At 38.5% G+C, this 224,837-nt stretch overlaps 9 protein-coding genes and 1 non-coding gene across 16 annotated transcripts; 7 read left to right on the top strand and 3 right to left on the bottom strand.

The window, feature by feature from the left end:
- Positions 1–2,875: 2,875 nt before the first annotated feature.
- parapinopsina (parapinopsin a) lies at positions 2,876–6,290 on the top strand. The gene is made up of 4 exons (XM_088916320.1): positions 2,876–3,155; positions 3,719–4,047; positions 4,923–5,165; positions 5,789–6,290. Exons 1-4 carry the CDS (start codon positions 2,888–2,890, stop codon positions 5,915–5,917), a joined length of 969 nt encoding a protein of 322 aa, XP_088772446.1. The 5' UTR covers positions 2,876–2,887; the 3' UTR covers positions 5,918–6,290.
- A 2,471-nt stretch (positions 6,291–8,761) lies between these two features.
- On the top strand, positions 8,762–11,869 carry selenok (selenoprotein K). 2 transcript variants are annotated; one of them, XM_088917469.1, is made up of 5 exons: positions 8,762–8,957; positions 9,848–9,938; positions 10,199–10,282; positions 10,706–10,804; positions 11,448–11,869. In XM_088917469.1, the coding sequence occupies exons 1-5, from the start codon at positions 8,939–8,941 to the stop codon at positions 11,449–11,451; spliced, it is 297 nt and encodes a 98-aa protein (XP_088773595.1). In that variant the 5' UTR covers positions 8,762–8,938; the 3' UTR covers positions 11,452–11,869. The 2 variants fall into 2 exon arrangements, with proteins under 2 accessions (XP_088773595.1, XP_088773596.1); XM_088917470.1 differs by lacking the exon at positions 11,448–11,869 and having other exon boundaries at positions 8,799–8,957; positions 10,706–10,808.
- Positions 11,870–13,977: 2,108 nt separating this feature from the next.
- actr8 (actin related protein 8) lies at positions 13,978–22,774 on the top strand. Its single transcript, XM_088916493.1, has 13 exons — positions 13,978–14,197; positions 14,629–14,799; positions 15,107–15,217; positions 15,339–15,443; positions 15,825–15,998; positions 16,755–16,848; positions 17,293–17,425; positions 18,411–18,564; positions 18,736–18,831; positions 19,333–19,473; positions 19,870–20,134; positions 20,768–20,931; positions 21,326–22,774. Exons 1-13 carry the CDS (start codon positions 14,072–14,074, stop codon positions 21,467–21,469), a joined length of 1,878 nt encoding a protein of 625 aa, XP_088772619.1. The 5' UTR covers positions 13,978–14,071; the 3' UTR covers positions 21,470–22,774.
- A 1,835-nt stretch (positions 22,775–24,609) lies between these two features.
- il17rb (interleukin 17 receptor B) lies at positions 24,610–34,227 on the bottom strand. 2 transcript variants are annotated; one of them, XM_088916491.1, is made up of 12 exons: positions 34,045–34,227; positions 33,836–33,860; positions 31,769–31,915; positions 30,712–30,812; positions 30,071–30,197; positions 29,102–29,149; positions 28,683–28,855; positions 28,245–28,310; positions 27,666–27,738; positions 27,409–27,447; positions 26,679–26,753; positions 24,610–26,429 (listed from the first exon to the last, which is right to left on the bottom strand). In XM_088916491.1, the coding sequence occupies exons 1-12, from the start codon at positions 34,186–34,188 to the stop codon at positions 25,756–25,758; spliced, it is 1,692 nt and encodes a 563-aa protein (XP_088772617.1). In that variant the 5' UTR covers positions 34,189–34,227; the 3' UTR covers positions 24,610–25,755. The 2 variants fall into 2 exon arrangements, with proteins under 2 accessions (XP_088772617.1, XP_088772618.1); XM_088916492.1 differs by having other exon boundaries at positions 27,409–27,444.
- Positions 34,228–35,039: 812 nt separating this feature from the next.
- chdh (choline dehydrogenase) lies at positions 35,040–46,833 on the top strand. Of its 2 annotated transcripts, XM_088916467.1 has the most exons (9): positions 35,040–35,141; positions 35,814–36,651; positions 36,863–37,014; positions 38,547–38,676; positions 38,920–39,054; positions 39,450–39,592; positions 41,625–41,727; positions 42,113–42,527; positions 44,269–46,833. In XM_088916467.1, the coding sequence occupies exons 2-9, from the start codon at positions 35,934–35,936 to the stop codon at positions 44,276–44,278; spliced, it is 1,806 nt and encodes a 601-aa protein (XP_088772593.1). In that variant the 5' UTR covers positions 35,040–35,141; positions 35,814–35,933; the 3' UTR covers positions 44,279–46,833. The 2 variants fall into 2 exon arrangements, with proteins under 2 accessions (XP_088772593.1, XP_088772594.1); XM_088916468.1 differs by having other exon boundaries at positions 42,113–46,833.
- On the bottom strand, positions 43,559–159,455 carry LOC148835448 (voltage-dependent L-type calcium channel subunit alpha-1D-like). The gene is made up of 46 exons (XM_088915807.1): positions 159,428–159,455; positions 155,307–155,625; positions 107,776–107,921; positions 105,966–106,118; positions 103,908–104,104; positions 102,689–102,792; positions 100,047–100,216; positions 94,593–94,667; positions 92,752–92,839; positions 91,667–91,827; positions 91,267–91,492; positions 90,701–90,908; positions 90,057–90,179; positions 89,839–89,951; positions 89,403–89,463; positions 88,316–88,376; positions 87,372–87,504; positions 86,142–86,271; positions 84,887–84,946; positions 83,417–83,523; positions 82,853–82,940; positions 82,143–82,250; positions 82,000–82,052; positions 81,485–81,631; positions 80,994–81,195; positions 78,670–78,828; positions 78,008–78,118; positions 76,760–76,789; positions 75,600–75,716; positions 69,253–69,381; positions 68,477–68,542; positions 68,256–68,347; positions 67,613–67,772; positions 67,082–67,209; positions 66,394–66,490; positions 65,309–65,411; positions 63,066–63,167; positions 59,909–60,039; positions 52,900–53,016; positions 51,564–51,934; positions 50,006–50,032; positions 49,328–49,471; positions 48,848–49,014; positions 47,736–47,857; positions 47,218–47,538; positions 43,559–47,043 (listed from the first exon to the last, which is right to left on the bottom strand). The coding sequence occupies exons 1-46, from the start codon at positions 159,453–159,455 to the stop codon at positions 46,753–46,755; spliced, it is 6,246 nt and encodes a 2,081-aa protein (XP_088771933.1). The 3' UTR covers positions 43,559–46,752.
- On the top strand, positions 124,658–124,773 carry LOC148835449 (U6atac minor spliceosomal RNA). The gene has a single exon (XR_016091162.1). It is a non-coding gene; the product is annotated as a U6atac minor spliceosomal RNA (small nuclear RNA).
- Positions 159,456–164,027: 4,572 nt separating the features above from the next.
- dcp1a (decapping mRNA 1A) lies at positions 164,028–188,099 on the top strand. Of its 2 annotated transcripts, none has more exons than XM_088915351.1 (10): positions 164,028–164,180; positions 164,540–164,580; positions 165,631–165,758; positions 176,025–176,091; positions 180,112–180,250; positions 183,103–183,219; positions 184,074–184,796; positions 185,421–185,486; positions 185,682–185,888; positions 186,657–188,099. In XM_088915351.1, the coding sequence occupies exons 1-10, from the start codon at positions 164,046–164,048 to the stop codon at positions 186,735–186,737; spliced, it is 1,704 nt and encodes a 567-aa protein (XP_088771477.1). In that variant the 5' UTR covers positions 164,028–164,045; the 3' UTR covers positions 186,738–188,099. The 2 variants fall into 2 exon arrangements, with proteins under 2 accessions (XP_088771477.1, XP_088771476.1); XM_088915350.1 differs by having other exon boundaries at positions 185,667–185,888.
- Positions 188,100–192,373: 4,274 nt separating this feature from the next.
- Positions 192,374–210,821, top strand: tkta (transketolase a). The gene is made up of 15 exons (XM_088915349.1): positions 192,374–192,420; positions 192,543–192,685; positions 196,018–196,135; positions 197,592–197,705; positions 198,276–198,373; positions 201,744–201,935; positions 202,690–202,808; positions 203,729–203,925; positions 204,424–204,588; positions 205,895–206,051; positions 206,892–207,022; positions 207,434–207,517; positions 207,773–207,866; positions 209,299–209,421; positions 210,525–210,821. Exons 2-15 carry the CDS (start codon positions 192,579–192,581, stop codon positions 210,710–210,712), a joined length of 1,887 nt encoding a protein of 628 aa, XP_088771475.1. The 5' UTR covers positions 192,374–192,420; positions 192,543–192,578; the 3' UTR covers positions 210,713–210,821.
- Positions 210,822–212,208: 1,387 nt separating this feature from the next.
- Positions 212,209–215,763, bottom strand: LOC148835445 (uncharacterized). Of its 3 annotated transcripts, XM_088915347.1 has the most exons (9): positions 215,107–215,763; positions 214,581–214,620; positions 214,266–214,337; positions 213,984–214,052; positions 213,369–213,419; positions 213,211–213,273; positions 212,675–212,750; positions 212,561–212,597; positions 212,209–212,318 (listed from the first exon to the last, which is right to left on the bottom strand). In XM_088915347.1, the coding sequence occupies exons 1-8, from the start codon at positions 215,113–215,115 to the stop codon at positions 212,564–212,566; spliced, it is 414 nt and encodes a 137-aa protein (XP_088771473.1). In that variant the 5' UTR covers positions 215,116–215,763; the 3' UTR covers positions 212,209–212,318; positions 212,561–212,563. The 3 variants fall into 3 exon arrangements, 2 of the variants coding, with proteins under 2 accessions (XP_088771473.1, XP_088771474.1); XR_016091039.1 differs by having other exon boundaries at positions 212,561–212,750; positions 215,107–215,161; XM_088915348.1 differs by lacking the exon at positions 212,675–212,750 and having other exon boundaries at positions 215,107–215,161.
- Between the last annotated feature and the right edge of the window lie 9,074 nt (positions 215,764–224,837).

Raw genomic sequence — 224,837 nt, 5'->3', positions numbered from 1 at the left:
GAGTGTATGTTATTTTGGGGGACCAACAGGAGACCAGAATCAGACGAACGAAGGTTAGTAGGTGGAGAGTTAGAAGATATTATTGTTGATATTATGTTGGGTAGGTACTGAGGTGCCAAGCTTTTCGAGCTTTATAGGTCTGCATTAGGATTTTGAAGTGGACATGAAACCTGATATGAAGCAAGTGCAGGAACCCTAGTACAGTAGCGATCACTTGCATGTGACCTCATCAGGATCCTGGGTGCAGAATTCCAGACATACTAAAGTTTGTTTAATATGGATTTACCCCCACACTACACGATACTCCAGCAAGTTGGGTGTTGCAATAATCTATTCTAGCTTTTCTGCTACAGTCAGAGACAACATTGGACATAGTCTGGTAATATTTTGCAGATGAAAGAATGTTGTTTTTACAGTATTTTGCACATGTGAATCAAACATCAAATCGGGCTAAAATATCACCCTGAAATGCTTCAATTTAGATTGAAATCAAAGTACTGATAGGGTTACAGCATTGGCTTTAGATGGTTGATGGCAAGTGCTGAGAAGTCTGACTTCAGTCTTGTCTCGGTTTAAATGAAGAATATTTTGAGTCATCCAGGATTTTATGTCAGAGATGTAATTAGAGAGTGCAGAAACTGTTACTTCAGTGTCAGGTGTTTTTATGGATGTAGGTTTGAGTTTCATCAGCATAGAAATGATCATTCAGACCATGTGATTTTATTAACTGAACACAATTAATGCTGAATACTAGAGATCCCGGTATCGAGCACTGAGAAACACCAGACCTAAAGACACTAACTTCAGAACTGAAACCCCCAAGAGAGACAAAACGTCAGCAATCAATAAAATAAGAGCTGAACCATTTAAGAGCAATGTCAGAAACTCCAACACGTCTCAAGTCTCAAGGTGACTTAATGAACATATTAATCCAGTTAATATTCAATTAAAATAATTGATTGTAGTGAAATTTTATTAAGTGGATTGGAAGAACCGCTGGGCTGTACAGTATATTCATTTCCTGCAAAGACCATCAGCAACACAATTTCAGCATTCAAAACTTTCCCTTACATGAAGATTAAAATAGACACGTGCACTTCCTAATGGAAAACAGTTGTCTGGCTTTTATACATCTAGTCTCTAAACACACCACACATACAGCAGCACTAGTTCACTCGTGCACGCACATTCAGTACATACGGTCCGAAAATTGTGTCCTAAAGAGATACATGAGGTCTTTTGAGGAGCACTGGCTGGGGCATTTGTAATAAATCCTGTGATTATGGCTTTAATCTCAGTTACGAGAATGGTCTATATGTAACAACGCATGCAAAGATGTTACGTTAACACTTACAGCAACTTCGTTCATCTGGCCTGACTCTGCTAATCCAAACCAAAACAACAGATGTCCACATGGAATTCTATCTTGGCTTCACAGACCAAGTTTTTGTCCTTTTGTATTTTAAAATCGAAGAGCACTCACAATGTAAATGCATTTTGTTAGAGCTGGAAAATGGGGCCAAACAACATTGCATACAAAACACGTTTAAAGTTTAACTTTACTTATAAAATATAACTTTCATAATATACATAAATATAAGCTTATAGTTTTCTACTCGTTGCCTTTATATCAGTTATACATTTCATAGAAAAGTGACATTCATATAACGTCCATTAAGTTTGTTTATTAAATCATATACCGTATATTTATTAAATTATTTCGAAAGCCATTACCATTTTCTAAATCAGTCACGGCTACAGAGTCACAGCTGTGACTCCAAAGGTCTTCATGATCTGACTGCAATACATTGACAGCATCAGCTTTTCTGTGTAAAACTCTCCTTTAGCTAAATGATCTATCTTTAGGACTTCGGAACATGCATTACTGTTCTCATATTGCAGTTACCAGCTATTATGTAAAATGGAAGATGTGACTAGAGGGAATAAAATAAGTCTTGTTATTTTACAAAATAACTGGGACTGAAATTCAGCCATGAAATAGACCCATACCTCTCTTCCATTTCACTCCTGAGGCAAGGTGACCACAGAGTCAGGCATTTTTTTTTGCTTATGCAACATCCATTATGTATAAATATCCAGGTATTTTAAAAGAGCTTAGGCTTCCATGTTCCTGACCTTGAAAACATCTGAATATGTTATATAAGTAACATTATTCAACCTTAGGCGACTTCACACTTTTTCCACAAATACCAAGGATAGCCTTTCATCTAATTGTTCAGAAATCACCCTGATGAGTGCACTGTCACTGCAGAGAGGTCGGTCATACAGAGAAAAGATACACTCTTATTTCCACAAACAGAATTCCTACGTTTTAAAGTTCTTCCAGCATTTGCTGCATCTCTGAAAACAATTTTAAAAAATGACTTGAATTCATATATATTTAAATTTATTGCATTTGCTTCACAGGAAACACTTGAACGGGGGTATTTTAAATTAAAATATATAAAACCTTGACGAAGAAACCTTTCTTCAATGTGAAATCAAACATTGGGAGCACATCACACAATTATTTCAGTTGATTTTGTCAGCTGCAGACCATAATCAAGAAATGCAGAATCAGAGATCAATTAGAAAATTAGCTGGATGCATTACATTAACTGAAATCCGGATTGTAGGATTTACTCTAAGACCCTAAGGTGTGTCATATAATCTCCAGCATGTCACTTACATTGCTCCTGGAATTCATAAAAGGAAGTGCCAGAAGCGTTTTTGCTCCCAAGACAAGTTGTAGTGAACCTACATTTTTATTTTGCTTACATCCAGAATTTTTTTGCGATTCCTATCTCACATCATGGATGGTGCAACATTTTCTGCTGCTGCTCGAGTGAATTCAACTTCCCAGGATTCAGGCAAAGAAGAAATCCTGATGCCTAGAATTGGCTACACAATGTTAGCTATTATCATGGCAGTATTCTGCACTGCAGCTATCATCCTCAATGCTACCGTTATTCTGGTGACAATTCGTCACAGGCAGCTAAGACAGCCAATAAACTATTCTTTGGTGAATTTAGCAGTCGCTGACCTGGGTGTTACTGTGACTGGGGGGTCACTGACCGTGCTGACAAATGCAATGGGCTACTTCAGCCTAGGCAGAATAGGATGTGTAATTGAAGGATTTTCTGTGGCTTTTTTTGGTAAGTTGAATTTCATGAATTCACACAGCAGATGCAATAGTAATGAATGCAGCTTACATAGAGAACATCAGTTGATTAAGGCATGCCACATTAATTAATAGGCTGATTCATTATAAAAATACATAACAACTGCATTTATAGATCTGGTAGAGAAAGAATGACTAAGAAAGGAAATTTGCATAGTTATTTTCTTTATAAAATAATATAGTTCTTTAATTTTCTGATATGCCTTATTTAAAAAGAGGAGGTTTAAGAAAATGTACAATTATACACAGTACTGTATATATTTTTAAATGTGTGTGTGTTGTGTTATTAGATGTCCACCAAACATTCTACTTTTGGGTATTATTTAATATTATGCCAAATATGGCTGTTAAGAAGTTATGTTCATTAAAGTCACAAACCCATTGCACTATACAGACTTGATCTAACCTTTAAAATGTGTCTTTGCCCGGTACAAGCTACAGCAACATGTGTAGCTTTTGCTCTAATAAAAAGTATTTTCATTCTGCAGTTTGCACTTACTGTCTAACTAATTCTGATTGCGTGTAATCTGCTTGCAGGCATTGCGGGACTGTGCACTGTTGCAGTGATTGCAGTGGATCGCTTCATGGTGGTGTGCAAGCCCCTGGGAACAGTCATCTTTCGCACAAGACACGCTACGGTGGGGGTGGTGTTTTCCTGGGTATGGTCCTTCATTTGGAACACGCCCCCTCTGTTTGGCTGGGGCAGCTACCAGCTGGAGGGCGTGAAGACCTCCTGTGCCCCAGACTGGTACAGCAGAAACCCTGCCAACGTCTCCTTCATTATTTCTTACTTCACTTTGTGTTTCGCTGTGCCATTCACCATCATTGTGTTCTCATATTCACGTCTCCTGTGGACATTAAAAAAGGTAATTTTCTTTATCATTTATAGCTCATGCAGCAAGCTCACAATGACTTTCTTCCCCTTTAGCTGTATTTTGAAGTAAAGATAAGTATGGTATGAAGGCTTGCTGAGTAAATCAGAACGTTTTTATCTGCGTGTGGCTCTCCCTGTTTTTAAAGGGGTTTGCTTAGAAAGAGGAAAAAGATTATTTCAGACCATAATAAACTGCACTGAACACTGTATATAAAAGGCTTGGGGAAAAGCTGTCTCAGGATGCCCTGGCTGTTAGGAAAAAAATGAAAGATTAAAGCTTTAATATCTGGAGTATTGAAATCATTACCAATCTCTTACAAGTTTCTTTGAATAAAACAGGTATTTTTTCCAAGAATTGCTTAGATATGTTTTGTTTTGGCACAAACATAGGTTATAAGTAAATAGTTATTCAATTCAACGTTATTTGGCATTATACTTACACAGGTGCATAGTATAATGAAAAGTGTTTCTCATTAGTCTCTCAGACGCAGTACAGTATATACAGAACAGCAGACAAGACAATAGACAGTAAATACAATAACAATAACAATGTAAACAACGAGTATGGTACCAGTATGACAGGACCCATATCAGTTAAAAACTGTGCAAAAGTACACAAACAGAGCAAACAGTGCAAAATAATTAGGAAATGTGGCAAACAGCTGACTTTTCCAAGAGCACTATATGATTTGACATTTGGGAATACACAATACGAATGTATTTGTAAGTGCATCTGTTTGGTATACTGTCCATAATGATGTGCTGACTTTAATCAGGGTTAAATCTTCTCAAAGCCACAACCAAAGGCCAAACATACCCTGTCATTTTTAGGTTGTGTACCTAATTCTGAGCTTATTTCTGTCCCAGGTTTCCAGGCTTGGAGTAGCCAAAGGGGGCACCACTGCCAAGGCTGAGGTTCAGGTGACACGCATGGTTATTATAATGGTGCTGGCTTTCCTCATCTGCTGGCTCCCTTATGCAGCTTTCGCTATGACGGTGATTTTCAATCCGCAGATCGAGATAAACCCAATCATTGCCACTGTTCCGATGTACCTTGCTAAGAGCAGCACTGTCTACAACCCTCTCATCTACATTTTCATGAACAGACAGGTTAGTGCCTTACAGTACATCGCTCCAATGAGCAGTGGAGCTGAAGCCACGAACGCCTCTCTTCTTTTTTGGCAGCCTTTCACAATTAGAAGAGTCGCGAGCATTAAAACATTAAAGTCTCTAAACCCATTATTGCCCATTCATTTCACTTGGAAAAAGATAGAAAATGAAAGTGTGCCTCAAAAAGCTGAGAAAGGCTCAAAACTCAAACATCATGTCTCACACACCCGACAAAGGCTCAAAACTCAAACATCATGTCTCACACACCCGACAAAGGCTCCACAGCTCAAACATCATGTTTCATGCACCCAACAAAGGCTCCACAGCTCAAACATCATGTCTCACGCACCCAACAAAGGCTCCACAGCTCAAACATCATGTCTCATGCACCCAACAAAGGCTCCACAGCTCAAACATCATGTGTCACGCACCCAACAAAGGCTCCACAGCTCAAACATTGTGCCTCACACACCTGGAAAAGGCTCCACAGCTCAAACACTGTGCCTCACACACTTGAGAAAGGCACCACAGCTCAAGCACTGTGCCTTACATGCTGACCTATGCGAAATGTACATGACCTATATCACCTAAGGAGTATGTGATTCCTGTCTTTGATGCTGCAGTTTCGGGACTGTGCAGTGCCATTTTTGCTGTGTGGAAGAAATCCATGGGCCGAAGAACGTGAGGAACCAGAAGGAGACACCACCCTCTCCACTGTCAGCAAAAGTAATAATAAAGTTGCACCCACATAAAAAAAAACTATTTGAATTTAATTACTTTACTTTAGTGATATCCTACCACTCATTCTTCTAAATCTGTTCTTCAGCATATGATTTATCTAAAATTAATGAGAAGCAATTTTTAATTATGAGATTAATGCATTTTATAATGGAATTTAAATTCTGCACATTATAACAGCTAATGGATGCTATATTGTGGTTGTGAATGGGGTGGGTAACTTAGATTCCTTAAAAACCATTTGTTTAATCTAGCTTCTTAAATGAGACTGGATCTAAATCTTAAAACTATATGATGTGATTATATTTGTGTAATGATTATTTGTGTTTGTATTATTTACTGGTTGCATGCTTGACGTTCAGCATTAATAAAAGTTCTCTGTTTCTGATACATACCTTATTTTTGGCCTTTATGACCTCAATTATCTAAGTTTACCTTTGAAAAAGAGGGAATTATATCATAACTGCCAGTGACTAAATTGCGGTGTGGTCACAGAAGTCACAGACAATCACACGGGAAATCAAAATGAAGTGCAAAACAACTGTAAAATTACTAAAGTGCTCCAATGAACAAAAATGTTTCCAAAAGGAAGAGAAAACAGACAACAACAGAAAGTAGTCAAAACTGTAATTTTGCAGGGAGCTCACCAACAACAACTGTTTCCAACTGGGGCTTTTAAGAAAAACTATGCTGCTTTGGCACAGAACACAGACAAGTCTAGGTTACATTTACTACCAGATCTAAACAAAGAATACTCCACCAAGGGTATCAGATCAAAAACCCATATATCATAACTTTTTTAGCTCTACTGTATACAATTTCTTGCATTAGGAATTTGTCTTTTTGCATACCCCAGCTTGCTCTCCATGAGACACAGACAGGGAGAGAGAAGCTTGGGGTCAGAGCACAGGGTCAGCCATTGTACAGCACCCCTGGAGCAGTTGGGGTTGGGCTCAGGGGCCCAACAGAATAGGATTCCACTGCCGGCTGCAGGATTTGAACCGGCAACCTTCCAGCCACAGGCGCAGATCCTGAGCCACAGAGCCACCTCTCTAGGCTCTATCCTTAGCACACCTGATAGACAGGTAAGAATCCATTTGAACCAGTGGTGAGATATAGTCCAGATTACATCTGTGATCTTGAGACAAAACAGACAAACAGGAAACAACAAACACAGCACTTCAGATCATTGTGGACCTACTGTAAAACAACAGGTAACGCATAAGAAATCATGAAGACAAAAGTAAACACAATACACCAAGAAGAATAACAATAAAATAATATCAGCAACAGAGACGAGTCCACTTCTTTATATGCATTCTTAGCTGAAGATAACGAACATGGTTGTTGACAATGTGGAACAGTAGAACATTTAAAATGTGGAAGACCTCAAAGGAGGTCATATAATGAAGGCGTGAACCAGACCTTAGTCATACTGGTGCATTTTAATTTCATAATTAAAGTTTAATCGTACTTAATTTGATATTTTAAATGAAAAAAACTTTCACTCTTCCACCCACAATGATTTTAATCTTGGATCTTAAATTTGGATATTAAATAATTACCTAAACACACTACTCTTTAGGACATGCCTAGAAAGGAGTGTTCACTTCAGATCAGACAGTATGTTTTGGACAATGCAATCTAAACGTTATTCTGCCTCTTTCAAAAGACAGGGAAGTTCTTTAAGTCTGGTCACCAAGAAGCCTCTTTTTCCTACAGAGAAAGAATACTGAACTATTACCTACCACTTTCAGAAGGCATTCATTGTTAAGAGGCTTAATTCACAAACAGTTAGGCCCATCCAGATTCAAAGTCATATGAATGAAATGCAAAGTAGAAGTGACCGTGTGAATGTGATATGAGAGTCCCTGTTTGTGCCCTTGAATTGAATTTTATAATCACAAAGGTTTTACTTTATTTCCAAGAGTGCTTCAGAGAGTCAAAGAAGTTCTGCACTCCGATTTAATTATCTCACAGCTTAGAAAACACGATTTTCAAAGTCATTTCCTAATTGCTACTTTCTTATACATACTGTACAGTACATACAGTATCGTACTAAAAAAGATATACTTCTGTTAGGTAAATTGTGAATGTCTGACAATATCTTGTTATATAATATCTGTTATGAGTACTTGTATAAGCAGTATAGGAATGCATTTCCAATCTCAGCAGTATATTTTAATGCATATTGTGCGATGTTAGTTTTTTTATATGCCATATACATCCGTGGTGAGATGAGGAAGAACTGCAAGAACATCCACTTGATTAATCATTTTCCAGGCAGGGAATAACAGCGGGTATTGGGTATAAATTTATGTCAAGGGTATTTTAAAGTGCATTGCTGTCACTAATACAGCTGTTAATTCTACTCGGGGCATTATCTGAAATACGGAAGATTGTCCGGAGGTGCAACAACTAATGTACTGGTAACTTGTGCTTTTGGATTTGTTTGAAATGAATCTAAATGGAATTGTTTCTAGCTGACAAGTCATTAAGGACTTCCTGGTGAAATTCGCCATGCTGAAATGAGTAAAAAGGGCACATTTCCAGACAGCAGGACTGATGCCAAAAAAAAAAGGAAACGTTGAAGCCAGTTTAGACTTCGGGGTGTTTAGATCATAAAATCTAAATGACCAACGGCAATGAAAACCAAACATTTTGTAAACTCCTGCTGTGGCGTCACCGCAGATATTTTCGGTACTTGTATGATTTCCTGCATGTCAGACTCATTAACGCCACTGGGTTTCGTCTGCAGTATAAATTTACAGACAATACTCAAGTTTCTGATGATAACCCCCCCCCATTTCCAAAGCGTCTCCTCTGTTTCGCAACATTGTAACGATGACTCGACAGATACTTCTCCTCTGCCTCACTCTGAGGAAGACTCCGAAACATTGTCGCCACACGCCGTGACGTAGCGACGCACGACGCCTGTTCGGCCTGCGGAGCGAACCGGATCAGGAAGAAAAAGGCTTTCATGCAAACAAACACAAAACTACTACAACAACACTACACTAGGAGGGAGGTTAGAGATGGTGTACGTGTCTAATGGTAAGTAGATACGCTCATTTTAAGCGCATCTCAATAATAGAGGCTTAACCGAGCCTTAAAGAAAAATACACAACTTGAATATATCCCTAGACAGTGCAATATGTCAAGGCATCCGACTTTGCCAAACACAAATATAAACGCAGTTTAAAAGGGCTCCGGCGTGAATCCCTATGACGATCAGAGCAGTTGTGCTGACAGTGTTTTGTGTTACTGTTCGTAGGCGTATCTGCCTACATAAACGTAGCATAACAGTAGCTGTAGGCTTCCGTTAACGATTTGCAGATTGGGCTGCTGTGGAGCCCCGGGAACAGAATATGTTTGCTTTTTCCTACCCGAAAGCTTCCAAAAAGAAAATGTTTTAAACGGCTTTAACTCTTTAAACTCGTTTTTACAGAGCCTCATGTTAAAATAATTAGGATTAAAGTTACGGATTTTAAAATCCTCTTGCTTCTCCGATGTGAACTACTGTAGCAGTCCCCTTTTTTTTTTGCGATAAGGTGTTTGCTTCGCGCAATGTTGCTGTAAGTGTATTTCTTCACGACAATGAAATAATAACGGAATAGAGGTACAGTATTACTGTAAACCTGTACCAAGTGCAGACCGTGTAGTGTTGCTTTCAAAATGCGTTACTATATAAAGTGAACCATATCCAAAGTAAACCCCGATTACCCGAAAATCAGTAAGGAAAATTACTTGAATTTCTATGTATAACGTTTTTTTTTATGAGGAGGATATTTCGGATCAACCGCCACTGTTCCCATCACATCCTACTGTATATAGAGCTTTTTCACTTGTCTGTGACTCTACACCTGTTTCTGCTGTCCACTGAGGTATTTGCGGAAAAGCGCTATATAAGTGTAAGTTATTATTATTATTTCTCCTAATTGCAGGTCAGGTGTTGGACAGCAGGAGTCAGTCTCCATGGAGGTTGTCTTTCATAAGTGACCTCTTCTGGGGTGCCGTGGAATTCATTGGATTATTGTAAGATCTGTAATAGTTCATTCTTTTGAAGTGGCTGTATTATTTTGTGTACTCTGGCCTGAGTGTTTTAATTTTGAAGTGTCTTGAGGTGATGTATCAAAAATCATGCTATGTAAAAAAACAACGACAAATATCTTGTTGGATTTTTAACTTTTTGTTTTTTAATCTTACCTGTCTGACATTGGATTATATGATATTATTAAACTCCCCCTCCCCAATCAGACATGAAGGTATTAATCTGGGTTTTACCCTTTTGACAGCTTTCAAACGCTATTCCAGCCAGATTTATCCAAGAAAGGCAACTCTGGGTCGTCCTCTTACTCGAGATTTGATGATGGCAGGGGGTACGTATACATATTTTCTCAGTATAAATATCCATTCTGAATATTTAAACTGCCTAATGGAGCGGCATGTATGGGCTCTCCCTTGACTACATTGTTAACATGAAACCTCTAGTCAGCTTTGCTACTTACCAGAATCGGATGCACCCGAATGTTGATTTCCGTGACACTGTTGCAAGTTTTCTGCATCGAGACATGCAAGTGTTTCAACAATCTCGTTTTCAGCCCCAAAATAAAATAAGTGGATGCCACCTTTTAGTGTGAGAAAGCAGTTGTCGTTCTTGCGCCACATTTATGTTCATGTCCGTTTCTGTTTCATAGAAGGGGTGTGATTTGAGTAAGATTTAACCGTGCGGCCGGCTGTATTGTAATATGACTGCGTGTAGTGCTGTGTCTGCGAATGGTTCCTGTTCATGCTTTCTACAGTCCGCCTGGATTCCCTGGAGGACGGCGGCGAATGGGCAGAGTAAATCACATGGGCGGAGGTCCTAGCGCCCCCCCAATGGGGGGAGGAGGATGAGGAAGGTGAGAGCTTCTTCTTGTGCCCACTGGAACTCTTGTTAAAAACACTATCTGCTCATCCTGTGGTGTGGTATAGGAGAGTATGCGGGGACTGATGCTTCAACAGAGGAAGGATGGGTACTGATGTTCAGAGGGCAACCTGCAGTCTATACTGTAGGCTGGATGCTGTTTTCGTGCACTCAGAAGTAGATAAATCTGTTGTAAAGTACAGCAGAAACAAATCTGTTGTCTAAGATGCATAGTAAACAAATGTTTTATCTTTTTGTAAGATGATAAAATGAATATTTTAGCCTAACTTGTATCTAGTTTCCATGACAATAACATCACTGTGTCAGATCATCTGAATGTGAGTAGAAAATGCACAGAGTAGCTGAACCCCATGAATAAAAAAAAAAAAATCAGTCCCCTAGAATTGCAAATTCCTCCCACCCAAATGAAACCAAGCTGACAAATATCAAGCTGTGTATAGAGACAGATTTACACATTGTAACCCATTTCTGCGGGAAATGAACCAGCTTTTGTTGCACAAGGAAAAACGCACAACCTTCCTAGCCCCCCTCGGAAGCCCCTCACACTCACTCTAATTATGGCACAAGGATTGAGAAGGAAAAGCAAAGGGTTGATGTTAGTTCTTTTGCCCTTCCAGGTAAACGCCTGCATAAGCATATGCAGGCGGAGGACGCACGTGTCTCGCGCAGCTGAGCCAAAGGTTTCCGCGTAGGGGAGAACGTCGAGCCACCGCTGGGGCAGACACGTGTGACCTGCTTATCCAGCTGCCTCTGCCGCCCGGCAGATTCTTGAGGTTGCACTGGGAATTCCTGAGCAAAGGGGCCAGTGCATCTGATGAGCAGCTTCTGATTCTGTTGTACAATTCTTTCCTTGTTTTGTCATCGGACCTCTCTGTAAGCCCGCCTTTTTATATACAGCTGCGGGAAGACCGTCTTCCAGACGTATAAAGCATTTGATTTTTAACAACCTGACATCTTTATAATAGTTAAGGCCTTCAACATAACAGTTACATTTGCTGAATTGTAAACTAAATTTAATAAAAGTATACAGGATATAAAATCACCTTGTTGCATTTCTTTTGAATACTCAGTGTGGGGAAGTGATTTTGAGGAGATACTGGCTCTAGTTCAGCTGTCTTCTCGGCCGAGTGTTGCTTGACTGAAATCAAATGATTTTAAAAATTGTTTTATTTTAATTCTAATTACAATCAAATCGTAATATAAGTTTTAACACAAACATTTAATACTCTTTAAGAACTAAATCTTTTGCTGTCTGTGAATATAGATACATTGGATTTAATGCTTTGAAAAGAAGGAAGCCATCTACTATCCAAACAGTAGCAAAGCAAACCTTTCTCAGACGTGGTGTTCGAAGTTGATGGAGAAATCACTTGTATGTTGTGTTTAAATAGAACTCATCAGTCCTCTGGAGTACAATCCAATTGCAGGGGCAACACTTGTGTCTGACCTGACAGAGTCTGTGATATTCAGTTGTTTAAGGAATTATGTTGTAAACGATGCCTTGAACCAACACAACCCAAGACATTTATCGGAGTAACTCGATACATTAAAACAATTAGTTCTATTGTGCCTTTCACTTTATTGGGTTATTGTTGTTATGATGATGTCTAACAATTCTTGTACTTGTATAAAAATAAGAAACTTTAACTGCATGTAATTTATTTTTGATAAAAGTATTGTACTAAATTCAGCACTAATTCTCCAGTTTGTTTTGTGATGTAAAAAAATACAAGAAAATTATGATTTAATCCAGTACACTAGACTTTGTTTGGCTGCTGTGATCTGACAGCAAGAGGCAAAGATGTGGTCAGATTTTAATCTTTAAAGAAAAACATTTTTTGTCGTTTTCGACAGAGTTTTTACACTGTATATGCTAACTTTTCAAATAATTTTCATTTTGCTGCCCCACTTCACGGAACAATTTCGTGTTTCTGCAGCAAAGTTTCAATTATTTATATACATATCCAGCTGTGGAAAACTAAATTTGCATAAAAACGTCCGTTGTTTTAAAATTAACAAGTGAAAATAATTTCAGTGTGTTGTGCGGTTACTACTATAGCTCTAAAGCAGCTGTCCAGGGTTTTACATGCTGAACTGTAAACATAATCTACAGCTACCTTCGTTTTTACAAGCCACAGTTTGCGATTAAACCTCAGTGCTTTATTCTTCAATCCAGACATAAAACGGGTGAATGCAATTTACACACACACACAAAAAAAAACAATTTAAAAATGTCTCGGTATCGAGGGCGCGTTTTAATACATTTATATTTAACATGCTTAACAGACACCATTTCAGAAATATCGAACGACCGTTATTGACTTTGAAAACGGTTCGTCTCATTTCAACGAATATGTGAATTTATATTTATGCTACGAAGGACTAGCATCCCGTCTGGGGGTTTATTGCCCGCTGCTGAGTTACGCTCCGGCGGCTCACCGCGATCTTCCGGTGATCAACCGAAGTCGTGGGTAGGTTGGGCTTTTTCGTTTCCGCAATGCAGCGGAACTCCGAGAAAGCACTTCGCTTGGCCAGTAATTTGAAGCGACCAAAATAAAACCCCGTGTAACTCTTAAAGTAGGCCCAGGAGTTTCCGGTGAAAGAGGGGGCGGAGTGCAGTCTTGGTTAATGTAACACAACCGCATTAGAAATGCGAGCTGTCTTGCAGAAGATAATTGCGTTTTTACTCCGATTTCGAATTCCTTTCGCTTTTGCTATGATAGCGATGACTTTACCAAATACATTTGCAATTTATATCTATTTATAAATATATTATATAGTATATGTGGTGTACTGTTTAAAATTGTGTACACCTGTCTCTTTTAATTGCTTTACCGTACGGTGCCTTAAAATACACCATGAAAAGTGCTGTATAAGAATAAAGGTTTTCGTTTTTGTTATCTGTTCGGTTGGGAACACAGTGTACCTGTTTATTTATCCATTTATTTTTGTATCGCATACTGTTGTGACTTGTGCGTTTTGTACTTCTGTGGGAGAAGCCAAAGACAAATTTCCAGAGCAGCAGACAGTAAAGTGTCTATCTATATGGGTTGGAGATGCGTGAAACCGAAATATTCCGGACATTGCCGAATTCAGGAGGGGAGGGGCGTGTTAATGTGTGTGTGTCGCATAAACCAAGCCGGCGGCATGCTCCTTTCAGTCTTTCGGAGGAAGCCGGCCTTGCAGCTCGGTCTGGTGTCATTTCACAGCTTCAGCGACGGAGACCTGGGGTTCGGGCAGAATGACACAGGCCGAGAAAGAGCAAGAGAACGGAAAGGAGAAAGAGAAAGATCGCGAAAAGGAGAAGGAGCAGCGCGGTGTCAAGAGGCCGATTGCTCCACCCGTCATCCCGGAGCCCCTGCAGGAGGTAAACACATCTACATCAGACCGCACTCCAGAGCAAGTTACCCGATCTGAGCAAAAACAAAAACCCAAGAACAACAAACCGTACAGGAACGCTCCATCTCTGATTAGCCCCCTCTAGGATGTTTAAAATTGCGTGCCTACGGCTGTTTAATTTAGGAAAACATTTGCGAACCACATTGTCTGTGTAAATCAAATGAATTGACCTGAAATCTCACAGCGAGCAACACCTTCCCTGCTTGAGTTCCTGGTTGCACTGCACCGTCTATACGCGTTTAATGGGATTTTTGAGGTCCGACGATACAGCACGCACAGGCGGGGCAGGGAAGTTTGTGCCTTTTACGGAAAGGAATCAGACTTTTAATGAACTGTGACAAAAACAACAACAACAACAACAGCAACACCGTATGAATGACAGTTATCATCTTTCCCAAGCAAATCCAGAGCAACTTCATTGTGGTGATAAACCCAGGATCGAAAACCCTGAGGATCGGCCGAGCTACAGACACCCTACCCGTGAGCATTCCCCATGTTATCGCCCGAAGGCACAAGCACGCAGGTCAGCCCCGCCATGAGGATCCTTGGCTCCTGAGAGAGGGCCTGTCTGTGAGTACTGTACCGCCAGTAACCTATTCACACCAGCAAAGGGCGCCGTTTCTCCCTTTTTAAATGGAAGCAGATGCCTTCTATCCACAAGCGAACCTACAACATCGGTTTTAAACCCCGTGAAGGTGCACCTATTTCCACACAGTAAATATCAGTGCTGCTCTTTACATAGTTGCATTAAAACACATCTTGTCACTATGCGGTATTTAGGTTACATTCACCTTACAGGTAGGCATGAGGGTGATTGTAAAAGGCCACTGTTGTCTAATCACAGAGTGAATCTGTTTGTTATTTGTACCGCTTTCAGAGACCAGAAAGCAACGAACAAAGGCAGAATGGTCTTAAGATGGTTGATCAAGCTATATGGTCCAAGAAGATGTCAAACGGGGCGAGGAGAATCCCAGTTTCGGCTGATCAAGTGAGTTGAAATTTTTGTGTGCGTGTCTGTCCGGGAGGCCGTGCTCGTGGGCTGAAAAAAGCGAACTTTCAATTGCAGCTCGTACAACACGTTTGGGAGAATAATGTTGTTCTTTCCACAGGCGAGGGCTTTCAATAAACAGATGAGGCCAGCTGTGCTGGATCCAAACTCCAGAGTGAAGTGGACAAATACATCCCATCACCCCGAGTTTCTTGTGGGAGATGAGGTGAGAGATTATTAATAATTTGTCCCAAGCAACGTACAGAGGTTACAATTACAATTCAGGTGATTTTTCTATAGCACCTTTCACGTGAAATGGTCACTTAGCTCTTTCACAATCTTTAACACAGTCTATACAAACACGGTTGTATAATACAGTGAATCAAGAGGATACTTGTTTAATGTTGAAGAAGAAAGGTACCTTTAGAAACGTACATTGTACATGTTCTTTCTTGTATGTTTTCAAGACTTTGCAGCCTCAGAAGTGTGTGACGACATGAGAAGAAACTGTGTAAAGCTACGTCTGTCAGAGGAGCAAAGTTAACTTTCCAATAAGTTGCCATTTCATTTCCTAAACACATTTCCTTTTTTTTTCCCCTTTTGACAGGCTCTGTACGTAAACCCCACGGACTGTTATAACATCCACTGGCCAGTCTGCAGAGGGCAGCTGAACGTTCATAGCGGGCCCAGTGGATCACTCACCGCCGTTTTAGCAGACCTGGAGACCATCTGGTCTCATGCCATCCAGAAGTTTCTGGAAATTCCACTCAAAGACCTGAAGGTACCTCAGAGGACGACGGCTCTAGTGTTTGGCGTACCCACAAGGCTCTGCCTCACTCCCGTGTTGGGGTGTGGGCTGTATTTTGGATATAGAAATCCTGTCCAGCCCACACTCTAAATGGAAAAACCTCACTTCGGAAAGTTTTTTTTGACGGCTTTCTGCTACATAATACTAGCTGAGTCACTTTTTCGCACCAGAGTGGAACACACTCTGACATCTGAGACGTACATAAGGAGTGTAAAGGAAACGGCAGTGTCACACAGGAAGTCTTTCCCCCTAGTCTGTGGTCTGCATATGAAGTTTCAGTTCTTGTGGGTGTTGGTTGGGTCTGGGTTAAACCACTGACATTGACTCCTGGTCCTGGTGGGTCACTGTGTTTCCTGGTTTTCATTCCACCCTGGCCCCGAATGACTTTTTTAATCATTTTAATCCTCAATTGTTCACTTCATTGGCCTATAATACCAGTATTGGTCTTTAGTCATTGAGGGTTTTAGGTTACTTGTAATTTCAGGTGGATTTTGGCCGTCTAGGATCAGGATGTCACTGGGCTACGTGGTGTTTATTTAAAATTCAAGGCCATGTTCTTATGTTTTATTTCTTATTGAATATACTTGTTGACGTTATTTTGTTGATAATATTTAGAACATAGCAAAAATGACAGAAAGTGCTACTGTGCTAAAATGAAGAGAGTGTGTCTGTTTGTTCTTTGTGAATACTGACTGTCCCTCTCACGGACCAGTGTTTGTTGACTTTCAGTATTACAGGTGCATCTTGTTAATTCCAGACATCTACAATCGACAGCACGTGAAGGAGCTGGTTAACATGCTTCTCATGAAAATGGGCTTCTCAGGTAAAATGAGATAAACCTGAGGTTTATTGCTACTTAAATATTAGCAGAAATCACGTGAAAATTGAATTTTGTATCACGCACAAATCCTTCGCAGGGAGGCAGTGCTTAATCTGGGCAATCCGAAATATGACCATCAGGTTGCACAGTAAATGGCAGTGGGGCAAGAGGCTCAACTTTGCTTGTGGATTTTTGTGCAGATGATAAAATTAAACACACTACAAATGTGTAGGCGTGCAGCTAATGAATTATTGGTAGTGCAGTTTAATCATGCATCTTTGCGCTTTACTGAAGGGTTTAATAACAGAAACTTGTCGTGAAAGATTTAGGTTGTAAAAAATGATTTAATGAAGATGCTCTCCTGCCTCATGCCAGTTAAAGCAGACATGTTGCAGGAGATGGAGACGAATCGCAGGTGTATGTTCCCTTTTGTTTTTTAACACGCAGCTACTGTGGTCCATCAAGAGTCTGTGTGCGCCACCTTCGGCAGTGGCTTGAGCAGTGCCTGTGTGGTGGATGTGGGAGACCAGAAGACCAGCGTGTGCTGTGTGGAAGATGGCATTTCCCATCGCAGTTCCAGGTATGTTGGAGAGTGGTAGACATCCATCAGTCCCATAGTAAGACCCATGGGCAAGTCAAGAGTTAAGAATCCAGTCACCTTTGTCATGGACAAAAGTCTAATGTCCCTACAGCAGTGTGCGTCCTTAACAGCTAACTGTGCAATGCCTTAGATGTCAATGATCCTTTGCTCTGTTTGTCTGTTGTCTGTACATACTGTCACTATTATGTACTGTTTTGTAATGGACTGTCTACATTGTGTGGCTTTATCTGTTGGACTGTGTTTTCTGCTGTGCTGTGCACATCCTGACAGAACGGCGCGGATAAGAATCTCATTGTATGTGTACTCATGGCACAGAAATTCCTCTCTCTGTCTCTGTCTAAATGTGGGTTAGGACACCAGAGCACCGGGGGAGAGCCTCATAAGCTCTGCGCCGGCCGCAGATCCAAAGGCGAACCCATGCTTTGTGGGTGTGCTCACCACCCACTGCCCGAGCTGCTCTTCCAGCACTGGGGGTGGGGGAACACAAAGATTGATTATAGCTTCATCTTCTGGAAAACCCTAGACTGAAGTGTTCTGCTCTGGCAGTTCTTCTTGGGGTGTAGAACACGGAGCAGACACTGACTGTTACTGATTGCTGCTGTTTTTGCTGGATAGTAAGATTACAGTGATAACAAAGGTCACATTCCGTGCTTGCACTCTGTCCCATGTAACAGTAAAAAAACAAAACAAATGCCTTGCCGTGTGCATGTGGTTTTTATTTAGTGAGTATTGTTCAGAGGTCACATTTAATCTTTTTTTATTCAGCCTTTCAGAATAATAGACCTATTCTTGGCTTGTATAGAGGCAAAAAAGTCTTTGAAGATTATCTGTGGTAATAGTATAACTTCAGGTAGAAGTTTGGTTAAATATTTTTTGAAGATGATGGAGCCGCAGCTATGTGTTGCAAAACATCCTTTAACCCCTGTTAAAGTTAAGTAATAAATATATATGGTCTGCATTGTAGATTGTGCTTGGCATATGGAGGCTCCGATGTGACAAGATGCTTTTTCTGGCTGCTGCAGAGGGCTGGTTTTCCCTACAGAGAGTGCCAGCTGTCCAATAGGCTGGACTGCCTCCTCCTTCAGCAACTGAAAGAGACCTTCTGTCATCTTGACCAGGTACAGAGCGAACCAGGTGCATTCTGGGATTTCCAGGAGCATAAAACTGCATAGTGCCTTTCTGTTCTACTTTTGTCAGAAACTCAAGGCAAATGCTGGTGGACTTTGTGTATGTTTTTCAAATGCGCCCACAGACCAGATGAGCTCTAAAGAAAATTTATTTTGCATCAGGATATTTCGGGACTTCAGGACCACGAGTTTCGCATCAGAAACCCTGATTCTCCTGCTCTGCTTTACCAGTTCCGTTTAGGAGATGAGAAGCTGCAGGTACAAACCTCCCTATTCAGTAGCCCCCTTTCTCCTGATTCTTTGCAAAGCTTGAGACTTGAGAGTTAGTGTAGGTTGTACTGTTTGTTTTAGGCTTTCATGTGGCTGAATGTCTAAATCTTCCATTTGCAGCAACAGTAATAATGATCCCTTAGGGTGGAACCTGAATACAAGACAGATGATGAGAAAAAAAGCTCAGTCCTTGCTAATTTTACCTGCATGGTTCGTTATCTGTAGTTTGCTGTTGTAGTCTCTTCTGTTCTTGAATAAGCCTTGTTCAGATAAGAAAATGTCTGTTTCTTATCTGAGATGCCATTTGCAGTCTGTTGGAAACTTCTGTCTTTAATTGTACATTCAAATAAGGAGAGCTCAGAGTTTAGTTTTACCTTTTTGGGAGTGAGGGGGATTCTCAGTTGTGGAACACGAAAGCCTGTACTTGCAGAAGACTGACATATTTCTTGCCTTTACCAATCTCTGTTCTGATCTGAATTTGGAGTTCAGGCTCCGATGGCAATTTTCTATCCAGCTACGTTTGGAATCGTGGGGCAGAAGATGACGTCTCTCCAGCAGCGCTCGCAGGGGAACCCAGAGGACCCCTATGATGAGCACTACCTGCTGGGAACGCAGAGCAAGCAGGACCAGGTGCGCTCATGGGGTTGAGCCGTCATCACCGCATGTGCCCTGCCTGTTCCCTTGTCCCTCCTTGACAGGGGTGGCATCTGCACAGTACTGGCAATCTTGAACTAATTTTAATCTCAGAATCCGTTTTACAGTTCCAGGTTGTGGTGTCTCAAGACTGCAAGCAGATATTAAGACTGCACAAATAAACCCACTTATAATGTAATAATATGCTATAGCTGCTTGCATTTGTCATTCTTCCTTGCTGTTTGTTGGGTTTATGAGACACAGGGGTTTAAGATGTGACCTATAGGCAGAATATGGTATGAGTACATCCTCTAAGAAAGACATTTCATTAACATCCTTCAGGTACATGGATAATCACCTCTATGTGCCTTTTTTCTGTGTTCGTGCAAGCAGTCTGCAAAAGCTACAGCAGAGAGGAAGGCCCCCCCTAAGCCCTCTGGTTTCGATGGTGAACCATGCAGCCAGAACCCTGAGGCGGCGGACCGGAGCCACCCTCAGGACATAGACCTGGGCCACTCCCAGAGCGACTGCCTGATGACGGGCGCAGACATGGACGAGCCGCCCACAGCTCTCATGTCCAGGAAGACTGCCATAAGCCAGTTCGAAGGGAAAGCGCTGGGCCTAGACAAAGCCATTCTGCACAGCATCGACTGCTGCGGTAAGTACATTTTTAATACTGTTAGCAGCGGTAGAAGGCGGATGAAGAATATAGGAAAAGTCTCAAATAGGAGAAGGCCGTTCAGCCCGCCTGGCCGCGTGGTAGTTAGTAGATAATTGACCTGAAAAATCTCATCCAGCCATTTCATGAAAGAAGCCTGGGTATTGGCTTCAGCAACATGGTTGGGCAGCTTGTTCCACTGTCCTACAACACACTGTCTCCCATTCCTGGTTTTAAACGCACTATCATCTAGCTTCCATTTGTGCTGTCTAGTTCTGGGTTCTTAAAGGTCCTTCCTGCAAGATAGCTATATTTTGCATGAGGCTGCTGTCAAATGACAGTGCTTTAAATTGATCCCTGCTGGGGTTTTCAACCAGAATTCCAGTTTGCTGAAGGGAAGCATCTGGCATGCTTGCCTTAACTGAGTATGGAAACGGTGTGGAATGTAAGAACATAAGAAACAATCGTTATGAACTAGAGTAAATCACTCTGTCCATCCAGCCTCTTTTGTGGTTGGTAGGTAACTGATTTGAGCACGGCTACTGTCCATTTCCTTTTGCAATTGTCCAGCTGTTTTGCACAACTCTGTGGCAGTGCGGTCTTTAACATCCTCACGCTTTGACCCATTTGAAGCTTCGGACGAGACGAAGAAAAAAATGTACAGCTCCATCCTCGTAGTTGGGGGGGGGCTGATGTTCCACAGGGCCCAGGAGTTTCTTCAGCACCGCATTCTGAACAAGATGCCGCCATCCTTCCGGAGGGTCGTGGAAAACGTCGAGGTCATCACGAGGCCTAAGGTAAGGCAGCTCCGCGCGTGGCGCTGGAGAGAGTGGCGGCTTGCGGCCGAGGAAATGTGTTCCGAGGAAACGTGACTTTTGCTGTCGCATTCGTAGGGTTTATTTTGAAGGGCGTTTAAAATGTCATGGATTGGTAAAGACGGTCTGTTCGGTACATTGTAAAATTAGTTAAGCCAGTGTAAGTTCCAGTGCTTTCACTTTGGGGGGGGGGGAAACCTAGTTTACATGACTAATGAATAACATAACGTGTTGGTTCATTAATCTGACTACAGCGGAGGGGGGAAACAGGTACCATATATTAGAAAATTCCTGCAGCCATGGGACTTTCCCATTTGCATCTTGCAAAGAGGGTTGACAGACATTTAGGTTGTAATTGTCCTGGCTTTGTCTCAAGGACATGGATCCCCGGTTGATCGCCTGGAAAGGCGGTGCAGTTCTGGCGTGCCTGGACACCACTCAGGAGCTGTGGGTCTACCAGCAGGAGTGGCAGCGTTTTGGCATGAGGATCCTGAGAGAGAGAGCGGCGTTTGTCTGGTGAGCGCACTGCCTTAAGAACGCTTGGCGGACTTCGCACCGACGAAACGGGAAAACTTTTTCTTCGGAGGTGGGACCTATGGGAATCGTTTCAGTTATCTGCCGCCTGTGAGCCGAATTTACACTGTGTGTTTGGCCAACGTGTTAAGTGAACCAACTGGAAACTGCGAAGGACTCTCTGTTCTGGATTTTCTGTTCTTTCTTCCACAAAAAATTGTGTATAATAATATCAGACTGTTTTTCCCCCGCATTTGGCTTTTCCTAGCTTATAATGTACACATTATGGCTGACCCGACAGAAAGTGAACTTCTTGTTTGTCCACTGCTTTTAAAAAACAAAACGTGGGAGAAAGGGGAAGTGTAGGCAGACCTCTCTAACCCGGCCGCCTTTGAGCCACTCGTCTTTTAACGTGTCCCAGACAGCTCGGCTCTGTACTGGAGGGTGAGCGCTGATCAGAGGACGGGCATGTAGACAACACCGTGAGTCTGGAGGAGCCTGGGGGGGCCACGGGGGCCGCCGACAGTCTTGGTCAACTAATTCTACACCACTCTCGATGGCGCTCAGCCAATAGTGCGCCACTACTGGGCTTGCATCCCAGTCACAGTGGGCTAGTGACATACAGCACACAGGTGTGCGCCTTGAACGGTTATGCCATTCAGGCCCCATATATTCACAATATTTGCAATATCTTTATCTTTATCTTTATTTCTGTCAAAGATGGAAGCCAAGTGTGACATGTGGGACTCAAAATCTCCTCCTTGTGTCTGTTGGAGCATGTTGTAAATGCAGTGCCAATGAGTATAGAAGTCATATATTATATTCGTATATTAATTCATATGCGATTAAACCATTGTCTTGACACAAGCAAGCTCTCTCATGGTTAAATTCTAGCTTCCCTTTTACGTAGTGGAAAAAGACAGTTCACTTGAATTGAGTGAACGGTTAAAAGTAGTTTCTCTACCTGTGTCTTACTTGACCTCACAGGATTCAGTACTACTGATTTGTCTGATCAGATGAAGTAGTTTTCAGTCATTATTTTTTCCAGATTGTAAGGATGTGGTATATCGATGTACAGAAAAGATTTAAACGCAAGATCAGAAATATAGGTCATGTCTAATTAGAGACAGGAAAGATGATTACAATCTGTTTTGACATTTTGGCCTAACAAGAAGGACCTCTTGTCATAATTGAGCTGTCATAATTCACCAATAACAGTTTTTTTTTTCCCTATGATGGTTGCTATGCGAGAGATTTTATAATTGGCAGAATGTAATTAGTAATACATTAAAAACAAATTGTGGCTAATGAACACACCGTTATGCAGCTGTTTCATTTTAAAATAAAAGCAAAACCTGAAGAAAATTATTTCTCTAAAATTGAGCACATAAAGGCTTTATGAGTAAAGTTTATGAGTTTATGAGTGATCTAGTGGTTAGAATATAAATGATCAAATAGTCAAAATAAGTCCTTTTACGTTAGGGGTAGGTCTTATCTGTGATAAAGAAATGAATATGGAAAACACATTTTCTCTTGCGTTCCTTTGATATGAAATAATGAATAGGACTTTTTAAAGCATGGAAAACATGTCAGCCATCGTCCTCTGTGGGTCCGAAAGGATATGTGGAGAACTGCCACAATCACAGTACAATAAATGAAGATGTGCCTTTATGTGCCAGTTTTCAAATCTTTCCAAGGAGCAGCATTACTTCAGTTCTAATCTGAAATGAAAATCCGCAAAAGTGTGTGTAAACAATAAGCTATAAAAAACAGTTATACAATTTAGTTTTTCCAAAAGACACCCGTGTTGGCCTAGAGACTCAAGTTCACGTCTGTACGTGCACATAAATGTTGAAAAATCTAATTAAAAGTGATTTTACTTGAACTCTTGTCGGGCAAGACCCACTTGCGGGCCTATAAATCTAGTCTATTGAAGAATTCTGGCACAAAAAGTTCCTTAACTGATTGGTGATTTGTAAGCTCGGTACAACAGATTTGGCACTTGATGTATCAAACCTAGAGTATCCCTGTTTCTGCTGGGCTGTTAATAAATCCAACTGAACTACTGTTCTCTGCTCTTGCAAAATCACAAGTAATCAAAATTGCCACTAGCCCTGTACCAGTTTTTCACGTTAGTAGCTTTCAGTGTTATACCAGCTGTATCTGGGCAGCATTCCATTGAGCTGTTCACCTTTTGACACTGCAAGCGGAGCACTGTCGAGCAGGAGAGCTGGTGGAAACTGAATGACTGGCACATCCTTCCTCAACAAGGAAGCTTAAATTCTGCTTTACTCATCAGTTTCTCACCTCTTGATACTATTTAATTTGATGAGTAAAATGGGTGATTTTTTTTTTTTAGTAGTTCAGTGATCGTTTGAAATGAGAATACCAACACCCTGTAGCTCTCAAGCTCTCAGTGTTCTCAAGGAACACTGTTGTGTTCAAAATCTTTGTAAATTGCTATTAATAATATGAATTCCTTACACTTCTATAACACTTTTCTGGACACTCTACTCAAACTGCTTTACAGGTAATAGGAACTCCCCTCCACCACCACCACCAGTGTGCAGCCATGGTGCATAGACAGTACTCTCACCACACACCAGCTCTCAGTGGGGAGGAGAACAGTGATGAAGCCAGTTCAGAGAGGGGGACTATTAGGAGGCCATGACTGGTAAAGGCCAGCGGGGAAATTTGGCTAGGATGCAGGGGTAACGCCCCTACTCTTTTTGAGAAAACACCCTGGGAATTTTAATGACCATCCGAAGGACGGCGCCTTTTTACAGTATAGTGTCCCCTTCACTATACTGGGGCATACGAACTCACACAGACCGCAGGGTGAGCGCCCCCTGCTGGCCCCACTAATACCTCTTCCTGCAGCAGCCTTGTTTTTTTCCCCACCCAGGAGGTTTCCCATCCAGGTACTGACCAGGCTCACACCTGCTGAGCTTGAGTGGGCTGCCAGCTGTGCGTTACAGGGTGATATGGCTGCTGGCCGTTTGAAGCAATTAAAAGGCCTGCTGATTTGTGGTTGACCAAAGATGGACATTGCTTTCTTGCACTGAAGTGGGTTACAAAAGGGGCAAATAGTTATGTTTACCAGCAGCCACAGTTGCCAACACACACAGTGATAAATGATTTTCTACATTTTTAGGAATATTTGTAAACATTTATTTAAAAAAAATATAAACATTTTGTAATCTTTTTTTACATATTAAAAAAACACAGACATAAAATCAGTATATAATAATCTTCTTAATGCATTGCTTGAATGAATGAGCCAGTTATACAGTACCTTTAACTTTTAAGTTGCAAGGAATCATCTTCACAAATCATTGAAATTCCTCATTGCTGCACATAATTTGATTAACAAAATATATCAATGAACCAATGTTAAGAAAATCCAGAAAAAAGTTTGTAGATGGTAAACTATAAAACTCTTAAACTAGTTTTTGCAAAGAACAAATTTATGTCAGCCTGCAACCTCAAGATCACATCTGTAGATGCACATAAGGTGGCTGTTTAAATACTTTAAATCATGCACACAGTAAATCCTGTCTGTGCACAGTGCTATAGTGTACGTATAATAATGCTGATGGAGCTGTTGGCTGTAAAAGGGATTGTAAAAGAAATTTAATTCACTACTATTAGTTTAATGACTAATAACCTTAAACTCTGAAACAGCGGCAGTTCATAGATGTATATTGCAAATCAGATCTTTTGAAACTCATCAATCTAAATATTTGAGAGCAAGCAAGCAATCTCCTTTCAGTTCCTTCAGGTCTCAATGCCAATGGATTCTGTTGTTGAACATAATGATCCTAAACACATACATACTGTATCATGAACTTTGTATCGAGCATTATTGCACAATGACAATTTATTCTGGGGTTATAAACTGAAAATCATCAAGGCACATCACCATCTGTTAAAGTTGCCAGATATTTCCAGGTTTCATAAGGTACATTTATTGATCACATTTTTGATTTGTCTTGCACATTTTTTATGTATTTAATACCACCTAAAGGTATTTTACAAAACATAAGAGATATAAGCCAAATTAAAAGCAATTAAAGTACACTTTTTTAAATTGAACAGCTAGTTACCAAGTTAGCTTGGAAATATTCATTGATGTAGAGAAAATGTCTTTTAAAGTCTTCATAATACGTAGAAAGAGCACCACCCTAACTGAAAGTACACGAGTGTTTTCCAATTCTGTCATTATAATAGTCAGATATTTCTGAGTCTTTGCTGCTTTTTGTGGACAGGCTTAACAGATTTGTTGCATTTATTTCAAAAGTCAGTTGTAATTTTAATCAACGGGGTTCTTTGAGATTTAGAATTAATTTGAGAAGCCTCCCATTTTTTAAACTCGTATATTGCGTCTTTCAATTTAGTGGTCATTTCTTTGGTGTAAGGAGATCCTCCAGGGCCCATCTGACAGCAGGTTCTTTTTGGAGATGTACCATGAAGGTTTGCACAAAAAGATTCTAAGTCTTTCATGAGACAATACAATTGGCAGGGTTTTAAAACAGCAGGAAGGTGCTTCTTGCTGAAATCGTTATCAAAAGATACAACCAAGTACTTTCTGAGGTCTGTGTGCTTCATCCCACTGATCAGCATATTGAGAGTGAGGGTGAAAAGGTCATCTACAGAAGCCGGAACAGCATGGTTACTCGGATCTGGTTTCGAGCTGGGCCAGTGGCTGCCCACTGTGTTTGTACATATGACTACGACCCTGTCAGCACTCTCCTTTTGCTTTGCCAGCCAAGGCACCAGACCCAGTTCAGCAATCCTCTGCCCCTGCCAGGTGTCTATGCTGACCCTGCATTTGCAATGCAATTGGAGGAATTCGGCAAAACTCACTACAGCTTTCTGAAAAACGTTGTTCTCTGGAGGATACACAATAAGTACTGTAACTGGTGCAGTGCTCGAGTCAAAACTTCTACCGGATCTGCTGTGCCTATCTAAAGAAAAAAAATGAAAAGGCATGTCAACATTAGACGAAGTGTGGATTAGCAATACCTACAGTGTTCCCTTGAACTTTTTCCTTTTTCAGTTCAAATTATTAAAATACTGAAGTGCATCCACATATGATGCAAGCATTTAACAGGATGTAATTAAAATCGTATAAGGCATTATGATTATAGACCTTTCTCTTGATCTACTACTAAAATGCATATGCTTTTCATGTTATACAGTCATTAATAACTTACACCATATGTAAATCCCACAGACTGGAACTGCAAAAAGTCCAATACTGATGATAATGACGGTGATATATACATTTCCTGACAGAAAAAAAACAGTTACATTAATAGCACATAAACTCAGTATTTACAATAGGTTAACATTCTATTTTTGTCCTTCCTCCAGTAGACTTAATTCCAAGTCTTAACTGTGCAGTTTTTGTTCAGCAGATACAATCCAAAAGAAAGCAGATTCCTTCACAAAGATTTAATTCACACTGAACATCAAGATTCCAGCATAACTGGAATGAAAACTGAAAGAATATGTCCTTAAAAAAAGAAATGAAAAAATCTGTAATAGGAGATTATATTCTGAAAAGATAGTTTTTTTTAGTCCGACAAACAGAAAACATAAACTTGTGTCTGAAATGTAATATTTTTCTTCTTTGTTTGGTACCTGTTTTTCTGGCTTACAAAATGAAAGTCTAACAATAAATATTGTGTGAAAACCAACTTTTGATTTGTCTTGGATTGTGTCCCTGTCTCTCTTTGTGATTTAAAATGTTTCTTGGAGAGATGTAGTTCTATCATTCTTTGGAACATGTTATGGAGGATGACAAGTTTGTCTCAAGTACTTACTAATTTGCTTAAATAGTTACTGTAAATGCATTACTATCAATAAATTAGATAATCTCTTACCAACTAAAAATGGCACTGCCCACACCCAACACTGAACTAATGAATATTGTCGCCTTACCAATATCAGATATCTTTTCAGGCATAGGAGTGGTTTCTTCTTAAAAATAAGAGAATAAAATACATAAATATAGTTACTTTTTTGTAAATTTTGAATTATTTAAATAATTTAAAATTATTGGTTAACTCAGTCATTTTAAAAATAACAACTTCAAAAGGTCAAAGGTTTTAAATGAGATATGAGAACAACTTCTTTTCAACAAAGATATTACTATACTGTAGTTAAACATTCTCATAAGAGAATCAATGAAGAGATACCTATTTGGCTGCAGTTCACCTTTTCATACAGTCTTCTACAATCACTTTTACATCCATCAAAATATGGAATTATCTGAAAAACAAAGCAGAGCATATTATTATTTAAAATGTACTGAACAGGGACTAGTGAGCAGGAAGGGCAAGTTCTCGCAAACTCTCACTAGTCGTGAGACCAGCGGTTTGCAGCAACATGGCGACCATATAGTACTGTCACAAAGTTCACATTTTGTGCTTCATTCAAAACTTCGTCAAATTTTTCAATACTGTTAATCATTTATTTTGCTACTGAGATTTAATAACTGGTCTGAGAAATTGAGACTGAGGTCCTGGCTACCTGATCATGAAAAGTCCTATGGCACAGCTTGCAAGAGTAGGAGTGGATAAATGACAATCCTCCCTTAATTCAGTTGGTTAGGTAATTTCTAATTTCTCCACCTCACTGTGTAGAGGGGCTTCTGGCAGTCTTTGCCCACGTGGGTCCCCTTCTGTACAGAATGTGAAGCACTTTGGGAGAGGTATAGGATTATTGTCATAGACCAGCCAAAATTCAGTATTTTCCTCAAAGCTTTTTTTTTTTACCTCAATGAGCATGGATTTACAATCTTCACTTGCTTTAATTCTTGTAGATATTCTGGAATCATTCTCCTGCATGAGTGATATACACATCATTAGAACATGAAACAATACTAACCACAATGTAGTTGTGCAGAACAAGGGTGTATTTGCACAAGACAATTTAACTATAAGCATTATAAATTATAAGCTGCCGGAAGAAGGCTCCACAGCTGATACGTTGTGTTTCTTTTCTTCTCTGTTCAGCATGGAATAAACCTTTACTTGTTCCTTTGCAGCCTACGCAGTTACATACTTGAACTAAATTGTAAGCATTTACCCAGTATGTATTTGCAGTAATATCAAAAACACATTATTTGTTATTAAATTTGCACAGTATTTAGTATATTTAGCTTTGTAAAATTAGATATGGGTTGCTTTATTTAAAAAAATATAATTACTTACCACAGAAATATCATATTCATCAATAAGTAAACAGCAATATGGGACAGCTTCCAAACACTCTTCGCAGTTAAGTGAAGCAATGGAGTATGTTTTGGAAAGTCTACTGGGTATAAAGGACATCTCAATTTGACCATATCTTATGATGGCATGAATAGCTGGTTCCCACGTGGATCCTATAAGCACAAACCCAATTACAATGCTATATATAGTGCTGATAATTATACTTTTAAATGACCTATACTCATAACATGATTTGTTCATATACCTAATATTAATCTTGTATGCTTTACAGAACAAGCTACCAAACTTTAACAGTAGCGTATAACAGAGGTACATTCCCAATATGATCTACAATAAAATTGTATTTGATCAGCAATTACAATGTAGTGAAATAAAAAGATTCAATAACAAAACCTTACCTCTCTCAACACAATATCTGTAGTGTTTCATTCTTTCATCATTGCAGCCTGAGAGGTACAAGATAGGCAGCAGTGAAAACCTTTAATGGAAAACTGCATGGATTTCTACCTTATACTTTACACTTTGGAATGTCTAAGGAAATATACAGTATGTGTGCCTTATTTCTGGCCAATTGCTACATATTATGTAACAAACAAAAGACTTTGAAAACGGTGTGCAGAGACGCTGCAATATTTTTCACCCTTCTTCAGTTCCAAATGTACATCCCTGAACCTTTTTTTAAAAATGGTGATTTCTCTGAAAGTTTTTTTTTCTTATTGTTGTGATATTTTAGAATACCTAAACAGTGACAGGGGACAAAATTGATGGCTCTTCACTCTGATCCCTGGATCACTAATATGCACCCCTGAACAGTGAGTCACCACCTGTTCAGAAATGTTGTCTCTAAAATGTGATAGCAGCCAAAGTTATCTTCCTCATGCAGAAGGAAAACCGTACAGCTAGGGAGGGAATTGCATATTGCCTGCTAAATCATGCATATAATACTGTATATACAGTAGTTGAACTATAGCTTAAATTGTGGAAAAGACTAAACTTCATATACATTACAATAATTGGATATCCAGATAACACATTTACTTTTTATATAGGCAACACACACTCCAGTTTAACTTCTTAAAAAGTGAACACACAAGCCTGCCATCTCCCTTAGACTTCAATGTCAGTAGTACATTACAAAAGAGGGAGTCATCTGGAAAAGGACAGAGAGACATCGGTGCATCCCTAAGGATTACAGCAAAGAACAAACTATTTTCTTTCCCTGCCAACGTCTTGCCTGTACCGCAGTGTTTCCAAAATGATTTTGTATCAACTCTTCCTAGATAGTTCAAGACATTTTTTGCACTACAGTCTGCATAAGTAAGTCTGCATAGCTGTACATAGTTCATCAATAATAAAACCAAACCTACTTGGTGTTTTAATTGTTCTGTGTTTTTTAGGTTCTTCTCCTTTAATGTTTGGTGGAGGAATGTTAAGAGCAGTTACCAAATACTCGCTTTCAGGCTTGGCAATGTAATCAGTGAAGTGGAACCACCACTGTAAAGAGAGAAAAACGTCATTTTGTCTTTGAATATATTCCCCTTTGATTCTATTGATACATATTCTACAAAGGCCAGGCATGTCTCTTTTCTCTTCATTTCTCTTTTTTCATTCCAAAAGTACAAATACAAAGCCTCATCCTTTGCAGTTTCCAGAGTGGAACCTCTAAGATAAATACTGCAATATATAGTATATTTCTAAAAGTATGGGGGTTTTCTGCAATCTAAACATCTTATTTTAAACACAGTTCTCAATTCAGGAAGGAGTATATGAATCTAAACATTTTAACTTTATTAGATTGAATAAACCAGATCCTGCCAGCTGTCAGGAATAACTAAAGGATACTTCATGCTTACTACACCCAGTAGGATAGGGCTTGGCTGACCAGTCTCTACACTATATCTGCTCAGAGGGGCTTGCTATGTCAATACTCTGTTCTGAAGTATAAAAGAAACCCTGATGCCTACTTCAGAACTGCATATAAAAGCATTTAAAAATAGTTGGTCAATACCTGATCTTGAGAGGAACTTTTATTAAAAGGATGTAAATAATTACATCTAAATTGTTTCCCATTTATATTGATGATAGTAGCTTTAAGAAACTGAAGGCTTCCTGAAAAATAAAAATACACATATACAGTCTTTTGTTTAGTTATTGCTGTTGTATTGTTACAACTTTGGCATTTTCCTCTCTGATTGAAACATCCCTTATACAGAAACATAAGAAATTAAAACAGATGAAGCATCATGGTGCTTGATTACAAACTGTATGTGATGTTAATGACTCCTAATGAGCTAATACACACTGTCCCAAAAGAATAAATGATAACACATCACCCCAATAATTCTTGTGTTTCACATATTGCATGTACTGTACAGCAACCAATCATCTTTTGCAGTAAAATGTGTTTGAGCACAATGTGCCACAACTTCCCTGAATTTCTACAGTATGTGCAAAGTGTAAACTCAAGGTATTAAGTGGAACATGTGCAGAACCTTTGCAGCACAAAGGGAACAACAGTGAGCCAAGCAACAAAGCCTTTGTCCTGAACACAGGATACCACAATTGTCCCATATTGACAGCCAAACAAACTGTTGTAACATACGTTAAATGTCCCAGAAACCTCATTAACACACTTCTTTGATGTTCAGTGACAATCGTCACATCAATGATAACATACGGGTAGGACATCCACAATTCCTAATGACACCAGCGCAGGACAAATGGATTAGAGTCTGGCACATCTGATTGAAACTTAGTAACCAGAATGCTGCCTAACAACCAAAGAACTAGCCCACCAACAGTCAAAGCATTACATGGACACTGTGACTGACTGACTTTGTGTATCCTTCTATACCCCTTTGTGGCTTTATCTGATAGGGGTGTAGACGCAGTTTAACTTGATTTATTTGATGCTGATATCTCATTACTGTTATTGAACACCCACTTAGACTTGCTGCTGTTCATCATGGGTTGCAAAGCACCACTTTTCTGTATTCAGTTATGGCACAAAGACCACTTCAATCAAACAGCAAAATCACTAAGACATAAGCATGAGAGTGGCATACCATCTGTACTCACGGACCAGCTGATGTTCAAAGATGGCCCTGTGGATTTGGGTAAATGCTCATTCTGAAACACTGTGACAGTTAGGTCCCGGAGATCAGAGGGGGTGAAGTCATGTTCCTTTAACCATTCTGCAGGTGGAGTGCCAGCTTTAATGAATTAAAATTCTAATTAAAATTGCAGACGGAGCAGAGAAATGTATTGTTTTGTTGAGTACACATTATGTTCTGTGCATAACACCAGTCATTGCTGCAAACCTCCTGATATAATTGAATCTCATTGAAAATTCTAGTCATTTCTCAGTTCTCATAGTCTGGTATTAGCAGTGCAGTCTTGATGTGATAGTACATTCATCAATGTCTATGGAAGAGAGTCCAGCAAACTCGTTAGCTTGGTTAGGCTGGGGTGTGCTCACCTACCATGGTTGAGGGGATAATAATAATTAATAATTCCTCACACTTATACAGCACTTTTCTGGACACTCCACTCAAAGCGCTTTACAGGTAATGGGGATCCCCTCCACCACCACCAGTGTGCAGCCCCACCTGGATGATGTGACGGCAGCCAGAGTGCACCAGTCTGCTCACCACCCACCAGCTCTCAGTGGGGAGGAGAGCAGAGTGATGAAGTTAGTTCATATATGGGCATTATTAGGAGGCCATGACTGGTAAAGGCTGGGGGAAAATTTGGCCAGGACGCCAAGGTGACACCCTACTCTTTTCAAGAAACATCCTGGGATTTTTAATGACCACACAGAGTCAAGGCCTCAGTTTTACGTCTCAGGGGCAGCACCTTTTTAAAGTATAATGTCCACACCACTATACTGGGGGATTAGGACCCAGTATAGTGTGAGCACCCCCTACTGGCCCCACTAACACCTCTTCCAGCAGCAAACTGAGTTTTTCCCAGGACTCTCCCATCCAGGTACTGACCAGGCTCACACCTGCTGAGCTCCAGTCGGCTGCCAGTTGTGCGTTGCAGGGTGAGAGGGCATGCTGTTTGCTCTTGACAAACGAACAACCAGCCCTCCTCTATTAACTGGATGTACCCAAGGGGCTTTGAATAGCAGATAGGGAGCAATTTCAATAAAAAAAAACCAAAGAGTTTGGAATTGGGGTTGTGAAGGAACCGCAAGAAATGTGCTCGGGAGAAGAAAGATTGCATTACACATTAAATTCCTATTTTTGGTGAACCAAGGTCAATCCGTTATTTAAGCTCTGAAAGTGACTAGAGCTGTTGGGGGGAAAGACTGAACTTTTCTTAGCTGAAGGAATACTCGAAGCTCAGTCCATCAGTTTTGAACCCGTTTTTTTTGGGTGCAACTTCGTTAAGGATTAAGGGTCGTGTTTTGAATACCACTCGTGAGAGTTAGATGTCTTGTGGAAGAGTTCAGCTTTTATAAGGGCAATCTTAACATCCCCATTTTTTCCCAATTCAGAACCTTAAAGTTATCCACTCAAACTGAGAATCGTTTTGATTCAGCGGTGTTTGCACGCTGAACGATCTAATACAGTATAGTGTAAAAAACAGTGTGGTATATGTGTAGGTCTTGTATTTCGTAAACAATTTGTGTTATTGTAAATAATTATGAATTTGAATCTGTATCACGTTTATTACGCTGTTATTGAATTATGAAGGAAATCAATAAATCACATGGCTATAATCATTCCTCATTATAGAGGACGTTTTATGTTGTATTTAAATTTATTGTCACAGTTATGACCTTTTAACGTTTATAAAACACACCCTAATTTGTTACAATAGTATCGTATTGATCATTGAGACTGTCTTTAGTATTTCCTGCTGATCAGAATCTGTATAGTTAACATTATATTTTCAAGTTTTTTTTTACAATTAACGTTTAAGAAAGCCAAAAGCATACTGTATGTATGTCATTGGGTACAGAGACGGAATGTCATACAAATGAAACAAAAAGGTTATAAATGTCAACTTCATGTGCAGAATGAAGTTTAGTCAATTTTAAATTAATTTTAAAGCAGACCTGACAGGACCGTAGAGAGGATATGTCTTAATAAAAGTAAATCAGTTGATCGGTGTACAGTACTTACGGTTTTGTTCTACACATTTCACGCCCTGTAACAGATTCAGAAAAATAATTGAAACGTTAGTCCAACTGTTTTTATAAGTCCGCTAACATATATAGTACCTGATCAGAATAATAAAACACACAAAAAAAAACCAACATAAAAACGGCAAATGATTCAATAACCAAAAAAAAAGCCAAAGTAAACTAATAACATTGATCAAAACTGCTTACCTGTTGGGGAAGCCTGGTCACTTCTGCTGCTAGCAATTGAAGTAATGAATAAATTGTTAAATGCTTCAGTGTCCCTGTCATCTTCTTACTCAGCTCTAACCTGCTATGAAAAATGCGCTCCGGGAGCGCAGGGTATATTTTCATGTGCGGCCGGAAACAGTGACTCAGATAGTCTGCTTTTGTGGGGTTATATTATTTGTAGTTTAAAAATCTGATAGCAAGACGCGCGTGTTCTCACACGTTTTTTCTCTACCCCCAAGCCACAAAATATAAAAAGGTTTTCACAAACTGTTTGGCAAAGTTCAGAGCATGTATTTTTTTTTGTATGAAGTTGTGAACCGACAACTAACGTCTACTACTGTACCAATTTAAGGGTTGGAAATGTAAAATATTGCATTAATAACAGCCGCCTTAATAAACTACTCCGGGAAGCCTTGATAAAAAAAAAACACTTTAGTAATGTGTACTTCAGGTTAAACATGGGAAATATAAAGTATAAAATACGCTGTGGAAAACGATGTAAAAATCTGCATTAAACAAGAATAAGGCGACAACTTGGAAGACATGTGGCATACTTTCTTAGAACAAACCCCTTTGTGTACAAGCGTGTAATTGGAGCAGAAAACCTGTTCTGTTCCCAGCTATAGCACCTTCCACTGATTTTAGAACCACTTCAAAGCATGACTATGAAGAAATATCACCGATATTAAACGTGGTCTAGACATACACGGTCACGAAATAAAATTTCTGTGTCGCACGTATTCTTTTACTTCATATTTCTGTCTGACAATTCAAGGTCAGACAGAAAATGGGAAAAGGGGGGATGTTTTACACAAAACAAAAAATAAGGAATATGCGCCACGACAGGCAGAATGGTTTTAAAACTTCAGCACGTCCGACGTGATTAGACATTCCCTGCACCCACTTGGTCTACCCACCACTTCTAGAGCACAGTGGATCTATTAATACTCTCCTTTCTATCATTGGAAAGTTGTAACAAACTCCGCCCTGCGGTGCCAGCTTCCCTTTGGCGATCCCCGAGGCAACCTGAATTTTACTTGGGCATTATTCAGTCCAGATCTTGTTTATTCTGCCGGGTAAGTTGTATGGGCAGGTATAACAGTTTCGAAATAAACAAAATTATATTTAATCACTAGCAGGACCCAGTTTTGTTGAGCTTAACCACACGTCCGTCCGTGGGAAAACAGGCCTTACATTGTATTTACGAGTTCAGTGTGGGCTAGAGTCCACTGGAAATCACGCCTTTAGACGCCTTTACTGGGGAGTACGGGTGGGTAAAAGAGGGTCATGGTTTAGAAACCGTCTCGAACTGTGACTATTTCAAAGGAAAACGTCCTTTACATTTTGTGCATTACTGATTAACACACCTGTAACCGGTTTTCATTGATTACCGCGCTATATAAGACAAGATTTGTCAAACCCGTTGAACATGCGACCCGTATTAATGAGCTCGCTTCTATCCAAATGTACTGTACAGGCTGAATATTTCTCTCAAATACTGTAAATTGCCCTGATGTGCCGGTGCATTTTAGAAGACAATGCCCGCTTTTCCAAACTGTAAATCCAGTTAACCCAAATCAAATAGCGTGAATTTGTGGGGTGGATAGGATTGTAGTGCTAACTGTTGGAATTTTACACTTTGAACTCTTCGTGTGTGGAAATTTCCCACCGGTGGGTCTGTATTATATAAAATATCTTTCCATAGTGTGACTGTTTCCATTCTGTATTTTTTGTTTTTGCCCCCCCAGCCTGCGTGGAGAAACATTATTACCTGTATTGGGACAAAGTGATTCTGGTATATGGTGCATATCGGATCTAATGTACTGTAGCTCACAGAAGAGTAAAGTCTGACGGATTACTGCAGAGCAATGCATTCTGCTGTCATTTCAAGGAGTGCCGTGGCGATGAACAGAACCAGAGTGTGGCAAGGGGTGCTTTCAACACTGCAGCAGCAGGAATACCCCAACTACAGCACCTCAGCAGTGGGGAGGAAGAGCCAGGCTTTCAGCTATGTGGTGGTGGGAGCCGGCTCGGCGGGGTGTGTGCTGGCGAACAGGCTCTCTGAAAGCCAGGCCGATTCGGTGCTCCTTTTGGAAGCCGGCCCAAGTGATTTGTTCCTGAATAGCACGCGCTTGTCCTGGAAGATCCACATGCCCGCGGCTCTGACGTATAACCTCTGTGACGATCAGTATAACTGGTTCTATCACACCGCGCCCCAGACGCACATGAACAACCGGGTGATGTACTGGCCGAGGGGCCGAGTCTGGGGGGGCTCCTCGTCTCTGAACGCCATGGTGTACATCCGGGGCCATGCAGAGGATTACAATCACTGGCACCGGGAGGGGGCCACGGGCTGGGACTACAAGCACTGCCTTCCTTATTTCAAGAAGGCCCAGGCCCATGAGCTTGGGGGCAACCAGTACAGAGGAGCTCATGGACCACTGCACGTCTCTCGGGGCAAAACAAACCACCCACTGCACCACGCTTTCATAGAGGCAGGCCTGCAGGCCGGCTACCCCTTCACAGATGACATGAATGGCTATCAACAAGAGGGATTTGGCTGGATGGACATGACGATCCACAGAGGTATTTTTTTTTGGGTTATGGGGTCAGGGAGATTTCTGTGGACATGTGATCAGGTGCCTAATCATCTAACCTCTGCGTGCCTCTGTTCAAAGCCAAAAGGCAGTCCCGTTGTACATGAAAAGTAAACAAGCATGCTGTTTTTGTTTGGAATTATTCGGAGCGGTTCTCAACTGAGTAACAAGTGCACTTACTAAGACAATTCCACACCCAGGTCAAAGATGGAGCACCGCTAGTGCCTACTTGCGCCCAGCCTTGGCACGACCGAACCTAAAGGCTGAGGTCAGGTGCCTGACCACCCAGGTGCTGTTCGAGGGGACAAAGGCTGTAGGAGTGGAATATATACAGAGGGGAGAGAAGAAGAGGGTAAGACCATTTTCTGTACACTTTTTGCAGCGTCCATGTGGTCAACAAACGATGTAATGAGCCATTTGCCTCATTGTGTTTGTGAAATGCATTCCTCACAGCTGCTGTCTTGCCACTGATCACACCCATTAAGGATTCTGTTTCATTCCTTTAGAAGCAATTACAGTTGCAGTTCCTGCACATTTACCGACAGATATCTGCTGTGGATGCCAAACACTGACTGCCAAACTATTTTATCTTGTAAAACGATATCACTTGTATGAAGTGTACCTTTGGTTTAAGATAATATAGTGGCCAGATAAAGGGGGTTGTTTGCAAAATTCAGTTGCTGAATTTAGAGACTGCGGCTGGATTTTTAAATCACAATGCCAGTGGTCATCTTGAAAGCTGTGGCATCTCTAAGCAACTGCGTTAAATGAGGATTGTGTCCTGATTCATCTCCCTTCTTCAGAATGTAATCTAATCTATTTAATCTAAATATAGTACAGTGTCATAATTTATCACCTCTGTTAGCACAACATAGAACACTTTAAGACATAATCTACTCTAAATCTTGTAATAAATTCTTATACAGTATATTCACGTTGGTGACTAATTTTTAGTTGTCAAGATGACCACATTTCAATCAATGTTAGACTAATGTTAGTTTGTCTTACATTACATATTTCCATGTACAGATTTAACAAGCTTTGTGAATACATTTGCAGAAGTGCATTCAGAAATACTGTGTAGTACGACATACAGTATGGCATATTTTAAAAACATTCATATCAGAATATTATTCATCCTTTTCAAGATGCTGCAGGAGTACATAAAGAGAAAAACGTTCTAGGTTAAGGTCTGTGATACAGGTGTCCACTAACTGGATTCTTAACTTACATTCAAAACATGTATGGTCACTTGCTTTATTAAGCGCCTTGGGGCAACCTTGTTGTTAAAGGCGCTATATAAAAATAAACTGAATTGAATGAATTAACTGACTGTGAGCTAGGTTCCTCAGGAGAACAAATCTGGTGGGTTTCACATAAAAATGTTACTAGACTAGATAAAAAAATATGATTCAGAAACAAAAAATAAAATAATTTCACTACAGCATTGTACTAATACAGTGATTTATCCAGTTGCCTCTGAATATGTGTGTATATCTATATAAAAATGCAAAAGAAAATCTTACATTTCTAGTTTTCTGAACTCAAATTTAGCCTTTTCACTTGGGGAATATGATCGTACTCCATTGGGAATATCTGCCTATGCTCTCTGACATTTTTTTGCAATAAGCAATAAGCCATGATGTTAGTGTAGGATACCACAATGTTGATGCAGCATTTAACTTTGTTAATATTCTTTCATTAATTCTTTAGTGCTGTGCGCCAGTCTCTCTCCATTGTTGGCACAGGCCATTATTTGAGCAAGCGGTGATTGCCAAACTGCATAAAAGTGTTTGATCTTTTTCCTGTATGTACAGTACATGCGTATTTGGCGGTAGACCAAGACAGACTTTGGCAGTCTTTATGCTTTGTCTTCTGGTTCAGGTCTATGCAGACAAGGAAGTTATTCTGTGCGGAGGGGCTATCAATTCCCCTCAGCTGCTCATGCTCTCCGGAATTGGAAATGCAGATGACCTAAAAAAACTGGGCATTCCTGTGGTGGTCCATCTTCCAGGTTACAGTTCTTCTTGTCCTCCTACTTCTCCTTCTCCCCTTCCAGGGGTTTTTAAGTTTGACAGTTGATTCATTTTCTCCTGGCAGCAGTTGTCTCATTGTCCTAACCGCATGGTGTTACTGCTGGAGCCTTGGCTTCAGTCAGCAAGAGTGTTTGTGATCTGTGTGGGAAGCCTGGACATCTTTTCTGTATTTCAAAATACACAGTTTTTGTTAAAAGAATTGTATCAACATTTTCCCTTAGGGGTTGGAAATAATCTTCAAGATCACATTGAACTTTACGTGCAGCAGGAGTGCACTCAACCCATAACTCTCTATAAGGCACAGAAGCCAGTCCACATGGTGAAGATCGGTTTGGAATGGCTGTTGAAATTCACAGGTACTATTGTTGGCCAGCTTAACTGAAATTATGTCGGACATCCAAATACATTTTTGATTTTTCTTTTCCTTGACAGTGTTTTCCCCTGTCCTGTGGTCGTTAAAATCAAAAGTATCAAAATTCTTAACCATGATATGCATGATAGACAGCTTGATGTTCTCTAACAGCCTATGTAGTTTCATAAATATAACATTCATGGGATATTTTCTTTGTTTTGAGGGGGAGGGTTGAAGCTACAGTGGTATGTATTTCCATCTCATATGATAATTCTAATAATTCTTAACGTAAGCATTACAGATGAGTATCTGGTGCTTCAATGGAATATTTATTTTCTGCTGAATCCATTCTGCCTCTTTCCTAGCTGCTGAGAAAACCTGTTAATTGCATCTCCCTAGGGTACGGTGCTACTGCCCACTTAGAGAGTGGGGGCTTCATCAGAAGTCGTCCGGGTGTGACCCACCCAGACATTCAGTTTCACTTCCTGCCATCACAAGTCATAGATCATGGAAGGATAAGCTCCAAAACTGAAGCCTATCAAGTGAGTATACTTACAGAGGTCTGCATCTGAGAGTGGAGAGAAAGGGTCATTTTCACAGTGCTGCCGCTGTGCATTACAAGAAAGCCACTGACAACATGCAAGTGTTGTTTTAACATTCGGTAGAGAATGAGTAAAGAAAAGAAGCAACATCTCGTCTAGATCCTACAAGTGTGCGGAACTCTACTGACAGCATGCAAAACCATGCCGCCTTGGAGAAATGAGAAAAAAATGATTATTTTTTATTTTTTAATAATTTTACCTCACTGAAAGGCTAGATTTCTTTCATATTTTCAGTGTAAGATCAAGCTGATAAACAACAAAGACATTTTTTCATAGCCTTTTTTTGTTCATCTTTACCAAAGGTGCCAATAACTCTGGAGGGCACTGTATTCTTTCACTGGGGTCATCTCTTTCACAAATACTGCACAAATACTTTTCACTGTGGTACTGTCAATATTCCAAATTCACACATCAGCTCCTCATTTTACTAAAGGGATGTGTTCCTCAGTACTAACAATCCAGTACAGATCCAGTTTGTTAAGTGAATAATTAAATGAATTAACTTTAAATAAAGGCAATGGTAAGAGATTTGATTTGATCTGACACACAGTTAAAAAGGTGGATGTATAGGGTTTGATAATTGCAGTTTTATGCTGACATTTAACTTCTTTTTACCATAAAAATGTTTAGTATAATCACAGACTAACCTTTTACGTCTTGATTAATTTCAGTTTAAAAAATGTGAATATATCATTTACAATTCATCACTGGAAAGAGGTGTATACTTTTGAAAGGCAGTGTATGTAAAAAAATATTGCATTCCTTTCTTTCACATTGAAAGTATAACAGTTCCTTAACCTACCATGTGAACTTGTAGTGATAAGTTGTCTTGCGACAACACGAGGTGTTCTTTCGAAATATAAATACAAAATAAACCCATTCAAATATTTCTATGTAAATATTTCTAAACCAGGAAACACCTCTTGATTTCATAATAGGCTTCTGCTGAACTTAGACTTCCAATTAATCTTGAAAATAATTTAGCTGGAAAATATTTTAGCAGAACAATACAGTGAATTCATTTTTCCATGAACTACATTTGGTAAGGAAAATCAGTTATCCTCCTGAGTATAAATTACAATGAAGTTTATATTTATCTTGCCCCACCTCTGAAAGCTCATACCAGATGTGCATAAGAGATTAGTCACCTGTGAAACTAAATGCCAAATGAGGTTTATCTTTTATAGGGGCCCTGCAGTCCCAATTTCTCAGACCAGTTATTAAATCTCGATAACAAATTAAATGTACAAATTTGGAATTAAGCACAAAATCATGAACTTTGCGAATGTACTGTATGGTTGCCATTTTGCTGCAAATCCCTCGTCTGGCCACGGTCGAGACCCAGAGTTCGCACAAATTGTGGTTTAAAATCGTCCTTTCCTGCTCACTAGTCACTGTGATGACTAATGCAATGTATGAGTGATTAAGTACGAGATGTACTTTAGTAGACATTTCATCGCAGAAAATGCTCCAACGCGATCTGCAGGCCAAGTTAATAAGCAAGTTGTGTGTTGGCAAAAGCGTCTTGAAGCCGAGAGTGAAATTTCTATTAAAAGAGCTGTACTCACAAGCCTACTTGTTCACAGTGTAGCTCAGTTCACCTCACCAGAAGTTTGCTTACCTCATTCTGAATCATAGGCACCGATGACACTATGGCACTGTGCATACCTGGAAATTTTATCTATTTTGTCGAGGTTTTACTTTTTTAATGTACATTTTACTTTCATTGCGGTTCAAAATGCACTTATTAACCCCAATTCTTTCTAACCCTAAAATATGAAAATGGCCTTGCAGTTCCGCTATAGCTTTGAAGTGTGTCAAATAAACCTTATTTTTTGCCCATACCAGGGTATTATTGTATAATTTGGAACTTTAAACAGTTTGTTCATGTTCATTGGTAAGATCTGTGAATTCAAGCACACGGTTTCTGTCGAAGTCTTTCTGCAGGATAACGGTATCACTATAACTGCAGGTTCACGTTGGACCAATGAGAAGCACCAGCAGAGGCTGGATAAAACTCAAGAGTGCCAATCCCCAGGATCACCCTATTATTGAGCCAAACTACTTGTCCACAGGTATATTATTATGATGATGATGATGATGATGATTATTATTCTCTTTTCTGGACGCTCGACCCCATGACTGGTAAAGGCCATGGGGAAATTTGGCCAGGACACTGAGATAACACTACTAGTCTTTTCAAGAAACACACTGGAATTTTTAACGTGTGTGTGTGCACTATCATTATTTTTCAACTGAACGATGGCACAACAAATGCAGTTTACAATTCTTATTTGAAATAAAGTATATAACCATCCGATAAAAGCATATAAGACTACAAGAACAGAAATACTTAAACAAGTGTGTGGAATTTTCAGTGCTATCTTGTAAACCCATTATAGTTCACGGGTGTGGAGCTGGGAACGGTTTTGATTTGGGCGCATTCATTTCCTTGCACAGATGTTGACGTGTTGGAGCTCAGGCAATGCGTTAAGCTCTCCAGGGAGCTTTTCGCCCAGAAGGCCTTCGACGAGTTCCGCGGCCGCGAGGTGCAGCCGGGGAGCCACGTCCAGTCGGACAAAGAGATCGACGCCTTCGTGAGGGAGAAGGCCGACAGCGCCTACCACCCCTCCTGCACCTGCAGGATGGGGCAGCCCTCGGACCCGATGGCCGTGGTGGACCCCGAGGCCCGGGTGATAGGAGTGGAGAAGCTCCGGGTGGTGGACGCCTCCATCATGCCGAGCATGGTCAGCGGGAACCTCAACGCTCCCACCATCATGATCGCCGAAAAAGCAGCCGACGGCATCATGGGGCGTCCCCCTCTCCGGGAGGAAGATGTTCCGGTATACAAACCCCCCACTCTCGAATCTCAGAGGTAAACACGCCTCTGCAAAAGAGTAAACAAACCATCAGACCTACCGATTTTTTTATGATCACTTTATGAGCCCCCTGCCTTGTGCCCATTGCTCGTCTTCCAACTCCCATGTGACACTGTATGGATAATAATTAATAATAATAATAGCTTACACTTAAATAGCGCTTTTCTGGACACTCCACTCAAAGCGCTTTACAGGTAATGGGAACTCCCCTCAACCACCACCAATGTGCAGCCCCACCTGGATGATGCGACGGCAGCCATAGTGCGCCAGAACGCTCCCCACACACCAGCTGTCAGTGGGGAGGAGAGCAGAGTGATGAAGCCAATTCATAGACGATAAAGCGGTTAGAAAACTGATGGATGGATTTTATCAACCACATTTGCCATTTGGTTCCTCAGAAGGTATTGGCTCAGAACACAAAAAATTGATATTAGATCACGCACTGTGTATTATAGTTAAATTCTATAGATCACCTAACCTAAGCAACTGGAGGTCCAGTGATAGCTTTAATGAATTGATTACTAGCACTAAACTGGAAAGCATTTGTTTAAAGATTCAGACGTACTGTTAACTGTAATAATTTTATGGATTTGATATCGGTCTTAAGGTTAGAAATGAATAAAGACTAACTGCAGAATTATAATTCTTTAAATGAACGATTGCACAACCAAGAGTTTACAATTCTTACCTAGATTTAAACTAACCATTATCTTAAAAGTATATAACAACAAGAACACAGATTCTTTAACAAACGTGTGTTGAACTTCCAACATGATCTTGTAAACCAATTTTTAAAATATGTTTATATTTGTCTGTGCTACTAGTTGTTAGAAACTTTTTATTCTACATAAAAATTACCTCACTTAAGCCAGTTTTTACTTGCCTTTGTCCTTAGCTTTAATGTTTGCCCTGTCCTTGAAAACTTTTCTCTTAACATTTGTACTAATACATATTATTCTGCCTTGATCTGTACTTGTATCAATACATGATGCAATCTGATGTACTGTAAGTATTCACCATGTTGAACTTTGATTGTTCATAGTAGTTTATTCAGTAGTCATTAGAAAATAAAATTATTTCAGTGTTGATTCGTAAGCTTGATCCAGGACATAAGTAAAAGAAAAAAAAATACAAAAAAATGATTCTGATTGATACAAAACCTAGATACAGAAGGTAACTATGTAAGCTGCTACTGTGAGAAATGTTTACTGAATAAAACCTTTAAAGAGATTGTATCAGGAATTTTTCATGTAGAATACATTACCACATATCTTTTAAGTTTGCCTTACATTTCTGTACATAATTTACATTTGTTTCCATATATTTAAATACATCATTAATAAAAAAAACAACTGTGATCAAAAATGAATAAATTGTTTGTAAACTGTTATACATTACTTTTCAAGATTTTTGTTGTTTTATTTTTAAACCGCAAACTGGTTTTATTACAGAAGTAAAGACCAGTGCACCTTGGATTTATTTCTTACTCCCAGCATCAAAAGGTGACATGTAAATTACAAATATAGATCTCACTATACTGAACATACAGTCACAGGAAAATACAAATTAGCTCACCTTGTTACACAAAAGTTTGAAAGTCATATAAAAGAATGAATGAGAAACAAGTGTACTACACATTTACTTGTGCAAAGACAGACAGTTATGTGCTAATATTTAAATACCATTGGTATAGATTAAAACCAATTCATTTTTTCTTGTTTTCATTTTTTTTTTCAGGAATCCCTGAGGTTAAAGTAACTTGGATTAGTCTTTAGTTAATTTACAGAAGTGTTTAAAAATAATGCATATTATATCAGAAACTGCTACGTACAATGTGCCTGGGTTTGAAAAGGTCCTTCCAAGATAAAAAGTGCAGCCTCAGAGATTTTCAGAAAAAAAAGACCAGAACACATTTTTTGAAGAACAATTCAAAGAGCCCTTTCTGTATGCACATCCATTTATGACTCTACATTTTTAACACTACAATGTTTGGTTAACTGAAAGCACAGTATACTCTAATGTACAAGAAATCAAATCTTCTTTTCTTTTAATATGTGGAAACATCTCTTTCAAAATAGGATGTGTCATTTTAAAATGACAATGAAAGGTATTGATTTTTTTTTGTGTGTTTTTGATTTCAAATTACACTGGGATGCACAGTAGGAAAACCATAGTTAAAATACCTTACGAGTGAGAAATGCCACATTTAAAAATAACCTATTAAAACACTGATATGTTTCCCCCCACCTCTTGTAGAGGTATATTAGAACATTGTAACATGGAAAGAGTGTGGGTAATATTGCTTTACAGCTCTTCACTTCATCTTACAGGGTTTGAAAGATCTGATGTGAAAAACACCAATCTAGTATAGAAAGCGTCTCTTTGTGTGCTGTCTCTTGCAAATCGTCACAATATTAAATCTTGGATAAAGTACATCTCTAATAACTTGTACAATAAAGTTATTGGAGGTTTGTGTATAATAGGGAACTGTAAAGAGCACATTGTTTCCAGGAAAAAAGGAACAAATTAAAAGTATGCAGCATTCAGCCAAATTCAGAATTTTTACTTTGTGACCTTTGGAAAAAAAAAAGGAAGTGTTCCCTTCAAGATCTTTTTAGAAAAAAAAGATTAAAATTAACAAAAATAAAACTCACTTTTGGTTGCTATTAACAATTTATACAAAAGGTTGACTTGCAAGATGTTACACTGAATTGCATTTAAATGAGTATATACAGATATCTATAAGTGAACCTTAACTGTACATTTTAAAGATTAAATCTGTCTTTGAAAAATCAACTTTTTCAAGGTATTTCAATCAAACATTTCAAACCCTATAAATTGTGTTACACTTTAATCAAGCAGCATTATTAATGCACAAAGCATTTTAAGAGTTAAACCAACCAAGATATGCAAAAAGAGCATATACTTTATTTTCAACAAACCTGTACTGTGAATACAAAGTAGCCAAAGTAAAAGAGACATAACCCCATAACCACCTCTCACCTTTTGTTTGATTTTTACCAGTGAGCACTGCACACGTTTGAGGTGAGACTGCTCAAGAATATTATTTTAGCATTTTTATGAAGCAACTGTGCTTCTACCAGTCAACACTGTGGCTTCTGCATACCTTGTGCAAATTTCAATATTCACATTGACTTCAAACTTATTCTTAAAACTTCTGTTTTTGCAAATAAGTTAAGAGGATACATCTGATCAAAAAAGGCAAATATACTATATATATTTATATATTACTCTATGTTCCTAATAAAATAACATCAATCTATTTTATAAGAACAAGAATTAGGAACCATATTGCTGCTTTGTTTGTCAAATACGGTACATAATTACAAAATATAGAACATCTCTTTACAAAGTATTTTTTATATTACAATTCATGTACAGTATTATCTACTATGAAATATTAAAGAAGCTATTCTAAGATTCAAAGTTAACCTGGCTGCAGTGCATTGTCTTGAATGCCTTAACTGTCTTCAGTGTACAGTATGTTGCCTTATAGTGACAGCCATGTAAAACAGACTATCTCTAGTTTGATAATACAATAAGTAAAAGTGATATTTACGTGTCAACTGGTGCTATTTAGAGGTGGAAAACTAATGTCAGTGTTTCGAAAGAAGAAACTGAGAACTAGATTCAAGATTGAGTTAAAATTCACCTTACACTCCTCCGGAGGATATGTTTGTTTTGCAGTGGAAACTTATTTGCTTGATATGCTGATGCAGTATAAAGTAACTGAGGTAATGACACTATCTGGTATCTGATTGTCATCACCGGTTATACCCTATCCTGCTGGGAGTGCACGTACTTTAACTGTTACCAATGCAATTGCATTGCTCCAGTAGGAAAGCTGTTCCCTAGGTTGTTGTGCCCAGGCTTGACTTAAAGGGTATGGACAAGGTTGCATTGATCCTTAGGGAGGAAACAGGTTCCTGCTTGGCAAAACAGAGTTTGCTTCTTGGTGCAGGTCTTAGCCTTTTGGTGTTTTTTTTACGATGTCTGTTCTTCCCACTCTCAGGCTGACCACCTGTGTGCAAAGCTCTCTCTGGCTTCAAACAGTTGTCACATTCCCTGCTCTCAGACCTGTCACTGCCCTTTGATCCAGCTAGTGCCTTAAATATTCCGTTTCACGAAAAAAGGCACTTCTTTTGTTAACAACCCAATAAATGCATTTTTGTTGCCGTTGCTGTTTTCTTTTAGCCAATGCTATAAAGTCGTAATGCATATCATTTCATCTGCTAAATCCTCCTCGTATTTCCCAGAGTCTGGTTCTTCGTCACTGTAGCCAGTGGCAAAGTCTTGGAGCTCGTAATCTCTTCTGCTTAAAATGGGGAACATCTCTCCATTGGCTCCATTCACACTGCCATTGAGAAGATTGCTAGCAGCGCTTTCCATTTCATCTATAGTCATGTCACAAGCGTCTGCAATCTCGTGCTTTGTTGCAGAGACAAACTTTGGGTCTTTTGCATACCTTCCCAGTCCTTCCGATATTAATACCTGAAAGAGGGAGTTGTGGTTTACTCTCAAGCTCTTTTTTTCACAATTAATAATGCATAATGTTTCCATCAGTTCCGCAATATTTAAACAAGGCGGACAGATTTACATTTCGATTGTTTTATTATATGAATCGTTTGGAATTTTCCATGCAAAAGTTGGCTTTATTTCACTTACCGCCTCAACCAAGCTGGTCGCACTCCCTCTCTTTTCATGATACTTGTGTCTGAACTCAGCAGGGACTTTTAAGTTTGCTGGTGTGTATATCCTGTGTGAGTAATCGGGGTCATCGGTGTACCAGGAGCTCCTGTGCACTGATGAATGACTGCTGCTGATATTGTCTCTAGCATTGGGCCTGTCCACACGGATCAGGGGCGTGTAATAGGGGGAGCGGTCCTTGCTGGTGGGCGTGGCGGGGGGCGTGGCCCAGGAGCGCGTGGAACGTGTTGGGGAGAGCCTCTGAGCCCTGTTGGAGTCCAGACCTGCCACAGCCATCACCTATGTACCAGTGAAGATATAACACAAAACATGACGCTTCAAGGCATTTTGAGACCCATACAGTGACTCCTATTCCAAAACTTTATGATGCACTACATTAAGAATGCACCACCTCTCTTTCATTTTGCTTTAAGCCAGCTCTGATGAAGAGCCACAGGAGAACAGGTTTGCCTTCTAACACACAGAAACATGTGTACCTGGTGCTGCATCAGATGGAGTGGGAGTGCTGTGCGCTGGTGGAACGCAGGAGACAGTGGGATATCATCCTGACTGCTTTGTCTTCGCAGACACTCAAAATTGAATGAAGGTCTTCGATTTGCTGATTGTTTAAAAAAAGAAAATGAAGATGGTTTTTTTGCTATGTTTTCATTGCGGTTAGACAATCCTAAGCTCTTAAATGTCTCTAGCATGTATACGTCGTAAACACTGTACTCAGTCTCAACACATTATCAGTACACACAACTTATTGATTGCCACCTTTGTTTGTCATGTAGATAACTATATATATATTGTATGGAAACTCTTGGCTTTGCACTTTCAGACAAACCTACATTTTCACATTTGTAATGAGCCTGTGAGAGACTACAGTACCTATATTACAGCAAGTCAGAATAAGATTTGAAAGGAAACAACAGCACAATAAAAACGTTTTCTTGAAAACCCATCCAAACCCGTCCAAAAATCACTAAAGATTTTTCGGGATGTTGGAAAACCCTACTGTTCACAAAAGAAATAACAGAGTGCCTCAGACACATAAATATCTTTTTATGCTAAAATCTTCATGAAAAGAAAACTCAGGTTTTGGCTATTCACAATCAGGAGACTTGCGTTCCTGCATACCTTAAACTGTAATTCAGATATTATAACAAAAATATAACAATAATGAAAAAGCAACTTTACAATGCATTACAGTATATATTCATCCTGGAGGAGAAACTTTGTTCTGGAGGGAGGCAATCCTTACAGTTTTACAGATAATCTAAAACCTCTGTTATGGTTAAAAACCAAAAACAAAAAACTTGTTAGAGCTCAGTAACAGAAAGCATTACGAAATGAAAATCACAAGAATCTAAGAATCAGACTTGTGCACATTTATATATGAATATGAAAGAAAAGGAAAGACACCTCTTTGCACAGAAGGAGATGGGGAGGTCTAGAACAATCTACACTGACCATGCTGTTGAAACAAATACCCCAGCCTCTTTCAAGGAAACATGGAACGATCAATTATCATCCTTTTCACTTCCAATTTCCATCAGCTGAGACAGCAGGCCCAGTGCCGGCACTGAAACAGGAAATCTCCACTCACCTTGGGGTGTAGGAGGAAGCAGACGCCTCTTTGGAGACCTACGAGACTCATGATAGATTGGTTGTTCATCATCATCATAGTAACCATAGGGGTGATGGTAGCCTTTAGGTGTTTCATAGTCAAGGTCACTGGTATAATATCTATCATAGTATTCATTGTAAGACCTCCTGGAGGAATGAAGATGCAGAGAGGATAAACTTTTTAAACACTGTATGTTTACAAATGTTTAGCTTTACATTTTGTAGCTCTGTAAAACACACACATACATATATACAAATTATCTACAGTCTACAAAGAGGTGCACCTCTGCAGGTAAGTCTAAAATCCCCCAAAATAAAGGATACGCTCAACTGCATAATTAAGACGCAAACACCCTGTACATACAGGGTAGGCACAAATCCAAGCCAAAAGTTCTGGTGAGAAAGAAACACATTGTGCCCTGTGGTTATAAGAATTGGGGATGGGCACCCATTGCATTACCTGTCTCCAGAAAGCATATTGTCATCTTCATAAAATTCCTCTCCGCTGTAGTACTCCCCGGAGTAACGATCCTCCTCATAGTAGTCGCTCCCTGAGGGATCTTCTCTCCGGATTGTAGGGAAAGGCCCCTCTCCAGAGTCTGATCTGCATGTGCAAGGTGTCACAGGTGAAATCTGGACTTACGCTTGGGTAAAAGGGCTACGACACCTGTCAATAGGCAGGCATAATCAAGCCTCTTACTGTTAACTGACTCAGGCAGTTCTAAATAACTGTAATATGCTTAATATTAAAAGGTAAAGAACAAATCATTAGTCTGACTGTCCTCTGCAACTCTTCTGGGTAACAGGTGTTCATGATCTTTTTTTAGTACAGTAACTGTAAGCACTGATAAAAATAAAACATGCATTCAAGAAGTCCATCTGAATAGAGAGTAGGGTCTATACACTTTACAAAGCTTAGGACACTGGTTAGGGATACAATCCTTTCATGTCAATTCTTCAAGTGCATGTCATAGGAATAAGAACAATACAAAGAAACATTAGTTTGACCAGAAAAAGGAACACGTAAGATTTGTCTATCTACCTACCAGGGAGGATGCAATGAAGAAGTCCCAACCACTAGCTATTCCACTAAATTAAAAAAAATCTATGGATACAGTATGTTCTACAGTGGACATACCTAATATAGGTTTCATAGTAGCGGGTCCTATCCCAGAAGGCAAAGAAATGGTTGAGAGAAAGTATTTTGGTTAGGTAATCAAGGAAGGAAGATGAAAAAAAGGTACAATGCAACATATATATTATACAGTATATGAAAAATATACAGTATTCTTATATATGCTTTTTCATTTGGAAAGGGTTACATGCATGTATGTGAGAGCAAGATGCCTGGACAGCAGTCATAGAGTGAAGTGGATTTCACCTTAATCATGCAAGGCAGGACTGAGAGACATTTCTTTAATGTGGCCACAGAAACCATTTACAATATAGCTGATCAATGCATGTCTCACTTAGGTAAAACCCTGGTTAAATACTGTGAGAAGATTATTAACATTTTCTGTAAAAATTAAATACAAGAAAGAATTGATGTTAACCATGTATTTGCTAATCGGTTAGCTCATGACTGAGCATTATGAAGTATTACAATAATACAAGGAAATATGTTGTAGCTGCCTCATTATATAACAAGCAGGGGGTAATACTTCAGCACTTTCATTGGAAGAAAAAGCTATTAAGTCTACAGTATGTGCTCAACTGTAAATAACCTTCACAGTAAATTACAAATTCTTCTGGATTTACACTAAAGGCGGAGCGGTGGCTCTATGGCTCAGGATCTGCGCCTGTGGCTGGAAGGTTGCTGGTTCGTTTTCCACAACCAGCAGAGGAATCTTACTAAGTTTGGCCCCTGAGCAAGGCCCTTAACCCCAACTGCTCCAGGGGTGCCGTATACTGTAAATGGCTGACCCTGCGCTCTGACCCCAAGCTTCTCTCCCTGTCTGTGTCTCATGGAGAGCAAGCTGGGGTCTGCGAAAAGACAAATTCCTAATGCAAGAAATTGTATATGGCCAATGAAGTGATCTTATCTTATCTAAAAGAACAACTATTTCCACTATCAGTGCCAGGAAAGAAATTCCCTTCATGTATGGAGGCTTCTAATAATAGTCAAATTGGTAATGAAAAGATGAGTGCAGTTGTTTGAAAATTATTTTTTTCTTTAATAAAAGCTTATTGTTGTCCCCCCTTCCACATACAACTATGACCAAAAAAACACCCTTCTTTAAAAACCCATCAATCAACGGAGCCCTTTCTGTATCTTCTGTAACAAGGTTAAAACAATCAGCCACTATAAACCACAGCCTTACATTTTATACGAGTATGTGGTACTTCTTGATTGTGGTCTGGATTCTATGGGCATAATATTGACAGAACACTGCAGGGATAGGGTAGGGCAGAGACCGGTGGAGAAAACAGTCCCCACCTTCAAGTGCAGCCAGGAAAAGACATGATCAGGATGGAAAAGCATGTCTCTGAGGATGGGTGTGTGTAACAGTACCCCGGTCATCTAAATGCATCCAGCATTTGTGAGCTGGGATTAACAACAGCAGGCAATATCTAATTGAGGTGTGCAGGGGGAAAATGCTATGTCTTTTTAAGTGGGGTTTCCTAGTGTTTCTTGCAATTCTTAAAGCAACATAACGAGCAGACAGATTTCCATTAAACTTTTTCCCATTTCTTACCTTTTGACGCTTGGTTTCCTGTGCTTCTCATACACATCTGCCTTGAAGTAAGAAGCATGGGCAGGGTATCCATTAGCAGAGGTATGATCGTAGTACCGGTGCCCAGAGTGCTTTCCGTTAGGAATGGTGGACACATTGGCATTGTTGAGATTGGCATTGGTGGACTTTGGTGACTTTGAGAACGAGTTGTGGTTGCGATGGTTGTGGGGCAGGGAGTTTCCAGTTCTGCTGTATTTGCTGTGGTCCGCTGGTGGGCGGTTTGCAGGGGTCTGGATCTGCAGGGGGCGCTGTGTGGCGTTAGTCTGCTGAACAGAGCTTCTACTTTCACCATTGACGTGATTCACATGATTGCCAAAGAGGCCACCGTTCCTCTGCAAACAAATGTGCAAGTGAATATGCTGACAAATACAAAATCCTAAGTCTTAGTGCGCACATTTATACAGGTTCTGTTTTTCCCACAAATGAGTGACCTCACCTTTTTGTGCCAATTTTTTAAAAATTCGATATTGTTTTTTTTCTGTTGTTCAATTTGTTACCACTAAAGTGATCAGTGTTTACAAAATGCCTTCTCCCACTATTAAAATGTAAATATATTTCCAACATATATGATTATATGTTTATTAATGCAATGATTTACTGATATATATGCAGAATGTATCTGACTTTATGAATGCTGAAAATTTTCATTAAGTGAATGTGAAATTCTGGTGTTCACGAAGAATCAGTTGCTGAGCCCTGCAAGTCAAACTGAGAGACATAATGTGATGTTACAATTTTGCAGCCATTTCCCTGAGTGACCCACCTCATCAAATGTCTCACTCAAACGTTCATGTACATAAGCAAACAGTGCAAATAAAATGAAACTAGAAGGGACACAATGTCCCAGAGATCACAAGAGAGAACTCCACTGTCCTATCTTTCCAATTCAGCCTAAATGCTGAGACATAACAAATATATTGATTTGTAAGTTGAATACATTAATTCTCTTTGGAAAAGAAAATCTGCTGTAAATATTGTCCATGGTCAAATGTACTGTATAGTATGATTTTAAAATGAGACATGCAATAAGGTAAAATGAAATGATGAATTATGCACGCATGCTTGATCAAATTGAACTGCAACTTAAGCACTTGGTATTAGTGGATATGATTAAAACTATAATGGTACAGGCAATGAAACTTAATTTCAATGCAGTCTGTAATTGCTCTGGAGCAAAGTCAGCCAGTTCAATTTAAAAAAAAAACAGTTATATGTATAACTGGGGTTCTTCATATTTCCAGTTTTGCTCTCACCATTGCTTTTTTGCTGCATGAAACTATTAAAATTGAATGGTTACCCTATAAATATCCTCGTCCTCGTCAGGATTAACTTCTACAACCTCCTCATCTTGCAGGTCACATGATATTGCTCGGCGAATTTCGGGCCCAATATCATGTAGTGTTCGGAGTCCAGCCTGCAACGATGATAAGAAAAGTTCTTAGAATCCCAGGTGTACGGTAGTATTTCCCAGGGTACTGTAGTGACCCAGAAGCAGTGTACCAAATCGCACTGAAAAGCATGTTATATGGGAAGATTCAATACAAAAATGACAGTTCTTGAATTTCAGGTTGAATCGCCAGCTTCAACTGTAAATGACCTTCGGGAATAACAGCACAGCTGTCGCAAGAATTAAGATTTGTTTTTGATGGCATATACAGTCTGCAAGCATTGAAAATATTTGCTGGTCATAGGTTATGATGTGTTACAAACATTCCAAAGAATCATACAAAGGCTTTCTGAGCAGATGGCAAGAGAAATTCACACGTCTTGACAATTGGCTGTGCTATCCAGGATGAGAACTCTGAGTCAGCCTGAGTTGTTTCATCATGATATTAAAGTTGAGAGTCCATTTTGCATGACACATCTCATGATTAGTCACTTCTTTCAGAGCTGAAGGATGGGCTGCTTAGTCCTCAGTTTGGCTGTGTGTGTTTGATTCAGGGATTCAGTGATGATGGGTAGACGGGGCACAGACTTCAACAACCATATATAACTAACCCTGACACACATCCGTTAAAACTACAGCACAACATCTTCCGATATGAAATACGAGTGAATTTCTGAATGTAAGAACTTCTAATCTTAAATTTAAACTTAAATTAGGTTCCCAAGTGGTGCAGTTTGAGAGCTAAAACTCCTTTTCTAGTTTGACCTGAAGTATTGCTTAAACACTATCAATATCATTCAAAGACATTTTGGAACAGTGCAATCATGATATTATTTCTAACAGCTGCTGATTTAACCCACTGCAGCACTTGAATCCAAGTTTCTAGTCTGCCATCCTGCTGAAATTAGGGGCCTCTGAATCCAGGATATATGGGAACTAAAACGGTTTTCTGTGTTTTGATGGCTTGCAAGGTAGTGGATCCAATAATAAAAAATGACCCAACATAATTCAATTAGATAAGTCTAGCCAATGACAGTGAATGTACAAAGGAATCTTCTGCGAATCAATATTCAACTGAAAAAGACGTCCATTTAGGTTTTTTATTCATGCCTTTTCTATTGACACCCACTTGGTCTGACTGAGATTTTATTGAATGAAGTGCTTTAACTCTTATTCTGAACTAACCCTGGGTGTACTTCCACTGAAACACAGATACGGTATGTGGATGGTACCCTCTATCATCAAAGATAACGGTCAGCAAAAACAATCGAGCTTTTCATGGTTGCTTCAAAGATTACAGGAAAGGCCGATACTTGAAATGCAATGTAATTTTTGCAGCTGTTATTAAGAAAAGCTGGGAGGCTTACTTGTTTTGAAATACTGTATTGAACTTTCAAAGGAACACAATTGGGATTTGCTAAGATCTTGGCAATGCATAATAAAGATGTAAAATGTAAACAGTATGATGAATTTATGGGCATTGCAATCACCATGACTCAGAAGTTTCTTCCCTTCCATTTGCAATGCTTAGACAATATGCATGGCTTGTCATTCATTAATGTTAAAATAAAAAATAGAAAAGTAATTTTAAGAACATATGGGCATTGCAAAAATCATGTTAAAGGACTATAAACATAAATCTGTTTATAAGTTTCAGCAAATGATGTTAGCTGAAGGATTTTTAAACATGTCAAATCATTAATATGAGCTAAATTCAAAATACAAGGTTATTTAATGTAAACATGTTAAACAATGCAATTGAAAAATCCCCAGTGAGGACAGATTCATATGTTCTTCAGAGAATTAAAGAAATCTGCCTGTTCTTTACAGAGTGAATTGCTTATAGCCTAACAAGGAATAACAGATTTAATTACCAGCAGTTCTTTCTAGAACTCCTGCTGGTATAATTAAGACATCACACTTTAAAGTGCAAATTATTCCTCTATTCATCCAAGTCCTAGTTGCACATACTTTAGGTTGTCAACAACATATTTTTTGCAGTAAGATTGAGAGGGCTGTTGTTAGATACAATTTAAATTGGATTATTCTCATGTTAAAAAACATAGGTACAGGGGGACTTTGTATCTTATTCTAATAAGAAACCCAGGGTCACAAGAGGAAAGAATTTTGTATCATAAATTACTGGAATGTATAAATGAAATTGCACACATTTAAAGTGCATTTACTTTATTCTGAAAGCATGTTTTTCCATGTATTGCAATCCACTGTGTGTTTTGTGAAAATGTACTGTAGTTATCTCATTAACGCAGTGGAAATGTAAATAGTTGTGTGTTTCGCACATAAAATACACCACAATTAACCAGAGAGTCACCTAAAACCTACTGTACATAGGTTGAGTAACAAAAAAGAGAGGGACTTTCTATTTAATAATAATAGTAATAATAGAAAATATTCTGTAAATAGAATCACATAACATGTTATCCACATAAACATTCTTACATTTTAAATAAACAATATATTGCATTGATTGGTACCACTGACGAGTATAAATATCAAGGCTTCTCCCAGGCATGAATGTATTCTGAATCAGTGTCAAGGATCCTCCCCCAGTAAACTGGACAGTCACAATTTCTACAGGTTCCTCCTGTTTTTTTTCTCTCTACTTTTCATACCGCAAACGTTACCTTGCAAAATTAAGACTTTGATAAATACAAATCCTATAAAAAAAAAACCCCTGCACTTTCAGTACATACTGTACTTTACAAATCTATTCTTTTTAAGGCTAAAGGTCAAGAATATCATTCTTAGCATTCATATCGGTCATACCACAAAGCAAGTATATTCTTTTCATAAAGGTAAGCCTTCAAACATTTGCATTTGGATTTCACAATTTTCTGTCTTTTCACTGTAGGTTTCATCTACGAGTACAGTTTCCTTTAAGAACAAACCACACAGGCCAATTACCAGCACACAAACAAGACAACGCAACATGAGACCTACACTGTAGCAGTGAATGTAAGAGATGTAGCACTCCAAGGGCAGTCCAATGGACCTGTTCTTCTGGGTCGACTTGTTGCTAGTCAGAGGTGGAAACATTGATCTCGAATGCATTGTGCTGTAGACATCCAAAGAGCTGCTCTTCGTCAAATTCGCATTTTCAGCTAACTGAATGCCAGTGTGCGCACTGCTCAGGCGTCTCCAGCCCAATTACAGTGTGTCGAGTGACACATTAACCCCTGAGAGCTTTTCTCAACTGCACTCAAGGAATTTAAAAACTCCTTTAAATGTAATAGCCCTATCTTTTTAAGATTTTTTACTAAGGGTAAGAGACTTCCAATCTATTTTTCATCTTTAAAATACCTTTTGGCAAAGAAATAATATGGTTACTATTATGTGCTTTTTCAGTTTGAACACTTGCTTGCTGCTGAGTTGTTTCTGAATAGAATTAATAATGCTTATACATCTGTCAGTTATCATTAGAGCTTTTCCAGTGAGCTATTCATAAAATAGACAGAGGGAATGTAGCTTCAGAATCCTGCTATTTAAACAATTGCATGTAAGTTAATCAAGCTAGAATGCAATAATTAAAGCTTATGTCACACAGAATGGCATCCCACTCTTAATCTATTAATTAAATAAAATTTTACCACATGAAATTGACTCAACATTGTCAATAATAGTTCAGGTGGGGAGCTGCGTCAGCATGCGTAGGCTGCAAAGGAACAAGTAATAGGTTCATTCCATGCTGAAAAGAGAAGAAAGAAAACACAACGTTTCAGCCGTGGAGCCTTCTTCTTGAGGAAGAAGGCTTCACACCTGAAGAAGGCTCCACGGCCGAAATGTTGTGTTTTCTTTCTTCTCTTTTCAAAATGGAATAAACCTATTAATTGTCAATAATATTTTAATGTGCAATTTCGAACTACATTCTCATCTAATCAATCCTTTGAATTTCCTCACTAAAATGCGCTTAATGTTACAGTTCTGCTCTTCCAATTGGCTAAATTTAAATCCTGTCTACTTGTATAAGGTTTTCACTGGCAATAACAGTAAGACAATGAGCCTGGAAGCATGCTCCTCAAACAGTGACCTGCCTTTATTCTGTATAAGAACATAAGAATGAATGCTTAAAAACCAGCAGAGGTTATCAAGCCCATTAGCTTGTGTGGCTGCTAGTAGCTAATTTATCTGGGGAAAAAAAATTGACATAGCTGGGCAGCTGGTGCCAGACCCACAATCCTTTGCATAAAAGCACTTCCTGTTCTCAGCTCTGAATGCACTATTTCTAATTTTTGCATAAGTCCTCTGGTTCGTGTTTCGATATTGGTTCTGAAGAAGTCCAGAGGACAGACTTAGCCAATGCCCATGAGGATTGTAAATACCTGAATCACATCTCCTCATACTCTCTGTTCAAGACTGAAAAGATTCCATTATTTCAGCCCGTAACATTCCTCTAAACTTGAGGAACTCTTCATGTGTTTCTTCATAGAGATCACCACAATATTTCTTACTCTGGAGGTGATTTTGCTCTGATTTTAAAACCGGTGAGGCCTTTGGCCCTTTGGTCATTCAAAAACAATCTTGAAGATTTGTAATAATTTCATTATAAAATTCAGGAGAAAAAACAAAGTTAAGCAAGTGACTTAACATACAGTACATTTGCTTCTTAATTATATATTTGAAGTCCACAAAGGCATTGCCAGGCAACGGCCAAACAGAATTAAAACTTCTACAAAAAGGGAGCATTTTTGGCAAAGGTTATTATTCAAATCTATTATGCAGAAGTCAACACCTAATTAGAATTTGTAAAGGGCTAATTTGTTCATTGCTTTAAAAACTACAAGCTGCATGTCCATGATAATTAATGTATAAGGAATTAAACCCTCTATCATTTATTCAGAGGATATGAGCTTCTTTTATTTCATTCTCAAAACTTCAAGGAGATGTAAAATGAAGAAGGTAAAAACTGGCTTTATATTCATGTCATTCCATTTGTCATTATAGACTATACAGTATTTTCTTAAGCTTCTTTGCTTTTTTTCAGATTAGCATTTGTGTGAAACCATGATATTTACTCTTCCTAATATAAAATACTAAAACTCCTACATATAGTATCTCACAATCACAAGACATCCTTTAAATTTTCCACCATTGTGGAAATTATGGACAAGAGAGGACTATCATAAAACATGTATATGATTAAAAAGGTTAAGAATATTTCCATTGGAGTAAAAATTTGTCCAGTTGGTAAAGAGAAAAGTGTTGAATGAATAAGGAAATCACACTGAATTTAGGATCCAGAGCAGAAGGAGCACAGTAAAGGAATGACATATTCGAAGCAACACGTATCCCCTACAAATTGTAAGCAAATTTATTGCTTTCATTTTCTAATTTAAAATTCAAATAGAGAAATTACTGTAGGCTGCAGGCAGAGAGAGAGAAAAAAGGTATCAAATATATTGCATCTGCCCCCTTTGTAAAATGACATTAAAAAGCAAAGTTTATTTTAAATGCAAGTATACGGGACGTCTGTTGAAACAGGCAAACATTACAGGAGACTGCCTGGTGATTGAAAATTGATTTATGAAAAATATACTTGAACTTCAAGCATATATTTTTAAAACATATATATATATACTGTGTAAATGACAGTATATCAAGGGAAACACATGGAAGGTACAAGATGTCTGAGTGATCCGGAATTGTCCTGAGGGGCCTTGAATGAGTGTGGTGTTAGATATGTACTTGCAGGTGATGCAGGGAGATCTGTTGCAGGGGAAAGTGCCTGCTGTGGATGGTTGCTGATGGCAGTCAAGGGAGCTGTGAACAAGAATACCCAGCCATCTACATTGGGGAAACAGGAAGGAGACTCGGAAACCGCTTCAGAGAACACGTCAGGGCTGTGAAGATGAAAGATTTCACCAAGCCCATAGTTTCTCATTTCATCTCTGACGGCCGTCATCAAACTGATCTCTCTTATCTCTGTTCTCAAAGTAGGGTTTCTTAACTCCATTAACAGAAAGACATCAGAAACAAAAATTATCCTGAAACAATTCACACCTTCACCTTCTCTCAACGACAGACTTGTTTTCTTCCAATTCTCTCTCTTCATTTGTAGGTTTCATTTCACACCTCTCCTCACCTCTCTCCACTTCGCACCACCTGAGTGGCCTCTCTGCCTCTCCCCTGCTCCCACCTCCTCCTCTCTCCTGGCTTTTGTTTTCCCATGCAATATTATATTTGGTTTCTGCCAAATACCCGAAGAAGGCTCCACAGCCGAAAAGTTGTGTTTTCTTTCTTCTCTTTTCAGCATGGAATAAACCTATTGCTTGTTCCTTATCTGAGTGTTGTTTTCTTTGAAAGGAAACTTTCTCCTGACATACTGAACTCCAAAAAATAACTAAAGAAATTTGTTTTCATTTGTCCATTTGTTAAAATCATTTGTTATTTTTACAGTAGAGAAAGAGATCAAAGGCACCAACAGACAATTTATTGTGATTCATGTGTTCAAATATTTTTGGTCAGGTTGTACTTTCTAGTAAAGTGCAGGCATTGGTAAGTTTTGTTAGTGTCACACAGATTAAATTAAAATTATTCTCCAGTACTAGAACCTACAGACCACAGATCACAGTGTTAGCCCAGCTGGAAAGAATCTTTAACACTCCCTGTCTTATCAGCTAGCCCTTTACAAAGTTTATTTTTCATAAAAGCAACAGATTGTGACATATCCTGCCTAATCTATCTCAAGTCTATCTGGCTTCTACAGTCATCTAACTTATTTTCAGGGAAAAAGGAGCAGCATCCGTTTTAACCAGTTTCTCACATCTTCTGAGAACCCATGAGCCAAAACCACAAGAATTAAATTAATCAAGTGAATAATTAACTTGGAATTCAAGTCAGCTTTCAACCTTTAAAACATAGCGAAACATGCCAAAAAAAATCCCAGCTGAAGCAAACTTACCTGCAAAGCGATGGTGGTGTTCTTCGAAGGATGTTTTCCCACTAGGCCTTGTTCTTTGCGTTTCTTGAATTTCCTAAAGTAGTCCTGTATCAGGAAGGTGGCATAGAACTTCCCCACGGTTACCTCATCATCTAAATGAACAGACCACACAAATCCCTCCTCTGTCAGCAAAGTGCACTCACAGGGCTAATACGCTAACTTTCTATGTTGGTACATTGGAGATGCCCGCAGTGAAGACCTTCAGTCTGCGGGTCATCGGCAAGGTAGCAACTTTATGATCTGGTGTAAGAGATACAGTGTTCCAGCCATCCTCTTCCTATGACACACTAGTGCTCACTATGGTGTGTGACCTGGGTACTAAAGGCTCAGAAAACCGTTAAAAGAATGATGTTTCCCTTGTGTGAACTTTTGAACTCGTTTAGCAATTATCATAGAAAAAGTCTATTTTCGGTACCTTAAAAGCATACACAATTCATTATGTTCCATAGATTTATAATTCTAATTGTAACTCAGTAACGGCATACTAAATAATTAAATCAGGAATACATCAAAGAACAGCAGACAGAATTTTGGAGCAAGACACAATCAAATTGGAAAAGAGGCAGGTAAATCTACATACAAGACAATGGGATTTAAAATGATAGAATGTTTTGAATAGAATATCAAAGAGGTAATACATGGTCTGGTTCACTTCCAAAGGAAAATGTGAGGTGTAACAAACACACTCAAGTTGACAGAACTATGCATTGTAAAGTGGAGTCGACTCCAGACTTCTAATTATATATATTTACATATAACACACATTTGGTACCGACATCATTTATCTAAATCTTAGGATTTCATTTATTTATATTGCTGGGCTATTTGATTATTTATCTCTATCACAAAAGATTCACATTCACTAAAGCCCATTACTTTAACCCACAAACAAAAAAAAAACCCCGACATATTTGTCTACCATATTAAAATTAAGCAACAAAGTAAATTGGAATTTCACACTGAAATTTATATATTGCACCTAATAAACCTAATAAAAGTGCAAAAAAGTAAATGTGCCTTCCATATCACTGGTCTGCTATTGGACTGCCTACTCGATCTTCTAAAAAAACACCTATACAGACATTTTGCCTTTGCCAAATGTAGTTGCCAAATGTAGTAGTTTAAGGTACTGTTTCTGCTATTAGTAAAAAATATAAGTGTAAACATTTCTACAGTTAATTTCATTTGTAATTAAAGGTTTTCCATCAAATGAACTGATGTTGACAAGTTTGTCTTCAGGAATAAATTTGCTTATGGCACAAAAAAAAAGTAATATGAGTTCCCAGATTTCAATTAGTGAATCTTATGGTCAACACAGTAATAGCAAGGCTAGTACTATATTTAAGTATTCATATATGCTATGGTTTATGTGAGGCCAATATATAGACTGATGCTGAAATAATTAATATCTTCTGGTACCTCTGGTTCCTCCAAAACTAAGGGATGTCATGATATGTGTCTTAACTTTAAACTTCACAAAATAAATTGAATGATTTGTTTTCATACAAGAAAGAAGTTGTAGATAGTACACATCTGCGTGTCTAAGTAGCTAGTATAACCCTATATACGATGGTTGTGCTGTGACAGTCAAGGGACACACGCTACCCCACCACTGAAATGTACAGTAAATGGCAATATTAAGGAGAACACAGAAGGGAGGTGTGGGAAGAGCAGGGAACAAAAATATCGAAAAAATCCCACAATATAACACACAAGCAAAAAAAGTCAACACTTAAAACAAAAACCAAGCAGCACAGTAATAAGTGTGTGGAGAATAACACCCGCCTAAACTATTAACACCTTGGACACACTTTGAGGCGTAGTTTACTTAGAAAGACTGCACCCCCTGATTTAACCCTACAAAATTAAAATAGCATCTAAGTAGATGCCCTGTGTGCAAGTTAATAAAAGTTCAACAAAAACTTAACACTTAACACTTTACACTTAATATGTATTCATACCACGACATCCCTATGATACAAGGAAAAAGAAAAAAAGAAGTATGCGACAATCATATAATAATAATAGTAATCTACTTGCTTCTTTGTCTACAATCTAAATCCAGTAACTAAAGCACTATGTAAACATGTACATAAAGTATGTGCAACCTCTCATATGTGGTACTCTAAGGAGAAACGCCCTAGATTCTAATCAGCACATGCAAGCAAGCACAGCTAGCTGTGTGGAATAATTCTGAAGCAGGAGTCTGTAACTTTAAAAACAACGCAGGGGACAAAGATTGGTAAGAGGCAACACTAGTTCCATGCCACCACCCTAAAACAGAATTGCTTCAGAATATTCTGAAGGACTGAGAGTGTAAAAGGAACAGAAGCTGTGGAAAAGCTCAAGCGAGAAAGACAAGATTTAGTACGAACAAAACATGCAGTGCTGGTGTTGTCTACGCCATGCAAGCTGTCCATGAAGAAGCACACAACGGAGAGATTCTAAAACAAACCACTGTACAGAGAGAAGTCTTTAAAGCAGCAATACTTCCGTCATTTATTTTGTACTGAGAAGGTGTTAACTAAGCAGAAAGAGGGACTTATTTTGTGTCTGATGAAATGTCAGAGTCCTTTCATACATTTATGACATTTTTTTCTAATGAGTTCCCAAATGGAAATGTTCAGGTCACCAAACAAAATACTGCTGCTTTAAATATTTTAAAAGAGGCCAAAACTCTGTAATGGGAAAATAGTTAAGAATATCAAATCTAAAGTATTATTTTATATTTATAACAGTAGATAGTCATGCTGATAGTCATTCTGTTAATTCAACAAAGGCAGTTCAGCTAATTTATGAGTTTATGAAAACCATTGCTCAAAAAAATTATATAACAGTTCACTTTGATTAACATGTTTCTTGTCTTTCCTGCAACAGGAAATGTTAAGATACTATCAGCAAGGGAAACAGCAGAATTTCAAGATAAAAATAAAAACCACTGTCACATAAGTCCTTTGTGCAGCTAGACAGCTATTGGACAGTTATTTCAAACATAGCTCAGCATGGGAACAGATTCTGCACTTCTAGGCAGATGTGTGGTATGATAAGGTATACAGGAATCATTGAGCAGGGAAGCCACTATGCTTCGGGCTGTAGTTTCAGAACAGATGTGACTAACCCCCAGCCGGAGGAACAACTTGATCCAGCAGCTTCATACTGGTTCTTTTCCAGATCTTCTTGATAACAGCTCTCAGCTCCTCATTGGCTTGCTCCAGGTTACCTAGCAAAGAAGCAGACTTTTTAGTTACGTACAGTAGATGAAACGATTGGTTGAATCAACAGGATGGCATAGTCGTGTGCAGCCTTGCAGACCGTCACACGGTCGACGCACGACAAACCACAGAAAATGACTACTGGAATTAAACAGCCGTGCACAAAGGTTGCAGTAGTGTGCATAAAAATACATGCTCACTACAGGAATGTGAATTTCCTTGTCCATCAAAAGTAAATTACAGGATATTTTTCTTTAAAAAACATCTCTTTTCTTAAGTCTATTAAGAGCTAAGCAGTTTTTGTACAGGACCTTGGTAATTTAATGTGATAAAGGAAAGTGCAACCTCAAAACCACAAGCCTGAATGTGAAGAGAAATGATTCATCAGAGACTAAGGCCAACAAATCCTCTATATTCCTGAAAAAGAACAAGGTATGCAATAATTCTTTTACCCTGTAATTACTGGACTTCCATAGGCTGTCACAGATAATAGTATTGGACAGTCTTAAAGGGGAACTGCAACATTAGTTTTACATTTCGGTGTTATAAAGAATCAGCTGTGATGAGATCATTTTAAACCACAATGAAAGATCAAAGTACACAGCAACGTGTAAATTCTCCAATTTACATCACAAAATAGATACAATTTCCAGTTAAGCACAGCATTAAATTGTCGTCATTGTCTGTGATTCATAATGAGGCAAACAATACTCCCTGTGATGTGAACCAACAATATTTGTAAACAAGCATGCTCGTGAACACATCTTTTAATCTATTAGAAATATTACTGTAAGTTATAAGACCAGGAATGGCAGCTGGTTTGAGCACAAGTTTTGTTTCAGTTTCTGAAATTAAAATATATTTTATAATACAAACTGTCAGGCTTCATAATCAAGTAAACTCCAAAGCAGAGAAAATTTCAATACATGTCCTATCCCAAATTAACAATTAAAAAAAAAAATCTATTTCTGTTGCAATAAAGAACATGCTTTAGATCAAACACATTTGCTACAGATCACGCTGGAAAATTTCTGTAGTGAAATGTCTGCTGCACTAAACTACTTATTCGCTGTACATCGCATTACATTAGTCATTACAGTGACTAGTGAGGAGAAAGGGCCACTTCACATCACAATTCTCACAAACTGTGAAAAGGAGGGGTTTGTGACAACATGGCGATAATACAGTACTTTCACAAAGTTCGGACTTATTTTATATACCGTCAATTAATTTATTTTGTTACCAAGATTAATAACCAGTCTGAGAACTGGTTTCCCTTCAGTATCTTTATGATCATGACCAACTGTCACAAATTATTTCAGAACGTCTTATGGATAAATGATTATTTGAACTGTAATGTGCACAGCAACACAGACCTATAGTGCTTGGTGAAGTACAAATGAAAAATGGATTCTCAACTTACTCTAAACACCTGTTTTATCCCATCAATGTTCATCAAACATGCAGCTGGGAGAAATCATGTGCACGAGTGAGCAGGCTCTTCTGTTAGGTCTGTATTAGAATTTCTAATTTTACACACTGCAATTTCAGGAACTGGAATCACAACCTCACGCAATGCTCACAAAGGTCTGTTAACTGCAAGAAATGCTTTGGTTCATCACTTCATGTGGAAAGAACACCAACCTTTTATGTGGGAAAAAAATCACTTCCTTGTATTCGCTTCATTTTTAGGTTTGATTTTTTTACCATGATGCAGTACCAAGAGGTGCATCGAAAAAAACAATAATTGTATGCAGAAGAAAAAAAAGGCGCGATGTCTTTGTCCCCAACAAAACAATTTTTTAGATTCATTTTAAGTATTGTTTAAATTTTCTATCATGCAATAACATTGTGTAATAATATTATCTAATATATCACAACACTAGTTTAAAAGGAGAGAATGTAGCTCCTGAGTGCATAATTAGTCCATATTAAGATTGTTTCTAGAGGCCTTGAGGTCTGTCTTGGGTTGAGATATCCAGAAGCACCCAAATAGGTATTATGGTTGCTGCTCAAATGAAAAAGGTATGAAGGCAGATCACAGAGACAGCGGGAGAACAAAAGTGACAGGAGAGATCAACAAGTTATCTGCTCCACTGTGAAAGTACACAGTGTTGGTATAGATGAATAACAGGCTAGGCTCACTCACCTTCAGTTTTGATCTTCAGTGCCGTTCGGACCAAGGCAAATAACGTGGCATTGAACATGACTGTACCATCACTGTTTAATGGCATGTTCATGGCAACTAACCTCTGAAATAAGAAGTAGGAGCTGTAGCATTGAGTTTACCCCTCTACTGAGAAGCAAAGCACCATGAGCAGAATAACATTGTCTTTCCTAAAAGATGCACATCTCACTCACTCTGTTATGTCTTAACAGAAAGAGGTGGCTAGCTAGATTAACAAGAAAAAAAGTGCAACAATCAAGTGAACCCTTTTTTATATCACCAACAAATCTTCAAACTAAATTCTCTTGTGGGAACAATGGATTCTCTAAACCACACTGAAGCAAAAGTAGCACAATTAGCACTTGTGTCTAAACCGAAGGGTACTTGTTTATTGTCACTTAGACAGCTGTCAAAAAATCAATACAATGTTGATGACAGTAGCTCTGCCAAAGTCCCTGGAACACTAGAGGCTGTCAGAATGGATTTGTTGGGAATTGCTGGAGATTGTGATTGCGCTGCCGGAGTGATTCCACTTCTCAGCGTCTCCCGGAAAACAACTCTGCTCTGTCTCACTCCCCTTAGTGGTTTTCCTATACTTGATATAACTGCCCCCATGTGATAATTCTCTCTGAGCGTTTCTGTCAGATTCAATCAATGTGCCCTGTACAAATCTGGTGCCTTTATTTTTATTATCTCTTCTATAACCATACAACAGATCATCTATATATATTGAGTACGCCCAATTTATACTGAGAAACAATAAAACCACGAAAAATGCTGTATTGGAACCAATAGCACCAGTTGCTTAGAGAGTATATACATACACTATATATAGACAATAAATAAAACTTTATTTTACCAGACAAGGCAGCTAACAGGGAATTTTAATTTACTATTACCACCTGGACAATACCATATTAAAGAGCATGGCTTTCTACTGGAGCACTCAAAAGGCAGTACTTTGCTCTAGGGTGGACAGCGGTAAGGTGATCAAAACACGTAATTAGGTGTAACATCCAGGGCCTAAAGAAATCAGCTAACCAAAATACAGGTGTTGATGCTGTTACCTTGCAAGCCACTCTATGTGGACACAGTTTGCCAAAGCCCAGCGGAGGCTGAATGCGACGCAGAAGAGTGACTACATCCAGATGTTTTATTCTGCCCCTGTAAAAAAAAAAGAGCATCATGTTTAAAAAGCTAGCCAGAAGGAGGCAGGAGCACAGCAGTGAAGCAATTCGCAAAACAGCTATCAATCTGAACGGAGAATATAGAGGGGCCTGTAAGAGCCCAATTCCTTCAGAACACATACAGAAACACAATGCTTTCAATATCTCCCGTGAACACTACTTTGATGCTGTGAACACAAATAGCCCCTTCTTTTTTGATAGTTTTTCTGATGTTGCTCAGGTTGATTTTCACTTCTGGTCAATTTTTGCTTCAAATGTATTTATGTGGATTCCAAGCTTACCTTTACAACTAAAATTTACTATGGAATAGAATAATACTATTATAGTTTAAATTCTCCTTATGACACGCAGTTAACTACACAACAATGATTCCAAAGCATTATGTAAGAATGTTATGTTTTTTATTTCAGTCTTATTTTTATATGATTTATATTAGTATAAATAATTAATATTAATATAATATTATTTATATTATATTTAATATTTATAGTTTCCCTCCAAATGTTTTCCACAAATTCCAGTCAGTGTTTTTCCATTCTTTACTGGTTCAGTCCACTGTCTTACTCACTTTGCTTCAGGATCATATTCTGACCATATCCTCTTAAACTCGTCCAGGTGGTGGGGCCCAAGTATGGACCAGTCACGTGTCAAATAGTCAAAGTTGTCCATGATGACAGCAACAAACAAGTTAATGATCTAAAATAAAGTTATTACTCATTAGGTTAGATCAGATTTAAATTTGATGCAAACATAAACCCAGCTTTTCTGAGAATAACAAAATTAAGTTAATTCTACTGCTTTTAAGAAATGGAAAAGGTCTAGTTTTTAAAAGTATTTTACAACAGTATATCTTCTGCTTTCTACTTTGAGCAAATTGTTTTTCAGTCATTTCATTCAGCAAACCCAACCATCCTTGGCAGCTGTGAAAAAGCTTGACGTATTTTAGACCTCAACCAAAACTATTCAACGCAAAGCACTTCCAGGCAAAACATAAGCTTGGCGAGCAGTTTCGCCAAAAGTAAAGACAGAAATAAAAGAGACAGTTAAAAGCTACTGTATATCAAGCACGTACATTTTTCACACACGGCGCCATGCTTACCAAAAAGGCGCACAGCATGTAAAAACTAATAAAATAAATAAAAGCAAAGTTGCTCCCGCACGTAAATTCCTCTCCGGGGTTATAGTCAGATTCGGGGTCACAGCGTTTGCCTGGCAGACATGCCTGCATGATTTCTTGCCAAGCTTCGCCCGTTGCACACCTGAAAGATACAAGCAGCCCGTCTTCAGTCAGCTGCGCCAATGGACAGGGGCAGCGCAGTGCAGGCGAGACCTGTCCCCATGTCTGTGAAAGCAAATGCGTCATGGGAATCTGTCTAACTGCATTCAGTCAGTGCAAAATGTGACTGTGATGGAATAAATGATAACCACAGATTAACTCTTACCTGTATGCCTGGACCTGTCCATCTCATTTGTACAATCTCCAGAAGATTTGAACACCATTCATTAGTAAAGGGCTGGTTTTCATTACATTTTTAGTGTTCCCTCAATTTTAAATTCAGCTGTCACAACTTATCACAGTGCACAGTGCAAATTATATACAGTATTTATGAATTTATTATATAAAATTTCATAATATTATATATATATTTACAATGTAAAATATATTAATTAATTATATAAATTATATAAAGTATTCATGAATACATTCGTAGTGTTTTTTTATACCTGCTAAGACTACTAACCTGAAGAGTAAAAGTACTGCTTGTGGAAATGTCTGGAAGTTGTTATTTCTGTTGATCTGAGTGTTGTCTACCATGGCGATTTTCCCAAAAATCTGTAAAATAAACACTCCATTTATTATTTTTCCGTCAGTAATTTCCATCCTGAGTGCTAGACGTAAGGTACGCAGCTAACTACAAAACTCTCTCAATTAAGTATTGACGTATTTTCGTTTTGCAAATACCTGCATCCCGATTACAGCATAGATGAAAAACAACATGGCAATCAGAAGAGCGACATATGGCAAAGCCTAGGGGAAAAATGAAAAACGAAAATCATCAATCATCAGGAAAGCAAAAGAGAATAACATCTTTTCAGTACTGCACTGCAACATACACATACAGTATACATGTTGGCATTAGAGGGTCATATTGGATAGACAGATCTGCACCAACAATGCTCAGTTATGTATACTGGCACTCACGGATTAAAAACAAACAACAAGCAGCACTTTTGAATGAAGATGTTGAAGTATGTACAGCTAGAGATTATTTTTACTCTAGTGAATACTTTAAACCAGAAGCTGATTGCTTAAGATAAAGTCATTTCAGGGACCTCTCTTAAAGAAGCTTTTGCGACACCCCAAAATATCTACAGATTATTTTAAATGCCAATACAGCACAGCATATAAAATCACTCATTTTAAATCGGTAATCCATTAAAACAATTGTACTTGTTTTCGAATAATAGGCTGTCCATCGACCACTGGAAATAATGGACAGCCAATTTGAGATATAGACATAACTATTGGAGACAATCCGTATTAATTAATTTTGGCTTGCAGCAATCAGAATACATACACAAGAACATTCTCCTCCCAGAATACAGCACTGCACACGAGCAAAAGAGACACCAACCTCAGCCGAACAGACATCTTTCGTTGTGGGGGGGGGGGGGGGCGGCGGGATCAAAGGTGACCCACTCTGTGATGTCAAACCTCACAGCAGAAGAGCCACTCACCTGAAAAGACTTTATAAACGTCCACAAGAGCGTCCGGATGCCCTCCCCCCGGCTCAGCAGCTTGACCAGCCGCATCACCCGGAACAGGCGGAAGAAGGTGATGGAGATCCGCGAGCTGTCCTCGGTGTTCTGGGGGAGAGCGAGCCGCCGTCAGTTCCAAACAGAGGGGAGGCATGCACAGCTTCCCCGGGGGCCAGGGACAGAGCTTGGTAATGCTTTACAAGTGAGCTAGAAAACCTGCGACATGCTGCACGTGCCCCGACAGTATGGCCTCTGCATGCCTTAGCATGGACTGTGTGTGCCTTTGGAGTTACAGTGCTGTCACTGCCTGCTGGTCTTGTAAGGACCACACCTGACACAAGCCACACTTCAGGCTCCACACAGAAACCTGTGTGCTTTGCTTTTCGTCCTGTAAAAGGAGGTACAATTCTGGTCTGTTACTAGACCAAATAAAACAGCCCCCTTTCAAGGACATTGCATCCTAATGAATAAAGTAATGTAATTAGGTACATATGAACTAATATGCATGAAGTACTGTTGTGGTGTCACTTTACGCATAAGACCAAAGAATGACCTTTGACCAAAACTTCCTAGGCAAACTTTAAAATGACCTGCGTGAGACCTGAAACATGAGCAAGTTTTAGAAAATAGAGAAACGTTTCCTCTGATTACCTGTATAAGCAGGTTATTGGTAATAATGTCATGAACAGGTAAAAATAATTTTAACATATATAACAAAGGATTGCTGCGATTGAACTGCAGGACAAATAAGATCAGTACTTAATCCAATTCACAGGAGAAAAGATTTGTGTCACTTTAAACTTTTGACCTTCATGCAGTACATGCCATTAGTTGATATGTAACTAAAGAGTATATTTTTAAGCATTACCAAGTGCTAGCGCTTTTTAAAGCTAGGAGAGAGACAAAAGAGGGAAATTAAGGTGCATGCTGTATACCTCTCCATACTTAGTTGCATTAATCTGCACAAGCATGGCTCCCTTTCCATAGGTAAAACATGCTGAGATAAGCTCAGACACTGCCCCTATCTATGAACCATTGGAAGCTCCAGGATCATGCATTTCTGAGGGTTAAAAAAGGTCCTGGAAGGGAAGATTTCTGTTCACACTCCCAGCCCACTGGAAAAACCAACTACTTTTTTTTCTGCATTCGTCTTGAAATTCAACTACTTGGAAAAAAAAAGAAAAAAGGAAAATTTCAAAAGGAAAAAAAAACTTAAAATTTAAAAAGGTCAGAGCAGGTGAAGAAACATAAAAAAAAATCTTAAGCTGACAGAAAACAAAACTGACGCAGGGGAACAGGTGGACAGCCTTACCCCAGACTCTCCAACTGGGGGACTTTCTGTTGGCTTTAAAATTAAAGAGCTGCATTAATGGCGAAAGGTGAAATGAGCTGGAGAAGTAATTGATTAAACAAATTCTCTTTAATTTCATGGAATGCAATTGTCTTAATTACTGACTGACAATGTATCAGAAGCATCTGTAGTATACTGGAATAATGTAGATAGCCTGATGTGTACAAATCATGCCACCCTGCAGCTGTTTGGAGAAAATAAATTCCCATTCCCATCTTCCATTTTACACAAAGTTAAAAACTAAAAGCTTAAAACGGTATTTTAAAAAAGCATTTTAAATATGCATCAGGCCATATTCTGTATTGCCAGTCGCACTAGTTAATGCTGTCTGCACAGCAAATAACTACACATAAGCATATTTACTCCTTCAATTTAAATGTGAACATGGCAGAACAATTGGTTTGGTGTGGGCAAGTGATGAGGACGTCAAATAAATAAATTGTTATAATTATATCCTTCAAATCCTCCTTTTTCTGATGTCTAACGCCCTTGCATTCTTTGGGAGTGTTTCGATTACTGTAACCCTATTAACTGTTTTAAAAAACATAGTTCAGCTTCATGACTGATTTTCAAATCCTGGTACTTTGTTCTGAGTGAATCAATATTTAAATAAAGTGAAACACTTTTTGCATACACACTGCTCATAAAGGACACGACATCCATGAGAAACGCAGACCATGAACATGACTGACCTGCAAAAGTGAATCAAATTTTTGAAATGGGAAAAAACAAATTTACTCATAAAAATACCAGGTTTCGAAAACACAGAGGACTTTTTTGATAGAATATTATGCTTAAATTTTGTATTCATTTTTAAAATATCAGATTTTTTATATTTCAGTGAGAATTACATTATGTACTGTCTAAATTTCAAAATCTATTATTTGCTACATACAGTACTGTACCTTTTCAGAGTGAGATGTAAATGATAATGAGTATAAATCATAAGATGTATACTAGAATCAAGGTCTGTTCTACAAGAAAACCAGGTCAAACACTTACAGTATGAAACATGCTTAGGCACAGACACATTGCAGACAAGCACTCCACGCAAGACACTTGAGTGATGAAGATGTTCTCTTTTGCATTGCAGCAATCCATGCAATTCTGATATGTCAATTAAGCACCGCCAAAGTGCCAGACTCGGGTTGTTTATGCAGATCAGTGCAGGTAAAGAGTTAGCAATTTGCTTGAAGGCTTAACATATGCTAGCACTCCTGTGTCCCATGCATCTGACTGAATGCTACACACCTGATCCCTATACTTGATCTTCTTAAGCTAAAAGAGCTGACTACAGAAAAACAAAAGCAAAAGAAGCCAAATACATCAGAGTTGAAAAACGTTTTAAAAACTTGGTATTTTATGTCCTTATCAAGAATCATCATCAATAACACAACTGAGACTGAGAGAGTTAAAATGACAACTAGCCAACTAGCAAAACCTATTGCTGGCCAAAACTATATTGTTCCAGAGAGAGATGTTAGAGCAGCACAGATTAAAATTGGCTTCTTTTTAAAGTATGTGCATCAGTTTCATGAGTGTACAATGTTTCATGTAACAGAAAAAAAACTTAAGTTGTTTTGCCTTGTCTGGCAGTCAAGGCAATCTCTAAATTGCCTCAAATTATACCTGTCACCAAGTAAATGTTCTGAACACATGATCAGAGGACAGAAGAACACCAAACTTTCATCTTGCGATACGCTGTTAATTTGTCTAAACCACATTGTCACAAACAAGAATAGACATAAATGTACAACTCATAACACAATTTCCTTTCTCACAACTCATAACGCAAGCTGGTTTCTCACAAGATATGCTGCCACAGAAGACACCAATTACGATGCAGTCTTAGTAGCAGGGCTTGTGCGGAACCACATCAAAGGAACACAAAGACATGCAAGGGAAGAGGTCCGAGTTTCTTTTTGGCTGAAAAGGAAGAGGTTGAAAGAAGGGAAGAAACTGCACGCTCTCCAATTCCACTCACACAACTGACCGGAGGAGAATGAAGTGGATGACCCAAAGCCATCTACGGTGAGTTCAGGTAACACAAAAAAAGAATGTTACAAATATACATGGTGGAATGGTTCAAAACAAAACAAAACAAAACAACAACACAAAAACAACACAACAACAAAAACTCAAAACACCCAACACTTTGACACAGCAAGGATGTGCATCATGCAGACTTCACCAAAAGGGAGAAAGGACGGATGAATTAAAGATTAGAGGCAGAGGTCTGATGTGATCACAGATGGGACGCATGTGGCAACAAGGGAGAGGTCCTATCCATGATGGGGAGGACCAGATGAGTCACAAAGCCTTTCACTAAAATTCACTCAAGAAAGTACAAACACCTAGAATAAAGATATATATAATGAGCCTGCTTCAAAACGCTGAACTGTAATTCACTGTTTTGCATTCCTATGCTACTCTGCCATGCAGTTCAGAGTAAATGAGTATTTCTGCTTTGTGCACAAGGGCTCAACAGCAGTATGCAGTGAAAGACCCTGTGAGAACGGTTCTGTGATAACGCCTGCACACAAACACGTACTGTACACCAACCCAGGGACAGAAAAACCACAAGCACACAAGCACTGCCCTGACATGCCATTTCAGTTAGAACACAGAACACCTCAAAAATAGAGTCTCAAGAAGTCATAAAAGGCTAAAAAAGTGTAATGTACATTAGCGTTGTGAATATGTTCGTACACTTCTTCGTGTATCTACAAAAATGTGGTGGGCAGGAAAAAAATGAACATTTTAAAGTCTGCCCCTCACTGTTGTTATTGTCGGTGGCTTCTTCATGCACTTCACATGTCTCCTTGATATACCCGTTCAGTTGTAGCACTGTTCTTTTGATTCAAAATGTGCTGTGGTAAAAAAATAATGACACTATCGAATGAACTGAGTGAATGGAATTACAGTATAATTATAATTGTAAGTGTTGGTAAAGATGTGCTAAATGAATGAGAACATCAGGCTGTGAGAACTTTAATTAAATCGAAGACAAATTGTCTGAAGCTAAAAAGAATTGTTAAGTTCAATCTGTGATGTTAAATGACCATGCAGAAAACCAGTTCATTTACTGTCATAGCAGTCATCCAAAATTTTCTCCAGTCTTGGAAAAAAAGTGAGCTGTTACTGCACAAAATATGTAATATTTTTACTGAGAAAGTAAATATACTTGTACATAATCACTATCATCATTATATCATGACCTTTCCTCTACACTTGCAAGAGCTGCAGCTATCTGCTTTTTTACTTCTATATTTTCATTGTGAGCACCATTTCAATGTGTTTTAAAATGTCTGTTTGCAAATACAACATCTTAATTCTTATCACTGCCTTTGCTCAAGACCAGAAAACATTAGATGACCAACAATACATTAAAGTGTGTGTAGTGTAAAATTCCACTAAGATAATTGTTAAAAAGCAGATTACAAGCACATCAAAAATGTCAATTTTCCTTTATACTTGCCTCTACAAGTTTCTAGAAGATAGAATGGATATGATCAAATATTAGACAAATATCTTTGGAACTCCATAAATCAACATTCAGAAAAGAGACAAGTATGAATGCTTTGACAGACAATTTTCTGTAATGAAGAATGCTCTTGCACAATTGCACAATTAAATACACAGACCTTACAAATAGAGCAGAAATATGCAACACCAATACATATACATGACGTTACAAACAGTGACGTTAAACATTCAGCATGGTTTTCTTTCTCAGTATTTCAAATAAATAAATTTCACTAAACCAATACTGATGCAAGTATGATGCTATCTTCCCTGCAAACAGGCATCAGCACTATATAATTGTGGGTTACAGTGCACGGTGACAGTGATAGTACTAAAGTGATAGAAGAAACAAACATCTTCAAGTTTCACAGTCAAAATCAACAGAAGCTATGAAAGATTAAAACATTCAACATTTTGGAACCTTGTATTATGAAAAGTACTGATAACTGAAAAAAATATTGAGATTAAAAAATGATATTTTTCTTGCTTTTACTGTACATTAATATTTCAGTATGTATCCATCCTGCATGGAGAATATAATCAAACCTTTATGTCGCTGTAAAAATGCTGGAATCTATACAGTGTAGTGAGGGACATAACAAGGCATTATTTGGGGATATTTGTTTTTAAAAAGCTGCAAAAATATTACTAAAATATACTTACGTTTACTTCTGTGATAGCAATATCAACGACGCTACCAACAACAATTAAGGCATCGAAAGTGTTCCATGCATCAGTAAAATAGTGCTGTTAGTTCACACAACCAAGGAAAGCAGAAAGAGAGGAAAGAGAGGGCAGAGAAAAAGAGAAAAAAAGTTAAGAAGCTGACAATTAAAAGATGAGAGCAACTAGAAAAAGTGCCTTGGTGACATCCTTTTGCCCAGTAGTACTGTATCTGTGAAAACCCCTGCAGACCAACAGTTCCAGTGTAAAAAAGGCCCCCCTTAGAACACATTAAAGCCTGGTCTTTCAAACCCCTGAGCAATGTAATGACTACACTAATTGGTCTATCTATAGGAGATGCTTTTATGACCAGAATTCTGAACCATAAGTTCAAGTCTGTACTGGTAAACTCTAATGTGATTAGCAGGTTTGTACTGAACCACATCCATACAAAATACATGTGCACAATTTTTATGGGGCACTACAGCGCAATGGCCAGTTGTTTCAACCCCTATATGAAGCTTCAGTATGTGCTTTAAAACACATAAATGTTTTGATGATAAGGCCCGTTGCTTTTAATAAGTTGTGTATGAATCCATTAAGCTAGAAGAGGTGTTAAAGGGCATTAGGATTCACAGATACAGTAGTACGGTGGGTCTGTCTTTGGTCTAGCCGGACTGCCCTCTCCAAATGCCTGTAAGGTTAGCTCAAAAAAAAGAAGGAAGGGAAGTTGTGAGATGAGAAAATTGTAGCCCAGTGACTTGTCCAGGACAGCGTGAGTACATTAAAGGAAGAACGGGGCAGGGTGAGGGATACTCACATCTATTTCACTGAGAACGATGTCTACTATGCTGCCAATAACGACGAGGGCATCAAACACGTTCCAGGCATCTCCAAAATAACCCTACACAAAGCAGCCAGATGTAGATGGGGGGTTGTGGGATAAGGGAGGGTGGACAGAAATTCAAACAAAAACGTAGGGAGAGTGCACACTGGAAAAGGACACAGACCCCTTCTAATTAAATCAGAAGCATGCTTCAATGAAACAAATATCTGCCCCCATCTTAAAAAGAAATCCATATATATACACATACCGTATATATATATGCAAACATATACAAACTCAAACACATGCATCCACCTGTTTGACTTCTTATGTGAGAGATCCACAGATGTATTTTTAAATATTTCTTAGGTGACTTTTTCTGCACTGTTGGTCACCAAAGTGCAGTTTTTAATGGCTTTATCAAAACGGAAACCAAATCACAATGCCTGTATGCATTAAACCGAAATCTTACGATAGGGCATCTTATGGGCTACGCACATAGAAAACCAGAAAAAATCAGTCCGGCTTTGAAATTCTGTATAAAAGTTTCATTTCTTTTCAGGATGTAAGCAAACGCAAACCACTGTGGTGTTAATAAAGTGGCAACACTAAAGCAGGATGATGACAAAATGCAAACATCTGACATGCAAATTTTGGAGCCAAGGAATGGAGTGGAACTGTCATCTTGTACAGTATGCGTAATGTTACTACATTCAGGACAGCTCCGTTTTTATGCAAGCGTGATAATTGTATGCATCTGATCTCATTAACAGTGCAGTTACAGTAGGAAGTGCATCTAACTTCCACTGGCAGAGAATTTTTCTTTTTCCCTTGTGTTTTATTATAGAACTTGTTGGAACAAGAAAATTTTACTCATATTTTTAGGGTAACATTAATTTGTATGCGACTGCATTTTAAAAATTGGTAACCTGTAAAAGTACAACCATAGAAATCCAAGGAAAAAAACAGTCTATATATAATTGCTTATTTACCGTATATGATCATAAACAGACCTCTTAAGGGAAACTTGAGGAATTGTCTAATGGACAAGTCACTTTATCCTACACATCTCATGCAGAATAAAAATTTCCACCCACTCCAAGCAGTCCAGGTTAACTTACTGGCCATCTGTCCTTTTTCTCCACAAAAATCTGTTGTAAAATGTTGAAATTATTGTCATTATCTCTTCTGCAGTTAAGAAACTTAAGAGTTTGGATCATAAGGGTTTAAAATTGACAATACTACAGAAGTGTAATCTGAAAAATAACTAAAATTGACCTTTTAAAGGAGTATCCAGATACAAATAAAGCAATAAAAAATGTAATTATACTAAATAAGAAAAACTCCCGAGTGTCTCACACTGTAAAGCCAGTTACCCAGCACGCTGAGTGGGTTTTGTAATCCAGACACCCCTGGTTTAAATCTGAATTATATCATTAGCTGACTGCAACAAGGATTCTCTATTGGTGGTGCATAAAAGAACAAGTGGCATCATGAAGGAGTTTTGAGTCAGTCCAGGGCCCCTTGAACTGTTGCACGAGAATGTGACTGCATCAGTATTCCACTGGATGCCACCGTAGATTCAATAATAAAGCTTGCAATAATAAAATAATAAAACTGGCGTATGGTTCAACTGTGTACATTTCAGAAGACACTTCAGTCAACTTCAGCTCCCCAGTACTCGGACAAGGACTTGAGCTACGCTGACTAATACAAGCCATTTCACATCGCTGAATATAAGCAGATGAGAAATGATCATTCCAAATGGCAAATAAATAAGGCCAAAACTGGACTGTGACATTTTATTCACATTTTGTTTACTTTTAAGGGGGAATGTAAACCTTTATGGCGGTTCCAGTACTTCAAACTCTGCTGTAGCCCGATACTTTTTAATTATATGCCTGCCCTTTATGGAATCACCACTTGTTTAAGATTTGACTTTCTGGATAACAGATCCTGTCATTTGCTTTATGTACCACCAATTCACCCAGGGAGCCAATCATCTTCTGACTCGCTACAAGCTTTACAGAGCATCTCTTTGTCAGTAGCAACGTCAGTAAGAGGCTTCAGGAATCACTGTTTTTCAGAGATGAAGACTCAACACTGCCTGTTAGTTGTTTGGCGCCACTGGGGGAATCCCAGTCAAAGCTGGCTGTTGAAAACGTTTTAGCCATTTAACTTGTCTTCAAACTATGTAAAAATCAATGGATATTAGTTCAGAGTGTTAGATGCTGTTAGAGTACAAAAAGTACAAAATGCATATTACATCTCCGAGTCCATCAGGTTTTGTTTAAGTTCAAAAAGTTAGCAACTTGTGGTATGTGAGCATCTATAACGTGCCACTAGGCAGTAATAAAGAAATCACTTACCCTTGGTTTAAAGGCTATTAGTTTTAAAACCATTTCCACAGTGAAGACTCCTGTGAAGACCATATTGAGGATATCCATGGCGTAATTAAAAAGAGGCGACTGCCCATAGTGCTAAAAGGGAAAAGAAAACAGCTCACTTGATAATTATTTTCTGGTAATTGATTGCTTTAGAAAACTCAATTTAGCAGGAATGAAGCTGCATTTTTCGAAATGACATTCCGTTTAGACAATGAAGCACTGCAGAGTTACAGAGGTGCTGCCATAATTATGTCTCCAACATCAAAATCTGAACTGTGGGCTCCCAGTTCCTACATGTGGGTTATATTTTTTCTTACAAAACGAATCTTAAACATGTTTGTTTAAAGCGTGATTACTGCCCAAATTAAACATCCAATTGGCAGCGGTGGTAGGTATACGATTGTTTGCACACGTTCTGAACTGAAGAAGACATTTTCTTAAAGCCTATTAATATATAAAATATAAAAAAAATATTAATACATATAACATAACATGAAATGATGAGCTGGGCATTCCATGAGCTCCTAGGTGTCTGTGATCCACTACAGATACACAGGCGCTGCCTAACCCAAAGACTGCTTGACTTAAAAACTAAGTAATGAAGGTAGAGGTAAGCACAGCCCCCTGCGCAGAACAGCTCTTACCTGCATGGCCAAGCACAGTGTGTTGAGCATGATGAGGACAAACATGATGTACTCAAATCCAGTAGAGTTCACCACATACCAGAACTTATACTGGTAAGGGTTTTTAGGGATGTATCTGCGAAGCGGACGAGCCTTCAAAGCATATTCCACACACTGGCGCTGTCAGGGATTGGAAGAGCAACGCGTTACACGCCTCCGTGCCACAGATCACCCCACACATGGTCGCTTAGGGCAGGCGGCCATCATAATCAAAAACCAGCACTGCCTTGAGTCAAGAGGAAGCCGGAATAAAGAAAAGTAAAGTTTTAAGATGCTGCTTTCAGCAAGAGGGAGACTCCTACTGTAGCCTCTTTTAAATGTAGTAAATCCAGTAATCTTGGAATGTAACTAAAGCTACTAACCCCAAAATGTGACATTTTAGCCAGAACATGCTAACACCTGTTTTTTTTAAATAATGCATTTGAGATGAAGAGTTACATTCCTAGAACTTTTTGTGTGCTACTTCACCTAATGAGTATGTGGTTGGAAATTTCTATACAAAGCGTTCAGAATTTCAGTTACTAAATATTGCTTAACTTTGTGTTTTTGTGAATTTAAGAAACTTTTTAAACATTTTATATATATAAACTGGTGCTGCTTAATATTGCATTTCCTTGTCATTGCGGATTACATGACCATAGGGTTTAAAAACACCCTTACTTCAAAAGATAGACCAGCAATAATTACCCTGCAACGATCAATTGCAGTTTAAACAAATGTACATCTGTTGCAAAAGGTATAAACAAGATTTCTGGCAGAACAGGATGTTGTCTAACACAAAAACCAGACGGAAATATGTATACTTCTGCAATATAAAAAAGTAAAAAGTAGTGCTTAAAAAGCAGTCTAGTATTGCCTCACCCTTACTAGACATTTTGAAATAAAATTCAGAAAAAATCCTGACCCCTGATTTATCAGAACACAGCTGATGCACATTTCGTAGTATCCAGGAAATGATGGATATTTTGATAGTGCAGACAGTTTATCAAACTAATCTCACCTAGCAACTTTAGAACAAACAGGTCAAGAACATTAGGCTTAATTATACACTAATATTGAGTGATTCACTGAGATACTAACTGAAATACTGGTTTGTTTTTATTCCACTTGGCAGAAAGAATAAAAGTCATAAGGCCAAGGTCACCAAAATATCAAACTGCCGGCGCAAACTTTGAACCACTATACAGATACTACTTTCATGAACAAAGAAAAGGCAACAAATTTGCCAATTCAAAAATTTAAATTTTTTACATAGAGAACCCTCCAAGAAATGCACCGACAACAATGACAGTAATCAAGGCTGCACAGCTTAGAAGCAACATGACTTGGTAAAGGGAGAGGAGGGATCTAACAAGGCTGTAGCAATGATAATAGACGGAGACCTGGATGAGAGTTCTGTACAGCACAAGATCAGCAGGACAGTTTGAGAACAAGAAACTACAAGTGCCAGTTGAAGAGGGAAGTGGAAGGATCACTGTCTGCGAGAGAACGCCTGCTGGGACAGAGACTAATTGTGAATACCAGTGATAAATGCAGCCAAGACACAAGCAAGCTAAGGCTGATCAGGGAGTAGCAGAGCAGTGCAGAGTGAGGAGCAGGAAGGAGCTGAAAACACATGAAAGTGGAGAGAAGAGCCTGTGTGTCATGTGCTGCCGACAGGCTGGGTGGGCTGGACAGCAGATCGGAATGCTGCAGAAAATCGGAAACACGAAAGTAGGGTTGGTAAAGAAGAGAGCTCTAATCAGGTCAACACCTGAGCACGGGAGGGATTTAGTAACTGATGAAGACCAGAGGAAGAACAAGGAAGGGCTAGAACAGAGAGTGAAGGTGTTGATGCAGCAGCTCAAGGTAACAGAAGAGGAAAGACAATTGCAGAGACACTTAAGAAGAGTAAAAATATGAGTGATTACAGCAGGTGGACCCAATTTGCTAGGGAATAGCACCATCCGTGAGGAGTGGGTCACATATAAATACAGCAAGATAACATTATACTCTGCTGCATACATTTAATTTATAGCAGGCTTTTTGAAACTGGTACAGTGAATTACTGTATTACTCAATAATAATTCACTCTGTACAAATAGAAAAAGAAGGGGATAGGCAATGTCTCTGTCTAGCTTTCCCCTGATGGGGATTTTCAAGTGTTTGCAAAAAAAAAAAAGAAATAATTGTATTGCAGGACAAGTATAAGGGATATTATCTTACACATAGTGCATAGGATTTATAGACCTTCAACATCCAACCCATGGCTGACAGTTACAAAATGGGGTGATTCAGCTACTGACCTGGTTTTTGTCCAGTTCACAGTTCTTATACTCCTTTTCTCCCTGCTCCTGGAATGTGACGATGACAAAACCCACGAAGATATTCATCATGAAGAAGGCAATGATGATGATGTAGATGATGAAGAAGATTGATATCTCCACACGGTAATTGTATATAGGCCCCACATTCTCTCCGTTAGAGTCTATTGCTTTGTACAACAACCTGCAAGATATAAACGACAGCGGTAGGTGGAAGAAAAGAGGTGCCCACAGGGGCTGAACAGTCAAGGTTGCTACTGTCTTCTACTTCATGATAAAACTGTGGTTCACACATTAGAGGACCTGGCTATGCACCCATTAACTTACAGTGCCACAAAATCCATCAACTAAGAAAGTGTTGCATTGTTTTAAGGAGACGAATTTTGAACTTTATCAAAACGATTCAGCGTGTTTAAAGGACAACCATGCCACATGGCTATCAAACGGGGTAAGATAAAAAGAAAAACCCTCACGCTGGCCAGCCTTCAAAAGTGGAGACAGTGAAGAGGGCCATCATGGCTGTCAGGACGTTGTCGAAGTGAAATTCACTGTTATGCCAGATCCTTTCACGGATCATTGGGTGATTTACATCGCCATCCTTATACAAAATGTAGGTCCCCCTTTTGAAGAAAGGATAAAGTTATACACACCGAACAAAGACGGGTTGCACAAGCAAAAGTCAAGTACAAATGCTCTAAGTATACCACATAACAGGGCTGTCACACGCACACATCCTGTGCCAGCCGGCTTTCAGTTCAGTTCTCTTGACTAACTGTCCTGTTCCACTGTGTACTGAGTCGATTGTGCCAGTTTCACAGTTGTCAAGATGTTGGATGATTTAAAGAAAACTACAAAACCTTCCGGACAATGGCCATCCTGGACAAGACGTGTAGGACCTTCAGACTTGGTCATTTCTGTAGACATCCAATGCCACTCTTCCTGACCATAATCCAATTTACTAATTATGAAACTTACAAGTTTAACTTACTTGCATTCTTCTGGAGAGGACTTTGCCTCATCTGTGCAACGGTAGAACTTTCCCTACGATATAAAAACAGGACTTTAAAACTACAGACCCTCAGAAGTCACCAAGGTCATTTTAATGATATCTTGTTAAAAAAATAACGTTACCTTAAATAGTTGTACTCCTATACAAGCGAACATGAACTGCAGTAACGTTGTGACAATCATAATGTTACCAATGGTTCTGATGGCAACAAACACACACTGGACCACGTGCTGTGGAGAAGTACAACAGCAGGACAAGGTTAGTGTTCAGATGCATAGGAGGTTGAAATGGAAATCTCACACTTCAACTGCGCGTACTGTCTCAAACATAATGCGAAAGAACATGAGGTTACAAAAAAACAGATACGGCAATCAAAGTGTTGTTTTGTTTTATGACTACGTAAATAATAACTCAAGTATCTTTCAAAGTCGCCAATCTTTAATTTCTTACTTTTAGGAAGATCTCCAAAAAAGCTTATAGTGGCATCTGTAGGACAGTTGCTTCAACTGCACAAGATTTTTTTTGCATTTTTTTTTGTTGCTTTGCATGTTACTCTTTTTTTTTTAGTCGCTTGTACTAAAAGAGAATGTTTGTTGGACTAATGAACGTTAAACATGTATAGGCAGCAGTGGTTGAGGGCTTTGGATCAGAGAAGAGACACTGCTGTCGTGCCCTTGAGCAACCATTCCAGCAAGAAAACCCAGCTGTGCACTTGGGCCCAATTGCAAGTCACTTTGAATAAGAGTCCAGCCAAATAAATAAACTAGCAAAAAATAACTGAGTGAACTAGTAGCACTATCGCAAAGACTAGGCAATACATAAGAGGATGGACCTTGAGGCCTTTGGCTCTGTTGATTGCTCGCAGGGGCCTCAATACGCGGAGTACTCGCAGAATCTTCACGACCGAGATGGCAGAAGACCTGAGAGCCAAACACAAGATAGTTACAGCTCTTTTTCCATTTCATGCTCCCTGGCTGGGGTGTCGGTCATACAACAACAGCCGCCTCCAGCGCTGATCGAAGTGAAATCTTTCTCGTGGGGATAAAAACGAAGTGAACGAAGTCTTATGTTTATGAACTGTTTGAGCTCTAAGCACATCGTGGTAGCAATGGCCTTTTTACACAGCAGAAAAACCTGCACATCCTGTGTCTCCAGTTCACATTTCTGAGCCCACTTCTTAGCAGTTTAGCAACTTTGTCAATTTTCTGTTTTGTTGACGCAAATAGGCAATATTTAACTTTGTTTCAGCATCTCATGCTTTTATTTGATTAAAAAACATTATTTTTTTTTCTAAAACTGCTGTTTTAGAAATGTGGAAATCGTCTACCCACAAGAAATTATTATCATCTTTAATCATATCAAAGTCGGGCATGATGATGGAAACGGAAACACTTACTGAATCCCAAAGGACACCAGGGAAACTCCCACTACCAGCAAATCCAACAAGTTGAAATAATTTCTGCAGAAAGCCCCTTTGTGAAGGAAAGCCCCAAAGGCTGTCATCTGAAAGGAGAAACAGATCGAAAAGATTAAAGATCTGTCTGCAGCTCATACCTTGATAAGATCAGCTTTAGATCTGACACGCATGTAATAAAAGCACAGAACCTTCACCTTTGCAGGGCAATGTATCGCAGTAAAGACAACAGCTCTGAGCTACAATGCCAAATCTACAGCTGTATTGACATGAATGTAGTAGTAAGTGATTTATTTTGTAATCTGCTCAATATTCAAAGCATGGTTCAGGGCAATAAAACGTGCAGTTTGTTGCCACCTGAAAAACAAAGCAAGGAAATGCACTGGTGACCGAAGCAACAGCATCAAATAAAATGAATCCCTTACTGTCACATTCATGTACAGCACTTTTTGTAATTTGATAAATGCAAATGAGGTATAGAGTTCTTGGAAGGAAAATATAGAAGTACAAGTTCGGCAAGCGGTTTGGAAAGTAAAAAAAAAAGGCAAAGCATTGTAAATAATAAAAGACAAGGAATCTGTCCACAAGTGCATGTAAATTGTTATTTTTCTGCAGTAGAACCTCATTCAGTTTCAGTATTCCTAAAGTTGTCACTGACATTATATTGATACGAAATGCAAATCAGCAAAGTTCTGCTAAGGAGGTTGTACTGCACAGCGCTCTTTGTGAAATGATTTATATGCACTTACCGGTTAGGATAGCATAGTAAACCATGTATAAAGTTCCTGGAAAGCACATGGTTCTTGCTCCCTCTTTTATTATTAAATAGCAGTAAAAATGGAGTGCTGTGTGATTTTAACTGCATTCAGGTTTCAAACTATTCTGTCAATGTTATAAACCCGACTACAGTTAAAACAAAAAAAATCTGTTTTTTTATTCCTTCCTAAATTGCAAAACATAACGCATTTCAATATACATAGAGAGCTGCGTTAGTATGGACTGTACTGTGGGCACGGCAAATTCACACACTGCATGCTACTTTAATGATACTGTCTGTTTCTTTTATTTTCATTTTGAAAAAAAAACAAATTTGGATTGACAATTTTAATGCAGTGCACCGTATTAGAAAGGACACACACAGTATATTAAAACCACACTGATGTTTAATGTTAAGCCTGATAATGCTTTCCTGATTTTAGTTTAAAAGAGGTGCCATGGTAAAAGAAAAAGAAAGACAAGCCAGGTTCCATTCAATGGCAGGAGACACACGAGGATAATGCAATAAGGCTCCCGTTGTCAAAAAGGTGTTACCTTCAATACGATCTCAAATGTAAACATACTAGTGAAGACATAATCTGCATAGCCTAGGACCTGAAAAGTAATCAAATGGTTAAAGTATTATTGCATAAGCACTTTACACAGAACACAAGAGATGGGGGAACAATGCATTACCTTCAACAGGATTTCAACAGTAAAGATTGTCGTGAAAGCATAGTCAAAGTAACCAAGTATCTGGAAAAGCAATATAGATGTTTAACAAAAGTCCAGTGCAGTTAGCAAAACAGCAAGGTTACAATATTATCCTAGTATTAGATTAGCTACTATCCTGTCAACTTAATTCTAACCAGTGTAAACTCACAATGCACGTTTTGAAATAAGATTCCCTTTACACTTCTTATCATCCCCACATCCTCTCACATTATGCTAAGCACAAATGCCTCCTTCTCTTGCCTGAATCACTTTATTGTATGATCTTCCTACTCTTAAAAAGTAAAGATATAACTGCAGTAAAAGTAACAGAATATCTGAGGAAAATCTGTCAAAACTGATTTTATCACGTTATTAAAATGTAATGCATAAACAAAATTCTGAGAAGACAAGAAATTTCTTCACAGTATTGATATTAGCTGGAAAAAACACTTTTTGATATCCACCAAATTAGCTGGAAGTTTATAAGCAATATACAAACTACAAAGTGGTACAAGATCAGTATTTCTCACGAAGGACATTTATTCTATGTGGGAAGGCAAATTCTCAGACAATAGAATTCATGACATTAATCCAACTACCTGTGCCTCACAATTCTGTGACAATTTGGCTGTGGTTGTGAGTGGGTTTCAAACAATCGCCCACAATTGTTCTACAGTACATACTGTTACATTAAAGCTTCCTTCTCTGCAAAAACACTGTATTATAAGTCACTTCAAATAGATCTTAGGGACTCACTGCAAAAAGTAGGATTATATAGTCTTAATGCAGGTTTTTAAGTTTTCTTTGAAAATAGAATAATAAGATTAACTTTAAGCCAATCCTCAGCAGTGTTAAGCTAAAAAGGTAAAGAAATGGCATAGCAGGATACACTCCAAAAAACCCCACAAAATACACAGATCTGTGACATACCTCTTAAATTAAATTAATAAAAAATGAGAGACATCTGTGGATAACTACACTTTCTGATAAATGTGAATAAAACATAAGTATAAAAAATACATGACATTGAATGCACCATAAAACATTTTTTTCATTTCACCTATACATGGTGCAACACATCAATTTTGCAAATTAAAGGATAATATTTACACTTATCTAGGAAACTTTTATGCAAGGAATAATGTCTCTTTTCATATAATAAACTAACCTGTTAACAATTATGTATACAACACCCTATAAATGAGCAGTTAAGCCCTTAAGATTGGTTTTGACTTACAATGTTTCGAGCTGAAAAGTTGCGAATTGGATCCTCAGCTGCTAGAGAAACACTACTAAGCATTATGAAGACCAGGATGAGATTTGTGAAAATATGGTGGTTAATGAGTCGATGACATCCAACTCGAATTCTGAAACACATAACAGAAAGGTTTATTATGCAATACAGCACACTAGTTGTACACATTGTGATCAATAAAATACACAACAATTCTTATGTAAAGGCAGAGTATGGAGAAACAATAAGAATATTAATTGCTTACACTTATATAGCGCTTTTCTGGACACTCCACTCAAAGTGCTTTACAGGTAATGGGGACTCCCCTCCACCACCACCAATGTGCAGCATCCACTTGGATGATGCGACGGCAGCCATAGTGCGCCAGAACGCTCCCCACACATCAACTATCAGTGGGGAGGAGAAATTAGGAAATTTTGGCTATTCTTTTCAAGAAATGCCCTGGGATTATTAATGACCACAGAGAGTCAGGACCTTCGTCCTTCAGGACCAAAGGACGGCGCCTGTTTACAGTACTGCGTCCCCATCACTATACTGGGGCATTAGGACCCACATGGACCGCAGGGTGAGCGCCCCCTGCTGGCCCCACTAACACCTCTTTCAGCAGCAACCTTAGTTTTTCCCAGAAGGTCTCCCATCCAGGTACTGACCAGGCTCACACCTGCTTAGCTTCAGTGGGCTGCCAGTTGTGAGTTGCAGAGTGATATGGCTGCTGGCAATCAGAATAGGCCAGAAAATAAGTTTTTTTCAGCATTTTCAAAACGGAGCCTTCAATCCTAAGACATAAAAATAACTAAGACGCTCATTTAGAGTGTTATTAAAAAGCAAAAGGTTATGCAAAATTATGTAAATAATAATAAATAAAATAATTACAGATTTCATTAAACAATAAATATGTGCAAAGTGCATTTAAAACCCATAATTTCCTGACATGAAAGCATTGTGGGAAGTGGAGTAATCGACCCCCCCGTGTTGTTGAAGCAGAAACCCTAGTTGGGCGAGATCCTTCAGTCAATGAGCTATTAGCTACTGTACCAAACAGGCTAGATTATGCTGAATGGCCTCCTCTCGTTGATAAACTCAACGAGTTTATCATGTGGTCCTAATGCGGTCCTAATGCAACAAGGTCCTCAAATTGAATGCATAGGAAAGGAATGTCTCCAGCTGTTGAGAAAGACCTGCTGTGGGACGAGCCACCAGCGGGAGACTTACGGGTTGGTACTGCTGAAGATGAAGAACGAGCTGCCCTCTGGAATGGGGGTGATCTTCTCCTTCATGTTCAGCTCAGAGATTCTCTGGGGCCGGGGCCCGGCGGGCACCTCTGGCTCTTCCTCGTCATCCTCACCTGCAGGACAGCACAAAAGAGCTCATCCGTGAGCACTGGGAGTGTGCCGACACAAGTGGCAGCATTTAGACAGTGGTCCGAGACTAAAACTGCACAACAAGGAACACATCAGAAACCACCTGTTGGTATTGCATCATGGACACAATACAATGGTCTACTGTGTCTACTGTACTGTACAATGGTCTAAAAAACTGTAAAAACAGGAACGGCTATTTTCACTATATTTGGAACTTTTAGGACCTTTGAAGGAAACACTTTGCAATCCAGTGTCTTTTTCAGCCTATTACACTATGCAATGTTGGTACTATACATGAATTATGTACATCAGTGGTTCTCAAACTGTGGTTCCCAGAGGACCCTGGAAATTTGTTGTGTGCACTGAAAAAGTGAGAATTAAAAATTGAATAATTAAAAATTGACTTAATCGGATTCAGAAAGCTTGAGACGGGTTTTCATATTTGCTATTTTAATAACAGTTGGATGCTTTGGTTTGATCAGGGGGGGTGGTAGTTGGTCCAGAAAGTTTGAGAACCACTGGTGTACTGTACATAGTACATAATACAACAAAAATCAGGCCATTGATATAATTATATCATAAAATGGTATACAGAAAATTCAACATGGATACTCAAAACTGCGTAAGGTAAATTTGTTTATTGCAAGGGATTACTCTATTCACCACAAGATATTTTTTTTCCAAAGTTCCCTTATAAAATCATGGTACATCTTACACACCAGCACACAAAGAGATGATTTATTCTGAAGAGGAGGATGGACTGGGATGCAGCACATCCTTACAGGAGATCTTTACCTGGAGCATCTTCAGCTGGGTAAGGATCTTTCTCTTCCTCTTCTTCCTCATCCACAGGCACCTGCAATAATCCGTCCCCAAAAACAAAACAGGTCACGGTCGAACCCTGATAAGGGTAGACTCGGTTATACCTGTGCACAGTCAAACCTGTCTGTGCGAACGAAGTTCTCCACGCCGTGTGTTTGTCTGGTTTTAACATGAGCATGATGTTGACCAGCCAGAAAGAAAGAAATGGGGAAAGCCCCAGAGGGAAGGTAAAAGTTCAGATCCTGCTGAGAGGATAACGTAAAATCATATTTTTCAGGAGTGCAGAAGAAGACCCTTGTTTGATTCACATTTCCCAGAATGCTGCGGGGTACGAGCTGCTGCCCCCAGTCACCTGACCGCTTCTGAGAAGGTGGCCGGTCTGGTGATGGTATAAAAATCAAGAATTATAGGCTTCAAGGGTCAATTTATCTGGACAGAGGTCTGATTCTATGTGGGCTCCCTACCGAAAAAGAAATCTGAAACATGCAAACAACCTAGAGACCGAGAGACAATGAGTTTCGGATATAGTTTCAGAGAAGAAACTTGCATTCAGATGGTGTTTTATTATCCAGTAAGCAGCTTGTGAATGCCTAGGAGTACACATAATGAGGGACTAATGATAAAATACCATTAGCAGCTCAAAGAGGAACTAGGCTTTTATTCTGAGGTGATTTTTTTGTTTTCCCACAGTGAAAATCTACTACTCTGGATTACACTTTATGACCCTGTTTTTCTGTTTTCCTCTCTATTTTATGTTAATTGTGTCAGAGAGAAAAAATGAAGTGACCGTTGAATGCAGTGGCCCTGACACTGAAGATGCTAAAGATGATCCTTACTACATGGGCCCAGTGAATGAGATACCAAGCCAAGTGACTGTGTTTTTCCCAAGAGCTATACAAACACATTGAAACACTTTTTTCCCTGTTTCCTTTCAATGTTAAATAGGAAAAAAACTAATGAATGAAAGTGAAATCCAAAATAAACCTCTGGATTTGCCTAATGGTTTTTCTATACAGTCACATTTGTTACCAAACAACACATGAGTGGTTAAGTCAGTTACCTTTGCATCAGGTGCTTTGGCATCAGAAGTCTCTTCTTCCTTTTTGTCTGAGCTCCCGGTTCTGAGATTAAAAGAAAAAAAGCAAAATGTTGATAAATCTGATATGAAATACCCATCAAATTAAGAGGTGAAGGGGTTAAAGCTTTTGATCCCAGAGAAAATATTCAATGAAAATTCTCTCAAAGTATGAAATACCTATCAAACGGGAAACAAATAAAATGTGTAGATTTTTAAACGATCAACTCAATGCAATGGAGCAAAACGGCTTTAAAAGCAGCAATGCAATGATTTCCATAAAAATATTTTCTGATTGTCCTGGTATCCTTTTCTTGAACAGTGGGCCATGTAACCTTCCTATCTTTTCCTCTGCAAATCGACAAGAATTAAACCCTCATTTTCCTTATGATACTCACGGATTATTGAGAAGGCTGCCTACCTGGCACTTTTCTTCCTTTCCTTTTCCTCAGCCTCTTCTTGCTGAGCTGTATTCAGGCTCTCAGCATCTGCCAGGTTGTCCACAGCGATAGCCAAGAAGACATTCAGGAGGATGTCTGAGTAAAACGGGTTTAAGGAAAATCGATGCCTGATCCATTTACCGTTATTAAGCAGGAACAAAGGAAGGTGCGATCACAATTTCTGGAATTGTAGAAGGATACAGTTACCACAGATAAACAGGATAATGAAGTATATGCAGACTATCATTCCCGAGGAGGATGGGCCACCATACGCCATTATCCCATCATACATGACAACATTCCAGTCTTCACCTGTTAAAATCTTAGCAAGCCACACACAGTCAATAAGGCTGCGTAATTAAAAATACCTTTTTACAACACAGAGCGGGGAGAGAGGGAGCTGGCACAGAGGATCCTGGCGAACCTCAAAGGGAGGATGAAGCGCAATATTGCCAAACAGGGCTTCTCCATAGCGAGGGAGCGCTGGAAGGGACTGTGGGCCCTGTACAGGGACTAAAGCAGATATCCCTGTTCCCTGAGCTACTGCGGAGGACTGGATGGCCGCAGTTTCAGAGCCGGGACAGGCACATGGCATGGACAACAGCAATTGGTGGGGCTTGGAGGGACTCTTTCATTGTGCAAATCCAGCCCCATCATGCACATGCACTGATTGATAACGGACAATCACCCGATTCAGAAAGTTTTTAACTGATGTCAGTTTTAATTTGTTAGAGTCTGTACTTATTGTGAGATGTTTTTGTGTGAAATACAGTTTATTTTGATAGAAAAACTGTGTAAAACTGCAAAATGCTGCTAACAAGCATTTCTGTTCGTCTCCGTTACCTGGAACACCGTGAGCAGAGACTGGGGAAAGTTGTCAAAAGTGCTCCGTTTGGTTTGTGTTTCGTCAAAGTTGAACTTGCCCCCGAAGAGCTGCATCCCCAGCAGGGAGAAGATGATGATGAAGAGGAAGAGCAGGAGCAGCAGCGAGGCGATGGACTTCATGGAGTTCAGCAGGGAGGCCACTAAGTTACTGAGTGACGTCCAGTGACTGAAACAGCACAATCCCCTCCATTAAGCAAGGGTGGCTCATGATACAGAAACACCACATCACCAGGTCACATTTTGTAAAAGAATTTCAACACTGTTTATAAAGTCAGGAAAGAGAACCGCATGCAGTGCAGTAAAATGTGATTATGGGTATTTAGACATGCTTATTAGAGGCATATTTTAAAACAAAACTTGGTTTACAAGAGGGGGTAGTGTGAAACACTTTGTAAGAAAAACAAAAGGAAAATTTAATTACCCAGTTTAACTTCCTTTTTTTTTCCCAAATGCAGCATTTGACACAATTTCATTTCCTAACTATGACAAGGAAATTTAATGGAACTGAAATTCATGCATCGTACCGTGTTACTTTGAAGATTCTTAAAAGGCGGACACATCGAAACACTGAGATTCCCAGCGGCGACATGATTTCAAGCTCCACCAATATTGTTTCTACAATCCCACCACACACGACAAAACAGTCGAAGCGATTGAAGAGGGAGACGAAGTACGCCTGAAGACCCAGGCTGTACATTTTAACCAGCATTTCACAGGTGAACAGGGCCAGCAGAACTTTGTTTGCAATGTCTGTAAGCGAAATAAACACAACATTATTCCAGGATTATCCAGTACCAGCATCAGAGTTATCATGTGATATGCAAGTAATCTCCATGCACCTCCTGTCCAGAAAGGATAGTTTACTGTGCTGGCAGTTTGTAAATAATCTCTTTGACATAAACCACTTTGTTTTCAGCCCCTTACCTTGGACTTGAGTGAGCCAGTTAGGCTGGTTGTAGTGTTCAGAGGAGATGGTGAGAGTGTTCAGAAACACCAGGATGATGACGAGCCAATAGAATGTGACCGATTTCACTGCCGCTCTGCATTTTCTGCGGCAAAACCTATTCCAGCGACGCCAGCGCCGACTGAGGGGTGAGAAAGAGATGTCAAATGAGCAAGAAAAGCCCACTTCCTTACCATTGTGGCCAAGCATGTACAGTACCAGCGCAATGTTTTCAACTATTAGTATTTGGAACTATACAGTTCTCTATCAGTATTCAGATAAACTGGCACTAGAGTACAGTATCACTTCTATCTCTATGGTTCCCCTAAGCAAGTATGTCCCTGCTTGTTTGCCTAGAGGTTGATCAGGATGGAGTTTATCCCATATTCTGCAGCATCAAGAAGACAGAGACTGAGCCAAAAATAAATTATTTTCCTCATTCACCTTCTCCTTTAACTAGCTGAGATCTGTTATTAACAGTAACTTTAAGAACATTTCTGCCTTCAGGAAATTTGCTTTTAAACAATATTATTGAAAAGCTAATAATCTTGAGAAAACATCTTAAGGGTTAAGACTTTAACAGATGTCCTTGTGCAGCAGTCCAGACAGTAAGCAGACAGTATTAGGTCACAAGTGCAAGCACAAATCAGATGCAACGTCTGCTTACTGCACTGCCCTAGGAGAAGGTCATTTTATTAACACCACGTTTAAAGGTACAGGAGAGATTCAACTGCCAGCATAGCGCCAGCATAGACACGTCTGCACATAAACTTGAAATACCATTTATATTGTACTGCATGGTTTAGTAAAAATAGATGGACTAACCTGAACTTTGACTTTGTAATTTTTTGACTGTGAAAAGAGAAAAAGAACAAAAATACAATGTTACAATTGTTAAATACAATTACATAAGTATATAAATAAATTAAATTAAAACCAGCAAACCTTACCTTTACAATCATGGCATCTGTGATAAAAATGAGCTATGTGAAGAACTTGAAGCTGTATCAACTCAGTGTACAGACGCTTTAGTAAAGCTATGGCATCGACACTTTTTAAAACTTACCACAACGTTCCACAGCATGGCGCCTTCTCATTCTCCCCATTCGCGTTCTCTGTATTTACAGACTCCGTCTCGCTAGTTGGCATGCTTGCTGTTGTAAACACAGAACATGGGAATAAACAGGAAAGTCCATACTCTCCAGAGCAAAAAAAATCCCAAAGATTTGTGCATTCATTTAAAAAAATTAAAACGTACAAAACATAACATTCAAAAACGCAAATTACATAGTGTGATGTTGGTGATAAAATAAGAAAATCATGCATTAAAAATAAAAATATCTGTATGCATCTAAAACTGAAATCCTGTTAGTACTATAAAAAAGTGTCTTCAAACATATGCTCTACAAATATTCATATTCTTACGTTCCATGTATGCGTCCATTCAGAAAACCACTTATTCTTGTTAAGGACCAAGGCAGACAGGACACGTCCATTTCAGGGCGCACACACACGCACATGGGGACAATTTGGAGACACCAATTAACCTAGTCAGCATGTCTTTGGAAGGTGGGAGGAACCCCAAGCCTGCAGAGAAAACCCATGCAGACACGAGCAGAATTTGCAAACCCCACACAGCAGGGACCCTTGCTGAAAAAAAAAAAAACAGGCCCAGGGCTCCAGAAGCAGCAAAGCTACAGTAGCTGCCACGGCAAAGCCATACTTTATAGGGGATCCCATTTCTATCTCGCTGACCACAGAGGCCATTAGATGCCTCATCATTACACAACCCAGCGATTCTGAATTTGTTTTCATTCATTGCAGGTAGTGGAGGGAAAATAAGTGATACCACAAAAGCAAAAAGAGCACTTTCCAAAATCATATTGAAGTCTGGAAGCTTAGCATGCACAGTGAGGAATCTTAAGGCCTACAGTGGTCGATCTGAAAAGGTTACGATCTAAATTAATCTACTGTACCTTAGATCCTTTGTGTTCTGAGTTAATTCTTGGTTAGAAATCTGGGTAATACTTTAAAATGAGAGCCCGTTTGTGATTAATTATTGAGAAATAGAGAGAGTCATGTGACTCTCACAATACAGAGCCCATAAATACATCATGACATAAAACACATTTCATATTAATTTCACAGCAAATCATCTAGTTCTTCATATGTAATTACATTAAAAGTAAGGACTCTTTTTCCAAAGTTCTACTGAAATCTGTGCATAAGGTTTTTAATTCTGTTTATACACTTCAACAGGTAACACAAGTTGCAATCAACCAGCACCAACACTTTTGTTTGAGATCTGTAGTTAGAATTTAACCTCTTGTAAGATATAACATTCTGTCACTGGTACAGCATGATTAATACAGAACTTGAATCTTTTAAGATATAGTAGACGGTGCAATTAGTAGGGTTTTTCTTAATTCATCATTAATTAGCCGAGCACGGTGTTAACTACAGTGATGAAGATTCTAAAGTACACATAGAAATGAATGAATACCACTTTGATTAGGAAGTTTTAAAACAAATTATTTTTCATTTTTGTGATTTAGTTAGATCTGGGTTCTGATAACTCTTTTTTGATGCCAATTTCTCCATTTGATTAGATCCTGTAGATTGTGTAAGAGGATAATTTCACCTCAAACTGGGCTTCATTCTATTTTTTTGTCTCTCACGGCATCAAGAGGGAACACAAAAAGGAACATTCTTTACTAGAGTCTCTTACTCAATCTTTCTTCTAATCAAAACACAAAAATCATTTCAGCAGTGCAATATTAAAGTCCAACAGGACCAATCAAAATCAGGTAGGCAGTGGAAGCATGCATTGTGGGGAAATCGTAGTAGCAAAAGACAGGCGGGATTCACACAACACAGAAGGATGCTACAGGGCAACACAAAATTTACCATGAGTGTCAGTAGATTGACTGAACCAGCCAAACCTTCCTTTCTTCTTTTCCATTAAGTCAGCAAGGGTAACCCCTTCACGTTAAATGCATGCAATTCCATGCATTCAGACAGCAGATGGGAGCATCGATATAGCAGGAAACAATGGACAAAAATGAGCAGCTATGAACATGGGTTAGGAAGACAAGCAACACTGAGCAATAAAAGAAGGCAAATAACTAACAGTCACGTTAACTACTTCTAGCAGGTTTATGCTAACATGCTGCAAAGCAAATTATAGCGTCCACATGAACAGGTTAGTAGTGTCAGTACCATTGCAAACATACAGACCCAAGCCCATGTTATTTGTTTGCACTGTAAAAATAAAGCTCAGATATTCCTTTTACCCTCAGTTTAGCAGTTCAGGTTACACCTTACAAGCTTTCTAGAACTCTGTTTTCTAGAAAATGAAATGCTGCTAATTCTTCCAAAACTTCTCAGAATAAAAGCCCAGCCCTCTAAGCACAGAAATATGTCTCTGCCCAATTCTCAGAACAACAGTCCAGCCCTCTAAGCACAGAAATGTGTCTCTGCCCAATTCTCAGAACAACAGTCCAGCCCTCTAAGCACAGAAATGTGTCTCTGCCCAGTCTTGGGTTATGCAATGCTACAACTCACACTGAATGACAAAGTTCCATTTGATTTAAACAAAAACAGTTTGAATGTTGTTCTACTCTACACAAATACAGTGTATTTGTTTAAATGATATTGATATACGAATATTTAGTCACCTGCGTATAATTAAATATAAAAGATGCCCTTGATATATTTAATGGAAAACTAAAATAATGGTCTGTGACACTCAAAAATCAAAGACATTAAGTGTGTATCGTCAACCCATTGCTCAAGTGCAACCTAGACAAATCTGAGACTGATTAAAGTTAATGCATTCTAAAGAAGCTTTAGAATAAATCATTATTCATCCAGCATAATTAAACTAGATGAATCAAAGCCGTTTCTAAATCTTTAGAAATCTAAATCTAAATCAGGTGTTTTTTTCTGAAGTTCCAAAGTGACTTTTGAGTTTGTATTGCTGTTAGAACATCATACAAATCATGAGATTGAGTGTGACTAAGTGTGGACATTCTTGTCCTTGAAATCTCAGCATCGATTCCTGGAAGGGAGCCAAAGGCCTATGAATCACCATTCAACTATTACACAGCACACAGATCTTCGAGAATGGCCTTCCTGCAAAATGGCAATGGACGAATGTTTTGCTTCTCATATGCCAAATGTTGCAGGGCCTTGTCCGCACATCTTTGCTTTTAAAATGAGATCTTGGAGAAGCATTCTCTCTCACCCGGCGCTTCACAGTTGCTTTACAAAGTATATCACGTGTGATCAGAAGAGCATGAAAGCCTTTTGTCATGGTTTACATCTACTTCTTGGAACCCGTACTGAATTGTATCGCACAGGCATTAGAATATATATTTTTTTTTTCAGGGGTGAAGGGATTAAGGGCTATAATGGTAAATATTAGTCAAAAGTAAACTTTTGATGGCACAGGATACAGTAGGTGCAAATACGCTTGGTTCAAGAACACTAACACTACAAATTAGTTTTGAAGAAACTTCAGTGATGACTTTTTGCAACATTCATGTCCTAATTGTCATAATTAATGTCACATAAAGTAGTAGAAAAATGAGAATCACACTTGATTATTATGATTAATACATTGTAAAACAAGACAAATGGAAAACAATTTTTCATTTTTTCTTTAAGTCGGATTAATGCCTTTTTATGTTTCACATGCTCTTTCCTGTAAGTCAAGCCCTGTCCTCTAAACATGAGTCATGATCTTGACTTCTTCTCAAATAAACGTCTTATAGGTGAGAAATGTTGCACTTTACTTAAATTTTAGAATAGAATATTATTGCTCATCAGTACATGATATACAGACATACAAACTTAAGAATATGTGTTTGAAGCATTATATCTCCTTTGTGAATTAAGCATTGTATTATTTTTGTGCTACTGGAAACTGAAGACGAAATTCAGTGTTCTCCATTAAACCATAAAATGTATTTTCTTTTTTGTGGAATGGTACAATATGGTTCAGAGCTACATTGCTTCAGAAAAGATCAGATGTATATGCTACACTACACAGCCAATTAACCATAGCTGATAACTCATTATCCTAATGTACATATATATACATACTTATTACATGACACACACAGTTGTGTCACTAAAGCCTGGAAATTTCACCTAAGAGCTAATGTGTACTGACTTTCCAAACCAGCAGTTTTCAGATAGGATAAAGAGTCAATAATGTTTTTAAAGTTTTGCCAACAACCATCTGACAGAATGAAAAGATTATGTCAGATGGAATTGCAAAACTCCATAATGAACACTTGTTTGCTTCAAACAGTAATAATAAAAAGCATATAATATATTGACTGGTATGAGCGTATTATTGCTAAATTATCTGCCTATTCCAGTAAATTACAGGAATATTTCTGATTTTATTAATGGAAAGCACACTTGCTTGGAATAATATTGCCCTTTGTCATTTCACTTCAGGCATTTGTAGCTTAAATCAAGATACCAGTCTTGGTTTCCAACTCAGATGATTATGTAGTGCATACCTGTTGCTCACCCTAATTACAGTAAAGATTTTATCAATTACATATCATGAAATATTGCGATTTTCAATTGCACTTTCCTATTGGCCGTGGCAATGAAGCCTTCCACTAAAAACAGCTGTTGAAAAGAGTTCCCTAAGCTGCATGGCAGAAGAGTAAAAGCTCACCCTGCGGTCCATGTGGGTCCTAATGCCCCAGTATAGCGACAGGGACACTATACTGTAAACAGGCGCCGTCCTTCGGATGAGACGTAATACTGAGGTCATTATAAATCCCAGGGTGTTTCTCGAAAAGAGTAGGGGTGTAACCCCGGCGTCCTGGCCAAATTTCCCATTGGCCCTTACCAATCATGGCCTCCTAATAATTCCCATCTATGAACTGGCTTCATCACTCTGCTCTCCTCCCCACTGAGAGCTGCTGTGTGGGCAGCGTTCTGGCGCACTATGGCTGCCGTCGCATCATCTAGGTGGATGCTGCACATTGGTGGTGGTGGAGGGGAGTCCCCATTATCATTAAAGCGCTTTGAGTGGAGTGTCCAGAAAAGCGCTATATAAGTGTAAGCAATTATTATTATTATAACCCTTCTAAAAGAAATATAGACGCAGTATTCATGAACAGAAATAACCGCCGAAAAGGGCAAACCACTTTAAAGCGCCAGATTTTAATCCATGATAGTTTCAAATGTGTGGAAGACTAAGTATCTTTCCCTGCGTACAGTGTAAGTAAGAACCAATGAACAACAATTACTATAAGGTACAAAAGAAAAAGAATTCGGTAAACTACCCCTTTAACGTTTTCCTGTTACAAATACAGCTTCCTTACTTTTAAGTTCCTATGAACCGACCACGGCCATAACATAATACATCCTTAATTGAAAAAAGACCTCTGGCTGCTGTGAATTCAGGGGTGGCTGGGTAACAAACCTACTTTCAAATTCTGAAGATACTGTGTATTGTCAACCATTCCAATATGAAATTCAACACTATATCAATATGACTGAGAAGCTTGAGCATAATATTTTTATAAAATGGGATCAACTGTGTTCTTTTTATTCTTGGTAAAAAAAAACTTTAGACAGTTTTACATTTTTTACATAGGGAAAAAAGTGATTTGGTATCAACTACAGTACCGTTTTGATGCAGCTCAGTGATGTCAATTCAAGCTTATTCTCAAGTAGTCAGTCTTACATAATGTAACACAGATCAATTTCACACATTCAATTGTTTAAAATATATGTGGATACCCACACACCCTTGAATAAGAAGCAAATTATGTTACAAAAAACAGTCTATGGGGATCAAAGGAACATGCAGTTTCTATGACAGCCAGTAAATACATTCCTGAGCCAATGCAAAATATGGTAGGTGTAATTGGAAACATGCAATAACTCTAAAATTCCCATATAGTAATTCGGTACAGTATACCTGGACCTAGTGTTGAGCTTTTTGTGAGAAAAAAAGAAAATTCCAAAAAACAGTTAAAACATGTTGACCAAAATACCATCTGCAATTACATTTTACTGAAACACAGAGGTTAGAAACTGGACCATAACAGGACATTTCAAGACGCTTCAGAAATTATAGGCACATTAAAACAGAAAATTAACTGCAATGTGCATTCTTCATTTATGGAAAAATAATTTACGTCATAATCCCTTCACTACTAACATCCTGCTTTTAGCAACTTCCTTAAACAAATACACAAGAATAATGTATTTTCCCATGCAAAATTTGATAAAGACAGGAATATAATAAGCATCACAGGATGCTGATTAGGGATGTATAACTCCATTTAAAAATTATCCAAAAGAAGATGATTGCTATATGACATTCTCTGTGTGGACAATAAACACTTCAACTTATCTAGAAGAAACCTAAAAGGATCTTTAACTTGATGCTTGCATGAATAGTATCATTAAAAGTACATACTGGATAACATATGGATTTATATCAATTATAACACTCTAAACATTGATTGGAATTATTTTTCTGAGAGACCACAAGCATTCTGTACAGGCTAGTACAACCTTTACTTATGAGGGTAAGGTATCTAAGGCACCTGAGATTAACAATAAGTTCGAACACCTAGCCTGCTAAAGTCAATGGAACGACCTTCTAACGACGTAATGCTTCTAAGGACCATTGTAAAATTTAATTTTTTAATCTTTTTTCTTTCAGCATCTTCTCTTAGCCCCACATAACAATGACTTACTACTGCAATTAACTCCAAACAACCATTTGGGATATGTGGGTTAAATGACCTTCTCCCGCTTGTATCTTCTTTTGTTCTTACTTTGTAACAGTGGTCATCACACTTTGTCTTGGATAAACACATTATCTGATGGTTAATGACTTATTCGAATGATATACTTGACTTGACGGGTCTTAATTACCCATTTTAGAGCCTTTACAAAGACCAGGAGAGAGGATCGGTCACCATTGCACGATGTATTTTTTTCAGGATGTCATTCTGTGGTGCTTTCCCCTTGGGGTGCACTGGGGTGAAGTGTAACTAATGAAGTGGGTTCTTTTTTCTAGGAAAAGCTCAACGCTTGATTCTAAGTACTCTTATTAAAATCTGAAGTTGAGATTCTGAGTCCAACGTGTTGTAGACAACCGACACGATCATTTGGAGCTTTTATGAAAGGAGTTGAATGTCACGGACCAATCTTTCAAAACGTATCACATCAACTGCACATGTGCACTCCAAGGTCAAAAACTTCCAGTTCTTTAGTTTTTTTTTCTGAACCAGAGACCTCTGGATTATGAAAGTGTTAACTGACTTCACACTGGGCAGGCTGCGGAAATGTTCACCCTCTGTGGGTACTTACGGTTCCGTTTGCCTTCCTCGTCCCCGTCTTCTTCGTTCTCCGGGTCGATGTCCTCGGCCTGGGTGATCCAGTCCAAGTACCCCTTCAAGTCCTCCTCCAGCTGCTGCTTCTCTCGCAGTTTCTGGAAATCCCCGCGGGCCTTGGCCTTCTCTCTCTCCTTTGAGAACTCCCTGTGCAGGGCAGAGAGCCACAGGACACGTTACCGGCTGCATTTCTCAGGACGGTGTGGAAAAGTGTGAACAATGGGATCCCCCCCTCAAAAAATATCGGTCATTTCCAAAGCTGTTTTCACCCTGAACGAAATTTGCTCCAAGTCTTTTCAAACAATCCCCATCTTAGTCAAACATTTGGTCTTCCATACAGTACCTTATTCTGTATTTTATGAGTGACTCTGAGAACATTGGAAAAGTCATTAAGTCTTGTAGTTAAATTGCAGAGTGGTCATTCTTCCTTGTTTACTGTTGATCCAAACTTTGAAAATACTGTTTCAGAAATATTTCAATGCTATCTGGGAGCTACAATTATTGTATTCACAAAAACATTCAAATAAGTAGTGAAATAATAAACAAGAAAAAGATTTATCCAAACATGTACAGTATTCATGATCTGGGCTGGATGACATCACCAGACAATTATATAAAAAAACAGTTGAAATGAGGACCTTACCTCTAGATGGGGCTCATGTAAAAAAAATAATGTACTAAGACAATATTACATATGTGTTCGCCACTAAAATAGGCCGAATACTTTTCATACAAACAGATCAGCACATTAAAACCACTAATTTCTATAATTTAAAAAAATACTTGGCAATACAGGTATAATAGCACTCAAAATACAAACTGCACTTCAACCCAGAGAGAAAGAGAAACCTTAAGACAGAGACATTTTTACATGACAAGCTGCGGTGTCTCTATAGATGGCAGTGTCTCAAAATGTTCTTATTCCATAGGAATCAAAATATGATACACTTGGGACAGGTAGTGTATCTTACATGCCAAAAACAGCACTTACAGGCCACACTTTTAACAGTCATGATAGATTCAACAGAAGACTGATGTATTTACAGCTGCAGGGAAGAAATGACTGAGAGCACTTGTAAAAGTATTAATATCTATACTGTATGTAGCACAGAATAGCAGATAGCTATTTTCTTATATCTGTGTCTGCGGAGTTTTACAGAGAAGTTTCGAAAATAAAAGACACTGTTCCACTCTTATCCCATTTCCTTAGAATGATTGTTGTTTTATCTTGGTCACCAAGAGAATACAAAAAGGTTAAAAAACTACAGGTTATGATGTATTTATCAGGGACCATTTCATTAATTTACCATAAAACAAGGTCAATAATGATAAGAAAGCTCTGAATAGCCTCTCAGAGCATGCAGAGAGTTAAAAAGTTAAAAAGCACAGCATGTCACACTAAGCACACTGCCACACCGGCTGCTTACCCACTAAGTACACCCAGAACAAGGTTAAGTACAAAAAATGAGCCAAGTATGATTAGACTAACAAAATAGATCCAAGGCGTTTCCCATCCAATGGCATCATTGACCTGTGAAAACCCAAAGGAACTTGTTAACAAAGTGACGAGGATGCAGAGTCCCTCAGTCAGCTGTACTGTCACACCGGCATTATCTGTGTGGGGGGTACATTGGTTTGACAGGGAATTCTTCATTATAACAGAGATGTCCCCAGAAATAGGGTCAAAAACCAATTTGTGCATTCCTAGTGTATTCTGTTTAATGGGAAAGACAAACATTTGAAAAGTGGGTTCATCCCAGGCATAAGATTCAAAGGTTTCTTTGTTTTTTAAAATTTTACTGTCATTTCTTTCTAATGCGTACCTAAAGCAGAATAATGAAATGCCCTTCAATTGGTCTTCCAAAGCAAAATAGTTTTGCTTAATAAACTTTTATTGTTCTTCCCTTTTGACCCCAGAAAGACAAATATTCAAAGTCTCTTTCTGGAGCCACGAAAATGACAAGAATCCCTTCAGTCACTCCTGACATCTTACAAATGTGTTGCTAGCATAGTTGTGTTTACATATTTTACTTTTTGGGCCTGTAAATCATACAGTTTTTGACTCTCCTGCCGTGGTATTGATCAAGCTGAAATTCAATAGGTTTCTGCTTGGTCTCTTGATAAACACAAGCTTGTTTAATCGTATTAGTCTTGTACGTTTTTGTCCACTGGAGATGGCCAACATTATGTAAAGCAAACCTAACATCAAAACATTTGCTCAGAAGTTCATGAGAATTCAGATATTGGTACAAGCCTTTAATGGTCTTTGGCATATTTGCTATATTGGATTACAATTGGCCCCGTCATTATATGATTGCAATTTTTAAAATCTGTTCTTTACCTTGCTGTTCTGTAAATGTTTGGAAGCTGTAAAGTTGACAGCAACCTCTAGTTTAAAATGTTTTAATGTGTGTTGAAAGCTAGCTTACCATTTGAAATAATATCGCATATAGAGTGGCCACTAAAGCCCAACCTGCCTGAAAGCACAAGTATGACTATTGACAACTGAAAAACAGGAAACCGTGTCAAAAGCCATGATGAATCATGATAGAAACTGCCGGTGGGACAGAGAGTTGAGCAAGGAACTCTGCCAAGAAAAACTGAGGAACAACTGCTTACCCGCTCAGCACACCAAGAACAAGGTTTAGAACGAAAAAGGATCCGAAGATGACGAGACTGACAAAATAAACCCATGGTAACTCAAAGCCCATGGCATCATTCATCTGCAAAGAAACCACACAGCGAAAAGCCAGAATTCAAGATTTCAGAAACACACAGTCTAAGCAATCTTCCACACGTCATAATAGAAGCAGGCCATCAATGTACTTTTGATTTGTTTATTTTCTTTCCCAGTTGTGGAAATCTCATAACTTCAACAAAGTGCTTAATTTTCAAGTGTCACTCCACTCTGCTTAATAGTAGTACCTAATCATATACAGTATATTGCTCTTCATGGATGTAATTTTAAGTCAAGATTTAATCATGGTATACAGCATCTGCTTTGCACGTTCTCAGTATCCACTTGATCTAATCACTGCAAAATATGAACTCCCCATATCATACTAGAGTTAGTCTTTTCTAGAATTTATTCTATCACTGTGTACCACAGCATGCTCTTATAAGAATGTTTGGTGTATTTACACAATCAGACATCTGAGGTTTCCCTAAAATGAACACACACAGAACATAAATGAAGACATGACTGGGCCATGACTATTGTACCAGTGGTTCAATGTGCCATTAAGGAGACTTGTTAACTTTCACACGTACTGTAGTTCTGACACATTCGTGAAGTGCAATATATATTTTTCCTCTAATTTCTGAAATGTATATTGTGTTTTATGTGTGTGTCTATGTATACAGTATATGGTATGTCTGTATGTATACAGTGTATGAGCAACTCACCAAGTCAAATTCCTTGTAAGTGAAAACTTACTTGGCCAATAAAGCGATCTACTGTATCTATCTATCTCTCCGTCTTTGTCCAAAAATATTATGAACTACAGAAATGATTTGGTTTTGGAGTTTTAATTCAATCACAATCATGGCTGTTTTGTGTTAAGTCCTACTTTACTGTTTTATTTGACAAGTCCGTCTTTGAAAAGCATTAACCAAAATGTTCTGTTCCGGAGACTTAACAAGAGGCTGACTGTAGGTTTGGAAGTCTTTGCTGCTCAGCTACATCTGGAAAGTGAAAAAACCTGGCTAGTAGCTCGAAGTGGTTTTGGGGATTTTGATTATTTTTCTCTCACTATGGCGGCCTGTCACAGCAAACTCAGACACAGCACATGCAGAGGAGGGAGACCCTGGAGCCGCAGGGTGGAAAGTTGCATCTTACCCAGTACAATACCTCGGTCCAGCCTTCCATAGTGATGCACTGAAACACCGTCAGCATGGCAAAGGCAAAGTTGTCGAAGTTGGTGATGCCTCCATTCGGACCGTGCCACCCTTCTTTGCATACAGTACCATTGATGGGGCACTGGCGCCCATGCCCTGAGATTGCACACGGTGCTGGTTCTTCTTCAGCTATTATATCTGGGGGGGAAAGGGGATGATTTGTGGAGGAAAAATGGGGTGAAACCAGAGAAAGGTTAAAACGGTGTTGCATTCACCTCAACCCACTAAAAAAATTAGACCATAAGACAAATCTATTTTATCTCTTTACTATCGGTCAGACTCCCATTAAATCCTTAAATATATACAGCAGGTCAGGAATCATGAACCATAAGCATGTTTTACTCTCCAAAAGTAAAGCAAAGTCCAAACTGTTATTTTTAATTTACAGTCAAAGAACTTCTACTTGTGACTTTTAATTAACGTGAATGCACCACACCCCAATATGACGGTTGGCATGTTCTTGTTCTAATCTGAGAAAACATGTTATCCAGAAATGAAACATATATCATACGCATCATTCATATTAGTCTTATCACCACAAATACTAATTGCTTGAACTAAAATAACAGCTTTCACCTTGCATACATTTGGAGGGTACTGCAGGTTTTCCTTCACAACTCATTCTCATTGTTATTTTCTGCTGCATCAAACATGAAGGTTAAGCATGGGTTTGTCAAAGTGTTTTACCTTTTTAAAAACCTTTTAAAAAAAAAGGCAAGTCAAAATTTAGGTCAGCGCTGAGCCCTGCATCTAAAATCCACTATATATTTAAAATTATCCTGATGAGAAACATCAGCTCACCAATTATTCTAAAGCACTTGAAAAACAGTCCAGAGATTATGCCTTCACTGTGAAAGAGAACTGCAAGAGATTATGTCGTCTCCATAGATACTGAGGACTAGTTTGCTTGTGCTGAAGCTATCCCTTCTTTCCATGCAGTTCTATACTCAACTCAAAATGGAAGTGACATGCCCATTATACAGACAATAATACAGCAGAGCAGGATGTGCAATATCTTAAACCCTTTACGAATCTATGCCCTACCTAGAACTTCTGACTTCAAGGGATGGCTGATATTATTTCTCGCTAAAACTTCCTATCATGCAAACTCATATACTGTAAGTCCATCTCTAATGCAGATCTCATCTGTGTTTCACTGAATTCTGGGTTCTGACACATTCTGTACAGTGGTCATTAAAACGGTTCCCATCTACCCCAGTTGCATTCACTAATCATGAATATATACAGGTTTACAAATCTATACTCAATGGGGTTAAAAAGGACAACAAACGGGTGGTTAAGGCATTCGCTGAGACACGGGTTGACCTCCATGATACAGATGTTGCGGGTTCGACCCTGGCTAGTATCAGTAACTGGCTATGACCAGGATTCCTCAGACGAGGGGGTACAATTGGCTAAACGTCATGGAGAGTAAGGTGGAATTTGTCAGCCAGAACTGTGTTTTGGCTCTCGGCAAACACAGTGCCCCCAAGCAGGCTGCTGGCACCCCTCCTCGAACTGGGGCTTAACTTCTGCCGTGTGGGGCAGATGTGCCTGTGATGGGTTAAAAGTTGAGAGACTGGAAGGTTTGTGGATCGGAGGGGTCTGCCTCCACTCCCCCATTCTCCCCTGTGTGCGGATACGGACTTCATAGCTGTTAGCCGGGATGTGAAAAACACACAGCTGGCAATTCCAAAATCAGGTGGGTAATACAAAACAAAGATTAATGGATTCAAAAGTTAAAAAGCAATCCAATGAGTAACGGAATCAACAGTTTCTCATGCCACTCAGGATATAAAATATACATTGACAAAGGTTAGGGAAATGTTCCTGCCACAAAAGAAGTAAAAGCTTCATATTGTAACAAATATTTATACAGCATACTGTATGTGAAAAGGGCAAACTGAAAATTCAAGACTCTAGCGTCAAATACTATGAGATACATTCTTGTAGATAACCTGGGGAGATAAAAACTGTTTTGCTAAAAGGGCACACTTACCTGTGCCAGCAAAATAACATGTTGTGTGCATTTTTCCAATGAAGAGCTCCAGTCCTATAATAGCATAGATTATGATCACAAATAAAACCAACAGTGCGATGTGGAGAAGGGGGACCATGGCTTTTATAATGGAATTCAAAACTACTTGTAAGCCTAAAAGACAAAAAAATAGGAACAGTTAAAAAGTATACATTTAGCTGCATGAGAATAACATACTATTTTCAAAATAAAAATGGTGCTTGCAGCAAAACAGCACAAATCTAAAAGTTTTTAATCATACAATGTATAAGAAATTCTGTTAATGCTTTTCAAAAGAAGATCATATCATGAACAATTTGACCTTGCCTAAAATATACACAGTTAGGTGAAAAAAGTAATTAAATTGTTAAGTCAAGAATAAAAAAACTGACAGAAACAACAGGCACTCTTCATTGATCCATTCAAACAGGCGTCTGTCAAAATACTACATACTATATATTCATAAACGGTCACACTACCACATACTGTAGGATACATACAGAACATACGTAGAATACGTACTGTAAACCCGACACACAGTATGTTACAAAATTATATCAAGTCAAGTGCTTAAAGACTGGTTTCATCCCATTCCTGAAACTGGGAATTCTAATTGCAGCCTCATTACTTTAAGCCACCAGGTCACTAGTTCAAAAGGGTGCCTAAGGAAAGCTCAGATATACAGACCATCTCCATATATCATGCTCAGTGTATGACGTGCAGGAGGAAGCAGGCAGCAAGACAACGTGCCCTTGCGATGAGACATCCCATCTGCTTCACAACCCTCACACAGCTGCCCCAGCTCTCACAGATAAGCATCACAGGAATGGGCCTGTTGTGTCCTATACAAAACGTCTGCCCCCAGCTCCCTAACCCTGGACAGCGTCTCTTGCCATTTCAATTCACTTTTGAGGATCTATGTTGCAGGAAGGGAGTTATTTCCATTTACATTATTGGGATGCCCGTTACATCCTTTTGGCTTGTTATGGTGTTGCATAGTTTTTTGGGGGCTAGAACAGATTTTTGGGGTCTGTAGGATGTAGGCATCCATCAAGAATAGATTGACTGTTGTGTAACATAGTATATTGTGTGGTTGTGTTGTTTTATTGTCAATAAATATTTCTCCAAATCTAACCCTGATTAGTTACTCAGCAGAGCTGCTCCAGAGAATATAAATAAAGAATACCATTTCTCAGTTGTCTCAAATTTTCCCGAATGCTCTGGTAATTTCTTGAACCTGATAGTTTGTAAAAATACAGTATATATCAACATACAGAAACATGCAACTGCATGACCACATCCACATCTAGAGTTATTGCAGTGTTTAACATATCACCCTTAAGGCACTGACAAAAATAGCCCTTGCCTAGCAGATAATGCTACAGGCTTCTGTACTCTACATGTGCTGAAGTGCATTCTGTTGTTAATGGCCCTGTAGAAAGAGCAGTTACCAAATGGCACTTCTTAAATTTTCTTTGTAAGGCGAAAAAAAGACAACCCCAAATTTTACTTAAGGATAAAATGGATAAAATGTTGACAGAAGCACGTGTCTGTAAATATGAAGATGGAGAACAGTAATCTTGAAGTAAAAAGGCTGTAATAGAGGATGTTCAAAACTGAGCTCCCATATTCAGGGATACCTCTTGAATAAGAAATATATTTTGAAATGGTATGTATGCTCGTTCTCATTCAGCAGGTTCACAAATTTTATCCAGCTTTTTTGGCTCCACTTTTTCATCAGAGTAGACTTGCCGGAAGCCAGCAGTTCTGGAAAGGAAGTGGGAGTACTTACTGGGCACTCCCGATACAAGTCGGAGAGGACGCAGCACTCGAAAGGCTCGTAGGGCTTTAACATCAAAGCCACCTGGCTTCCCACCAGACTGGTGACTGCTTGCATCTCCCTCTTTGGTTAATAGTTCCAAGACAACACTAAATAACCTGAAACAGGCAGAACAAGACAGCTCACAGCAGCGTGAAAGTCAGAACACTGCGTTCACAATACAAATCAAAGTATCTAATCTATCAAACCAGCCACTGTCTTAAGTGTCTAATTTCTTGACTGAATCTCTCAAAAGGGGAACGACGTTGTACTTTACATGTTGTCGACCAAAACACGATACCACCAAGACTATCGTCTTAGACCTGGCTTCCACAGTCTTGAGAACCTTTTCTCTTCTCGGGTAATAACCACATGGTTTATCGTCAACACTGCCGCTGGATTTTTTATTAATCTACTGAGTCTTACCAAATTAATAGGAATAATCTTTTACTTTGTCTGATTTATAGAAAATAACTGAAGAGATACCACAAATGTTGATGCCTATTTATACTGCAGGATTTGGTGGAGAAATATGTGCAAAGTCATTTTTACAAGCATACGGCAGGTGTCCACCACCTGGGATTTAAACCCATGATCCTCAGTGGTCATGAGTCGAAAACTCACTGTGCTATCGAGCTGGTTGATATTCTCTATCTTAATTAACCCACATCTAATCCAACTTGCCCAATTTTATTTTGTTCTGTGCTGATGTAGTGGTGATTCACTTAGCATGTTGCATTCAGACAGAGGGGCTGACCTAGCTATGCAGTGGACTGTGTGAATATTAAAGGGGAGAGACTCTGACTCACTCTTCTTGTGCCTTTGCTAATCTACTGCTACTGGAAAAACACAATTTATTTCAGTTGCCTTTTCTAGGCCATAGCTTTATACCAAATTCTGTTTAATCTTGGCGTTTGCTCTTCAGGTTGCTAAATCTATATATTTGCTTCACAGGGGCAGGTGTGTTAAAAGATAAACTACACATTGCTGCACCTTGGCATGATACCAGGCTCCACTGATTCAGAACAAGAACAAGTCCAGTGTGAAACAGGAATAACAAAGCAAGAGTCTGTATGTGAAGGTAATCATAAAACAAATAGTTACTAGAATGATGCATAAATCCGCTTTCATTATTATAGCATTCCATCTGTGTGGCTTAGGTTTACAAGCAAATTTTCATAAGCTAGATCTCCATCATGGATCAAAAATGGAGATTCTACAACTTGCTGAAAGAATTCAGGTTTTCATCAACATAATGCCCTTAGGTTCAATGCTGAGCAAAATTAAATGATTACATTTAACATAGCAGTGATGAGAAATATTGCTTTTAAAGTTAAGCCATTAGGTGTACACATTTCCTAGGAAGTTATACAGGTATGGAGGTTTTAGAAACATGGACGTAGACATTTAGGCTACATAATATATACTGACAGGCAACAAGACTAATACAGATTTGTTGCACGTATTGCCTTTATATAACAGACCTAATACTCAGGACTCACTTTTCATACTTTTAATGAGTTTTAGATTTTTTACAACTACAAACCCCAGACTTTTGACCACTTTTGGTAAACTGATTGAGATTTCTAATCAGCATGCATCAAATAATATACTTGAAAAGTATAACTTAATCTAAAAATTCAGATATACGTCATCACTCCCTTGTGTAGAAGTTTAAGTTTAAAATTGCCTATGGGACACATACAGTATTACTCATCTAACTGTGAATCTTCAAATAACTATGGAATGTATAGTATGTTGTACAATCATGCTTATGTGATTTTTGGTTTGATTACTGAAGATCTAACTGGGTGTGAATTTTGGTTGCTCTACCATACAAGTTAACTTTTAAAAGCACGGTGCCTTCTTCAGAATTCAAAAGGGGCCTTTTCACCACCTGGGCACAGTCATATCTCTGGGACAATAATGACTGACCCCTCAAATTTCTGATTTGTAATTGCTAACTTGTCATTTTTTATCCAAATATGAGTGAGATACATGGTGACATTTTCAAAAATGTTTGGTTGTTTTGACACTGAATGACCCTTTTACGGTATATGTTCCTATTCAAATTATTTTAAATAGGTCCTCTTCTGAATTATTGTTATAGCTCATCAAAACACAATTCTGCATAACAAAGCCAGAACAGAGGCACACTCTACGGATAGATACAAACTAGCCAGTCATTTCAATTACATAATTCAAAGAAAAACTCAAAGCACAACATATAATAACGTTTTTCCTTAATCTAACCTGGTTAGCAACATCATAAATGCTGTATAGTTATACAAGGAGGAAACAAACACTAACTTTCATTACATCACTTTAAGCTGTAGGTGTGGAAACTAGTTGCGTGTAGAGTAAAACAAACATCTTTATTCCACATTTCTACACACTTAATATTTTGCAAAAACCTCCATATTTTAGAAACTAAGCATTTTTTGCTGATATGATATGCTGTCTTTTCTACCCTGTGGCAAAAGCAGCACAAAGTGAAGAATGCTAATTTCTTTTCTTAGCCTGCAACTAGTCAGGTCTCCAGAAACCAAATGTCTCCTACTAGTGTGATAAGTTGTCTGCAACATCATCATTCTGTTGGTAACACCACAGAAATCAGATCTTATTTGTCCACTGACTGGATTTGCTACAGTTGAAACCAATAAGTTTTTATTCCCAAAACAATTAACAAAGCTGTACTTAAACGCTTTCTAATTTTATGAAAGACAAAAACTTAATTCTCATTCCTCACTTTACTAGAGCTATCTAAAGCAGAAATAAGAATACCCCCTCAAGTAATTTCCAGTATAGCAGCAGATAATATTATAGACTAAGATAATATTCTAGTGAATAGTCTTTCATTTCTCATCTTATACAGAATACAGACAATTGGCTTTGTTTTCAGTGAATAATTTAAGAAACCAATAAGTCAAACACAATAATAATGACACTTTTCACGAAGTCAAATTGGAAAAAAGCAAGTTGATAAAAATGAGTTCTGTAAAGTGTCATTATAATTAAAAAATAAGATCTGTAATGAGCCCTCATTTTTTGGTTCTCTGGATCAGATTAAGATTTCACTCTGTACATTGAAACTGAAGCACGTGATTTATATTAAGTGTTGTGTCTTGGCGTTACTCTTTGTGGGCTCTAAACATGATAATAAACACAGACATATGGAAGATATTAGACTGCACACTTACCCTACCACTACGATTACAAAATCCAACATGTTCCATCCATTTCTCACATATGCATTCTGGTGCATCACTAATCCATATGCTATAATCTTCAAAAATGTTTCAATTGTAAAAATGATAAGGAAGGCATATTCTACTGTTTCCTGAAAGACAAAAGGGAAAACGCAGCATTACCAAAGGCATGCACTGTTGAATTAATTCAAAACAAATATGTCTACATAAAAAGCATTAAATAATAGCATTTGTATAATGTAACATAACCAGCATGGTTCTAAATTGTTTTTATGAGGTGTTTTCTACAAAAAAAATAAATCCTTTCCTTAAAAGATTTTCAGAATTTAAATTTTGCCACATTTATTTTTTTAGATCACCACATTCTGAAACATGTGGTGACACAAACACAGACACTGTTACCAGCAATCAAGGGGTTTTCAAGGGGAGCCTGAAAATGTGCACATTATTAAGAAAAAACTCATGTTTAATACTTAATCCTGAGGAAAAAAAACAGGAATGTTGAAAATGTAAATGGAAGTGAAAACGCTCTACAAGAGCAAGAGTTACAGCCACGTAACTACTGGGCACTTTGGTTAAGCATTCCTGTTTTTGATGAAAATATTTTTTCATTAAACTTTAATCACAATGAATCAAACCTTTATTACAATGCATGAGGACAGTAAGCTAATACCAGAGGTGAATCCGCAAACATTTTTCTTCTTATCCTACTATCCTATCCTAATAGTTTGCTAGTAATGCTAACAGAATCACATAATTAATGCGCAATATAAAAGTTAACGTACTGAAAAAAGTATTTTCATTTGGATAATTAAAGCACAAATACAGCTGTCTTAAATTTTTCCTTGTTACGTTTGGGCAATAGTATCTATACTGCTAAAGCCATTCTGATTTTCAATCCCAAATCAGGATTAGCAATGCTTTACGTCTGCTGCCATATTGTCTACCACACTGCAAAAAAAAAACATTTCTCGATTACATAATCTGAAATTCAGAATGTACTGAGGGCTGAGCCACTGCAGATGCTGCCAACATATTGTAAAAGATCAATGATGAACCCTAAGAACAAACCACAGTAAAAATGCAGGAAATTACGAACATCTGTAAAAACCACAAAAATACCAAAAACGGTGACTCCTTTTGTTTTACAAATTATACTAACATGAAATCTGAACGCTTCCCTTAGACCAGAGCTGGAAAGCCCTGATTTTAAGGTGTCTATTATATCGGAGTACTCAGGGCAAATCCCCAGCAGTCCTCCAGGCTCAGAATCAACCCCCCGACCTGGGACACTATGAGGCAGTATTACACCACTGATATGCTGTCACTTTTAAACAACAACACCTGTATACAACTGAACAGTGTATGATGTGATGGTAGCGATACAAACATAAGGAAGGACTTTGTTCTGTGACTGCAGGGGAGGTGCTGCCAAAAAAGGGAATAAAGTTAATCCATTTCAAAATTTCAGATGCTGTAAAAATGTAATTCACCTAATGAGAGACTCACGAGTGCAATGAGTGACAGAACAAGTGAAACACACAGATGAGGAACAAGAGACAGGATTATCCAGAAGGTAAAAACAGCTCCAATTACCGGGATGACGATTAATCCAGTTTAACAATGTAATTATATCCACCCACATCCCTGTGTATACAGTGTATGATAACTGGTTGATTATGCATTTGGATTCCTGGACTTTTTAGAATATAGTTCTAACCATTCTTACTCAGAATTTGTCTGCAAATCATTTTTAGTCAATGGTCTATGACCTAAGGGTCAAGATAAATTGCATTTCTATTAAGTACAATGAATAATATTACCATACTGCCTACATCTTCCAACAGTGACCTGCACAGTGTTAAAAGCGGTCCATTCCACATTAGGGTGTTCTTCATTTCACCCTCACTCCCACCAACATAAACCGTCATACTACCATGTTTCCCATTGCATGACCTGTACACTGTGTGAGAACAAGTTAGTGGAAACTCTACCTCATGAGGAAACGGCAAAATCATTCTTTAAATCTCTCCATGTTATTATTACGATTATCATTTTAACCATTCAATTATTTTTATTGGACCCCAGTTTGAAGACTTACTGATATGGTAGATAGAAATGGAACAACACATCCTGGTGTTTTCCAAAATATCTGCATTTGTCAACAGTGATTGGTCTGCTCATTTGAAAATTGTTATTAATTAGTAAAGATGAGGGGTTTTAATGACTCTGGGTTTCCTTCAGCAATTTTATTTTCCATTACAACTTTTTCTTTCCCTTTTTTTAGGTATTGGAATTCTGAAACAGTTTGCTTATATAAGCCAAACACTTTACTGTGCATCTCATTCTGCAGTAACCAACGGGGGAAAGTCGAAGTGAATGCACCTATTTTACAACATACTGTAGCTCACATGCCTTCAGTCAAGGGAAAAAGTTTTATATCCTGGGAAAACAATGTGTCTTTCATAATGCCCTAATGCTCTTATTATTGTTCAACTGAAAACCGAAGGCTATCAAAATATCACTTGCCAAGAAATGGAAGACAATAAATCACAGAAGTGCACAGAAAAAAAGAGAGAAAGGCCCCAGCAAGGCTTATCTCCAAAATTTAATCCCGTAATCCTCAGCATATGCTTAGGAGAAACATGACAGATCCTGCCTGGATCAACATATTGGACTCAGAACATCCCAGCTTCAGAAGCACAATACCGGTTCCGATCTACAACAACACAACACTAGCCTGTAATTTTTTTCCAAAGAAAAGACAACAACATGACCATCTACTGTTGAACAGGCAGCAGTACAGCAGGTAAAGCTGCCTGGGTTGGTACTGTACATTTACCTGGGTTACGGCAGAAAAGCTGGAACACGCTTTGTGTATTTCACTGGTTAATCCTGAAAAGAACTAACAAAATTAGCATTGGCTCATGCTTCTGAGCACACTGCCGTAGGTCAACATTAGTATCTGCATGTGTCTTCTAAAATTAGCTTATCCACAATGCCCATTATCGCCACTGCTTAGTACCCATGGATCCAGAGGTAAAAAAATGAGGCATTGTTTGCCACACGTTTTTCATTCAGTACGCTTGGTTCCATCAGAAACTCTTACTTAGCCTTACGGTGCCTTACTGCTCAAGTTATTACCTTGCGCTATTGTAACCACTAGGCAGAGAAAGAAATCAAATGGATTTCTATCACAGGGGATCTCAATCTATTTCTAAGAAGTTAAAGACCCCAGCACAGCCTCCATATTGTTACAGTTGTATTAGCATATCATATTTTCTTTCTCTGGAGTGCTTATTCCTTATCTACAGTGCTGCATGTGCATGTGTCTGCACTGGGCACTGCTATCTTAGCTCTCGTACCACCTGCTACACTTAAATGAAAAACTTCAGATTTGATCAGTTGTCTTCAATGCTGTATGCAGCCATGTAATGGTACAGCATCCCAGAGTGTATATTCATACGGATGGATTATAGTTATCTTTAGGTTTTCAGCTGCTCTCCTGCAGCCAAAAGGTTTCTAACATTAGCTTTGTTAAACTGATAATTGATGCTTTTTATGAATGATGAATCATTCAACACTGCATGAAAAATCCCAGTTCAAGCTGTGACTATGAAACCTTTTGGTTTTGAAACAGAAAAACACAGGGGTCAAAGGGCACCAACTCAAAGGTTCAACAAGCCCGACTGCTCCCCACCTTACAGTACCCATAACAGTTAACATATGGCATTATACTATGACATTTAACATGCCTGATAATTCCTCTCAGAATGAATTTACTGTAAGTGTCTTGCTTGCTGCAGTTTGGCTCAAGCACACTGACTAAACAGTTGCTACATCAGTTTAACCATCGGCTGAACCAGTGTGCAGCCTCTGGTGAAAGGTGGAGATTGTATTTCTAATGTTTTGTTGCACATATTTATTTAAAAGATTTCCACATTCATGTTTTTCTCTTCTGGATAGTCATATGAATAGCCAACAAAAAAGCCAACAATTGCAATGAAATTAATAAAGGTACTTTATGCCACTCCATGCTGATACATTAAATTCAATCTCCTACACTTTATGCTTGAATACTTAAGAGGCTACACTATAAAGGGACACTGGGTTTTGCTGATAAAGAGAATCAAACCCTTTGCTTTTAAGAGAACACAAGAAGGGTGAGAAATGAAAGGTGACCATTCAGCACACATTACCCCTTTGACTGCTGGAAGCTCGCTGATTGCGGTATCTTATTCAGCCACTTTGCGAAGGAAATCTATTTAAACAACACAGCAAGGAAGTTTGCTCACAATTCTCTGCCTCCAATTTTCACCACACCACATCCTTGTTTTTATTACTTAATACATATTTGTTAATAAATCATTCTGAATTTTAAAGACCTTACACTCAATCCCTTGCAATCTCCCTTATTCACAATTACATTGATATCCTGTTCCTTTTACCAGTCAAATATGAGATTTTGCTTTGAGACAAGGAATTAATCAAGGTGCTCTTCTTTCATTCTAGGGCACTAATATCCACTAATATTTAATTTTTTCTATACAGTGAATTAATTTGTTACTGAGATTTAATAACCGGTCTGAGAAATTGGGACTGCATTATATGACCTTCAATATTAAAAGAAAAAGAGTTTTGTTTTGTGCAGAGTTTTTGTATTTTCAAAGAGCAGTTTTGGTCTGAAACCATGCCTTTTTCCTGTCTTAAAAACAACACACTGTTCTACTCAAATCAGACAGTGAAATGGTATGGAAACCTGGCAAAACTGTTACTAACACGAAAAGAAACAAAAGGTAATTTAACTGAATATTTTTCTTTAAAACATCCCCCTATTTTCTTAATAACATCTGTAGCATGGATTTTATTCTGAAGCATGATACAGTATCTGTTTACAGGTCTTGTATGTCCATGTTACCTACCACAGTAAAGTGCAAAAAGACATTTTCTGGACTGAAGATGGAACATACTGCCAAAAATCAACTGCTTTTGCTCAAGTCACTTGTTTTATAGATTTGATAACCAAGATTTTAATGCACCTTTAAAAGGGAATATTCTACTCATGCTCAAAAATAATTGCAAAAGGAATTTTGCAATTACTTCCTGCTCTGCTGTACCCTTGAATGCTACTGGCACTACATGCTGTGTAAATACTTTAATGCCTACCAGGACAAAACTATGGAATAAACACAACAGAAATACTGCTATTGGCTCACTGACATAAAGTATCAAGCTTTTAAGTCCCAAATATAATCCATCATTTTTGTTGTTTTTAATAAGTAAACAACTATCATAAACATCAAAATTACAGTTGCTTTTACTGTTACTGTTCTTATGGTAATAAGGCTGAAATTGGACAAAAAATAATATAAATATTGCTGCCTCTACCACTGAGTTTTAGGAGAAAAGTGCAACACAGACAATGAATCGAAAAGGTTTCTCTATTGTTTTATTCCAGCACTGACATCTGACATGCCAAATACGATTTTACAGCATGAATTTCAAGTGTTTAAGTTACTATTCTCAAAGCTGGTCAGTTCAATAGTGACATTGTATAGAGCTTCACCTCCTGTCCTGGCTGCTTCAAGGACTAGTCTTAGCGCTGCACTATGACTCAGCTCTTTCAAGCAGCAGCTCTCTGGATCACCTGTGGTTTCAGATTAAAGATGAGACAGATGCCCTCAAAAGTATAAATAATTGATATCATAGGTTATTCAATCATTAACGTTTATGTAAATATTTTCAGAAGGCAAGAGTGTTTCCTTGTATAATGCAAAATCAACAAGGAAACCATTAATCTCTTAAAACGTATTAAAAATGGTGATTTAACCATTTTTTGCCAACGTGGTTTAGTAAGTGATTTAAAAAAAAATTACAGGAATAAAAACTACAAGAAACAATGCCTGTTCCTCAATATCAAACAAACACTGGTCAGCCACAGTAAGAGACAAACATGGTTAAGTGCAGTACAGCACTTATGATAGACAAAATAAAAGACAAACAAAAACAATAATGACACACTTAATCATAAAATGTTTATAGATGTTATGTACTTCACTGACAAATCACATAAGACTAATAGACCTTGCAACGTGACTTGAGCACATCACATGTATTATATGGACTGCATTACTAGCAATTTAAAACAGAATTTGGACATTATGAATAACATTTTGAAATCGGAATAATTAAAAAGTAACTGTCTCTGTACGGTAAGCACAATCATGAATATGATTTATGTTAAATAGGGATTTTGACATAATACGTCTTGCAAAATGAGATTTTATTAGAATGGAATATTGAGAATGAACCATTGTTACAATTGTGACTAAGGGTTTTTAAACTACCATGTACTGTAGTATTTTTAAAACTGAGCATTTTAATTCATATTTTTCCTGTATAGAAGCAATTTGAGGTCCTTTTGGGTGAAGAAAACTACTTTATATAAATTCAAGAAACTATTATTCCTGTAGCAAAAGAAATCATATATGGTTTGTAGATGGTTTAAACCAACGGTACTGCAGGGGGTTCGAGAGATTGTGATGGAAACGTCAATGTCAAATTAAATAGACCTATTAATAAACAACAATTGAATAATAGAAATAAGAAAAACAACAGTAGTAATATTAATATTTTACAAAGTGAAAAGAAGTGTGTTAAGAGAGTTGCTGTAGCATTTATCTACATTTATTGAAAGGTTTGATTTAGTTAAAATCTCAAGGGGGTACTTGAGGCACATAATTCAGGTTGAAGGGGTTCAGCTGACAAAAAAGGTTGGGGACCCCTGGTTTAAAGAATGCAAAGAGAGAGATTCAGCAAAACATACTTTTGAAAAGATTCTAAAATTAATCAATTATTAAGGAGGGGGATTTAGATTTAAAAAGGAATAGTCACAAATCCAACTTGGAAAAAAAAGGACAGCATGATTAGACCTGCCCAGCAGGGCATATAGACGTGTTGCTCAATATTTTACAAGAAATAAAATTTCCATGCAAATAGTTCCATTAATGGTTACTGCGCATGCTATAGAGACATTTAGAGTATAGGAAAGGTCTCTTACAAGATTAGAAAGACATTTTAACTTTTTGAATAAAGCACCCAAATGTTTGCTTTTGTTGCAGTTGGCCCTTGTTTTGTACTGTCAATGTCTCACAATGATGAGGTTATCAGCTGTAGGCTGTTTTACTCTTGTTTCAATGGAGCACTTAGCACAGCATGAGGGAGATTGCTTCTTTTTTGGTTGCTTAAGTGAAAGGTTGACTTCTGCTCACGGCTGCTTTTATTTTCTAGTGAAAGCTCTCAGCTAAAAAACGAAGCATAATAATTAGACCTGCAGTGGCAAATTACCACCAATCCCTCAACAGCTCCCAACAAATCAGGGAAAATGCTAGGTTTCTTGAAAAGCAATCAGAAGCACTGTCTGGTGAAAAGAAGAATTGTTAATTAAATGATAGGGCTGATAGTGGTCTTTAAGGCACACCTTCATGAAGCTAGGAAGACAAAATCCTGGGTGAAGATATGAATGTATTAATGTATTAATATGTATTATGTATTATGAATGTATTAATGAAGATAACCCACAATAAATTTAATTCTCCTGAAATGCAAAGAAGAGTGATGCAAACTAATATACTTTAAGACCTGCTTTGAATTTAATGGTTCTATTAAGACGGGTTGTTGTCATTTTGAAGCAGAAAAAATAGAAAAAAGATTGATGCCCAATTAGGCAGTTCCTCTACACATTTTCAGGAATATTCAATTACAGTATTCTGTTTACCACCACATGGGGGGCTCGTCCTGTATTTGGACTAAATAATGAAATAGAATATATTTTAACATTACCACTAGTGCTATTTCTATCAGTTTACTACTGTAGAAAGTATATGAAAAGGGCACCTCCAGTCTAAGACATTGCATTTTTCTACAAACTATCATCTTGCATTAGTGTGTGGGTCCTAGTGAAAAGTCATTATACTTCTACAGAAACAAATCTTTTTACCCCTGGATCTACACATTGAATTGGAAGATTTGTTCAGACAGCACCAAAACACCAGCACAGAATGAATTCCCTGAAAGGAACCATTTCCCACAAAATATACTTTGAATCAATCACTTCACGTGGCTGGGCAGCATGCACTAATTGTAAATCTAATTATTTGTTTAAATGTGAGTGCCTAGAAACACCAAGGTGCTGCACTGCTGCCAGGACTGGGACACCAGTCCATTGCTGGGCACACAGACACTTTCTACGGACACCAGTTAACCTAAACAGCATATACCTGGGAGGGGTAGGAGACCCCTATGGACACTGCTAGAATGTGTAAACACCAGACACAAGTAAATGTGTACTACATATAAAACATAGCTCAATCTGAACAATGTACTGTATACTCCATAAATAGGGGCCCCGACTAGCTCTGTTGGTAGAGCATGAGACTCATAATCTCAGGTCCTCCATGTTGGAGGCTGGGCACAGGGCTAACAATCCTGTCCCGTGAAAACTTAGTGTTACGGTCACAGCAACGGGATGTTGCTGCCCCTACATGCCAGAAGGCATAACGGGCAGACATCCATCCAGTAGCAACTTTAAAGCTAAAAGCGCAAAACTTTGTCTAAAAAATTCAATTTCCAAAGTCCATTCCTATAATTTGTTTTATCTTACTCTAGCATTACAAACGTGCTGCTATCACTAGGATTTCCAATTTTAGCATCTATGGCATCTGGAGAGCCTTAAATCAGAAGATCTTGCCCTATTAAAACATTACTCAAGATTTGGGACACATTTAGTAAACCATTCAGGAATGGCACAATTTGTCTCATGGGAGCAACAGGGCATTAGTGTGTTCGCACATTATTCATTATTCATCTGCTTAGATGGTCAAAATGAAATTATTCCGAATTCAAGAATTAAGGGTGTCAAACAAAACCTCCTGGATTGAGGCTCTTTGGTGTCTGCACTGGCCACTCCTAATCTGTGGTCTACCTGCAAAAGTTGTACATACATGTAGCAAACTAAGGAAGGGTGCAGTTCAGAAAATGTATAACTTAGCTATTATAAATCACTCCAACAGTAATGAAATATAAAGGAATGAAAAATCTGTGAGCGGTATTACTCGGATATTGCTGTCAGACGGTAACTGACAATAAAGTGAACGCTTGCCGTGCCTCTGTAAATATCAAATCAAAAGCATATACACAGACAAAAAGTGGAATTTATTCTATCCTTTTCAATATCGAATTGAGCAGTGACTTTCAAAATTTTGGTCTTTTTATTTAAAAAAAACTACAGGGGCAACAGGCTCCCCAACAAAGTGTGTCAGACCATTGCATTAAAGCGTAGTTCACCATAATTGAACGTAATTCATGCTGTCACTTCCACTGTAACGAGAGGTCGGGTCTCAGGGCCTGTAAACTCTGCTCACATTAATCGTAACTGACACCTTCCTCTGCCATGGGCCAGCACAGCCCTATTACAGGGCTGAGCTCACATGCTACTGCAGCGAGGAACAGTCACCATGATTCCTTCTGTGCTGGAAGTGACACTGTGCACTGGCAGTCCAAAGCCCTAATTCTACTAAAAAAAGCAAAACTATACATACCCATTGATTTATATAAGTGTTTACTGTTCATTGGCACGGGAAATTTGAAAATAGCATTCAAACTGCATTTAACCAAGTTTCTTCCATGACAGCAGGGCAAAGTTCAGTCAGGCAGCTGCCTTTTCCCATTTTATTTCATATAGAGGGTCTGGAGAAATACTTAAATTACTACATAGAAAGATACAGACATAATATTTCCGTTTTCATTCTGTCCATTTACAGGAAAACGTAATCGTCACAAGAAAAGTCAATGTTTAACAAGCACAAACCAATACAAATATAAAAAGACTTGGACCTCTGATTACTTAAATCTGGTGTCTTTAATCGAAGGTTTGACCAACCCTAACAGAAATCAATTCCTGACCATCACTCAGCTTGCTTTTAATATCAATTCCACGTCAGATCTTATTAAATGAGATGACATTTTAAAAGGATTTTGTGATAACCTGGAATGATGGAATGAAATGCTGCCCAAGAACCTTTGTTTAGGTGAGATGAACACCTCACCTTAGCCCCACACCTTTCGACTCCAGTATTTGGTACAATCCCCAGAATAAGATCTTTAGTTTTCCTTCCAACTAACCTCGCAATCTTTAGAATCAACAAAGATTTCAAATTTGAAATATCAGTTCATTCTAAACCCAAAAACTTTAGAAAACCTTGGGGGATTTCAAACTACCATTAAACATTTATCACCATACCTGAAATTTGCCACTTCTTAGAGACAAAAAAAAACAAAGAAAAATGAAATCTAACACTATTTTCAAATAAGGGTTCGATAACGCAGCAGAGAACTCGTATTGAATGAAAAAACAGGAAACGCAGGTACTGTATAACAATGAAGAAGTGTATCAGTTGGACCCTGGATTCAGACTGCTATTTTTCTGATGTTTGAACAACACACACAGTGGACAAGCCCCACAATGTCAAAAGGCTGGCCTCCTGACATCAAAGGTTTTAGCTCTTAAAAGTAACATCAATCTAACTAACCCGGTGCAGACTAGGAGACCTGACACACACTTTCCCCTTCCCTGCAGAAACTTCAGTAATCAAAATGCAACAGGCTCCAGCCATCCAGACCCCAGTATTTCTCAGGCATCTCCAGGTGTCATCTCTACCGTATCAAAAAGGAAAAGGCTCTTTTTGAGAGGACAGAATCTGTTTAAATTGTTGTTGTCCATTTTCCACTAATATCACATCTATCCTGTCCTATTTTACTTCTTTTAAACTGTCTCTCCTTCCTTCAGAGTCTGCCTTCCGGAAATTGTAAGATTTTTCTTTGGAAAAATCAGGTTTCTTTCTATATAACCTGCTATATAAAAGAAATTGAAAACCCCCTTCTTTTCAAGATGTTATCAGATTGTTGTTTGACTAGGCTGCTATGCAAAGTGTTTGTCAAAAACTTTCAGAGTTAAAAAACGAGTCAATTCACTGGAAGCTGATGGTGATATGCAGTTGGACTCTGAGCCATGTGGTTTTTGTCAGGTTTATGATTCAAACCAGAGTGAGTGAATGAAACTCTTCGCCAGTTTTCTTCCTCAAATCTCTGTGCTCTGCAGTTGTTTAAGATACCTTTAACAGCAATGTTAATTCGGATTTCACGGACACATCCCACAGAGGTATATAAAATGTGGAAATCGAAATTCTGTCCGCAATTCACATGGTTACTTTTAATGTCACTGTCAGGACCCATTCTACTTTTCAAGTCCTTTCAGTATGAGAGCAGTGTGATGGTGTATAACCAGGCATTATCTGTAACTACTGTGTGTGGACCTCATATTTTTGCTTTGCAGTTTCCTTTAGGGTTACTTACCTTGCTTAATCTCATGAATACCATACAGAAATCCACCCCTCGTGGATATAAGGCTAACTCCTAGGTGTATGAAATGACCATATCAATGTTACCTCACCTACAGCACGGAGCCAAGATTTCTGACTCACTCCATACAGAAATATTTTAAGAACCTTGTGGCAATCCTGTTCACATGTTCTGACAAAAAATATATTAATAATGTGTACTTTTGTACCCACAAGTTCCACACTAAGTTTTAAAAAGGGAGCTATTCTTGAGTGGGAAACCTGCTCAATTCTGCTCACAAGGACTTTAATTAATTATTTGCATTATTTGTCAGTAAAAGCAGCATGAACACTTATCTATCCACTGAGGTTTGACCAGGAGTATGCAAGATCGCTCCCCTAGAACTGTCAGCAGTGAAGTTAGATTAGTGCAGAAGAGGAAAGGACTAAGGATGTCAACATCACTGGCACAAATGGGTGCAAAATAGAGACAGGCTTGGGGAAAAAAAAGTTTTATTACAGTCAGATAAATGAGGTCAGGACAGGACGACAAAAAAACAAGTCTAAAAGACAGCATGATAAATTCTAACTGTTCTAACAGACAATAAATGTGGCCTGTGATAATCATTTGCATTTATCAGAGGCATGGGAAACAATGAAATGAGACTGACTTTACAAGGCTAAAACATTATCAGCTATTGTCAGGACTCTGTATGGTGATTTCCAGTTCACATCCTAGCTCATGTGGCAGCAGGATAAGTGTGAATGACAGGCTGTGCCATGGAGATTATCTTAATAGTTTTATCAAGGAGCACATTCCCCCTTTTAATTTGAAATCTGTTCAAAAAGCTGATTGCAGCCAATCAATACAGAAGACAGAAGCTTTAAGCACTCTGCAACAGATGTCACACCATTACATTTTGAAAGCTTTTGAGCATTTGAGAAAATGCAAAAGGTAAAAAAGTAACGACAAAACATCCCTTCATTTCTAAAACACAGTTTGGCATCAATGTCAAAGGAAATGGAAATATACTGGTAGGATTCATTATATATATATTAAAAGTCAATTAGAAAAATGTTAACTGTAGGAAGACATTGCATATTTAAAAATATGAATTGCCTTTATTACTGAATGAATTCTAAAATTCATGTTTACTGGAAAAAACAGCAAATAGAAATAATAGTGGAAGTATATACTTATATATATGCAACACACAATAAAAAGAAAAACCTACATTAAAAGAAACAATAAACAGTTTCATAGAGAAAAAAAGGTATGGAAGATTCGTGTTCTGTAAAAGAAAGCTGTTCAAGATCAGTTCCAAACACTGTGTTTTACCTTACTGACAAGCTCCAAAAGAAAGCTCCACCTGAGCCACAGGCAAGACTTTTTAAAATTACTTGAATAATGCGGGTTTATAAAAGTTGGTATGACAGTAAAAACAAAGAAGAAACAGAACCCAAAGTTTGAGAATTAACCTGGAAGAAAACCTAAAAAAGCAATAGGAGAGCAGCTCACATCTAACTAAAGAACACTTTTTTAGACTTTTGACTCTGACTTCTAAGAAAGGGCAGTAAAAATAATCCTTAGGTATTTCCAAAAAGCACGGTTACGTCCATGCTCTGCTTAATATTTTTTGCTAGTCGAAAAACAACATACAGATCACAAGCAGGAAACTGGGTGTACTGAGTCACTGATCCATAGCTGAATTTTCTTAGCAGATCAGTCTCTTGTGTGTCTGGCTTGTCGGTGTGGATCTGTCAGGGCTGAGAAGCTGTGGGGCAAACAATGCTAGCGCACACAGTCGTGCCCTGTAGCATCTCCCGGGCTTTGTGACAAACACGGTGTGGGTGCATGCGTGGCGTATGTGCGTGCGAGAGCATCCATCCTGTGAAGCTGCACAGTATATCTCCAGGTAAAGTCTGTGCAAATTATTTGCATGCATGTCCTTATGAATGCCCGTCACGCAAGCTTTGCCCAATTCCTGAACACGCATAAATAGGTATCATTATCTGTTGATATTACCGTGGTCTGTAGATCAAGCTTGTGCATATAGAACATCCACCAACTGCACACAAAGATGAAAGGGAAAACACTTTGGATGCTTGTGATTTTTCTGTTGCATGGAAAATCTGTCATCTCCACCTCCATCTCAACTAGCCTAGAATCTACCAAGAACTGCAATCCAGAGGAGCCAGTGCAGTTAGTTTCAGAGTGAGGTTCCTTTCAGTATTCATATTGCTAAGTAAGTATTGTCTAGCATTCCTCTTGACGAGGGTGGAAGAGGTCTTTATGGCCTATAGCACACAAATGGTTAGGGTATTGTGAACTACAGTACGTCGTGCCATGTCTACCCAAGTTTTTTAAAGGCTGTTTAAAGAATGTATGTTTTCTTTAGGCTTTAAATCTTTTGAATACACCAAAATAGCCCAGCTAGGTGTTTGCAGATAGAAAGTGTAACTCCTACCAATGTCAGATATTAACTGATTAAGGCCCTATATGCAAACTGAGTTTTAAAATGTCATATCTCTTTACTGCAGATTTGGCTTGGGTTGGGAGATTTGGGTTGTCCTCTCAAACATAAGATGATGATTTGTAACTACACAGGATCCTCCGATTCATATCAAGCAGGCGTACATTTTCCTTGTTTTAGAAGGTTTTGCTGTCGATTACAGCTTTCCATTGTTTTGTGGCTGTGTGGCGAAAGTGTGGGTGGTGATAAGATTTATTCTTCTTGGTGTTCATTGCTGGAGTACAGCCTGGTTTTCCATTGAGGTTAAAGAGAGGGTAACACAACCCAAATCTCACAGCATGCACAATAAACTGTGCTCTCAATGATTTTTACAAAACTGTAAATCAAAGATCAGCACAGGAAAAAAAAATCACTGTTTTTGAATTGTCTGCTTTTTACTTCATAAAGGTATAATTACAAACATGCAATGATGCTGAACAAAGCTTGCTTAGATGTTAAATGTCAAAATATCAAAGATTAATCCTAATTTACTGAAGTTATGATGATCAAGTTCTGTTAATACATTGATTTAATAATAAGTTCAGAAGCCTACAGGTGGTACAATCTTGTATTATAATAGGTTTAGAATGCAACATACAGTAATTTATTTTCATACAGTACTTAATTTTCAGTACTTTGTTCTGGTGACACACCAGTCAGTAATTTTCATCTTACAATTATGTTTATATACTAGCTTATGATTCTCTGTTTCATTTATTGCATTATATTGTGATACAAGTGTCCTGTTTTTGCTTCATTCTTGCTATCAAATATTAAGAATAAAAATTAGTCAACAAGCAGATACACAATCACCATATTTTCTCTATGTCACAACATTTTCTTTCCTTAACATATCAATTTTTCTTAATTAATTAATTTAGATAAAGATCACATCAAGGAACAATCATTCTCAGTTAGAAATTCACAGTAAGCACTGAGACTGTGGCCAGGGGACGTATGTCTATTAAACTGAAGCAGATTTATTTCAGAAAATAGGAAACTTTCTTGCTGAGATGAATGAGTAATTCAAACTGAGATGTTCTTACATGCTAAAGCTTACTCAGGCTCACAACACTGACAGAAAGCAGTGTTGAGTGCTGGTTAGGACTCTGTATGTAGGATGTTCCAGGTTCACTTTCTTGTTGGACCCTTCACTAAATTACTTTACCCCTAGTACTCCAGTAGAATTCGATGTCATATATATGTAATTTAGGGGCACGAAAATGTTTTTTGACATATCACACCAAGAATGCAATTTTTTTTCTCCAACAATGATTAATATCAATCCATTTCCCATAACAAATTCAGCTGATGCCGAACGGAACTCTGAAGTGGAAGACAATAGGCAAAAGGTAGGATATAGTTCAGGTGGGGAGCTGCGTCAGCATGCGTAGGCTGCAAAGGAACAAGTAATAGGTTTATTCCATGCTGAAAAGAGAAGAAAGAAAACACAATGTTTCGGCCGTGGAGCCTTCAAACATTGCGTTTTCTTTCTTCTCTTTTCAGCATGTAATCTATTACTTGTTCCAAAGGTAAGATATGATTCACATACACTGATTAGTTGTATTTCATTGTAATTATTAGTTGTATTTTAAACACAGGACCACACACACAGAATTCACTTATGTTTATTTAAAAAGTACTTTGAGTTCAAGACAAAAAGCAATAACACACTAATATAAACGTATGTCATGAAAATACAAATTGTTAGTTGAATGCACAGTAGATGGGCATATATCAAAGCAATTCAATGGAAATCGTGGCTGTTTTTATACTTTTCACCTTTCGTAAATCAAAACATTTTAATAAAAGTAATTTATCCAGTGTTGTAATTGTCCCAAACCATGATGTATTACACGTCTGTTAGAAACCGCAAAATAAAATATATCTGACTTTATAGTACTTTGTACATTTTCGCATTGATCATAGAGGACTGTTTGAAACCATGCATGAATGAATAAATAGATTTGCTGGGAACTTCAATATAAAATGGGTTCATCTAGTGCCATTAGATCTGATTTAATCAAGATCTAAAGATTCAGTGTTGTTTCAGCACAACATTTGCCTCACTTATATGCCAAGCCTAAGCACAATGACGTCACTGATAGCAGTACTGAGCTAATCACCACATGCAAATGTCAAAAGTAAAACTTCTTCTGCAGTATCCCATTTATTGAAAACTCTTCTGCATCACTAAGCCAATAAGAAACATCTTCATCCTGTAAATGAACTGCTCTGCAAAACGTCTGAAGGAATATTAAGTTTAATTGGTTTAATTCCCTTAAATAAAAATATACCAATACTTACTAATTGCAAAGAGATAAATGGTTAGTGCCGTTAACAGGCAGCAGTGAGAAACATACAGTAAGCACATATTATTTCATACAGATACCCAATGATAAGATTTATAAGTCATCTTCTACATTTAAATAAAATCTGTTGTTCTGATAATAAATTTGAAGCTTTTAAATCATGTCTCCCAACTATTGCACAACACTGTAATGAGAAGTTGTTTGCAAATCCGAAGCAGTAATGAATCCATGAAAAGGAAAACTAACAACTCGTGTATTAACTGTGACTGAAACCAACCAAGCACTGAATATGCTAAATGATACCACAATATGAGAATGATGTGAGGAGGTCACTGATGTGCACATGGTACAATATGTACAAACTCCTCCTCACTATTAGACTGCCTCAGTTACGTGTTTGCTGCCTCCTGTACACATCGCCACACCTTCTCAATTTCTGCCCTGTCCTGCGTAGTCAGTGGCCCCTATAAACAGCCATTATAATCTTCAGGTGCTGCTTCTGACACGGACTCTGCTTACAATAAACCTACGCCTAAGCCACACCTGCATATAAATGAGGCATGTACTGTAGCCAATATTTCCATTGTACAAAATTTAATACCAATGAACTTGTAGGCTCTTGCATACCTTTAACAAGATACTGATTGAATGTTATTTTTCTGCTTCTACTAAATCTATGTGAATGAGGCTCAAAAGTTCTTGCTTTATACTTCAGAAGCTTTACATTCTTTTCTCACTTTCTTCCTTCACAATCAGTTAGGTGCAGGTCACTTTCATTCAACTTCTACAGTATTAGCAATGGTCTGAATTCTCGCTGGGTCTCTGTGGACCCTGCACTACCTATGACATACTCTGCTTCCTGAAGAGCTGAAGGTGGCAGCAGGAAAAGTGCACTGTGCTGGCATTCAGGACAGCACCACAGGGACCAGAGCCACCTCCCAGTCAGCAATTTGTGTCCTTGTTTTCTCTCGTTTCCTTGCTTGGGTGCAGAACAAAATACCCTCATTACAAGTCACCCCAGATTTTTCCCAGCCAGATAGATCAAAGCTGTGATTTTCATGCTAAGCTTTTCAGAATAGGGGACGGCGGTTGTTGTAATAAAGAACAAGAAAAATATGGTACATAAGCCGCAGAACTGCTAAAGAGAATAAAACCCTCAAGCAGTGGTTCCCAGAATTGTCCTCAACCAGGTGCACTGCCTGAAATGTAACTAACTGGGTGTCCTATACAATGTCCTTACCACCTACTGTAGGTCTGTTCATCATAAACTGATCAACTTGTAAGAGATGTTCAGTCAGAAATCCTGGCAAGCAAGATGAGAGAGGCTGTGTAGAGATGTTGTAATCAGTACCCTTGAAGTTGAACAATTTTGACACTAAGGACTGAGTGAAGGAACACATCTAATAAAAATAAAAAATAAGAAGATTAATACAGTTTTCAACAAATATCTGTAAACATTTACGGTAGATCAGCTGGGGAAAAAATAGAGGACAAAGTGTTCCTCCAGGATTAGGGCTGGAAAAAAATTAAGACATGCAAAATACGGGAAATTTACAGTAAGATAAATAATCTCTCTGTTGGTGCTGTGTTGATTTGTTCAGAAAGATGAGCATTTCCTGCAGGGCAAGAACTATCCAGACTTCCTTCTTGAAGACCGCAAGCCCCACTTTAATTACAGCCTTAATTAATTGCCCTATTCACTTAATTGCATGGAATTTCCATCGTTCCTGGGCCTTAAGTAAGTCATGATTAGAAAGTATCCAGAGATCCAGCTGGACCATAGCTCTCAAGGGGCTGGTACTCATGCTCAAGAGGAAGTCAGTCCCCTTCCAGAATCACCTGACTCTGCTTGGAGACCACCCTCTCTGCTATTTAGAACCAAATTCAAAAGCAAGCAGTACTGTACCTAAACATTCCCCCTACTAACCATGCTCTTCAGGCCTTGCTTGGGAGGAACCATTTCTAGGTTTCTCACTGTTCCATCTGTTCAATAATAGACCACAAAGCATCTTCAACCCACTCACCGACCGCAAGCACTGGAAATCCTTTCCCCAGCCAAATTCGGAAGCACAGTTTGCAACAGGGATTCACATCCAAACCAGAAACAGCCTGGGCCACCCTGTGTGCTGCTTCCAGGATCAGTGACTAATGAGGAGATCATTAAGAAGCCTGATCTGATGTGAAGCTGTTCTCTGGTGTCTGTTCAAAAAAAGACATGTCTTTAAAATACACTGAATTGTACAATACAAGAGTTGCTTGTAATGCTTGTTTCTTAGTCGTACGACAATCCAACACCACCAAAGTTCCAACTGTGTAACTAGTTATTTCAGTTAAAAGAAGGGCTAGCATCAGTGCACTATAAGAGACTGCTGAAACGTCAAAAAACTAAAGTGCATGCACTGAGACAGAGCACTTTACAACAGCTGGCTAAGAGAAGGGAGGCAAGTGAAGAAGCAAAAGTAAGATTTCCTTCAGTATATTTTGGAACTGGCAGTTCTGTCAAGGTCCTTTACTGGGACAAACACTAAAAACAAACCACATTATAAGACTGCTACCCATATAGACAATTCTCTAAGGAGCAGCACAAAGCTCTTCCTTCAGAGTCAATGATTTTAATATTCTGTTCATACAGAAACCACAGCAATCACAGTTGGAAGGCAGACCTTGAGAGATGGAAATCACATTCTCAACTGAATACAGAATCTGTTTCATCTTGAGTAAAACTGAAGAATTGTAAACTAGCTGGAGTTTTCTATGACATGCTCAACTCCCTGCCTGACATTAGATTTACCTCATGTCAACCTTATAAGAAAAGAATTTAACTTGCTGCATACACATCTCACCAAATGTCTTACATGCAGACATTTAAATGTAAACAGGAAGGAGCTCATCTGAACAGAAGGACATCTTCCAAAGCCTTTTCAAACTCACATCTACGTAATAAAAATGAACGTTCTCTTTTGCTCTTTAATTTTTTTCTCTTCTCTCATTCATCGCTCTTTTCCTTTGGGGTACTGGGATTGACTGCATACCGGAATTTCTAAATTCACATAGAAAGGGAAGCCACTCTCTGTTCAATTCTCTGTACCACAGTGTGAAAGATCTTCAGGGGACTAACCTCTGCTGAGTTTCATGCTGATACTGTATCTTGAAGTCCACTTGAAGGAAGTTGAGTCTCTTCTTCTAGCCTTCAAAATTAATTTCTACTGATGTTCCCCTGAGACACTGAAGATTGCATCTGGCCCTATAATTCTGCAATTAATTATGACTAAGCGTTCAGTGGAAAACTTCACAATATCCCAGGAGACATGGCATTCCCACTCCTATTTTCCATAATCATAAACTTGTCACAGGCAACTCCCCTTTCTCTTCTCCACTTGGGAGAACGGCACTGAAATGTAAAGAGATCCACAATCTAGCAGGTATTTTAACATCTATTGTTTTTGCTCCTTGCAGGACTTGCAATATGAGTATCATGATCTGCTTTTGTCTTATTTGCATTGGTGGTCTGCAACCAATACACATGACAAGGCTGACTACACACTCCCTGTATAATCTTTAGGAAACAAAGGGATTTGGCTTCCTCTATATAGGTCTGTTTGTTGGAGGCTTTATATAAACATTTAGCAGCTCCTAATGTTTGGAACAGGGATTTCAAAGTTACAGATTAAAAAAATCTCATGGGACAATATTTGGCAGATTATAAGGTTCCCTTCCAGATCATCGTATGATCCACTTTCTTCACAGAGTATACTTGACCCTTCACAAACACTCGGCCTGTTTCATATGAAACTTGTTAAGTTTAAGATTAAGACCTCTTTATTGGCCATATACAATTTCTTGTATTAGGAATTTGTCTTTTCGCCAGCTTGCTCTCCATGAGACACACAGACAAGGAGAGAAGCTTGGGGTCAGAGCGCAGGGTCAGCCATTTATACGGCGTCCCTGGAGCAGCTGGGATTAAGGGTCTTGCTCAGGGGCCCAACGGAGTAGGATTTCTCTGCCAGCTGTTGGATACGAACCAGCAACCTTCCAGCCACAGGTGCAGATCCTTAGCCACAGAGCCACTTGTCCCTAATCCCTTGTGCATGCTTCGTCTATGGGATGAAGATCTTCTTATAGATGTTTTGGGAATGTCCAATGTGAAAATATTTCTTCCAAAGCTAAAAAATTCCATTAGGTCATTTCAGTTTTAGAATTCTACATGTTAGAGGCAGCTCTGCCAAGGTTGCTATTGAGAAACAATTCAATTTTCATTGATCAATCACTTGTACTGTTTGGGTTTTCCTAGGTGAAAACTCTGTAAAGACCAGCAATTAAATTATTAAGGCAATGCGGACATACTGTAACTGCAAACTAAAGGATGTGTAGACATAAACAAAAAAATTCATATAGGTTTGGAAAAGAAACAGTCAACTTCAACATTCTTGATATAGAGACAAAAGGAAAATATTTCAGCTTCAAATATGAAATGTTTATTTATCAATTAGTGTGTGGAATCTTGTGTTTATTTTTCTTAAAAAATGAATGTGCCCAGAGGTGTTAAAAAAAGGAGGGCAGTCATGCTTGGAATGCTGACACTTTACTACAAACAAATACCCGACACCAACTAATGCCTTTCTATAAGAAGATTAAGTGGCTACTGTATGTATGGAAGGCACACTTCATTAAAACATTTCGTTAGGCCTACATTTTAAAGAACCAACATTTGGACCCATTGTCTTTCTGGACAAGATAAATTACATTCAGAAAGATCCACTACCAACATTCTAAAATACATTTTCTACCCTCTAAACCAGAGAGTATTGACTGTTTTTATTTGCAATGGCTATCTTAAAATGATGTAAAGATAATTAAACAGATTTATTTTGATCACACTAAAAATATCTTAGCTGAGAGTATTTGAAGCCTTAGATGGTTTTATGCTGTTAAACTTCAAATGAACTAAGATCAAATTAAGGGAAGCCTCTACTGTCCTCTAATGCTGCTATACTGTACAACACTGAGTAGAGCGCTAACAATAAAAAGATCAATTATTTTTACGTCTTGTGTGTCAGAAAAACCAAAGGAGTGCAATTACAGTGAATTATTCCTTTCCAAAAATTAAGAATTTTGATTTATTGTTGTGAAATACTACAAGGCTACAATGGCCAAAAGGAATTATACACTACTTTACCAAACATTTGACAATGTCCCCTAATATTATAATGGTCTGCTTCTAGTGCGATTACACTTTATGACATTCACAGATGTTTATGTAGCCCCTCGGTGGTCTTTACAAAATCTGCAATATCCATCCATTTGGTTCAGAAGCTTCCTGCTGTCTTAATCACATAATGCAGTTGGTAGCTATTGTATTTGCTAACTATCACCTATGGGAGATGGCAAGGGCATCTAGCTCCTGACTGGAAGGTCCTGGGTTCAATCCCAGGTAGGGGCAAGCTATGTAGCTCATTCTAATTCCTTCCAGACGGCCCCCAGGTCCACTCAGCCTACTTTCCAAATGAGTACTGGGGGGTCAATCCTTCTGGGGGTAATAGGCCGGTCGGAGCGTGATGCTGACCACATCACCTCCACCTCCAGTGTCGGATGAATGAGAAAAATGGTGTCCCTTGCCCCCCTTGCCTTTATGGCCTGAAAAGGGACCTACCTACCTAACCATCACCTATGAATGCGTGAGACTGTCTGAATTCACACAACAGCCAGGTCTGCTGTTGCCTTCAGTGAAGCACCATAGGTACTGCATGTACACCAAAAACCATGTCTCTGGCATAAAAAGGAAAAGGCATGTTTCAGTGTTCAAGAGTTTTGATGGGCTATTAACCTTACTTTGACCAAAACCAAAAGAGGAAGGCAGATGTTGATGAAAATTCAGTAAAGGACTGCAATTTATTTGTCATTGGCATTTTGAATGATCACTTCCATGTGCGTGCCTGTGGGGGATTGAAGCAGTAGGCAAAAGCATTCGTGGTGCACTTTTCATAAAGCTGACCCTTATGCAATAGTTTCAGATTTGAAATAAGCTATTCTTGTTATAAATGTAACACTAATTTCACTGCTCTATTCCCAAAACCACACTGGCTGGGGATTCATTTGTATTCCACACAACTTAGTAAATCAAAGTAAGCTGAATAATTGATCAGTCTACTCACAATAGAGGGGAGGTGGAGAAATCCAGGTTGAAGCATTACGAAACCGCAAAAAAAAACTAGACTGTCACAGATAATTACATATTTACGCAGTACATTTTTGCTACAATTTATCACAAAGAATAATAAACCAGATGAATCAGTGACCATTCCGTCTGCAACGACAGGCACTGGAGTCAAGTTAAGATTCAAAATGACAAAGGCCAGGCTATCCCAGCTGATAGCTGATGTGTGGTGAGCGTTCAGAAAAGCGCTATATAAGTGTAAACAATTATGAATTATTATTATCCCAGACTGTGGCAGGCAGATCAGCCCCAGTGATTGGATCACTGGACTCGCACACAGCGCCTCTCCCACACGCCTTGCCTTCACACTCCTTCCCTCTCAAAGGGCTCAGGCAGACTGCAAGATCAAAGATCAGCACAGAGGTGACATCCACGCATAGCCAAGCATGACTCCCACTGCATGCAGAGAAACACGGGGTTGATAAGTCTGAAGATCATGGTGGGGGGGGGGGGGGACACCTAAAGAAACTGTCAATCATCAGCTCATATCCGCATCTTCAATCACACAGCTTCAGACAACCACTGTACAGGCTCAGGAAATTTACAATTATTCATATTTCTGTATATGGGATTCTGCCATTGCTAGAGCTCATTGTGCAATGCACAACAGCAGCTGAAGTATTAGATTGTAATTGGAAGGAGAATGCACAGCTAGAGTCTACTGAAAATCATAATGTTCTCAGGTACACTGGGAATTCATCTAGCATGACAAGTTATCCTTTACAACTCTAAGTGAATACTGTATATGGCCTTCCTGCAAATACCAAGAAGCCAGATTCTAGAATGGCATACATGAAAAACAGTTGCGCTGATAGAGCTATGGGGGGGGTTTGAAGAACGTAATCCTAGATGCAGTTTCGGATAGTGCCAGCGGGGGGTTAACAAAGCTAAATCTACTTTTACAGTGGCAGATGGTGAGCTGTAAAACCATGTAAATGCTAGTGTGAGGTGAGCGAGGAAACGAGTGAATGAGAAGCAAAGAGATCTGCATTATTCACAGAGAGGGGACAGGCACGACGAACACAATCCGTGAATGACCTTCATGAGTTGCCCACCCAGGCCATTCAGAATGCAGCTGCTAATTAATTAAGCTACCGCCTCCCAGCAGGTGCTCTGGAGGGTCACATGTCTGGAAGTCAATCTGATCTCCCAGAAATGGATAACAAACCGCAAACATCAATGGACTGATAGCCAGCAGGATTCTCTACAAAGCCCTACACAGTGCTGGCTGGCCGACATAATAATAATTGTTGCATTACACTTCAGAGACCTGGGGGACACTGCTATTTCTCTGCACTTTGTATTCTTCAAATAGAAGGCTGCAGCATCATTTCAATCTCAAGATAAATATTACTTAAATATTAAAATCCATTGCTTATAAAGGCTTCATGGACTTTAAGTGGTAAGGATCATTTTGATACTACATTGTTAGGGTGTGTTCAGAAGTTATTAGCAGTTCCTAGATCTGTCATGTATCCCTGCTCAGTGCTGCAGAATATCCAGGGGCTGTTCAGGGTGCTAGGACTGAACTGATAGATGTAAAAATGCAGTAGAAGAAAATAAAACAAACTTCAAAACAAAATTTAAACAGCGCTGGCATATCCACCGCAGCGGCAAAGTAACTGACAGGCCTGAAGATCTGAAATCTATGCACTTCCTTTTTCTTTGGCTGTGTTTGAAAAACAAAGGCATCCTATACATCAGTCGTAGAGCTTTGTTGCTCTCTACATAAAAGGACAATATTGCTTGCAAATTGCAATGACTCAGTGTCTTAGATGCAGAGCTGATGGCTGTGTTGTGCTATTAACAGTACACCTCAGTTATTATGCTTTGCTAAGAAAGCAAAATGCCAAATACCTGAGGAAAGCTAGATTACGCTTTCCTATATAAAATAATGCTCATCGATCTAATGTAACTTTCACAAAGCAACATTTGCACATTATGGTATTGGAAAGATTGTGTTTCAGACTTTTTTAAAAGGACTACAAATTATATTTCACACTTGCCACAATAGGTGAGGCCTAGACTTATGAGCAACTGTCACAAGGTGTTCTGGGTAATAACGGGTACGAATATGAGCAGCATTCTCTTTGTCCAATCACAATAATACAGCAAACCGGAATGTCTCACAACTTCTCATCCTGACATTATACACATACTTAATTAAAGTTAGCAGCCATGAATAGATTTTCACTCTAATTAGGGCTCATCAGTGTAACACAGCTAACTTTCACAGATTAACATGGATACCTTTATAGATTTTGGGCAACCTTTCAAGGTAAGAAACTTCAAGATCTCGACTAGAATTGAGAGATGCTACCTTTACAAATAAATAGCTATGTCATAAGTCGCCACTAGAAACAAGCTAAATGAAAAAAAGCAAAAGCATTCGATTCTTTTCCTAGCCGTATTGTGGTTCTATGAAGCTCAAAACTAAAAAAAAATAAATGTTCATCATGCCAAACAAAAATGAGATCTTTAAATAACAGTAAATAATAACAATAAAATATCAGTAAATAATAATAGTAGTAGGAGTAATAATAAAATATGAGCATTTTTAAGAAACTCAAAATCCTGTACAGAAGCACACAAATAATACATAAATAAAAAGAAAGAAAAAAGAAATACAACACATAGATCTAGTAAAATGAAGAGAAAATTACATATTAAAGCTGCAACGAAAAGACGGGACTTGAAGTGATTTTTAAAAATGTCATTCCATGGTGGCGTTTCATATGGAGATTCATAAAACTCGCTATCACCCCTTCTGTGGAGCCTGGTATTGGACAGAGTAGGCCCTGAATATGCAGTTCCCACATTAATGACTGACTATACTCATGCAATACAACCTTAAGATAATGGAGTGAGACCATGCAGTGGCTTACATGAGAATGTGAACCTACAATATTACTATACTAAAAGCACAGAGCTTTTATTTAACACTTGTGCCAAGGAATTTTGGACATACTGATGTTTATTTAGTACCTTAGAAGATATGTGGGTAAGTAAGGCATTACGGTAGTCTAATCCTGATGAGATAAATGCATCTACCCTGTATCAATATTTCAGCATCACATTGGCAGAGCAAGAGTCTTAAATGTGCAATGCCATGCAGGTGGAAGAAAGATACCGTGACTACACAAGGTCAAAAGTGAGCCCCAAGTTTCTAACCTCTGTCAGGGGTTTACTTTAAGCACTGTTTATAACAACACTGTCACCAACTTTGTGAAACTTGTGTTGGAAGCCTGAGCACATCCTGTGACAACCTTGTCACAGCTCAGCTTCAGAACAATCTTCTGTATCCATAGTTGTTGAGATAAGTAAAGATTGATTAACTTCTAAGAGCCGTTCCTTTAGACATATTTCAAGCAGCCAATAGAAATAACAGAAACTGCATTTTTCCATTACAATTTTCTGCTGGAAGCCCTGAGCATCATCTTCAAGCTCTCAGAGAGGGAGAGATGAAAGTTGCACAGAAGACCAGATGGAATGCGACACCCTGATAGCATTTATCAGTCAGCACCTACAATGCTGATAACCTCTGAATTGGAAAAGGTTATTTTTTTATCTGCAGGGGATACAAAGTATTAAAAGTGAACAACACTGTTTTAATACACAACATTATTGCCCCTCTTTATTATTATTTTTTGCTTTCCTTGTTCAGGTTTGTTTTCGTTTCTGATTACTCTGGTGTCTACTTAAATTTTGGTGTGCTAATCTCTGGCGAGATGTCAATGGTAGGCAGAGGAAACACCATCACACAGAATTGGCTCTTATACTGCTAGATAGATTCCAACACCTGAAGTAAACTAAAAACTCTTCATAAAGTCTTACAGACCACAAGCACGAGGTTTGTTATTTAAGAAACTTATCTCATTGAATCCACTGAAGGAAAATATTATTTTGGCACAACACATAATACATATTACATTCTTTTTTGCATTTAGGATGTGAAAGCTTTGAGTATTCATAATAATGATAATGTTATGATAATGACGATAATGTTATCACAAAGACATTTAACAATTTGTGACAAAGTAACCTATGTTTAACAACTCGGCATAATTATTAAAGATCTGGCTATTATTATAATTTATTAAGTGAAATCTAAAATGGTTCATTTTTATTTACTCTTGTTTTTCTGCTAATTCCTCTGTTATTAAGGTTCAGATTTGCGCTTCCCTTGATGATTTGCATTTAAGCCTCTATCATTGGCATACCGATTTGTCATAATTAATTTGTAAATAAAACAGATTGTAATTTAATGGTCAGAGGGTTGAGATTCCCATTTCATTTTACAGTTGGATTGACTAGTTTACCAGAAAAAAAAATGATTACAGAGTGAAGCCTTACTGAATATTTAAGAAAACGTTTGCTAAAGAAAGAAGAAAAATCCCAATTAAAAAACGCTGCTTTTTAAAACAAACAGTGTATTCAGACTATATGCTAGTCTATGTGCTAGTCTCGGATGACTGAAATACACAACCGTTTATGTACCTGTCTCCAAACAGACAAGGGACAATGAGTTGGTACTGTATGTTTGGATTGATTATTTAAATACTAAACCTTGCTACAGTCAGGTTTAGGAATTGGGGGTACAGGCAGTCAGTAGTATAAGTCACTCCCAGAACACACATTTACAGTGAAGAAAATCTGCTGAATGAAAGCAGCAAAGTGCTTTGCTGGTGTTGTATACTGTACATAGACTAAACATTTCCCACTGCCATTCTAGCCGGCCAAAAGCAGCTACTTGGAATTCTTTGCTCTAAAAACTTACTTGCATGGTTCCAAGTCTATTTTTGGACGAGACATATTTTATCTAAAAAAAAACTTTACGAAGATCTTTTTGTTGTACTTTTCAGTAAATCCAAACATTATGCGTACAGCCTCCAACTCATATTTTAGCATTTCAAATAGGATTTACTGTATATCTAAAAGGATTATGTAACGTCTCCAGACAAATTCCCTAACAGTCTTTTGAATTTTTAAAATGGAGGATCTATACAGTATGCCCGAAAATGGAGTGGGGTGTGACAAGCTGGGGAGAATTTCACTTCGCTTGAATAAGAGAAATAATAATATGAAACTGGAGCTCTACTGTACAAAGGAGTTAGATAACCTCGACATTCAAATGAAGAACTAACAAAACCCAAAGGCCCAGAACACACTATGAAGCAGAAGAGGGTGAGAGATGTTCTGAAGAGTTAAGGCCAGTTCCTGCAGATGCACCCATCTATATCGTCACAAAATGACAGCAGCGTACAGCTCCAGGCAACAACGTCATTAAACGAGCATGTTGCCAATCCTTAGAATGAATATGAAAATATTTTTTATCTACTGAGGAAACAGTTTTCTAAGGCAGCATGAAGAGGGCACTGCGGAATGGTCAATTCTCTTGGTACGGCAGTGAACTCACAAAGCTGCTTGTTCAATTGTTTCCTGTATAAAAGAGAATTACACATCTTGGAATTGTACTGTACTGCACGGTGTATGGACTTTCCAGTTTATGGAAATGCTGGGCTAAAGGTTGTCTTGATTCACTGGGTTTGCAGCGTTGAATGAGGAGGCATCTGAAAATATACTAAAGCCTGTTCCATTTTCATGGTGACTACAAGAATTATGTGAGGACTGGATCTCTCCAAATATGACAAAGGTTATTATCAACTGTTCTGTTCTTGAAAATGTACTGTAAATGGACGTGAAAATGCTCTACAAGAGCAATAGTTACTGCCTCCTCTCTTGAGAAAAGACAGGCCCTTGGATAGTTTTCTTTTTATATTTATGTTGAAACAACAACATTTATATACTGTATAATAAATACACACAAGAGTACATATAACATTATTATTACGGGAAGATAATTTCGTTAAATTTTACAAATAAAGATTAAATCTGGTAAAGAAAGATAGGGTGCCCAGAGCTTTCGTGTTCTTACATTTAAAAACAGTCTGGTGATATACCCTTATGTCTTTTTGAACTGTTCAAATGTGGGTCTCCCCCTAGACCATTTCAATTTTATGTATATAATGTCGAGCAGGTATAATGATTAAGTCAGTTTTTCCAATGGGATTAAAATGTAACATAAAATCTATGTCTCTAAGAGAAATGTCAATATTAGAACCTTTCTTTACATCATTTTGCAGATCAATTCAGAATGTTTTAACAACAGGATATAACCAAAACTAAAGTTGTGACGTTTCTGGGGTGCTTTCAAAAAAGACTGTAAAATCTATGCGCAACATCTTTACAAGGTAAACTTAATGAACTATTTTGTATAACACCACCTTAATGGTTATACAATATTTGCTTGACATCATCCATATTTTATTCCAGTCAATTAGTCTCCCACCCCTTGGGTAGTCTAATAGATCATTATGGCCATCCACACATCTTTTCTCATCTTTTACAGTCTGGTTCAATTTCATTACTTTCATAATGTATGAATCTTCATTTCTATGGTACTGTACTTCATCATTATATGACACCTTTTCTGTACCTAGAGTTTAACACTTAATACCTCCAACTTTCTAGCAAGTTAAGGAGAGCGCTAGACTGAAGCAAGCTCAGTCAGGAGACAAAGGTGCAGAATATTAAATACTTAGCTATATAAATTGACAATGTAGCCATGTCTTATTATGACACTTGATAAAAACTTTGTGTCTTTAATTAAAATAAATTATATAAATTACACATTAAATGTATGACCATGGGAACTCCAATATAAAGGCTTCACACAGAATCACACTGTGATTGAACGTTCAGTAGTAGACAAAAATGCACATACATATTTCATAAGGATGATCAATAACTTATTATTTAAAAGAGAAGCTAAGCATCTACTCCTGCAATTGCCTCAAAAAAGTCCATTTCAATTTTAAAATCTCTCAAAAAATTAACCCACCTATTAATCCAAATAAGGTGTTAGAAATTCTGTCACATCATATGATTAATTTGTGGATTCCCAATCAGTTTGTAAAATACCAGCCAAGAGAAACATTAGTGATGAGATACATCACTGTTCATGTTTATTATATAGTCAAAATATACAGTATATCTAAAAAAATAACACTTCTGGCTTTCCAATTTTTTTTAAATTCATGAATCGAGTCACCCCCCTCCCCCCCTTCCAAAAAATACATTTCAGATCATCATTTGCACTTAACATTCATGAGTCACCTGTGTCGACTCATAAACGATTCATTTCACAAAAAACAAGAACCTACGCAGTATTGAACCCCACGTGTGAAGGTAAGTCAGCAGGTGAAGACGATTTGTGCATTATACCCAAAATGAGCTTCACAGGAGGGGGACTGATCAAGGCTCTGGTCTATTCCTAAAGGAGGGCTGCCCTTAACAAGGCCAAGGGAGTTCAAATGGCAAGACACCTGGCTAAACATCATATTAAGCATAAAGTGAAGATGTTTTGCATTAAAGATACCAGGTAGACTCATAGTCATACTGCAATGTCACAGTTCCATCACAAAAAAACTCAGGTGCACAGTACAAGAATGATGATAACAATATAAAGTTCCAATTATTTTCCATACTGTCAGCTTTCTTTTTTATATAAAGGAGCAGAATTTCCAAAGAAAAATCAACCACAAGCCCCTTTTGCCATTTTTGCAAGGAACGAACAATTACACATTGCACCAGGATTCTGACAAACCACAAGACAAACAAACTCAACACTGAAAGCATCAAAGCATTAAGACATACACATCAGGATATGACACAACTGAGATTACAAATGACATGCACACATCTTCTTTAATAGCTGAGCTTTAAAAAAAAGATCCAAGTGCAAACATCTCGGGTTACCACAGACAGACTGTTACAGGATTCACAGAATAGCAGCCACTGCACACAAGGACAGTGAGTTTCACAGAAAGGATTTACTGATAGTTCTTTCTAATGCTGTGCTATTTTTAGTGACATTATGTTCAAGTACAGAATCATATTGATGAACTATTCAGTGCCGTCTCCTGAATATGCAAATGGTTGAATTGGATGAGGGACTGCTGTATAAAACCATGATGCAACAACAATTACTTAATCACATTAATTGATACTTTCTACAATTAGCAGATCATCATACAAACACATGCAGCTCTTTATTTCAAGTGCCAGTATATGGTACAGTTGTGATGGTAACATTATAGTATTTATCATTAAGTGCTATAAAAACATAAAAGAGCATTAAAAAATTAAGATTTTAAATACTAGAACTAAAAAAGAGTAAAACTTATTGACACATCAAGGTTTATATTTTAAAACAGGAAGACATTTCATTTGAAGTGCTGAAAATGACATACTGTAGCTACTTCGTAATAAAAAACAACAATTTATACAGTAGACCATAACAGATATTCAATACTTAAAAAAGGGAATGACATTCGGTGATAATTGCGAGTTTGTATAAAGGGCACGTTATAGCTCTACAGACAACAGTTCGGATGACTAATCCCAGTTTCTCCCATAAAAGGGGAGCTTAAATCTGCAAAGCCAAATCTCAAAATAGCTGTTCACAAACCACTCGACATAAGACAAAACAAGGATGGGTGACCTCAGTGGAATACATTAATTCTGGACTGCCCCATTCAAGACTGTTAAATAAGATAGATATTATCTCCATTAACAGGCTGTCTGCTGAGGCTGGTCTACCGGGCTGTGATGCATAGTGCATTGTCCTTGTAACTACCCGATCATCACACAGAATGGAGCTGACCTGCGCCCTATAGCCTATTCTCATCAACTAATCTGACTGTGAGGACAGGGGGGACAACTGTGAGGAGCACTCAACCTTGAATGCTAATTCAAATGCTTTTCTAAAAAAACTGCACAGTTTAAGCAGACATACAGTAGTAAAAGAAGAAACCCGATAAATGACCTTTCCATGAACATTCAAAATCAACAGCTGCTGGAATTTATATTCTGTATGGCAATAATAATGTGAACGATACCGACAAAATACTGTTGTATACTGACATGCTATCAAGTTCCTTCATTTTGCTGTTGGATATTTTTCTCCATGGCCTCTTAAATTCTTAGGAGCTATACTAATCACCATATTGAATTGTTTTCAATCCATAATGTCACAATTACAATCCCAAGTATTAGTAAGTTACCTGTGTAAGGTGAGTGATTTTGCTCAGTTAAAACTGTGTAAGTCTGAACTATTTTTTCACTGTTTATTTTTAACATTTTCACACATACGATGCTCAGCACAAGATTTACATTTTGTCAAGCAACCTTACCACTTTTAAACAGTTTTTGCTATGGATATTGTCACAGAATAATATAACCCATTTTGCTATTAATAGACACTTCTCAGGCCTGGCAACAAATAATAAAGAACAAGCTCACCATTTAAACACATATAATTTTAAAATCTTCTACAGTAATCCTGGCAGATGGAGTTCAGATTTTAGCAGATATGTACTCCAGGGGACCACCAGAGCAAAAGAACATTTTACTGAAGTTTAAAAATACCGGTAATTGAACCCTATTATGGCCATCTACAGTCAAGTTTTTTCTGTTCGAAAGATGTAAAAGCAACACAGGAATTGGGTTTTTCAAAACTGCTATTCTGAATTTAAGTGTGTCAAAAGCACAACTGATTTCAACAGAAAAAGAAATGACCCAAAAATGGATCAGAGAATAAACAAGACCAACTTGACTCTTCAGTAACTTTGTACTTAATGGGGCCTGACACTGCAAAACGGACCTCTAGATATACAGTGCTGACATTTACAGAGGACTTTATAAAGACCCATACACGCACCACACTTGTGAAGCTGAATGGATGTAATAGCTTGGAAAAGGAAATGAGCTGGAAAAAAAGTGGTTCTGCATAGCAAAAACACAACTTGAAAATGGGATCGTAATGGTAGTTTCTGAAAGCCACATGGCTCGTTAAAGCTCTGCCCATACTTTCCACTCTCCATCATCGCTTGTGTGCTGAAGGCTTTGCTGTTTTAATGGGTGTGTATCCCACCTTAAACAAGAGGCATATCAATTAATAACTGAGGTAAATCCACAGAATAAAGGTTAACTACTTAATTACAGATTAACTTCCAAGTTCCATTATGGTGGCCAGGAGTGATGAGGAGTTTGTGCTTCTGGGACAAAATGTATCGAAAGAGCGCTCTTTCCTGGCTGCTATTGCTCATCATTACTATCACTTGAACATATTTATGTTCCTTTGACCACTCTGGACAGCTATTCATTTTGACATTTGGGGTGTTAACTAATGTTGCTACTGATCTGCCCATTTAATCACCCTTAGAGGCTTTAACACAACATAATATGTCACAGGGAACAAGAAAAATAGTCTTTGTTGCCATACAAATTAAATGACAAACACACTAACCAATAATACGAACAAATGTGATCAACTGAAGAGGGAATGTTGTTGTAGGACAATAAATTGCAAAAAGGCGGATAATTGGACGTCTAGCTTAGCATCACAGATCACAGAGCCTCCAATATTCCGAGTGTCTGGCATAAATCTGGACAAATAGCCTCCCTAATTTATGTTAGCTCAGGAAGGCACTTTATATTTTTACCTACCTATGTCTGACCTATGAAACGATGAACGCAACACAGATCTGTACATTAATAGAAAGCCACTTAATCTTGGCAAGAGTAGTAGAATTCTGAAGCCTATCCCAGAAACTTAGGGTACAAAACGAGTTTCGATTACAACTTGGACGGAAAACACTAAATACATCTTTTGACTACAAAAAATGTTGAATGCCCATCTCACATCAAGATATATCTTTGGTGAGAAAGGCTTTCCATAAAATCAAAAATGCTTTTGCACTCAAGAAAAATGAAAGGCTATAGACCTAGAGGGTTAAAACAGTTTGACTGGTTACATTAGTTAATGAGCACGACAAGTAAGCTTACCATCAGGGTATCTTAAAATAAACTGTTGTTTTTTTTTATTTTTCTTACACCTGTACTTTAGAGAAAATCCCAGCTGTTACAATGTTACTCTGTGCAAACAGAAGCAGGAGGGAGTGAAGGTATCCAAGAGTGGGCTTTAAACACATCCGTCACAAGTTAATAAAATGAGCACCAGACATAGTGGTTGCAACAGGTATTCACATTGGGAAGCTCCGTTGAATCCCAGTCCATCAAAAACACACAGCACACCATCCATTAAAATCACTGCCAGGCGCTCCTGTTGTCTCTCTGTGCTTCCTCAGTCACCCAGTGCAGGGAGAAGGCCGTGTTGCAGTTACTGAGCCTGTTCAGAGGTGCAGACTAGCAGCAAGGGCGAAGGTTAATCCCAGCTGCTGCCAGCCTCGCTGTGGCCAAGCAGACCACTGTCACATGACACGTCACATGACAGGCACCACCCATGCTTGCTAGCGCCAGCCTCAAATCACAAACCCTCACGCATCTGTTAAAAACACACCTGGACACTGCTCTTGTTTTTTTTAAAGAATTTTTTCTTTTAAAAGAAATTTATTGGTGAGGACCTATGCCTTGAGACTAATAACACCATATATAAATATACATAATAAAAACGACAATAATAAACATTTTTATCAAGCAACAGACCTGGCAATAAATTCATACACTTTTAATGTGTTATTCATAATTTTACTTATATATATGCCCATACAGTACAGAAACTGAAATAACACCTAATCTATTTTTCAGAGAAAAAGCTTAATATTAAATAACTACATGCCTAATCGCTTTTAGACATCATGTGCACTGTAAGGTTTCAGATTGAATTTTGATAACAATATCCCACACTTTGGTCCAGAACTACAGTATAGGTTTTTGGACAAAAGATAAAGCTAATTTATCAGACTTTAAATAAATATTTTAAAGTATTTTGAAATATTAGATCATCATTCTACGTTCAATTCAGGGTCACGAGAAAACCAGAGCCTATCCCAGCAAGCAATGGGAGCAGGGTGGGGTATACTCTGGACTGGACACCAGCGCATCTTAGGGCAGACACTCAGATACACACACACACTCACACCAGGGCCAATATTCCCAGAAGCCAACTGACCCACCAGTGTGTTTTTAGACTACAGGAGGACAAAGAAAAATCACAAGGAGAACATGCAAACTCCACACAGATAGCACCACAGGCCCAGAATTGAACCAAGGGCTCAAGCCCTATGAGGCAGCAATGCAAATCACTGTGTCACGATGCCTACAGAACTTAGCTCCTAATACTGTCTTAAATCACCACCATTTCCAAACTGGGTGGATACAGAACACAAAAAAATTCTAGGAAATCAGCAGCCCTCAGCGGCTCTCTAAAGACCACTACTGTGTTCCACATGCCTCTACAATCACCCCCAGTCTCCTGTGCAAAAAACAGCTTTAATGTCATTTTTGGAGTGAAACAATACTCTGTCTGCCGATAAATGCTCTTTCTTAATTTCTTCTGAAGTTAAAAAAGGTAAAATAAAAAAAACTAAAATGTCTCGTCTCATTTCTTTCAGATCTCAAAAAATCCGCAGTTCTAGTATTCTGGTCATTTTCTTTAGAAATACAACACAATTGCATTTCTTAAGAGAGAATAATCCATAGCACACATCAAGCAAGATTAAAAAAGGAACATGTAACACTTATGCTTTAAATATTTTTGTACCAAGATACCACTGAATAAAACTAATGAAAAAAATATGCATTTATTATTCATTAACCGAAAACACCAAAATGATCCAATGAATCTCAACTATGCTGCAAAACAGTCTTTAAAAACAAAAATAAGGGCAGATGGCTTTAATAATGTCACTTCATAAAGCAACACAAGTGTTAATAATAATGACAGTTTTTATTAGACACTAATTTTCGTGTACAATGCTTTCTACCAATCACTACAGCTGGGTTGAAACAGGGTAAACAGTCTGATTAGTCATGTTAGAGACTAATTTCTTCCTTTCCACCATTGTATTAATTCTCTGATGGACAACAGGAGCAAAGCAACATGCTGAGTAATTGTGGGCAGGTTTGCCCTGCCGAATTAGACCCTTTGATTTATGTCCTGAGTAATAACATGTTTTGGAAGCAGTCACATTAGGGTAAATGCTAGTAATGATATATAAATCACTATGTAAGGGAAGACAGACCCACGCAGGTCTGGAGTTAGTTATAGAGGAGGCTAAGATACAAGCATGTGGAAGGATGGGTCTCATAAGCTGGGTCTTTAGACCGACATGTAACAGTGCAGTGTTATGAGTCAGCCCAGAGCTCAACGTTTGTGCAAGACCAGGTACACAGTTATAGCGCTACAACAGTTAAAAACTCTGCTACACAGCACAGCCTATAACAGCCTGTTTATGTGCAAAATGGTAGCATGGTGTTAGCGTTGTTACCTCACAGCTCGAGTTACAGGTATGGTTCTACACTAGGGCGTTATACGTGTGAAGTGTATACAGTACGTGCTCTCTGCGTTCTCCAGGTGATACAGCTTCTTCCCACTTTCCAAAGACAGGCGGTGACTTGATGTCTCTAAATGGTCCAAGCCTACTGGTGTGTGTCTTACTGTAGTTCATTTTTAGCAGTTTCCCTCTTTTAGGCCCCAGCTGCTCCCTAAATTCACGACAAGGTTATATTGTTCCATGTTTAGGTCTCTGGACACATTTAACCAGGTCTCTGTGGTTAGGACAACTGCATTTTATTCATACCACTATTTGCAGAATGTAATGAAACTTTACTAATGCAGCTCAGACAAGATTCCATATATTGTAGAACAGGAATGTACAGTATTTGAAAAGCCTGTATTATAGCTCTTGTATTTGATTGTAATTTTATTCTGATTAGTATTGTAAACTCCACAATTTCTGAACCTTACGTGTATAAAATCAGCAGTTATGTGATCCATGATTATGACTATGTTAGACTATGGTAGTTCAAGTAGGTAGCTGCGTCAGCATGCATAGGCTGCAAAGGTACAAGTGAAGGTTTTTTCCATGCTGAAAAGAGAAGAAAAGAAACGCAATGTTTCGGCTGTGGAGCCTTCTTAATTGATGAAAAATAGTACTGCTTTATGTGACAGTAATGACCAAAACCTCCTGCTACACAAAAGTTTACTTATAAACTGGAAAATGCATTTCATTGCCTTTGGGGTTACCATTTACATTTGACAAGCATGCTACCAAAACCCTTTCCAGAAATGGTCCTAAAATAAAGTGTCTAAATTCCACAATTCTGAATTCCAATGATTTATAATAGGCATTTGCTAACACACAGCATAAAACTTGTATTGTGCATGAAATTCCAGGATTCTTACAACTAATGCACTTCAGAGAACATGAATCATTTGAGGCACTAAACAGAATGAAATCATCTTAGACATGTAAACTTTAAACAGCACTAAGTCTGTGGTGGTCTAGAGAAACATCTCTACTGAGGTTAAGTATTCACCGATTATGAAGCAGTGACATCATCAGCGCATTAATGCACATCAAGCATCAGCATATCAAGATTTCATCACACAAGATTAGAAGCCACAGCTTAATTTTATCTTAATGAATGCAATTTATTTTCATTGCTCTATGTGATCATTTAAGAGCAAATTTTGCTTAATCCTTAATTTCATGCAAGACCTTTCAATTTTTATCTGAATTGCACTGGGCTTCACACTTATGAAAAGTCTTGGCAGACACTAAAATTTGATGAAAACATAACTAATTAAAATCAAGCCAAAGCAGATGAATATGAGTGCACGTGTGGCTCGACAAATGGTGCAACTTCTACTTTCAACAAATTCCCAACATCACATGTACTCTATGCCAATTAAACAGTACTTCAGTACAGAAATACTGTACACACAACTCTTACCAAGAATTGACTTTAGCTACATTCAGAGCTTTCAGTACTAATTGTAGTACTTAAAGTAGTACTATTTTTCATCAATTAACAAAATTAATGCTTCTTGGAGTACTGATTGCCAAGAAGCATTAATTTTGTTAATTGATAAAAAATACCAGAGTGTAAAATGGTGGGATTTTTTTCTGTGGGATACCATGTAAAACCAAAAGAAAAGTCACGAATGAGGGGAGGCCATTCTGCACACATCTCATTGGGTTGGAGTTCCAAAGTCTGTCCCCTCATGCTTGCTGGGGGACCTGTACAATTAGTAATGAGGGTCCCACATTGACAAAGTGAAAGACAGACAGAGTCCTTCTGCCTTGGAGCTGTTCGGCTACTGTCTAGGCCTGTTATGATTACTGTACCCTGTAGACTCAGCAGTCAGGGATTAGCCACCAGCTTCTCAATGGCTTCTCAACCAGGAATATCTCGCTGGTTGTTCTGGCTGTCGAAGGCTGCAGCAGAATGAGACCTCCAATCATCTTGATCTCCATGCCATTAGATCAAGGCTTCTGGGGAGTGGCAGCTGGGGTGCAGCAAGCATCTTCCAATACCTGTACAGCTCATTTCAACACAAGCAGGAATGAATTGTATGGTTAATTTATCTGAGGATTCTGACCCAGCAGGTTCTTGAATGAAACCTTGACATCAGCTTAAAGACGATGGCTGGGTTATCTTCTTCCAAACTCCTACAACCCTTTGTGCAAAGAAGTTCCTCCTATTCTCAGTCTTAGGTGTGCATTCCCTAGCTTTTACAGGAGTAACATTCTATACAAAAAGTAAATTGGGAGATTTGGCAAGCACCCTGGCATCTTTCATGCACAATACCTTGCTTTGTATATAGTACCATTATGATTACACTCCACCAAGATAAAACTTTTATGCGTTGTCAACACTGGACACTACAAAGGGAATAATGAAAAAATCAGACCCTGCCTTCTCCAGTCCTGTTCTGCTCTGGCAAACAGAAGGAGATACAAGTTTAGAAAACACACAGCTTTCTTATCTGAGACTCGAGCCATTATAGTCTGTCTTTATCTACAGAGTGGCAACTATGAAAATAAAAATTCCTGTAGCTGTAACAAAGTCCTCCGTGTGACAAGTCTAAAACCATTTCCTTTGCCCTTTTCATAGCTTGAAGTACATCATGACCTTTCAGAATTATCAAATGAACATTGAAAATGAAATACTGAAAACAAAACAAAAAAAGAACCAGCAAAACACTCAACATAAATACTTTCATTTACTCATGTTTTAGAAGCCACAAGAAATAACTACACACAGTGGCTTACATACAATAACTGAGACCATTTTAATCTTTGAAAAATGGGAAAGAACACTGCTGGGTTTTATGTCACTTCAAGACAAAGAGGTGTTCAATATTTGCTCCTCATAAATACAGACCTTGATCTAAATGCTTTTTAAGAAGAGCAGAACGTTATTCTTTTGTGCACTAGAATAAGTGCTGTTTCCATCTTTTATCTTCTGTGGGGAGGGCTGGAAAGTCTTCATGACAAACTACAGTGTCAACATTGTCGTCATGCCCCTGGAGCCAACTGGCAGGCTTCTCAGTCCGGAAGTGGCACACTCATTTATATACAGCTAATCCACACCAAAGCTTAATCTTAAGGGCTCATCTGCCGCAGACAAACGTTAATGAAGAAATCAAATTAAAACGGCTTCAGAGGATAAAGGGCAAAATGTGTGACTTTGATCAATTATTTTCTCCTCCCTCCACATCCGCTCAGCAAAGGAAGAAAACTGTCCGAGTACGAAGAGGAATCAGCTCAGTCACCCTACAGGCATTCCGTACAGCAGGTCAGCATCATAAGCTGGTATTAAGGTCCAGTGCCAAAGGAGGAACCCGGTTAGCAGGATGGAAGACTGGTCTGGTGATTTAGACATCACGAGACAAAGCGTTTGATAGCCATGCAAATGTAGCAAGTCCTAAAGATAACTCTCATTCCACATAAAGCCACTGAATTCATTCTTAACAGCAAACTCCAAATTCTGACTGCAAAATATGGGCTCAGGTACAGTCACATCTCACGTCTACGCTGGCATTGCTTTGATGGCCTAATTGCACTGATAAACATTTACAACCATTTTTATGCTGATGTTCAAATTCAATCTAAGCCAATCCGTCAAACTCAGAACCTGCAGGCATTAGTTGAATAAAGGGAAGAGATGACTGTCAACCTAAGAACTAACAAAACGAGAAAGAGTTAAGCATTTTATAGAAAACCACTTTAAGATGTAAATACTCAGGATGGACAGATGTCATCAGGAGAGTACCACAGGGATTCATTCATCAATTACAATTGCTCTTCCTAACAGTATATCAGGGATCTAGATTCTGATACAGACAATGATACCAGAACATGACAACTATGAAAAACTGTAAGAACACGAGGAAACTCTTTATGCAAACTTTTGTGGGAGCCTCAGAGAAGCTGGTGTCGACGATACGTTTTCCAAGCTGACACCCAGGCTTCTATTAAGAAAGGACTGAGCCCCTCTAACCACTTACCTACTGTATTAACGAGCAAATGAGCCATACGTGACTAACAGCCTTCTCTCATTTGCAACCTTTCTAATTTCATCTTATAATTACGTTTTCACTGAAAAGCTACTTTTATGCTGTGACACTGCTATTACCCATTTTAATCATTTCTGAGGAATACATTGTATTTCAACAAAAAAAAAGTATTCAAACACAGACCTCAGACACGGCACATAAAACAGACTACTCACACAAGACTTTGGAGATCTGCAAGCCTTCTGTATCTCAATCCTGAATGAAAAAAGACTAGTCTAGCTCTTATCTGTGGAATCAGCAGTATTCGGCAGCATGTAGACTATACAATATCCATCACAGATGTGAAATTACTTTGAACTGAATCCAGGGGATGAAGAAAAAGACAAATAGATAAGCCCAATGGATAATGAGCCAGTCTCACATACAGTACACTCATCCATGCAAATAGGCAAAACTTTGGTTAAATTAGACAATTTCTAAAATTCCAAAAGTAATTTAATTCGCTTTCAGGACCAATTTCAATAGCAGACGAGAATCTCATGAAACACACACTCTCTGCTGAAAACAATTACTTTCCATATTAAGGACAAATATGATATAAATGAAACCCTTGAAGGGTTTCAGATGCATTTGTCTACATTAAGGCTAACGTGTCAATCTTTTTAAGCAAAACACATTTATGTCTTCACATTTATAACTGGAAAGGAGATAAAGAGAACTAGCATTTACAGTTCACAACAGTGGTGATAGCAGAAGATTTACAAGCAGGCTCAGGGGTGTACAGTCTATTTTTCTGCATCACTAAATACAGATTGCAGTAGCCACCAAAACACCCTTCGTCAGCATTTGGCACACCTATACTATGACATGCGACTCCAAGTAAATGAGGCAGGACTAAGCTCTTGGTTATTTTATTTCATGGTAATTCAATTCTAGAGGCATACACGAAGTCTATAATGTCCAGATGACGCATGCTCTATAGTGACCTCATTGCCTAGTGTATCATGCAGATGGCAATGTCTCTAGGCAGCACCACATAAATATCACAACCACTCATCTTCAAAAGATTAAACAGATCAGAGCATGATGGCTCTGGTCAAACACAAATTCTTGTCACTTTTAGCTTTTTGTTTTTCTCCTTTAGTCTTGTCTGCTGTCTGGTTCATGGGGGAAACAAAATACCAGTCAAAAACAAGACATGTTTTGCAGAAATCACTTTGGGAGTATTTCTCATCTTGGGAAGCAAACATCTCAGTGGATATTTCAAACTCAGCCAGCATTGAACATGGACATTGTGGTGACAGAAGGACAAGTTTAAAAAGTGCTGGAGCTTTTCCCCTGGTATTGGATACAGGAAGATTGTTTCAATAATCCCGTTATCTAGAAGCATGACCGTGTATGTGTGAATGTATGCTTTCAAACCGCTGGCATCAAGTTACATTAATAAATATAATTTTCAATGCCAAGGCAACCAGGAAACCAGCTGAAGCTTTGAACCAGTACTTTGATGCAGAGGACAAGACCAGTCTTATAATTTAAAATAATTTGCAAGCATTTTTTTTATTATACCCACAATATAGTACTTTTTTCCCTTTTATACTAATTTTAATCATAAGAAACCAGAAATGAATTAAAAGTGATGAGACATGCAACTGACAAATTCTGTCCTTGACATTTTATGTTTTACCCTTTGAAAACGTTTTAAGTCCACCAAACTTTTTAAAATGCACTGGCCAGAATTCCATACTTCTTACTGCTCATGTTACAGATTACAGTGAGATCACATCAATCCTTCCTCTTCGTTTCACCAGGCCTCATCACATTGATTATGTACTTTTATATAATAGCTGATGGAAGCAGTGGTACAGTGTATCCCTTTGAAGGGCATTATCAATATCCCAAGCACACATCACAAAAAGTCTTCAGCCCACCCCCATCTTCTCCCTGCTGGAAAGGATGTCAGGTTATGACTCGGTAAGGAAAGGCCCTAGTTTTGTGCTTTCACCCCCACTCAAATGATGTGGCACAGGCAGACCTGTCACAGTGTTTCAAAACAAAGTGCTTTTCAAAACTAACCTTTAAAAAAAAATAAAAGGGAAGTTTATCTTGGTACTCCCAGTTTGCCAAAACGCTCCCTAAATGTTTTAATGAAAGATACAAATATAAATAAAAACACCAATTCCTTTTCAATCACACATAGAAATGTTTCAAGCTCGCTGTAGACCTTCTAACAGGAAGTGAAAATGTTAACATCTATGAAAAAACAATTCACAGGTACCTGCAATCTTTTGTATTGTTTTTCAGCACGAAATGTCAGACAGAGCAGTCGAAAAAGCTATTTTGTAACACCTATCAAACTAAAGCCACAAAGCTACTTTGTCATTTTAAATGCAATACACACCATTACTCAGTATCGCCAGAAAATTGTAGTGGCTGTCATTATTTAATACAAAGGATAAAAGTTTATGATATTCAAAGTTTGCTTTGTGCAATTAAATGTACTACACATGCCTAGTGACTTTCTAAGCACCCTGCTTCAGAAATCAGACACAATAGCGTGGAACAATGAAAGCCCTCCACAGGGTTCTCCAATAAAGCCGATACAAACACGCCCAAGATAAACCAACAAAAATGAGCCTCAGTAAATACAGAGCTAAATCACATTAGCAAAGGCAAACAGCCAGCAACCTTGCAAAATAATACCCACTGTATAACCCAGAATTAGAACAAATACACAACAAAGTAATAAAGACTTAGTAGACTCCAATAAATAGCAGGGTACCATTGCAAAGCATCGATTACAATAAGGTAGGCAGGTGTACTCACCAGGTCGTGGTTAGTTGAATTGGAGTCATCTTCGGGGAAGGGAATGTAAACAGCTAAGGCCACACAGTTGGCAAAAATAGAGAGTAATATAAAGATATCAAATGGCCTGTGCATTGGGTTAAGAAAAAAATCTTAGGAGTGATGTAAAATAAGACCATAAAGCATTAGAATATAAAGCTTGCAAACTAAAGGCGAGCACTTCAAAGATTTTATAAAACAGTTGTCAGAAACTACTTGCATATTATTAGCCAAGTACAAAAGGAATCTGGTTAATCATTAACCAGAATGTGGAACAGTTCATGAATAAACTGTGGTACCATTTCTTGTATCCAGTATGCTGTCTATATGGTCTTCAGGTAACATTCACCTGTTTTCTGGTGTATCCATGCACTTGCAAAGCTCTCAATCTCACCTCAGTTACCCTCAGAACTTTTTCCATCAGTTATCCCAAGCATCATCTAGAACTCAAAGTTATATCCAGTCTAAAGTCATAGAGAGAGAGGAGGTGGGCATTGTATTTAAACTACTTTCTATACCCAATGTACTCTGTAGAGTAGCAATTCCCTATGCCTTCTGTATCCTTTGGCAAGTATCAATGTAAACTATGTGCATTGGTGGAATTTGTGAACCAGAATAATTAATTTTGCCTCATCCTTACCGTCTAGTGATTTTGCCTACAGGATATTCCATCTTTGTGAGCTCAGAAGATTTCTAAATTAGTTTATTTTATCCTAGGATTATGTTTCATTTGTTTCTCGTAATCCACAAACGTGAGAAGTAAACCACTACTGTTCAATTAAAACCGCTGGACAGTGTTTCATATTCCAGTTGACAATTAAGTGCCTGGCTTGCTGTTGAAAAGCTGGGCATATAATATTGATTTTTTGGAGGATTGGTACACTGAAGATCGTGAGACTGCCTGGTGAAGAAAGTTCCCCTAAACATCTTCCATATGTGCATTTTATTCAACTAACCTACAGCAGTTCCAGAGTGCAAGTTTCAAATGCTATCAAGGTGGCAGGACGCTATGATCCGACCCAGTAAAGGTCGTCCATTCCTTCAGGGAAGGTCTATCACCATCAGAATTGAAGAGGAATGGAGACACACAAGGAGAAGAGGTCAAAGTGCTTTAACACTTGGGGATTGCCAAGGTTTTATATAATGTCATGCAATTATTAAATGAGAACTGTACATTGATGTTTTGCCACCTTGAGCTGGAATTGTTCCTATACAGCATAACTGACCTTCAGATCTCCTGTATCAGCCAGGACCTATTACGCAACTACAAATTTCTGATTTGCAGAATTTCTCTTTCAAACTTCAAATGGGAAAAACACAGTTAAGTTATAACCACAAGCAGACAGTAAGCCCTTACTTTCCAAACCTCAACAAATGACAGTGAAAATTCCAACCAAACAGTAAATACAGAGACCACGAAACCAAACAAGAAAAGCAGTATGAACAGCAACTTTTGAGCCATCTGCAGTTTCCTTACATGCTGTTTCCCCAGAACTATCTGCAGAATTCCCATTTCCCGCTCTTGGAACCTTCATTAACGAACACCTTCATGCACGCAGCAGGTAAACCTTTCTCGGGACCCAAAACAACTAAATGAAAGACAATGGGAGAGTTTAAAAAAGGATACTTCCACTCTACGAGGCTAATGCAGGCTCTCCTGATGGGGTTGTTGAGATTTAAACAGAACAGGGCGCGGGGTGGTCTGCTGTTAGCAGAGCTGCCCTGTTTCTTGCTTTTGGCATATTGCTGCCGTTTTCTTTGGGATAGAGATCCGACAGGTACTGTGGTGTTGGTGCTCATGGTTTGTGCAGCCTTGGCCTGTCTAGCAGCATCGATCGCAGCCTGCCAGGAGAGAGCAGTTGGCTTGGGTGGTGTGGGATTGTTCGACTGAAGGACTGGTACGTCACCAGGGAGAGGTACTCTGGTGCTGCTGGCATAATTTGCCCCTGCAAAAGCAAAACAAAAAAGAAAATCAATACACTACAGCACAAAGCATCACAACGCTTTTGTGTCGAAATCGAGTTCTGAACCGTGAGACTGCGCACTAATCGAGACACACCTGAAAACAATGCACCAATTAAAATAAACTTCAAAGGCAAGAATCTAATTTTACTATTGACACGTTATCAACGGAATCCACTGCTTTTCAGGAATATCAATGGGGTTAAAACCTTAAAGACCATGTCTTTTAAAACATATTTGCACAGACCTACAATGATTTAAAAAGATCATTTTTTTCTTAAATCATCTTGCAAGGGTATATAGTGTACTTCAATTCCTGGTGTTTCAGACTGGAGAACACACAACATTAAATAACTGTCTCAAAAAAACATTTGACCTTTTATGTCATTAAAGCAGTAGAAAGAAATGATACAGTGTCTTTCAACCACAAAAAAACTTGATAAGACAAAATATACGACTGGAGTCTAACAAAGCTGCAACAGCACAAACAGATGCATTTCTCTCTTTCCCCTTTTACCTACAAAAAGTAGACCCAAGCTAAGGTGTATTTGCATTTTACACCTCCACATGAACATCACCATATGCTGGGCTGTAATGCAACATGCAGTCTAATTCACCTCCTAATGTTTTTGAATTAGATGGAAATGTTCATTCATTCCACCCCATTAAAGCTAAAAACTTCACCCAAAAAAGCCAACCAAATTCACCCCCCCAAAAAAATGAATAGATTTATTAAATTTCACCTCATGCATACATTAAATCTTTTCAAGAGCAATAATCTTCTATCTTCACTGATGTCTGATTAATAAGTATTTAATTAGTATGTACCATCTCTGAAGAAAATTCATCTCAAAGTGCATTAAGTATAAAAAAAGATCAGCAGGTCTGTACATATAGAATAAGTAACAATATGTAATAAATACCAAGCAACAGAGTACTTTATGGACTGATTAACACAAATGAAGGGGTCTCTGCCCAGATAATCACTGGACAGCTTCTGAAAGCGACTGATGAATAGGTCTCGATCTGGAAACACAGAAAATACTGATGGTTTTTCCTTTTACCTACAGTAGGTCCAGAATGAATAAGAGCTAGTTCTGCACCTCACACCTTTCACAGTCTGAAGTAGGCAATGGGATCAGCCAGGTCTACAGGCAGTGACTCCTGCCACTCACACATATACTACTACATGAGCCACTGTGCTCCCTGAATGTACCAGTTGAGGTTAAATCTTAAAAAAGCTGTCAAAATCCGTAAAGGAATGGACGAAGTCAACCCAATGGACTTAATAAGCAGTGTAACACCAACCAAAGACACAGGAAGCTATAGGGAAATGCATTTAAATTTAAATAGTTCAAGAGTCTGGAACAAGCTACTTATCCATGTGACCAAAGTCAATAGCTCAGCTTCTTTAAAAAAAATCAAGTAAAATGGTCCGAAAGACCTGCTCTTGATTCTTGCCTCTTATTGCCTCTTTACACACGTTTTACCCAGATGCAAAAGCTTCTGTGCTTTTTTAATTTTACGTTTTGAAAATAATTTACATAGAGTTTTCAGCTTGCTTTAATTTTTGAGTCGATTTAACGCCTTTAGTTCATTCGAAGCTCTCCCCAACCAGGGTAAACCTATGCTTGTGTTTTACTGCAGCTTCCCTTTTCCTTTTCTGTCAAAACAGCATCAAATCTAGCCAATCCTATTATCCAGATATACTGTACTGTATCTCATGCTTTCCCACAGGCACACAGTGTAGTAGGTGTTGTTAGGAGTGATGCGGCAATCAAAATACCAACGATGTACTAAAGAGATGAATAAACGAGCTAACGTTCTTGCTTATAAATCTACCTCAGGATTATTAACGTTTTCTTTTCTGTAAAACTGATCTAAACTAAATGGGAAAAAATTGTTAAGCTCTTCTAGTTTAGTCAAGGATAAACACTGCGTAGCGCAATCAAAACCCATCATAAAAAAACAGTAACAGGACAGGTGGCTGGCGTTTTAAAGCGTCTTCTGCTAAAGCAGGCTCTTCTGAACTTTTTGTAAAATGTCAGCAATTTACTGTAGTTACCGCTACGGTAGAAACCTAAACAACTACATTAACATCGCCTGTTTTCCTCCAGCAGCGCAAAACAATGTGAGGCGTTTGGGAGGCATAAAATGAAAACAGACAGTCAAAGGGACTGAGAGTATCACCTTTAAGGAGAAACAAAACATAAATGTACATACCGTGCCGATATTAGTTATTACCCTGAGAAACAAAAACTAACCAATGTAACGTCTATACACATCATACAGACTTTACAAAGCCATCATATTGTTAGACGTGTTGAATTATAGGCACCGTCTTTGTAAATATTTCCGTTTTAAACAGAAAACGTTAACAAACGCCTTTAAAAGATCAACGCAGATGACATCCAATCCCATGCCAACAACACCCGGCTAAGCTGCGTGAATTCAAAGCTGTCACTATAATACATCACTTGGTCAAATCAGTTGTGTAAGTCCTTGAACTGTTAGGCCCCGGAGAGAAAAAACAGAAATAAGAAACAAAGGGTCATTTAGCCTAGAACTTTCTAACAATCTAATTTCTGCATTGTTTAATATTAAAAACGTCTATCGTTATTAAACGATACCCGCAACTGTCCGATCTAAATTCACTCACTGCCACAATTTCAATTGTCATGCATATTTGCTCATATATTTAACGCAGCTTTTTGACCTAGAAACTAAAACCGAAATGGTTACACAATCATGCATGAAAATCACATATGCAAGTTTTAAGATGTTTTTTTTTTCCGCCAGCATTAACATCGACATTAGTCTGCTTCAAAGCAGTCTGCTGCAAAATGCGCGGATATTGGCTCACCAACAGTGGCGTTCATACACCGATATGTTAACATACCCGGATCACTTTGTAGAACGAAAATGAAAGAATTGGTCCTTCAAAGTCAAGGGAAATAAGACATTTAAAACAAAGATGAGAAAGGAAAAGATGAGTCCATTTTTAAAGCACTGAGATACGTGCCCATCGGATGGCACTACCAGCGCACAGTAAGAACAGCTGGAGTTACTGCCAGGTTACAAAGGCAGTTTTAATGCGAAGATCTCCAATAGGCGATTGACGTTACATTTTACTCGCAACGTAGTCTCGTTTGTCAAACATTTTGATTAAACTGGCTGAAATTAACCGTTTTTTTTTTTTGGTCCTAAACAGAAAACCGCACAACCACGCAGTTCATCTCTCGGATGAAAAATAAATCTTGCTGAAGAAGAAAAAAAAATAACGATGTATCACAAATGGGCTCCAACCAGCTTTGACAAATGCAGTAAAAACTAACGCGACACTTATCAGTCTACATAACGTGTGAAGTTTTTCCGAAGTTTTCCTTCATTAAATATTAATTTCCATATTATAGGGTTTCTATAGCATAGACAAGACAGACGTCGATCCACACATGAAGTAGTTGTAAAAGATGCTAAGCGTTTTATGTCCCCTTATTTATTAAGTGAATCAATCGTACCTTTTCTGAAGACTATCTCCACCAGCTGATTCTAATCTATCCTCACAGGTTCAGCCAGAAAACTCCATTGCTATTGCAACCAAAAAAAAAACCGCACGTCCAGCCCCAAAGAACGAATTAAAATTCATTAGCTGGAGGGCAATAGAGACACATATGCATTCATTAAACCCTTCCATGTTTATCGTACAGAGAGAGCATCTCCAGCTCTACAGCGTTGCCAGTACAGCATCAGCAGACAACTGAAAACAATAGATCACAGCCCCGTTACCTTTTCGTTGGTCCTCTTGTTCATACATCTCGCTTCCTCATTAAAAATATTTCAAAGATCCAATAAAAACAAATAAGCCAAAATAATGATTTTCCCCCCTTTCAGCCCACCCCCATGTTATTTACACAAGTGGTTCCTATAGTTATCCCTGGGAGTTTTATCTCACATCGTTATTGCAACATCCGGGTGCTGGCTTCACAAGATGGATTTCAGAGCAACTCCCGATGGCAATCAAAAAAAAAGGCGAAAGAAGTAAATCCCATCACGAAAGAAATTCCATTTAGGTTCCTTTCAGTTTCCGTATCATCAGCTGAAACATGATAAACCATCTTAGCCTCCTTTTAACCAATGAATTCAACGAATATATTGAAAAATTCGCAGACGAGGTCCTTAGAGGTCGGTCTTTAAAATACTCTTATTTTGGACGTTGTGTTGCAGGTATGTCCGTGAAGCTGGTGAATGCCCAGTTTGAGTGACGTTCAATGTTTTGCTTAAGTCTTTTTATGATGCATAATTTCAGGGAACCTGTTTGGACAAGACCGAAAACTCGGATAAATCAATTTAGGCTACTATATAGTATATAAAAGAAACTAATGTGGTTTAAGTCCCTCAGAGGCTAGTTTGTTAACTTAAAAATACATGTCCCGCGCGGTGCTTTTTGTAGAATATAATTTTGGCTAATGGAATGCTGGCATTCTATACAATAAGACTAATATCTTATAGGTTTTAGAATATCCTTTTTTAAGAGACACTGTAAATCCATTTACAGCTAGAGACATTTAATTAAATAAATTCATGGTCAGACACCTGGCAGACGACATATAATGCAGACAAGCATGCAGTGTTACACACAGGTAACAGAAACATAAGCTATAAATATAAAATGGGAAATACAGTACAAGAACATACAGTAAGAAAAATGGGGCTATTCACCTGATTTGGTTTCTCAGTTCCCAATTCATCTTCCAGACAATATAGAGGAGCAAGGAGACATACAATATTGTAAATAATATTGTGTACAATTTTGATCATTATACCTCATAAAAAAAACAATTGCTGCTCTTAATTCAGCCCAAGGAAAGTCCTAGACTCACGGGTTAAAAAAAAGAATCTCTTTCATCTTAAATGCAGAAGACTACAAGGTCTCTGAGGAGGTTAATTGAAGGACTGAAAATTCCCAAGGCCGTTGACAAAGTCCACTCATCTTCAGGATCAACATTGAGATATGAACTAGAGGACAACTGGAAAGTGGAAATGCATTTAAAACTTAGAATAGGAGGCATGTGAGTTTGGAACAAGCTACTCAGTCGTGCTGTTGAAGCTCAAGAAACAGCTGAATGAATTCAATTAGCTACTATCAACCAAACAAAGCAAGATAGATCAAATAGCCGTCTATCATTTGTAACCTTTCTTGTTCTTATGTTCTATAAATATGTATTAATTTCTTTGTCTCCTAGCTTGATAAATTCAGTATTACCCTGGGAGCATCCTTGTTAGGGTGACACTGTGGATAAAAGCATTGTATCTGATTTCACATGGCATGATCATATTACTGTTGTTAACAGGAATATTCTAGAGCAGTGGTTCCTGTCCCTCGTCCTGGGGGAACCACTTTGTTGGTTTTCATTCCAGCTGAGCTCTCCATCACCAGTATTCACTGATGCCTTTAATCGATCTGATTGCTTGTTTGCTTTTGGGTTGTTGGGTTTATTTGTTTCTGCGCTCAGTCCTGAGATTCAGAAATACTCTACTGTAGGTGTATTGTTTCCACCAACCTCTGAACACAAAACCTTGAGCATCTCTCTAAATTTTCTCTACCCTTATTTCTGACGTAACAGCTGCTAATATGTGGTTAATTTATAATCTGGTAAGTTAAAAAAAATGAATGAGAGCAGTTCTGAAATTTAGAAGTTGGTTACAAAATCCCATTCCATCTTAATTACAGGTCAGAATTTGTGCTTTTATTTCTAGCATTCTTAATAATATTCCAAAACTCCATGACAGTAGCCTTTTGCAAAGCATCCAAAAACTGAAATCATACAACAAACCAAAGCTATTTAATGCTGTACTCCAATTGTCCTCAATAGTAGGAAGTCATTAATGTTGATTTTTTAGTGCCAATGACTGTAATTTAACTACAGCAGTGCACTTTTACTTTGGTAATCATAGTCCTGTGGTATAGCTTGCTGTAAGAGAAGCCTAGAATTACTTAGTTACTATGTCTGGCTCAAAAGTGTCTTACACATTTTAAACCAAATATTAAGCAATAATATAAAGGTTCTGGGACATTATTTTATTGTCAATTACAATTTAAAGGCAAGTTATATTATGTATGTTGGAATAAAGATGTATAAATGTCCAGCAAAACTTTTTTTCATGACAGCTCAATAAAACTAAAACAAAATCTGTGATAATGACAAATCTGAAAATGTACAAAATCTATACAAAACCGATATTTTAAATCAGATGTAATATTACCCCAGATTCTGCTATTGTTCTGTTATTATGACCTCTAATCAATGAAAACAGACACCATTAAACTTAACAGTATAAAACAGGATATCTCAGCATAATTCTATAACCGAGCTACAATGTAATGTGTGAATATACTGTATAGTCTTTCATATTTTATCTGGTAATAAGGGAATATCAGAACAGAATATTTAAATTCCAGATGATGCATATTTTACATATATTATTGTGGAAAACAATTTAAAACTGGACTCTAGATTCAATATTGAAAAGGTGAACAAGTACCTGTACATATCAGAAGCACATATAGGACATGACTTGAAAAATGGATGAAAGGAAATGGTCATACTGTGGCTTCTACCATACAAACAGTATAAAGAGACAGTATCTGTTGCTTACCAGTATACTAATTCTCTCCCTTTATACAAGTATTTTACTTATACATAATTATATGTTACCCAGAGAATACACTGTATGTATCACAAGTAATTTTAAAATATTATAGTAAAGTTGGTAAGCACCACTTCCAATATGAGTTAGACTTCTTTCATGTTGTTTCAAGTTAACACTCTAAACACAGACAATAAAAATGCGATATAACAAAAACTTGTAATAAAGTAATAGCAGACATATTGCTGACTTGACAATACTTTCAAGCCAAACATGCAGAAACACCTCTTATCACATTTCTCTTTCTGTCTCCCCAACATGCAGCTCCTGTGGCATCTGTTTTCTACAGTCCGATACCATTTAAACCACAGAAAGCCAGTGTAGCCTTACCTCACTGACTTGGAAGCTCGACAAATAAAGCCACTCATCTTCTCTCTTTTTGGGACATCCGCACAACTTCAGCTATACGTTTGTCACGCATTTCGTAGTGTAACCACAGAGTAAAATGGCACTGCTGGGTGGAAGGTTTCAGGATATTGGATTACCTGTCTGCAGCAGATAATTGTTTCTCAGAGATAATCCTTGAATTATTAATCCTTCTAATGTTCTTGAGGGAAGCAAGGAGTGTCGCAACTGACCTATTTCAGCCTTCGGCCAGATAGAACATTTGTTCTTACTTCTGTTTTATTGGCTATTTTACTCATTTTATCTTCAGTTTTGTCAGATTTGTTTTTCCTCTTCTGATTGTTTGGATGTCACACAGCTTATTTTAATGCTATATGTGCAGCACTGCTCCAAGGGAGAATGCCCTAGGTATGTGGGGATTCTAAGCACTGGCTTGAACAGATTAAACCAATTTAACCGGTGCCATTAAAGTCTGGAAAGGGGAGTCATGACTGGCAATTTAAGGTTGAGAAATCTGGTCTGTGTCTATTTTAAACCTCAAAGACGCACACTTTGTAGAGTAGCAGGCAAAAAAGCCAGCTCCGCCTTCTACCATTCACAAAACAGGATAGTATCAACTCTAACTCCGCCTTACAAGCTTCGATAGGCTAATAGACAAATAATCTTATTAAAAATGTACAACGTGGGACTGGTTTAAACTGAGGCTTTTGTAAACGGGGACCTCCTGCGTTTTTTCTGTAATCTGTTACTAGATTTAGAGGCGCTTTCATTCGAACCAGATAAATGCATGTTCTGCACACGTCTGTATTAAATTTAGTTTGTGGCCACCATCAGGTTTTGTATTTTACACGCGTGTGTATAAATCCAGCATTATAGATTGAAGACAGCATAATGTAATAATTTTAAACAATTTAGATAACGGTAAAATATATTAACTTCTTTTAATGAAAATAAATAAATACATAAGAGTATAGTCCGCAATTAATTATTTGGAGTTTGTGACGTTGATTAGCTTAGTTCTGGTTGAAATTACCGTTTTCAGTCGTATTAGGATTTCGATTTTTACCCGGTCGGATACTCATCTCTGTGTGTTTCTGTGTTCCTAAAATATCATGATTAGCCTGAGGAGAAAGAAAAATAAAACAGTCCTAAAATCTTAAATCGTTTTTTTACGATTGAATAGTGACCTAATAATCTTTTCCCCTTCCCTTCGATAGTGAACTAAGCGGAACGAAAAAGCCCTTTGTTACAGTAGGAACGTTTATTTCTAGGACTGTTGTTGCCCTACGAGGAGGGAGTGTTCATAGAAATCCCTCCGTAGGATGCTCGTACAGGGGATTTAGAATCCAAGATGGAGGCTATCAGTAAAGTAGGACATGATATGAGTCTGGCAGCTTTAAAACAGAATGACCCTTATATTAATAGAATCATCGATGTAACCGGGCAGGTAGCACTCTATACCTTTAACTCCAAAGCAAACGAATGGGTAAGGTGTATTAAAATTTTTCGACATATAGTTTTGGAAGCCGCGGGTCTGAGGCTTGCTTCAGTGAAGTTTCTGTATGGAGCACATATTGAAACCAACTTTGATATTAACTGACATCTCTCCCTTCGGCGGAAATGTTTTATAATGAACGGTTTCGAATAAAGAGATTCTAAATCTAAAAAAGGTGAATGAGCATTTTAAATGCTGGTACGGATAGTCTTGTTAGTACATCTGGTGTTTGTAGATGAAATTCTCAAAGTTGGCGTTGCATAATTGATGTTAATTTAGACTGAACCAACACGTGAAAAGGAGTTTGAAGTAAGATTTTAAGATTGTTTTCTTTTTCTATTATATTCCAGGAGAAAACCGACATTGAGGGTACCTTATTTGTGTACGCCAGGTAACGTATTCGAAGTCGGATACGAGTATTTCTTATATCTATGATCTCCTCCCCTATCCCAGAAAAAAAATCAAGGTTCTGGTCACCAGTACACGTGTTTTTGTAAAGATTAGGCCTCTAGATTTATGAATTTATTAAGAATCTTCTTAAATCTCAAACTATCTTATCAAAAAGCTGTCTTGTTCATAGTTTAATAGTCAAGAGTAGTTTGTGGTTTGGAAGTAATGGAAAAATTAACAATTAAGGTGTAAAGAGTAATAATTCTGGAAGGAGCTGTGAAGCACATAATACAATATATTCCCATCTGCAGATTGAAACAGCTAGTATGAACACTTATTGAAATAGAGTAATACATTTTGTATTCATTGCTTTAGATTCCAGAGCAGTTAGGATTTACAGTTAGGCCCCTGTTTTTAAATGGGTCCATCATGGACGTAAACCATATTGTCTTTTCCATTATAATTAGTTTTTATCGGAAGCTACTGTTAAGACTGAAAATCTATAAGAGAGAAGAAGGTGTCAGTAACCAGTGCTGTAGACCAGTGAGTCAGAGACTCCAGTTTTACATTAAATCTGAAAGATAGGAAACAATTCACTTGGCACTGGATAGTACTTGAAAAGACATTTTGGCAATTTTAAGTCGTACTAGATCTATTTAACATTTTTAGAAAGTATATATTTACAAGTCAGGCCTTCAGATTTTAAGATTCACTTACGGCATAATGACTGCCAGTGTGATAAAATATCAATTTACACTGTTGACAAATCTTAATCTCTCAATCTTTCACTGCAAAAACAGAATGCAACATGTAACTGCTCTCCCTGCAGTCTCTTTTTTGACTGATGTGGAAAATTCTGAATTATTAAAAAAGTTAGTTCTGTAGAACACTCTTACTCCACTTATATTCTCTTTATATGTAGAATAAATGCACTGGTCTTAATGGTGCTGAGCTCAAGCTTTCCCGAATTGAATTTTTAGTTTGTGTGAGCTACCAGGTTTTTAACAAGTGTTATTCCAGAATTTGAAAATGGTATTTTTTTTAATTGTAGGTCAGCTTCTCCATATCATGGCTTTACGATAATGAACCGGCTGAACATGAAAAATCTTGTGGAGCCCATTAACAAAGACCTAGAGTTCCAGCTCCAGGACCCATTTCTTCTGTACAGAAATTCAAACTGTAAGTGCCCTCTTGTGCTGTTTCTAACTATCTCATACTAGGTCAAGAAGCAATGGAGAGACCTGGGGGAGAAAGAGTCACACATTTCTCTTTCTAGAATCTGAGTTGAAAAGGAAAAAAAAAATGCGGAAAGATTTGTTGGAGAAGTTTTTGTAGCATGGAAGACTTTCTTTTTGGTAAAAGGGAAGGATCTGAAATGGAAGTTCACGTGAATTAGCTATAGACAGCACTGATGCGCCACAGGGTTCTCATTGGTGGCGTTTGATCATAAAGAGTTTTTAGGCTGCCGTCATTAACTTTATTGCTAGCTTGAATGAGCGGCCTTCTTCATGTAGTTCACGGTACTTAGTTTCCAAATGATTTGCAAAGTTGGCTCCATGAGTAAGTTAGAAAGCGCCCCACAGTGTGCATTAGGACACATTAGCACTCTTATTAAGGATAATGCTAGCCGCTGGGAAATGTGGATTCACTTCCTTAGCACTTGAGCACAAGCTGTCTTAATGAAGTGCAGTGTTGTCTCCAGGGGTCAACTGCACAGTACAGCAGAAATCCATTTTTTCTGTAAATGTGCATCCTTCTCGTGGGCAGCACCCTGTCTGGTGATGTGTATTTTTTCGCCTGTTGGGTGTTCTCCTTGGTCTGTTTTTGCTGCCTGCCAAGTTGCATTTCCCTGGAGAAACCGCTTCGTCCTCAAGTATGTTCTCGACTAGAATAACTGTTGAACTTTTCGTTCTGAAGACGGTGGGCATTGTTAGTACAAGTATAGCTGGAGGCAGCAGATGAAGAAAATGGGTGGGATGGTCTCATAAAATTCACCATTGTGCTTTTCTCATAAATCACTGAGAGATTGGTGCACCTTTCAACATTAACTTGAGTAAGTGGGGACGAATAGGAAGCCTTGTATCATCTGATTGCCTTGGTTATGTGCTGTGGATGGCCTGGTCAGTGTTGAGTTCAGTTCTATTTTGAAGCCAGGAGTTTGATAGTGAACATGCAGATCGATATTTGAAGTTATGAATAGGGTGTACATGAAGAAGATGCCATCCAGACAAGTTTTTTTTGCTGTGATTTATGTGTGAAATTTTATTTTTCACGTTTATTTGATTTGTACTGTGAAGTTGTTTGACTTATTTACATGTGGAGGTTTCCCTATTTGTTTCCAAAGGAGTGGTGAAGTTGATGCCTAGAATGTCATACCGATGTGGATAAAGTGCTGTGCAGGCAGTGAGCAGTGTATTTAGCTGAATAAGACATTGCACTGACAGATTAATCTGAGAATCTACCACTGCCAGTGTTATTACTCTATAGACTTCTTGAATTATTCACTGTAGCACACACTATCACTACCAGACCAGAGCCATTTGCCATGTTTTAGATCAGTTGATTATTGTACTGGTGGGTTTTAGAATTGAAATGTATTTTCTTCTCTTACTTTATCTAGTAAAATCAGATGTTCACAAAACATTTTCTACTTTAAACTATACCCTGAGTGGAGCAAGACTAGATAACTGGGTCCAGTGTTGGTGGAATTTCTGAGTAGTCACTGGAGCTTCTCAAGTCTCACTTGATATCCTACTTCTATAAAAGGAAATATTTTGAAAGCTTTCTGTACGAACTAACCCCCCCAATGCTAAATCCCATTTGACATGGTAAAAGGGAAAGCTATGCTTTTGTGACGGTAATTTCTGCAAAAAACAAGGCTTTCATGTTAAATAGTAGCCAATCACAAACTGTATCTTTATCAGCTAGATTTTTTTACTTATGTTTTTTTATGATTTGCATGCATCGGATTTTATACATTTTTCTCATGCAGTTGTTTTTTGCTCTGTATAATCATATTAATTGCATTTTGAATAAACTGTAAAGCCTTTGAACACAATTATATGTATATGACTAATGTTCAGCAGTTCAAGAAAAACAGTTCTCTTTATTTTTTATGGCAACGGACTTTTATTCTGTCTACCTCTGGATGAGAAGGAACATGGAACTAGGCTTCTAAGTAATGGAACCTCTGTAGATTCTAAAGTTATTCTTTTCTTCTCTTTTTAAACTCATGTTTGGAGGTCTGGCAGCTGAGAAACACAGTGCTGGAGAGTTATACTGGGTACCATTAAGTTTCTGATGTAATTAGGTTTCTGCATCGAACGCAATGATGGCCTTGACCCAGCTCTCTGCAAATCCTTTCAAAACTTAATGAAATGCTGCACCAATTGTAGTGAAACTACACATTTTGTCAGTAGCCAAAGCTTTTTCAAGTTTGCACCTGAAAATTGCTAATTTTCTTTTGCCCACATCAGTTCATGTAGTCTTTGTAAAAACTGCCAGAATCAAATTGAAGCACTAAATGTGTGTGTAATTGAGGCACTTGTGCAAACCAAGCTGTCCAACTGGTTACTATTTCTTTTTCTTTATTGTCTTTACTTGGCCCATAACACTAACGTTTGCTGTTGAAAAACATGGTGACCAGTTAGCCTCAGACGTGGTCACTATATAATGATCAGACTATTGCCATGTGACGCGCTACTGTTCCTGTGTATACCGAGATGGCCATTGTGTTCTCCCAGTTGTCTATCTGTACATCAGAGGTTGTTTGATTTTTTTTCATAATATCGTCTTATCAGCTTTTTGGAGCAGCTCTTCTATAAAGTGTTCCAGGAATGTTTGACTTACTCCATGCTCTAGATGTTCGAGCTCTAGAAGTGACAATACTTGTACACACATGACAAAATGGATTGCACAACATAATGGCTGCACATCTGCTGTTTTGTTTGTAAAACACCACTAACCTGGGAAATCTAAGTGTACTAATTGATGTGAAACTTGGAGAACTTCGTCGCACGCAAACCTGGTTCAGACTTACAGCTCACAAGGTGCAGCAATACTTCATAAGCCCAAACCGAGGCATCACCTTCTTGGCAAAACTTGTCTTGTAAGGATGCATGCTCTTCCTCACTAAGCATTTGGCTAGTTCACTTCTATTCTAACGGTAATGAAACTACAATATAGTGAGATGTGATTCCTGCCTAAAGCTGCCTGCTACTTGACTGTAATTGTTTTATTTTTGATCCCATATTCCAAACAGAACTTAAGTAAAACCTGTTTGGCCGATTAATTCCAGGCTTGGCAAATACCATTTTAGTGACCATACATACATTAACATAATTTGAACAGGGGCTCCTGTTTAACTCATGGCGTTTTTCCAACTGCCATTTTGTTCTGAAAATGAAAGATACTGCTGTCTTGGGACACTCTGTGGTGATTGACTTGAAACTTTTTCATCACGCAAAAACTTTCTTCACACTTTTTCTTCCAACAATAAGTCGTAAGTGGGGTGAAAAGCAGCACCACCTTCAAATATTGTTTGACCGATAAGATTGGTACGTTTTGGTTTAGTATCACTTTAACACAGTTTAAGAGGGGAGTAGGCACTTGCATGGAAGAAAATGCATTTGTTTTTATGATGCTGAATATGACCCTCTTTTACTTAATTTGGTTTTTGAAAATTAACTTATGACTATAGTGGGATTTCTCCTCTTGAGGCTATTTGATGTCAAAGGCAACTTTTCTGAGGCTTTCTATGATTACTATAATGTATTTTGCACACGTGCTTGTGTTGTTATTAATAATATTATTAAGTGATACAACTTGATATTAATACCGTAATAGCAAACCTTGAATGATGGATTCAAAATAGGTAACTGAAGTACACAGTTAAGGATTGTAACTGTCTTTAGGGACTACTGGATATTCCGTTATTTTTGTTCTCTTGAGGCAATTCAAATACATTTTTTTTTAATTTCTTGATATGGTTGTTAAATTGAGAGATATAATTTAATGGAGTCCACAATTGCATACTACTGTAAAATGCCTAGATAGTTTATTGCAGTGCACATTGATTACATACCCTACTGTCTTAAGAGTCTGTGCTTGGCATGTTTAGAGGCTGAGAAGTCTGCATGATCAACCCAATACCATACACACTGCCGTCTGAACTACTTGCGTTGGCAAATGGAATAATTTCTGCTGGTTGATAGTAAGCTCTTTTATTTCTTAAGCCTGCAGCACATCAGCACACCCAAATGAATTTGTACACCGTCTCCCATTTCTTAAAAGTAATAAAAATCCGTCTTACCTCGAACTGCATTAAAAATGTAAGTTTCCAAATCCATTTCGCTTATTACCTTCCCTTTATGTTTAAGGTCTGGCTCCTGATACAGAGGTTTTCTGATCAAAGTGCGCTCCTTGGAGAGATGCGAGAAATTCATTTCCGCAGCCTAAGGAGAATGGCATCAGTGCAAAAAAAGAATCTCTCCTCCTAACCAAATGAGAGGCGAAGTGTCTTGTCTCTCCTGTTGTCCGTCCAAGGGCTCACATTTACCTAGAGGTAAGCGGTAGGTAACAAGGAAGAGGGAGCCCAAGCAGTAGATTGCAACAGAAAGCAGAGTATGTCCTTGGGGTTCCACGCTGCACAGCAAAGCGCTCGACTCGGTTTGATGTGAAGAGGCAAAACAGGTGAACGGAGTAGGAAGAATGCAAAAAATCCTTAATTTTGGAGCCATGTGTTATAGATATTACTTAAATCTCTTATGTAAGCAGATGTTATTTACCATTTCATTTAAAGAGCAGTGCAGAATAACTAATTAGGAAGCTTTCGAGTTCTCAGATTCCTGCCGAGAAGTGTTCTGCCTCCAGATTTGCACACTGCTTACTTGAGCAGTGCTACTAATACTGTTGTCACCCTGTCATGTCTCGCCACCGATCACCGGCGAAGAATATATAAGATTCAGCAACAGGGGCCTGGCTAAAGCCTCTGGGAATGTGTTTTTTTTTTTACTTTTATACAGAGTTGTTTCCATTACCAAAAGTACTCAATGCTTTTTTTCTGATAGAGGACATGCTTTGGCTTTGACAAACAGCAGCTTTGCTTATCAATCGGAGACGTGTTAGGGACGGTGCTGTCACTGCCTGCTGCTGATGAGGGGAACAGAAGCCCAGTGTTGGCTTGCTCTGAAAACCTCAGCAAGTCCCCAGGTAAATTCATTAGCACATAGTACTCCATCGTTGCTAGGATCTGAGACTCCAAAAATAGATAAGCTTGATAACACACATCATTGGCAGAATTTACAGATACACTCTGAAACGAATCCCCTCCGTTTCTTATGATTCACAGCTTTACTTTTATTTTAAAAATACTTCCTCAGAAAACGATAAGATAATTAGTTGTTTAGAGTAATTTCCACGTATTTAAACCCTTAGCACATTAAAATTATGTTCTTTATTGTAACTGTAGGTTTGATGACAATGATCTGGCTGATTGCAGTAATTACCTACAGTAGTTGTAACAATTTTACTGTTTTGTTTTTTAACCTTAGTAAAAACATTTTAAAAAATCTTTCCATTTGGCTTTTTGCTTATTTTGTTGGAGAACCTGAGAATAGGTCCATCACTTCCCTTCCCCCTTATCTTGGGAAGTCTATCAAGCTTCCTTGAACAGTGTCAGTTGAATGGATGCACTTAGTTTATTCCTGCAAGCAACTGTGCATCAGTGTGGGTGTTGAATATGAAATAGCTACTGAGTCATTCTGCTGTTTAAGAAAGGACTTTAATAGCAGTGACTTGCCTGAGCTAATCCAGGTAGTGTAGCAAGCATAGATGTCTAAATATATAGTAAATCAGCAGAGTGTTTTTCTATTTTTCACTTCCCAGCTGTAGCATTTATTGCTGGAAGCATTTAATGGGTACAGATATAGGTATATTTTATTGTGTCTGTAGTGTATTTCAAAGGTTCTGGTTTTTGTGAAATAGGGAGATTTTTCTTCAATTTGGGTTTTACAGTTCTTGATGTCGAAAGTGTTCAGTATGCCCTGGTTGTGGAAAGTGCCAATGACTGCATATACTGCATTGCCCTGTCAGTGCTCCTCTCTGCAGTGACCAGGCATTGAAGAAGTAAGAGGCAGTGCTAGAGTAGCATGTGGCCTCTTGTGTGGGCCGCCTCCATACAAAATAGGTTTCTTCAGGTTGTGACTGCTTGATGGTTCCTCACCTTAGGCTATCATTGCAGGAAGGCTTGGAAAGAATGCAGAATGCTGCAACAAGGAGGTTAAAGTAAGTAGTATTCACTGGGTGCAGGACAGTTACATTTACATTGGAAATAGAAAATGCCCAGCTATTTACATTGGTGAGACATGAAGAAGCCTGTCTGACCGTTTCAGGGAATATGTCAGAGCTGTGAGAATCAAGCATATCACCAAACCGATAGTTCCCCATTTCAACTCTTAACGGCCAAGATCTTACGGTCACTGATCTTTCTGTCTGCGTCCTGACATAGGGACTTCAGAACTCTTGTTGCAGAAGGACATCCGAAACCAAAATTATTTTTAAACTTGGGTTGCATCTTCCCATGTCACTCATGTCCCATGTTAATCTCCTTCTAAATCTTCTCTATTCATTTGCAGGTGTCGGCTCTCCTCACCTCTCCTCCCATTCTCCCCGAGTCTGGACTCTCACTATCACCTGCTTCATGCCCGTTTCTCCACTGCTCCCTGTCCCTTCTTACCTTACTCTTTGGGTCTTCTCTACTCTCTCATGAAAAAGGCTTCACAGCCGAATGTTGTTTCTTTTATTTACTTTTCAGCATGGAATGAACCTTTACCTGTTACTTTACAGTTACTTTACTTCTCATTTGGGCTTAAGTTTAAGGAAACGCTTTTTACTTTGATCTAAATCATGCCTGCTGAACACGTTTTCCCTAATCCATTTCAGGATTTGGTGCCTCTCTTTTAAAATGTCAGTATGGGGTTGTGTTACATAACGAGCCTTTGTGATAGACAACGTCTTTTGAAGTTTCCACCTCAGCATATCAGTGCAGTCGTTTTTATATACGTGGGCTGGCAGAGAGAACCTTTGTACTTCCAGAAACGAAAAAGTACACTACATTTTTTGCTAATGTAAAGAAACATTTCTATAGCAAGTTGGCAGCTGATTTTGGTGCCACAACAGATGCTTTGAAATGCACATGCACTGCTTTGAGGGGAAGAGAGGAATTTCATTGTCAGTGAGGCTTTCACAGCTGAGATTTTTGAGTCACTCATGAGAAAATGCAGTTCACGTTTTGCAGGGCTGTCTGTTCTTCCCTAATGATGTATTTATGGCTCCGCAGTAACTATAGTTACAGGAGTGGTGAATATGCATACCAATGCCTGTTTTCTCTTGTCTGTGAACCACAAACTGTCGCACCAGATTTGTGTGAGGCAGGACAGGGATGCGAGATGCAATTAACCTTGAACCCAATTGCCTTGTTAGTTTTAGGATAATACTTAAAAAATAATTAGAAAGCTGTAGCCCCCCTAGCCCTCCGGACCCCTGACAAATGCGCACTGAGAGAGACCCGGGAGATATGCTTTCCGTTTGATTGGATGTACCAGCTCCTTGTAGAGCTTGTGCGCCCAGCACTCGCTCAAGTCCGTCAACACCTCAAAATCAACACTGCTCTTAAGCACAAAATTTGCTCCTTGTCCTCCTTTGTCATCTGTTTTTTTTCCTCTATGAGCACGGCCGATGCAGAAGTGCTTGTTTGCTTTCTTTAATAATCCTAGTAATTTCAGATCCCATATCTGTCTCGCTGTTCGTTCTGTCTGCCGGTCCATACCCTCAAGCGTGAAGTTTATCACTGTAGCAGTCTATATGTCTAGATCTCTTGCCACCATCCCCTAGATCCAGAAATGTAAATTACATGAGGGTTATTTTTATGAGGCTACAATGGAGTTTACATACGCATTTTGTATGCTACAGCGTTCTTTGTAATCGGCTGCAGTTACATACACTGATGAGCATTTGTCATATTTAAAGAAATACCAGTTTCTTTATTCCATGGCAGAATGATTCTTCAAGGTGAATGGGAATTTAAAGGGAGCTTGGCAGAGTGGTCTTGCTCAGATTGCTCTGGAAAGGACAATGCTTTTAAAAGGTTTTTAAAAAAAATTTTGGAATGGAGATGGCAACAATTTGTCTGCACAGCAGAGGCTGTAACAGGTGGGTTCGTGTCTGGCCATAGCAGGGAAATTAAGATTTTATTGTGCAGTGATGCAAAAGCATACTGCTAAATGCCAGTGCGCTCCTTGTCTTAAGACTATTTTTATGCTTGTTGTTCCACCAGATAAGTGTTTTCAGGGTGGCCACCTTTACTGAGCTACCGATTTTGCTGACCTAGTAACTAAGTCTGTGGGGCAAATGACACCCTCTGTCCCCTTGTGTTAGAGACCTGTTTGCCCTTGTGCACAAACACAGTGATGTTTACTTTAGCGTGAAGGCTTGTCATTTCTAGCTGTGCACTCCGGTAAGCGAAGTGTTTCCTGCTGTGTGGATCCTCTTGAGCGACAATGATAGACCTTAATGGGAACTCCTTGTGACTCCTGGCCAGAAGCACAAAGAAAACAATCAGATACATTCGGCAGACAGAGCTGATTCGCGTGCATTTATGGCTTCCTGCTAGCATGTTTGTGAGAGAACTGAGTGGTTTCCTTATCTTTTTCGCCCATTAGGCTGCCATTAAAGCTGTGGGGTATCTTTACATGGACTATATCTTTCAAAGAAAAGGTTCAGCTTTTATAATCATGATATCCCTCTTAACATGGGTTGAAGATGAGCACATATTAATGTATTCCAGAAAAAGCCATTGACTCCTTTATTTGTATTTTGAGAGTGATTTGCTGAAACTATTTTAGCATTAAATTTGGGTCATCTGGGTTTTGGTGATCCAATCGTGATCAATCTGTTTTTGCATTTGAAAAATGTGCACTGACATTTTTTCCTCTTAAGAAAGGGAACATTTACCTTTGTTTTAATCTCATTCCTAAAGTGTTGTGCGGTTGGCAGGGTGTAGTGTTAAGGTTTGGCGATAAGAGGGTGTGCAATGGATTTCTTTCCTCCTGATGTAGAATATAACATGCAGGATTAACAATAGAAGGAGCATTGACTTAACTGTATAAATCTTTCTGGATTTTTGTTTATTTTTCAGGAAACAAATCCTTTTGCCTTTAGAGTTGATTTTTCATCAAATGATTATCCCTCAACACGCAAAAGCCTCTTTGTGGCGTATTGCATTTAAACCCCAGGAGAATAGATCAGTGTTTTCCCCTCTTTAGTGATACTGAAAGAAATGTGGTCTGAGGGTCTGGGCTCCAGCCTCTTTCTTCATTACAGCTTCTTTTTCTTTTGTATTTGAAGGAATATTATTCTGGTAGTTATAAATCACTTACTCCTCCATGTTTTGAACCTCCAAGTCTTGACCTTAAGAACTCAGAAGGAAGCCATCAGAAGTAATTTAATTGTACAGTATTTTTCATTGAGTTCTAAAGATAGGGGTTGTTAAAGCCACAAAGCTCCCTCATTTCCTACGTTTGAGAGTTTTCGTTTTCTCAATCGTCACTGTGCAGTAACTTGGACATTAAAGAGAATCTGGCAGTTCGTGTATTTTAATGTTGTAAGAGTATACAGGGCTTTGTAGTCTATTTTTTCATTGGGGGAAAAAATGGGGTTTTGAAAAGAGTCTCTTTAGTCATGGTGTCTTTTAAGTCAAGTTTTTTATATGTTTTAAGTAAACCTCGTCTCGTCCATATTTAGTGGTCTGTCCAGCACTTGAAACGTTTAAGCACTGTGAAACAGGGTTTTAAAACCCAGTAGCTTGCTCCTCATAATTGGTGAGCCGAGTTCTATATTTGACCCCCCCCCCAGAAGGGATTCGGTACAGTTTTTAATACCAGGAGTTGTTGCTTTGACTGATCTGGTCAAAGTGCTGAATCGTGCCATTGGCTTAGTTAACTAGGAATATTTTTTTCCTTCTGTTAGGGAGTGTGGTGGTCCACTTGTTCTCTGAAAAACGTTTTGCAATTTGCAACCATCTGGTGCAGTGAGACACTTGTACTGTATTTTGTTCAAAGCAGTGTAACATCATTTGCCTAAAACAGCTTCCTGTTGATATCTTTAAAAGAGTAGATCTCTTCCAATTAAAACATGTTTATATTTCTCCATATTTCATATTTAGCCATTGCCAGATTTTCTGTGCCACTATACCTCTGGCTGTTCCCGGTGGAGAACTGCTAATTAATGGTGGTTCAGATTCCAGAAGTTAGTGGTTCATTATGAAGCCTTGAATCAAAGCTGCACTTACAGTAACTTGCCATCAGGCTTGGACCTTCCTGTGAAGTCCGCAGGAAATGTGCTGCACACCTAATATTGGCTTAACATCTCTGTTCCTTCCTCCCACAGTGTCCATTTACAGCATCTGGTTTTATGACAAGAATGACTGTCAACGAATAGCCCAGCTCATGTCACAGTAAGTACTGTCGTATTTGACCTTCCTTGCAATGTTGTTCCTTATTCTAATTCTGTATTCCTTATGTTTAGTTGATAATAAACCTATTTATTTGTAGGCACAACATTCTGACTGAGTTATAGAGTCAACTACACCTCTCGGTAAAAAAAGGTTTAATTAGCCTAACAAGTCTGCATGTCTGGATTCCCCGATATGCATTTCTTATGGTAACAAGTGTTTTGGGAACCTTACAGAAGATATAATCCTAAGTAAATGATTCTAAAGAGTCACCCAGAAAGCATCATGCCACAGGTTTTCAAATAGACCTTGCAGCATAATCATAATTCTTTGCATTAATCATTTATCATCCTAATGCAAATTACTTTTTATTATGATTTTAATTATCATGCACTGTGGAACCTACAGGTTGGCTGTGGGTATGTTTTTGTCACGAACACTGCAGATGAAAGAGTTATTGTGTAATACTGGAACTGAAAGTGACATGGTGACCTTCAGGAAGGGTAGGGGAGCTACCTTAGGGCTCATTACCTGGATTGGCACAAACTAGTGGCGCACAGACACTGTCCCTTAGAAAACACTTCCTTTACAATAGGGCCCATTTCTTGAGCCACGACAGAGTATGTACAGTAGTAACTCAGCCCAGAATGCCAGGGTTGTGACTTTAGGCAGCTGGAGGAAGAGTGTTTATGACCTGCTTTGCAGTGTAGACTATTAAAAGCGCAGTAGATCTGGCCCTTGTTACATGGTGATCAATTTGGGGGAAACTTTATGAAAGCCTGTATTTTCTAAGGAAAGATTTGCAACTTGATGTTAGGCTTGGTGTTACAATATTCAGTCCATCAATAGTAGAGCAAAAAAGACAAGAATTCAACACAGAAATGACAAGTGCTTTGGGTCAAAAGACCTGGTTATTTGGTCAAGGGACTGAGCTGGCTAATTGTAGTTGTTTCCTAGTTAACTTGCAAAACCTGTATTTTCCAAAAAATCTCAGTGGTTTTTGTTTTTTAGCCATTTTAACTTGCCAATTGTGCATTATACATCTCAGTTTATAGTACAGAACCCTGTACCCGCACAGGGAGAGAATGAAGTATAGACAGACTCCTCTGACCCACTCATCCATTGAGCCATTTATCATTTTTGACACACTTCTGACACACTACAAGTGCTACAGCAACGGACAGGAGGTTCAACGCTGATTGAAGGAGAAGCGCGTCCGTCGCTGTGGCCACCTGGGAAGTCGCAGGTGTGAGTGTTTCACTTGGCTGGTTTATCCCAGCCACTCAGCAATGATTGAGGTTAGGGAGGATCTATGTGTATGGGCAATTTAGTTTTTATTTTGAGAAGAAAGCTTGTTCAGGGTTTGAATGTACCCATGCTTGGGTAAATGCTATGCCTGTTTATTATCTGAGTACCAAGTTAAGGAAATGGAGTAACAAGAAGAGAATGTGCGTTGCCTGAAAAATTGCCCTAAGTAACAGCTGGCATTAACACTGATAATATGTGCAAGGTTAAGAGTAGTAATCACTAGATATAAAAACAGGACAGGCTTTGCCTTTGATCTAACTGGAGAGGCAAGTGTTGTGTGTGGATTAACAGAAAAGCCTTATGTAATATGGGAGAGCCAGTTTTAAAGCATTTTTTCCAAATCTTGTCTAATTGTATGTTTTCAAGTTGTGATATTAAATTTTGCCATTATTCACTTATATAAAAGGCTTTTTTTTTGTCAAAATGCCTATTGGTATCAAGAGATTTTTTGTTCAAGATTTCAATATGCTGGTGTTCGTTTAAAGAATGTTAAACAGTTTTCCAAAAAAATGTGAAACACATTTGATTTCTTGATCTGCCACCTGGTCAATTAATAGATATCTCATCTTAAAATGCAGCATTGTTTGTCCTGTTCCCTTTTGTAAGTTTCTAGTGCTCATCACTGGATCCAGCCAAGCTCTTTTAAATGGACTTTCTTGAACTAGATTTTGGATGCTTTGTGATTCTCATATAAAAGATATACACATAAGATTTTACAATCAAGTGAGAAGTAGGTCATTTGCTGGAGAGCTGCCTCAGAACACTTTTCCAACCATCTGAAAACAGATTATTATGTGTACATATTTTAATTTTTTATTAAAGTAACTGTACTTGCCTTTTTATGAAAGATGCATATTGATGGGTCTGGAAACGAGATAAAACAACTTTTACCAGCCCTACAAGGCTTCACTTCTAAACATCCAAATTCCTTTTTTATTTGTGTACTTGCAAGGAAAGCAGAAGACTTAAACTAGCACCCATTTTATAACCCCATTTATTTGAGAGAGAGATCATCCACTCAAGCTGCCGGCTTTGTGAATTGTTAAGCAATGCAGCGTGCATGGCTTAAATTGTCAGACCAATTTGTTTTAGACTCTTTTTCCAGTTTTACCGAGCACATGAAGGAAAAATAAGAAGGTGTGAACTACTTGCATGAGCTGGAAATGTGCCACTTACGCTTTTGAATCCAGCCTCCTTTGTAAAACCTAGATTTTCTTTCTTCAGTTATTTTAGTCTGCAATTGTCACTTGGTTCTGTACTGATTAGAAAATGAGAGTGAGAAATCTTTTCTTTTACTTGGTTGTTTTTTTTTCCCCAAGGTCTATTATGGGTTACAGAATGTATAGTAGATTTTTGGCATCATTGAAAATGTTTGTTTCTTACAAGCACATCACTAATTGCTGATGCTCACTTGCTGGCCTCCATATTAGGGATATTCTATGGAAATTGCACACAAGAGAAAAATTGCTCCAGATTTCAGTTGGGCAAGAAAATACATACATTGAATCATGCCAAATACATTTTTTGTAACCATATTTACCCTGAGGTTAGGGAACAAGTCTGAATATCCTTTGTTTTTGATAAAGGAAAAATAAGCTATCTTGATATTGTTGCCATTACAATATGTGCTGTGTATTTTATAATCTGCAGGCAGTGTTTTTTCTGTAGATGATTTTAAAGCAGACAGCTTTGAATTATCCTCTTGAGATGGTTATCACACCTATTCTCTCGTGGAGATGAGATGTCTGATTACATCAGAACGGTAGTTATCAACAGCCCAGATATGAACTGTAATTTCTGACGCTAATATAGGCAGGTTGGTTTCTATTGTAAAACTGCCCACAAGACGTTCATATCGTTTGACCCACTCGTGCAAAATATTGTAAAAACATCATTCTTCCCACTCAGAGATATCACCAGACTATATGTTGTCTCTGTAGCAGGAAAGCTGGTGAACACATTGGTCTTTGTTAGAATTGATTACTGCAATGTCCTGTTTGCTGGTAAGTATTCATTGAACAAACATTAATAAGTCCAGAATTCGGCAGTCATAATCCTGACAAGATCACTTTCACTTTCCTCCTGTCCTGGAGTCCTAGCACTAGCCTCCTGTCAGGTTTCATATAGACTTCAATATCCTTACTCTCCCTTATCGTGTTCTCCATCTTACTCCCGACGTTACAGCCCTTTTTGTTTGGTTCTGGTCTGTTTGTCCCTCATGCTTTTTTACATTCATAGGTGACAGGGTCGTCATGCTACATCCCAGAGCTCTGGAAATCCATCCCCAAGGAGATCGGATTTGCCTACCCTGAGCGCATTCAAATCCAGACTCAAAACCGTTTTATTTAACCGGTGTCTGTCTGCTCCTAGCACCTTCTACTGAATTACTAATCCCTTGTGTTAATTTGTGCTAAAATTATCGCCTTATCTTGTTTTTTTTTTACTTTTCCTGTAAAGCGCCTTGAGAAGCTTCTTTTAAAAGGAAGTCTATAAAATATTAGTTGGTGGGGAACACAAGATCTCAATTTTTAAATTCCGAAATGTCCGACTGCTTAATGTTTTCCCCTGAAAGATACCATTTGTTTCATTAAAAAAAAATCAGTAGCAGTGATGATTTCGACAAATGACACTGGTGTATTCTTTATAGTGCGTTTTAGAGATTCTAGCATTTATCACGTTTTTAATCAATATTTAGTCTGTGTGCTGTTTTTGCAGAGTGGTGAAACAGGAAATACAAAGAGCCAAGCAGGCATCCCCTGATGGAAACATTCCCAGTAAGAGCAATGGCTGTGCGGAAGAGAGGCCTATTGACATCCTGGAGATGCTCAGTAAAGCAAAGGATGAGTATGAAAGGGTATGTCAAAGGTTTAGTTTACTTGTGGCTTCTATCATCTGACAGCATTTTCCCCCATATTTCCAGTAGAGCTGGGCGATAATTCGATAACGATAATTATCGCGATATAATTTTCCTCGATATAATTTTAACAAAAGTTCGATAAATGTTCGATATATATGTTTATGCTTTGCGCATGATATGCGCATGCGCACAAAATACTGCGCGAGTGCGCGTGTGTGTTGCAGACCGGGCAGGTAACAGATTTGTTTAATGTTTCTGCTGTTTGGCAAGTGTTTGTTGTGTTCTCAAAAAAAAAAAGTTGTTTAATTTACCAATTAACTGTCTGTTTTCTTCAACTTTCACTCAGGAGAAAAAATCTGCCTTTAAACTTGAAAGAAATAATGATTTGACATTTATCGTGATAATTATCGATATTGACTGATATGAAAATTTTTATCGTGATAATGTTTTTGGCCATATCGCCCAGCCCTAATTTCCAGTCTGATATTGAATATAGCCTACTTGGTAGTTTAGATGGCTTATATGTGTCTTAGCTGCTTAGGAGTAAAGTCGTTTTGGCTATTTTAAATCTAGAACGGCTGTATATGTGAAAGCACAAAGGGGTGTGGACTCTAGGGATAGAACAGGCTATCAAAAGCTCTTATTGTTTTAGTTATTTAATTACCACTCTTGGGTATTCTAAACTTATTTAATTTCCAGTCTGTTTATTATTGTTTTCCACAATATTTCTTGGTGGGGAAAAAAACAAAGAATTTCCTGAGAAAGAGGGTTTTCATAGAGAGAACTTTAGCTCAGTCGAACCCAGTCATAACAAACCAACCACATCGGTGTTTTATATCAGTGCTTTAAAGCAATGCCAAGTGTAAGATTGGGAGAGGAGATTTAAGATTTGTTTATAGCTGCAAATCCTTGTAATTGTGGTCTCACTACACTAGGTATTTTGTCCCTAACAAAAACAATCGTATTTAGCCTGTCCATGGGGCTTTGCAGAAACTCATTTTTGGTGCACCCTTTCAGTGCATGTCTGAAATTGTACATAAGAAAATGATGACGGCATCCTTTTTGCATTTTTTCCTTTCCGAACACGTTTCATTTTGCCATCTAGTTCATTCCAGATGGATCATACAGTAATCCTTACATACTATGTTCTGTCTGGTAGCTTCCGATTGGCTGTGGTTGCAGCTGACACATACTCGCTGAGAGGGGATTTAGGAAGTTTAGAGTGATTTAATCTGGGATTAATCCTCCAACACTGCCTGCATCAGGCCCAGATGTGAGAATGGCTGACCCTTCAAGCCTGTCTTTGCATCAGGCAACTTGCACGGCAGTGTAATTTTAGGGGTAGTTCATAAATGACCAATATGTGACTCATTAAATGTAATATTCTCTCCCTTACTCCAGATCTTACCGACTGGGCACCATTGCAGTGCCAGTGACAAGCACTTAAACTCCCATTGGCTCTGATTAATCACAGTCCATTTGAAATAAAATAACAATCATGATCTTTAATAAAAACAGCTTGGGTAATTCATAGGATGACTTTTTTGTTCTTTTTTTGATGGCAAAAGAATATCCTTCCCAAGTTGAGCTGGGTTCACCTGAGCTACGACTGAGTGTGGGAACAAAGCACATTTCTCTTTATTTATTGTGACAGAATGCATGGAAAAGCTCTCCTGAAAGCACAAAAGCGGTTGTTGAAATGAGGACATATTTGGAAAGGCAGGAAAGTAGGGCACTTTTCACTAGGGGAGGTGAAGACAGTAGGCACATGAATGCAGATTGGGTTCATCTGTCATGTCTCACATTGTACTAATAGAATACTGTTAAATCTGTCTTGAATATGAGAAAATATACAGCAATACCTTTGTCCATTAGTTCTGTTTCTACCAAATTATAATTTTACTTGGTAACTTTCTTGGGATAAGAGTGTATAATTTACCTTCTCTCCCACTTTTTCATAAAGATATTTTAGTACTTTAGTACATTGCTCTATAGTTAACTGATTTTGAGATGTGAGTTTATTTTTAGTTCTTTGGTGTTTATAGCAGACAAGGCTACACATCTTGTCCTGCTGCCTTCTTGTGGTTATGATGAGTAATGCACGTTTGGGAATTTAATCTGTTTCACATACATTTTCATTTAGTCTTTGTACAGTATCCTTATTTACAGTGCCCTTCAAACGTATTGGACCAGTGAAGTCAACACTGTTATTTTAAGTTGCTGACTTCATGCAGTTATTCTCTCAAAGGGATAGAATGACTTTTACACTCTGAAAGTCACTGGGTCAATTTTTTGTTCTGTGGTCAAATGCAAATATGGAATAACCCCCAAAAATATTTTGCACTTGTTTATTCATCTTCATTTTATGATCACCGTTACAAATTGCTTAGCTGTAAAGCAGAAATAAGTTTAATTTGTTGTCCCATACCTTTGTGTGTGCTGTACAGTATATGAAGGAATTTAAATTTCTTTTGCAATTCTTTCCTCCAGTCTGCCTCTTTGTAGGTAGCAAAGGAACAAGTAATAGGTTTATTCCATGCTGAAAAAAAGAAGAAAGAGAACACAACGTTTCGGCCGTGGAGCCTTCTTCAGGTGTCAACACTTCTTCAGCACACCTGAAGAAGGCTCCACGGCCGAAACGTTGTGTTCTCTTTCTTCTTTTTTTCAGCATGGAATAAACCTATTACTTGTTCCTTTGCAGCCTACGCATGCTGACGCAGCTACCCACCTGAACTACTCTTTGTAGGTAGTTGTACATCGGTGTTTTATCATTTAAACTCATTAATGTTAAAATTGAATGCAATGTTTATTTTCAAAATCAAGAGATTAAAAGTTTTTTTCTTTTTTAGAATCAAGCTGGTGAATCAGATGTTGCCTCCAGCACTGAATTTGTTCATAACTGTGAGCCACTTAAATCTACTGCAGAATCAGCTGAACACTTACAGTCTTTATCCCAACAAGAAAAGGTACTGTCAGTCATAATGCTTTAAGAAAGTTAAAAATGCAAATACCATAGAGACTTAACCATGTGTTCTCCAGAATGATCCAGAATGTTCTTCAGTATCCTAATATTCTAATATCCTAATATTCAGTTTAATTTTTTATAGAATATGAAAGAATAGTCTTTATGAAAGGGATTTTTTTCCCCATTTCCATTAAACTGGTTTTACATCAGTAAAACACCACATCACTAAGCCTGTCAAAGTGATTTGTTATCCCACCGATGTGTTTCTAAAAAAGGTGTAGATTAAATGTACTTTATAAGCAGCCTTCCTTTATTTTGCAAACCTAGAATGTGACCTTGAATTTAACACATACCCTGTAAGGCTCTGCATGGCTTGGCACCTCAGTACCTTTCTGGCTTATGCATTTGCTCCCCGTCTCGCAGTCTTTGTTCATCTGACTCGGGTCTCCTGTTTGTCCCCCATGCTCTTTACAAGCTGCGCCCCAAAGCTCTGGAATTCTATCCCCGAGGATAGTGGAGAGTCACCTACCCGGGGTGCATTTAAATCTAGACTCAAAATCTTTTTCAGCAAGGCTTTTACTTAATTAGCATCTGTGTCTGCTCTCTTTCCTAATGACCACGTATCTTTTACTGCGTGTCTAACCTCCTGTTTTTCTTGTATGTGCTTATTTTGTGATTTGCAATTCTTAAAACACGTTCTGAGATGCCACTTTTAAAGCTATATGAAATAGTTTTTTGTTTTTAGTATTTTGTGTTTGCTTCAGAAATCTTCTTCATGAAAGTTTGCCCTCTTTTCACAAATCCTAATTGTCTAAAATGATGTCTTTTTCTGGGTCTTCCAATCTCTGTCCTCAGCTTGTTCACCCGGGGCCGAAACAGATAACCATCGAGGAGCTGTTTGGGAGCTCTTTGCCGAAGGAACAGAACCTCATGAGTTTCCCCAATCAGAATGCCACAGAACCGAGCCCACCAGATAGTTCCCTTCAGAGTCATAGCTTTGTGCCGCCTTTCCCCTTTGAGCCAGTGCTGATGCCCAGAGTTACAGCGGAGTGTTGCAGTGACCACCTGGGCACCCCTGCCAAGAACGAGGCATCCACACAGATGCACCCTGTTGCAGCGCTCGTCCCTGTACCGGATGTGAAGAAAATCCCCAAGTACAACATCCGGTCCAGCCCAGTGTTTCACCCCCCTGGCCCCACGGAGTGTGCTCTGCCTAAACGGGGCTCCGATGGCAGCAAGGTGATGGGGATGCAGCAGGCCCACATGTCGTCGCCACTCCTGGTGTGCCATCCAGCTTCTGAGCCACTGAACCCTTCGCCCCAAGTGGGCACTCAGCCTGTCCTGTGCCCCCCTGCCGCAGGAAGCAATGCCGTCGGCATGAGCTTCGTCAACCAGGACTTCCTCCACAAGCTCAAGACGCCCTCACAGCAAGATCAGCTGCAGCAGCCAGTCCTGCACAAGCCAGCCCTCGCTCCCAGTTTCCTGCCTTCCCACAGCCATCTGGCAACACCGGAGTGCTTTAAGGAGCCTGTGGTCAAACCAGGAGCGTTCAACAGCATGCCAGTAGCCCCTATTCAGGTATTCATCTTTGGCAACAGTAAGGTGTGACAATCATTTGAAACAAAACCAGCAATTTAATGACATCGCATTTGATGATGCCCAGTGGTATATGAGGCTGCAAGTGCAGCTTAATGAGTCATTGCTTTGCTGGATTTTGGATGTCTTAAGTCAAATACCGAAGTGAGGAAGAAGCTCCTGCAAAATGAACGTGACGAAGCTGCGGAAGAGTCCTTGAAGCTGATGTGCATTTATCTTTGATCTGAGCATAGAAATGGCCACTCTGTACTCGGTTAAACTTATACTGAGAGGGAAAAAAATAAGTATGGATGCACAGGACTTGTTATTGATAGTGATCATTATCTGTCTGCTTCCCCTGTCTTTTTAGTAGTGGTAATTTTATATCTGCTGTTCTTCTATTTTAGCTTTGTTGTCATCTATTTACTCAATAGAATCATCTTTGCCATTGGTTTCACAGATGAAAGGCTGTGTTTTTAGTCTATCAAAATGTATCGTGGGCATTTTTTATAGCAAATGTGTATTTGATATTTATGGCAGATACATTTTCCATTCATAACTTAAAAGATTTTTTAGGTGTGGTGTCTACACTTTTTCTATAATTCTTGCATTTTTTTTCTATTTCAGTCTCTTCCGCAAAATAAAGAAGTGGATGTTTTTGCACAGTCTAAAAGCATATCAAATACATTACCAGTAAGTGTCTGTTCAGAGTCTAATGCTTGAAGCATAATTAAAGTCATAGATATCATATTTTGCTTGCAGCTTGCTTTTCCACATGTTGCATAGTGCAGGGCCTTAGGATCAAGGTAGAGTCTTGTTAGCATGGACATATTTCTGCCAGCGAGAGCAGTACTCTGGGTATTTTATCTGCAGGTTGTACCCATGCAGGCTGTCTCAGCGGTGTCTGGAGTGGAGCCATCAGTCCTCCTGTCCCCCAGCGTGTTCCAGCAGGCTGCAGCCAAGCCGACAGAGACCGAAATCAAGCTCATCTCTACCTCTCCATTAACTCTCGGGCCAGCCGACCCTCCGACCAGTCTCCCCACAGCGTTGTTCAGCAAGACCCAGCTCCAAGACGCCTTGATTCACCTCCTGAAGGTTCGGTTCCTTTTCTTTCTTTTCTATTTTAACACTTTTTAGTTCAGTGGCAGCAAATTCCATTTCTTAAATCCTTCATTGATCTTTGCGTTGTTATTAGCAAACATTAGATTGTTCCAATATGGAGATAAATATTTTTTAAATTTAGAGTTGTCGCTTTTTTTATATATATATACCTATCTAATTTGGAATCACCATTTGTGTGATTCTGACATTTCAGCACTGGGGAGTCCTGATCACAGTTAGCTAGTAATATAACCCCAGCTTCTAGATCGTAGAACTCAGCCTGCACTTAGGCAGGCGACTTCAGTGGGTTGAGCTATTCAAGGGGCACTGTAAATGCCTTATTGCTGGATACTTTAGTGTTAATAACTGTTGTGTGTTCTTATTTAACTGCATTCATATGTAAAGTAAATAGAAATGCAAAATTCTGGAAATGTTAAATCGAGGATAACAAGGTGGTTAGCATCGCAACACTGGGTCCCTGGGTTCCACTCTGAACCTGGGGTGCTCTCTGTGTGGAGTTCGTATGTTCTCCCCGCATTTGTGTGGGTTTCCTCCAGGAACTCTGGTTTTCTCCCACTGTTCAAGGTTAATGGGCTTCAGGCAAGGTTGGCCCTTGTGCGCGTGTGTGTTTGTGTCCCAGAGTTGTGTTGTGACCCAGAATGGGAAGAAGTGGTTAGATAACTGATGGATGGATTGATGGATGTTAAATCAAGACTGATTTGGGCTAACAATTGTATTATTTTTCCTTTCTTGTTTTAACAGAATGATTCCAAGTTCCTCAGTACCATTCATGAAGCCTATCTACAAGTTCTAGCAAAGGACCTAAACAACATTAAGCTATAGCCAGTGGGACTCCAAAATGTGGCGTGACTATGAACTCCTGGAAATGCAATCAGAAATATAACCTTATTTAAAATACTGAGGTACTCTTTAGTGTGTAGCAGTACTGAGATATATTTAAGAAACAACATCTATATTTAGCTTTCTATGACTATGGAACAAGACTGGCATATTCAACCAGAAGAACTGTAACTACATTTTGGTTTGTTACAAGTGGGGTTTCCTTAGAAAAAAAATGGCTCTTGTGTTGAGTTACAACATATTGAAGTGTTATTTTCTGTTTTTGTGTGATTCTGAAGTTGTCAGTCAGTTTATGAAATGGAAGCAATTAATTTTTAAGTACATTCTTTATCACACTGTTTTGAGGGATATTGGTATGTTACTTGTGCTTGAACTGTAGCCCATTACTTTTTTGTGAGACATGGGAGACAATGCAGTTTGTGTGGTTGGTCATGCAGTAAATACCTACTGCAGTAAAGTGTTGATTTCCTAACGTGGGGATAGTTTTGGATGGATGTCATATTCACCCTGGGGTTTCTTTACCATTTCATTTTGCATTGCAGCCTTATGAACTAAAAGACCCATTCCCAATCACATCTTGTGAGCTGAACGCCAGGTGAAATACACTAATCGGACATGTAAAATTTTCATAAACTGGTGATTTTTTTTTTTTTGCTATCCGTGCTGTCACCTCAATGTTTCTGTCAGCATCCATTTTCTAAAAATATCAAAACTGGCAAATACAGTAGTTTGGACATCTTCGTAGTCATTTTACCAGTGGATGGTAAAAGAGGAATGTGTATTTCAACAGATAATTCGTTAGCAACAATAAAGGCTTAGTCCCCAGTGCTGATTATTAATCACATTATTAAACATTTTCTCACATCAGTAGTTTGCTTACTCCCCATGCTAGAGCCAGGCAAGTTTATTTTCAAATCCCTTTCGGTAATGGAAGCTTGATTAATTCATTTGATTCAGGCCAATAAATCAGCCTCTTTTGCTATGAGGGCTGAGTGCACAGATTGTTCTAAAAGACCTTGAGAGGCCACTTTCGAGCATGTGGAAATAACTGATAATGATTCCAATAAATGTCCAGCAGATGTGGGTGCATAAAAAATAGAAATTTCTTCATTGCAATGGCTGTGTCCAAGTAATTTCTGAAAATGTACTGCTTTCGTGCTAATGACTTTTGTTGCTGTTACAACTGGTATTGACAAAAGTATATTCTAATCCCCCCCCCTTGCCTTTCAAAGATACTGTGTGTATATGTACTATGACAAAACTAGTGTCAAGAAGCAAAGCATTTGTATTATTGCAAGAGACCTAAGAAATTGACAAATTTTGACTGTTTTGATGATTTCGAAAGTAGCTGAGAACCCATACCACGTTTTTTTCCAGTAGTCACAAGATGAAACCATTGCGATGATCAATAGTGCAGTGATGGTGCTATGATAAATCTTTGCTTTTGGATGTAGAAACTTCATACCTTTCTTAATCTAGAAGAAACTCTGTTCCAAACGTCTGAGACGGGCAGTTGAGATCATAAGTTCCTGAAACTGTCGTAAACCAGATTGTGAAGTTGACTGTATTCATGATTGGGGGTTCGATTTCTTTTTTTCCACCCCTGCCCCCACATTTCCTAAATGATGCAGGGTATTAACATGATGCATTAATATATGGTTTTCTTTTGAGCCTAGATCTAATCTTTTAGCCAATGAAGCAGATTTTTCACAGACGTTAGCTTTAAGACTAAGAAGTAAATTACCTGCCAACATATTGTGAAGCATTTAGACCAGATCATTTTTAAGAGGTGTGCAGCATATTACATTTCTGGTCACTACATGCCTTTATGTGGGAGTAAAGGAAATGACAAGGCTGTTTAGTTTTACTTTATTTTTAAGTCTGTTTCTAAAAAGATGCAGTTTTCGGGTTCGAAGCATGTAACTTTTAAATGCAGCTGTCCATATTTAAGTTTTTAAGATGAAAATATTTTAGAGTCAATTTTACTGTCCTGATGTGAATCTCTTGTTTCCTTATCACTGCGTTTAAGACCCAAGTATTTTGTTTTCCAGTACTGTAATCCTATAAAGTTGGGATTATTTTTAAAGAAAGATGTTGTTAAGCCAAAAGCTGACACCTTCAACCAATATCGATTTCCAGTTTGCCTTGACAGTGGTATGGTTAATAAAAATTCCGTACCTTTGGGGAGATGTCTGTAAGTTTCATTGTATATTATGGTTATTTTGTTGTCACGATTTTGTACAGTTACAATTATATTTTTTTATATTAAAAATAAAATTTGGTGTTTTTCAGCACCTCTTAAAATGTTTGCTTTTTTTATCATGCGTGTATACAGTGTGCTCCATTGATCATTTAAGCAGATTTCACGTTGAGTGCGAAGCTGGAGCACAGTCGCGTTTCCTGGGAATTCCCTGTGTTGGATTAAATTTCCTTGAATTTATACCAGTCAAAGACATTCGCCCTAAATGTTGCCATTTAGATTGACATGAACTTCTAGTTTTATGTATTCAAAGGGTAGAAAGAAAATATTTAATTGGTAGTGGTTACAGAAAGAATTTAATTCAAGCTTTTTTTTAACCACTGTGGGAAATGTATTGGACTGTGCCATATATCACAACAAAGACAAATATTACCAACAAAGAAGATAGTGCAGCTGTGTTTCGGGAGATAAGAGAATTAATTTGCAGTGTTTGAGAGTGAGATTGTAGTGGGGATTAAATCAGTGTTTTACACGTTACACGTAATGAAAACTTTGTAGATGTCATTGTACTGGCTAAGGGCTTATTGCTATTTGTTGGCACTTTCAACTGTGGGTTTTCAACTTGTGAAATAGTGCGTCCCTGTCTTTACAGCCTAGTTTATACTAGGAACAAGTTCAAATTTGCCAAAGTTGAAAAAAGTGTTTTGACAATGAAGCCGCCTTCAGGTATTGCCTCAGCTTCCTTCTTTGTAGTTCCTTCGTAGTTTGCCATAAATATGATTTACATATCTAAACAATGTTTGGCGGATGGATGCGATTTTAATTTTTAACCACTTTGAATACACCGCCTTTGACAACCTTTGGAAACAATTTCACAAAATCGCATTCCTGCCGGTTAAGTTCACAAGTGGTACTCGTGGATGTCCACTAGGTGGCAGTGCAGTCAGTTATGCTGTTCTTGCTCTTCGAGTTCTTATTACTGCACTACAGATCTCTAACGTGTTTTACAGTAATGTAAAACACTTTAATATAAATATAGAAATATAAAGCCCATTGTTATAAAGTATATGACATGTTTAATATGACATATAATACAAAGTCCAAATGCCCTTCCCAGAGTTTTATTTGCATTGCATTGTCTGGTAAAAAAGTATTGTAAAGTAACAATATTATAGGAGTAAATCATGATTTAACTGAGTAGTGTCATTGTGTAGTAACTTTTATATCTAAAGGTTTTATTCACATTTAGTTTCAGAAAACCGATTTATTCATATTTCTCGTATTTGAGGCAAAAGTACTTGATTGCTTTTTGTATGTCCAACAGAATGGAAGTGTAAATCAGACTGCAGCCTGTTTCTCATCATTTCCCTCCTGCTGAAGAATGGCTATCCAGTATTCTAGAAAAATAAATGTGGCTTCTGCAAAAGAACAGATGCATAATTCAGATTATATACAGAATACTGTGATTTTCCAGTGCCAGTCTCCCATATGGAAAAAAAAAACTGCCTTCATTTTAGCATAATTTAAGTAACCTTTGACCACTTTTTTTGTCTTTCAATGTCGGATTCCGTACAGAGTCAGTTCTGACTGACCCTGCAGGTGGTATATACGTGGGTGGTTCATCATGAAAGAGACTCGGGTACTTAACACTGTTTTAGCTCAAACAGCGTTGGATTAAAGTTTGCTAATCTATTCCCGCTAAATCCTATTTCCAAAACAGGGCCAGGAGTGCTTTGAGGATTACAATCAAGGCAATTTTATTGGCATGGAAAAAGAGTGCATTAAGATGAGCAAACTAAAAAAAAAAATGTATCCAGCTCCTAAGCGCGTGCTGGGAATATTGTCTAAAATCATTTGCTGGTTTCAGTAAAGCATTCCTGAAGGGCTTTGAGTCTCCACCAGTGGTTCTGGAAAAAACCAGGACTTCTATTCAGTGTATGTGCAAGTTAACTGCTCTCTGAAACCTTAGCTATTTGGGTACGTCTGAGAGACAACACTCAGCAAAGCCCATTCTAAAGTGTTTCCTTTTCAGTCATTACACCCATTTCGTGTTTCGCGCTCGGGCATTAATTACACAAACTAACAGCTCCACCGACCTGGAAAGGCCTTTAGTTCCGATGTCATTTCCAAAATGGAAGCAACAGTGCCGCCTACAGTCAAACCGAGGGAACGACGTCCCGTTTCACACACTTAAAAGCGTCTCCGAGTAAGCACGCATTTTTGCTTTCCAAACTGTCTCATTCTTTTTTTTTTATAATGGGTATATCGCTGGGTAATCTAATTTAAAACGAAGTGGGCTTGATCGGCTGCCCAGCACTCATTCCTTGCTTGTTGTTTCGAGACCTAAATTCATACAGTACATGTCAAATCGAATTTAGCAGTGTCAGTTACATGATTATAAAAGAAAAAAGTAGACAGTTCAGCATTTTGAAAACTGATATTCCCAGATTAGGTCATTTTCAGTGAACTTGAATGTGACTGAGGTCTATATAGCCTTTGGATTTTAGCCACGAAGACTTGCTGACTCGTTTTGCTGGTAGCCTAACCGATACCTCGGACAAAACTTTCAAGAAGAGGTTTGACTAGGAAAGTGGCTCAACCGGATAACATCCTACATCTTAACGTGAAATTGTGCTCCGAGAAGAAAACTGATTAATCGGTTGTGAGTAACCTGTTCTATAGCTTTTTTTTCCTGACATTCAGCTAAGGAATTTAACAACTCAGGATAGATCAGTAAAGCAATTGGTGGCGAATTACAGTATCCTACTCCCCTGTAATCATGCATTTTCTTACCCTCTTTACCTATAGTATATGTAACTTCCAACCTGCTGCAGCGTTATTCAGTCTTTCAATGTGAGGCGAGACTTCAAAAAGGCGAAATGGTATAGAATAGATTTTTTTCAGCTCTTTGTAGAGTTACAAGATTAAAACATTATACAGACTTTTCCTTAACTAAATAAAAAAAAACAATTATTAACTAATAAAGTATAAGCTTTATAAAAAATACTTTTTGATTGCAAAGTGCCTCAACCATATGAATATCAATCTGAAAGTTTCAAAGAGCGGTTCGCCGTCAGACACATAACCCCCTCACAGTAAAACACCGTAAATGAAATGGGCGAGGTATGGAAAGCAATGATTTCTGATTAGGGTAGAAGTGCTAAGACGTTCTTTCCTTTCTAATTCGTGTTCTTTGTTTTTTTTTTTAATCTAGCACATCTTGTCATCTGTACGTTGGAAATCAAGCAAAAAAGTTTTTTTTAAAAAAAACAAAACCCTTTTAAAACAGGGTCTGTTGACTGGGATAGACAGTGCCCCCAGATGTTATGCCTAGATTGTACAGTCCGTCAGCTCCTCCCCTGTCCGCCAGTGTATTAGTAGGACATTGCTGTGCGCTGCCTGTGCTCACTGCAGTCAGAGAGGGTGTGTTGGTTGCCTCTGTTTTGGAAGCTCCATTGCCCTACAGTACGTAACACCACCCTGCGCTCATTCTCTACCTCTCTCACAGACACAAACCGTGGCTTATTATTACTGCTGAGTTTCTGCGTCAAAGCGATTTCCCGGTTGCTCTGCGATTCTGTCTCCAGTTTCCTCAGCTGTAGCGCCTCTGACAGCTTGTCTTCATGGAGGATTATCATAAACCCGACCAGCAGACCCTGCAGACTCTGAGGAACATCGCCAACCGGCTGAGGATCAACTCCATCAAGGCGACCACTGCAGCTGGCAGCGGGTAAGATGTCAAAACCAGGTGCATTCTTTAATCAGGAATAGTTTTATTTTTATTAGCAAACCCGTCCTTGTGCAGTACATGAGCGCCCGGCGCGACCTCACGTCGCTGTTTTATTAATGCATTCCTAGAAGACATGTTTGTTTTTAAAGAGAGGGCCTTATGTTTCCAAAGTCGGTATGTTACACTAACCAGTTTATTGTACAATTGAAGCACACGCATTTGTTAAAATATCCACCAGATTTTTTTTTACAAAAGCGAGAGTGGGTTTTATAGCCCACTGTAAACATCCTCGTATTTATACGAAAGGTTTATGTGCAGAATAAAACTGATTACTCAACTAATGCGGTAAATAGGCCCAGCATTTTTTTTTCCTGTAGTATTCAATTTCCACAATTACCAGAACTTCAGTAAATCCGTCACGCACTTCGGGCGTCGTAAACGAAAGGACTAGGTTTTCAGCAGTCACAAGTGTATTTTTTTTTACCATAAATGCAACCTATTTTAAAGAAATACAACAGGTGCATTCTCTCACGTTGTCCTTAAACGCACCCGGGGTAAATTCTTTTTCGTGATTTAAGACAAATTGCCTGACTAATCTGGAGTCAAAGAATGTACAGTAAGACATCTTCATGCATTTTGTTTACGTATCAGGTGTACTGTAGTGTATTCATCTGTGACTGCAGCAGGTTACAAAGTGACCGTTCAAGTTGTGCATTAGCGCCCGTGTTTCCAGCGGTTTGGACAGCGCAGCTGGCCTGCACTTGCTCAAGTCTCGGCGTCGGAGCAGACTGTCCCATGTTTAATTTGTATCAGAATCTGATGGAGTGCCATAATGAGCAACCAATCGCTTTCGGAGTTTTTGTTTACGAGGGCGTTTGTGAAAATGTCACGCCCTCTATACTGTACGTCTGTATAGTAGACATGTAAAATCACGTTGTAATGAACAGCCAAAAATGGGAAACATTTTTATTGTATGTCACTATGAGCTTTGTAATAACCCTTTTTTTGCAGATGTGATGATGGATTGATTGCATAAATAGAAGATTGATTAAATGTAATCCAAAATTACATTTATACGTCAATCAATCTAGTACAAGTAGTACTACCATTAGTACTGTAGTTAACTGTGTAGACATAAATATGAATACTAATGTATCAAAAGCTGGGGAAATTAATTTTATTTAGCTTTTCAAATTTAACACATCTTACACATAGTAAGATTACGTTAAATAGTGAAATGAGTGAATGAATATGTATTGCATAGCTCCTCCTATTGTCTATTGGAAAAGTTCTTCAATGCGCAAAAAATCTATTTTCTTGCATAGTTCATTAATTATTATAATTAGTGTAGTTTTAACAATATTTTCCCCTGAGTTTAAAATCATTCAAGACTCTAGATTGCAGTGCCAATAATTATTTTGAATACTTTCTTCTGAACTTTTGAATAATAATTTCCTTGGTAATTTAAAAAAATAATGGCTTTATTGTTCTTAGTTGAACAGTATATGTTTTTTTAAACCAGTCATTTAACATGGACAATGTTAAAACGTTAGTGGAGCCAATTTCCAAGAAATTGTTTGTAAATGTTTCAGTTTTAAATATGAACTGTTAGGATAAAGTCTTGTTGCTGTAATAAAATGTCAGAATGACGTTTAGATTTATTTGAAGTGCTGTCAGATTTGGCCTTTTGTTTTAAAAAGCATTTACCATTCTTTGAAGTTTTAAAAATGTCCGTTAAAGGAAGATCCAAAAAAGTATTAGTAATAATTCAGATCCCTGCAATAGGAAGTAAAGCTCTGCACAGAGAATTCCTTTGTGACATTCTTCAGATGGCATTACATTTAATTTGAAAATTAAATTCATTTTTGTGATGTTTTTCTCAGGGTTTTTCCTGCAGGTAAGTAGGTATTTTATCCTGGAAAGTTTTGAGTGTGGATTGAGTTCTCCAATGAAAAAAAAAAACTAAGGATAAAGATTTTGAATTGATATTAGGCAGATGTATCTTAGATTTGGAGAAGTATTATTGCAAAATACTTTATTCAGAGTATTTAAAATGTAATTTTACTCATTTTCACCATGCTGTTAATGACATCCACATGGTTCCTGTTGCAGGTTTATATTAAAATATTTCCAGAAGGTTCTACAAGTTCCTGGAAACATGGTGAAGTATTCATCTTTTGACACAGCCCGAAAGTAACAAAACATTTAAAGTAGCATGAAACGTTTGGAGGAAATGTTTGACCATTAACCTGCTAATGAATGGTGTGAAGGGTGTACTAATTTAGATGTCTTTTCCACTTTACCCAAAGAAATATTTAACATGCATGAAGATTGTATGTTCTTCAGGAGAGAAAGGTGTTTGGTGGTTTTGCACTGTCTCACCACAAACTGATTTGAAGAATAAAAACTAAAAACGTTAGTTGCAATATGACACTTCTAGCAGCAGACCCTGTACGTGCAGAGGAGGATAAGTCTGCAATTTATTTGGTTTATTTATTGGTGAAGCAGGTTTTTTTAGGACAGTCATAGGCTTGGTTGTAGTAAAATGATGAGATACAGAAGTTATCAGTAAAGTTCACAGGAACTTGGTTGAGAAGATCAGCACATTCCCAAAGGATCTCGGAAATACAGTAAGTCAAGGAGTGGAGAGGGAAATCTCAGAGCCAAGCCAAGTCAATTTCTCAAACACGAAATAGCCAGAATGCTTCTAAAAGATTCAGGATTAAAATAGTTCCACCAAGAAGGGATCAATTGTAAATTACTTGTAAATAAATTAAGATAAAATAAAGCTCCTTGAATTATTTAGAATTGAGAGGGTATTGAACAGTGTTATCAATGAGGATAAATAATAATATCAGCTGATTGAGAATAAAAATATACTTGACTTTTGCTTGTTTTTAGTTGGAACTACATGAATTGAAACTTACAGGAGGCTGTCGTAAAACAGCCATCCACACTTAGTTTGCACTGAAATATTCCCAGCTGGCACGTGTGAACTGAACAGTGAGGGGTTTTGTAGTTAGGAAGGACTTATATTCAAATAATTTACACGCTTTGGTTTAGACGGTTTCCTTGAAGAAGACAGGAAGACCAAAACAACAAAAAATCAAATTATAATCTACTGGAAATATTGCAGTCTTTGTTTTATGTACTGTATGTGGAATCTGTCTTCAGAAACCTTTGCATTGTTTTTATTGTAGAGCATACTGGAAATATGCCAAAGTCCTTATCACCATTAATAACTGAAAAGGTTTCTTTTTTCTTCTTAATGCCTGAACTTACTAGACAGCTCAGTCGCTTCTAATCCAGTTGCTGTTATGTTTGGCTTTCAGCCATCCTTCATCATGTTGCAGCGCGGCAGAGATCATGTCCGTGCTCTTTTTCCACACAATGAAGTACAAGCCCGAAGACCCAAGGAATCCCAACAATGACCGCTTTGTGCTTTCCAAGGTGAGGTACCTGTAAAACTGTAACTGTAAAACACTAGGCCTTAAAGAGATGGTTCCTTGTCTTTTACATCTTGGGAACTCCCTTGTCAGGAAGTCTTTTTCTACAAGGATACCCTCCTCTGTTGTAATTTATACATCTATTAATCAATTGTAATTATAAATCAGCTGTGGTATTGTCTATAACATAATTGTAGTTGTCTGTAAGTGTTAGGATCTATTATGCACTGCATTGTGATAGTAGCCTATTCTGTACTACAGTGTGGTCATCATTTTACTAATGATAGAAGTCTAATTTACTGTATTGCTTTTGTAATTCAATAGTAATGGAGTGCTAATTCAGTAGTAATAGAGTAGTAATAGATTAATAGTAAACTGTTGTATACCAGAATACATTGTAGTAACTAAGTAATGACCTTAGTCTATCCTTCACAAAGTCTTGGAGCTGTAGGACCATTTTAGCACATTTCATTCAGCACAGAACTGCTCCAATTCTGTTTACCTGAAAACCCAAATACAACTTGAATCTCATAGTAAAAAATACCCCTAGGGAGAGTTATGTGTTGAATTTGGTGCAGTGGGTATTGGGGAACTATTATTAGGTAAGACGGATGTCTGCGAGGATTAGCTGTCTCAAACAGTTAGATCTGGTCATGTACAGTGTGTGATTGTGGTCTTGTAGTTACACTAACATAGCACTTTAGAGTTGACAGAAATGCTCCCTTGAAGTAATCTTATTTTGAGAAAGGCTCTTCATTGTTGGTATTACGGTTAAGGATCTTACCTCAGACATTGATTGGTTTTATCCCTAAAATAAGATTAAAAGTTGTACATTACTTGCAGTAAATCTAGGAAATAAATTGTTACTTATGAAGACAGAATTACCTTTTCCATTACGTCTTACCATGAACATAAACATTTCAGTTTATTTGTGTATAAAATATATTATACATGTCCTAATATGTAACAGCTTTTTTATTAATGTAATGAAGAATTTCTCACCTTTGCAGCATTTTTGTCTGAACACACAATGCAGCTAACATTTCACTTAATACACATGAAAGATCAAAAGAAATCAGCTCAGTTGTTAGCATGAAATCTAAATGTCATCAGCACAGCAGTGAAACCCAAGTCCATATGGGGTGAAAATATCTGACCAAGACATGGCATCTCAGTGCTAAATAGCTGAGGTCCCAGCACAGAACCCTGTGGAACACCCTGAGTAACTGGTGCAGCATAGGTTTTAAGCAGCCTTCATTTCCGAATTTGCTCCTGGTAGTCAAGAATGGGCAAAGCTAATGAGATATTATAAACTTGGCTTTAGTTTTTGACTTTCAGCAGCTTTCCAGCTCCTACCTTAGTATCTTGATATATCTGTAGTTTCTTTGTAACAGACGGGTTTTGTTGGCAGAACACATGTGCATTGCGATTTAGAACCGGTCTGGTGGTGAATTTTGTAGGGTCATGCAGCTCCAGTGCTGTATGCAGTGTGGGCTGAGGCGGGCTACCTCAAGGAAAGTGAGCTGCTGAACCTGCGGAAAATCGATTCCGTTCTGGAAGGACACCCTGTTCCGGTAAGTGTCTGACAAGAGCACTGAGAATCGGACAACATTAGCAATCCACTCGCACGCCTTGCGGCTTTGGGTTTAAATATGACTTCAGTCCCCTTTGATGATTGAATACACAGCTCAGGATGCCAAAAGAAACTCATTCTACTGTGTTCCCCACAGTATCATGAAAGTTGGTGCTTTTGGGTAAGCAGGAGCTGTACTTTGCTCATTCAGGAGCTGTAAGAATAAGCACATGAGCTAAGGTGATGTTGGCTCTCAAAAAGCCTAAAGACAGCTATGCCATCTGTAATCACAGTACAGTACAGTACAGTACATGAGCTCTTCTGCAATAAAGATAATGAATGGGTCTTTGTCTTCCTTCATGAAAAATAGCAAAAATTACAAAATAATATTTTTGATTATAAAAAGGGCAGAAGGCCACTAAAGGAAACAGACTTATACCATTTTACCACCAGTATTACGTTATATGCGGCATTCAGTTTGTTTTCCTTATTTCCTGTTCTGTCCAGTTCGAATAGATGATAAAGGAATTAAGGAAAAGGGATTAGGTTTTAAATTCACTTGTCATTTCAGAAGCAGCAGTTTGTGGATGTAGCTACAGGATCCTTAGGGCAGGGGCTGGGAGCAGCCTGTGGCATGGCCTACACTGGCAAATACTTTGATAAGGCAAGGTAAGAACACGCTCTCTCCTTTATGACCCATTGCAAAATAAACCTTTATGAACCTTTGCAAAAGGCAGTTGCGCACGAAGGTTAGGGGTATCTTTGCATTCCAGAGCTGCACATATGGACTAGTATGAAAACGGTAACTGGGTGTGACATTTGACATTTTGCTTTAACAGATAAATAGATTCACATCGACAGTAATCACTGATCTTTCCTGCGAGGGCTGGAAGGAAGCCAGACTTATGCTAAGTTCAATTGGATTTCTCCTCTTTGTCAGTCTGGAGAGGTGTTATCTGGGACAGTGATCAAGTTCCTTTCTGACAAGAAAGGTGAGAATTTTATAAAGGTATTTTGGAAGGCAAGACAGAAATACTGTATTAAGAAATGAAAGCTGAAGAAGAGAGGGAGGATTTGCTAACAAAAAAGACTTAAAACCGTTTTCAAGATCTTCAGAAGGTTTTTTGTATGATTGGATTCATTTTATGACAAATTCAAAACTTTAGGATGAGTTATAATGTTTGGGCAGTAGAGTTTCTAGTTCAGCTGGTCACTGAATTCTCATGCACCAGTAAACCTTTTCTGGAACAACCATTATCCCTGTTGTGTGTTATTCCATCCATGTAATTGAAAAGAATGAAGACATCACATTTTCTGAATTTTGTTTAATAATGAACTACAATCTCATGGTGCTGTAAACCAATTATTTTTATTTTTTTTAATTTGTTATTGATTCTGTTACTCCAGAAGATGAACTTTGCTAGTGGGGTTTAATTATAGTGAAGTAAAATCAAAAGGTAACAGGGTGCCCGAGTCTTTAAGATGCAACTAATGCAACAGCTAAGGTAATTAATCATTTCTTTAATGACAGGGAGGCTGATTTTGTAGCCTTTGCTAAACAAGCTATCCTTTATAGATTGATTTTAGTTTGAAGATGATGACTCTTAGCCCACTAGCGTAAGCAGAATGCGCAGTGATTCCCAGCATGCTGAGATGAACCTCCTTTTTGCAAGAGCAGAGCTCTGGAAGTGAGCTTAGGTAGCAGCACTGGCCAGCTGACTTCTTGCTCAGCTAAAAACAACCTGTCCCATTGTGAGACTGTTCTAGCAGTGGAGCTGTAAGCTAACCTTATCGCGTCACACAGAAACCTTGTCAGAACTAATAAGACAAAGACTGATGAGGATCAAACGAGTTAAGGTGATGTTGATCCTCCAAAAATCGAAAGACAGCTGAAGAATTCTGGAGCTCACTGAACTGTGACATTGCTCGGTTAACCGTTCTGTCCTCGGTACGGTCCACCTGTCTTTCTTTTTCCCTGCCTTCACACGTTCAAATATTCAAAACTGATGTGGTGAAAAACATTTAATTAACAGATTTTTGACACGCCCAAATAAAATGATCATTAAATATTGGGCTTTAACAGTTTTACCCATATCAGTTCTAGGTCTATCGTGAAGCAAATCTAAGTAGAAACACCTGAATGTATTGCATTGTTTAACTAAATAATATGATTTTACAATTATATTATAATATTTATAATATAATTGTATCATTAAGAATATTAAGACTGTCTAAAATGGATTTTAGCTGCAGGTCTAGGCATGATGTTGTTGAAGGGTATTCCTATAAAGGTAGTTGAAGCTTTGTCCAAAGTAGCCTGCCTAGTCTCTTAATGCCCTGAAGGCTTGCTAAACAATAAATCCACCAGTGGTATCTGAGTATTTAGCTGTAAGCCAATATAATCCAGGCTGAGATTCTTTCCTTCTGTCCCTTATAAAGGCTTCTGCTTTGGTATTGGTGATTCTTTGATCTTTTAGGATATGCAGGCTAACTACTGACCTCATAACCCATTGCGTGATAATAATGACTTTAGCCATGAACACATGGTATGCTGAAACATGGTTATTGAAAAAACAAGTGTATAGTACACATTAAAAACAATGAGCACTGTGAAATTGCTGAAATTGCAAATTCAAAATTCTTTTCTCAGATAGATCTCCACTAAAAACAGATCAATGGATGGACTTTCCTTTGGGGACATAAACTCTAATAAAAGAGAAGAGAATGCATTTACAAGGCCTTGAGGGTGGTCTTAAAGCAGAATTATAGGACAACACAGCAACACACAGATGTTAAGTATAATAAAAGCCTGTAATGTTAGCTGAAATTTTGTGTAGGAAAATTTAAAAAAGTGAAATGAGTAAACTGTTTATGAGATACAGATATTCCAACAGTCAGTAGCTGACCACTGATCAAGGTTTTAAAGTTGTACAGAACTGAATCTACACCACTGCTCTGTAGGTGAAAAGGTGTCCTATTGTATAATGTCAAAAATGTATTTGTGCAGAATGGCCTAGTGTTCATCTTACACAACAAAAGAAATCCATCTTTGGGACAGGGCAGATTTGATCACAGCACTGGTTTTAAAAGCGTGTGTATATTTAAAGCTATGTTAGCGTTACTCCTCTGCTTCAGTTTTACCCTGTCAAAACAGGCCATTGTGCTGACAGCTAGCTTATGTGGGTGTGTCACTTCAGCTGTGATTAACCAAAAGTAAAGATGGGAAAGAGAATTAGAAGAGGTGCCCCAGGACTGGCTGTGGAATTCTTTTTTTCCCCTCGGAGCTGGAATGCATGTAGTAATGCACGTTGTCTTGGTCAGTCTTCTCGCTTTAATGAAGATGTGTCCACTTGACTAGAAAGCTGTCAGGGTCCATTATCATTGACTTGGCGTGATCAAATGAGTGTAAACCTCCTTTCTGAATTCTATCAGTACAGTTTTTCTAGGAACTTCAAACTGAGAGGGGATAACCTGTGAGACTCTTCAGTCAAGCAGTCAGTAAAGTCAACTTACCGCTTGTGCACAGCAGATTTTGTTTTTGCTTCAGGCTGAGGAAGGGAGGATAAGGCTGAGCAAGTGAAAAACTATTTATAATGATATTTATTGAAGGACTCTACGATTTTGTATGACTCACCTCTATCCGTATCTGCATGACTGCCATTCTGCCTCTGGACCGAATCTAACAGTTCTTCTCCTGCACCAGACACACAGTTATGATCAAATCTGGATTCAGCTAGAGGCTAAAGGGAAGGAGACAGAGTTCAGAACACTCATCGGAAAATGCTTTAGTGAATTTCATTTTTTTTTAATCTTCTACGTTCATCTTCAGTCCTGAAGTATAAGACTCGGGCACATCAGCATGCATTAAGGCACAATTCTTTCTACCTTCACCAGCTGTGATGCTGTACCCTGGGCGAAACTGGATACCAAACATTTATCGGGGGGATATGATAGCGTCACTTCGAAGGGAGAAGCGGCCTGTGTCTCTTGCAGACGACGATGGCCATTTTTTCTCTCTCCCGTCTTCTCGCCTTCCCAGTTACCGTGTGTACTGCCTGCTGGGCGACGGGGAGCTCTCGGAGGGAGCTGTGTGGGAGGCCATGGCCTTCGCCTCATTCTACCAGCTGGATAACCTGGTGGCCATTCTGGATATCAACCGCCTGGGCCAGAGCGACCCCACCCCTCTGCAGCACCAGGTGGAAAAATACCAAAGACGCTGCGAAGCTTTTGGGTGGGTTTGCAAGGCTGAGATCCTCTCATGATGGCTGCACTGGGAGGTGCTAATCACCTTCATGGATCTGTCTACTTCTGTCCTATATGCAAAGACCAGATTATTCATGTACACCTTCGGTGTAAGTGAGACACACCTACACATATTGAGACACAATTATCCATTCCTTCATAGATACCTAAATAGAAAGCTATTAGACAACTGGCTAGGAAGGATAAACTGTGTTAACATCCAAAAACTGAAAAATGCACATTGTAGTCTAGTAAGTGTTTTACAGGTAACACATAAGCGTATATATTTATAAACTATTGGAACCTTCTTTAGTTTGGTTCATAAGTATGCAAGTCATCGTGGAGCACAGAGTAAAGTTCTTTTAATCCAAGATTATGTCAAACTATTTATAAATGCACTTGTTGTTTTAAAAAATGTTGTTCTTCGGTCTACCCAAAAACAAACGTTCCAGAAGACGTGATGTGGGAATAGACATGCGACGGCTGTGGTTTGGCGTGTGATAGAGAATAAAACTCTAAAAAAATGCAGACTCAAATAAGACACAACGTATCACCATTCATTTAATGCAAGCATTACTATTTTATGCAGCATTTTGCAGAATATTTGCTTTTCCCTGTCTAGGTCTTTAGTGGACTTCCCATTTGTAAACACTTGCTTCAGCAGGAATCCGGGAGATTTAGCACCACTCTGGGAATATTTGCAGCACAGTGCAGATCTCTGTTAATTCTGTTGGTTTTTCCAGCTGGAATGCCATTGTGGTGGATGGGCACAGTGTGGAGGAGCTCTGCAAAGTGTTCTGCCAGGCCAAGCATCAGCCCACTGCCATTATTGCAAAAACGATCAAAGGGAAAGGAATCCCAGGTACAGTATTCATGACTGATTCATGAATGAGAGCACATATACAAGTTCATCTCCTTATTATAGAACAGCCCAATTCCACGTTGTAGCTCCCTGGTGTACTCCTTGTTTTAGCAGGGGATACTGCTTGACAGGGACTGCTCCAGTTCTACTGATTAACGTTCAGTTTAGTGGTAATTAGATTCCTCTTAGTATGTAAGGACTTATACCAAAATGTAGACAAATTTTGTGATGATGAAGTCGAGAAACAGGCGTCTCATTTTGACGATTTTGTTTTGTTATCATTTTTCATGAAGCCCATGCTCCCAGCATGCTGAGATGAACCTACTTTTTGCAAGAGCAGAGCTCTGGAAGTGAGCTTAGGTAGCAGCACTGGCCAGCCGACTTCTTGCTCAGCTAAAAACAACCTGTCCCACTGTCAGACCGTTCTAGCAGTGGAGCTGTAAGCTAACCTTATCGCGTCACACAGAAACCTTGTCAGAACTAATAAGACAAAGACTGATGAGGATCAAACGAGTTAAGGTGATGTTGATCCTCCAAAAACCGAAAGACAGCTGAAGAATTCTGGAGCTCACTGAACTGTGACATTGCTCGGTTAACCGTTCTGTCCTTGGTACGGTCCACCTGTCATTCTTTTTCCCTGCCTTCACACGTTCAAATATTCAAACCCGATGTGGTGAAAAACATTTAATTAACAGATTTTCGACACGCCCAAATAATGTCATATAATGATAATTTCTCACACATGAAGCCCGTTCGACCCGCGCAGATGTTTTACTGTCTTGAGGAGGAAATGCTTGACTACTGCTGGTGAGCCAGAAGAACCCGTGCTGTAGGAACTCTTGCGTCTTGCGTTGTCTCTTCGGCAGGGGGCCTGGGAGACTCATTCGTTTTGTGTCTTGTCTTGTCTCTCTCTGCTCCAGTGGCAGAAGATAAGCTGGGCTGGCACGGCAAGCCTTTGCCCAAGGACGTGGCGGACGCCGTGCTGAAGGAGCTGCACAGCCGAATCCTCAACAATAACAAGAGGCTGTGCCCAGCGCTGCCCATCGACGACGTCCCCTCTGTCAACATCAGGAACATCAGGATGCCCAGCCCTCCGAGCTACAAGCCCGGAGAGAAGGTACTACACCCTTCCTAACTCCTGCCATAATGGTGCAGCAGCGTAGAGCGCTGACTGGGAGTCTGGCCTTGGAACTGGAGGTTGTGGGTTCAAATTCCAGGTGATTGTGGCTCTACCCTTGAGCAAGGCACCTCACCTGCGTTGTTCCGGTACAAAACCCAGCTGTTTAAATGGGTAGAAATGTAAGTCACTTTGGATAAAAGTGTTGGTCAAATAAAATTATTAATAAAATGTAACTGAAGTTTAAACTTTGACCGTAATGCACACGAAGCAGCCTCCACAGCCGAAACGTTGTGTTCCTTTTCTTCTCTTTTCAGCATGGAATAAACCTTTACTTGTTCCTTTGCAGCCTACGCATGCTGACGCAGCTACCTAATGTACATACATGAGTATTGCAGAATGGAAGCTTAAGAAATCTTCCTGGTGGCCTAGATGAATAGCCACTGATTACTCCATGATCTGCAAAGCATCTCTCCTATTCTTGCATCATCCTCACAGATTGCCACTCGGAAAGCGTATGGAGTTGCCTTGGCAAAGCTCGGCCGTTCCAGTGATCGAGTGATCGCTCTAGATGGGGACACCAAGAACTCCACCTTTTCAGAAATCTTCAAGAATGAGCACCCCAGCCGCTACATTGAGTGTTACATTGCAGAGCAGAACATGGTAGGCTTCTGTTTTTGTTGTTGTTGTGTGGTGAGTAAGCGTGGGAATTCTGTATTTATGGGAAGTATGTATTTTAGAGCCCTTGATTCTACAAAGCACACAGTATTCTGAAAGGATTTTTTAGAAACTATATTAGCAATAATAAACTTTTCTAGACCTGGCGGAGGAAGGCATAAAATGAGCTTAGATTAGTGTGCCAATACTGTTCTTAAAATACTAAAATGTGACATGCATTTAACATATACCGTATTATTTTCCTCTTCACATTTCTGTGTAGTTCAACATGTTTAAAAAGTGCAATGAAGTTTGGTTGTGCTGTATTTCCATTATCATCTTTTCCGTCTGTCGGCCTATGTGTCATCCACTGTTCAGATTATTTACATTTAGAGAAATATAGATCACACTTTCCAGTCTACTGTGTTAATCATTACAATTCTTGAAACGTTAATTCAGGAAATGTATTGGTATCACTGCACTTTTGTGAAGACACATCCACAACAAACTTATTTGAAATTACTATAGTTAAATACTGTATTTCACTGGCTGACATCAAAGGACAATGTAGATCTAGAAGGATCAAGAACAATAACATGGGTTGTTCTCTTAATATTATTTAATATTCTCTTCTAAAGAACTGTATTCTCTATATATCATTTCTCTTGGTTTTCTGTTGTCTTTGTCACCAATCATTCACCATCTTTTTTGTTTTAGCTGCAGCTCAGTGAGGAGTCATTTTCCAGTTTAACACAAATAGTTTATCAGCATTTAAATATGAGTGAAATATGTTTTTTTCATTATTATATGTACGACTAATTGGTCTGTTCACTTAGCTGCCTTACAAAACATGGGTAAAAATGTTTTATTGTTGTGTATTTGAGACGTACACCAGTGCAATAAAGTTCTGCTTACTTGGTTGGTATTTTTTACTGTAGACCTGAATTAAGGTTGCCAAAGAGTCAACATTTCCTCAAAGCTGGGACTGTAGTTGCTCCCAGCTGCTGTATTCCACATGTTCTCATCCTGGAGGAAATAATGCAGATTGGGGGATTTTTAAAAACTGCAATAACAGGAACTAAATAAATCTGGTCTTCATTGAAAATGGGAGGGGTGCAGTTGGTTTTGAAGGGAGAAAAAATAAATTTGGACAGGACATTAAAGCCTAAAAGAGGAAAAACGCCGGACTGCAAAGAAAAAAGCTGTTCTAAATAGTCCACCCGACCGAGCTGGTGTGTCTTTGTTTTTGAACCCCCTCCGTTCTATTCTGAGATTTCCTACCTGCGCTGCGCTTGTCCCTCTGCCACCCCAGGTTGGCGTCGCGGTTGGCTGTGCTGCCCGGGACAGGACTGTGGCCTTCGCAAGCACCTTTGCCACCTTCTTCACTCGCGCCTACGACCAAATCCGCATGGCGGCTATATCTGAGAGCAACATCAACCTGGTCGGCTCCCACTGCGGAGTCTCCATTGGTCAGTGCCTGCCTGCTGCCGGGATCCCCTCCAGTTCCTATTGAATATTTTGCAGTTGACATAAATCACAAAGCAGAGTCCTAAACGATTCAGTTTTCTTTTTCATAACAAAAATTGTAAGTCATACATGCTTGGGAGGTTATGGACCTTAAGGTACTAAATATACTGATGTATGGGGTTCAGTTAATTTGATGAATTTGATTTTATCTTTTCATTGAATACGTTTGTACGTGACTGGGACTAAGTGACAAATGAAAGTGGATTGATGTTTGTTTGCCTCTTTATTAAAGCAGGTTAGTTTGTTTTGTGCTGGTTGCCTGTGCTTCTCAAAGGATATAAGAGCCAAAAAGCTGCACAGCCAATCCTTCAGTAGTAACGAGGCTGTAGCAGCGCTGCCCATTGACAATGCCCTATTTGTCTCTGTCACGAACGTTAGGATGTCCAGCCCTCCAAGCCTGGAGAGGAAGCTTTGAGAGCTCAGTTTCAAGAAGAAAAAAAATGTCCTAGAATGACTTTGCTGAAGTTTACGTTACGCGACTGTTTATCTATTTGCTGTTTTCCTTGTTTTTCTCCTAATTCTTTCATTTCTTATGGTTTGTTTCCACACTTATTTCCTTGCGATGCCCCTATTAGAATTCAGCCCCCCCCCCCCCCCCCCCCCGCTTTTCCCGTCTCATCGAAGTTCTCGTGTGGCGGCGGGGTTTCGTTTTCCGTTGAACAGGTACGCTGCACGCCATGCTGCCTGCCTGTCTCCCTGCCTGCCTACCCGCCTGCTAGTTCTTTTGGTTTCGAAAGGCCTCTGCGCCGCGGCCTTTGACCTCTGTGAGCTCCCTCTTCCAGGTGAGGACGGGCCCTCGCAGATGGGATTGGAAGACCTGGCTATGTTCAGAGCCATTCCCACGGCAACCGTCTTCTACCCATGTGACGGCGTGTCCACCGAAAAAGCAGTGGAACTGGCGGCGAACACGAAGGTAACCCTTCTTTATAGTTTGTTACCATCCGTTTTCTGACCACTTCATCCAGTTCAGGGTCGTTCAGGGGAGAAGCTGGAGGCTATCCTGGCAAGCAACAGCCTGGATGGGATGCCAGTCCATTGCAGTTTTTTTGTTATTAGAAATTTGGCCCAAACAATTTCCATTGGGCCGCAGTACTTTGCTCAAGGTTACCTGTGATTTGCGCTGCCTTCCATTAATGAGTTACAACACTCATAAAAAAAAAGCTGCCTTGCTCTTATGTCTCTAGTCAGGATTCTCAAGGCGGTGGTGCACAGTAGGCAGTGTGCCATCGGTGTAGAGTTTAGGGGCACTGGTTGGCATCTGGGCTTTGGGCAAAACGGCGATCGCGCACTTTCATTTCTAGAACTGTGTTTTGGTTTGTTGCAGGGCATCTGCTTTATAAGAACTAGTCGTCCAGAAAATACCGTCATTTACAACAACAATGAGGACTTTCGTGTTGGACAGGCCAAGGTATGTGTGCGTCATTTTAAACATAACGGGGATTTGTTTTTAAATCCCATTAGATTTCATTTTGTACAACATTTAACAAAAACCCTGTGTCCTTGATAAACAGTAAAACAGACCCTGAATTAACGTACGGTAGGTTAGACAGCACAAGCTGTTTGGCAAAGTACATTTCCATTGACCTATTTTTTACGTTGCATTTGGTAACTGTGAGAAGGTCAGGAAAGAGCCAACATTTCAGGCATCTTGTTCTCCCCCCAGGTTGTGTATCAAAGCAAGGATGACCATGTCACTGTGATCGGAGCTGGAGTGACTCTCCACGAGGCGCTGTCTGCAGCCGAGCAGCTCAAGAAAGGTAAGCAGTGCAGAGCTGTGAATCAGCACATGCGTGCCACTGCACAGGTAACGGAGCAGCACTCTCGGTGTCTGATACAGCTGTTTTATACTGCATGTTTCCCCATTTTCCTCTCCACATTATCTAGTTTCCAGAATGATCTCCACTCGATAAAAAATTAAATACATATATGGCAACTGTTTATCATGCCTGAAGAGTTGTGATTTAAGAGACTATAGATTAGGATGGTATGTAAGAATTACTTAGAGGAGGCAGGTTGAAGTCACTCTTAAAAACCCATTGTGAATGTTGTACAATGGTGAGCATTTCTGTGGAATACGTCCCCTATCTTTATTCTCAGCATTCTTTATCCTGTGTTTTTGTTCTATCTTAAAACTGAATTAAATAATTGAACCTTTAACAGACCAAAATATAGGTGTAATTTGAATTCTTTAATTGTGTTCGGTTTATAAACTATAGGAGGTTGCCTTTTGCCTGTTGTGTCTCATAAGTAGCTTTTTCAACCTTTGAGTAGAAAAAAAACGTGCAAAAGGCTCTAACCATGCAACCTTTTTTGGTTTCACATAGGGGTTTGTTGAAGTTAAAGGTTCAGCTGTATTGAAAACCAGCTGGCATGGCTGTCCCCAGGACTGTGCATGCTGTCCACCATACACCTTTCTTCTGTGTGCCCATGGATCGCTCCTTGATTTACCTGTGGGTTGTGATCTGAAGTCAAAACAATGATGCTCACTTTCATTTAAAACGTTACTGTGTTTTTAGGATTTGATAGATCTTTGGCACATTTCCTTTTAACACTCAAAATAACCACGAAACCTCAGAGCAAACGTTGCATGTTAACATAAACCAAGCCGCACTGCCACTAAGTGAGCGACTCATAGTACGCAGTAGCCTTGACACTCATTTCTCTCATCACTAGAGAGCGAGCCTCAGTTTGTTTTTCACATAGTCACTGTTCTGCCATGTGGAATTCTTATGATTTCTTATGGGATCTGGTTTTATATGTACAGTTTGTTTCTTTTTCCTTCGTCCCTGGATATTTTGACAACAGAATCTTAGCCAAGTGTTCAAAGTCAGGGTTTAAAATGGCAACGACGCTAAATTGCCCCTGTGAAGTCAAAGTCAAGGTTAAATACTCTTCGTCGTTGTCTTTTAATTAGCTAATTAGCTAATTGGCTAATTTGGTCATCCCAGATACATTCTGGTCATCTGTTATAATTAGACCATTCTCCTTCTACTTATCCTAAAACTCGACTTGCAAACTTGTCCTTTGCTAAAGGTCACAGTGTGCCTTTGGAATTTCTGTTTTAATTGGTATCATACCAATGCCCAGACACGCTGTATTTCAGCATTATTCTGGATGTGTACTGGCACATTCACAGCTGCATAGCCACAGCCTTTGTTTCCTGTTTAAAATACAGTTCTTGTCCTGCAGAGAGGATCAACATCAGAGTGATCGATCCTTTTACTATTAAACCTTTGGATGCAAAAACCATTCTTGAACACGGAAAGGCCACTAGGGGTCGTATTCTCACTGTGGAAGACCATTACTACGAAGGTAAGACTGAAAAAAATAAGAGACCACAAAGAGAATGGTTGAAATTGCTAAAATGCCATAAAACAGTTGTTCATCAATACATTTCTGAGATAATAAGGAAGTTCCTGTGAAACTAAACAAGAGCCTTGTATTTTAAGTGGAATTTGTTTAGAGTACATTGAATTAAGTTGTGTTTTATTACGTTTGTGTTACATTCTTCTTTGTTTCCTAAAGAAGAAGACTGTAGTTTTTTTTTTGGCATAAACAGAACACAGCAACTAAACGTAGCGATTTGCTTTGCTTATAAATATTTGTAACTTCCACAAATGCAGCAAATTGGTGGGATTATGTTTATAATCAGACTTCCTGGTCTGATTGAAATAAAAACAGCTGAACATTCTGTAGAGTTCTTGGAGATTGTAAACTATGAATCTTGAATGTCTGTATATTTCTGTGCATGTTAGTACAGTGCTGTGGTATTTTTCTGAATACAGCAGCATGTTAAGCACTAGTTACTATCTGCCATCAAGATTTTTTATTGTTATTGTGGCCTCTGGGCTTCCTATGACCTAGATAAAAGAGCAGGAACTTGCTGTGTTGGACATTGCTTATTTGACTGCTGATGTTGAGCCAAGCTCACAGCTGTCCAAGAACAACAAAGAGACCCAGAAATCAACCTACTGTAGATGCCAGCACTCAGAAATAGAGGAAAAAGTTTGTGTTGCATGCAGCATTACCAATGTGGTTTTTATGGATCCCAGCTTGCCTGAATTGTAGCTCTTATCCAGTGATCTTCAGGTTAAGGCAAAACTGACTTTCCAAATCTAATCAGTAAGGGACTTAAATTCAGATACCTGTGCTGTGGTGGCCTGCGGGCAGCTGCCTAGCGCAGTAAGACAGGGATGACCCCAGATCAAATCTCTCCTGCACTCAGTGGCTGAGACTTGTTACATGGTAAAAGGATCTGGCTAGTGTCTGAGATGAACAGGAACTTGTCGTGCAGCTTAAGAAGCTGAAGTGAAAATGAACTGAACAGCGATCAGACAAGCTGTATTGAGCCTGCTTCTAAAAATGGTTCCTTTTTTGGGGGGGGTTTGTGGGGTTGGTGTAATTGATCTTCCCAGGTGGCATCGGAGAAGCAGTGGCTGCTGCTGTGGCAGGAGAGCCAGGGGTCACGGTGCACCGCCTGGCTGTGTCCCACGTCCCGCGGAGCGGCAAGCCAGCAGAGCTACTCAAGATATTCGGCATCGACAAGGATGCCATCATACAGGCGGTCAAGAAAATGCTAAGTGGCTCCACCAATGCAAAGTAGCTGTGCAGAGGAACGTCGGCACCGTGTCTCACGGACGGCGCCGTAAAGCACTTGAAGACCGACACACTGAGAATTTCTCTAAATAAACCGGCCACTGAAATCTGGCAAATCTGGGCTGCTTGTGATTATCTTTCCCCCCCTCTTCCCCATCGAGCAATACAGTTTGTCCGCACCCCGTGAAGATGAAAACAAAACCTGTCCCTTTTTCACATATCAGACACCCGTCTGGCACCCTAGTTGAATGGCCGTACACTAAGGTGTCGAACTAATTTATCTGGCTGATGCCTTTATCCCAGGTGAATTGCATTTGTGCCCATGTACACAGCTGGGTGCTTTACCAGAACTCTTCAGGTGAAGTGCTTTGCTCAACTGTGTGACGGCCGTGTTTCGCCTTAGATAGGAACCACAACCTTCCAGTCACAAGTCTAGGACCCTGAATTTGTAAAAGTGATTTAGAAATACTACATATACTGTACTTACAACAGCGCTTGGCATGAACCCACTAACTCAGGTGCTGCCGTATTTGGCAGGATTTGAAACTGTGCAGCTGTGCAGGGAGGTTTCCAGTTAATGGCCAGTCCATTATTTCACAACTTAAGTGCATCTTCAAGGTCATCACTAGCAATAAAGTTAAATATATGTGTGTTTTACTACCAATAGAAGCAATGGACCTTTAAAAGAAAATACCAATTAAAGCTTGCGTCATGAATGAAATGATATGTGATGTTAAACTTTGTATCGTAATGTTTAAATGCGAATATGCCTTGGTTTAATTATTCCTCTTGTTTTTGAGTCACGTTTTAATACTCTTAGAAGGTGTGCAAGTTTGCAGCCGTGCCAGTGAGAGATACCCTGCTTTTCCCATCCACTCCCCTGTAAAGCAAATGGGAACTAGCTTTCAGCGTGTTTTATGTCTTATGTCCTCTAGGGGCGTTTGCCCTGTGCGGTGCTTGAGATGTAGCCGTTAAAGCCAAATGATGAACAATTGTAGATTTTTAAGAGCCGAAACCCTGCTAGTCAGCGCTAGAGGGCCTCGATGAGCTAGGAATTCGGCTCGACTCTCGCCTCTTGGACAGCCGCGAATGCGATGTAGATCATTGCCGGCAGCTGCTCCCACTCAGACGAGCAGCGATATAAGACACCCATGCGGGTTTCTCTTTGTTCGTTCCAGACTCTCGTTCACGGTTCTCCAGTCAAGGTGCCAGGTTTTGATTCCCCCCTCCCTCCCTATACCCAATTAAACATCGGATTAGATCCGCCCCTCAAGCCTCACAAGCCCGCATTAGACAAAAAAAAATGTATTTTCCTCATAGCCGCCTGACAGCGGTACTCGACCCCTGTCGGAAAGGTAGTGACTCGAACTGGCGACAACCGCAGCTCCTCCCGAAACCTGGGCTTGCAGTTAAAAACAGCTGCCAGTTTGAACTATGAAAAGAGATCTTCAGGGCAGGGTTTACAAAAGAGGCTGTAGGCAAAAATGAATAAAACTAGACGGATTAATGTGTAAATTGAGTTTTATTGCACTTAAATTTTAGCCTGTACGGTCCTTCATTTAATCTGTTTTAATTCTAGTGTTAGGTAGCTTCGTGTTCAGATCTTGAAGAATCTGAAAAAAAAAACAGAACAATAGAAAGGATTGACGAGGAGCTCTCATGATGTGATTTAGAGATACGAACAATGTCACAAAAGCATGAGGTTCAATGATACCAGCACCGAGAATCCTTTCTTGTTTAATGGAATGTTTCTAAGACGTGCATATTTCTTGTTAGGTGTCATTCCACAATAACAACTTACTGGATCTTTATATTTCACCTATAACGTCTTAATTTTTTTAACGAGAACTCATACCTTTTACCATTGAGAATGTCTTGACTGTCTCTGTTCCCTGTAAAAAAAGAGAGGGTATTTTGGCAACCAAAAAGTACACCAAGCGTTCGGCTGGATGTAGGACGAGTGTCTTACCACAGAGAGATGTATTTCCTTATGGCACCTCTCACAGCAAATGTGGTGATACCCCACCCATATGACAGTGTGTAAACTGCACATAAAAAGCCACCATTACTCAAAATGAATCTGGAACAGTGCCATTCTAACAACTTCCTTTTTCCACTGGTAAACCAGTAAACCTATTTTTCAGAAAGCAGAATTATCATTACGATTTATGTTGGCTAGTTTAGACATGGGTTTGTGAATAGCAGCAGAAAAGATGTATGTCCTGCTGTCCCTCAGTTGTTAAAACCATGCACAAGTAATGTTTTCTGGCCCAAGTTTCATTTATATTATGTTATATTGATAATTCCTTGAATTTATTTAGCTGTTTTCATCCTGAAGGCTCCCAAAGTATTTAAGTATTTTAGAAGGGTCCAACACTCACGTGGACAATGCTCAGCAGTCATTCTGTGCCCATCCTTTTAATATTTCCCTCCACCTCCTTCTTGAAAGCAAGATTAAATTCTGCTTCTTTAAAAGCACGCATTGAAATAGAGAAAATCACCTACCATAATCAATGTCACGCCAAATAAATGCCACAGCAAGTGCAACACAGAAGCCCAAGTATGAGTCTGCAAAGCAAAGGCACAGAAAAGTCATTTGCAAAACTAAGATGCATATGGGACAAAAACATGTAATAATTCAGAAACAAGACGTTTCCTCTCACCTCTTCCATCATACGGTTTTCCTTTGCATTTTTTAGTGTGGGCTGGCAAATCTACAACACCAAAAAAAAACTGAGTTTACAAGCTCCTTTTTGTGATAACCTACCTATAGTTCTCAAGGTGCATATGAAAAACGTTCCAGGAGAATCTGACTTTCTGCAACAAACACCACTGAACTAAATAATCATTTTTAGTAAAATATTTATATAACCCTCTACACACAATTAGTGTATTTATACAATGCAGCTAAACACAACCCCCAGTAAAAGGGCTGAATCCTATAGTCAATTAACATTAACTTACTGTAAGAGCATTTGAAGTACTTCCTGATATTTTATCTTTGTATCATGCAAGGGTTCACCCCATGTGCCCATTGTGAATTCCAGATCTGGTACTTGATTCTGTATTGTGTGGGTTTTTACCCAAGGGCAAGCAGTCAGTGAGTATTGGCTCTGTAGCTTTGCGATTACTGGGTGAGGTGAAGTTCTGATTTAGTCTGAGTTTCTCTCACTTATACAAGTGAGGCTTCTCTGCTTGAAAATGAAGGCAAACGCAAAACTAACTGATGTTTCTAGGGGAGGGCAGTGATATAGTGATGTGAACAAAAATCCGCTTACCAAAGAACAAACCGACAATTTCAAAAACAGCTGTGAAAAACACAGCCATCCCCAAAGGTGCAATGATCGCTGTGAAATATGAACAAGACGTTACCAGGCACACTTTATATACAGCAGTTAGAAAATAAAGGGTTCACAACTAGAAGAATTCTACATATAATACCAAGATCCCTAGATTCAGAAGCAATTCATTTAAATGCTACATTATAAACAGTAAATAATTTATAGTGCAGAAACACTTCACCCGATTATAGAACAACACTGTGCAGCAAGACTACTTACAATAAAAAGGCCTGTAGAATATTAGTGCAACTCCCAGGCCGAAGCATATTGCAAAGAAATGATAGAACTTATCTGGAAGACAAAAGATAAAAGAATAAACTGTGTTTTTTGTAAAGCAAGTGCAGAAAGTAAAACTAAATTCTGTGAGAATACATTATATTAATTGGAGAATCATGATGGTGTGACAGCATGTGTCCCATTAGCACATTCACTATTATTGGAATTGTCTCTAGGAAGTTTACCAGTCTTGAGCACTTAAATTTATTTTCTGAAATTAAAAAATACTGTTGTATTAGTTATGAAGAATCCACTTACAATGGTTATATAATCTGCTGATGTCCTCTGTCATCAGACCCTACAGAAAATATTTTCAGTTTACAAAGCATTAGTGCCAATGTCCTTATTATTTCTGGCAACTGCTCGAATGATCTTACAGCCACTGTAATGTACTGAATGTCCCTTTGGGCTACTTGTCACTAAAAGCCATTTGGATAATCAAAATGTTTTGATCATTCCTGTATTACCTGTTTAAATGTAAACAGCAATATGGGCTGTTCAGTTTTTCGGTGTTTAAAAACGTCATACACAAGAACTTCTTTTTGTCCTTGACTCTCTAATTAACATCTTGGAAACACGACTGAAGAGTGGAAAAAGGTAAGTAGTAGTAATTTATGTCAGTTGTGAATAACTAAACTTGATCAAAAACTCACTTTTAACAGTAAAATTGTGTCTGATTAATAACAGCATAATATGCTATCTGACAACCATTCCTAAGCAACAAAAAAATAAAAGGCTTGGGATGTTAACATACGTTAATTTCAATGATAAAAAATTGTCTTACCTTATTCATGTTTTTGCAATACAAAACTCTTCAGCAAATAAAATGAAAATGAAACTATAGTGCTTTTATGACACTTCTTTGCTTGAGATCAAGCAAGTTATTTGTCCTTCATATCCGACTGAACTAATCATGCAGGAAAGTCCCTCAAATATAAAAAGTTTCACTTTTGCTAATATGTGTATGGTTAAAAACAAAACATGTTTTGATCAAATTAATTTTGGAGTTTAAGAAAAACATGGCTTTTGTTATGCCTATTTGCTGTTTCTGATCAATCCTGTAGAAATGACACAGGGTTTGTAGATTTAATATTAAGAAACCAATTATTTGTTTTGTTCTGAAACCTAACTCTTTTTCCATGAAAGTTCACATGAAAAGCAGACTTTTGTTTTTTTTGCAGAAATGCAAATATCACATTGTGCAATCTCAACACAGGGTGAGATTTTGTAATCATATTTTGTATTTGTTCAGTCTATAATCCTATATAAAATATATCAAGATGAAAAAACTAATTCACATATATAATATTATATATTCAGTTATTCTACTCTAACATTTGGGATTTTCTTTTACTTATTTTGCATTATGAAATACAATAGTGAAGACGCAACGTCCAACATATTGAAGAGCTGAATACGGTCAAACAGTTCAAATGAATCCTCTCATTAAGTCCATTGAGAGTTCAATTGTGTAACAGACCTGAGCTGGAATGAAGATCAGCAGGTATTCAGCCTGATATGGATAAGTAAGGAAATTCTTTGTGACTTCAAAAACCACTAATGCAGTACATCCAAGTAATATATTTGGGATTTTATATTAATTATTATCTAATACAAAGAGAAAAGGTAGCAATTTATAAGTTGTAGAGACAAAGGACACTTCACTTCTCAGGAAGCCTTCAGAATTGAACAGATGTGGATGCATGCATTTGTATGTTTTTACTGTAACCTGTCTTTGTCACTGCTCTACGTCATTGAAGGTTAACCCCACCCATTTGCCTTCAAAACATCGTACGTGTACAAAAAGGTGCCATGCGGACCCCATATGATAGCACTCCTAGTGGAACACGACATCGTTGAGTGTCGCCATGTGGATATTCACAAAGGAATTCATTCAACCACAAATTATACATCACACAACAGCAAAAGAACCTTTGAGGAAAACTCACGGCTTAACACATAAACATGGTAGTCTTTTGCTCATGGGCGCAGGTGATGGGAGTCTAGAGTGGACAGCTCTTCAAAAGAGTCTCAACCCCCCACTACCACACACACTGAATGACCACAGTCCTGTATTTGCTAAGGGAGGCTGTGCTGAACTCCTTTTTAGCCTCTGGCCCCCATATCTCTACGCAATACTCAGCCCACCACCTTCAGGACAAAAATACAAATTAAAAAAGAATCTTTTGATCATTTTCACTCACGTGCTGCTTTTATAACTTTTATTTCACATCTTTGGAATCTGAATTGCAACCCATCCTGTCATTTGAAGTGGATGATACACATTTTAGGGACAGCTGTTATCAGATAGTATGTGCAATGATTGATTTTCAAAAAAGAACAAAAACAGAATTTGTTCATGGCTGAGCATCGTTGTTCACCTCTCAGCTCCTCAATTGCATCAGTTTCCTAATAGAAATCAAGCTAATATTCTGCTGCTATTTGTTTAGCTACATAATTTTCTTGTCTTAATGTGCTGGCTGAGGAAGATTACATTGACACAATACACTTTACTTGGGCGAGGCAAGCCCAGACAAGTCTTAGGTGTCACTCTTGGGCAATAAAAGCTAATTATTTTATGAATGGTATAATTGATCAGTTTCACCCTTGATATAAGACTGTTGCCTGACATGTATCACCACGTTTAAAAGAAATCTGCGCATTAAGAACTGCGCATGCCTTGTGAATTTAAAGTCAGTTGAAGAATTAATGTCACTTGTCATAATCCAGGATTTGGAAAATGACTGTACATTGGAAATAAAGGGTCAGTGAATCCAACCATGACAACTGATCTTTGATCACAAGTTTTCATCCTTGGCTGTACAACAATATTAGTGTTACGATATTATAGCCTGTCAAAAGGGTTTACTGTAGCATCTTAAAAAAGTCAACTATATTTCAGCATCTCAGTTACAAATCTCATTTGTGTGCTGTTGACAGCTGACAATTTTGGCCCACATTCAAATTCAGGCACCCTACTTCAATAGGGGAAAACGACTGCTCGGATACTGCCTGAAAACAGATGGCACTCTCAGAGGACTGAAACATACCATGTGTTTGCTGCTTATTATGTGCTGCAGAATGTTTGGATAGAATTGACTTTTTCAATTTGAACATGCCTGCTGAAGTATACCAGTTCCATTTCTCTTAAGCAACCTTTGTAACCAAGCAATCATTGTAACCAAACAAAAGTCAGTATCAGTTTTTTTGAGGAAAAGAACACTGAGAACTAGTATATCTTTCCAGAGGCAGAGGTGGGCAACACAAATCTAACAATCGTCTGTATTTCTGTTTCCACAGCTACAGGGAGGAAGCTCATATACTGTAGACCTTGCAATTTGAAGGTGAGGGATGAGAGCAGCACTGTAATCGGTTATCTGTTCCTTCACAGGTCTCTAAATCTACCAGGGGTGTTTTTTATTTAACCCTCACAAGACTGCACACTGATTCAGTGACTTTTCTTAAGCATTCAACACTGCCTTCAATAAATGTCATGGTCAGGCTTAATATATAGTGTCATTTGCGCTGACAAGTAAGTGTGCCTAAGGAGGTGAAGGAGAAAGCTGCTTGGATTTACAACCTCAATGGGAAACAAATAATTATCTATCTGGACTATGGACGCCCTCTGGAGGTTGTTTTTTCCAAGTACTCCACATGTGGCTGGGCTTGTTTGAACTTGGCTTGAAGCCTGCTGATGGGTTTTGCTTTTTTTTTTTTGGCTTGTCTTCCTGCTCATAGCCCCTTGCTGTGGAACCCATTTGGTCACAAATGGAAAACTTTAGCATTGTGTCTGGATTTCGGCTAGAAAATAAGAAGACTGTTTAAAACCAATGTAATTTGTATACAGACATGAAATAAATACACACAGAGAAGACATACACGTACATACTACACCCATGTGTTATCAGAAATGTGTTTGCCCTGGTGAGAAGTGCAGTAACCCAGAGTATATACCACACCAGGGGATAAAGGCAAAAGAACATAAGAAGAACTTCGGAAATGTTTCAATGGAGGGGAGGCTAAGCAGCACACATAACTCATTTTATGGTTAGTAGCTGATACAAGGATCTCATTCAGCTGTTCCTTCAAAGAAGCCGGAGTTTCAGCTTCAACAACATGCCTGAGTAGATTGTTCTGTGCTCCCACAGCCGTTTTCAGATTTTAATGCGAGGTATGCATTAAATCCTGTACGCACACACATGCAGTTTAGAAAATGAAACTGCTAATTTTTCAAGGTTTAGATTATGACGCTAACCTAATAACCTTATAATTAATTGCCCAATTCCAGGGTTTAGATTATGACCCTAATAATCTATGGGCAAAGAAAAAAGTTCAAATATTTTTTAAATAATAAAAATTCTTTACCAGTACTGTAAGAAAATTTCTAGTTTGCCTAGAACAACAGCCATGAACAACTGAAAAATTGTTCATTTTAACACATCAGTTTTTTAGCCTTCCATCTTAATATGCTTTACATATAAAACGTTTTACACGCAGTTCAGTATTTCTACAACTGAATACATGAAAAGTTCCTTATTCTTTTTAATTTATTTAACAACAAGTTTGCAGACATTTTTACTCTGACATGTAGTATTTTCCAATAGATCTCACCCTTCCCTATCAAAGCTATGAATTTCTATTATTTTGCTTACTCCCTTTTTTCTACTTAAAACAAAAAAGTCTCCCAAAAAACACAAGTCTCTGTAGGAATTAATGCTGTTTCTTGTAGTTAATGTTGTTTCTGCATGCAGTAATGCTGATCTGGACATTCTGATCATCTCCACTGTTTAATTTGGGCTTGACTGACGGAAGTATGATTGCTGGAAGAGTTCCTTGCTAATCTTTCTTGAACTATTTTTAATTTGGAAATGAGTTTCTCTCTCTCATTCCTTCCAAAGACAAACACCATCTTGGCTGGTATCAACTCTGAAGAGTGATTCATCTGCAGTATACTGCAAGATTCCTGCTGAGTGAGTTCATTTCAAAGGAGAGTTATATGAGGAAACGGGGACAGGGAGATGTATAAATTTATACCATTACAATGGTATTTGCTTAGGACTATGCTGGCTTTGTATGTGATATAAAATTACTGCCCTGGGTAGATCAAGGATTTGTCTCAAGTTGCTTCTGGCACAATGCTGGAGTATGAACCCTTCTGAAAATTTTTCTTCTTTTCAGAATTTAGAGAGAATAAGGTACATAAATTCATTCTAAGTAACGTAATGGGATCTAAATGTCATCAGATATTGGCTGTAGAATTATTAGAAAAGCCTTTTGATGGAGATAAAAAGTGAAAGCTACTGTATTTCGTTCTAAAAGTTCCACACACTTTACAGGTCATTTGATCTGACATAAAAAGACTGTTAATCTGCAAGACAGCCAGGAGTCTCTGTAAAATTTTTCATCGGTAAAATAGTATTTGCAGAGCTATTCTGCTTGCCCCACACAATTCTTGGGTTCAATTCTGGACTTTTCTGGGTAAAGTTTGCATCTTTCCCTGTGTTGACTTAGGTTTTCTCTACATGCTTCCTGGCATTTTCCACGCACAGTAGTCCAGGTGGGGAGCTGCGTCAGCATGCGCAGGCTGCAAAGGAACAAGTAATAGGTTTATTCCGTGCTGAAAAGAGAAGACAGAAAACACAACGTTTCGGGAGTGGAGCCTTCTTCGGGCGTCACACGTTGTGAAATGAAACGTTGTGCTATTTTGCATAGAGATGCTGGCTAGGTTACCTGGCATTTCTACATCCTCCCTGTGTGTGCATGTGGATCCCTGGAACTGGAACGTCTCCATGCGCTTCTGAGATAGACTGTGGCTCACGGCATCCCTCCATAGGATAAAGGGACTATGGGTAGTGGAAGGGTGGATGGATACATTACCAGTCAAGCGCTGACGAGTCACTCTGGCACAACCTACACATTATTGCTCTGCCACAGGTTTCAAGTAGCATGAACCATTTACATGTGCTGTAGATAAGGTGATCAAATGCATGCTCTTCACATTCCTACCCATCATACATACACACTGTACAGAAAGGATGCTTCTCATGATCCCCCTCAAAACTGACCTTTCTCGGCAATATCAGAGCAAACGTATTTATGAAGGAGGATCTTCTGAGAGAAGTTGAAGGTCAGAAGAGACACAGCGTGGTATTCATTTTCCCATAGATTTTCTTCATAATTAGAATAAAAGAAAAAGAGTTCATAGAAAAATGAGCTAATAGAATATAAAATAATAGCTTTGAGGAGAATTCCATTAGTTTTAATAGAAATTCTCCCTGGATGTTATCTCATTAATTCTACAATGTCTGAGTGGAATCTTTTGGAGGTCTTTCAGTGCCATTAACAGTCTTATGGCCAATATATTAAATATATACAGGTCTTACAGCCAATATATTAAACCACTGCATCTGAAGTAGAATTAAGTAAAAAAAAAAACTCAGTTCATTTTCAGATCACATGTTGGCATTGGGGCTGGATTCTCATTAAACATACGGAAATAATCAACAGATAATAAGACGTTAGACTTTCTGTCTGGAGGAGGTTTCCACAGCAACCAGATGTTGAGCCTGCTAAGATAGTAACTATCTCTAGGTCTATTTTGTGATGAGGTAGGTGGAGTGCAAATTACTACTATATTGAAATTCTTATTTTACCAGGAGCAATACAGTACCTATCTTCTCTAACCTTCCGGACAGTGTGTTTTATGATCATGAAGGTGGAGTTAAAATTTTGTGGCTTTTATTTCAAAACTAAATAAGAATATGTTTTGATTTTAGTATCTAAATCAAATTTAAAATCAAATTTGATTTTAGTAATAGCCAATAAAGCAAATTGGATTCAATTTTTCAAACAATAAAGGTTTTCGCAGGACATCAGTGCTGTTTTTTTAATAATGTAGTAATATATTTAGTTTTATTAGTGACTTTTTGACAATCTGTACTAACACACATCTATTTTCCCTGTGTTAACTACATTTAAGAATATAACCAGTTTATTTGTGTACGTTATGTAGATCTATTGGGAATAAAGATTGCTTGTATGTAATTAATATTGTATCTGAATAGAGGGATTGTACCGCTTTTATGTAACATATTTAAATAGTCAACTAATGACCTTTTTTTTGAAGAAGAAGAACAATACGCTTTTTAGCAAAATTAAACAATATCGGAAATATGTTCATTTACAACTTGATTTTCACTTTTTTAGCAGTTGTATCTTTTCCCCTGCCATTTGTTCTGTCCCGTTAATTATTACAGATGTTCTGAAACAGTGCTGAAATGTTTTGACAGAATGTTATTGTTTGTCTAGGCTGGGTGTAGATATTTAATAACATTGTAGAGGACAACTAGAATGTCTGTTGTATTATATTTGAGAATAAAAACACTGACTGGAATTTCTCACACATAGAAAAAAATATCCACCACTCAAGTTAGGAAATGAGATAAGACTAAATCAAACTTAATTCATTTAATTTATCTTAATAATAGAGGTATTTTTTGTTTATCTTACATTTTACAGAACACAGTAATATTCTTTGCTTTTCCATGTAATGTGGGAGGAATACTAAACACACTTTTCCTTTGCATTGTTTATTTTTTAAAAAATGAGCAAAATGTTCTGAACCCATCTATAGAAACAGGAATCAAGAAAATGAAGAAGTCTTTCTATATCAGTGTAGGGAAAGGTCTGAGAGGTTATTTGCTCCCTACAGCTAAACTGTCTTCTGAAGTCTTAAACCCTCTATGTAAAATACAGTTTACAACAGACTACAAACAGTATGAACTGGGGTAACTTGCCTTATGACTTTCTTCTCAAAAGACACCATTGTAAACAGGCAAAGACATACAGAGTTTAAAGAAAAAATACAAAACTGAATGTTATTCTGTTCAGAATCTGTGTGCAGTGCCATTTGGGCCAGCCTGCTGATCCAAAAGAGGGTCAGAAGGAGAGGCAGAAGAAGAAAAAGGAATCGCTTTGTTACAAAAATGATTAAAACTGTCTGGAGAAGGCATCTGCATGACAAGGAGTTTTATTGGGCGTTAGCTGTTACAGAAGTGGCATTTTTAATTTTTAATGCACTGCATGAAAAACAAAACCTTCAATCACAGAGAATTATCTTCTTGGCAATTAAGGAACGGCAACCCGCAGTGAATCAGGGAAATTACAAACGCCTCATTAAAACTGGCGCAGACCCACCAAATTCTTCAGAGCGTCAGTAGTTATGGAGTTTAAAACGAAAGTGGGAGAGAAGGTCAAACCCTAATCTCTCCCACCTTCACCTACCTACATATAAATGTTACGCTTCACTGCTGACTTGCTCCCAATATTCATTTTTGCTTCGCTCTCTCCACCCTGTCTTTGTCCTTGCAGAAGGTCCCTGGATCACCCCACATTTGGACAAGAGGTTCTGACAGCCACAGTCTCATGGGGGGGCTGACATTATCCGTTACCAGGCACACTACCCCAGGGTTAGACCGAACGATGGAGTAGCGTGTTGGAGCACAGAATGCTGTCCCTGGATGTAACAGCTTCTTCATGATCCACACTGTATATTCCAGCCATATCAAGGGATGTGAGCAAATCCCACTGAGGACTCATAAGCCCAGGGCTGTCAGCCTCACAGCCGCTGTCTTCCTGTTTCGCTCAGAGGAGCCTGGTTTGCAGACATGAGAGCTAAAAAATGTGCACGATCTGATTTCAAATGGTTGTAATTTGTTTTCAAGCCGGACTTTATTAATAACTGAGATAAATTACTTAAGCTGTTGCTAACAGATAGAAAGTTAAAATCTCAAATTCCCAACACCTAGGTACATAAAACAGTTTTCACACCACATTCTGTAGGCCTTTCACATTTTCTTCATTTATTTCAGATTCTCTGGCATTACATGCAGTATGCCAGGAAGAACTACAGTGCATAGAAGAGATCTTCATCAGTAGATGTCTTTCACTGATGGATGAGTTTGCTTTTCCCTACATAGTCCCAGTCTTTATGTTTTTTGTCAGGGAAAGGGTCAAACTAGCTAAAGCTATTGACTTGACTTGACAAAGTACTAAGGGCGTAGTGTATCGTTAATTGAATAAGAAAAATGTCTTTCTTTAACATTTACCCATATGAACAACTGGGACATGAAGGCTTGGGCTAAACTGTGGTTTGTGTTTTATTTTAATGTGGTTGGAACCCCCACAAAAAACAAGCAATAATACATATACTTTGTTGTTCATAACTCATACACTATGTAGTGTAGTAATTGGTGCATACAGTGATAAACGAGGTTTTAAATGGTCATGATGTTTAATTTACAGCAAAATACATGACATTTAACCAGGTACAGAAAACAGGTCCAGAGAATCCATTATCACACGGCCTCTAGGTGAAAGGCAGGACATACTATGCCAACTCAATGCTTTGTGACAGAATCTATGAGTTATTAAGTTTTTCATACATTTTATTATATAAAAAAAGGTTTAAAATTATTTTCTTTTTTTAAATCTATCTCAATTTTTTAAATCAGTTTTTTTTTAAACCTAGAACTAAGTTAGTTGAGAACAAACACAAATTTTCAGTGACGACCTGGAGACCTGTATATACAGCAGGGCCTTGATAGCAGCAACTGGAATAAAATACCCAGCTCAAAGGTACAAAATAGCATCCTGCTTGGGATTTGAACCCACAGTCCTCTGGTCTGGAGCACCAACCAGTACTCCACACTGCTGCTTTCCTCAAGTGATGATGGGTGTGTGCATGTTTCCTGTTTCAAAGAAACAAATTGCTTTAGTTTTTCAGCAGTTTCTTACCTGTTTTTAAGTTACCTACAGCTCCATGAAACCTGACACAACCCATCAGACATACTGTAGGACACATCTCCAGGCCTTGAGACACTTGGACAGGTGTGGGTGCTTGTTTCCCACATTACTATATGATGCAATAACAGTGCATTACTGAAGAACTGAATCTGCATCAATACAGGTGATTCCAACAATGCTCTTTGCAAAACACGTCTGATTTGGCCTCTCCTTTTTCCTTCTAAGAAAGTTAACTTTGATGAATTTTAAAGGTATATTATATGTTTGAGGAATGCAATTACAATTACATTAGACCCATGTAAACCGTTCCCTTACTTTACATTTTATTTATAATATGTTTACTGTATGGGATGCACGTCTTGCAAACACATATAGAACTACAAACACTGCTTACTAAGTGCGGCATTTAGTTGAGGAAAAAATTTAAAAATGCAAGTACAGCAGTCATTAAAATGCTGTAGTATGCTTTTCTTACCTGCCACTTAAGCAGGTAAAGGCACTGATCTATAGAAGCTTCACTCACACTGAGGTGTGGTTGTGACCCTTTGCATGCCATATGCTGCCCAGTGTACAGCACGTCCTCTGTCAGGACATTTTTCCTCTGGCAGACGGCAGCAGACTTGATTTTCTGTCAGCATATACTGCTGTGGGCGTTTCACAATACCATATCTACTTATTTACAATTTATATGTATTATATCCACCTGAAACA

The sequence above is a fragment of the Atractosteus spatula genome, chromosome 5 (genome assembly GCF_055471065.1).
Source record: "Atractosteus spatula isolate fAtrSpa1 chromosome 5, fAtrSpa1.hap1, whole genome shotgun sequence".
Taxonomy (NCBI): domain Eukaryota; kingdom Metazoa; phylum Chordata; class Actinopteri; order Semionotiformes; family Lepisosteidae; genus Atractosteus; species Atractosteus spatula.
Note: the sequence above shows the minus strand (reverse complement) of the source record. Positions and strands in the feature narration are given on the sequence as shown.

What these genes read in the sequence shown, in the direction of transcription:
- parapinopsina (XM_088916320.1), top strand. Translation starts at nt 2,888, where the DNA reads ATGCCTAGAATTGGCTACACAATGTTAGCTATTATCATGGCAGTATTC. An exon ending in ATTTTCTGTGGCTTTTTTTG is followed by an intron (nt 3,156 to 3,718) that starts GTAAGTTGAATT and finishes ATCTGCTTGCAG; the next exon opens with GCATTGCGGGACTGTGCACT. An exon ending in TCCTGTGGACATTAAAAAAG is followed by an intron (nt 4,048 to 4,922) that starts GTAATTTTCTTT and finishes TTTCTGTCCCAG; the next exon opens with GTTTCCAGGCTTGGAGTAGC.
- actr8 (XM_088916493.1), top strand. Translation starts at nt 14,072, where the DNA reads ATGACACAGGCCGAGAAAGAGCAAGAGAACGGAAAGGAGAAAGAGAAA. An exon ending in TTCCACTCAAAGACCTGAAG is followed by an intron (nt 15,999 to 16,754) that starts GTACCTCAGAGG and finishes GTTGACTTTCAG; the next exon opens with TATTACAGGTGCATCTTGTT. An exon ending in TAGGAGATGAGAAGCTGCAG is followed by an intron (nt 18,832 to 19,332) that starts GTACAAACCTCC and finishes TTTGGAGTTCAG; the next exon opens with GCTCCGATGGCAATTTTCTA.
- il17rb (XM_088916491.1), bottom strand. Translation starts at nt 34,188, where the DNA reads ATGAAAATATACCCTGCGCTCCCGGAGCGCATTTTTCATAGCAGGTTA. An exon ending in CTGGTCCGTGAGTACAGATG is followed by an intron (nt 30,813 to 31,768) that starts GTATGCCACTCT and finishes TTTATTTTTCAG; the next exon opens with GAAGCCTTCAGTTTCTTAAA. An exon ending in CAGAACAATTAAAACACCAA is followed by an intron (nt 29,150 to 30,070) that starts GTAGGTTTGGTT and finishes TGTACCTCTCAG; the next exon opens with GCTGCAATGATGAAAGAATG.
- chdh (XM_088916467.1), top strand. Translation starts at nt 35,934, where the DNA reads ATGCATTCTGCTGTCATTTCAAGGAGTGCCGTGGCGATGAACAGAACC. An exon ending in AGAGGGGAGAGAAGAAGAGG is followed by an intron (nt 37,015 to 38,546) that starts GTAAGACCATTT and finishes CTTCTGGTTCAG; the next exon opens with GTCTATGCAGACAAGGAAGT. An exon ending in ATGGCTGTTGAAATTCACAG is followed by an intron (nt 39,055 to 39,449) that starts GTACTATTGTTG and finishes GCATCTCCCTAG; the next exon opens with GGTACGGTGCTACTGCCCAC.
- LOC148835448 (XM_088915807.1), bottom strand. Translation starts at nt 159,455, where the DNA reads ATGTATGAACAAGAGGACCAACGAAAAG. An exon ending in ACAAGAGGACCAACGAAAAG is followed by an intron (nt 155,626 to 159,427) that starts GTAACGGGGCTG and finishes TTGCTTTTGCAG; the next exon opens with GGGCAAATTATGCCAGCAGC. An exon ending in AATATGCTTTCTGGAGACAG is followed by an intron (nt 49,015 to 49,327) that starts GTAATGCAATGG and finishes TCATTCCTCCAG; the next exon opens with GAGGTCTTACAATGAATACT.
- dcp1a (XM_088915350.1), top strand. Translation starts at nt 164,046, where the DNA reads ATGGAGGCTATCAGTAAAGTAGGACATGATATGAGTCTGGCAGCTTTA. An exon ending in TCTGTACAGAAATTCAAACT is followed by an intron (nt 165,759 to 176,024) that starts GTAAGTGCCCTC and finishes TTCCTCCCACAG; the next exon opens with TGTCCATTTACAGCATCTGG. An exon ending in CCTTGATTCACCTCCTGAAG is followed by an intron (nt 185,889 to 186,656) that starts GTTCGGTTCCTT and finishes TTGTTTTAACAG; the next exon opens with AATGATTCCAAGTTCCTCAG.
- tkta (XM_088915349.1), top strand. Translation starts at nt 192,579, where the DNA reads ATGGAGGATTATCATAAACCCGACCAGCAGACCCTGCAGACTCTGAGG. An exon ending in AACTGGCGGCGAACACGAAG is followed by an intron (nt 207,023 to 207,433) that starts GTAACCCTTCTT and finishes GGTTTGTTGCAG; the next exon opens with GGCATCTGCTTTATAAGAAC. An exon ending in TTCGTGTTGGACAGGCCAAG is followed by an intron (nt 207,518 to 207,772) that starts GTATGTGTGCGT and finishes TTCTCCCCCCAG; the next exon opens with GTTGTGTATCAAAGCAAGGA.
- LOC148835445 (XM_088915347.1), bottom strand. An exon ending in CAGCAGATTATATAACCATT is followed by an intron (nt 214,338 to 214,580) that starts GTAAGTGGATTC and finishes TTTGTCTTCCAG; the next exon opens with ATAAGTTCTATCATTTCTTT. An exon ending in AATTGTCGGTTTGTTCTTTG is followed by an intron (nt 213,420 to 213,983) that starts GTAAGCGGATTT and finishes TTGGTGTTGTAG; the next exon opens with ATTTGCCAGCCCACACTAAA.